At 44.7% G+C, this 268,250-nt stretch overlaps 8 protein-coding genes and 1 long non-coding RNA gene across 17 annotated transcripts; 6 read left to right on the top strand and 3 right to left on the bottom strand.

The window, feature by feature from the left end:
• Positions 1–3,917: 3,917 nt before the first annotated feature.
• LOC308579431 (rho-related GTP-binding protein RhoG-like) lies at positions 3,918–18,143 on the top strand. Its single transcript, XM_081180561.1, has 2 exons — positions 3,918–4,102; positions 15,601–18,143. The coding sequence occupies exons 1-2, from the start codon at positions 3,920–3,922 to the stop codon at positions 16,198–16,200; spliced, it is 783 nt and encodes a 260-aa protein (XP_081036687.1). The 5' UTR covers positions 3,918–3,919; the 3' UTR covers positions 16,201–18,143.
• Positions 18,144–20,595: 2,452 nt separating this feature from the next.
• Positions 20,596–67,495, top strand: TAF1 (TATA-box binding protein associated factor 1). Its single transcript, XM_081180380.1, has 37 exons — positions 20,596–20,793; positions 22,419–22,536; positions 24,657–24,770; positions 28,458–28,568; positions 29,027–29,199; positions 30,723–30,953; positions 33,039–33,230; positions 33,339–33,531; positions 35,620–35,787; positions 36,937–37,061; positions 37,154–37,261; positions 37,666–37,839; positions 38,668–38,841; positions 38,930–39,034; positions 40,524–40,724; positions 42,457–42,595; positions 44,011–44,141; positions 46,164–46,274; positions 46,758–46,907; positions 47,217–47,297; positions 47,393–47,568; positions 47,820–48,058; positions 49,440–49,659; positions 50,699–50,843; positions 52,004–52,200; positions 53,880–53,988; positions 54,252–54,350; positions 56,047–56,224; positions 57,544–57,611; positions 58,708–58,830; positions 59,590–59,682; positions 60,239–60,323; positions 61,603–61,670; positions 61,758–61,874; positions 62,665–62,812; positions 64,162–64,336; positions 67,242–67,495. The coding sequence occupies exons 1-37, from the start codon at positions 20,656–20,658 to the stop codon at positions 67,315–67,317; spliced, it is 5,253 nt and encodes a 1,750-aa protein (XP_081036506.1). The 5' UTR covers positions 20,596–20,655; the 3' UTR covers positions 67,318–67,495.
• A 3,741-nt stretch (positions 67,496–71,236) lies between these two features.
• HTATSF1 (HIV-1 Tat specific factor 1) lies at positions 71,237–86,242 on the top strand. Its single transcript, XM_081180504.1, has 9 exons — positions 71,237–71,540; positions 76,572–76,776; positions 77,180–77,227; positions 79,077–79,231; positions 79,484–79,647; positions 80,457–80,556; positions 82,338–82,427; positions 83,120–83,257; positions 84,731–86,242. The coding sequence occupies exons 1-9, from the start codon at positions 71,370–71,372 to the stop codon at positions 85,013–85,015; spliced, it is 1,356 nt and encodes a 451-aa protein (XP_081036630.1). The 5' UTR covers positions 71,237–71,369; the 3' UTR covers positions 85,016–86,242.
• LOC308579441 lies at positions 85,845–88,986 on the bottom strand. The gene is made up of 2 exons (XR_014004480.1): positions 87,528–88,986; positions 85,845–87,272 (listed from the first exon to the last, which is right to left on the bottom strand). It is a non-coding gene; the product is annotated as an uncharacterized lncRNA (long non-coding RNA).
• Positions 88,987–91,023: 2,037 nt separating this feature from the next.
• On the top strand, positions 91,024–104,463 carry VGLL1 (vestigial like family member 1). Of its 2 annotated transcripts, none has more exons than XM_081179135.1 (4): positions 91,024–91,245; positions 93,065–93,270; positions 94,282–94,692; positions 101,997–104,463. In XM_081179135.1, exons 2-4 carry the CDS (start codon positions 93,087–93,089, stop codon positions 102,035–102,037), a joined length of 636 nt encoding a protein of 211 aa, XP_081035261.1. In that variant the 5' UTR covers positions 91,024–91,245; positions 93,065–93,086; the 3' UTR covers positions 102,038–104,463. The 2 variants fall into 2 exon arrangements, with proteins under 2 accessions (XP_081035261.1, XP_081035260.1); XM_081179134.1 differs by having other exon boundaries at positions 91,050–91,245; positions 93,065–93,294.
• A 5,322-nt stretch (positions 104,464–109,785) lies between these two features.
• LOC308579249 (pinopsin-like) lies at positions 109,786–127,534 on the top strand. Its single transcript, XM_081180102.1, has 5 exons — positions 109,786–110,426; positions 116,106–116,437; positions 118,051–118,287; positions 122,847–124,092; positions 126,855–127,534. Exons 1-4 carry the CDS (start codon positions 110,048–110,050, stop codon positions 123,060–123,062), a joined length of 1,164 nt encoding a protein of 387 aa, XP_081036228.1. The 5' UTR covers positions 109,786–110,047; the 3' UTR covers positions 123,063–124,092; positions 126,855–127,534.
• Positions 127,535–137,644: 10,110 nt separating this feature from the next.
• CD40LG (CD40 ligand) lies at positions 137,645–168,815 on the top strand. Its single transcript, XM_081179133.1, has 5 exons — positions 137,645–137,895; positions 159,490–159,639; positions 162,894–162,927; positions 164,759–164,815; positions 165,663–168,815. Exons 1-5 carry the CDS (start codon positions 137,746–137,748, stop codon positions 166,034–166,036), a joined length of 765 nt encoding a protein of 254 aa, XP_081035259.1. The 5' UTR covers positions 137,645–137,745; the 3' UTR covers positions 166,037–168,815.
• A 2,435-nt stretch (positions 168,816–171,250) lies between these two features.
• On the bottom strand, positions 171,251–248,342 carry ARHGEF6 (Rac/Cdc42 guanine nucleotide exchange factor 6). 2 transcript variants are annotated; one of them, XM_081179124.1, is made up of 22 exons: positions 248,100–248,342; positions 237,064–237,147; positions 222,466–222,550; positions 209,120–209,247; positions 207,621–207,822; positions 205,347–205,417; positions 202,189–202,283; positions 200,734–200,829; positions 199,865–199,987; positions 199,135–199,273; positions 197,401–197,460; positions 195,417–195,563; positions 194,484–194,570; positions 193,114–193,192; positions 192,176–192,315; positions 190,435–190,560; positions 188,151–188,171; positions 185,452–185,542; positions 183,196–183,285; positions 179,508–179,607; positions 177,894–177,948; positions 171,251–175,303 (listed from the first exon to the last, which is right to left on the bottom strand). In XM_081179124.1, exons 1-22 carry the CDS (start codon positions 248,262–248,264, stop codon positions 175,163–175,165), a joined length of 2,325 nt encoding a protein of 774 aa, XP_081035250.1. In that variant the 5' UTR covers positions 248,265–248,342; the 3' UTR covers positions 171,251–175,162. The 2 variants fall into 2 exon arrangements, with proteins under 2 accessions (XP_081035250.1, XP_081035251.1); XM_081179125.1 differs by lacking the exons at positions 237,064–237,147; positions 248,100–248,342 and adding an exon at positions 230,807–231,016.
• A 2,283-nt stretch (positions 248,343–250,625) lies between these two features.
• Positions 250,626–265,175, bottom strand: RBMX (RNA binding motif protein X-linked). Of its 7 annotated transcripts, none has more exons than XM_081179126.1 (11): positions 265,037–265,175; positions 262,920–263,046; positions 262,628–262,734; positions 261,740–261,908; positions 260,132–260,251; positions 259,392–259,506; positions 258,607–258,732; positions 258,418–258,519; positions 257,236–257,336; positions 254,542–256,741; positions 250,626–251,642 (listed from the first exon to the last, which is right to left on the bottom strand). In XM_081179126.1, exons 2-10 carry the CDS (start codon positions 263,026–263,028, stop codon positions 256,431–256,433), a joined length of 1,260 nt encoding a protein of 419 aa, XP_081035252.1. In that variant the 5' UTR covers positions 263,029–263,046; positions 265,037–265,175; the 3' UTR covers positions 250,626–251,642; positions 254,542–256,430. The 7 variants fall into 7 exon arrangements, with proteins under 7 accessions (XP_081035252.1, XP_081035255.1, XP_081035254.1 ...); XM_081179129.1 differs by having other exon boundaries at positions 257,236–257,321; XM_081179128.1 differs by having other exon boundaries at positions 258,418–258,513.
• Positions 265,176–268,250: the final 3,075 nt, after the last annotated feature.

Raw genomic sequence — 268,250 nt, 5'->3', positions numbered from 1 at the left:
TGCCAATGGTGGGCTCGGCCAGAGGCAAAACTGGGCAGACCAATTAATGTAAATTTTACCTTCGCACAGTAGGCTTGCTTGTGCACACGCTTTCTCCTCCATCCAGGCATGCAAGAAGCATTATCAAACTTCATTGTAGCAATCAGGCCAGGCAAAAAGACTCTATGAAGGCGCAAAGCAGGGCCAGTAGAGGATGTCTGTGTGTGATGGGGGGAGGGGGGCTGTAGAAAGTCCCAGGGGGGCTGGAGAGCTGCATTCAGCTCCTGAAACTGAGCCCCCTACCCTGACCTACATAGAAACTAGGAGAAGAGTATGCTATGTCTGTTCTGAGCTGCAGGCCCAAAGTGGTTTGATGCAGGGATACTAAAGAAGGATGGAGACAACTCCAGAATGGCCTGTTCTAAGTGCTTTATTAAGAGAAAGGTATAAACTCACAACACAGCATGCAGAGCCTCACAGTCTTTACAGACATGGGATGGAAACAGCAACAGAGAGAGGTCATCATGACCTGCCTGCAAAGTGCTAATATGCTAAGCATTACTTACACAAAAGACAGCTTGCGTCAATTTGTCCAGAACCTCCCCTCACACCTGGCTGGTGAGGCCATAGGTGGCAACTGTCCAAAGCGTCTCCCCTCTCTGGGCCTAGAGCCCAACATCCCAAGGTCTGCAGATAAGTGCAGCATCAAAGCAAATTCATTAGTATACATCAAAGAAAGCTCGTTAGCATACATCAAAGCAAGGGAACATAAACATATATGAGCTCATTCTTGCAACGACTACCAATTAATTGTAGGGTTATCCTGAATACCAAGATGGCGTTTGCAGAGCTTCTGGAAAATTTCACCTTTGGTTCAATACAGTGTCCTTCAGGCACATGGTGACCTGTGAGAATTCTGGAGTTCCTGGAAGCAGGTTGCCAAGGAACAAAGCCTGCCTGCCTGCGTGGCCATGGGCGATATGACAAGTAAGGTAACACCTTTCAAGGTATTACCTTGAAAGTATTACCTTGAAAGTATTACCTTGAAAGTGCTATGTTCTGGAAGTGGTATGTCATAAGAGAGCATATCCACGTTAGCTTTTGCAAGAGCTGTTGTTTTCAGCAGGCTGGCCACAAATTTGTGTTCTTTTCCCTGTCACCATCTCAACTTTAGCTAGCTTTTCATTTTCCCTGATGGGAAACGATGTGTCACTCAGAAAGCACGCATAACTAGCCCAATAGCATGTATCTGGGCTGATATGGGGCAGCAACTGCTTGACACAACATCTTGTGATCTCCCGACAAACAAAGCAGAATGAATGCTTAAGAAATATCTGATGTCATCTAATCTCCCTGCAAAGAAAGCAGGATGAATACTCAATAAGCTGATAACCTGGAAACTACCTCAGAGAGGTACCAGCTCTGGATGAAAAGGTGCTAGGGATTGAACCAGGAACATTTTGAATGCAAAAATATGTGCTTTCTACCACCTTGTTCTCCTGTGGCCTAGTATGAGTGAATCACTGGATGGCCACAGCTGCTGGGCGCCAGCATGTAGAAGTATAGGAAGTGTGAATGGAAATGCTTTACGTTCCCAGGTCCATGCAGGAATATACACGTTGCCTCTGTTCTGCCATACCAGTGACATCATGCTTTGGTGATTGAATTGCCTACTGGAACTAAGAAATCAGGGTGATAAATGAATGTCTGCCTTAACTGCATGAAATGCAGAAAAACACAGGCGGTGATAATTATGTAACATAAGCAAGTTGTTGATAACACAGGCATTCTGACATTGACAAGGAAATGAACAAATATGAATTAAACATCCTTTATCTCGATTCAATCAGATGTGATAGCTTGTAACTCAGCAGTTTCATGTTGCAGCCTCCTGTTGAAATTGCTCTAGGATGAGCTCTCTAGAATCACTTACAGAAAGAACTGGAAGGTTGAAATGTTCCCCCCAAAAGGCTTTTAAATATTGTCATAGCTGATGCCAAAATTTGTGACCATTAATTTTTTTCCACAGAACATAGCTGGCAGATGATAGCATGCATGACATTGGAAGATGAGGTGATTGAACCCCAGATGTTGTGAATGAACAAGGGTGTTCAGGCATATGCCCCTAGAGAGTAAGAGTGTAACCCTAACCCCTATTTAGTAAAGGTAACGGGACCCCTGACCATTAGGTCCAGTCGTGGCCGACTCTGGGGTTGCGGCGCTCATCTCGCTTTATTGGCCGAGGGAGCCGGTGTACAGCTTCCGGGTCATGTGGCCGGCATGACTAAGTCGCTTCTGGTGAACCAGAGCAGTGCACAGAAATGCCATTTACCTTCCCGCCGGAGCGGTACCTTTTTATCTACTTGCACTTTGACGTGCTTTCAACCTGCTAGGTTGGCAGGAGCAGGGACCGAGCAACGGGAGCTCACCCCGTCACGGGGATTTGAACTGCCGACCTTCTCATCGGCAAGCCCTAGGCTCTGTGGTTTAACCCGCAGCACCACCTGCATTCCAACACCCCACTGAATTCAATAGGACTTACTTCTGAGTACAGTGGTACCTCGGGTTAAGTACTTAATTCGTTCCGGAGGTCGTTCTGGAGGTCCGTTCTTAACCTGAAACTGTTCTTAACCTAAAGACCACTTTAGCTAATGGGGCCTCCCACTGCTGCCGCACCGCCGGAGCATGATTTCTGTTCTCATCCTGAAGCAAAGTTCTTAACCCGAGGTACTATTTCTAGGTTAGTGCAGTCTGTAACCTGAAGCATATGTAACCTGAAGCGTATGTAACCCAAGGTACCACTGTATACATTATTTGGATTGTGTGGTCACCCTCTCTGAACTCAGGGGTCATTCCTTCTGAGTAAATGAGTAATGGAGCAGGGATGCATGATGTTCGTGCTGCTGATTTCATGTATGGTCTCAAAAACCTCAGCCATCACCTCAGTCGAAACTGGCCTAAGGTCACACAGGCTTGTCTTATTCCTAGGGCTGTCATCTGAGTGGAGAAATTCCTTCTTAACTGATTCATCACATGTGTTTTTAGCTGATGAATTGATCAAATTAATGATTTGATCTTGATTTAATATTTGTATTCTGCTTTTCCAACAACAAATGTTGAGCTCAAAGCTGTTATTGTCGGCATCCATCAGTCTTGCAAGACAATGGAAAAATGTGCCATTGAGGGTAAAGTCTAAGCACTGGAGAATTACAGCACCTGCTATGGCTGCAGAGAGCGATATGGTAGAGACATGTGTTGTTGCAAGGTGGGGCAGATGAAGGTGTCTGATTGTGTTGCTGCATCTGCAGCAAGGCGTTTCTTCTCTCTGCGCTCCTCCCAGCAGCCATTCCTCCCCTAGGCACTGTTCTGGATACATGACCTGACTGTCTCCAGGCACTGTGGCCGTCGTCTGCAAGGGATCCCAACATGACAGTGTCAATGGCAGCTCACAATAATCGCAACAGCACTGCACACACACATTGTAAACACTATAACATTGAATACAGTAACATATAAATAACTCGATGATAAATTCATCAGCAATTCAGTAAAATCACAATAATTCAAAATATTAGAAAGAGCTGCTGAGCTATGCCAGGCGACCTCCTCTCTTGGGGAAGAGGCTTCTTTCCCCCCCTCAGTGGGCAGGCACAACTCTCTACGTTTCCAAACCAGACTTAATGCCTGCAACCGTTTTTTGTTTTTCCAAATCTCCACAACCTCCTTGCGAGGTAGGCTAGCTAATGCCCTCTTTCAGTCTGGGAAGCCGCGGAAACTACATCTCCCATCAACCCCAGTCGCTGGCCACGGAAGCCTCCCCTACGCAAGGAAAACCATAGACCGAGGCGGGAAAAGAGAGAGGACGGAAGTCAGCCCTGAGCGGAGGCCGGAGGAAGCTCGGCTGGCTCCCGGCCACCGTAGGTTCGAGCTGTGTGTGTGTATGTGTGCCCGGCGGGCCGTTCCGAAAAGGAGGGCGGGCAGCGCGCGTGTGCGCAGAATCGAGGCCGGGCTGCGGCGGAGGTGTGGGGGCGGTTTCCCTCAGCCGGATACAGCTTCTCTTCGGCCGGCGGCGGTTGCAGCTGACGGGAGAGAGCGAGCGAGAGAGAGCAGGGGGGACCCCAAGGTAAGACCCGGAGCCCCAGGCCGGCTGCCCCTCGCCAAGCAGGGGGTTCGGAGGGTGGGGGTGGGGGGAGCGCTTGCTTCCCGCTGTGTGGCCGCCGCCCTCAGGCCTGACAGGATGGGGGAGGGGGGCTATTTTAAAATCTCTTGCGGGCTCGGAGAAGCCTCCGGGGGCTCCGGGGGGGTGGGCACTATGAGGAAGGCCCCCCCCAGCCCAGTGTCTGAGCACCTTCCTTGCAAGCAGAGGAAGACTGGGAATCGCCTCTCTGGAAGCAGGGCTGCTGCCAGTCAGTGCAAGGCAATGCTGGAGGAGAAGGGCCCAGTGGTCAGAGTGCCGGGGGGGGGGGCGAGACGGCTTGGTGTAATCTGTGGCCGCCGTTTCAGCCCCCGCTGGCAATCGCCAAGAGGAAGCGGGGAGGGGGGGGATCTGATTGATTGCTGCCGGTCTGTGCGGGCCCTGCTGAGCTAGCTGGGGTGAATGGTCACGTTCAGGGCAAAGGGGGCTTGCTGCCGTCTGTATGGGGAGGCTGGTGGGGTAGCTCAGCTGGGAGAGCCTTAAGACCTTTAATCTCAGCTCGCCGGACTGTAAATGAGAAATGATGCGGCAACGCGAGGAAAAGGATGGCGATCGTGAGTTCGGGACAGGAGCGGGAAACGTGATTTTAAGAAATTGTATTGCAATAATTTAATTTGGTTTGGTTTGTAATCGTTTGGGAAATTAATAAAAAATAATTTGTGTGTGTGTGGGGGGGGGAAGACTCTTCATCTCAGAGCTGTGGGTTCGAGCCCCAGGTCGGGCAAAGGATTCCTGCATTGCTGCAGGGGGTTGCAATCACTACATGGGTTAGTTGGTCTCTTCCAACTCTACAGTTCTGTGAAAAATCCAGCAAAAATCAAAGTCTGGGGCTTGGAGAAGGGCTTTGGCATCTGCTTTGCATGCAGCTTCAATCCTCCACTCCACCAGGGAGGGCTGGGAATGTACCAGGCCTGGAATCCTGTAGATCTGCCGCCAGCCAGTACCTTCTTGCTGGGCCAGCCTTAGGCCTGTAACAGAGTGGGCAGAGTAAGAATTGGCCTGACTCTGTATAAGGCAGTTTCCTCTGTTCATTAGCAGTATCAGTAGGGGGGAAAGAGTTTGCTTTTGATCCCTGAGATCTCCAGGTGCGGCTAGGAGAGGACCCTGCCTTAAATCCTAGAGAGCTGCTGCCTGTCAGTGCAGACAAAACTGAACTTGCTGTGATTCATGTTGACTAGATCAGAGGCAAGCAGCTGAACTGGTTCACCACTGCGGCTTAACTTTGAAAATAAATCATGAACTTGGAGGCTGCTATGAAATTTCATATTAATTAGCAGGTAAAAGAGATGTAGCTCAGTGGTAGGGCATCTGCTTTGCATGCAGAAGGTCCCTTGTTCAATCCCTGCTTCTCCACAGAGTCTTGAGAATGCTCCTTGCCTGAAACTCTGGAAGCTGCTGTAAGTCAGAGTGGACAGTGCTGGGCTAGGTTCTTAATGGTTTGACTGTATAAAGCCAGTGCTTGTTTCCCTAATGTCCAGAGGCTGCAGTTTATATTGGTCTTTTAACCAATGAAAGTTTCTCCCAAAACTGCAGAATGTAGTCTTTGGATATCATGCTCAAATAACAGAGTCTTGTAGCAGCTTGAAGACTGACAAATCTTACTGTAACATAAATGTCACTGAGCTACAATCTGCTTCATCAGATGCATGAAGCATAATCCTGAGTTCCAGGTATATTATGTTTGTCCTTCATCTCTGTTGGTCTCTATGCTCACCCACCCACCTTGTCTTGCATAAGGTCCAGCTTGAAGAAGTTGAGAAAAATAACAAGGGAGGAGCTGGGGAGAAGAGAGAGCAATATTGTTAAAGCCCCAGAGTTGTCTATTTGTAATAGACATTAACACTTTCTGCTGTTGTAAGCTGCAGGATTTGTGCCTTCAACATTATGCACTTCTACTTCTCTCTCTCTTCTCCCCCTCTGCAAACATTTTAACATTTTCCTGACAGTTCTGGAGAATTTGGGAACTTGTTCTCTACATGGACACCTTTTTATTGATCCTAATAAAGGTGTTACCCACCTGAGGTCTTTTGTTGCATTTCTAATAGGCTTTGAAAAATGTTCTAATAAAGGGGACCAAAAGATACTGTTGGTGATGGTGGAGAAGAGGGGAGGTCTTCATCTTTATTCACTGTGGGTGGGGGGACCATTGATCAAATGCATTGACTAGAGTTGCCAGCTGACCAACTTGGTCTGCTCCTGTGCTTGTACAGCAGCCAGAGGTGTAGAAATTAACAGGTAAAACTTTTCCTAGAGAAATTAAATTGCTGTGATTTGTGCATCAAACTGTTAGTAAACATGCCGAAGTAGGTTTAGAGAAAAGTTGGCCACCTGCAATGCATTTTGGGTGCTGCAGAGATGCTTAGCAAGGCATCAGTCAGTGTTAGAAACTGAAATATGAAAGCTAGGAGCTAAATGGCACCTTAAACCTAAGTTACGGGCACAACAAAGAAATGTCTAGGCACACTTTTTTAATAACAAGAATACAAAGCTGAAAATGAATAAACTGCAGCTAAAATATTATGTTCATTTTTCATATGGTCTAGTCCTTCTGCCCACCTCCCTAATATTCTTAAGAGGGTCTCTCCTCCAGTCTTCAAAGAGTAGCTGGAAGTGGGGAGGCAGAAAATGCTCCTCCTTTTCTTCCATTCTGCAGTTTTAATCTGAAATCTTAGGTGCAGTACTGCGTCCAGAGCTCAGAAACTGCTCACACTAATGAAATTCCCTGTCGCAAAATGCGCCTAGAACAATGGGAGTTTCGAACACTGGCACCCGCTCAGGGCTTCTTTTTTCTAAGGTAGGATTGGTCTTCCCCTTGCTCTTTGGCAGCTCTTGCATTCCTTGTTACACAGCTGCATGATCCAGAGATGGTTTTGCTTGTGGATGAGAGGCCAGAGCACAAGCAGTGAGGCATGGCTGCTGCTCCTCCACCCAGCTTGTGTACCTCCCTGGGGCATAAGGCTGCTTTCTTTCTTTCTGGTGGCTGGCCAGCTAGACTTTGTTCAAGTGTGTCAAATTGAACTGGTGATCACGTGACGCTTTTGTCCCACCCACAAAGGGTGCTTGGGACTTGGTAACCCTTCTATGATCTACCCCCAACTCCACGCTCTGTCATTTAAATTTCAGAACTGACACTCTCTTACACTGGCTACTTCCATATAGTCTGGTAGCATCAAATTGTCTTTTATTTTATTGATCCAGTAAGCAGACATCACATTAAAACTTGTATATCAGCTTACAGAAACAGGATGCAGAGTTGTCAAAATATTGATTTTATATTTAATTGGATGATTTTTCTGCTTCCATCTGAATTTAGCTACAATTTATGTAGGAATCTTAATGACACAGTGTGCGCATACACCCTCCTTCCCAACTCCTTTTCAATATGGCTTGAATATGGCTAGCACACAGGGGGACATGTGTGAGCAGCAAATCCTTTGTATGCACAATCTGTGGTGGGGCTCCTCTCACCTTGCAGCAGCAAATGCAAAGCTGCTTGCCATGTACACCAACCACTGGGGAGGACTGAAGCAGAGTGGGTGAGGAAGTGGTTTTTTGTACAATGTATCTGAATTGACTGTTAACAGTTTGTCACCTTATCTCTCCCTGGAGGTGTGGCAGCTTTTGACAGCATATTATGTGCCTTGCAGGGAGGGTGTTTGGGATACCAGGCTGATTTGAACTCACAGTCATTGCTGCAGTTTGAGCTGCTGACATTAGTGAGGATGGAATAGCTAGGGAAAGTGAGGGCTGTTGGAGTTTGGGTCCTGCTGCACATGCAGTTTTGCTACCAGGGCGTTGCTCCTATCTGGACACCCTGGCTCCATAACCCAGCACTCTCTTCCTTCTAGCAGGAAGCAGACAAAACTGATCTTGTGAGACTATTGTTACAGTTATGTTTTCAAATGTAATCTTCAAAGCTATATTGAATATCTATACAAGTCACTGCTATATTGTTCTTGCAGTGCATCATGGAATACTGTTTTTTGGCGTGTGGGGTATGGGGGGAGAAGTCTGTGCATTATAGAGATGTGATGAGTGAAAGACATTTGCTGGGGAAAGTGAATGAGTTGGTAAAGATGCTTTGTAGGATGTGATTTGTAAATGAAATAAATAATTTATAATAATAAAATAGATGCTGGTTATAAACTGTTAGCCTTAGATAAAGTGTGGCAAAGAAATTCCCTAAACCAACACTCTTAACAACACAATTCCTTACATATAAGTTCCATTGAGTTCACTGGGGCTTCCTTCCCAGTTGTTTTCATTGTATTTTGTATTTTCTGCACCACCATGATATGTGTGTTAAAGGTGATAGATGATAGATAGATAGATAGATAGATAGATAGATAGATAGATAAATACAATAAGTGGGTATAGGATTTCACTCTTAATGAAGATAACTAGCAAACCGATTCCATTTTTGGGGGGCGGGGAATATTCTGGCCACCTCTGCTTGTTATTACACTAGCAGAAATTTACATGTGGATGTTTAGATGTTGGGCAGACCAAGGTTCCCTTATCACAGTTAAATTTCTAGCCATTTTTTTGTAACTGGCGGCTGTCCTTGCTGAGCCTGTGGTATATGATAGTTGAGATAGAATGTGACATTTTACACACTTCTGTATATGAAGCTGAGCTGGTTAGCTCCATCTTGTCCAGGCTTGACGAGATAGCTCTTTAGTGTCTGTGGCAGAGATCTTTGCAAGCCTGAGATCAGTTATTGGCTAGAGTGGTGGGATTGAATCTGGAAAGATACAGGACTGGGCAGGAGTCCAGTTTCCCAGATTTTGTAGGCTGCCTTCTATACCACACCAGTGCTCCCCTTTCATTTAATCACAGCTTCCTAGTTTTCCCTTGAAAGTGACTGCATTCCCTCAATGGCAAACATTCCTCCCATATGCAATTGCATGGATCCAGGCTTCTCCAAATTGGTGCTCTCCAGGCATTGTGGGTCTCCAGCTCCCATCCAGCCCAGCTAGCCTAGTCACTGGTCAGGAATGATGAGAAGGGTAGTTTTGAACATCTGCAAGGTTCCAGGTTAGGGAAGACTCCAGATATGTTAGCAACTTTCACAGAAACAGCAGTCCATAAAACTTAAAATATATGGGGAGGGATTCAAGTTAAATGTCACACAAGAAGATGCAGGATATTGGTTTGGCTCTCGTGCCTGGTTGCACAACAGAAGTCCCATTACTTCCTGTTCCACAAAAAAAATTCCACTAGTGCAACCGTTGTGCTGGATTTCATATTGCGCAACTGTGATTCTTGCCCTTACACTAGCGCAACTGTCTTTGCACTGGCAGTTACAAAATTTTGGGTCTCAGACTCCAGCTGCTTGTTTGCGGCTAGTATGAACTATTCAAGCAAGATGATGGTGGAAGGACATTTTGGGAGTTCAGATTGGATAGAGCTTCAGTGTGAATGATTGCTGCTGTGTGAACAGGGAACTCCAGTGCCAGTGTTCCCCCCCCCCATCCCCAAAAAGGAGATTGGTGATTTGTTGAGGAACTGGAGCAATTGCTTTAAGTGAAGGGACTTGAGCCAAAGGTTGCAGAGAGTGGTTGACTGAGTTGCTCTCTGGAGAGCTGCCCTGCTAATACATGTTCAGCTGTTAGTCTCTTGGAATGGGCTGCGTTATCTTCTAAGAGGGTTTCTCGCTCAGCAGGAAACTGCATCCTGGGAGCTAAGTAGCACCTTCCAAAGAAAGAGGCTGACAAGTTGTTTCTTGTTTGGGCTAGCTTGGCAGTTCCAGCTTGAAAGCGTGCAGGCTTTTGGTTTATATTTGGGAGTGATATGCGGCTCCACCAAGTCCATTGGGAAAGTGCTGGGAAGTGTCCTGTCAGAAAATGGACTCCCCGCCCCATCCCCAAATTGTCTCTGGTGAATTTGAATTTTTCATGCTAAAAGTCATTCTGAAACTTTCCAGAGTGACGAGGCCTGCGCTGAGCTTTGCACATTGCTTTCATCCTGAACTCTTCACATATATTTGGTATTAACGTGTTTGCAGCTCAAGCCCCTTAATTCCTGCTGGACCATTCATTGTTAAGAATAATCTGCTCTTGGCTTCCTTCTCAACAGTTCTTTGTGTATTCACAGAAGGCCTCCGTGCCTCTGGTGCTGGCTGAGAGAGGAAACGTTCTGAGCACCCATCACAGCTGTTACGTTCTAAGCTGTTGTGGGTCTTGGACTGCTGAATTGGGTCCTAGATTGCACCAGAGCAGCTGACAGATAGTTCAGATTTAACAAAGCAGAAGATGTTTCTCTTGCAGTCATTTTCAATGTAGAGAATTTCTGCTGGTAGAGAACCAAAGTTAAGACTGCTCAAGATTGCTAGAAGCTTATTACAGAGTATCTGGTTTGTTCCTTTGCTGTTTATTCAAAAACTTTGGTTCAGCAACCAGGAAAACTTTTCTAACAATCAGGGGCCAATGCTAACTCTTGGCTGGGGAGCAGTAGGGGTTATTCCACTGCGATATCTGAAAACTAGCCATGTACTGACCAGGGCAGAAGTCTTTTTGTGTGTGTGGGAGGGGAGCAGTATTTGTCTTAATATTTGCTGAGCCAGCTCTGAATTGGACCCCTCTCCAGTTGATGGAGCAGTTTAGGATCCAGCAAATATTTGTCTAGACCAGCTCTTCCTGTATCCTGCCCCATTCCGAGGCTTTACACTGGCTGCCCAAATACCACAAGTGGTATCCTGTCAATAATCTGCACTGTTGGCAGGCGCAAGGGAGGACCCCCCTGCTGGCAGAGGGAAATCACTGCACTCTTAATCCCCTTCCAACAACAGATCAGGGGTCAGCAAACTTTTTTAGGAGGGGGCCGGTTCACCACCCCTCAAACCTTGAGGCGGGCCGGACTGCGCATGAATGTGTGCGTGCACACATACGCATGCATGCACGCACGCACACGGCGGAGGGGGGCTTCTCTCTCTCCCCCAGCCCCTCCCCTCCCCCACTTTCCTACCTCCTCCACCGCTCTGCCTGCGGTTGGGAGCCGGTGGTGGTGGTGGTGGTGCCTCTCCTTTCTATTTTTTTTATTATAAATTTTTATTGGTTTTACAAAATTTTTTAAAACAATACAAACATATAAAAAGACATACAAACACGTATAGTTTCATGACCTTTTTTTCATAAACCTTGTTTCTCGGACTCCCCCATACCTCCCCTTTCTGCATCCCAATGTCCAAAATTTTCCAGCAACTTCTAAATTAGTTCTGTCACACATATGTCTTCTTAATCTTTCCTTCAGTCTAATCTTATATCACTGTAACCCTTTCTTTCTCAAAACCTCGACATTCTAACATTCATCAAGTTTATAATAGTCCTTAAGATAGATTTTAAATTTCTTCCATTCTTCTTCCGCCGTCTCCTTCCCCTGGTCGCGGATTCTGCCAGTCATCTCAGCCAGTGTCATATAGTCCATCACTTTCATCTGCCATTCTTCCAGAGTGGGTAGATCTTGTGTCTTCCAATACTTTGCGATAAGTATTCTTGCTGCTGTCGTAGCATACATAAAAAAGATTCTATCTTTCTTTGACACCAACTGACCGACAATGCCCAAGAGAAAGGCCTCTGGTTTCTTAGGGAAAGTACATTTAAGTACCTTTTTCATTTCGTTATATATCATTTCCCAGAAAGCCTTAATCTTCGGGCACGTCCACCAAAGGTGATAGAAAGTACCTTCAGTTTCTTTACACTTCCAACACTTATTATCAGGCAAATGATAAATTTTTGCTAGCTTGACTGGGGTCATGTACCACCTATAGATCATTTTCATAATATTTTCCTTTAAGGCATTACATGCCGTAAATTTTATGCCGGTGTTCCACAACCATTCCCAGTCAGCAAACATAATGTTATGACCAATGTCCTGTGCCCACTTAATCATAGCCGATTTAACTGTTTCATCTTGTGTATTCCATTTCAGCAGCAAATTATACATTCTTGACAAATTCTTGGTATTGGGTTCTAACAATTCAGTTTCTAATTTTGATTTCTCCACCTGGAAGCCAATTTTCCTATCTTGTTTGTAGACCTCCATTATTTGATAATAATGGAGCCAATCTCGTACTTTAGGTTTCAATTTCTCATGACTTTGTAATTTCAATTTATCTCCATCTTGTTCCAAGATTTCCCAATACTTTGGCCATTCGGCCTCCATATTGAGTTTCTTCAATGCCTTAGCCTCCAAGGGTGACAACCATCTAGGGGTTTTGTTTTCCAACAAGTCTTTATATCTTATCCAAACATTAAATAACGCTTTTCTGACAATGTGATTTTTAAAGGCCCTATGCACTTTGATTTTATCATACCATAAATATGCATGCCAACCAAATGCATTATTGAAACCTTCTAAATCCAAGATATCTGTGTTCTCGAGGAGCATCCACTCTTTCAGCCAGCAAAACGCTGCTGCTTCATAGTACAGTTTTAAGTCCGGCAGGGCAAATCCCCCTCTTTCTTTTGCATCTGTAAGTACTTTAAATTTTATTCTGGGCTTTTTGCCCTGCCAGACAAATTTCGCAATGTCTTTCTGCCACCTCTTGAAACAGTCCATCTTGTCGAGAATCTGCAAAGTTTGAAACAAAAATAACATTCTAGGCAATACATTCATCTTAATAACTGCAATTCGGCCTAACATTGACAATTTCAAATTTGACCATATTTCTAGATCTTTTTTAATTTCTAACCAACATTTTTCATAGTTGTCTTTATACAAGTTCAAATTTTTAGATGTCAAGTGAACCCCTAGGTATTTCACCTTCTTAACCACTGTCAAACCTGTCTCTTCTTGAAATTTCTCCTTCTCCATGACTGTTAAATTTTTTTCTAAGACTTTAGTCTTTTGTTTGTTCAGTTTGAATCCGGTTACCTGGCCAAATTGTTGAATTATCTCCAACACCCTTTTCGTACTAGTGTCTGGCTCTTGTAAGGTCAATACTAAGTCATCTGCAAAGGCCCTTAACTTGTAATGTTTAGCTCCGACCTGTACACCTTTAACCTGCTGGTCATTTCTAATCATATTTAGCAACACCTCCAGAACAGAAATGAAAAGCAATGGGGAAATTGGGCACCCCTGTCGTGTTTCTTTTTCTATCTTAAGTTCCTCAGTTATCACATTATTTACAGTCAGCTTAGCTTTTTGTTCAGAGTATATCGCACCCATACCGTTCTCAAATCCTTGACCTACCCCCATCCCATGAAGATTCTTCTTCATAAAACTCCAAGAAATATTGTCAAAGGCTTTCTCCGCGTCCACAAAGATCAGCACTGCTTTGGTGTTTATGTTCACCTCTAGTAGTTCCAAGATGTCTATTATATTCCGTACGTTGTCTGATAAGTGCCTTTTTGGGAGAAAGCCTGCTTGGTCCTTATGAATCTTCGGTGCCTCTCCTTTCTAGGCCAGCTTTCCCAGGTACCTGGTGCGGGGCCAGCAGGCACTCCAAGCTCCAGCCAAAGCCCCGTGACACTCCTGTCATGATGCCTACAATGCAGCCATGGACGGAGAGGCTGGCAGGCGGGTGGCGAGTTTGGGCCGTGCCTCAGCGCACAGGCGGCAAGGCTTTGGATTGGCTGGCACCAATCAAAGCCCAGCTTCCTTCCTCCACAGGGCAGGGAGAAGCCGGAGGAGGGAGGGAGGAGGGGAAAAAGGTGCCCGGGGGGGGGGGATTGCAAAAAAAAAAAAAAAAAAGGCAGAGCACGAATGATCATGCCGATCCAAGTGGCAATTCCAGGACCGTCCACGGGCCGGATCCAGAAGGCAATTGGGCCTGATCTGGCCCGCAGGCCTTAGCTTACTGACCCATGACATAGATCAAGGGTTAGGATTGCTCTGTTACTGACAAACCAAAAAGTGTGTGTGTGAGTTTAGGGTGAATGTATGTTGAGACAACAAGGGACGCGGGTGGCGCTGTGGGTTAAACCACAGAGCCTAGGACTTGCTGACCGGAAGGTCGGCGGTTTGAATCCCCACGACGGGGTGAGCTCCCGTTGCTCGGTCCCTGCTCCTGCCAACCTAGCAGTTTGAAAGCATGTCAAAGTGCAAGTAGATAAATAGGTACCGCTCCAGCGGGAAGGTAAACAGCGTTTCCGTGCGCTGCTCTGGTTTGCCAGAAGCGGCTTTGTCATGCTGGCCACATGACCCGGAAGCTGTACGCCGGCTCCCTTGGCCAGTAAAGTGAGATGAGCGTCGCAACCCCAGAGTCGGTCACGACTGGACCTAATGGTCAGGGGTCCCTTTACCTTTTTTATGTTGAGACAACAAGTCATGGTGTTTTACAATCTCTGGAGTTTTCCAAATACATCAGGCAGACCTGGTCTTGTTCAGATGCATGGTTTGCTTAGGAGTAGGTTCTAGCTCCCCGGAACATGGTTTTAAAAAGTGTTTGTTAAACTAGGTCAAGAAAAAGCTCCTGTGCTGTGTAAGACAGCTTCCTGGGTTTTTGGGGGGTGGTGATGGTAGTGGGTTGTTCTCTGATTGCTTCTGGCTCATTCCTGGCTGGTTTCTCTTTTCTCCTTGCATAACTTCTGAAAAATGAGCTCCTTACTGTGGTTGTGGTTCTTTTAAATGCTTGCATATTTAATACGTTCGTATTCTGCTTTCTCCTAGTGCACTTTTCTCCTAATGCAGTTTACTGTTAAAGGCACTGTACTAAAACAAAAGGTACAATAGACAAAACAGAATCCTCTCAATCTGTTTGTGGTTTCTTTAGGAACTGTTACACGTCATTCACAATTTTGAATATTTATATTTTGTCGTTCAAGGCAGCTTATCCAGCCCAGCAGCCCTTCAGTCTCCTGGCCGAGGCATGTAGCTAGAAAGTGCCTCTTTTCAGCTCTGCAGTCTCAGGGCAACTTGCAATTGGAGACTAAAGAACATGGGAATTCTTCCTGACACCAAATCAAATGCTTGGTCTACCTAGCTCAGTACTGTCTGTGGTGACTATCAGAGGCTCTCCAGGGTTCCAGACAGGGAGCCTCTCTCAGCCCTACCTGGAGTTGCTGCAGACTTGGGACTTTCTTCCTGATACTCCACCGCTGAGATGTGGCCCATCCCCGTAAACCTTACGTTTTGAGGCAGGAAGGTGGGAAACCAGCTCCTTTCAGTTACGCTTCCCTTGGCTGATAGGGTGGGACCAGGTTTTATTTCCATCTTGCCATGATTTTCTCCTGGACAGCAGAGGGTGAAGCCTCCCTGTGGCCATTGGCTGATGGTAGAGGCCTGAGTCTGCCTCTCTTTGGCTTTGCTGTCCCCTGGGCAAGTGGGAAGTGAGTCGTCTCTGGAGAAGGGTGGGTGCGGAATGCATGTCCATAACTTGGTTTCTGAGTTATTGCATAAGTCTCCTAGCAATACTGGAGGCTTGGTCCAGTATTTTTCTCCCAACTGAGTTTGGCTTCCTCTGACTTCTTCCTTTCTTTGTGCAGGACTCTTCCCTTCAGATCAGAAGAATGCAAACGATAAAGTGCGTGGTTGTTGGCGATGGAGCTGTGGGGAAGACCTGCTTGCTCATCAGCTACACTACCAATGCATTCCCTGAGGAATACATTCCCACGGTGTTTGACAACTACAGCGCTCAGATGACTGTTGATGGCAGGATGGTTAGTCTGAATCTCTGGGACACGGCAGGCCAGGAGGAATATGACCGCCTGCGCACCCTCTCCTATCCTCAGACCAATGTCTTCGTCATCTGCTTCTCCATTGGGAGCCCCTCCTCGTACGCAAATGTGAGGCACAAATGGCACCCTGAGGTGTCTCACCACTGCCCAAATGTGCCCATTCTTCTTGTTGGCACTAAGAAGGACTTGAGAAGTAACACGGAGACGGTGAAGAAGCTGAAGGAGCAGAGCCTGGGCCCCACCACCCCCCAGCAGGGGACGTCGCTGGCCAAGCAGATTGGAGCCGTCAAATATTTGGAATGTTCAGCGCTGAACCAGGAGGGGGTGAGAGAAGTCTTTGCTGAAGCTGTGCGTGCCGTTTTATACCCTGTGACAAAGAAGAACTCCAAGAAGTGCCTTCTGTTGTAGTCGCCAAGGAACGTGGAGTAAGGATTGAGGGCTTTGGGTTGTTTTGAAGGTTGCCTCCTTAATCTAATTGCATCTTGCACTAATGGCTCTAAAGAGATATATTTCTTTCCGCAAGTACTCTTGCAGTTCAGGTGCCAGTTCCAGCAGACTGGAACAAAAGACATCAATTCCAAGTTTTAAGATCACCCTATCTGCCATATTCTCAGTGTCTATGCTTACCTAATTCTCCATCTCTTCAGTGGAGGAGAGCTGCAGCCAAGAGAGACTGTCCAAGACAAGTGCTTTCTTTGCTATACAAACCTAAGATACAGTCCTTTCTGAAGGAGACAGTAATCTGTTTTGATTCATGTGCCACTGTTGCTTTTCCTAACAATTTCTTCATCAGTTAGCTGTCTTTTGTATAGATAGGGCTGTGCCTTTCCAGTAACTGTGTCAATTTGCCAAGAGTGCTTGAGAACATGTTCTGAATTTTAGAATGTTTCTGCTGTGGGATGCAAGCACCACATGTGGTAACAGAGATTTAGAAACTGAGAGGGCTTTCAATAAGATCAAAACTACTCTGCTCCTCTTTGTGGAATTGGATGCAGGTTCCACAAACGTGTTCTGGGATTGGGAGCTGGTCCCTTTTTGCTTTCAGGGTTGGAAAACTGGGCTTTACAATACAGTTCCTTACTGTTTCTGGAGGGTGTCCCTCAGCTGTGTGATTAAGCCAAGGCATCCTTTCAAAAGCTGACTTTGCCACATATCCTTTTAAAGCTGGGCTTGCCCTCCACAGGATGAGATTTCCTTTCTCAGCCTGCCATAAGAGTCCATCACTCCAAGATTATACTCTTGCTGTGCCTGCTGTAGGAAGATGCCCTGATGGCATCGCTGCCAGGCCAACTAAACCCCACAATGAAGTGTGCCCACTCACTTGATTTTAGGTATGTTTTATACTGTTGAAGGCTTACTGCTATGCTACAGGTGCCCTTATATAAACTCTGGACTGGCTGGCCTTTATGTCCATGGGCACCGTGGCAGTGCCCACCATTTCCTCAGCATATGCCTCCTTCCCCAAATGTTGTGGTTGACCGTAAATCTTATGAATGTGGTATAGATGGCAGAGATCTGCCTGCTCTAGAGCAGAAGGTCTCATTTGCTCACTACTACACCCCGCCTGCCTTTTTAATATAATTGCCAATGCTACAAAGCAGTACTGTATTTCTGTGCCTTTTCATTAGTACTATGTTTTCTCCTGCAGGTGAAAATATCAGTAATTTCTTGCCTTCTAAACTTTCAGGTGTAAATGCTATTAAAATGTTGCACTGGTTTGTTGACCTCTTTAGGACATAGGTACCCAATATAGGTGCATATAGGCAGGGTTTTAACTTTCACTGAAATATTAACTTCCCTTTCTTGCAAAAAAAAAACATGTGCAAGTGCTTTTTAAAAAGAAAACATGCATTTCTAGCACCACAGCTGATTTAATCTAGTGGCATTAAGGAACTTTTTTTACTTATGATGATTTGTGGCCATATTCAAGATCTTTAGTTTATTGGGAGCCTGATGCTCTCTGGCATATCTCTGGCCAAGGATAGCTTATTTATTTGATCAACAAGTTTGTTAATTGCAGTTCTTGAGAAATGAGTGTTTTCTCCACAGGTATGCTGCATTGCTGCCAAGGAACAAAACAATACTGAGCAGAATTCTGTTCCTTTTTTTTTTTTAAAGCTCAGCACCATTTCGAAGTGAATTATTTATGTTTTTATATGACGATTGTTCTGATTACAAATCTGGTGTGTCTAAATGGAGAGCAAAATTTGCCTGACTTTAGAATCGCAGTACTTGTGAGCTGTCCTCGGTATTGATGCCAATAAAATGCAGGCGTAATGGAGCTAGACAGATAACTGAGACCAGGTGCAAAGCCAGTGTAGTTCACACCATGGTTGAACAAAATCTGCACCTAGAAGTCCTAAGAGTTGAGGCTAACCTGACTAGATCACTACAATTGAAATTGGGTATTTTCTTCTCCTCCCCACATAGCCTGGGTCCTTTGGCTGTGATCTGACCATTCTCAGGATTTAAAGTGGAGACGGACACATTCTTGGTGACTAGGGAACACAGTTAAATATGGTTTGGTCTAATCTCTGGATCCAAATGCTTTTTTGAACATCAAATAAAATCATAACTGTGTTAGGCTCTGCAGGCCAATAGGTGGTTGTTTTTTTTACTTGAATGTTTGTGTAGAATGTGCAGGCCCTAAAAACTTGCAAAGCTTTCTTCATCTGCCTTGCAGAAATAATTCTGGGTGCTGCAGGGGCCAAGGTGAAAGAGTTGTCTGATCTGCCCGTTGGAAGGAATGTCTCTAGGTTGAGGTTTTACCTGGTTGATGGGTGTGCCACATGTGCCTTAATGTGCAAGGGGAATCTGAGACTGTGTGGTACTGAAACATACACTGGCAACTGATTTTATAGTTAAAAAATAAATTTGTATGGCGACTAACGGAGTTATTTTTAAATTATGCAGAATTAAATTGTAATAAAGCATTTTCTTGGTTTTTTCCTTTGTCTGGTTATTCATTCTCTCTCTCTCTTTTCATAAGGGGTGTTTCAAAAAGTGTTCCCTTTCTCCCTGAGCTTTTGTTATAAGGAATTTGTAGTTCCTTGGAACCAAGTTTGTTTAGAGCAACTTTGATCTTTTATGAAATGCCCTTGCTCCCTTTAAGAATGTTCCTCTGTTTTTACAGCTTTGATCTTGCATTTAGTTCTGAGGGAAATATCTCTCCAGTCATGCCTAGAATTGCATTCTGAGCTGGAGAGGAGGATGTGAGTTATGACAGTAGTAGTGCCTCTTAAAAGGTTGAAGTAGGGATGGTGCAGCAGCTACCATCATCTCCGCCTGTTTAAATGTAACCTTTATCATGTCTTTGTTCCATTTCAGAAGTGTCTCCTACTCCATTGTTCTATCAGACCTTCACAAATTTGGTGTAGGCAGACCAAATTTATAATGTCCAAGAACTACAGTTGGACATATGCTACTTCTGTTACCTCTAGTGCCACCTCATACTTGCCTGATTTCTGCTGGGTGGTGAGCTCCCATTGCTCAGTCCCTGCTCCTGCCAACCTAGCAGTTCGAAAGCACGTCAAAGTGCAAGTAGACAAGTAGGTACTGCTCCGGTGGGAAGGTAAACGGCGTTTCCGCTCTGGTTCGCCAGAAGCGGCTTAGTCATGCTGGCCATATGACCCGAAAGCTGCATGCTGGCTCCCTCGGCCAATAAAGCGAGATGAGCGCCGCAACCCCAGAGTCGGTCATGACTGGACCTAGTGGCCAGGGGTCCCTTTACCTTACGTGGATGCAAATCTATTCTGTCTTCCCTTAAGAGCACAAGAACTATGCTGGGTCAGGCCAAATGTCCATCCAGTCTAGCACCCTGCAGTAGCCTGTTGTATTTTTTAAATTACCCCTCACACACCACTTGCTCTTCAAAACAAATTAGCACAGTGGTTTACAATGAATATAAAAATACCAGCAGGCATCTGTGGCCCTGTAAGTTAAAGTAGTGTGCAGTGCTTCTGTTCACTGTTTCAGCTCCCTAATTTCATCTTTCCGGGTAAACCACTGGTATTGCGTTAAGCTAGGTAAGCTCTGATTTCGTCCCAAGCCTGCTGCTACCCCCCCTTCTTCCTGCCCATAGCTGTCAACGTTTTCCTTTTTTTAAGGGAAAGTCCCTTATTCCGAATAGGGTTCCTCGCAAGAAAAAAGTTGACAGCTATGTTGCTGCCACCTCGTGGAACATGTTTCAGTAGTGTAAGCCTAAGCATGCCTCCTCGGAGGTAAGTGCTATTGGATTAAATGGGGCTTACTCCCAGGTATGGAAGTGTAGGATTGCGGCGTTACCCCCCCCCCTTTAAAAGCAGTCTTGAGTAAGAATTTGTTGCCACATCATTGTGTCGGAGTTCCACAGGTTAACTGCATGCAGGTTGGGAGAAAGTCCTGGGTTTCCCCACATATAATCCCCTACTTAGTGGGGTTGTGTGTAGAGGATAGACTAGGAGCACCGTCAGCAGCAACTTCGCCACTTGAGAGCTCCTCGTGGGAGATGGTGTGATGTAACAAAAGATTCATTTATAAAACCAAAAGAGCTGTAAGGGACTACAAGGGTCCCGGAATAAATCTATTCTCCCAGCGTGGGGTCTGCAGCCCGCAACCCGCGCTCGCTCTGCCGACTTGAGCTATGCCATCGCTCATTCATTTCGCTCAGCCCGGCGTAGTAGGAAGCCACGCCTCCCCGTCCTTCACAGGCCTCCCGCGTCCCGTCCCACGTCAAACTCGCTAGTCTAGCGCCGCTCTACCCTCATGGCTGCTCTCTATGAATGCGGCGAGACACGGCGCAACTTCCGCTTCCGATATAAACAAACCCGAGTTGAAATAAATGGCGCTGTTGGAGGCGGCACCTGCAGATACCGCTTGGCGGAGATGTCAGACACGGATAGCGAGGAAGCGGCGGCGGCGGCAGCAGCAGCAGCAGCCGCCAAGCCCTTCTCCCTGGCCGCATTCCACTTCGGCAACATTAACGACCACGGCCAGCTCGAGGGAGAAGAGCTCTTCGACGAGGTGGGCTCCTCTCGGGGGCAGGGGGCTGGGCGCTGGGCAGGGGGCTGGGGCTCGCTACTCTCCGAGCAGCCGCCCCGGGACCGGAGCTCCATAGCTAAGGGGGCTTGCTCTGCATGGGGAAGAGCACTTCGACGAGGTGGGCTCCTCTCGGGGGCAGGGGGCTGGGCGCTGGGCAGGGGGCTGGGGCTCGCTACTCTCCGAGCAGCTGCCCCGGGACCGGAGCTCCATAGTTAGGGGGCTTGCTCCGCGTGGGGAAGAGCTCTTCCTCAGTCGCCAGGGAGGACTGGGAGAGCTCCTGCAGAAAAGCGTAGCAAATATCTAGGGTTGTCATGTGCCCTCTTTTTCTAGGGGGGGAGGGGGAATTCTTCTTTTTCAGGGGGAAAATTTCTGTTCTAAATTTACATTTTCTCCGGCTTTACTTTCTGGATGATACATAGACATCGCTGGTGGCTGAAGACTTGCTTTCCTCTTCTCTTTTCTTCTGTCCCCCCCCCCCCGCCCCTGCCCCCTGGGAGCAGGGACACACACCACTGGTTTGGTTTTGGAGCATGTGTTCTGTGTGCAGAAGCCCCCTTCCCCAGTTCAACCCCTGACATTGAAAGGTGGGGCTGGGAATGTTCCTGTCTGAGGGAGTGCAGAGCCACTTCCAGCAAGCATGGAGAATTCTGGGCTGGGGGGACCACTGGTCTGGTTTTGGAGCATGTGCTCTGTGTGCAGAAGCCCCTCCCCCTCCCCTATCAAAAAACCCTCTCCTCCTCTTCCATCAATCCCTGACATCTCAATGTAAGGATTGGAGAGTTCCTGCCTGAAAGCCTGGAGAGCCAATCACATTAATAGCAAATGATGGACTAGGTGGACCAATGGTTTGGTTGTGGAGGATGTGCTTTGTGTACTGAAGCCTCCTGGTTCGACCTTGACATTTCAAGAAAGGGCTGGGAAAGTTCCTGCATGAGTGCATGGGAGCCTTTTCTAACAAGCATAGCTGATTGAAGCTGATTAAAGCTACAGCATTGGACAAACGTTAATTAGAAGCCCCTTTCCCTGCTATTGAAACACACACACACACACACACACACACACACACACACACACACACACTCTTCTTGCAGCTGTGCAGCTGCTGTAACTGGTAGTACCTCTGCAAGATATTCCAGGCAGAGAAGGATTTTTCCCCACTTGTCCTTCAGTCTGAGATGCCAAAGACTGAATGTCACTGAGGTCTTGTCACTGACCCCATAGTGCTCCCCCCACCCACCTTCCATATGAAACAGTCTTATATCAAATGAGACCTCTGGTTCTTCTAAACCAGTACTATCTGCTTTAACTAGCAGTGGTTCTCCAGAGATTTTTTTCAGCATTGCATCTTTTTAACTGGAGATACTGAAGACTGGATCTGGGGCCTCCTGCATACAAAATGTGCTCAGCCATCAAAACTACTGTCACATCTTGTATAGCTCCCAGGTATGCATTTCTGTTAATAGTGCAGTGTGGCTAGATGTTATCTGCAGTACAACTTACTGCTTTGTCCTCCTAATAACTTTACAGTTATGCCTTCCCAACTCTACTCCATATTACTGTCTTTCCTTCCACTTCTGACCAACTTCTGTTCTCTTTCTTTCTCCCAGGAAACAAAAAAACGTTTGGCTGATCTAGGGGCAATGGATCTGGGGAGCTACATAACCGAAGCCACAGCCGGTGAATATGATGCTTCTGTGGTAGATGAAGTCCAGATGGATGAGGAAGGTGAGATAACCTTTTTGCCTTGGGGGTCTGGGGTAGAACAGCCTTCTCCAACCTGGTGTCTCCCACATGTTGTTGGAATCCAGGTCACATCAGCTCTAGCCAGCACAGGTCAAGGAAGATGGTACTTTTGGTGCAACAGAATGTGGAGGGCACCAGGTTGGGGAAGTCTAGGGTAGAAGAAGGGCTTTGGTCTCAGGATCTGGGATGACTCCTGTTTGTGTATTAAAAAGAGGTCCAGCTGGTTGATGCTTTAGTGATGCTTGCTCAGCATCTGCAAGCAATGGCTAGACTTAGTAGCAAAGTGGCAGCTTCTGCTAGGTAAAGGTAAAGGGACCCCTGACCTTAGGTCCAGTCGTGACCGACTCGGGGGTTGCGGCGCTCATCTTGCTTTATTGGCTGAGGGAGCCGGCATACAGCTTCTGGGTCATGTGGCCAGCATGACTAAGCCGCTTCTGGCGAACCAGAGCAGCGCATGGAAACGCCGTTTACCTTCCCGCCGGAGCAGTACTTGCACTTTTGACGTGCTTTCGAACTGCTAGGTTGGCAGGAGCAGGGACCGAGCAATGGGAGCTCACCCTGTTGTGGGGATTTGAACCGCCGACCTTCTAATGGGCAAGTGCTAGGCTCTGTGGTTTAACCCACAGCGCCACCTGCCAGCCCCCAATACAATAGCACAACGTTATATACAATTAGCACAGATGCTTCAGAAAGAAATGGATGAAATTATATACCTCAGGTTGCAATCTTGTAAACTCTTACCTGAGAGGAAGTAGCCACATGTGATAGGACTTTCTTTTTGTTTGTGGCTCCAACTCTCCTCTTCCCCAGAGATGTATTTGGTTCCCTCCCAGATTTCTTTTAGAAGAGCTTAAAACCTTTTTCTTTGTCGATCAGTTTTGTTAAGGTCATGCTCTCCTCTGGGTTTGATCTTCTCATAGATTGATGATGCAAGGGACAGATAAAGATGCTACTCTTCTGTTAATTTTAGTGTTTTGTTAGATGCCTAGGCAGAGCTTAAGTTTTGCCAGGACTCCCTCTCAGATCTTCTTTGTTTACAGTCCTGGATGTAGTGCTAGATCCAGGAAAGCAAAAGGAAAACACTGAGAGCTGAAGATTACAGACTATAATCTTGTAAACGCTTGTGTGGTAGTAAGTAGCCACATGTAATAGGCAGAAATCAGATGTCTAAGCATAAATCCTTATGCCAACAAAAGTTAGTGCTAAACTGGATTCCATCAGGGGAGCTGATATTCTGCACTGGGACTGAAGGGGTTTATATATGATGGTTCCTATGTGTTGTGGTTCCTTTAATTGCTGTTCAGAAAAAATTGGTGCATGGCTTCCCTTATCTTGCACCTGCAGATCTTGTGATTGGTGTTTGAAGGTCACTGTGACCTGGCAACCAGCCAAGGTTATGGTCATTCTTGAGTATATTAAGAGAGGGTTTGTACATTGTCTGTTCGGTTTGCTTTGAGGAAGCTCTGCCAGATTGATACTGAGCTTTGTGTTGTATGCATGCTGTGAGTTGTACTTGCTTTGCATTTGAAGCCTGCACCTTCTACCAGGGATCTAGTGGAAGCCTGTACTTTATGTATACAGTGAAACTGTCTTAATGCTTTGGACCTGTCAGTAAGTACTGAACTGACTGAAAAGTTGGAGTCTGACTGAATTTCTTCCAGCACAAACTGCACTGCCATGAACCTACATGCTTGGGGAGCTGCACATGCTTGGCACAAGCCCTATGCCAACAGCTTCTATGTGATTTGTTATCTGCACCTGGTTTGTTCATATTCTGTGAATTAAATATTGTATTCCTCTCTCCCTCCCACCTATTCTTTGCCTTGGTGTTTCCCTTACAGTCATGGGAAAAAGAAAGTGTGCTCTCTTTGAATTCTGTGGTTTTACATATGAAGACATAATAACAATCATCTGTTCCTTAGCAGGACATATTACACTTTTGCTTTTATCATCATGTCTAGTTGCTGGTGGGAATGAGGCTTAGGATACTCCTTTTTCCCACGTCCTTCATGAATGTGGGTGCAGAAGCTGTGATAGGAAAAAGGTGTTGCCTGCTGGATCTGTAATTTTGCTGTGTTTTCTGTTTCTCCCTCCACCACTAGGCTGGGTTAAGAGTAATGACAATGCTGTTGATTATTCTGACATTACCGAGCTGGTTGAAGATGATGTCCACAGTGGGCAGGCGGTATGCAGCCCTCAGCTAGTTGTGAGGGCAGGTAAGCGGTGGCAGATGGTTTCCTCTGTCGCCTTTGGCATAACTGATCTTTTTCTAATCAAGCTGGTTCCTGCTGCCCTGATGTCCGTGCTGGTTCTCTCTTGCTCTTCTTCTTTAGAGTCCTATACCTTTAATAATTGCAACCCTGGTTTCTGCTCCTGGTAAACATTTTATCAACAGTCAGTCTTGCATAGTAAGCTTTTCCATTGCTCTGCCCACCTTGGCCCCTGTTACAGGAGCTGATGGTAATGAAGATTGCATTAATTGGATGTTTTAGCCCTAGGCCTTTCCATTCCCATGGCAGGTGTCTCAGCTGTGGGGAATAGGGGAAAGGTTTTTTAAAAAGAGAAAGTGGCTAGTTCCCTTGGATTCTTTGACATTTTTCTGTCTGAAGTCATCACTTGCAAATATGTCTCAGGCTTGGCTAGCCAAAGGACAACCTTCTTTCACATGGCCAGACCATGGAAGATGAGGCAATCAGTGGCTACTTACCATGACTGAATTGATTTTAGAATGTATTTCAATTAATTGACTGTGATTTTATGTAAACTGTGCTATTTTTACTGTTGTTAGCCGCTCTGAGCACAGCTTTGGCTGGGGAGGGCGGGATATAAATAAATAATAATAATAATTTTTATTAATCTCCAACAATGCTTTATGTTGGGCCAGGCGCCTGGCCCACCTAACTCGGTAATATCTTCCCTGGCTGGCAGCCGCTCTCTGGGGTTTCAGCCAAGGAGTCTCTACCAAATACCCCTGGAGATGCCAGGAACTGCATGCAAGGCAGATGATCTACCACTGATCTATTACCCGTCATCTGGGGGCCCTCGAGGGTTGCATTGGGCTGCTGTAATCCAAATGAATTCTGACTGGTCTGTGTTGTGCCATTTATTTATTCAATGGATTTCTTTGCACTGTATCCCAGCCTTATATTGGAAGTTCAGGCTGAGTTGTGATGTTGGTTGTGCTTATGCACATTCCCAACCTGCTGCCCTTTGATTTGATCTTTGGTGCTGGCATAGATGTGATCATGCTCCCCCCACCCCCTGTGGAAGTGCCATGGTCTGATCACTATGCTCTGAAAGCCAAGATTGAAACCGGGCCCCTTGGTTTACCGAGGAGCTCTGGAAAATGAAGCGGGATCTCAGATGGCTAGAGCGAGTATGGCGACGGACTTGTGACGGAGCTTCAAGAATATCTTATAGGACGCTTATGAAAGCTTATGAGATGGCTATGAAAGCTGCTAAGAAATCTCACTTTGCAGCTTCCATTGCATCCGCTAGCTCTCGCCCAGCACAACTTTTTAGAATAATTAGGTCAATAACGTCCTTAGGAGGACAACCAAATTTGAGCACAAATTTGACCCACAGCTGTGAGGCATTTGCGAGCTTTTTTGCGGAGAAAGTCCTGTTGCTCTGCCATGACCTCCCTGCCAATTTAGATACAGTGACTGAACTGGAGGCCCCTCGACTGTCTTCGGGTCCAGTGTTGGACCATTTCGATCGGATACTCCCTGCTGATGTGGATAGACTCCTCCAAGCTGGTAGGCCCACCACCTGCCTCCTCGATCCGTGCCCGTCTTGGCTGATTAGGGCATGCCCAGATATCGCATGGACTCCCCTGGTTGAAATTATCAATTTGTCCCTTGGCACGGGGATATTCCCAGGGGAGCTGAAGGAAGCAATGGTGTGCCCGCTCTTAAAGAAAACTTCACTACATCCTTTAGATCTATCCAATTACCTCCCAGTTTCAAATCTCCCATATCTGGGTAAGGTAATTGAGAGAGCAGTTGCAGAACAGCTAGGGTAGGTTTCTGGAGGAAACATCGGCTTTATCGTTCCAATTTTAGTATATGTGCTGCCGAAACGAGCACTGAAACATCGGCTTTAGATCCATTTCAGTCCGGATTCCGTCCTGGTTTTGGGACTGAGACGGCTCTGGTTGCCCTAATAGATGATCTCCGCAGACAACTGGATCGAAGTGGTTCAGGACTGCTGATTCTCTTAGATTTGTCAGCAGCCTTTGACATGGTCGATCACGATCTTTTGGACCACCACCTCGCCGACGTGGGGATGCAGGGCATAGCCCGTAAATGGCTGTGCTCTTTTATCTCTGGTTGGGGACAAAGGGTGGGAGGGAGATGTCGTTGCGCCACTCCTTGGTCTGTGGAGTGCCGCAGGGCGCAATCCTCTCCCCGATGCTTTTTAACATTCTTATGCGCCCCCTTGCCCAGATTGTCCAGAGCTTTGGGCTGGGCTGTCACCAATATGCTGATGACACTCAGCTCTATCTGCTGATGGATGGCCATACTGACTCAATCCTGGACACACTGACCAGATGTTTGGAAGCTGTGGCTGGATGGTTTCGTGGGAGCTGATTGCAACTAAATCCTTCAACGACAGAGGTCCTCTGGCTGGGTCGAGATGGTATGGGGATGAGGGACCAACTCCCTTCTCTTGCAGGGGCCCAATTAGTGCCATTGCCTTCCGTTAAGAGTTTGGGTACAATCCTTGATGCCTCCCTTTCCATGGGGGCGCAGGTTACAGCAACAGCCAAGGCGACATTTTTCCACCTTTGCCGCATCAAGCATTTGGTCCCTTACCTTTCCCGCCCCAACCTGGTCACAGTGATCCATGCGACGGTCACCTCCAGGCTTGACTACTGTAATTCGCTCTATGCGGGGCTGCCCTTGAAGCTGTCCCAGAAACTCCAGCGGGTGCAGAATGCTGCAGCGAGGCTCCTCACAGGGTCTCTGCCATGGGAGCATATTCACCCAGTGCTTTTCCAGCTGCACTGGCTTCCGGTGGAGTACAGGGTCAGATTTAAGGTGCTGCTTTTGACCTTTAAAGCCCTTCACGGCCTAGGACCCTCGTACCTATGGGACCGCCTCTCCCGGTATGCCCCACGGAGGACCTTAAGGTTCATATATAGCAACACCCTAGAGGTCCCGGGCCCTAAGGAAGTTAGATTAGCCTCAACCAGAGCCAGGGCCTTCTCAACACTGGCTCCGGCCTGGTGGAACGCTCTGTCTCATGAGACCAGGGCCCTGCAGGATCTGATTTCTTTCCGCAGGGCCTGTAAGACAGAGTTGTTCCACCTTGCCTTTGGCTTAGAATCAGTTTGGTTCCCTCCCCCTCTTTCTTTTTCCTTTCTCCTCCGGTGAAGAGGCTACATCCTAATGTTTTAATGTATTTTAATCTTTTAAAATTGTATTTTAATCAACTTGTTTTTATTATTGGTTGTTAGCCGCCCTGAGCCTGGTCTTGGCTGGGTGGGGACAGGGTATAAATAAAAAATTATTATTATTATTATTATTATTATTATTATTTGGGGTCATAGGAAGCTGCCTTAGACCATAGCTCCATCTTTCTCAGTATTGTCTACATGGACTAGCAGTGGCTCTCCAGGGTTTCAAATTAGGCCTATCGCAGCCATACCTAGCGATGCTGGGGATTGAACCTGAGGTGTTCTTCATGCAAAGCAGATGGTCCTCAGCCCTTCCTCACAGGAAACCTAAAAATTACAGAAATAACTAGTTGAGTGTGGGGAATTATGTGGGAATAGAAGATGATGGAGGATGCCTGGGTCTTCTTGGAATGTTAATTCTGGTAACTTTTAACCAGGACAACGAACTGGAGGTGGGATGAGATGGAAGGGCTGCCCATCATTGAGTTCCTTTCTTCCTTAGGTGGTGGTTCTGTTTCTGGCTCTGAAGAAACCAGTTCCAGGCTGATGGCTCCTTCGCCACCACCTCCAGCGCTGGTGAAGGAGGCCGAGGAACAGGACACAACTTATTTTGGTGCGTATGCACTCATGGGATGTGACTGTGAGCCCTCTAGAGTCAGGGGTAAGCAGAAGGTATACGGGAGCAAAACAAGCACACTCTACTCCACCTGTTATTTTTCATTGTAACACCTAGCTCTCATCTCATTACGTTAAGGATTTATGGTTGCTCAATAGCTCGACAGTCACAGAATCTACTGGTAGTGGGAGAACTTGATCTGGGTCATTCAGACTTCTTTAGTGCAGGGTCAGTGTGGCTTTGGGCATGTCCAAGAGGATTCTCTGTGACTCTTCCCTTGTCCTGCCCCACACCACTTTTGTCCCAAATGCAAGCTGCAATTCTCAAGAAGCCGGGTTCCATTTGAAACGCTGCTCTTCTTTCCACTTCAATGCCTGGCTTAGCTTTCTGCCATGTTGAGGTTACGGAGCAGAGATTTTCTTTCTTTTCTCTCTGAGAGATGCTCTCCATTCCAGGGAATGAAGACAGCGAGAATGCCATCCAGCTGCCCACCATTTCCTCTTCCGAATCTGAGCAGCAGTCCAAGGAAGACAAGTCTACATTTCCGCTTGCAGGGATAATGCAGCAAGATGCCACCGAGCAGCTGCCCAGCGCCACAGACCTGTTCCCTGAATTCCGGCCAGGCAAGGTAGGGCTTGAGGGTTGAGTCGGAGTGAAAGGCTGCACTTCGTGGTAGAAGGATGGGCGATTTCTCTCTGTACTTCTGTTTATTTCACAAATTTATATACCACTTGATTGTAAATCCTCCCCCCAACCCCCCCTCAAAACAGTTTGCAGAAGGAATAAAACAATAAAATTATCAGTAACAATAGTTACAAACATCTATTTAAAACAAAATATTATTGCATTTAACAATAAGCTAAAAACAGATTAAAGCACATAGCAACATTCTACATATTTGGGTAGGCTTGTCTAAGCAAAAGTGCCTTTAGCAGCGAGTTCCATAGTGTAAATTCCCAAAGTGTAAAGGCAGGGCAAGTATTATACAGCAGCTGCAATGGTGTCAGTTCTGCAGACTGAAGCTGTTGGGTGAGCACATTTCAGGTACGGTGATCTTCCATTTTGGCCCCCGGAGCCCTGAGATGGCTCTGTGTCTCCTGCTCCTCTCCCAATCCTTCCAGGCTTCCTGTCTCAGGATGCAGTTACCTTGCCAATTCCTAGTAAGAGTGTAAAAAGCTAGGTGCATCTCCTTTTCTTCAGGTGAGGGTTCTCTTGTGGTCCCAAATGATTAGCGTAAATTCCCAAGCTTGAGGTATGTGTAATGACTGTGGGGAGCTCAGGCTGGAGGCTAATGAAAAGCACTTTTCAGCACTAATAGCCCCCTGCCTACCCCCAGGATGTGAATAAGTCCCAAGAGCAGCAAGATCGCTGGTACCTCCATATACTGTGCCCTATGAGAGAGAGCTGGACATGGCTTATTGCGTTGGACTGCCTCAAAGCTTGTCATTTGGAGGTGGGGGTACAGCTGGAGAGGAAAAGGATAGCCCTTCCCTCCTCGGCAGCATACACCTCCGCAGCCCACCCCACCCAGCCACATTTAGGGTCGGGAAAGGCCTCCAGGTGACTCCAGATTTGAAGCTTAAATGTGGTGCTTCCCCCTCCCAAACTGAAAGTGCGGCTCTAGTGCAATTGGGCTTCAGAAAAGCCTCCTGTTCACTCCGGGAGGAGCCTTTTAGGCAAGCCTGATTGTTGCAGGGGCAGATGCTACATTGATGGAATGGATATGTGCCCATGAGTGTAAGGGAGGCAATGAGAGTGAGTGAGTGAGTGAGTGAGTGAGTGAATGAATTTGTGTGCTGTATGTGTGTAATGCTTGAGCAAGCATGGGGTGGTCCCACCCTCCACCAGCTCTGGCCCAGCTCTCTTGGGCTGTGTCTGTTTACGTTTTGGACTCTTCCTCCATTGGCATGTGACCCACCAAAGGTTAGCCATGTGGCAATGTGGCCCCCAGGTTGCAGAAGTTCCCCCACCCCTTCTGCAGGTCTTGCAAACCCACCTGGAGAGGACTGCCTCCACAGCCAGCTAGAGTGACAGAGAGATGCGACCTGATGGCAAACTTAATATTTCCGTACTTGACATGCCCTGAGTGATCAGAGAGACCAGCCACTTATGCCTCCCAACCTTCGCTTCCTTCTTTGTCCTTCCCTGTAGGCGCTGCGATTTCTGCGCCTCTTTGACCCTGGCAAAAATGCCCCATCTGTCTGGAGCACAGCCCATAGGAAGCTCGAGAAGAAGCAGAAGCAGCACCACCAGAAATCAACTCAGAAAGTACAGTTCCAGAAAGGAGAAGCTGCTACTGAGGAAGGCACAGAAGGCAAATCGTCCTGGGAGTACAAGTTTGCCCCAACCCCTCCTCCGGAGCAGTGCCTTTCTGACGATGAGGTGGGTTTCTGGGAGCAGAGAGGAGGATGGAGTAGGGGATTGTTAGTGTGTTCGCTGCTTTTACTGTCTCACAGCAGAGTTACTTAGAAAGCCTTCCAGTATCTTCACAGCAGTCCAGCTCTCTATCAGTGGGTCTGTTTAGCCTGGAAAAGAGGAGACTGAGAGGAGATATGGTAGCCATTTTCAAATATCTCAAGGGTCGTTACATGGAAGAGGGAGCAAGCTTCTTTTCTGGAGGGTAGGACTCAAGGCAATGGCTTCAAGTTGCAAGAAAAGAGATCCCGACTAAACATTCAGAAAAACTTTCTGACAGTAAAAGCTATTCAGTCGTGGAACGGACTCCCACAAGAGGCGGTGGACTTTCCTTTTGTGGAGGTTTTTAAGCCGAGGTTGGGTCAGGGATGCTTGAGCTGAGATTCCTGCATTGCAGGGGGTTGGACTAGATGACCCTGGGGATCTCTTCCAACTCTAAGATTCTAGGATTCTCTGAAATGAAGAGAGCCTCTTTGCTCCCTGCAGCCATCTAATTAGAGAGACAGACTCTCACAGACACAGGCTGACACTGAATCTCTCCTCCCTCAGATGTGCCCCACCTGGTGCTAGGGAGGATCCTCGTTGCTAAGCAACTTGCTTCAAGGACAGACTCTGTTCCAAGCACCATTTAAAGTTTATCTTTGGAATACAGCAGCAGGGGTGGGATGTAGTTCATGCCAGACAGCCTCTTTGCTACTTCAAAAGAGAGGTTGTGGATTCCTGTCTGCCTTGCTGTAGGACATAGGTTCCCCTGCCAGCAACAGCTGAATCTCTTCCTACCAAGAAGGAAGGCTGAGAAATATTAGTCTCTGACAGGCGAATGCCAAGTGCAAATCAGTGCTGAGGGTGGTCCAAGTCCTCTGGAGATGCTCCTACCAGCTCGCTTTTTTAGAAAATAATTTTTATTAAGTTTTCAATTTTACATCTCCAAATAAACCCGTTACAAACTTTAAAATATCTAGTGACTTCCTTCTACTCTTTCCATGGTTCATTTTACACATCCCTGCATATTTTTACTATAACCATTCAAATCAGTTTTCCATTTTACATCTATCAAAACAATTATTTACTCTGTTGAATTTATCTTAGTGCTTCCAGCGTTTTCAGCTTTATAGTTATTTTCCATATATTCAATAAATGATTTCCGCTTTTCTTTAAATATATGTTCTTCTTGCTCTTTTATTTTGTGTGTTAAATATGCAAGTTCTGCATTTTCTGACAGCTTAAGTTGCCAATCCTCTTTAGTTGGGACCTCACTCACTTTGCATTTTAGGGCTAACAAAACATGGGCCGCAGCTGTTGCATACATAACCTTTTCTGACACCTAGGAACTTCAGTCTGGGTTATTCCTAACAAAAAGGACTCTGGTTGTTGTTGTTTTCTTGGGCGGGGGAGTAGTCTTAAATATTTTTTTCAATTCATTATAAATCATTTCCCAATACACTTTTACCTTGTTACATGTCCACCACATGTGAAAAAAAGTTCTCTCCACTTCTTTACACTTTCAGCACATATCTGATTCTGTTTTATAAATCATAGCCAACCTACTCAGAGTTAAGTACCATCTATGAATCATTTTCAAATAATTCTCTTTCCATGAATAACTGTCAGTAAATTTCAGGTCACTTTTCCAGAGTTTCTCTCAGAGGTTGAGATCTATATTGTGCCCTATATCTATTGCACAGTGTGTCTTTGAAGCTTTAACAAGCTCGTCTTTTGTTTCCTGTTCTAGTAGAAAATTATACATTTTAGACAAAGGTCTATCCCTTTTTTTGTAAGAGTTTTTTCCCCTCTTCAAATTGTGAGCTTTGGTCCAGAAATCAATTCTTTCTATCTCATTTAAACATGTTGTGTAACTGGTGTTATTGCAACCAATCTGTAACTTGGCTCCTTAAGTCTTCCATAGGTTTCAATCTGGGTTCCCTCACTGTAAAATCCAGCAGTTCCCTGTAAGCTGCCCATTGTCGGTCCATATTAACTCTCTTAAATGTAATTGCTTCAGTGGGATCCAGCTCCTCTCTCTTGACCCTCTGACTCCCTCTCCCCCTCCAGATCACCATGATGGCACCGGTGAAGCCCAAGGCCTCCCAGTCTACGAAAAACACGAAGGTGGCAGCCCCCACGTCCAAGGTGGCTGAATGGCGCCATGGGCCTGCCAAGTTCTGGTATGACATGTTGGGCGTCCCCGAGGACGGCAGCGGCTTTGACTATGGTTTCAAGATGAAGGAGCACAAAGAGGAGGAGGTGGGTGTGGAGGAAGGGCTCTGTTTTTCCTCTTCCAAAGCAGCAGCAGGAAGAGGAGGGAAGGGGCCCAGCTACCAGCACCTTGACCATTTTCTGTTCTCCCTTCAGACTCCTAAGGCTGAGAAGGACAATCTGCTGTCAGATGAGGACTTCCTCATGGTGACCCAGAAGCACTGGGAGGATGACGTGATCTGGAACGTGGATGACATCAAGGAGGATCCCAAGGCAAAGCAAGCGAGGCAGGAGGCCTGGTTGCCATCCAGTATGAAGACAGGTGCCGCCGCCACCAGCACCCAGCAAGGTAAGGTTAGCAGGCAACTGGAGGAAGGGCCATATCTCAGTGCCAGAGCACACCTGCTTCGCACACGGAAGGTCCCTGGTTCAGCTCCAGCATCTTCAGGTCCGGCTGGGAAACGTGGCCTGAAATCCTGGAATGCTGCTGCCTGTTAGTGCCCGCAATACTGAGGCTGATGGACCAATCTTGGTATAAGTCAGTTTCCTATAATTATGTCTCTTTAAAGCTGCAGGTTGTATTAATAACAATACCATTGTCAAAACATTATTATTGGTAGTAGTTGTAGTAGTAACCCTTTTATATATACAGTATATATGTATCAAAATGATTTACAGACAGGCCAGAGAAACAGATTACAATTTTACTCTGTGAAGCACCCTAAGATCTTATGATGAAGGGTAGTATATAACTCAAAATAATAGAATAAAAGCAGTACGACCCCCACCCAGCCCACGGCAAATAGATTTCAAAAGCAATACGAAACAAATACCTGCAACAGAGATGTTTCACCTCACTGCACAAACTTATTGAAACGAAAAGTTCCTCAATTTGTCACTTTGTTTTTAATGTCTGATTTTATGTTTTCAATGAATTTGTGTGTTTGTGTGTGTCTGCGTTTTATGTGAATGGCTTAGAGCAGGGATGTCCAACTGGTCAACAGCGATTGACAGGTCGACCCCCGGTTGATATAAGTCGATCGCGGTTGATTGTGGGCTCATTTTCCTCCTCGGGTGGACGTCCCTGGCTTAGAGGGTTTCGTTGTTCTTGCTTATGCAGTATTTAAAGATATTGCCAAGTAAATAGACAAGAAGCACACTTTTTAGACCGTCTGCCGCTGGACTTCATTTGGCCTCCTCAACATCTTCTTGCATCTGTTGCCAGGACTGAACTGCAGTGGGTGCCTGCTCAGTTTGCCTCTCCCTCTGACACACAAAGCCCAGCATGTTGGGAGTGTTGGGCCTTGCTCAGCAAAGAGGAGCAGCTCCTCAAACAGTAGAGAGGAAAGAGGAGGCTTGTACCATGCAGTGGAAAGATGTTCTATGTTAGTCAGCAAAAGGGAACGGGCAATAATTACCTGGCAGGATCTAGGTCTGACGTGTCAGCTTCAGCCCTGCCCACATTTCAAGCTTGAGGCCTATTCAGAGGAACAGCAGCAGATCTGTACTCAGTCAGTGACCATTGAAGAGTTGTTGAATCTGGGAGTCCCTTCCACAGGACAAGAGATCCCAGCACCTGGGGTTCCTGGATAGCTATTTGACCCCACCCCACCCCACCCCACCCCACCCCACAACAAATCTCCCCCAGGAGCACAGAATGCAATGAACCAGGCAGGATCTTCAGAGACACTGCCAAAGTGGCTGGTTTAGCTGCAGAGGACACTATTGTGGTGGCTTTAAACGGGATTAGGCAAATCCACGTAGGCCTGTTAACCCTGATGGCTATGTTCTCCCTACATTGCTGGAGACAGTATGCTGCTGAATACCAGTTTCTGGAAACCATAGGAGGGGAGAGGTCTTGCTTGTGGGCTTCCCTGGGGAATCTGGTTGGCCACTGAGTACAAGATGCTAGACTAATTGGGCTGTTGGCAGAACTTCTCATATATTGTTATGGGGTCTTGAGAGAGCAGTTCCTTGGAACAGAGGTGCTGAAATTCCAATGTACCTCAAGCACATGGCAGTCAGTGGAGATATGGTCATTTGTATCCTTTGCGTTTCTGGAAATAAAATGGCTAGGGTGTTGAGGAACAAATGGAAGCAGGGCTGTAGTGATAAGGACCAATCACATGAGTCATCACCACACACATGGCAAAAAAACAAACAAACCCTCTCCCCACATGCTGGTAACTTGTGTTAAATGAGCAGCATCGATTCTCCAATAAGCCTCTGTGTGGAAGGAAGCACCCACCATTGACAATGTGCTCTTCCTCTTTGTCTTGCAAAATTCACACACTCTGCCCTTTCATCTTCTGAGGGTCAAGTCTGTGCTTTGGAGAGGGTGGTCAGCATCATCTGGGTAGATAGGGGGAAGAGGAATTTGACAGGGTCCTAGTTCTCTGGAGATCTTTACAGGAGTGCTTTTGTTGTGTCATTGCAGCAAATCAGAAAGAAGGCAAGCCGTGGTACTCTATTTTCCCCATTGAGAACAGAGAGCTCATTTATGGCCGTTGGGAGGACAACATCATCTGGGACCATGAAGCAATGGAGAATGTCTTAACTCCATCGGTTATGACACTTGACTCAGATGATGAAAATCTAGTCCTGGGTTTGTTCACACAATCACAATGCTTTTCCTTTGACCTACTAGTGGTTGGAAACAAGAGATTTCTGGCTTTCTGGAGATCAGTGATTTTGCAGGGTTGGGTTGGGGAACATAGATGCAAAATTCAGGTGGACTGAGGAAATAATGATGATAATAATTTTATTATTTATTATTTTTACCTTGCCCATCTGGCTGGCTTGCAGCATATATAAAAACATAGTAAAATGTCAAACATTAAAAACTTCCCAATACACGGCTGCCTTCAGATGTTTTCTAAAAGTTGTGTAGTTCTTTTTATCTCCTTGCCATCTGATAGAGGGTGTTCCACAGGGAGGGCACCACTTACTTAGAAGGCCCTCTGCCTGGTTCCCTGTAACTTCGCTTTTTGCAGTGAGGGAACTGCCAGAAGACCCTCTGATTCGGACCTCAGGGGCTGGGCGATGGAGGTGGAGATACTCCTTCACCTTCAGGTATACTGGACTGAATGTTTTACTGAGCAATCTGCTGTTTAAGACAGGTGAAGCTCTTCCTTTTTTTTTTTTTTTTAGCTCCCAGAAAATTGCTCCTAACTGTCCTGACTTCTCCCAAGGGATTCTGGGAATTGTAGTTGCTTAAGGGGCCTGAGGATCTAATAGAACTCTGATTCCTTTGGAGGAGCCATTAGTTAACTCGTGTGTGTGTGTGTGTACACACACACACACACACACACACACACACACACACACACAATGTAGCAATGGGGCTTAACCTGCAGAAGCAAGGAGTGAGGTGACCTGTCATGTAATAGATCCCATGGGGAGGGAATTAGATCATGGTCTCAGATTTGAAGGTCAGTTAAATCTCTTATTGTTTTAAGTTAAGATTGTATTTTAAAAATTAGTTGGCCCTTTTTTTACATTTTAAAATATTTTTGCAAATTTTACAGAAGAGATAAAAATATCATCACCTGGCATTAACAATAAGAATATTCAATCAATCCTAACTTAAAAGTATAGATTAATATAAGCAGTCCATGTCCAAATAGGTTTCTTAAAGAGGTTGCCAGTGAAGGGTCATGCATTCAGATGGACTTCCTTTATGTAAGTGCTTTGGTGATGGGGATACCTACAGACAGACATTGAGAGTACACTTTTATTGTATGTTCTTTCCTAGAAATTCCTGAGGAGGACGACGAGGGGATGTTGAACACTCCTTCTGAAACTAAGAAAAAACCTTCTCAAAGGAATAGCCGGATTCTCCTGAGCAAGACGGGAGTTATTCAGGAGGAGCCTCAACAGGTTTGTGGAAGCGGCTCAGTTTGTTTCACATAAGGCTAATAAATGGAAGGGGGGAAAATTCTGACTTCAACTTCCCTGTGTTGCAACTCTAGAATATGTCTGACCCAGAAGTGAAGGACCCCTGGAACCTCTCGAATGATGAATTTTACTATCCAAACAAGCATAGGCTTCATGGAACCTTTGGAGGCAACATCATCCAGGTTAAAACCAGTGGTATCATCTCTCTCTGTATGTGCATGCATGTTTAAATGTGCAAAAGTGCAGTCTCGTGCAGAATTCCAGCCTTCTGAGAACCATGTGCCTGTGGCAAAATGCTCAGCCTTGCATCTTCACAATAGGACAAGATTCTGTGTGCAGGTACGATTGGTGAGCCAGCTTTCCATTGGATGCTTACAGAGCTTCTTCCCAAGGCTTAGGATGTGGCTTTGCATGGCATGTTCGTAGGGTGGACATATCCCTCAGCCCCTTCCCTTCTGTGACCCATGATTGCCCTTGTTCTGGGATGGGGACATGTTCCTTTGGCTGGCGGTAATGTACATCCAGACTTTTGTACATCCTGAGTAAAAGTTCATGTTTGGGTTGTGTGTTTTTTTGCTTGGTGCAGCACTCAATTCCTGCAATGCAGCTTCAACAGCCCTTCTTCCCCACCCACCTGGACCCCACAGAGCTTCGCCAGCTGCACCGGCCCCCCTTGAAGAAATATTCCGTTGGGGCCTTGTCCCAGCCTGGCCCCCATCCAGTGCAGTCACTACAAAACCACATCAAGAAGAAAGCCAAGGTAAAGCCTCCATTTCCTGGTTCTGCTCTGATGCTTTGACAGCTATGCCCTCAACTCTTTCTCACCTTGGGGACTCAGAGAGAAACTACCTGATGCTGTGTGTGTTTCTGTCCTCGTTTAGCCGGTTTATAATTTTTTAATATTAAAATCTTCATTGGTTTTATAACTTGACACAAAACCCAATTTATACACTTTTCTTAACAATTCCACTTCCCGTCCTCCCATTGATGATGTCCCCCCTCCTGCAATTACCTGGTGCCTTTTATACAATGCTTATTCTACTTTACATTTCTTTATTTATTTCATTCTTGCTACCCTTCCATTGCTTACACTTCAAGCCTGCTTGCAATTTCATTTGGCTATAATCCTTTTTGAAAAAATTCCATTCTTCCATATACTATTCTCATTTTGGTCTCTTTGCCATCACTTTTGCTATCTTCACATAGTCCATTAACTTCAAAATCCGCTCCTCTTTTATTGGAACCTTGCCGCCTTCCCACTTCTGTGCATACAGAACTCTGGCTGCTGCGGTCGCATACTTAAGCAACTTGGCCATCTTTTTCGGGATTTCTAATCCTATTACTCCTAATAAGAATGCTTCAGGCTTTTGGGGAACAGTGATTTTAAACTTTTTTTATTTCATTATGTATCATTACCCAAAAGCCTGTTGAGATATATATATATATATATATATATATACACACAAGTCCAGCACCTATAGAAAGATGTCCCATGTGTTGGCACTTCCGACATTTGTTCGACGCTGTCTTATACATCTTTGCTATCTGCATTTGGTCTCTTTGTACTTTCAACTTGCTCTGCACCCAGATGAGAAGGAGTGCGCTGCAAGCCTCTGGTGGTGGGGAGATGTTCTTCATGCGCACTCCGCAAGACCTCTCAGGCAAGGATGGAGACCTTATCCTAGCGGAGTACAGTGAGGAGAACCCCCCCTTAATGATGCGGGTTGGCATGGCAACCAAGATGAAGAACTACTACAAGCGGGTGAGAGTGCGGTTGTTTGGCTGCAGGTGTTTGAGCTTCTGTAGCTTGAGGCTGCCCTTCTCACTAAAGCTGTATTTTCTTTTGGCAGAAGCCGGGTAAAGATTCAGGTCCCCCTAAGCAGCCATATGGGGAGACCACCTACTGCCAAACCTCCCCCTTCTTGGGTTCTCTTTACCCAGGCCAGCAACTCCAGGTGAGATGTCTGCCTTTCACAATGGGTGGGGTGGCAAGATTGAGTTTGCGTGTGTTCTTCAGAATTGTGTGACCTCCTTCCCAAAGCCAAGATGTATTTGCCTAGTTTTGGAAAGGAGGCTCGAGGCTCTGGCAGGGTCCCAGAGCTACCACCTTCCCAAAGCCCGGTAAGCAAGGGCTTTGCAGAGGCGTGTCATAGCCCGTATGAGTCCTGTTGCTGAGCAAGCAAGGACTAGGAGTCTCTGAGGAACACTTACCAGAAAGGAGAATCCACATATGAAGTCAGACAGTCCAGAGATCAGGGAAACCAGATGATTACAGAGCCCAGGTGGAGAGCAGGAAGCAACAAGGTAAGGCCAGGCACCACAGGCATTGTTTCCAGCATCTACTGCTACTGGGAGCTCTATTTAAAAAGGCTGAAGCCAGCTGATTCTCATCAGCGCCTTCTCTGTGTCCTTGAAGGCTGATCAGCTACAGGTGCAGTCATTCCACCTTCTCCTCCTCCAGGCTGCTGTTCAGCAGGTGAAACTGACTCCTGGCTCGTGACAAGAAGGCACAGGGGCTCTTGGGCACTGCCAGAGTCCTTGTGATGCCTTCTCTGTGGCCCCAGCTGTGCAGGGGGGAAATAAATAAACGGAGAGTGGGTTTCCTCCACTTTCCATTTTTTCATTTCGCTCCCTGTACCTCTCCAAAGCCACAACCTCGTAAGTAAAATAAGCATAAGATGTGAGTCACTTGTATGGCTTTCTGAAGATGTCTAAAAGAAGGCGGGAATGCTTTCTGCCAAAACTCTCAGACACTTGCAATAAAAGCTTGGACTTGGTCATTAGAGTTGCGGTGGAGAATTCTTCCATGGCTAGGGAGTCTGTACTCTGGGTGTGAGTGCTTCTCCCCAAGGTACCAGCAGAGGCCAGATACCTGGGAAGGTGGGGGGCGAACAGCTTGTTCATGGCAGTCCCACCCATGGACAGCATCCAGTATTCCCTCTGGCCCATGACTTCAGAGAGTGCCATAGTGAACTGTGTGCAGGCAAGCAGCCAGTACATTTGCTGTTTCTAATGTTTTGCACTTTGGTCACCTTTGGAAAATGGAAGGTGACTTGGCGTGTGGGTAGTGAGCTTGCACTGCTTGTATGCCTTTGATCTTGCTGTGTATCAACTGTCTCTTGGGTTTGATGAAGAATCCCATTACAGTAAAACCTCATCCTGCATCCGCCTCCGCTTGCGTCCGCTTTGGCGAATGTCTGCGGCAAACCTGGAAGTACCGGAATGGGTTACTTCCAGGGTCGCCACTCGCGCAGAAGCGCTAATCGCCCCATGTGCAGACACGGCATTTCGACATGCAGATCCTCCAGAACAGATCCCATCCGCAAAACGAGGTTTGACTGTATGTCTCAAGGACTAAAGCTGGTCTGTAAGGTACTGTTGGATTCTTTTTCTTTTCCTGACTCCTGTTGCAGTTGACCAAGGTAGCCCCTTTCCTTTTGACAGGCATTTGAAAACAATCTCTTCCGGGCTCCGATTTATCGTCACAAGATGCCGGAAACAGACTTCTTAGTTATCCGGGATCAGAATGGTTACTACATCCGGGATTTGCAGGATATCTTTGTGGTTGGACAGCAGTGTCCTCTCTTTGAAGTTCCTCAACCCAACTCCAAACGTGCCAAGACTCACATTCGAAACTTTCTCCAGGTTTGTCTTCTGTGGGTTACGCAAGTTATTAGCTCTGCAGTAAGCTCAGGGAAAATGGAGTGTTGTTGCAGCTGTGACATATGGGCCTGTGCAAGAGGGCAGACTGTTAAAAAGTTTTGTGTTCATATTTGAGCTCAAAAATGGATTGGTTCACGTTCACTAGTAACTTCAAAGTAATTGCCCTCTTTTGTAGTTTGGCTCACTTGCTTGAGACTATTGATATTTTCTTAATTGTTCTTTAGTATTTTCCAAAATAGCATACAATAAAACTTACTGTTGCAAAATGAAACAAGGTCATGCACAACTAAGACACTCCTTCCCTCCCCAATTCACATTGCAAGGTCGTTTTCCTCCTTCAAGAAGCTTAGCTGAAGGCACTGACAAATTTTCATTATCACAGAAACACAAGTGTCCTTCCAAAATAACCCCTGCCCTCTAGAAGGCCAAATGCTCCGCATGCTCATGTTTACAAAAGAAACAAATGGAAACCAAGGAGAGTCAAATGCATTAGGATTAGCTACTTGCCTTAAGAATCTATTAGTATCCTTCACTTTTTCAGCCAGTGCTGTGTGCAACACAGTAATACCAAGTTTGCCATGACAGCTCTGACGTATCCCAGCATCAGGAAATCTCCATGCTGGCTTCTGTCAAGAGGAAAAAATCTTTGTTCAATATGTTTGATGCAGTGCACGCAATATCTCGGATGCGGATTCACATGAGGCAGATGTGTTATCTGGTGTACTGAGCATTTCTTCCCTAGGTTTGGGCTAGGGCAGTGCTGCCTATCAAATATGCAGCCTTATTGTTCATTTCCCCTTCCCAGAATCACAGGCAAATAAAATAGGACAGAAAAAGCACTCTGGACAAGGCAACCTTATATGGATGTGACACACAGATCTTAGGCATTTGTTCACTGGGGCTCTTGCTGCCCAGTGATCACCACCAGCTTCTCATTGTTGGGTTTGGTGATATTGCACAGCTCGAGCTTCAAGTCTTCATGATACTCAGGTGCCCCCATTTCTTGCCAAGTGGATCCGTACTGAAGGCACAGACTCAGCTATGTGCAACGAGGGGGATGGCAGAAGCAGATTGAGCCACCTCCGCTTTTGCCTGAGGATGAGAGTCAAAAGGGCTCTCATAACGGCTCCCGTTTTCATTTGAGCCCCATTGGTGCTTTTTTCCAGGCTCTGAATCTCCATTAGCTTTGTTGCTGTCCCAGGGGGCTGCCTGAAACCCCAAATGTCTCCCGGAAAGTTTTGTATGCTCCTCCCAAGGCTTGCTGATGATTACAATTTCTTACTTGCCCTTTACCCCAGGGTCCCAGGGCAGGTTACAGCAATCAAAACCCAATGTTAAAAACAGTTTGAAACAAAATTTCAGAAATAAGGTGAGTCCTAAAAATATACAAGTGTCAAAGAGAGGTGAATCGAGCGTTCACCAAACTGTGCCAGATGCCCCTCTGTGGACAACTTAGGGGCTAACACAGAGAAGGCCCTATCCTGGAAACGCCCCCACCCCCCAGCTTCTGAAGGCAGTGGAACAACCAAGAGGCCTTCTGTGGGAAGAAGGTGGTCTTTCAGATATTTGAGGCCTGAATCATTTAGATCCCTCCTTGGAGGACTGAACGGCCCCCATTAAGAGGTCATTGGGCTTGGCTATGCACAGGTTCCCTTCTTGCCACACAAGCGTAGCCCACTGGCATCTCAAGCTGTTCCTTTGGCTTTCTTGTTAGGCCTTCATATACCGCCTGTTCAGTAAGAGAGACGAACCCCGGAGGATCCGCATGGAGGATATCAGGAACGCATTTCCTTTGGTCTCAGACACCAGAGTCCGGAAGCAGCTGAAGCCCTGTGCAGTCTACGAGCGCACACGTAAGCTTGTGCTCCCTTGCAATACCAGGCACCAGCTTTCCTGGGAAGCCCCACTTTGCTGAGGTGGTCACTGAGCATAGCCTTGTTTTCCTGGGGAGGGCCACTGCTTCTGCCCCCAGAAGCTCCCACGTTTCGCCTTTGCCATCTCTGCTTAAAAGGACCAGGCAACAAGTAACAGGAATGTCTCTGTTGCGGCTGAGACTTGGGGAGCCGCTACCAGTCTGTCACTTCCTCCTTCAGGTTCCTAGGATCCTCAGAGCCCCAGGTGGGCTTCTGGCCTCACAGACTGACCGGTTGGGACCCTTAGGACGTGGAAATGCCTTTTTCATCACAGGAACTCTTCTCTGCTTTTATTCCCAAGGCTTACCTCCTGTATCCATGCCTAATTGTCTATAGCATAGCGCTTCCCCACACCTGCACACATTCTTCTCCGATATCCCTTTACTGGCTTTACAAGCATGAGTGGGGTGCTCTGTGTATCTGTTTCCAGGGTCAAAGCAACATTTTTAAAAATGGCTGATCAGCAAGGGAGAAAAGCTTTTGGAAGCTGTTGAAAACTGTACCCCCCCCCTGTTTTAAGTACAGTGGTACCTCGCAAGACGAATGCCTCGCAAGACAAAAAACTCGCTAGACGAAAGGGTTTTTGGTTTTTTGAGCTGCTTCGCAAGACGATTTTCCCTATGGGCTTGCTTCGCAAGACGGAAACGTCTTGCAAGTTTGTTTCCTTTTTCTTAACACCGCTAATACAGTTGCGACTTGACTTCGAGGAGCAACTCATAGAACGCGGTGTGGTTGCCTTTTTTGAGGTTTTTAAGGACTTTGGTGATTTTTGAAGCTTTTCCAAAACTTTCCCGACACCATGCTTCGCAAGACGAAAAAAATCGCAAGACGAGAAAACTCGCGGAACGAATTAATTTCGTCTTGCGAGGCACCACTGTATTAGGAGACAGATCTGAAAAAACGTTAAGATCAGATAAAATATAAAATGCAGTGAAGAATCTCAAACCTTGATAGAGAAACATATTTCACCACCCTGTGATTGCAAAAGTCTGGGTAGAATGTGTTTTGGGGTACTGAATCTGCATTTATTGATATTTTATTTGTCCCCGGTATGTATATATTTGGTTTTCCACCTTGGCTGTGGGTTCTGGCATGTTGTCTGCCTGCTTCTCCTGTTGCTCAGACTACAAGGGGAAGGGACAGTAGGCCAGAGACAGATTGAAACTCACATCAACTTTCTAAGCACCTGCGTAGGCTTATCTAAACAAAAACGGTTTTAGCAGTGCAGTGCCTAGCGTCAGGAAACAGGGAGTTCCAAAGTATAGGACCTGCCACACTAAAAGAGCCGAGTTCTTACAAATGCAGATCAGGTATCATTCCTGGTATGACTCAGCGGGGACCTCTGCTTCTTTCAGAGATGTACGCAAACTGGTGGAAACTAAAGCCAGGTTTCAGACTGCCCACCGAAGAGGAGATAAGAGCAATGGTGTCTCCAGAGCAGTGCTGCGGCTATTACAGCATGATCTCTGCCGAACAGCATTTGAAGGTGAGCCTGTGTCTTTTGTGAATATCCTCAGTCCTTGTTGGTTGCCTTCACACTCTGCAAGATACTTGAGAACTGCAAGGACATCTTGCTTCTGCCAATCTCCACCAGCGGGAGAATTATAAAGGGAGAGTGTAGGTTGCAAAACATGGCCAGCCACTGTGGCGTAGTGGTTAGAATGTTAGACCAGGACCTGGGAGGCCAGGGTTCAAGTCCCCACTCAGCCATGAAGCTCACTGGGTGACCTTGAGGCTGAAATATTTTGGCTGGCCCATCTACCTAACAGGGTTGTTGGGAGAATTAAATGAGGAAAGGGAGAACCTTGAGCTCCTTTTTGGGGAGGGAGGAGAAAGTGTGATATGAAAGCAATAAGTTTAAATGCAAATAAATATACAGTCATACCTCGTGTTACGTTTGCTTCACGTTGTGGCTTTTCAGGTTACGAATGCGGCAAACTCGGAAGGGTTTAATTCTGGGTTCGCCGCACGCGCAGAAGCGATCTATGCGCTTCGCACATGCGCAGAAGCGATCTGGGCACTTCAGGCATGTGCAGAAGCATTCTTATCGTGCTTCATGCCCGCGCAGTAGCAACACTCTATGGACTTTTTGGGGTGCGAATGGCACTCCAAAATGGATCACGTTCGTAAGTAGAGATACCACTGTATATAAATTTAATAAATAAATACATCATAAATACATCAACCAGTTTTCTGGTTAGGCAGAGCTGTTGTTCTGGCCTAGGCATTCAAAGTTAACATTAATTTTGTGGAGAGGCCTTAGTTCAGTGGAAGAATCATCTGATTTGCATATAGAGTATCCCAGGTTCAATTTCCAGCATCTCCTGGAGAGCCGTGTAGATACCAGTGAGCCAGATGGACTAGTGTATGACTGGCAGCTTTCTATGTAAGAGAGAAGTGGCCAGGCTGACTGTATTCTAGCCAGATCCAGTGTGTGCACTTCAAGGAAGCAGAACGGCAGTATGCATTCGCTATGATTGAGGAGACTGGAGCCTCATCTATCTCCTTGTTAGGCTGGCAGTTTTTTACATGGCTAGCACTTGAATTTCATCATAGCTGTGGAATAGCACTTTGAATAGCAGTCTTGTAAGGTCCTGTTGGATATTTCTAGACACTGCTTAGAGCAGTGTTTCTCAAACTTGGGTCTCCAGCTCTTGTTTGACTATGATGCACATTATCCCTTTCTAGTGGGACCAGTGGTCAGGAATGATGGGCGATGTAGTCCAACAACGGCTGGGGACCCAAGTTTTAGAACATCATCTGAGCAGTATCAACAAAGCCCCACTGCCCCTCTGGCTCACAAGGAGACTTTCCCCAGAGCAGAAAAGGATGTCCCCTTCAGACTCTGGGGAGGGTCTCCTCGCAAGCCACTAGGACTCTCCTGGGCGGACCCCACTTCCGGGTTCCCAGCAGAAGTGGGAAGACTGGTTTGCGTGTGGCTGCACACATGTAGATCACATGCAAATAGGGAGTTGCCTGTACTCAATGTAATATAATTTTTAATACTTCTAAAGATGGGGAAAACATGGTTTATGAGAAGTTGCTTCACTCTGCTGGGCGCAAAGTAGAAATTAATTGTTCTGTAAAGCTTTGCTTCAAAGCGATGCTTTTGGTTACACAAAAATAAGGTAACCTTTGTATCAGGATCTGAGTCTAACACACCATTTCAGGTGACTCTTGTCAGATGTCTTACCTTACCTATTGCTCTAAGATGACTCCCTTGCCCCAGCTGAGGCATCCACTCAAGAGAAGGCAGGTCTTTGGGATTCTTTGGCTGCTAAAAACCTTGGGCAGACTTGCCATCCAGTGGGAACAGGGACAACGGGAAGGCAGTAGCCTGTGATGGGGAGATTCTTTCCTTGAGTATGTGGTCTCTTGAATACAAAGCTTGCTTTCTGTTATCACAGGTCCTGTGCTAACAGGGTGGCCCAAGGCCCCTCTGTGTGCCCCCGTTTGCATGGGCATGTCCCACGTGACTCAGAAAATTGCTTCCCAACTCTTTCCTCAGGATGCAGGTTATGGGATGAAATCCTTCATTGCCCAAGAAGAAAAAGAAGAGGAGGGAGAGCAGCAAGAAGGAGAAAAGGAAGAAGAAAACAATCTGAAGATAGATGATGAGGTAGAACCAGCACTGCACAGTGGCTCACCAGGGAAGTGCCAGATATTCTCAACCATAACCTTAGATGGGGTAGTAATAATAGTAATAACAATTGTAAGAATGTATTGTTTGTACCCTGAGTGGGTTTCACCAGCCACTCTGGGTGGCCTCCAGCATAATAAAAGCACAGCAAAACATCAAACATTAAAAACTTCCTGATACATGGCTGCCTTAAGATGTCTTCAGAAAGTTGTGTAGTTGTTTATCTGTTTGACATCTGTCAGGAGGCTGTTCCACAGGGTGGGCGCCACTACCGAGAAGGTCCTCTGCCTGGTTTCCTGAAACTTTACTTCTCACGGTAGGGGAATGGCCAGAAGGCCCTTGGAGCTGGACCTCAGTGTCCAGGCTAAACAACGGGGGTGGAGATGCTCCTTCTGGATAACCTCTTCCTTCACCTGCCAAACAGACCCAGTGTGTGACGGCTTTCTCCCATCCACCCCTTAGATACGCTGTGCCCCCTGGAACACTACGCAGGCCTTTATTGCAGCAATGAACGGGAAATGTCTCTTGGACGTGACTGGAGTGGCAGACCCTACAGGATGTGGAGAAGGATTCTCCTATGTGAAGATCCCACACAAGTCATCTCAGCGGAAAGTAAGTGGATGGCCCAGGTTAGGAAAGTTAGGAAAATGTTAGGGGGCTGCCTCCTCCTCCTCCTCCTCCTCCCCACTCCTCCTTCTCCTGCTCCTGCTGCTGCTCCTTCATTCTTACTCATTGGCAAGGAAAGGGGCAGAACAGCAGTTTCCTGCTAGACCCCCTGATTACCTCTGAGGGGCTTGCATAGGGTTAGGGAGGCTACTGGAGCTGAAGAGTTTCTCCCCAAGGCCCAGGCCTAGGAAGTGTGGGGAGGGAGACAAATGGGCAGGATATCAGAAGGAAGAAACCTGCTCTTCCTCCTCCAAGCAGGATGACAAGCCGCTCCAGAAGAAGACACTCAAAAGTGGCAAGCAGATGCTGCGACAGTTTGGAATTCCTGAAGAGGAGGTAAGTACGGGGTAGGGGCTGTTGCAGGAGCATGCCTTCATGCCCTGGGCCTCCCTTGGCAGCCTCCTGCAGTCACCCAATCTCTCGTTCTGCAGATCAACAAGCTTTCCCGCTGGGAGATTGTTGATGTCGTGCGTGCGATATCCACAAAGCAGGCTCGCTTTGATGAAGAATTGACAAACAAATTTGCCCATGGTTCTCGCTTCTCTGCAGCAGAGCAGAAGGAGAGGTACAAGGAGAACTGCCAACGCATCTTTGACTTGCAGAACAAGTGAGTTCTTCTGCCAATGCTACAGGTAGTTGGCGTAGTCCGTACTAAGCTAGATGGACGCAGTGGTCCAACTCTACATAAGGCAGCGCTCGCTGTGTGTGTGTGTGTGTGTGTGTGTGTGTGTAGGAATTGGATGTAGCAGAGTCACTAGGGCTCTGTGGCATTTGTGTTTCCATCCTCCTGTTTGTGGTCCAAATGCTTCCATGGTGCAGACCTCAGAGATTGACCCTTGTGGTGGTTTTCTGCTGCAGAGTTCTGGCGTCCACTGACATCTTATCTACAGACACTGACAGTAGCTCTGCTGAGGACAGTGATGTTAAGGAGATGGGGAAGGACATTGAGAGCATGGTACAGGACAAGACCTGTCGTCAGCTGTTGAGGGACAAGGAGGAGGAGGAACGGAAGGAGCTACAGAAGATGATGATGGAGAAGAAAAGCATCAACCACAAGGAGAGGAATGTGAAGAACCAGAAGGATGGAAAAGAGCTGTGTGAGTGCCTGGCAGGGGCCGGGAGGTCCCCAGACAGAGCATCCAGTTATGGTCTTAATGCAAGGGGGGGGGCACCCGTCGCACTCCTGGTGGTCTTGAACTTCAGCTTCCATCAGGCTCAGCCAGCATGGACTATGGTGTGGGATGATAGGAGCTGTAGTCCTGGTGTGTGTGTGTCTGTGTGTATACAGATATAGACATAAACATAATTTATTATTTATCTTTAAGCAGGACTGTGGTTTTAATTTTATTTCTCTATATGGGCTCTTGGGTACCCTGTTAGGGAAAAGGAGCAGGTTTTTTTTCTTATAACATATATTTTATTAAATTTTCAAAAATTTCACATATATATTCCAATACATAATATTTTTTTCTCTTGTTTTGTCAACTTCCCTCCCCGTTTTTCATGGCTTTTTTTTATTTCTCCCCCTTGCTGCACAGAGGTGGTCTGCAGTGGGCCTGGTGCCTGAATAGTATGTCCTTCTCTCTATTTCCCAGGCATTTTATTATTAACTTTCTCTTTTAGTGCATGATGGTTTTTGTATAACTGATGTACTTGGGGAAGGAGGTGATGATTTAATTGTTGGGCATCTGTGTAGAATCATAATTTTATTGTGTTTAGTGCACCTAATTTTTCAAATTTATTTGGAGACCCTTGTGGTGGTAAAGTGACAAAGAGAGAGAGAAAAAGAAAGAGAGAGAGAAAGAAAGAACAATTAATAATAACAGTAGCCCTTGACAAGTGGCATAACTAGTAGACAGGTCAGGAGAAGGATGAAACATTTCACAAAATGTGTTCATTTTCATTTATAAGAATGTTTATAAGTTGCCAACTCATTAAAAAATACACCATAGTAAAACAATAATAAAATAAAGAAAAAATGATCAACAATGAACCACATTAATGCTGTTCAAACCCTTGCCCAGAACATGGGTATTCACATGCAGCAAAATATCAGGGTTGTAGGTGTGCCTGTGTGATTTCAGGAGGAACAACGTTCCAAATTGCAAGCGCTACTAGGAGAAGAGCCTTGTTTTGCAGAGAAATGAAACAAAGATAAGCATCGGATAGTCAGCAGGGCTTATTCAGATGGTGGCCGGCCTTGTGGTGGTCCTTGACCATTTAGGCCTTGGAAATTACAGAGAAAGAGAAACTGGAGAGTAGAACAGAAATGTGCATGAGAAGCTGGTGAAGAGGCTGCCGGGAATGCACATTGCCTAAAATTCTGCATGGTACAGTGGTGGATGACTGTTCCTTTGTGTGCGCCCTCTCCCAAGGCTCCTGAACGCCTGCCTCCATAGGATCTTGGAGACTAGGCATTTTGTTTCTTGCCCAGGGAGCTCACTGCCTTTGACAACACAGCCATGCTTTCCCCTGCAGCCTCCACCCCTGGCAGCCCAGGAAAGCCAAGCGATAGCAGTGGCACGGCTTCTGCGACCAGCCCTGGTCCTGCCACCACTTCCGCCCCCCGCTGCTTGAAAATCTACCGCACTTTCCGCGATGAGGACGGGAAGGAGTACGAGAGATGCGAGACGGTCCGCAATCCATTGATCATCAACGCCTACATGAAGATAAGGAAAACCAAGGATGATGAGTTCATGTAAGGCAGAGCTTTCCAAACTGTCTGTCACGACACGTTAGGGGTCAGCTGTAGCGTGTAGGTGTGTTGCGCAAACACTCTCCACGCTCCTCCCGGGGCTGGAAAGGGGTTAGTTTAACCTCCGGTTTGCTAGTAAAACTGAACTGCTGTGTCACGAAAAGATGCATGTCTAAAATGTATGTCACCAGCAGGAAAAATTTGGAAAGCTCTGATGTAAGGGCATCGCAGGGAGCCTGCTTTCCCTTAGGGGGTGTTATTGGCTTGTTTTCTTTTCTTTTCTTGTTTTTATTATGTATTTTGTGTTTTTAGCATGTATTTTTTTGCTACGAACCACCCCGAGATCTATGGATGAAGGGTGCTATATAAATTGTATTATTATTATTATTATTATTATTATTATTATTATTATTAACAGTATACAAATTATTATTATTATTTATTATTAATTTGGGTAGAGTGGGAATCTCCTTGTGAAAGGAGAGGTGCAGAAGGCTGCAAATGCACAGTACGCTTATATTTTTATTGTGTGTGTTTTTTAAATTACACCCTGCCTTTCTGCCTCTTTCTATATGAAATTTAAAGCAAGCAGGCTAACAAACATATGAGCAGGATGCAGCAGGAAATAAAACACACAGCCAGCATATGGAGTCAGGCAGAGTAAATCAAATCAGGAACCAGCCAATGCTGTAGTGCAGGGATGAGGAACCTGTGGCCCTCCAGATGTTGTTGGACTTCAGCTCCCATCAGCTCCAGTCAGTGTAGCCAGTGGTCAGGGATGATGATAGATGTAGTTTAGAACACCTAGAGAGCCACTGTGACCCCCAGTGTGGTTTATGTTTATCTCAGTGCCTGAATATTTACTGGCTGGCCGTACCAATAGGCCAGGGATGGGAAAAATATATGGTCCTCTGAGTGTTGTTGGACTACAGCTCCCATCAGTGCTGGACAGCATAGTCAGTGGTCTGGGTTGATGGGAGTTGGAGTCCTGCAACATTGTGTTTCTCACCACTGCCTTAACTGAAGGCTTTTGTGTTTCCAGCCGGAGGTTTGCCATCTCAGAAAAGCAGCGTCAGAAGCTGCGGTGTGAAAAGCGCCAGATCCAGTTGAAGTTGATGCGGCTTAAACGAAAGAAAGAGAAGGAGCAGCAGAAGGCTCCTCCCAAGAAGAAGCTCAGGTTGGAGAAGGTAAGCAGGCTTTCTTGAAAGCTTCAGCTGCTTCTGGCTCCTTTTCTTGCAGTGTTATTATAAATAAAGAAGTAATGGTCTTGTATCTGTGAAGAGACATATGCCAGTGTGCTGCACAGCACCACAGAAACCAAAGCAGAGGGCTTTACTTGCTCTTCCCCCAAGTCTAGTGGAAGGAGTCATGCAGCCCAGCTAATGGAGCTTTCTTTTTTGAAACAGATTTTGATGAATCCAGATTGCATTGCAGCAAAATCCAGATAGAAAAAGCAAAACAAAACCCAGAGGGGTAGCCATGCAATGGAAATACTTAGAGTCCCATGGCACCTTAAAGGCTAACACAGTTTACTAAGAATAAGCTTCCCTGGACTCAAGCCCCCTTTGTCAGATGCATGCAGCGAAAGTTAGATGATGTACAAAGAAGAAAATTTAACATATGCTTCAGCTCCAATTACCACTGACTAATTTTTGGCATGGAGAGGAAACCTTAACTTTTAACATTTCAGATATCTCATTCAGCCCACATTTTACCAGCTTCCTTGCGAGAATACAGTGGTACCTCGGGTTAAGAACTTCTGGAGGTCCATTCTTAACCTGAAACTATTCTTAACCTGAGGTACCACTTTAGCTAATGGGGCCTCTCACTGCCACCGCGCCACCACCGCATGATTTCTGTTCTCATCCTGAAGTAAAGTTCTTAACCCGAGGTACTATTTCTGGGTTAGCGGAGTCTGTAACCTGAAGCGTCTGTAACCCGAGGTACCACTGTATCTTGGGGGGGCTTTGTCAAAAGCCTTACTGAAATCAAGATACACCATGTCCACAGCATTTCCCTGATCCACCAAGTTTGTAATTCCATTAAAAAAAAAGAAATTGGATTCATCGGCGCACACTGGGTGGGTATGTGCATGGGTTGAGACTTTATTTTCAAAATGTGCAAACAGCCTTTCTGCTTAAAGGTACACACAGCAGGGGAGTGCTTGGGAACAAGTCCAGCGCTTCTTCACAAGCTCCCACTCCACCCCACCCCACCTTGGTTTTGTTGCTGCCTTCAGCTAGTGCTGGTGTTACAGTTGATGGGAGCACTGCCTATCCCTCGATAACTCTGCTTTTGTGCTTCTGAAGTAGCCTGCAACTATTCATTCCTTTGCTTTTGCTTGCAGATTAAGTGTAGTGCTTGCGGTACCAGTGGGCACATGAAGAACAACAAAATCTGCCCAGCCAAACTGCCCTCCAAGCCTGTCGCCATGACGGTGGAGCAGCAGGAGGAGCTGGAGAAGACCATCATTCCCACCGATGACAGTGAGCTGATCAAAGTGGAGGGAACCAAGATTGTCTTAGGGAAGCAACTCGTTGAGAGGTAAGGGCCGTGTTTGGCACCATCTCACAGATAGAGGTGCAGGGGTCCTGCCTGGGCTATGAACATCATAAGAGCCTACTGGTTGACGCCCATCACAGTCTAGTCCAGAATCCTGTTCTCACAGTGGGCACCCAGATGACTGTGGGAAACCTTCAATAAGGACCTGAGCACAAAAGCACTCTTCCTCCGGTGGTGTCCAGCAACTAGTATTCAGAAACGTTGCTGCCATTGACAATATTGCCTTTCCTGCATTTGTCCACTTTTAAAGCCATCCAAGATGGTGGCCATCCTCCTGTGGGAGTGAGTTCCACAGTTTAACCAAGTGTTTCATGAAGAAGTGCTTATTTTTAATCCGTCTTGGATCTCCAAACATTCAAATGTCATTGGACGACCACAAGTTCTAGCGTTATGAGAGAGAGAGAAACTTTCCCCATCCACTTTCCCCATTCCATGCATAATGCTATAAACTTACATCATGTGATCTCTTGCTCACTTTCCTCTAAATTAAGAAGTCCAGAACAAGGTAGAAGAGTTGAAATCCCTTCCTGTGGACGGGTGGAAGTCATCCACATGTGGCAGTGGGTTAGCACCTTGTCATTGCCCGGGCCAGACAGGGCCACGTATTCCAAAACGGAGAGAAAATCCAGCACCTGTATTAACTGACTGTCTTCTGGATGACTCCCACACATATCTGGTAGTAAGTGCCCAATACTCCAGTCTTTCTCACAGACTGGCATAGGTCTGTGCAGGACTACCTTTGAAGGTGACTCAGAAACCACAACTAATCAGAATGCAGCAGTAGATTGGTGAGTGGGAGTGGCTGCCGGGACCATGTAACACCAGTCCTAAACAATCTATACTGGCTCCCAGTACATTTCTGAGCACAATTCAAAGTGTTGGTGCTGACCTTTAAAGCCCTAAAGGTATACAGGCCTCGACCCTGTATACCTGAAGGGGCGTCTCTATCCCCATCGTCAGCTCTGACACTGAGGTCCAGCTTTGAGGTCTTCTGCTGGTTCCCTCACTACAAGAAGGGAACCATTCTTGACAGTGGTGCCCACCCTGTGGAATGCCCTCCCAACAGATGTCAAGGAGATAAAGAACGACACAATTGCATGGCCCCATCAGCCAAAAACCTTGCAGAAAAGAAACATTTTTACCTAAAGTGCTTACATCAGCAAAGATGCCTCTTTGATGCGCTTGTTGAGGCTGTTCCCAAAAAGAGGTCCCGCAACCAAGACGGTTTCAAGTCATTGGGGTAATTGGTTTATATACCAGCCATTGCACAAGCCACAATGAATTTTACAGGAAGATCAAATAAACCCATAACACCGTAAAATCACACAAGCCTTAAAAAATAAGAACACAACAGTTCATAACAAGTTGCTAAATACCATTTACTATTATCCACAGGAGCAGCAACTGTCTGGTGTACAGTGTAGGACATGTAGTACCACTGAATCTAAATGAAGCAGCAGGCTGCTGTGTGGGCTGATGGGGTTAAAGTTCTTCAACTTACAGCTCCAGTTACCCCAGACTAGACCCAATAAAAGAGCAAATGGGCTTCATATTGTGCTCTTTATGGTTTAATCAGTCCCTCCCAGAGGGGCAGCTGGGCCCACTGGAGGGAGAGGTGGTGGAAACTGCAGCGTGTTTCTCCTCCCTCTCTCTCCTTGCAGCGCGAATGAAGTTCGCAAGAAGTCTTTAGTCCTGAAGTTCACAAAAGGACAGCTTCTGCAAAAGAAGGAACAGGGCTCTGGAACCACGGCTGCTTGTAGCTCCTTAAACGTGAGTCCTTGTGTTGCTTTCATTGCCCCCCCCCCTTGCCCTTGCCCACTATCCATCTTGGAAATGGTGGCAACAGCAAGTGCTTATTCTAAGCCTCAGCCAGGGCTGGTTCACTATAGACCAGGAACAGCCAAAGGGCAACTCCTCCCCCAAAAAGTAGAGACCAATTAGATGCTTTGAGGTGCCCTTTGTCAAGATTCCCAAAAGTCCATCATACATAAACTTTGGAAGTGCCTTTAACGTCCCACTTCTCTCTCTTTCAGCAGCCTCAGAAGTCCAGCCACCAGGGGAGCACACCCCCCATAGAGATACTGTCTTATATCCTGGAAGGCATTATCAACGAAATGCAAGAACTTCCAAATGTAAGACCTTTTCACCTGTGAGGTTTGATTTTTGCCTCTTCTGGCTCTATGTCATGCGCAAAGACAAGGGGGCATTATCCTATCCATATATCAGGAGAGCTAGTTCCTTGAGAAATTCTTGTCTCATATCAGCATTGAGCATTTGAGGATGTTGCCTCTCCACCTCCTGCCAAACTCTACTCCATGAGTTGTGGGCTCAGTCTTCAACAGCTCACATTCTGTTTAGTGGGGTGTATGAAAAGTGCTGTGTATCAGAATCATACATCTAAATGTATTATTGGTGTCAGCAGCTTTCAAAGGGGATCAGAAAAATTCTCATGGAGGAAAAGGGAGAGAGGTCAATCAGTGGCTGCAAATCAGGCCAGAAGAGGAGAAGCCCAGGCCAGGGAGCTAGTGCCATCAGCCCCTGAAATTGGCCTGATAAGATTTTGTGCCATTTGTTGGTGTTAACTGCGTTCATATTTTAAACCCTTGGATGCCTTGGCAAAAAGGTGGTGTATAAATGCAATAATAATAATAATAATTAAAGAAGAGGTGGTTAAGTCTACCTCTGGACGCCAGTTGCCTTCCTGGCTGAGCATAGGGGGAAACATAATGCTTTATATCCTGCCTTCCTGCAGCAAGCACACCACAGTTGCCTAAAAAGATGGGACCTACCTTTGGCCCGGTCCAGTGCGGCTGGGGTCACCTGCAAACCCCCGGAACTCTGAATATCCTCCAATGTGCGCAGCACTGGAAAAGGCCTCTCCCTTCCTCTCCAGGGCGCTCAGTGACATATATCAGCTTGATATATGCACACTAATCTTCTGGCATAACACAACAAGAAGAGTGAGATATTGTAGATCTAAGCTACTATTTATTTACATACTATATACAGACTACAATATAATGGCGACCATTCTCTTCAGCTCCGAGAGAGCAACCAAAATAATAATAATAATAATAATAATAATAATAATAATAATTTTTATTTATACCCCGCCCACCCTCCCCAGCCAAAGCCGGGCTCAGAGCGGCTTACAAGCAATAATAAAAACAAGTTGAATGATTACAACTTAAAAACAAAATTAAAATACAACATTAAAATATTGAAACATTGAAATATTAATTGTGAAAGTACATTACAAAGTACATACAATGGAAGAGAGGTCAGGCCTTCTTCCGTTTCCACAGTCTTCTCAGACAGGTGTGTGATTTACACCAGTCACATTTTGCAGCATCGGCTGAATGAAATACTAACAGGAGTTGGGCATCTTTAGCCTGGAAAAGAGGAGACTGAGAGGAGATATCTGAAGGGCTGTCACATGGAGGAGGGTGCAAGCTTGTTTTCTCTTGCTCTGGAAGGCAAGGCTTGAACCAATGGCTTCAAGTTGCAGGAAAGGAGATTCTGACTAAACATACCGGAAGACTTTCTGACAGTCAAGAGCTACTTGACAGTGGAACAGACTCCCTCGAGAGGTTGTGGACTCCCCTTCCTTGGAATGGCTCCAGTGGCCCTTTTGAGGGAGATGGGTTTCATTATCTGCCCTCTCTCCTTGGTAGGTGAACAAAGCAATGGCTTTATCTGGGTTTGTTTGTTTGTCTTAAAAAAATGTTTTTTTCATGTTGTTGTATCCGTCCCTGGTAACTTAAGGGAGGGTGGTATATTAAGAAATAAAAGGGATGCTCACATTCTTTCCCGGTTTACCTTTGCCAGACATGTTACTTCCACAAGCCTGTTAGCAGGAGGGGTGTCAGAAATTATCGCAAGATCATCGGCCGACCAATGGACCTGTACACCCTGCGCCAGAATGTCCGTAAGCTCTCTTACAAATCGAGCAAAGAATTCCGAGAGCACCTGGAGCTGATTGTGAAGAACAGTGCCACGTTCAATGGTGAGAGTTAATTTTCTTTCTTTCTTTCTTTCTTTCTTTCTTTCTTTCTTTCTTTCTTTCTGAACTGTTTCTCTTCTGCTCTTTCTTCCCTCCTTGTGCAAAGTGTCCCAGTCTCAAAAAACAGGTTACGGCAACTGGGGCAGTGACCTGGTGCTCTTTCTGAGGGTGTTAAGGGAAGAGGAGGAATGGGCTAGGCAAAGGGCGGCTTTTAAGTATTGATCTTTTTTAAAAAACAAAACCTCCAATATTTTATTTTTCCAATTTTTCATTTTACAATGTTTCTAACAAAAAAAGTTAAACATAAACAAAAATCAATGTTTTCTTCGCCTTCCCTCCCCTCCTCTCTACTGCTCCTTATTTCATGTTACAGACTTACTGCATAACCAATTCCAGCCTATTTATAAATTTTATCTTTTTCCTCTCTATAAGTTATTTTTTACTGCTCGTGTTTACATCAATCCTGCTGAAGTTTTTAATTGTTTACAATTTGTCTTCATATATTCAACAATCTACCCCCATTCTGTTAAAAAAAAGGTCTCTCATCTTGATCTTTTATTCTTCCAGTAAGTTTCGCCATCTCTGCATAGCTCTGTAAGGCTACCTTGTGCTGGGGAATTTCCTTCTGATGCTCACCTACTTTACACTGTGGCCTACTTTCTTCTTTAAACCCTCTGGTGATCGTCCTGTCTTCACTAGGTGTCCAATTATTTCTCTGACGGATGGCCTTATATATTTGTAAGTTGCCTGCATGCTCCCCTTTGTAATTTCCTGGTTTCCTTTGCTCTCAGTGCGACTGCTTCTCTTTCCCTTGTCTGATTTCTCAACTGGACCTGCTAAGAAAAAACCTCATCTATCTTGAGTGATTTCAGTTAGAACTAGTCCTTCTGGACTACCAAGGAAGAGTTGTGATACCTGCTCCTTTCCTCTGGGGCCATGATCTCCCAGCAGCTTGGGGACAGTGGGAATGGAGCAAAATAAAAGCATTGCTTTGCTGGCTGCTTCTCAATTGCTGTCACACCGTGGAGCAGCCTTTGCCAATCTGATGCCCATCAGATATTTTGGACTGCAACTTCAGGGTGACTTTGTTGACTTGGGCTGATGGGAATTTCGGTCTAAAACATCTGGAGGACACCAGTTGGATGTAAAATCAAGTGTGTGCTCTCTGAGAGTTCTGATGAGTCTCCAAGTTAGCTCTCCATACCACTGGGGAACAGGACCAACTTAACCACATGTAATCTTAAATGTGTAACTTGCCTTTTGTCAAGACAGCTCACAACAACACCATCCCACAATAAAGGTTTCTGCTGTTGTGTTTGCAGGGCCAGAGCACAAGTTGACTCAGATTGCTCAGTCAATGCTGGACTTCGGTGATCAAAAATTGAAAGAGGCAAGTCAGATTGTGGAGGGAGGGTTGCTTGTGGCTTGGAGGTAAGGGCGTTGCTTAGCCACTTAGGGTACTTTTAGGGCTGAGCTGTTTGCATAAACAGTTTGGTGATTCTGGACTGAAGGGAGATCTCTCTTGAAAGGACTAAAGGCAGCCAGAGTGGTTTGTTGGATGCTTGCATTAGGAGCTGAGCATAGGACCTGCTCTCTTGATCTAATAGTTTTTAGTGGTAGAGTTCGAATGGTGACTTTACTGTCCAATACTAATTTTGGTTTCTGGATTTTAACTGAAAGTTACTGAATTTGAAAGTGCAGCATAGATTTCCAAACAGATTATGAATGTTGTATTAGCTGTGGGTGAGAAAGATTCCATGGTCATTATCTAATTAAACAAAACTTATTGCTGGAAGGACAGAATCAGAATCAGAATCACACACAAAATATGAACATAAACAACAAAATTTTTGGTTGTTGAAAAAAAACATTTCTCCAAAAAGGACACCAATTCATTTAATGGTAAAACATGATCTTGTTTGTCTACAGCTTATTTTAACTATAAAAAATTTTAAAACTGGAATGTAGTGCTTTTTAATAATAGTGGTATTAGTGAAAATGAAAAAAGACAGTTCCAGGTAACTGAGAGAATGTGAACAATAAGCTTCTTTTATGGGCCATGTTGCATGTGAGAAAACCAGCCCAAATTGCTGGAGATTTTGAGTTGTAGCTGACTTTCCTTATGAATAAAGATGGGATATGTGTGAATGCCTTCTGTTTTAAAACCTGAACTACCGGTAATTGGATAGGAACAGAAGATGTTGAAATATATTTTTGAAATTACATAAGCAATAAAAATACAGTAGGCACATAGAAAACCACCCCATACTGAGGCAGGCCATTGTTCCATCTTAACTCATTTCGCTCTCCAGGGTATCAGGTAGGAAGCATTCACAGCTCTACCTGGAAATGCCAAGGATTGAACCCAGGACCTTCTGCATGCAAAGCAGGTGCTCTGCCATTGAGCAGTGTTCAGCAAAAAGTGGGTTGCTATAAAGGAGTTGCTCTGGAGCTGAGTGTGTTTCTGTACCTTGGTGTCCTTTCAGAAGGAAGATAAACTGGCTCGTTTGGAAAAGGCAATTAATCGCCTTCTGGATGATGTTCATCAAGTGACCTTCTCCTATATTCTGAACAAGATTGTATCACAGAAGATAAAGGCTGTTCCTCATGTATGTCTGCCCTTAGCAATTGGTGGTGATGGAAAAGAGCTTGTGGAAAAGGGGACTGTCACAGTAGCCTTGTGCATGGAGGATAAAGCTATCAGTGACTTCTAGCCACAATGACTACGTTCTACCTCCACTTCTAAATACCAGTTGCTGGGAATCACAAGTGGGGATAGTTACACTCATGTCTTCCTTTGGGGCCTTCCACTGGCCTAGACTTGGCTGCTGTGCAAGCAGGATGGTGGGACTACAGTGGTACCTCGGGTTAAGAACTTAATTAGTTCTGGAGGTCCGTTCTTAACCTGAAACCGTTCTTAACCTGAGGTACCACTGTAGCTAATGGGGCCTCCCGCTGCCGCTGTGCGATTTCTGTTCTCATCCTGAAGCAAAGTTCTTAACCCGAGGTACTACTTCCAGGTTAGCAGAGTCTGTAACCTGAAGCGTCTGTAACCCGAGGTACCACTGTATATGCTTCCTGAGCTGTATTTGAGCAGCACTGCATTTAACAAATGCTGATGCTGCACAGCTCCAAAATTATCTGGCTCTGGAGTTCCATACTTTGGGTTTGACGAAAATGCTATAGTAGAATCCAGGCACCTCCAGAGGACTTAGGATTTGTTGGCAGATAATGGGATGTTCCCTCTAGATTCAGCTTGATGTTGTACAAAAGCTTTTCAGTGTCTTATGCAGATACTGGATCCAGCATGCAATTCACCATGCAAGACTTGCTTGCTCATTATCTTTTTACCCTCTTTTTGCTTGCAGGCCAGGCTCTTTTTCCGTCCTGTAAACAGGAGACGCATGCCAAAATATTACAAAGTCATTGTCAGCCCAATGGACCTAAGGACTATCAGCAAGGTGCAAACTTTGAAGGGTGCAGCTGTTGTTGGTTTATGTTGCAGCTTCTCAGAACTGTCTTTTGTAAACTGCTTCAAGGTTTTCTTACAATCAGGCAATGTATACATTTAGTTAAATGAAATAAAAGAAGCCTTGGCAGAAAAGGCCCAAGGTTGATGGCAGCATGTTAAATCCCAGATAAAATACCAGGAATAGAACTGGAATATGGAAATGTGGGCTGAGGGTGAAGAAATTCTGCTTGCCTAATCTCAGCCACCAGCTGCTGACTTGGAGGCCAAAAAGTCATGGGGAAAATAAATAACTCAAAGACATGTGCTGTATTTTGTAACTCTGGCTTGGGTCATGTTGAGCAATCAGGGAGGTTGTGGTGGGGAGAAGCAGTTCTATATGTGAAAGGAATTACCAGGACACTCCAAAATATTAGTGAAGTGTAAGGAAGAAAGGGTCCTCGTAAAGGATCCACTTCAGACTTTTTGTATGCCAGAATCAAGAATTCATATTGCCTCCTTAAGGCTTCAAATTCCCATCTTGTCTCCTATTCATTCATTCATTCTAGAACATCTCCAGACATAAATACCAGAACCGAGAAGTCTTTATGGATGACGTGAAACTGATCCTTGCCAACAGCATTAAATACAATGGTAAGAGACCCTCTTGGCTCCTTGCCATGTCTGCAGCCCTTTGACTCACATTTACAGAGAGTTATCAGGGCTTTGTGGGGCACCTTTGCAAGAAGAAAAGGCTAAGGAGTAAACCCTACACAAATCTGGATGGCAGTTAGATGGCATCTTGTAAGCCTCCTTCTGGCAACTCCTGCAGCCCAGCTGGTGCCAAACATCTTGCTCTGCTTTCCTTTGGACCACATCAGCGAGGCTGAGAGAGGGGTCTTGCCAACTGGGCAGCCCAGGACCTCCAGACACACTGCCCAGGCTTGCTCTCCAGGGAGGTCACTTTGATGCTGCTAATGAAGCAGTTTGTCTTTATCCCCGGAGGCACACCCCATCGTCTCTTGAGACAGACAGATGCCAGCAATAAGGGCAAGACCTGAATGTGACCACATCTACTCATTAAGACATTAATGTATGCTTTTCCAAAATGTGGCTAGTTCCCTTGATGAAAATTGCTTCTTCTGGGGACTTTTCTGTTAAGCTTCTTCAGCTCTTGGGGTCCAATACTGCATTGTAAACAGGCATGAACAGAATAGAGGAGGGCTGGTTAATCCCCAGCTTGGGGCTTCTAATCTGTCCACCCAGCAATTTTTTCTGTCCCCCAAGATCCCACCAATTTTGGTAGCAAAGGGGCAGTCACAGCGCTGAGAAAGCCAGAGAGCTTTTAATTCTCTCCACTGAGTCCAGCTCCCTGGTGGACATGCAACCTACTCTCTCCCACATTATCAGATAGATCATTTGCTTGCGTGGAAAGGGGGGATTCCTCTCCTCAAGCTAGCTGGTTTGTGTTGATTAGCTGAGGAGGGGCTGAATGTCTGGTGTGCATGTTGACAGTGTGCAATGCTCACTTCCACTGCAGGCATATGGCCCTGGGGAGCGGGAATTGGCAGACAGGCCTTGAAAGTTTACCTGCTCATGGGCTAGAGTATTGGTTTTGATTAAATCTCAGGGCCTTTTAAAATGTGCTTGGGGGAGGGGAGGTTCAGGAGTCTTACATGGTCAGAGCTTAAGGGAAACCTTAAGGAGTTCTGCAGGGACGAGAGCCTTTGAAGAATACCACATTTGGTTGCCACCAGTGAACTTGGCAAAGCTTTGGAAAGCTCTGGGTGCATATCACAAGGAAGCATGGACCTTGGCCCTGAAGATGACCACTTAGAAGTGGGTTGCTTATTCCTGTGGCTTTCTTGTGTGCTCAGGTCCTAAGGAGCAGCATTAAGGAGATGTGGTTTGTTTGTTTGTATTTCCAATTCAGGTCCTGACAGCCAGAACACAAAAACAGCTCAAGAAATGGTGGACATCTGTTACAAGGCACTAGGAGAGGTAGGTGGCCCAGCAAGCCAATGCTGCCAAGGACCGTTTTCAATTCTTCAGCAAACACTTACTTTCTCTGTCTTTCTGCTTCTTCAGTATGATGAGCACTTGACCCAGCTTGAGAAGGATATCTCTGCTGTTAACAAAGCAGCCTTAGAGGAGGCAGACCTGGAGAGCTTTGGCCCAACCATCTCTCAGCCCTGTATGCCCCAGGTGAGGCTTCTTGCCAAAGCTCTCTTTTCAGGGACCCTCTTCTGGCATCAAGGCCTGTGGCTGCAGTTTGGGGTGGTGGCTGCAGCAGGGATAATGTATGTGCTTCTTTCTGACTCAATCCTGCCTATGTTGTTCTGCTTTATTAGATTTCTGAGCCACACCTCCATGCTGGGCCTAGTAGCACTGGGAGACCATCTGGCTGGGAAAGAGCCCATTGGTCAGCTAGGCCCTTCCTGGCTACTTTAGCAGGCAGCATTGCCTACTCTGATTCTCTCCAGTGGCTTAGACAAGGAGGAGGTTTTCCTATCACCTGGTACCTGTTCCTTTTTAAAATCAGCACTTTGAATTGGGTCTGGAAACTAATTGGCAGCCGGTGCTGTGGGCCAGGATTGGCATTATGTGCTCAAACCCTTTCCCATAACAGAAGTGTTCTGTTCCACAGCTTTTAACATTGTGTGATGTTTCATTATTTTATTCACTGCTGGAGGCTCAGATTCCCACTGACTTTGGGCAAATCATTGGCTCTGCCTCACTCACTCTGCAAGGTTGTTGTGAGTATAGATGAGTAGAGCAACCTTGTGTGCAAGGTGGTTGCAAATCATCTGCTTGCTGCAAAATACCGCAGAAGTAAGTACTAGTGCGGCTGGTGATGCAGGCACTTGGGTTTATTTCTGAAACCACTTCAGTTTGCCAGGGCCATTTTTAGAGAGCAGCTAGCTAGCTACCTTCTGCATGTGCCAGGAAATTCTCTGCAACCTCCTTTCTACCATTGGTTGTTCCATCATGACAGAAAATGGAAGGTGAAAACAGAGACCTGGGTGAAAAGGAAGAAGGCTTAGTGCAGCAGCCTCAGGCCAGCATGCATTATGAAGACTTGACCCTGTCAGATAACGAGGAGAGTGACAGCAGTGGCAAGGAAGACGATGACACTTTCACACGTAAGTTTTCACTCTTTACATAGCAAAATGCCTTGCGCTGAGTTAAACCATTGCTCCATCTAACTCATGGTTGCCTACACTGGCTGGCAGTGGTTTCAAGGGCTCCAGATCAGCCAGGGATTGGACCTGGGACCTTCTGCGTGCAAAGCAGGTGCTCTGCCATTGTGCTGTGGTCCTTTGGCTATTAGCAAGAAGCAAACGCTTGTGAATTCAGGCAAATGTACATTCCTTTCAGTTGCTGTGGCTTACCAGGACCATGCAAACTGACCACAAGCTGTTGCCAGAGTTTGTCCTTGGTTGAAGTTTGTGGTTAGCGAGGAAGCATCTTAAGCCAAGACTCCTCACTTCTTTTCTCTTCCTAGCTTGCTTAAACCAGGGGCAAGATGTTCCTAGCCAATCCACAGAGCCTTTTGGATCTGCCAACCCCCCTTCTCCTCTTCTGTACCCCTGTGTGGTTATTAACCTCTCCCCCTCTAAGCCTAATTGCTATGCTGATGGGGTAGAGGTTTCTTTCTTTGGCAGTAGGGGGCAGCAGCGCTCTCTTCCTAATGCAGGATTAGGGGGAAACCACTCTAGAACACACGGGAGGGGGGGCTTCTTTGGGGTGGGGGCTAGAATGTAAGGAGGGGTGGAGTAATGCTCCCATCTCCACATGCTGCAGAGCCTAAAAATTGTGCTCCCTGCATGACAACTTGGCTTAAAAAAAGGGTCCCATTTGTGACATTTTTTTCCTAAGACCAATTGTCATGCAGTGGGGATGGGGAGGGTAGAGATAAGATGAATGGTGACTGAAATGACTATGTGTGGATGGGGAGAATAAGTATTCAAGGGGCCGTAGGGATGTGTGAATGATTGGAAGCAGGGAAGAGCATGCAGGTGAAGACTCTTCCGATTTCAGCTTTGGCTCCTCCCCATTGTCAGTAGACTCTTCCCCACCAGTTTCTCTCAGGGGAATCAAACTTTTGACTTAAAAGTTTACTGCCTCTGCAGTAGAGCAAATGATTATCGGAGATGCCTAGCTGTTAAATGCTGAGAAAGGAAAGCTGAGGATGGTGGAAATATAGTACACATGAATGGAAGATTCCATGTGAGAATGAGGGACCCCAGACTGAAAAAAGCTTCCTCTAGTCTAGTTTTTCATATGGTACTAACTTTTCCAGTGGCTGACTTTGTTCAAATGTAAAATGCTTTTGAGGTTCTTATTTGAACTGCAACTTAGCCACCTTCTGAAGGATGACAAAACTACTCAAAGGAGAGCAATATCCTTGGAGCCATTTGCAGGTGACCTGGGGGATAAACAGGCTTGGGTAACTTTATTATGGCTACCCATTTTCTGTCCCGTTGTGCAGCAATCCAGCAAAGTGAAAGTAGCAGAGATTCAGGTGCAGGATCCTCTGCAGTGAGACCGAGACAGCCTTGTGTTCTTCAAGAGAATGTGCAAATAGACAAAGACAACAAAGACAGCATGATGTCGTATGAGGCAGCAGGGAAGATTTCACATGCCATGGAGTATAGCAGTGCCAGGTAACCATAGACAAGTGTGCTGTTGGAGCCATTAAGGAGTGTTTGGTTGTCTCAAAAGCAGGTTGGCTGCGCTCAGTTCAGATGACTCTTATGAGTTGCCTTTGAGTTGTGGGCCTCCCTGTTCTTTATTGCTCTTCTGTTAACTGGTTACACTTTCATACCACCCATCCAACCAAGTTCTCTGGGCAGTCTGCTCATACAAGAAAATGTGAAATGCAGTACACCATTAAACTCTAAAACCAAAGTGGGGGTTGGCGAGGGAACTCACACAGCAAGAAAAAGCCCAGCAGAAAACAACAACAAACATCTAAAATTAACATAAAGCACAGCAACTAAAACAATTTAAACAATTCATTTCTCAATTGCTGCAATGCCATCAGCCACCAAACAAAAACATGCTATCACAACTTTAGTAGTAACCCCCATGAGCCAATCCTGGCTTCTTTGTAGATGTGATTCATAACCCTAGTCATGAGCAGGATTAGTCTTCCCTGTTCTTTAAACATTTACGTGGATTAGTTCTTGAACATACAGAAAAATAGAAAGTGCGGCAGCACACATTCATCTCATGAGGGGAGTAATAATATTATTCGTGCATTGCAGGGGTTTGGACTAGATGACCCTTGGGGTCCCTTCCAACAATGCAACTCCGTGATTCTATGATGTTGCCATGCAGGATTAAACCTATGCAGTTGCCTTAGAGCACTGCTCATGAAAGGTTCATTCTGATGCTGAAATGTCCAGTCTCTTAACACCATTTGCATCTGATTCTGCCTGCAATGCTTGCATAACCACCTTCCACACAGCAATCTTGCTTCTGATGGGAGCAGTCTTGAGTGGTAGGGTTGCGGTGGTATTGCTGCACCAGATGCACACCTTGAAGGATGACTGCGCAAATGAGATGGCTTGGATGGTGTTCAAAGATCAGACAGATTCATGGAGAAAAAGTCTATCCATGGCTACTTGCCACAAGGGTAAGAGGCATTATGCCTCCGAATGCCAGTTGCTGGGAATTGGAGTTGGGAAGAGCATTGCTGGTGTGCTCATGCTCTGCTTGCGGGCTTCCCAAGGGCATCCGTTTGGCCACTGTGCGAACAGGATGCTGGACTAGATCCGGCAGCCAGGCTCTTCTTACATTCCTAACAAATCAGAAACCATGCACTTGTGGTGATAAAAATGTTCAGAGAAGCACCAAGTGAATGCTCCTCTGCATTTGCAATGTGTCACACTTTTGTGTTTTCCTTCACTATATTGTTTCTCTTCTGTACAGTGCTCAGTACACATGAACTTATTTTCTTTATTGAGGTCAAAGTCCAGACAGCAGAATTAACAACTGGAACAATTTTGTCTACTGCGTCTGCCCCTTGAAAATTCCCTATAAGCTTATTTGCATTTAAAATAGCACTCCTTCAGCCAAAACCTATGTTCCAGAGTTTAAAATCAGTACTCATTCATTGACTATCACTGTCACTGCAGCCTGTCTTGTCCTTGTTGCCATATAACAGAATTTCACAACAGGCCTGGTGATATTCAGATCTTTTGTCAGCAAGAAGATATTTAACATAGGTTTCCTCCGGCAGGCCAGGTAATTTCCTTAGTAACCGTTGAATTAGCTCTCTTTGGGTATCATGATACAGTGGACAATATAGAAGAATGGGCCCAGTGGATTCAATCTCGTCAGAATTGCATGGGTATAATCTCTGTTGGACTGGGATGTCATGATATCTGCCCGCTAATAATGCTGAAAGGAGAACATTAAAGCAGGCTCTGGAGAATGCCCAACAGTGTTTAGAGTTGTCCAGTGCACTTAAATAATTTGCTGGATAGGATCTTTGAAGTTTGGGTAAAAATTTACAAATTTTGGAGGATTGATTAAGATCGTTTTGGAATTCTCTGTCCCAGATTCGTTCTTTAATTATACTTCTAGTCCTTTCCATTTCCAGACCTAAAGTATATTCAGGAGAAAGGCCATATAAAGCCAGTTTTCTTGTGATGCCCTTCCACCATTTTATTTGATAATTATCAATCAATGTCAAAGAGAGCAGCCCAGTTGAGGTCTTATTAAGTCTTAGCCATGTGTACAGAGTAACTAGCCACACTTTGGCTTCAATCCTATTTAGGCCCATCTCCAGTCTACAGGGCTGCATTGGGGACACATTTAGGGATTTGGAGAATTGACCTTGGGAATCCTGGTTTTAGTTTTTCATAGAGGTCCAGATTAGAGAGGGGGACTAGTTGTGCACGCTATGGATTTTGCAGCAAATAGTTTGATAGCAGCTGGAATAAAAATTTCCTCCCTTTGCTCAATGGAATGTTAAGATTGCTGCAGTACTTTTCTGGGCCATAGAGGAAGTATGATTAATATGGGCAGTTTTCTTTCTTGAAGCTTGAAATACAACCCCTAGATATTTGAAACAGGTGAGTTGTTCAATGTCTTGGTTATCTATGCACCATCTGTAGGTTTTCCTTCTATTGGAGAAAACCATGACTTTTGTTTTTTGGTACTTTACTGCTAATTGATCCTCCATACAGTGTTGGACTAGTTTCTTAAGAGCAATCTTAAGGCCAATTTGTGTCTGAAACAGGATGACAGCATTATCTGCATAAAGCAGGAGAGGCAACATTCTATCTGCCTTTTGGGCCATGTATATCTGTCCCTCGAAGATGTTTACTAAGGGAATAAATGTTAAACAAAAAGGGGGCCAATATGCAACCTTGTTTGACTCCCTTAGCTGTTATAATTGGATTAGGAAGATGACCTGCCCAGCTGCATCTCACACTTGTGCTGCTGTAAAGTTTGTATATCAACAACAGCTAGCATCGGTCTATCGTCTTTCTAAGTTTGTCCCACGCTCAGAACGAATGATAAATAACAACAGCATCATGAGATTTCTTTCTTTTCCAGTAGCCACGAGGACGAGGAAGAAAGTGACGACCTCTCTTCCATTGCAGGAGATAGTGATCTGGATTCAGATGAATAAAACACTTTATTGGGGATCATGTTAAGATTGCATCATGGTCTCAGTGTATAGATTTTTCTTTGTTATCCAATGAAATGCTGCTGCTAAACTGAGACACTTGTTGTTGATTCATCTTTTATGAATCAATATTGTGTTTAGGATGTATATAAAGGTAAATTAAAAATTACCCTTAACTGCATGAGAGTTGTTTTTTGTTCATACAAGCACTCCTTCTAAAAGTCCAATTTGGCCTTCTAAAAGTCCAATGTGGCTCTCACCACATGAAGCATTACTGCTCAAACCACTTGGAAAGAAAGGAAAATGGCTCACATATGCTGATTTATTACAGGACCATGATGGGAAATGGAAATTAAGAGATTATGATGAGATCAAAGACCACTTTCAGAGTTGGTTGCATTACGTATTAGAGTATTTTAATATTTTTTTTTGGAAGCCACCGAGAGTGGCTAAGAAGCCCAGCCAGATGGGTGGGGTATAAATAATAAATTCTTATTATTATTATTATTATTATTGACAACTATATGAAACACATAAAGAAGGCAGCAAGAAAGGATTTAGTTATACTAGATCTAGGTTTCAAACAGAAGTGATTGAAGGGAAAGGGAAACTACTGAAGGCCGCATACAGCATACTATTAGAATGGGAGACAAAAGATGAAGAGGTAAAATCAGTTATTATTAAATGGGCACAAGATGTAGGTCACAACATTATGATGGAAGATTGGGTTAAATTATGGAAAACTGACTTAAAATTTACAGATTGTTCCCTATTGAAGGAAAATTACATGAAGATGATGTACAGATGGTACACAACACCAGTGCAGTTAAGGAAAATGTACAAAACTAGTTCAAATATATGTTGGAAGTGTAAGGGAAAGGAGGGAACATTTTATCATATGTGGTGGAATTGTAAGGCAATTAAAAAAATTGGGAAATGATATACAACGAATTGAAGAAAATGTTCCATTTAACATTTGTTAAAAAACCCGAGGCATTTTTGTTGGGGATTGTAGGGAAAGACCTGCCAAAAAAGTTGAAAAACATCTTCATGTATGTGACAACGGCCGCGAGAGTTCTGGTAGCACAAGGATGGAAGACTGAAGAAACCCCAACTAAAGAATCATGGCAAGAAAAATTGATGGACTATGCAGAACTGGCAAAACTGACATATAAGCTATGGGACAAGGATAACTGTGACTTTAAGGATGAATGGGAACCTTTTACAAAGTATCTGAAGACCCAACAAAGTGAACTGGACACCTTGGCAGGTTTTGAATAAACATTCACAATTTTTTTATTGATAATAATCAGCTAAACAGTTTGAGGATCTATGCAACTTTGTAACATGCAGCATTATTAGAGAAACCAAAGACTGGAACTGAGGGAAGTCGGGGGGTGGGTTCTGTTTGGGAGGGAGGAAAAATGGGGGGGGGAATAAGGATGATATGTTTTTGGATATGTCTTGCAATAATTTGGAATAAAAAATAATAAAAGTCCAATTTTGCCAAGACCAATGCAATTGCTGTATGTATGTATGTATGTATGTATGTATGTATATTTGTGGTACAGTTTGTGTTAATTTGTCCATCCCTGGCGTTTTTGAAGAGCATTGCCAATTTAGGAGCTTAAATGGATGACTTGCATCCACATCCCTTGGTCACATATACTTGTCTCTAAATACCCTTTTGCTTCCAAGCAAGCAAGTTATCACTCACAGGTTTTGATCATAGCTGAGGAACATTTAACCAAACTCTGAATAACCCTGTGAGTTGCGGATCCCAAACCACTTTGAAAGCTGTTACCATGAGAGGGCGAGATGTAGCGTGGGCAGGGGGTGGGTGTCCGTGGCCCCGAGCACAATTTTGCAAAGGGGCGCAAACAGGCTCCCCCACAGCAGACTCCTTTATCAGAGCCTGGCTGTGTGCAAGGAGCTGCACGGCTTGTGCCTGGCGCAGTTCTGCCCCTGGGTCAAGAGGAGAGTGGGTGGCAGGTTTCCCGTGCCTTTCTTACCCTGAAATGTGGCGTGTGCGCCCTGGGCAGTGTGGGCATATGCTCTGCCACTGGTGTATACAGGGAACTGTGCTTTGGGTGGAGGGTCTAGAACATGGGTAGGCAACCTAATGCCCGGGTGCCAGATCCGGCCCAATCGCCTTCTAAATCTGGCCTGCAGATGGTCTGGGAATGAACGTATTTTTACATGAGTAGAATGTGTCCTTTTATTTAAAATGCATCTCTGGGTTATTTGTGGGGCAAAGGAATTCATTCTTTTCTTCTTTTCCCCCAAAATATAGTCTGCCCCCCCCCACAAGGTCTGAGAAAAAGTGGACCGGCTGCCTGCTGAAAAAGTTTGCTGACCCCTGGTCACCAGATTTTTTTTCCAAAGAATACGGCGACCCTTTTTCTTGAAAAGAGAAAAAAAAAGTTCTTAAAAAAGGTTATTTTAAAAAATTAAGAAGTACTATCTTTTCTTCTGTGGTCTCTGTCTCATGGCCTGCTCTCTGGGCCCCGGCTAGCTGCCGTGGAGTAGGCTCAGGTCAGGCCTGGGCTCGGCCATGTGTCCTTGCCCTCCTGGTGCTCTCCTACCTCCTCCTCAGTGGTGGCAGTGGCAGGTTGGGGCTCCCCTCTTTTTTCTCCTTCCTCTTCCTCTCTCTTCCTTCTCCTTATCCCTGCACCAGCTCCGGGGTTTTCCTGGCCCCGGAGTGCCGCTGGGCAGTCGGCAGGGTGGCCGGGCACTGTCGCTCCCAGCTCAATTTGGGTTTGGGGGGAGTCTGCAGTTCCCCCAGTTGACATGCCAGGTATCCCCGGTTCCCCCTCAGCAGTGGCAGTGGCAGTCTCAGCAGCCCAGAGCCAGCCTGGTAGTGCAGTTGGTTCTGGCTGGCTTCAAGAGCTGCTCGCTGCCATGGTGCCCACCATTTTGCCTCACCAAAAGTCCCCATATAATGTGTCTTGTGCCATTGAACCAATCATGCAACAGTCATTCCCTACTAATAAATATACAATACTTAAAATATAAATCTGGGGACATTAAATGAAGTCCGGGGACATTCTGGGGACGGATTTTGTCCAGGGACAGATTCATAAATCTGGGGACTGCCCCCGGGAAACGGGGACATCTGGTAACTATACTTTGGGAGGCACAGCAAAAATGCTGCTTTGTCCCAAGAGAAATAAAAATCTGTTCTCGGCATGAGCCCGCGGACGTTGCCTTGGAAACAACCACCAGTGAGTTCAGTGGGGCTTCCAGGTCCAAATAAGCAGAGACTGGCAATCCAGACTGGCAATTGAGACTGGGACTCGGAACCAACCATCAGCCAACGGAAGGAATATTTTTATTTTGTTTTGACATCAGCCAATGGTTTGGAAAAAGAGCTTCAAAGAAGAGATCCCTTGATGGGACTATCAGGTAGCAGAGCACGTGCGCCTTGCTCTCATGAAGAGGGGGGCTGGGCTGGGGTGTGTCTCCCTCATTCGTCCCCCCACCCTCCAGATTGTGAGGCGTGTCTCTCATTGGCTCCCAGATCTTGCTTCTCAATTGGGTGCTTTAAAAAATACACATCACGCGGCTACGCCTTTGCCCCTCTCACCGCGGACTTCCGCTCTTGCGCAGTGTGCGCGCGAGGAATTCCTCCTCAGCCTTTTGTAGAAAATCATAAAACCATCAACCGAATCCAATAAACAAATAAATAAAAGGGCTGAGGTGAATAATATTTCTTTGCGTGTACAGACGGAGAATGAGGAGTGTGCGGGGGGGAGGGGGTAACGGTCATTTCTCGCGCATGCGCCGTTCGCTTCTTCTGTAACCGGCGGTTGTGAGGCGGGGCGTGTGTGGAGATGTGACAGGACTTGCGTCGCATGTGGAGCGGGGCGGGGCCGCGCCTGCGCAAGAGCAGCCATGGTGCGAGCCCGCGCGCAGGCGCCCTGAACGGCTTCGTGCAGTCCGGCGGCTCCCGAGTAGGAGGCGGCGGCGGCGGCGGCGGCGGCGGCGGCATCTGAGGCGCGGCCTAGCTTGTGAGGCGCGTTTTCTACCTCGCCAGCCTGGGCTCCGGCAACAACATGAGTATCGGCGGCTCGGATCGGAACGAGGAGTTCTACCAGCAGCTGCGGCTGCAGGAGCTGTACGGCAAGAAGGACGAGGAAGGCGGCGAGGACCCTTTCACGTACACGGACCCGGCGGACGGGACGCAGTACGAGTGGGATCGCGACAAGAGGGCCTGGTTCCCGAAGGTGAGGGGCGGGGACAGGGAAAGACGCCGCCGCTCTTTCTTTGCTTCTAATTTCATTACGTTTGTATGCCGACTTTCAGCCAAAGATCTCAAGGCGGTTCACAGCACAAAAACACAAAATACATAATATAAAAGCAAGAACCAGAGCAAAGTATGGCGTAGCCTTGCTCTCCTTTATTGCTGCTATTTATACAGTGGCCAAAATGTTCTGAGTGCAGGTTAATAATGATCATGGTTATAATAATAGTAATATTGGTGGCCCGGGCTTGTATGGGGCCTTTTACAGGCTGGCCCAAAGCAGGTGATGGAACCAATGGTAGCTCGCTGTGACTTGTTTGCAAAACACTTTGAGCATAAAATTGCTTGCATCCACCAAGACTTTGACTCTGCTGTTACAGCAGATGTATCTCATGGGGTGTCCAGAGCACAGTCTAGTCCTGTTGTTGTTGGATGAGTTTCAGTTGGTAAGGCTTGAGGATGTGGACAAGGTGCGCTGATCAGTCAGGGCAACAACTTGCACTCTGGAGTCAGCCCCTCTTGGCTGATAAAAACCAGCAGGGAGGGAATAGCTGGGCCAGGGAGGTGATCAATGCCTCTTTAAGAGAGGGGGTGGTCCCTGCCTGTTTGAAAGAAGCAGTGGTAAAACCACTCCTTAAGAAACCTCCCCTGAATTCAGAAAACCTAACTAACTACTGGCCAGTTGCTAATCTTCCTTTCCTGGGCAAGGTTCTAGAGTGAGTAGTCACGGACCAGATCTAGGCGCTTTTGGAAGAAACTGATTTTTCTGGATCAATTTCAATCGGGGTTTAGGCCTGGTTTTGGCACAGAAGCTGCTTTGGTCACCCTGTATGATTTCTGTCAAGAGAGAGAGAAGGGATACATGCCCCTGTTAATTGTTCTCAATCTCTCAGCGGCTTTCGATACCATTGACCATGGTATCCTTCTGGAGTGACTCTCCAAACTAGGGGTGTGTGGCAACACTTTGCGGGGGTTCCAATCCTACTTGGATGGCCGTTCCCAGAGGGTGCTACTTGGGGAATGCTTTTCAACCCTGTGGAACCTTCAGTGTGGGGTTCCACAGGGCTCAATCCTATCCTCCATGTTGTTTAACATCTGCATGAAACCACTGGGTGGGGTTATCCAGAGGTTTGGAGTATTTTTTTGTCAGCAGTATGCTGATGACACTTAGCTCTATTTCTCCTTTACATCTGCAGGTGAGGCAGTGGAAGTGCTGGACCAGTGTCTTGCCTTGGTAATGGATTGGATGAGAGCCAACAAACTGAAGCTCAATCCAGATAAGACTAAGGCACTGTTAGGGGTGGTTCCCCAGACCAGATGACTGGGACATCGCCTGCTATTGATGGGGTTACACTTCCTCTCAAGGAGCAGGCTCGCAGCTTGGGGGTACTCTTTCACCCTTTGATGTTGCTGGAGGCTCAGGTGGCCTCAGTGGTTTGGAGTGCCTTCCATCAGCTTCAGCTGTTGTCTATGCTATGGTAACTTCAAGGTTAGATTATTGCAATGTGTTATATGTAGGGCTGCCTCAGAAACTTCAGCTAGTGCAGAATTCAGCAGCCAGGTTGCTCACCATAGCAAGACGGTTTGAGCATCTTACACCGATCCTGGTCCGACTGCACTGACTACCAATTAGTTTCCAGGCCCAATTCAAAGTGCTGGTTTTGACCTATAAAGCCTTAAACGGTTCAGGACCGCAATACCTCAAGGACCGCCTCTTCCATATGAACCTACCCGGATCCTGAGATCATCTTCTGAGGCCCTCCTTCGTGTGCCTCCTCCTTGAGAGGACTGGAGGGTGGAAGCAGGAGAACGGGGCCTTTTCTGCAGTGACTCCCTGTCTGTGGAATGCTTTCCCCAGGGAAGTTCGCCTGGCACTTTCATTATACAGCTTTAGGTGCCAGGCAAAAATGTTCTTTTTTAACCTTTGGTTGAGCGGATTGACATCCAACATCCTGTACCCTTTTAAAATGTGGCTCTTTTTTGGGGGGTGTTATTGGGTCATTGTTCTTATTTTGATTTTATATATTGTAATCTTTTCTGTGAACTGCCCTGAGACCTCTGGGTATAGGGCAGTAAATAAATTTAATAAACAAATAAATAAAATAAACAGCCCAGCAATATCTGCAGAGCCAAAGCCCACCCACCGCAGCCCCAGGTCCACTTAGAGCTAGGGTACAGTTAAGGAATCATAATCAGAATACAAATAAGTGGTGTTAATGTTAGCCAAGCTTTTTGCTTTGGGGCTGTTCTTAATATTCTCTGAATTGGACTGGTAGTTTTTGCTCTGGTGTGCCTTGCAGTGCAGCAATTCCTCCCTCCCAGGAAATACAAATTGGAGATCTATGTCTTTTACTTACTTTTATTTCATGTGGAAAAATTCCATGTATGCCTGGCCCCCACATTGGCAGAGTTAATTAATGTTTATATGCAAATTTACTTTGGAGTGACCTTTGTCCGTTTTGTTTTTTAGTATGTGAATTATAAAACTTACTTTGAAGAAGAAAAACACTATTTCAAAAAGGTCTTGTTTGCAGTCTATTGACAGTAGTGCAGTAATTTCCCTCACAGCTCAGTTGCCACGGCAGCCACTGTGGAGAATTATCTTAATGTTTTAGATTGACATGTGCCCTGTGGATGCGAGCTGAATCAGTGATGTAAAATATTTTCAAAGTTTGTTTTGATGCCATGTAGCTAATAATAATAATTTTATTATTTGTATCCCACCCATCTGTACATGCATTTGTCTTTGAAGACAACACTTTGTGTTTCGTAATTGATTTTAGAATTTTAGAATTTTCAGTGAAATTTGTAAAGAGGAAAGTAATAATAATAATAATAATAATAATAATAATAATAATGGAATAGGAATATAAGAAGAGCCTGCTGCATCAGGCCAATGACCCTTATAAATCCAGCATCCTGTTCCCACAGTGCCCAACCGGATGCCCCAGTGGGAAACCCTCAAGCGGGGCCCCAGCACAGCAGCCCTCTCATCTCCTACTGTGGTTTCCAGCAACTGGGTATTGAGAAGCCTTTCTGCCTCCTAACTGTGGTGGCAGAGTATATCCTTTGTGGCTGGTGGCCATAATGATAGCATTACTGTCCACAAATCCTCTTTTAAAGCCTGTTCCATAAAGTGAGTTCCATAGTTTTAAGGAAGTGCTGTGTGAAGACTTTATCTGTGCCGAATTTTCCAAGAGGAAGGTGGGTGAGTGAAGCTCTTGGGGCTCTCCTACTATGCGTATTAATATGAGTACAATAGTGTAACTCCAAAGTATCTCCTAAAAAGATCAACATTAACAAATGAAACTAAATCGGGGAAATACTTTTTAATGTTCATTTGATAAAGTAACCTATAAGGAAACACTATTGCATTATGCTAGGGGTGGCTAATCTTTGGCTTTCCAGATGGTAACTGAATTTTAATTCCCATCAACCCCAAGTAGCATGGTCAGTGCTCAGGGATGAGGAGAGCAGGAGTCCAGCAGCATCTGGAAGGCAACAAGTTAGCCACCTCTGTATTAAACAATGCCATACCCTTTTGAATTTTGTAAGGGGTTGTCCTTATAAGTTTTATAAATAGATAAAATTATAATGAAAAAAAAATGCTACAAAGAACAATTTAGAAGGAATAAAAAGATGGCATTGCATCAATGTCATATTTTGTTTCAGATACGGTGAAGTACCTGCAAAGAATTGCACAGGTCAGACATAATTTCTCTTCCACCCCCCTTCCCCATTTCCAGTTTCTTGGGAGAGAAACTGTTCTTCACTTTATACTTGTGCTCCTGTGCTCAGCCAAAAGTTGGGTGGGGAGCTCATCATCCTTGTCCAATAGGGGATGTACACTTGCCACAGTGAACAGGCCTGTAGATCCCTTCTTAGGGTAGTTCACTGTTACATTTGAAAGTTAAATACAACATATAGTAACAAAAAGGTAAAGAGCTCTTTCCCTTTCTTAACACCAAGCAGTAGTCTAGGTGAAGAGATTTTTTATTTAACCAGACTTTCTAGCTGTTTTTTGAAATCCTGGCTGTAAATTATTTTATGCTGCCTCTGTGCAAGGAGGTTACTTACTTTTTTAAAAAGCTGTTATTGTACAGGGTGAGTCCTTTAAAAGAGGCCCCATGGATACAGAGTACACATGTTCCACGGGACCTCTTTTCAAAGACTCATCCTGTATAAAGCACATTCTATATTTTTCTGTTTGCTGCCTCGGGAATGCTTATTAATAGGTTGTCAAATGTTGTTCATTCAGGATAAATATAAATCATTAGGGACTTAATCTCTTAGATATGCAAAGCTGTTTTGGTTCACAAAATGACTTGTACTGATGTACCTATAGCAGCATCCTTATACCTTGTATACCAGCTCGCTGGGACTGATGGCAACTGTTGTGAGAAACAGCTGGAGAGCACCATGTTGGGGAAGGCTGTTATAAAAGATGCATGTTTGTCCTCCTATACTGTCATTTGCAGTTCCATTATGAAAGGCCTCTGCCCCATAATTTAAAAAATAGAACATGATCATCATGATTTGTTTCAGTGTTTAGATTGGTACATTTATCACATGTAGTAGCTCTGGGGAGCAGGTGGCGCTGTGATCTAAACCTCTTGGGCTTCCCAATTGCAAGGTCGACAGTTTGAATCCGCATGCCAGGGTGATCTGCCGTTGCTCTGTCCCAGCTCCTGCCAACCTAGCAGTTCAAAAGCATGCCAGTGCAAGTAGATAAATAGGTACCACTGTGGCATGAAGGGAAATGGCATTTCCGTGTGCTCTGGCACTCGTCACAGTGTCCTGTTGCACCAGAAGCTGTTTAATCATGCTGGCCACATGACCTGGAAAAACTGTCTGCAGCCAATCACCAGCTCCCTCAGCCTGAAAGCGGAGATGAGCGCTGCACACCATAGTCAAATTCGACAGGACTTAACCATCCAAGGGTCCTTTACTTTTACCTTTACCTAGTAGTTCAGACGGAATCCCTTATCTATCTCTACTCTGAATTCTCTTTTAGGTTACTGAAGATTTCCTGGCAACATATCATGCTAACTATGGCTTCCCCACTGAAAGTTCAGATAATTCATCTGCATCTCTTAAAAAGACTGAATCTAAAACTCCTAAAGATTCAAAGAATACCAAGATCCAGCAACCAACAGATCCAAAAGCATCTCAGGCAACAGATCTTAAACAAAGAGGAGAGAAAAGAAAACCTGATGCAGGCAAGGGGCCCGTTGTGCATGACTTAGAAGTAGTCTGCTGCTCAAGAAGAAATGTCTGTTTCTGTGGAGTTGAGCATTTAACAGCTTCAGTGGCAATGTTGCATGCATCTTCATACTGAAAGATCTCATTACCATTCAGAAAGACTACTTAATCTCTTCTGAAAGTCTAAATTTTAAAGAATCAAATGACAGGCAACTTTTAATGATTTGTGATCTTTGGTAAAGCTGTATAAATGTGAATATAGGAAACTGCCTTAGGTCATGTCAGACTCTTTGTCTGTCTAGCCCAATAGTGTCAGCTCTGATTGGCAGCAGTTCTCTATGGTCTCATGTGAATTTCTGTGGTCTCATGTGCTGGTTTAGAACTGCAACATAACTAATCTAATCATGATCTGCTCCTTAGGATGGTTTCATGTTGAAGAACAGAGAAACACAAATGTATATGTGACAGGTAAGAAAAAAAACTCTTGGCATTTGCAGATTGCTGAAGATGCATTGGGAAGCCTTATGGTTGAAAGTCAAACCTTATGGTTAGGAAGACAGATGTATCTGAATATACTTTAAAAATATATTATTTTACTTTGGATTGCATAAAAGCTTTGCAGTGGAGCAAAACCTTTCTGGAAGTTGAAGAAGAGAAAAATGATGGAATTTTATTCAGGATTTTAATACAGTTTAGCTGGCTGGAATATAGGAAATAAAATAAAATAATAAAACAAAACAAAACAATACCACCAGGGAAATTGTAGGTGGGTAACGCTAACATCAAAATAACCTATTAAAAACTGGGTTCTGTGCGTATATTTGAGAAACACGTAACAGAAATTATTACGCAGAAGTTATTTATGCTGAAATGTGTGAATTTTTTGTCAGCCTCCTACCTTCTCCATTGCTTTTCTGCTTAACTATAATTGAGAGCCACACTTTGTCCATTTAGTGGTGATGTGGATACTACTGACTCTTAGGCAAGTGGGACCTGCAACTGCTAACAAATCCCCTTTAGGCAAGTTCATTCCATCCAAGTTAGAAAGCTGTCTTATAGCAAGTCAGGCCATTGGTCCATCCAACAGAAAAATGCCTACGCTGCCAGTGGCCCTCTAGGTTTCTGAAGAGCCTTTCCAGCCCTCTCTGGGGATGCCAGGGGTTGAATCTGGGACCTTCTGCATACAAAGCATGTGAATTATGACCCCTTTCTGTTGTTCAACACTTGCTAAGTACTGTACGGATATTAAAAGTTAAGAAAGTTGCTGCCTGCAGGCTTACAATCTGACATATTTCTGTTGAAATACAAAAAGTATATACGTTAATGAAATGGGGAAATAAAAGGAAATTAGGCGTGGAACAGCTATACTTTAGCAGCTGTTGAATGGGACTAGATTGATCTCTCTCTTGCTCCAGATCTCTTGGTGGGTAGCAGAAGCCAGAGTGTGTCTCTCTTCAGCTCTGCATCCCTGATGCAGTTCTCCAGCTTACGTCAGTTGTCCATAAAACCCTTTTTGTGGCACTGAAACACGAGGACTGTGACTCCTTTCCTTCCTAGTATCCCCTCCTGCAACTTCTGCTCCCGTCCTGTCTGCTCCTGAACGTGCCAAAGCAGAGTTGATGTTTGAAGTTCCAGATGCTTTCCATGGATTCATTCTGGAAGGCTCCTCTGGGTCAGGATCATCAGATTTCAACTCTGGAAAAGGGAGGGAGAGTGAGCTGTGCTTCATGACCTCCCTGAATACCGCAAGAAATACCTGCTTTCATTAAAACAATTCACTGCATGGCACATACTTTGGGATCTTCCACTGTGTTCTTAAGTCCAAAAGCCAGGAGATAATGCCAGAAAGCGTGTGAGTAGGGAAGACTAAAGGTACAGTGGTGCCTCGCAAGACGAAAAGAATCCGTTCTGTGATTCTCTTCGTCTAGCGGTTTTTTCGTCTTGCGAAGCAAGCCCATTGGCGGATTAGCACTATTAGCGGCTTTTAGCGGCTTATCTGCTGATCGGATCAGCTGATTAGCGGCTTAGAAAAGGGGGGGGGGAGGAAAAAAACCAGCAGGAACTCGCAAGACATTGTCGTCTTGCGAAGCAAGCCCATAGGAAATTCGTTTTGCGAAGCACCTCCAAAACGGAAAACCCTTTCGTCTAGCGGGTTTTCCGTCTTGCGAGGCATTCGTCTTGCGGTGCACCACTGTATATTGAAGAACACCAGGAACCTTGTGATAAGTTAGAATCCTCTATTTGATTCTTCTGTATAAATTGATTTTGTGAAGTTGGCAGGTGTATTTCTTGCAATTGTTTAAATTTATTTCCACAGGTTTGCCACCAGACATTACAAAAGATGAGTTTGTGCAGGTTATGTCAAAATGTGGTATTGTTATGCGTGATCCACAAACAGAGGAGCCTAAAATTAAACTTTACAAAGACAAAGAAGGAAATCTTAAAGGAGATGGGCTCTGCTGCTACTTAAAGGTTAGTTGTATGCTTCACTTGTTATACTTTCACAATGATGCTTTCAGCCTTTCACTTGTCTCTTTGTTACTTTGAATTTTATTTTTATTTTGAGCAGTCACTGGGACTTCAAGGTAGCTTATTATGGTAATTTTTTTTTGTAAGTTTTACCTCTTCACAAGCCAGACTTTGTTGTTTAGTTGGAAGGTAAGAGTCCTTCCACCTAAGTCTGAATTACCTCTTCTAATTTTTTGTTTTTATTTTTAATAATAGAGAGAATCTGTTGAATTAGCATTAAAACTATTGGATGAAAATGAAATTAGAGGCTACAAATTGCATGTGGAAGTTGCACAGTTTCAACCAAAGGGGGAGTACGATGCCAGCAAGAAGAAAAAGAAATGCAAGGACTACAAGAAGAAGCTGTCTCAACAACAAAAGTGTGTAGTCATTTCTGTAAATAAAATTGGCTTTTACATTACTGGAAGGAAATATACAGGCTAAAACCTGAAATCTAAAAATATGTCATTCATTTAAACCAGTGAAACAAAGTTTCTAAACTGTCTGGCACACCTTGCAGTTGGCTGCTATACCTTTTATGATTTCTAAACTTCAGGATATTTTGTTGATACTGAGTGTGCTGTCATTTAAAGCTATGTCCACGGTTATTTTTGTATTAAGTAGAGTAAGCCTGCAGCTATACATGCTTGGCAAAAAAAGAAAGAAGAATTGTAAAAATGAAAAGGGAGGTAGATGTCAGGGGAAAAATACTTTGACAGTTGCACCTGGCCTTGCATCCGGTGTGTTTTGACCATATGTGATATTGGCTTTAGATCTCCAGAATGTAACCTCCATGTAAGTTGAGGGCTTACTCTAGTGGTGTGACATTTTTACCACAGTTTTTTTTCCAGCAGCTGCCTGATACCTTTATCTCAAAAGCTGCCCCAAATTTCACAAGGGACTAGCTTCAAACTAAATATATACTGCTGGTGCTGAGTTCAGTGGGGCTTAGCCCGAGGTAAGTGAGTATGGGATTGCAGCCTTCTTTAAATTGCCAGAGACTTAAATCAGGTGGTTTTCCAATAGTTTTTCAGATTCAGGTTGCTAGCTTCATTATGTGTTATGAAGTAACTGCCGGTGCTGAGACCTTGATTTAGGAAATATCAAATTTATTGGTTTTTTCCCAACAAACTCTTATAGAAACTGAAGAGATCAGCCCCAACCCCTTACTATTGCTTCATTTCATTAGACTGCTGGATTGGAGACCGGAGAAGAAAGATGGCAGTGTTCGAATGCGGCACGAGCGTGTTATCATTATCAGGAACATGTTCCACCCAAGCGATTTTGAGGTAGGGAAGCACATCACCCCCTCCCCCCTTTTTTTAATGTAAGGCACAAAAGCTGGGAATGGCAAGTGCAGGTAGTCATGCTAGGAAAAGAATCTAAACTGAAACTGCAGCATGCCTTTTAGGACCAACTAATAATAATAATAATAATTTTTATTTATACCCTGCCCTCCTCAGCCAAGGCCAGGCTCAGGGCAGCTAACAAGCAATAATAAAAACAAGTTGAATGAATACAACTTAAAAACAAGATTAAAAGATAACAATTAAAATATTGAAACATTAAAATACAGTGGTACCTCGCAAGACGAATGCCTCGCAAGACAAAAAACTCGCAAGACGAAAGGGGTTTTGGTTTTTTGAGTTGCTTTGCAAGACGATTTTCCCTATGGGCTTGCTTCGCAAGACGGAAACGTCTTGCAAGTTTGTTTCCTTTTTCTTAACACCGTTAATACAGTTGTGACTTGACTTCGAGGAGCAACTCATAGAACACGGTGTGGTAGCCTTTTTTGAGGTTTTTAAAGACTTTGGTGATTTTTGAAGCTTTTCCAAAACTTTCCCGACACTGTGCTTCGCAAGACAAAAAAAATCGCAAGACGACAAAACTCGCGGAACGAATTAATTTCGTCTTGCAAGGCACCACTGTATTAAAATGCAGCCTCATCACAGGAGGAGAAAGGAAAAAGAAAAAAGAAAGAGGGGGAGGGAATCAAATTGGCTCCAAGCCAAAGGCCAGGTGGAACAACTCTGTCTTACAGGCCCTGCGGAAAGAAATCAGATCCTGCAGGGCCCTGGTCTCATGAGGCAGAGCGTTCCACCAGGCGGAGCCAGACTTGAAAAGGCCGTGGCTCTAGCTGAGGCTAATCTAACGTCCTTAGGGCCCGGGACCACTAGGGTGTTGCTATTTGTGGACCTTGAGGCTCTCCGTGGGGCATACTGGGAGAGGCGGTCCCATAGGAACGAGGGTCCTAGGCCGTGAAAAAGATACATGATAGGTATCAGAAGAAGTATGCATGCACACAAAAGCTTATACAGTGGTACCTCGCAAGACGAATGCCTCGCAAGACGAAAAACGCGCAAGACGAAATAGTTTTCCGTTTTTTGAGTCGTTCCGCAAGACGAATTTCCCTATGGGCTTACTTCGCAAGACGAAACGTCTTGCGAGTTCTTGTGAGTTTGTTTCCTTTTTCTTAAAGCCTCTAAGCTGTTAATAGCCGCTAAGCCGTTAATAGCCGCTAAGCCGCTAATAGCCGTGCTTAGCAAGACGAAAAAACCGCAAGACGAAGAGACTCGCGGAACGGATTAATTTCGTCTTGCGAGGCACCACTGTATTTAGAACAAACTTAGTTGGTCTCTAAGGTGCTACTGGACTATTTTAAATTTTTTTATTTTGACTCTGTCAGACCAACATGGCTACCTACCTGAATTTAAAGATGTGGTTCTTTTAATTCTAAGAAAATAATCTAAAAGGATATTTTATTTCATGTATACTTTGTTCATTTATACCACTTGTTCTTTTTCACATGGGCAACACAGTAGCCCTGCTAAGATTCCATTAATGTTGACCAGGAGCATTCTGTCCTGTAAGGAAGACGTTTTTCTTTTGGAGTTATGCTTTGAGCATCAGATGAATATGAAACCCAATTTCAATAATACTCATTAGACAGTTTGGCCAGGATTGGCTTAGTGTCTCAGGATGGTATAGCCAGTATGTGGAAATTCTTGTTTCTGAAGCAATGTTGGAAAATGCTTTTAAGACGTAATCTTGTAACTGGATCTTTTTGCAGGAAGATCCTTTAGTGCTAAATGAGATAAGAGAAGATCTTCGGACAGAATGTGAAAAGTTTGGACAAGTAAAGAAAGTCATTCTATTTGACGTAGGTAATTTTACATGATCGTAGTTGTTAGCTGTATGTAGCAGATACTTAAATTGTATTCAGTGTTAAATATTTTGCTTTTTTTTTTTTGAGAAACTGTTTTAGAAGAAGTTTAGATTAACTGCCAGATACGTTTAAAGTTTCTTGGATTTAAAATGCTTCGCTTTATTAATAAATAGCCCCCACCCTCCTGAGGAGCTCAGGGTGGTATTCCTCTGTCTTCTTCCTCTCCTCTTGATCCTCACAGCTATCCTGCAAGGTAGGTTAGATTGAGAGATGTGGACTAAGATCACCAAGACACCATTGTGTCTGAACAGGGAACGGATTCTAGGTCTCCCAGGTAGAAAATCTATTATTCCGTCTAGTACACCATACTAAACACAGATAGTCAGTGAAGATGGTGCCTCGCAAGAATGTGTTTAAGCAGCTATAGAATTCTGATGTTGATACTGCCATTGTAAGTATATAGGCTGACAAATATTTAAGATATTTAGGAATATGGTGTGATGATAGCCATCTCGTAATGTTTTCAGAGTTTCTCTCTTTCTGGAAGTGATTCTCTGGTACCATGGTACTTTTATAGTGTTCTTGCTCTTGAGGTCCCAGTAGTCTTCTAAAATCTGTCATTATGTTTAAGCGTGTAAAGGCCTAGATTGGATTTGATAGCCTCTGGCTCTCTTTTGTTTTTATAGAGGCACCCAGATGGTGTTGCTTCTGTGTCATTTAAAGAAGCAGAAGAAGGAGATGTCTGCAAACAGGCACTCAACGGGCGATGGTTTGGTGGACGTCAGCTCTCTGTGGAGACATGGGATGGTGTAACAGATTATCAGGTGTGTCTCTAACAACAACAACAACAACAACTTATTATTATTTATATCCTGCCCATCTGGCTGGGTTTCCCCAGCCACTCTGGGCGGCTTCCAACAAAACACTAAAATACAATAACCTATTAAACATTAAAAGCTTCCCTAAACAGGGCTTTTAGCTGTTTGAGAGATATTTGAAGCTATGTCTGTATATGATGCATTACATAGAGGCTGCTTTCAGGAATCCTACTGTAGGTTAGAAACCAACACATCCCCTCTGGCCGGCTAGCCAAGGGTGAAAGCTCTGGATCTCAGGCATTCATAATCACAACGGAGAATTGGAAATTTGAGTACTTTATATTTTCAAAGTACTTTCTCACTTTAAGTTTTGCTCTGCAGTCATGATTCCAATAAGAATTTTGGTTCCCTTCCCCCGCGGGAATGAGCCCCTTTTTGAAGTGGTGCAGCAAAGCATGTCCCTTTTAACCCATAACAAAAAAAAGTCACCTTAAATTTAGCCTGTGCAATAACATGCTGTTACATTCTCCCCTCATCCCCTGGGCTCATCCAGCTTATTACTATTAATGCAGAGCTTTCCATATACATGTTGCTTTACAAAGAATGAAAAGGTTCTCATGGTGGTGTATAATTCAGGAAACAATAGAAGGGAGACAACAGAGGGGACATAGGAGGAAATGATTATAGATCACTGCAAGTCCCTTTGGGTTTGGTGCAGCTTACTTATTAGCAAAGATGTATAGGAACATTCTTTAGTTCCACAAATCCCATTTATTTCAATGGAATTAACTTAGGAATGATTAACTTTTCAAGTTGATTTGAGTGGGGCCAGTGTAATTCACAGCACAGATCTATTCACAAGGATGTCCCTTTGAGCTCAACAGGACTTACTCTTAGACGAGAGTATCCAGGAATGCAATCTAAATTGAGTTGGATCCCAATTCATCATTTTGAAATTTTATTAATTTGTTTTTGTTTGTTTAGTTTACCGTTTTTTAATACCATCATATAGAAGATTATTAGACATCTTAAACTGAGACTAGGATGGGTACAGATATTTATTCTGTGAACTTGAGATGAAGTGTGGTATATAAATGTAATAAATAAGAGTTTTAAAAATCTGGTCGGTCTTATAGGTCATACATTTTATGTGATACTCACCTGAATTTAGATCTGATATTTAAAGCATTGTATACAGAAGACATTGAAACCTAGGTCTGTCTCACACTTAAATCCACTTAGGCTTTCAGCAGCCTTAAGTCTTCTTGTACTGTTTGTTCATAAGAGTTTTATGTGTGTGTGTTTTTAGTGCAGTTAATTTACTTTAGGTTTGAGGGGCATTCCTGCAATATAAATGTAAGACTTAACATAGGTTTTGGTTAGGTTTCTGAAGCTTTGATTATTAAGTCACAAGCAAAAAGCTCCCCCACCCCCTTTTTGGCACAAAACATTTACATTTACTTTCATATGTGATCGCAGGTCGAGGAGACTTCAAGAGAAAGGGAAGAGAGGCTGAAGGGTTGGCAGAAGTTTTTAGGTGATCCAAATACAGAAATGCCGAAAACAGCATCTGACGCAGATTCTTCGGAAACTGGTGTCCAGCTCCCAGAAGGAGTTCAGCCATCTAAAGATAATAGTGCATCTGAGGGTGGCCCAAAGGGTGAAGCAGCTGAGAGAGGAGATAATGGCGAGGGTACCAACGAAGATGTCACAGCATCCACAGACAGCAGCGTTGCAGGCAGTGACGAGGAAGCAGAGACCTAACGTCTTTAACTCATTTGTAAAAGCATGTATGTAGGGTAACCTTTAGACCTCTGTTATGCTGTGCTTCGAAGCAACTGCAGGCAGCATTCAAATGAATATATATGCATTACCCAGTTAAGATATCATCAGCGTGTTTTTGAAGTGTTTCATTAATAGCAGCATTTAATGATCATCTGCTGCTGCTGTCCAAGCTGTGTGTATGTGTCCATAAGTTGCCAAGAGCCTGCTGAACTGACCAGCTGTCTTACATTATACCTTTGCTTGTCAGTGTTCAAAGTCCATCACTGTAAGCAGGTACAGACTTGCAGTTCCTATTAACTACACAATGACCTTTAGAATTACAGAGGTATGAATGCTTTTAATTTTTTTTCTCCCAATTTCCTAAATGCCCCAATCTTTGGACGATCCAGTACTTTTTTGGATGAGCTGGCTTTCCTGATACTATGCACTTTTAAAATAACAGATCACTGAGAATACATTACAGTATTGGCACCCTGTACATGTAGCTGGGGAGTGGAAAAAATAATTATCACCCGCAATTAATAAAGATAAATGTTCTGAAAGTACTCTCCTGGGATGCAAAGTTTTAGATGACTGAAGTTCCCCTTTCATTTTAATTCATTTTAAATCCTGATGAGATTAGATGACAAATAGGAAAAATGTGTAAATAAGCCTAACTGATCTCTGTTTTTAATTTTTTGAGGATAAATTCATATTGGAAACAAAGCGAGAGCTTGTGTGGTGGAAGTGTGATTCTTTTCTTCATCTTACTGTGTTCAATTGTAGTTTGGTTTCAGGCATTTGTCAAGGGTGATGAGCATATAGAGCCTGTATACTTGGTTTTACTACAGGAGACTACAAACAAAATTGTTTTGTGATTCCCTCTCAAAATTGTTGCTCAGATTTTAAAAGACAGATGTTTGTTTACAGATGCAGAACTAGCAAACATTTGTGTTTTGGTTTTAAATGTACCTGGCTTCCTAATGTTGTATATAAAATTATTTTCCAATATCATTTTTAACAAGATCTATCAAATCAACTGCACTAAAAACCACCAAACTGTTACTGTTTTTAAGCTCAATTCAGACATAATGAGGAACCATGAACTTCTGTGATGAGAATGAGCAGCAGTGGGCGTCTTCCTCTTAATGTTTAGCATACCTGTTTTGTATTTGGGAATATGGGATTATGTTTTTAAAAAATTAAAGAGAGATTAAATTTGCATCACATTTGGACTGTTTGCTTGCTTGAACTTGCTGCCAACAGATGAAAAAGCATTTCCATATGAAAACTAGGAATTTGAGTGAACAATGAGTGTTCATTCTAGTGTTGTTGGGGTTATTTTTAGATACTATCTGTACACCCAGGAACAACAACAACAACAACAATTTATTTATAGGCCGCCCATCTGGCTGGGTTTCCCTAGCCACTCTGGGCGACTCCCAATTGAATATTAAAAACACGATAAATACATCAAACATTAAAAACTTCCCTAAGCAGAGCTGCCTTCAGATGTTTTCTAAAAGTCAGGCAGTTGTTTATTTCCTTCACATCTGATGGGAGGGCGTTCCACAGGGCAGGCGCCACTACCAAGAAGGCCCTCTGCCTGGTTCTCTGTAATTTCGCTTCTTGCAGTGAGGGAACTGCCAGAAGGCCCTTGGAACTGGACCTCGGTGTCCGGGCTGAACAATGGGGGTGGAGACGCTCCTTCAGGTATACTGGACCGAGGCGGTTTAGGGCTTTAAAGGTCAGCACCAGCACTTTGAATTGTGTTTGGAAACGTACTGGTAGCCAATGTAGTCTTTCAAGATGTGGTTTCGGTGGCCGCTCCCAGTCACCAGTCTACCTGCCGCATTCTGGATTAGTTGTAGTTTCTGGGTCACCTTCAAAGGTTGCCCCACATAGAGTGCATTGCAGTAGTCCAAGCGGGAGTTAACTAGAGCATGCACCACTCTGGCAAGACAGTCTGTGGGCAGGTAGGGTCTCAGCCTGCGTACCAGATGGAGCTGGTAGAAAGCTGCCCTGGACACAGAACTGACCTGCGCCTCCATGGACAGCTGTGAGTCCAAAATGACTCCCAGGCTGCACACCTGGTCCTTCAGGGGCACAGTTACCCCATTCATGACCAGGGAGTCCTCTCTTATTATTATTATTATTATTATGATTGGAACACCCAAAGATTGGGGCATTTAGGAAATTGGGAGCATCTTGATAATAAAAATGAATGTATTGCCTAGAATGCTATTTTTATTCCAATCTATACCGATAGTGGAGCTGGACACTTCAAACAATGGCAAAAGGACATAATCTAAATTTATCTAGCAGGCGGGAAAGGCAAGATTAAATATAAGTTACTAATGGATGCCAAGGAAAGAGGCAGATTCTCTTGCCAGATTTAAAGTTATATTATGAGGCACCCTGCCTCTGCTGGCTACATTAATGGATAACGGTAAATAATTCAGATATATTAGATCTGGAAGGTTATGGTAACAGATTTGGATGGCATGCATACCTTTGGTATGGAAAAACAAAAGTACATAAGGAATTCCTGAACCATGTAAGAAAATCAATTTATGCTGTATGGGGAAAATACAAAAATCTTTTAGAAGGTAAAACTCCATGGTGGTTATCACCACTGGAAGCAATATCAGTTAAAAAAACAAACATGGAAGGTGAATGGGCAACTTACAAAGAACTGTTAACCAAAGTAGGAAACCAATTAAAGGTGAAAAAAATTGAGGATATAAGACATTTATTAACAGATTGGTTACAATACCACCAACAATCTGTTTAGGCTGGACAAAGGATTGGGTTTCAGTAAAGAGTTGTCAAGGTTTGAAAAGGATTTGTTGGGAAGTAATGAAAAACTATTGTCAAAAATGTATAAACTGTTGGAATGGGAAACTAAAGATGAAGAGGTAAAAGCAGTAATGATTTATTAGATAAAAGATGTAGGGTACAATATACAACTTGGCTGACTGGGAAAGATTATGGAGGGAGGATTTGAAGTTCACAGCATGCTGTACATTGAAAGAAAGTTATATGAAAATGATGTACCAATGGTATTTGACTCGCACAAGATCAGCGAAAATGTACAAAACCACTACCAACATATGTTGGAAGTGCAAAGAGAATGAAGGCATGTTATGCCACATGTGGATGTGCAAAAAGGCTAGAGCATTCTGGGAAATTACATACTGTATAACGAACTGAAAAAAATATTTAAGATAATATTTGTAAAAGAAACACCCTGAAGCTTTTTTAATAGGCATTACAGGAGAAGAAATACCAGAGGACTTAAAAAGACTGTTTATGTATGCAACAACAGCTGCAAGAATGCTTTTTGCCCAGAGATGTAATGAAGAGGAAATGCCAACCAAGGAAGAGTGGATAGTGAAGATGATGGACTGCAGAAATGGCGAAAATGACTGGGAAGATCAGACACCCAGATGATTGTAAATTTTAAAAAGAATGGTATAAAATTATAGAGTACATTAAGGAACAATGTAAAGATTGATTTAAAGACATTAGCAGGATTGATTTAGCACTTAGAATTTTTAATAGGTAAAGGATTAAATAAGGATTTAATTAAAGTTGGATATATGTAATTAAATGCGGTAAAAATTAAAAAGTGTATCTGTGGAAAACCGGGGGGGGGGGAGGGAAGTCCAGGGGTTCAGCGAATCCCGCAATTGTATAAATATTGTTAAGTTTAAGTTTGAATGATGTTAATGATGAAAAACTGAAAATAAATTTTTTAAAGGAAAGGTCATTCAGATTGAAATATTTTTTTGTGTATGTTTAGTTGTACTAGACTTTATTAACTGACTAGTGTGATAGTTAATTTTAAATAAAATATTTCTGGAATTGAAATGGCTACCCTGTTATGAGAATACAAGTTCTGCGACTCAAGTTTGTGTGTTTTCGGTATAGCACAAATTTACCTTACAATGTTCATTGTTTCAGGTTTGGTCGACGGGCAGAATAAAATTGTTGCAATTCTAATGCAGTATTTCCAACCTAAAATCTGTGGCTAACCGTGGCCTTCTCTGAGGGTGGTCAGCCCCAGAACCAGGTGTATAACCCTAGCAGAGGGGCTTCTGGGCAGGATCAGCCAACCTGCCCAGATACCCAGTCTGCTCACTCCACCTAGAGCAGCGTGAAAGGGACTATCTCTACACGCCCAAGAAGGTGGTGGTATTATTTACTGATATCATGTGCTAGGTATACATAATGCCTTACAGCAGGAGAGGGGAACTTTTGTCCTACAGGCCAGTCTTACCCCACCAATGGTCCAATTTGGCCCATGAGGTCATTTCCCTCAAATCACACCCAACTTGCAAATCAGATGGCATAACTTTAGGGTTTAATCCTGCATTAATACAGGGAACAGGATTGCACAGGCAAGGCATCATCAGCTGATGAGTATGGATTAAAGCCCTTGGCAAAAGCTCTGGTTGAAGCAGCCTGCCCATTGTTAAGGCACTGGGCAGTGGTGGCAGGTTAAGGCTTACATAAGGGTTACATACTGTAGGTAGGCCAGAAGTGCCTGGAAAGTAGAGCAGGATCTATGGGAAGCTCTCAGAGCAGAGATCCTGCAGTAGATGGCAAGGGTTTCTGACTCTCACTTGTCTTAACAAAATAAAAAAATTCCTTCCAGTAGCACCTTAAAGACCAACTAAGTTAGTTCTTGGTATGAACTTTCGTGTGCATGCACACTTCTTCAGATACACTGAAACAGAAGTTGCCAGACCCTTCTATATAGTGAGAAGGTGGGGAGGGGTATTACTCAGAAGGGTGGTGGGAATGGGAGATTGGCAGATAGCTGAGATGAGCCTGTTGACGACTCTTAACGACTGTAATAGGTCTTACAGGAAAAGGCAAGGGGTGAGAAGGTGAGAAATGGCTTAGTCATGTATAATGGGATAAGAATCCAATGTCTTTGTTCAAACGAGGTCTCTCCATGGTTTTAAGTTTGGTAATGAGTTGTCTTAACAAAAGTAGCAACAACGTGACTTACCTAATTAGGCTGTAAAAATGAAAAACGATAATCAGGAATGCATTTTCGTGTGAGCTCAGCTCAGTTCTGGTGCTGAAAACGAATGGCCAGGCTTCAGAATGTGCCCAGAAGCAACCTGCCCTTTAATTCTAACTTCATGTCTCTTGAACCTAGCTTTGGGTGGATGTTCTTGTAGTGAAAAATAAAGTTGATCCAAACAAGCCTGAAGTCTACCCTCCCTTGACACTGGCAGCATTGATAGGCTCTAATTAGACAGTTGGGAGAGGTGGAGCACCTCAGGGCTTGGAGTGGGAGACAAATGCTGGCCTCCATCTCTTTTCATCTGGCCCCCAGGGCTCTTGCCAGGCCATACTTCACACCGGCCCTCCTTTGCAAACTCCCTTGAGCATTTGTGCCTGGTTGGAACATGTTGTTGAGATCTAATAATGCTTGCTGGCCTGGATAGATAGAAGATATTGAAACCAGTCCTCTGCACAAAGGTAGAATTAAACATTTGTTGGAAGGCCCATTTTCGCTTATGCCGCTACCCCAGCCCCCACAAGGCAAGCGCTCCCCCCTTGAAGGGAATGTATCCCGTCAGCTAGAAAAGGTTTCCCACCCATTGCCTGAAATTTGGTTACAGCTGGGAATGAGGTGAAGTGGGAAGGGATGGATTTAAATGTTGCACCATGCACAAGTTCAGGGAGGCAGTCAATGTGCAGGGAGAGTGGGAGGGAGCCGAGAGGGTGAAACAAGGGGTTGCCTTTGCGACTCAGTATCTGCACAGTAAGGGGTGGGAGAGAGCTGCATTTTTTACCCTGGCCAGGCACACCGGGCGATACCAGAGTCTATATATGCATCAGTATATGCATCAATATATGCATCAGTTCCTCAGGTTGCCTGTGTTCCTCGTTGCCAAAAGCTGCCTTGTAGAAACCCACACCAAACAACCCTTTTTATTTTCCTCATTCCTGAAACCTCTAAACCTGGTTGACTTGTCAGGGTGCATTTTGCACATTCCTTCTAGCAAGCCTGAAGGATACGCCTAGTTCAGTCATTACTGGAAGGACAGAGAACAAGTAGTGTGATCTGACACAGGCTTCTCTTCACCCTGGGATTGCTGCCGAATTCCAGCATCAGCGTGGAGATGGAAACCTGGATCGCTGCAGTATGAGCTGCATGGAGGGACAGGAACTCTGCAGGGTGGCTGATAAGAAAGCAGTACATTGGGGTAAGCAAACCTGGGTAGCTGGAGAAGAAATGATCCAAATATGTCTTGTTTTGTAAGAGGAGAGGATGGGGACAATCCCAATGCATTTAAAGGGCTCACGTAACATCATGGGAGGATGTGAGGCCTGTCAATAGCCAAATGGGACTTGCAATGACAAAACGTTGCAATGTTAATCTGTTCAGGGTTCCAGCAGTTCTGTTCAAAAATCTTTATGCCCTGGTTTTCCATGGGAGGGGTAAGGAGACCTGCTGAAGCATCCTCCTTGCGCGCTGGTGCTGTCATTCCTCCCTCTCATGACACCAGAACTTTTGGACATCCAACAAAGCTGATGTGGTGATTCAGGAGGGACAAAAAGAAAGTGCTTCTTCAGGCAGTGTGGAGTTAAACTACAGAAGTCACTCCCACGGGAAGCAGGGAGGGCCACCAACTTGGATGGTTTTAAGAGAGGATTAGACTAAGTTGTGGAGGAGAAGGCTATGCTCCACCTTCACTGTTGGAGATTTTATGCTTCTGAATACCAGTTGCTAGGAATTGCAAGCAGGCTGTTTCACTCAGGTCCTGCATGCAGGCTTCTCATGGGCATCTCCATGAGAGCAGGAAGCTAGACTAGATGGGTCATTAGCCCATTCCAACAGGCTCTTCATATGTTCTTATTTGGGCTATCAGCCTATCACAGCTTGAACACTGGAAGGGGCAATATGCCCCTTGAATACCTGTTGCTGGTGAGTCTGAGCAGAGGAAAGCTGGTGTTGTTTGTGTGCTTTTCATGGAGTGCCAGGAGGCATCTGCTTTGCAACGGTGGTGGACTAGATAAATTTAACATGACGGTCCTTTAAATCATATCCTTTGCAGTTTGCAACCCTCCATACTGAATGGCACATACGAGTCACGTACTGAGAGCATGTCATTCAAATAAAACAAATACAAAGTTTAATGAAGTTCTGGTGGGCTGAAGCTAACTATAATTTCAAGCCTACCTGCATAGGTGCCAACTCCCTGGGGCCCTGGGTGCCCGAGCACCCACAAAATTCCCCATGAAGGGGCTGGGCACCAACATATTTCAGTGCCAGGGCCATGCACACTGCATGGCACCCACGGCCTCGGGCACTCATAGTCACAGGGCCAAGCTGGCACTCCTGACTGCATGCACAGTAATGATTAGTAAATATTATTAATAATAATAAAATTTAAAAGCACTCTTACCTACCTGGAGAGTCAAGCCCTCCACTTGCCATGGGGGAGGGGAGGGGGGCAGGTGAACCTGGAGACATCAGCTCTGCCCTGGGGTCCAGCAACCCTATATTGTATCCATCTTCTTTAACAAGAAAGGCAATTCTTTCTCCTTCATCATTGTAGCCAATTTCAAGCAAACAACCCCCTGGCCCACTCTGTTGAGTAATCTGCTCTTGACTGCACAGGCAGTGATAGATCAGAACATAAACGGTGACAAATGATACAGTAAAGTTTGGTTTTAGGGTAACACAAAAACTAAGGAAAACGAGATTAAGACCCATCTGTGAAAATATGGAAAGCCTTTATTGACTACTGTATACAAAGGTAAAGATCACTGCCAGCTTGTTCCCTGCCCTTGATATACTCTTCATCTCAAAACTCCTGTAAAGAAAATATAAAGCAGAAATAAATTATTGAGATCACCAGTATGCATAATTATTGAGTCATTTTCAACCTGTTGATTACCCACCCCTTGCATCTGTTTTGTTTGTTTTGCTTTTAATTTGCAACTTAAAAATAGTTTAATGAAGCACATTTTTTGAGCCAGAACCCACTCTTCCATCACTTTGTTTCTCTTCGTTTTTAGGCACAGACAAAAGTCCCTAGAAATGGAAGATAGGAAGGACTCCACAAAGCTGAGCAAATGCAAGCAGCCTGTGAAAACAGAGTGGGGAGCCCAGTGTGTGGTGTTTACCTACTTCCAAGGAGACATTAACAGTGTGGTGGATGAGCACTTCTCTAGAGCATTGAGCGCATCCAAAACTCCACAGGATTTGAGCAGAAAGAACAGTGGTGAGGATGGAATTGTAAAACATGGTGAGCTTTTCCTCCACATTTTCTGGCTGCTGGTTATTTATGTAATAATGTTGACTCACTGTGGACAAGAAACTTGTACAGCCACAGCTGCACTGTGGTTCTCTCCCTCAAAGAATTCTGTGCACTGTAGTTTAGCCATTGCAGAGACACAATTTCCATCAAACTTTAACATACTACAATGCCCAGTATTCTTTGATGGAGAGAATGTGCTTTGAATGTGCAGTGTGCACACAGCCTCCATGATAGTTTCCAGACAACCTGCTTACTAAGCAGTCATTCTGACTGCTTTGCAGGGAGGTTATACACTGTGGCATCAAAGAAGTGCTACCCTATATTTTCCTGTGTGTTTTCCTGCCTCTTTTTGTGATGGGGGAGGGGGAACAGCTGTCCTCTTTCTCCTCCATTTCATTTATGAATCAATTTGCATGAAGTACCATGAAGTGGTTGGCAATATTATAACCCAGATACAAATACATGAAACAGCCTAAAACAGCCACGGCACATACAAAAGACCAATTCAAATCCATGACAGATACAAACTCAGGAATGATTGGTAACAACTGGACTTGGTTGGGTGGCCCAGGGTGTGTGGGGTCACTGGAGATGGAGAGATTTGTTTTAGCTTTCTCCTTACCTTCCACTCTTGCAAAGATACTTTGAGGACTTAAGCAATGCAGGTGCTAAAACAGAAGCAGGTTTTTGGTGACCAAACTCCTGTGGTTCTTGGTATACACTACTGGAGGGCATGATTCTGTCTTTCAGTAGCTGGGCTTCCTGGAAGCCTTTGCACAGGGTAAGAAGGAAAAAGATTTCATGGTTGTGCCCACTGAGTGATGCTTTCCTAGCACATCCTTTAGTCATGAGTATCCTTATGTTTTGGTTTACGTGTGGTCTCTCTGCATTTTTGGTGGTTGTATTTATTATAAAACAATTTCAAAATGCAATAAAAATGCATTGATTACAGCCTTCCTCCCTTTTAATAAACAGAAAGCCACACATCTCCCCAGCAGTGGAACTTCTCGCCGCAATGGGCTAAGCCGTACCATGCACCGCCTCCTTTAAACCTATCCAGCTCCGATGATAACGCAGCTGCTGCAGCGACAAACCCCTACCCTCCTCCTCTTCTCCAGGGCATCACACCACCAGCTACAGAGCTATGGCAGTTGCCTTCAGGGGGCAACCCAAATTTGACTGCAGCTTCAGTGTACCCTCCCTCTGTGCCCGACGTGCATATGACGCAGGGGTCTGTGTCAGATGGGAAATACGGGTCCCTGCTGGGTCTCTTGCAACAGGAAAGGTGTCCTTCGTCTGTCCAGGAGCCTCTCAATTCTGGATCTGCTTGTCCTACCAGCTCTGCTAGGTTACAAAATATGAGCCAGAGTTTGACTTCTGGGGGAGGTAAGTAAATATCGGCTTACTTTGATTGTTATGGCTTTTATAAATAGAAAGGGACCAGGAGAGAAGAAGCACTTAAATGAAAAATGCTGGAAGGATATGTTACAACAGCCCATTGCTGCTGTTGAATGAATTAGAAACAAATACTGGTTGAATGATTGTGCAATATTGTGATTGTGCAATATGATCGTATGATATCACCATTGAATGATATGATTGTATGATAATATGGTTGGGTATTATGATAAAACATGTAAACCGGAGCATTTGTGAGGGCATCTAGTGGGGGAGTTTGAGAGGGAGGCCTGGAGTGCCGCCTCACAGTGTACATAGGACCAAGAGACATGGATGGCGAGGGAGCTGCTGCAGTGACCTGCAATACCTGTGCCATGTTTCACTTCCTGCCTGAGAATGTGCAAAACTATGCCTGCCCCAGGTGAAAGCTGGTTGCCTGGCTGGCAGAGAGGGTGCATCAAATTGAGGCCTGCCTATTCACACTTTGAGCTGTTGGTATAGATGAGAAAATTCTTGATAGAGCAAAGTGTCTTGGAACAGAAACACAGGCAGGGTGCTCCTAGGGAGGAGGAAGATTGCCCATTGCAGGAGACAAACACCTGGAGGAATGTGACACACAGAACCAGGAGTGCCAGTAGCCATGCTGCGTCACTGGAGTTGCAAAATTGATTCCATGCCCTCATCTCAGACACTGATTCTGGGCCAGAGGAGCAAGGACAGCAGTTGTAGACTTCAGAAAACTCAGAGGTGGCTGTGGAAGATGCAGTGTACCAATTCCTCCAAAACAACTCCCCAGAAGAGGAAGAGAGGTGTGGTGGCAGTAGGGGACTCCCTGCTGAGGGGAACAGAGGCTGTGTGGTGGTAACAGAATGTCCTGGAAGGTTCATGATGTGACAGAGAAGTTGCCAAGCCTTATAAAACTCACTGACCACAAGCCCTTCCTTTTGATTCATGTGGGTACAAATGATACTACCAGAGACAGCCTTCCATAGCAAGGGGCTTCAAGACTCTGGGTGGGAAGCAGAAGGGCCTTGGTGGTTTTTTCATCACTGCTTCCTGTTGAAGGTCATGGCCCAGGAAGAGAGAGGAAAATACTGGAAGTAAACCATTGGCTACACAAGTGGTGTCATCAGGAAGAGTTCCGCTTCTTGGACCATGGTCTCTGCTTCCTTGAGGAAGGACTTCTGGCAAGAGATGGGGTGCACCTCACAATGATTGGCAAGAATCTCTTTGCTGAGAGTCTCACAAACCTAATCAGAAGAGCTTTAAATTAAATTTTGAGGGTGAGATAACATTACAGACAACAGGGGAACACCTGGTACTAGTGATAATACATTCACTGATGCACAGGAAGCTGAGGTGGTGCTGCAGAAACTTGGTAAAGGCTAGGGAACTACAATAAGGAATCAGTCAGAGGGAATGACTCATGGTTTCAGATGTCTCTATACTAAAGCACAGAGTATGGGAAACAAGCAAGACAAATTTGAGCCTCCCTAGAGCAGATTACCAAGCATTCAAAAAGGAGAGATATAGTAGTCAAGGGAGACTTCAACTACCCCAATATCTGTAGAACTCAAACTCTGCCAAGAATGTAAGGTCCAACAAATTCCTCAATTGCCTCACTGACCATTTCATTTCCCAGAAGGTGGAAGAAGCAACAACCAGATCATCTATCTTGGGCCTGGTCTTCACCAACAGGAAGGAACTGATGGACAAAGTGGAAGTCCTCAGAAACTTTGGAGGAAATGACCATGTCCTCTTGGGTTTCACAGAGGCAAGGGAAAGCTGAGTGTACTTGGGCATGCACTCTGGATTTTAAGAAGGTTGATTTTGAAAAGCTTCAGGAAATACTGGGTGAGATTCCATGGTCAGAAATACTCAAAGAAAAGGGAGTCCAAAATGGATGGGAGTTCCTTAAAGATGAAATATTGAAGGGACAAAAGCAGACAATTCCTACAAAAAAGAAAAGTGGGAGGCATCTAAAGAAAGCAGTGTGGCTGCATAAGAAGCTTACAGGTGAGCTGAGATTTAAGAAGGGTACGTCTAAGAAATGGAAGAAAGGGGGAATCGTGAAGAAAGAGTATACACAAGTAGCCAACAGTTACAGGGAGTTGCCTCTGTCTTCACCCAGAATGAAAGTAGTGCCCAACCTGGTGTTAACAGAATAAATGATGCAAGAAGGGAAGTGCAGCCCAAGATAGGACAAGAGGTAGTAAGGGAACACCTGGTTACAATAAATGAATTCAAATAACCAGGGCCTGATGAGCTGCACCCAAGGGTGCTCAAGGAACTTGCGAATGTAATCTCCAAGACTTTGTCTATAATCTTTGAGAATTCTTGGAGAACAGCTGAAGTCCCTACAGACTGGAGATGGGGAAACGTTGTCCCCATCTTCAAACAGGGGGAAAGAGAAGATCCAGGTACGGTAATTACCAACTGGTCAGCTAAACATCAATACCAGGAAAGGTCCTAGAGCAGATCATTTAACAGTTGGTGAGCACTTAGAAAAGGATGCTGTGATTACTAAGACCGAGCATTGGTTTTTCAAAAGCAAGTCCTGCCAGAGAAATCTCATTTTTAAAATTAGAATTACAAGCTTGGTGGATCAGGGGAATGCTGTGGATGTAGTGTATCTTGATCTCAGGAAGGTTTTTGCCAAAGTCCTCCAGTATATTCTTATGGAGAAGGTGGTAAAATGTGGGCTGAGTGAGGTAACAGTTAGGTGGCTTTGTAGCTGGTTGCTCACTAAGGGTTCCTCATCACCCTGGAAGAAAGAGACAAGTGGGGGGCTGCAGGGTTCTGTATTGGGCCCATCTTTATAAATGACTTGGATGAAGGTATTGAAGGGATGGTAATCAAATTTGCAGATTACACCAAACAGGGAGAGGTAGCCCTCCATGAGCGGTCCAGAGGGTGGCAACACGGCTTTTCCACAGTAGCTCCCCATTTGTGGAATGCTCTCCCCAGGGAAATTCAGTTGGTGCCTTCATTATACATCTTTAGGCACCTTTGGCAGACTGACATACAATGCCATTTTAAATGTGACGGGGGAGGAGGCATTATTGGTTTGTTTTTGTTCTTATTTTTATTATGTATTTTGTGTTTTTATATAGTAATTTTATGTTGTAAACTGCCCTAAGACCTATGGATAAAGAGAGTTATACGAATTTACTAAATAATACTAATAATAACTAATGCCTTTGAATACAAAATCAGGATTCAATATGTCCCTAACAGATTGGAGCACTGGGCCCAAACTAATAAAATGAATTTCTGTAGGGACAAATGTCAGATTCTACACTTAGGCAGGAAGAACCAGATTCACAAATATAGGATGGGGGACACCCGGCTTACTACAGGTGAAACTCGAAAAATTAGAATATCGTGGAAAAGTTCGTTTATTTCAGTAATTCAACTTAAAAGGTGAAACTAATATATGAGATAGACTCATGACATGCAAAACAAGATATGTCAAGCCTTTGTTATAATTGTGATGATCATGGCATACAGCTGTTGAAAACCCCAAATTAACAATCTCAGAAAATTAGAATATTAAATGAAATCAGCAAAACAAGGATTGAAAATAGAGCAATATTGGACCTCTGAGAAGTAGAAGCATGCATATGTACTCAGTACTTGGTTTGGGCCCCTTTTGCATCAATTACTGCCTCAATGTGGCGTGGCATGGATGCTATCAGCCTGTGGCACTGCTGAGGTGTTATGGAAGACCAGGATGCTTCAATAGCTGCCTTCAGCTCTTCTGCATTGCTCAGTCTCATGTCTCTCATCTTTCTCTTGGCAATGCCCCATAGATTCTCTATGGGGTTCAGGTCAGGCGAGTTTGCTGGCCAATCAAGCACAGTAATCCCATGGGCACTGAACCAGGTTTTGGTACTTTTGGTAGTGTGGGCAGGTGCCAAGTCCTACTGGAAAATGAAGTCAGCATCCCCATAAAGCTCGTCTGTGGAAGGAAGCATGAAGTGCTCCAAAATCTCCTGGTAGACGGCTGTGTTGACCCTGGACTTAATGAAGCAAAGTGGACCAACACCAGCTGATGACAGGGCTCCCCAAATCAACACAGACTGTGGAAACTTCACAATGGACTTCAAGCATCTGGCATTGTGTGCCTCCCCATTCTTCCTCCAGACTCTGGGTCCTTGGTTTACAAATGAGATGCAAAAGTTGTTCTCATCAGAAAAGAGGACTTGGGACCACTGAGCAACAGATCAGTTCTTTTTTTCTTTAGCCCAGGTAAGACGCTTCTGACATTGTTTTTTGTTCAGGAGCTGCTTGACAAGAGGAATACGACATTTGAAGCCCATCTCCAGGATCCATCTGTGTGTGGTGGCTCTTGATGCACTAACTCCAGCCTCAGTCCACCCCTTGTGAAAGTCCCCAACATGTTTGAATGGTCTTTTCCTGACAATCCTCTCCAGGTTGCGGTCATCCCTGCTGCTTGTGCACCTTTTTCTTCCACACTTTTCCCTTCCACATAACTTTCCATTAATGTGCTTCAATACAGCACTTTGGGAACATCCAACTACTTCTGCAATTACCTTTTGAGGCTTTCCCTCCTTATGGAGAGTCTCAATGATGGCTTTCTGCACAACTGTCAGGTCAGCAGCCTTCCTCATGATTGTGCTTCCTACTAAACCAGACTGAGAGACGATTTAAAGGCTCAGGAACCCACTGCAGGTGCTATGGATTGAATAGCTACTGCACCTTTTCACAATATTTAATTTCTGAGATTGTTAATTTGGGGTTTTCATCAGCTACACGCCATGATCATCACAATTATAACAAATAAAGGCTTGACATATCTCGTTTTGCATGTCACGAGTCTACCTCATGTATTAGTTTCACCTTTTAAGTTGAATTACTGAAATAAACAAACTTTTCCATGATATTCTAATTTTTTGAGTTTCACCTGTACACGTGAAAAGGATCTAGGGGTCTTGGTCAGGGGTCAGCAAACCTTTTCAGCAGGGGGGCCTCAGACCTTGTGGGGGGCCAGGCTATTTTTTTGGGGGGGGGGAATGAATGAATTCCTATGCCCCACAAATAAGCCAGAGATGCATTTTAAATAAAAGCACACGTTCTACTCATGTAAAAACTCGCTGATTCTTGGACCATCCGTGGGCCAGATTTCGTAGGCGATTGGGCCAGATTTGGCTCCTGGGCCTTAGTCTGCCTACCCATGGTCTTAGTGGACCACAAGCTTAATCTGAGTCAACAGTGTGATGCAGCAGCAAAAGCAGCAAATTCTATTCTAGACTGCATCAACACAAGTATAGTGTCCAGATCAAGGGAAGTAAAAGTACCATTTTATTCTGCCTTGGTCAAACCACATCTGGAATACTTGGTCTAATTTTGGGCACCACAATTTAAGAAGGAGATTGAAAAGCTGGAACATGTGCAGAAGAGGTGACCAAGACGATCAAGGGTCTAGAAGCCAAACCTGAGGAGGAACGGTTGAATGAGCTGGGTATGTTTAGCCTGGAAAAGAGGAGGCTGAGAAGAGATACGACAGCCATCTTCAAATATCTGGAGGGTTGTCACATGGAAGATGGAGCAAGTTTGTTTTCTCCTGCTCTCGAGGGTAGGACTCAAACCAATGGCTTCAAGTTACAAGAAAGGAGATTCTGACTAAACATCAGGAAGAACTTTCTGATGGCAAGAGCTATTGACAGTGGAATGGACTCTTTCTGTGGTCTTGGACTCTCCTTCCTTGGAGGTTCTTAAGCAGAGGTTGGCTGGCCATCTGTCATGGAGGCTTTAACTGAGATTCCTGCATGGCAGGAGTTGAACTTGATGACCCTCGGGGTCCCTTCCAACTCCACAATTCTATGATTCTATGGTTTATTCTGTGGTGCTTAGGGTTTATTAGACTATATAGTGTAAAACTCGAAAATGTGTTTTGGTTGCATTTTCAGAGTGACAGCGCTAGTCACAACTCGCTTGAGCTGTCTTGGGGCTCTTCTTACAGCCATGATGGATGGTGTCCTAAGTTGCTCCATGCACCTGCTTTGTCATTGGTGTTGCCTTGGATCTGCTAGGTAGGGTGATGATGTTCTTTGCCCGCCAAGTGCTCAAAACTGGTGTCTTTTGAGACGTGTTGATTATGGAGCTATTTTTCAGAACAACCCGCCTGTTGCACAGGACATTTATTAGGGTCTGTTTATAGTAACTGAAACCGCAGTTGCCTTGAAAAAATTGCCTCCACCGTGGCCTCTTCTCTAGCTCACCCTCATCTCCTAGGCAGTGATGGAGAGCCCATGCAATGGTTAACTGGCACACCATCCTCTGCCTAAGCTTATTGGCTGGCTTTGGGTCAGTCATGCTTTCTCTCAGCCTACCCTACCTCACAAAGTTGTTGTGAGAATTAAATAGGGGTGTGTGTGAGAGAGTGAGAGAGAGGGGGGATATAGAATTAGGGTTTGGCCCTCCAGATGTTCCTGAACTACAACTCCCATGAGCCCCAGCATGGTATGGGGTGATGGGAGTTATAGTTCATCTGGCAGGCCCAAGTTTCCCCATGCCTGGGTTAAATGAATAGATTTAAAATATTTTGATGGTCTAGCAATGTGCCTTCCACACAGTTAATAAGTGTAAGGATTTATTATTTTTAATCCAAGATCTTATAGCAACAGGCAAAAACCATCTTAGAATAGCATTAAATGTTTTCTCTTTTGCTCTGGGGCAGTGTGAGTTGTACTTCAGCAGCATCTGGAGGGCCAAAAGCTTTCCTACACGTAATTGAACTGATTAGCTTATTGAACAGCATGGGCCTAATTATTATGACTTAATTAATTTTTTTAATCATCAAAACTTTATCAGACAAGAAGCACATTAACAGCAAATGTGACATACACAACAAAACCCAACTGTGAACTTAGTTCTCACACTGTACTGTAAGTTGCTACAGAGAGAAAAAACTGGAGCAACCAGAGGACACAAATAATTATCTTTACAGTGGTAGCTCGGGTTACAGACGCTTCTGGTTACAGACTCCACTAACCCAGAAATAGTGCTTCAGGATAAGAACAGAAATCATGCTCCAGCGGCACGGTGGCAGCAGGTGGCCCCATTAGCTAAAGTGGTGCTTCAGGTTAAGAACAGTTTCAGGTTAAGAACGGACCTCCAGAACAAATTAAGTTCTTAACCCGAGGTACCACTGTAATCATAAGTAAATGAAATGCAGAGGTTCCATCAGCCCTCCCCTGTCTTCTGCCCCTAATATCCTCCTCTTTAAGATTAACTATTTCCCCGCTAATCTCCTCCCTATTTTCCAGGTATCCTTGAAAATGACAGAAGAAGAGATCTCTACTTTTAGAAAATGGACACATTTGTTTATTGTTTCTGGCACAGAGAAATCTCCTGTCTAGACATTTTTCAAACAACAACAACCAGCCACTGTGATGAAGAGGAGGACATCAGTGACCCCACCTCCAACCTCTGTTTGCAGACCTTCCGGTGCTCCTTTGAAAATATATATACTGGGTGTGGGGAATCGTCAGCTTTCCAGATGTTGCCAGACTACAGCTCCTATCATCAGTGGCCTTTGTCCAGGCTTGCTGGGCTGATGGGAGTTGTAGTTCAGCAACACCTGGAGAGCCAAAGGTTCCTTCCCCCACAACACCTGGTCTATATACAAGGACTTGCTACCACTTACACCATGTTGTTTAATTTCCCTTCTGCTTGCCTTTTCAACAACCCTAATGCAGCATGCTTGGCACATGGGGACTCTTTCCATCCAGAAGACCCCCAGACCCTACTTTTCACACCAGCTGAAGCTTGCCATCAACTTCCAGAGTGTTTGCTGGCCATCAAAAGAGAAGAGAAGCACCAGCTGTGGTGGAGGTGCATGGCTGCAGGCGTAAAAACTCTACGGGGTGTGATAACAAAGCCAGACCTTAGAGCTCATTGTGTCAGTCTAGATTCTCCAATATCTGATATGTGTTAATGGATGTGAAAATCATTCTGAAGAAACAAAATAAAAAAATTCCTTCCAGTAGCACCTTAGAGACCAACTAAGTTTGTTATTGGTATGAGCTTTCATGAAGAAGTGTGCATGCACACGAAAGCTCATACCAGTAACAAACTCAGTTGGTCTCTGAGGTGCTACTGGAAGGAATTTTTTTATTTTGTTTTGACTACAGCAGACCAACACGACTACCTACTTGTTTTCCTGAAGAACATTCTCAGTTCACCCTGCTATAGATCCCTCAGCTCCTCCTCTTCTCTAAAGGAGGAAAATTTATTTTTAAAAGATTATGTGACTGGAAGAAGTAAAAGGAGGGGGAAACACAGCAGTTTTCTTGTTAAATGTGAAGCAATGGATCTGCAGGCCCTTGTTGAAAGGCAGAACTTGCACACTGATGTAACACTGCCTAATTTACACAAGAATCTGGGTTTTCTTGCTTTCAGAACCAAGAGTTGTTTTTGCAACAGAAATCACAGCTGCCTGTTTCCATCTCTGCTTTACTAGAAGGGAGAGAGAGAGTGAGTAATCATTTTCTTTTTCCACTTTAAAAACCAGCACGAGCAGAAAATGCTATTTCTGCAGGTCTCCCCTGAGGGTGGAAAAAGTCAATAGTGTGTTCTCAACAATGAGATGTTGTCATACTTGCTGATGCTTTCATTCCTCTGGGCTTTGTATATTTCTCTCTTACTCTGGAAGACTTGGCAAAACATTAGATTGTATTGAGTTGCCACCATCTGGTGCTGCAGATATATATATATATCTGGCTTCTGTTCCTCACCAAAATTAAAATATGGCACTTCTTGTACTGTCAGCTCCCATCTGAGATAAACCGGCAGTCACCAAGTTCTGAGTTGCTTAAAGTCTGGACGAACTGCAGCATCTAAATCGAAAGAGAATCCATGCATTGATTTATGAGCATCCTTCTCTCTGAAGCAAGTTGTCCTGCTTACATTTGCCTCAGCAGTAGCCAACCTCAAGGGCAGAGCTAGAGGTGTGTGACTGGGTTGGTTACACTGGGCATGGAGCTTCTGGGATGCAGCAGAAGGCCCACAACTATGAAGTTCAATGGAAGGCAAGAGGCAGGTGTGTGTGTGTGTCGTCGCACAGGGCACCACTGAGATTTGAGATGCCAAGGTCTACTACTGCCAGCCCCTTCAGCAAGTGTGCCAAAGAACCAAGCCTAAAAGATGAGTCAGATTCAGCACTTCAGATCAACCCCTATCCAAAGCAGGAAAATACTGGGCTGACCTGACCCAATCTGGATCTGGGCCCTGATTTGATTTGGGGGGGGCATCCCTAATGCCTAATTGGGGTTTTAAACCCTTAATTAAATATGTGATCAGGAACGGATGGGAGAAGGAGACACTGCATTTAATGTTGTAGGTGTCGCTTCTGCGGTGTGTTCCCTGCAAGGAATTGCTGATGAAGTAGACCCAGCAGAGGCTACCAGCCTCTTCTCTTCCTTCCACCCTCCCCCAGTCCCATCACCTTGCCTTTCAACAGCCTCAGATCACTCTGGGTGGGTCCTGAGCAATCAAGGGCTGTCTCAACCAAAGCCAGGTGACCCTGTTTAGGATCTGATGCACAGTCCTACCGAGCAGGAAGTGTGCCTGGATTATTGTAAATCTGGTAGCTCTCTCCCCACCCTCATTTTGTGACAAGTCTCTTACATTGTAGATTGACTAAGCAAGCACTTGTTTTCTTTAAATCTGTGTACAGTGCTTATTATGCATGCACTTGCTTAAATAAAATGCACCATTATGTTTATGAATATATATGTGTACCCACCAACTTGCTTCATGCATTAGGCAGAGGGTTTTTTTTGGCCAAGTAAAACATGGTCCACAATAAGGGAGATTGTTCTTCATGGCATCAGCGGGGCAGTTAGGTAATCTTAGGGAACCTTTCTCCAACCTGGGGCCCTCCAGATGTTGCTGGATTTCAGCTCCCATCAGCCCCAGCCAGCATGGTCAAGGATGATGGAATCTGTAGCCCAGCTACTTGCTTCCCCAGCCCTGACTTACAGGGATGCCTTTGAACAAAAAGAAGTTCCTCAAAATTGGATTAACAACCTACCGGTATAGTTTGAAATATTTCAAAATGCAGCAGTAAATCCCTCACAGTTTAACACAAATTCAGAGCACTTGTAAAAAGATGAAACAAATTTGCAGCTTATGTTTGTGGGATCAATAACAACAATAATATTTATATGCCACCCCTCTGACTAGGTTGCCCCAGCCACTGGAGCCGTTCCCAACAAAATATTAAAAATGCAGTAAAATATCAAACATTAAACACTTCCTGATATAGGGGTGCCTTAAGATGTCTTCGGAAAGTTGTGTAGTTCTTTATCTCCTTGACATCTGGTGGGAGGGCATTCCACAGGGCAGGTGCCACTACTTAGAAGGCCCTCTGCCTGGTTCCCTGTAACCTCACTTCTCGCAGGGAGGGAACCGCCAGAGGGCCCTCGGAGCTGGACCTCAGTGTCCGGCTGAATGATGGGGGTGGAGACGCTCCTTCAGGTATACAGGGTCAAGGCTGAATAAAGCCTGTGGGTGTTTTCAACACAGTCCTAATTTCTTGAGTTATCACTAGAGCACCTTTGGCCCTCCAGATGTTTTTGAACTACAGCTCCCACCATCCCTGGCTATTGGCCTTGCTTGCTAAGCTGCATGGAAGCTGTAGTTCACTGACATCCACAGAGCCAAAGGTTTCTCACACCTTCCTTAGAGGATAAAGGAGGACAGAGAAAATATACCGCCCTCTCTCTTTGTTGTTGCTGCTTGTTTGCCTGTGGTTGGGTTGGCACCATGATTTTCAAGTCAGTAAATTGAAAGCAGAATGGTCTCTGCATATTGTCCCACACCCCCAAAGTGCAAGCAGCAGGTAATAGTGTCAGGACTGCAGGTTGCTAGTAATGGAAGAGCCTTGCGTATCTAAACCTATGTAACCCATCATCCCATTCTCTCAGTGGCTAACCAGATACCCTAATGGGAAGGACCTGAGTGCAAAAGCCATTCTCCACACGACTTCCAGCAAATAGTATTCAGAAGCTTCTTGCCTCCAGCAGCAGCAGCCGTCGCCCATCAGAGCCCTGTTAGCTGGGAGATGTGGCCTACTTTATTGTGTTTATTTTGGGGTGTGCTTAGTAGATGTTTTGCCTATTTGTTTTGGGGTGGGTCTCAGTATTCCCACTTTTCTTCAGTGAAATGGGTGTTCTGTGGCAACCATGACAGTTTCTTACATGTCCAAATGTTCACCTAAGCCCACAAAAGTTGCAGACTCCTGGCTTACCTAAGTTTGCACCATAGCAGCCAACCTGAAGCCCGCACACAGGATGCAAGAGCTCCCACTGTTATTCCCCACAGTCACAGAAGTTTTCTTCATTCTGAGGGAATTGAACAGGCCTCTGCAGGCTCAATGACTGGGCTGGCAGGTGGCTTTGAACTTTATGGCTATGCTCAAATAGCTTGTCTTGCTTAGATTGACTCTCTGGGGGAAAGTAGGATTGTGAAGAGAGGCACATCAGACAAGGACAAGGGGTGTGTGTGTCTAGTAACCCTATTTCAAGAAGCCACTAGAGGCAACTTAAAGGCAATGAAAGAAGTCACCAGGCATGAACAAGGACCCATAAAAAAAGTTGTGGTCGCATGATGTCTGGTTTATAGCGCCTGCTCCAAAAACACGCCCGAAAGTTACACCACTCAGAAAACTAGCATGGTAGTTACTTGATGCTGATTTTTCTGATGATGTAGGATTTGATCCAACTACATTTTACTCAAGAGTTAGGGATAAAGGAAGAAATTAAATTCAGCTTACATTTAAAGGTGAGCTTACCTAATTGCAGTCTCTGAAACAATACGTGAAACAGAATTTTGCCCATTGTGAAATTGAGAAAAATAGGCAGGACATGAATTGAAATTAATGGATGTAAACCCTGTTCTTACTTTCCAGTGCATCGGCTTTGAGTAAAAAGTAGCAGGATAGAACCCACAGATGGTTAATAAGATGATCTTTGAATTTATAATTTTATTGGCAAACTTTGCTGGTTTAGCTTTGGATCCTCAAAAGCAGGCATAGGCAAACTCCAGCCCCCCAGATATTTTGAGACTACAATTCCCATCATCCCTTACCACTTACCACTGGTCCTGTTAGCTAGGGATGATTGGAATTGTAGTGCCAAAACATCTGGAGGCTGGAGTTTGCCTATGCCTGCTCAAAAGCAAGTGCCTAGACAGGGCACCATCTTGCCCAAATTCAGCACTTTGCATGTTTACCCAGAAGCAGGGTTAGAAACTGAGATATGAAAGCTAGGAGCTAAATGGCACTTTAAACCAACGTTTTGGGTGCAGCAATGGAATGTCTAGGTGTGCTTTTTTATAACAAGGATACAAAGCTGAAAATGAATAAACTGCAGCTAAAATATTATGTTCATTTTTCACATGGTCTCTAGTCCTTCCCCTGCTTACCCCCCCAATATTCTTAAGAGGGTCTCTTCTCCTGTCTTCAGAGAGTGGCTGGAAGTGGGGAGGCAGAAAACGCTCCTCCTTTTCTTCCACTCTGCAGTTTTAATCTGAGATCTTAGGGGCAGTACTGTGCCCAGAAGCAAGTACCACTGTGCTCAATGAGGCCCAGAGACATATGCAGCCCTATAATGGGAAAGTTAAGTATTTGCTTAAATCTCTCTCTGTCTCTCCCACACACATACACCAGAATTAAAATAAAGCTTATTTTGGTTGCATCATGCCAGTTGTCACTAGGTAAACTCTAAGCAGGACCTGCCACATTCCTGCCCCACACAGTTGTGATTGCTGGAGAAAAGCAATACCTTTCCTTCTCCTGAATTAGTTTATGCATGTGCTACTTTAAACCACGGACGGGGTGAGCTCCCGTTGCTCGGTCCCTGCTCCTGCCAACCTAGCAGTTCGAAAGCACGTCAAAGTGCAAGTAGATAAATAGATACCGCTCCGGCAGGAAGGTAAACAGTGTTTCCGCGCGCTGCTCTGGTTCGCCAGAAGCTGCTTAGTCATGCTGGCCACATGACCCAGAAGCTGTCTGCGGACAAACACCGGCTCCCTCGGCCTAAAGAGCGCAACCCCAGAGTCGGTCACGACTGGTCAGGGGTCCCTTTACCTTTTTTACTTTAAACCACACGAGGGCACTATTTGTCTTGCAAGCTAGCCAGCACTTGCTTGTAGTCTTTACTTTGTCTAAGACTCTAAGTTAATTCCACCCCTAAAAGTAGAGCCATTATTTGTTTGTTGTCCTCTTCCAGCTTGTTGAGATAGGATTTCTGCTATTTCTCTCTCACCTCTGCTTATCTTGTAAATAGTCCATTCTGTGAATAAAGCCTTTGAACTCCAGAAACTGTGATCTTTTCAATCCAATTCACCCAAGATGCGAGGTCTGTTAATGTTGATGCCCAGCACCAGGCATTCAGAGGCATACTGTCTCCAGCAGTGGAGGAGGAAGATAGTCTTCATGGCTGTAGCCACCAATAACCTTAGCCTTATGAATTTGTCCAAATATGCGAACCTAAGGATTCAAAGGACTGTATGAAATTAAGAATCAGGAGCCAACTTCAGGCATCTGATGATGTGGGTGTTATTAGGATGCTGCAATAATTGTGAGCCCTGCAATCCAAGGCTCCCAGTACTTTCACTTCGTAGATCAGTTTCTCATGAATTTGGTCAAACTCTTAACATTTCACATAATGTAGAGATTATGGGGGATCTAGTCCCCAACCCAAGCTCACAATATCACCCCCCCCCCAGCAATGAGTATCTGACCCAGCTGTGGGATCTGTAAAATATTTGTCTCATAGAGAAATAACAAAAAAGTGAGTAAGGCATCTAGAAGCATTTGATTCCATACAACAAAGCTACACGTCTCTCCCAAGGCAGAACGTGCTGTCACCATTCTCGAAGCATCTTCTCCAGCCCTCGTCCTTCCTTCTGGGCGCATGTTCCAGTCAAATCTGCATCTCAAAAACAGTTTTCAAACACAACAATAGCTATCAGAGTAATTCTAAACCCATTAAACAGCGTGATTTATATATTTTTTTAAAAACCCTTCACCGTATTTCCTGGCAAATAATGCTCCTTACATCCAAGTCTTCGTTGCGCGGCTAGAGGTCTTTTCCTTTTACCGATCTAGAATCGTCTGCTGTCGCTGAACAGCCTCGAGATCTAGTATTATGTGTGTGTTGGGGGGGGGAGGAGGTCCTTCCCTCTATTTGCTCCACCCGATGTAGAAGACCCTTCCTTCCTGTTTCCCTTCGCAAGGTGGCGAAGCGAAAGTAAAAAGGAGGCGTGGTTCGGATCACTCAACTGCGGTGGAGCAGGCGGAGCAGACCCTCCCTTTTGGAAGGCAGTTCCAATCCCTTCGTTGTCCCGCCGCTGCTTTTGACTGAGCCAGAGGAAATGTATAAAACCTGCCGCGCCAAAGCCGCTTTGTTTGGTGATCCGCCTAGGAGCTTGGTGAGGAGCCGCTGCGGAACAGCCGTGCCGAAAGCGCGCGGGACTCCCGCTCTCCCTTACAGGGAAAGATAGTCTAGAGTCTAGACTTTCTGCTACAGTATATTGGAAAGGCGCGAGGAGAGGGGCGCGGGAGGCAGAGCTCTCTCCGCGCAAGGCTTGCTTTCTGCACTGCCTTGCCGGGTAAGGGTGGGGGTCGTTGTCTTTGGTTCCCCTTTGCAGGCACAAGAACGGTCCCTCTCGCCCTCCAAGGGGTAGGGCTTTGTTAAAGGCGGTTGCGTGAGGCGGGGTGGGGGTGGGTGGGCATTGTGCCATAAACAAAACGAGGGCTCACGTCGGCCTCTGGTCTCCTCGCGTGTCTTCATAAGTGTAAAGGCACAGGGATCACCGTGCATGCGCGGACACCACTAGGACAGGGCACAACTTTTCGCAGCATTACTTCGCATTAGAAAATCGTGGCGAGGCAGGAGTGGCAACGCTTGAAAGGTGCGCTCCTTCAACTCTTCCCTGTGTCTCCGGCTCAAGGCAGCGTGCACTGCTGCGCGAATACGCAGCTCCGTCCTCTTTCCCTGATTTGCGCTCCGTTGCGGCCAAGGGGCTTCCTGGTGGGTCCATGCTCCTCTGCTAAAGGCGCACAGATTTCGCCCGCTTCAGGGGTTGGGCTGGGCGCGTGGGTCCCTCTGGAGAAGAATCTGTACTTGAGGGCTTGATTGGAGAAGGTGCTCCGGGAAGGTTAGGGCAGAGCCAGCTGCTGCCCACACGCCTCTCTAGGAACTGTGCTGCTCGAGTGTTAGGCTGTCCTAAGTCGCGAGGTGCCCTGACAATTTCTACCAAATCCGCACCCCAAAGGCTTGGAGCAGCGTCAAGGCGCTGCGCTGCTGCTATGCGCTTGGCGCTGGGCGACCGGAGCCTCAACCTTTTCAACCAGAGCACGGCAGGAGGCGCCGGTAATTTGAGTTTCGACAGCCAGCTGCTGGCCTCTTCTCCTGGGAGCCTGGGACGGACGGGACACCTGACGATGGCTGTGTGCCTGGGCGTCATCTTGCTCCTGGGCAGCCTCAGCAACCTCCTGGTGATGCTGATCTTCGTCAAGTTCCAGGCCGTCCGGACACCCATCAACCTGATCCTGCTCAACACCAGCCTCAGCGACCTCCTGATCTGCGTCTTCTTGACCCCTTTCAGCTTCGCCTCCAGCGTGCGCGGCCGTTGGCTCCTAGGCAAGGCCGGCTGCAAGTGGTACGGCTTCGCCAACTCCCTCTTCGGTAGGTTTTTAGAGCAAGGCTCTGGTTTGGGGGAGGAGGCGCGTGGAATATTTGGGAAAGCAAGAGGAGTTTGCCTTTAGGGTATCCAAAGTTCCTGCGTGGTTTTAAACATCGAAATTTCTGAAGCTCCAGTTCATTTATGTATTGATTTATTAGATTTAACTACCACCTTTCTCCTTCACAGTTCTAAAGATCTCCTTCCCTATGAGGTAGGCAGATAGACTGGCCAAAGATCACCCAGTGCCAGTGTGATTCATGGCTGAGCTGGGATTCAGACCCGGGTCTCCCAAGTCATAGTCCAATATGCTAGCTGTTACAGCACCCTGGCTATGTGGAGACCACACCAGAGAAAGCCATAGAGTTGACCCAGCCTTGACCAAAGCTATATGCTGGGCTTGGTCCCATTCATACCAGTAAAGTGCTCCGGAACAGTCATGGAGAATCCCGGGGACTTGTTAAGTGTGATAGGAATTGTCACTCTGTGAGGCCAGCACCCTTTAACTACAGTTCCTTGGGGAAAACTATTGCTGTTAAAGGGTGCTTTAAATGTACAGTGTAGATCTGACTTTTCATTTCTGGCCCCCAAAATTTAGCAAATTGTATAAGTGATGCAAGTTTTCATAATTGCTTCTCTTATTTTGCCCAATTTATGTTGCATTTAAAAACTATTATTTGTATAATTTACTGTTGCTTTGCTGGTCCTGGAGAAAGGCAAAAAGTTATTCCAAGCCCTTGGGTGACTTTGTCCGCTATACCAAGACCATTGCCAATTTGACTCTGCAACTCCTTCAGACTTTCAAAACTGTTCATGCACTTTCAAGCCAATCTCCATATTCAGGAATCTTAGGACTCAGCCATACAGCTGCAAACGTTTTGAGTGCATTATACAAATGTTACACTAGATGGCGATGGCGAGCTTTTGATCAATTCAATCTCTTTTTAAAACTTTTTTTTTAACATTTTCTTAGCATCTTTTATATGTGCCTAGATTCCACCCTAGACAGTCTCCATTCTGTGTACTGACCAGACCTAAACCTTCAATATGCCCACCCACCATGTGTGTCCTGGGACCTTGTCCTTTCCGTCTTTCCAAACATGCATTTGCTGCATCCACAGGTCACATTTTTTGGGTATACATCTAAAGATGCAATGTGTGAAATGACCATAAACAGCCACTATCTTTAAGGTCAAAAAGTGTCAGAATCTGGGGGTCTGGCAGGGTGGTGGATCTGAAAGCCCAGGCCAGCCCTACCATTAGGTTGAGTGGGGTGGGGTGGGGTGATTTTGGGTGTCATGAAAGGGCAGCTAATTCTTAGTAGTTTTATTTACTACCATTGCATTTGTACTCCTAGGGAGAGACATTTGTACAATTTTCTGTCTCAAGTGCCAAAATACCTTTGCCTGCCCTGTGGCTTAACTTTGGGCAGGGGGCGGTGCTACCTTTGTCTGCCTCACCTTGGGCAGTAACACATCTTGGTTTGGTTCCAGATGACCTGCATTCATCCTGATTTGTTTGCAGAATGCTTGAGGGGAGGTTAGATGAAACCAGCAATTTACACGTTGCTGTTTCTTATTTCTTTGTGGGGAAATTAGATGGCAAGCACACTTTCAAGAGTGTTTCCGCATCACTTTCTCTACTGCAAAAGTCCAGTTTTCAGGAGGAAATAAGTTTGTTGCACAAGAATCAAATCAACTTTAATTGTGCAACCTGAAAATAGAAAACACCTCTGGACCTGCCATGAGTTGAGCTCAGTGGTTGATCTCTGAGCTGCTAGGGGCATCTCTGCAAATGTATTAACTGCCCCTAGAATTCCAGCTTCTTTCAAATATGGCTACCATTTTTGATGCTAGCAGGGTTGTAGGATAAAGCATCAATGTGCAGCCTGATTCTGCACTAATCTCCTGGGCATCTGTACCTCTGTAGTTCATCCATTGTTCATGATATTATCCGTATGTGACACAGTTAATCTCTCTAGCTGAGATGTGTCACAGTCCATCTGCTTCAATCAGAAGAATGACTTCTCCTGCATGCGCTCTTTCCTCTTTGCAGGGACTGTCTACCTTTCAACACATGTCTCACAAAGGAAATTTTGTGTATGAAGATGCAGAGAACCATAAAGGCAAGACCAGGGCTTTACTGAGGGATAGATGCAAGATGAGATCTACCAGCTCTGAAATCAGGAAACAGGAAACAAACTTCCCAAAGATCAGAGTCTGGCTTTTTTCCTTGTGAGAAGGTTATTTTCTATGTTTTTATAATGCCAATTTGCAAACAAGCAGGATAAGCCAGCATGGGTGAAGAGGACGGCAGCTAGTTCTGGCCTCTAAATATATGTAGGGCTGGTGCCAGCCTATTTTGCATCCTAGGCTAGGCTAACTACTTGCATTCTCCAGCCCCAATTGCTAAATTCAATTTTCAGAAACAGGTGTCTTGTAGAAAAACTGAAATGCACAAAACTTGAAACTGCTAAATTTATTTTAAATTGCAAGAGTAAGTCATACAATAATAATTATTGATTATTTCAAATACAAAAGAAAATGTTTCAACATGCAAATCATCTTGAATAATCTTGTGAATTTTGACATCAAAATTTAAGTCTCTTAAAAGTTTCCATTTCAGGCACATCAAAATCTCACTTTGTGTGACTATTCCTTTGCAAATTTTGTCACCTTCACCTGCCTTCAGGTCAAGTGAGGATGCTTGGGCATGTTCAATTGATATAGTTGCCAAGTTTTTATCAGTTTGAGCTTTGACACTGGAAATGTGAGAAGGATCCTTAGATTAACTGAAACATTAAAAAAAGGTAAAGGACCCCTAGATTGTTAAGTCCGGGCAAAAGCAACTATGGGGTTGTGGCACTCATCTTGCTTTCAGGCTGAGGGAAATGGCATTTGTCTGCACACAGCTTTCCGGGACATGTGGCCAGCAGGACTAAACTGCATCTGGCACAATGGAACACTATGCCGGAAGTCAGAGCACACGGAAACGCAGTTTATCTTCCCACCAGAGTGGTACCTATTTATCTACTTGCACTGGTGTGCTTTCAAACTGCTAGGTTGGCAGGAGCTGGGACAGAGCAACGGGAGCTCACCCCGTCACAGAGATTCAAACCGCTGACCTTCTGATCGGCAAGCCCAAGAGGCTCAGTCCTTTAGACCAGTGTTCCCCAACCTTGGGCCTCCAGTTGTTTTTGGACTACAATTCCCATTATCCTTGACCACTGGTCTTGCTAGCGAGGGATGATGGGAGTTGTAGTCCAAAAACAGCTGGAGGCCCAAGGTTGGGGAACACTGCTTTAGACCACCGCGCCACCTGTGTCCCTTTAGCCCCCCCTTTTTAGTTGCAATCCATGAAGGCATGTGCTGTAATAAATATGTCAGGAGTTGCAAGCCTGTTTCTTTCCCCTGCAAGAGACTAACCTGGCCACCCATTCAGCAATTTTAGCATCTTTGGGTTGCTCTTCTTCACCAGGGCTAGGGAATCTTTTTCAGCCCAAGGGCCACATTCCCTTTTGGATAGCCTTTTGAGGGCCACATACCAGTGATGGGCAAGCCTAAGGGCAAAAGTAAGCTGAGCAATGAATGCAGATTTTGCTTTTGAGCAGTAGTGCTATGTACACTCACACAGAGATATTCTCTGTCCAGGCAAGCAAGAGGCATTATCAGAGTTCAAGGACACAGACCAGCTAGGCAAAAACACTCAGATTGTGTGGCCTGGGGAGGATTCTGAGGGCCAGGCAGAAAAGCCTGGAGGGCCACATGTGGCTCCTGAGACCAAGGTTCCCCATTCTTGCTCTCTGCTATACGACCAAAAGGTTGAGCAAGGCTGAATGTGGTGATGCAAAGCTTTGGGTCTGGTAGACTCAGTCCTTTAGCCTTATCCAGACCCATTGCCTGCTCTCCAGCCCTGCCCTTCCCCTTCATAGGGGTCCTCACTGACTGCATATATGCCATACAATTAAAGCACAATACCCAAGCATATGATAATCAGCTAATGGTTCCTGAGCAGTCTGATGCAGAGAAATGCGGGGTCTGTTCCTCCCCCCCCATATTATTGATATAATTATTATTATCCATTAAACTTACTAGTCACTTTATGGACAAATTTAACTGCAAGCAACTTACGGCAATAAATGAATGACACATACATGAAATCCTGCATTAAAAAAACAAAACCCAGAGAAAAAGCTAAAACTCACCCACAGTTTTAGAAGGCAAGACTAAAACATCCCACTCCACCCAAAAAGTTAAAAGCCAAAGGCTTGGCAAAAATGAATAATAAATAATATAATAAACTTTTATTTATATCCCACCCTCCCCGGATGAAGTTAGACTGAGGGCGGCTAACATCAGATATATTACATTGGTAGAAAATCAAACAATAATTAAATTATCTCCTAAAAACAGGTCAAAATCAAATTAAAGTCTAATTGGATAGCTTTCCGTAGGGTTAGGGTTGGGATCAGTAAGTGCTCATCGGCCTAACTGTTTACGCTGATCTTATATGGGCCTGTGAGAATGCTGGGAGGCCCCTTTCATATTAGTTCTTATAGAAAAAGAAAAGGGGAGTCAGGCTGAGCCCTGACCAAAGGCCAGGTGGAACAACCCCGTCTTGCAGGCCTTGCGGAAAGATGTCAAATCCCACAGGGCCCTGATCTCTTGTGGTAGAGCATTCCACTAGGCCGGGGCCAAGCCCAAAAAGGCCCTGGCCCTGGTTGAGGCCAGCCTAGAGGCCCGGGATCTCCAAGGTGTTATTATTTGCATACCGTAAGGTACAAGTGTCCTAGGCCGTATAGAGCTTTAAAAGTTAAAACCAGCACCTTAAACCTGATCCTGTACTCCACCAGGAACCAGGGCAGCTGGTATAGCACCGGGTGACTGTGATCCCATGGCAAGGACCCAGTAAGGAGTCTTGCCGTGGCATTCTGCACCCGCTGGAGTTTCTGGATCGGTCTCAAGGGCAGCCCCATGTAGAGTAAGTTACAATAATCAAGCCTGGAGGTGACTGTCGCATGGATCACAGTGACAAGATCAGGGCGAAAGAGGTAAGGGACCAACTGTTTAGCACTGCAGAGAAATGTTTTTTTTCTTCCTGGTGCATAATGGTAAGTAATGATGTTGCCTGGCAAACCTCCTTGGGGGAGAGCATCCCGCAAGCAAGGAACCACCACTGAAAAGGCCCCTTCTTGTGCTGCCCGCCTCCAGACCCCCCCCCCGTGGAAGGGGCACATGGAGAAGGACCTCTGGTGATGATTGCAGGTTATGGTTTAGTACATAGCAGGGAGAGGTATTGAGCCAGTGTGGTGTAGTGGTTAAGAGCTGTAGTCTCGTAATCTGGGGAACCGGGTTCGCGTCTCCGCTCCTCCACATGCAGCTGCTGGGTGACCTTGGGCCAGTCACACTTCTCTGAAGTCTCTCAGCCCCACTCACCTCACAGAGTGTTTGTCGTGGGGGAGGAAGGGAAAGGAGAATGGAGAATGTTAGCCGCTTTGAGACTTCTTCGGGTAGTGATAAAGCGGGATATCAAATCCAAACTCTCCTCCTCCTCCTCCTCCTCCTCCTCCTCCTCCTTCTTCCTGAGCTGGATATCATCTGTCTTCCAACATCACAAGTTTACATTCCAGCATTCGAAAAGCAGATCTTTGAACTGTTAACTCTGGGCCGCTCTCTCTCTTGCAGGCATCGTTTCCCTTGTGTCTCTTTCCATCCTCTCCTACGAACGCTATGCCACGCTCCTGCGGAAGCAGGCCAAGCCAGTTGTGTCCAGTTACACCAAGTCCTGGCTTTGCATCATTGGCTCCTGGATCTACTCTTTGTTCTGGACCTTGCCGCCTCTTTTCGGCTGGAGCAGCTATGGCCCCGAAGGGCTCGGCACGACTTGCTCTGTCTCATGGCATGCCAAGTCTGCCAGCAACTTCTCCTACATCATCTGCCTCTTCATCTTCTGCCTCGTCTTGCCCCTCCTGACGATGATCTACTGCTATGGGAAAATCCTGCAGATGATTAGAAAGGTAAACCAAAGCCCCCTAACCTCTGACAGAATGTGGTGGTGCAGTCGTGTGTGCACACATGTCACGTTGCTGGCCTGTGGTTGTTAGCTTGGATTTGTTAGGAGAGGCAGTTGTGTCTCTTGTTTGGAGCTGTGTCTAGGAGCTCTTCCATCTTCACCTCTGAGAGCAATTCCTTATGAAACATGCTTCAGAGTTAAATGGCTAGAAGAGGAAGGCCAGATGTGACCCTCAAGGCCAGATGCCAGATGTGACCCTCAAGGCCTTTCTAGTCAGACCTTGAAACTCTCCCCAGGCCAATATTTCTCCCCACAACCCTGCATAGCACCATGTCTGAGTGCTTTCACCTTGCAAAAAATGTGTCCTGAGATGATAGCAGATCCTCTATCTTTCTTGGATGTGGGCTTGTGCATGTGTGTGGAAACCTCTGGCTTTTGCACGACTAGAGTGTTTGGGGAGCAGCTGGCCCTCCAGAGGTTGTTGAACCCAAACACCAGTTGCTGGAAATAGCAGGTAGGGAGAGTGATGTTGCAGCAGACTGGTCCTGTTTGCATGCTTCCCATTTGACCTGATCTAGCTTTTCTTATGATCCCCCATCCCAAAAACCACGAAGCTGGCCCTGTATTGTTACAGAGTAATAATGAACAGTCATAACAAGGCTTCCTTCCAAGACGTGGTGCTCTCCAGTTGGGTTGGACCATTCTCATCATCCCTGACCACTGGTTATGCTGGGTGGGGCTGGTGGGAGTTTTATTGAAACAACATCTGGAGTGGCAAATGCTCCCCACATCTGGAAAGAAGGGTTGGAAACAAAGAGGCAAGTGAATAGAATTGCAATCTCACTGTATTTCTAAGTCCATATAAGAAGGTGAGAGGAATCTTACTGGTCCATCAACCCCGTGTGCTGTTTCCAACAGTGGACAAGCAGATGCCAGAAAGGTTTCAGAAAAGGCCAATTAAAATGATCAAGGGGATGCAGTTATCCCCTACGTGGTTACAGCATTTGGACCTTTTTCCCTTAAGAAAATACAGTAGGTTGCATGATAGAAAAGAAAACATTATGCATAGTATGGAGAAAGTGGATAGAAGCAATTTTTCCTCCTTCTCATAACACTAAACGATTCAGGACAGATGCACAGTTAAGCTATGGAACTCACTCCCACAAGGACAAATCCCTGGAGGATAAGACTGTCACTGGCTGCTGCTAACCCTGATGGCTTTGCTCTGCCTCCACTGTTGGAGGCAGGAATGCTTTTGAATACCATCTGCTGGAAACTGTAGGAGGAGAGAAGGCTCTTGCACTCAGATCCTGCATGTGGGCCTCCCATAATGGGCCTCAGGATGCCCAACTCAATGGGCCACTGGTGGCTCTTATGTCCTTGCACACCCAGGAAGCTGTCAGAAGAAACTGAAGGGGCTGCTTGCAAATAAAAACCTTTGCTACTGGGACATCTCCTGAGCCACACAGAGGGCCCCAGGTTTCAGAACGTTGCTCTAAAGACTTAAAGGAGCTGGTGCAAAAAATTGATTTGGGGAATGACCTGCGCTTGGGTAAGGTGGTGCAGAGTGCAATGAGGAAGAAACTCTATGAAAATGTCCCGTCTCTCATATTTTAGCAGGTCTGTAGATTCCACCTGACATCTGCTCAGAAAAGGGAACATCACATCCTGTTCATGGTTGTGTCAATGGTCACCTGTTACCTCCTCTGCTGGATGCCATATGGAATTGTCTCCCTGATCGCGACATTTGGCCAGCCCAGAACAATCAGCCCCTCAGTGAGCATCATCTCGTCCATTCTGGCCAAGACTAGCACGTTTGTGAACCCCATCCTTTACATCCTTTTGAACAAGCAGGTAAGAACATGATAGCATATCATGGGAACATCAGAAGAACCCGGTGGAGCAGATCATGGAGAATAACCAGGCAGCACAGCATTATTTTGGGTCAAATCAGGCCGCAACTTTATTGACTACAGATGTAAGAGGTTTGGCATAGGCATTGGGTACAACCATTGGCTTCCAATGTCCTAACCTCTCCCTCTACTCTCCCTTTTCTAACTTCTGCTGTGCATCCATTTGCTGCTACAAACACAGTTTCTCATTGACTGACATACAGTATTATAATAAAAATAAAAAAATTCCTTCCAGTAGCACCTTAAAGACCAACTAAGTTAGTTCTTGGTATGAGCTTTCGTGTGCATGCACACTTCTTCAGCTAACTTGGTATCTGAAGAAGTTTGCATGCACACGAAAGCTCATACCAAGAACTAACTTAGTTGGTCTTTAAGGTGCTACTGGAAGGAATTTTTTTATTTTGACTATGGCAGACCAACACGGCTACCTATCTGTAACTAGTATTATAATAGTCTGTGCTCAACAATAATGTGTTGTGCTGCCTGGCTCTGCAAATCCACCCACCTCTCCTAATCACCATTTCCCCAAGGTATGTTTAAGCTTTAAATCACCAACTCTCACCTGCTGCTCATGACTTGGCAGGTTGCTGCTGCAGCACTGCTTGCGGCTGTGTGTGTGTGGAGTGTACAATTTTAGCACTATTGTTATGGGAGAGTGTGAAACCTTTCCAGCCTCCTTCTGCTCTGTTTTGAACCAAAATATTTCAACAGCCGGGATGATTTGGGAAAGGGCTTGAAAAGGCATGTGCAGAAAAAGCATCAAAGGACTGTTTGAGAGGCTTTAGCTGTGAGCATTTTTGTGACCTGCTAATGGCAAAACAGGCAACTTAGCATGTAGCTCGTTCTACAAATAAAATCTGTGCCTCCTTTTTTAAATAGCTGCAAGGGTGTTTCTCACGATTCCTGTTCTTAGGTGAAGTTAGAGATTTGGAGATTGAGAAAGGTTACCTCTGAACCAGACCATTGGATCATAAGAGTGGCTGCTGGATCAGACCAAAGGACCATCCTGTTCTCACAGCAGCCAACAAGTTGCCCTAAAGGGTCATAAGGGTCATCTAGTCCAACCCCCTGCAGTGCAGAAGTCTTTTGCCCAACCTTGGACTTGAACCCACAACCCTGAGATTAAGAGTCTCCTGTTCTACCGACTAAGCTATGGGGCGATGGGTCTTAGTACAGTGGTGCCCTGCAAGACGAATGCCTCGCAAGATGAAAAACTCGCTAGACGAAAGAGTTTTCCGTTTTTTGAGTCGTTCGGCAAGACTAATTTCCCTATGGGCTTGCTTCGCAAGACGAAACCTCTTGCGAGTTCTTGCGAGTTTGTTTCCTTTTTCTTAAAGCCGCTAAGCCGTTAATAGCCGCTAAGCCGTTAATAGCCGCTAAACCGCTAAGCCACTAATAGCCGTGCTTCGCAAGACGAAAAAACCGCAAGACGAAGAGACTCGCGGAACGGATTAATTTCGTCTTGCGAGGCACCACTGTATTGCCAGTTTTCTTCTGCTAAATGAGTATTTTGTGGTGCCCATGGAAGTTTATTAGCTTTCTGAATATGGAGCTGATATTCATAGGCACACAGCCCCCATCAGCAGCTGGAGAGCACAGCTATCCTGGATGCCTGGAAGTTTTCCTGCTTAAGCCTCAGGGTCAGTTTCAGGTTTGACGTCATCCAGGCGTAGCAGGCCTTGGCAGGCTTACTTGACTTTGGCGGAGGCTCTCGGAGCAGTGCTGAGTCCCTGGGTAGAGCCACCCTTTCTGTTGCCCACGGCGCTCTGGTGTGGCGCTAGGTTGGGTGCTCTGTGGGAAATCAGTAAGAGCAGCCAGATCCAGAAAACTGGTGCTGCTGAAAGTCAGGCTGGTGGGGGAAATGAAAAAGGGGTCCAGGGCAGGAATCAGCAATCGCCTCTGAAAACTGCCCAAGAATGCCTGGCAGGGCTCCTTGGAAGGGAGGCAGGGAGAGACTGCTAGTGCAGCCCTGGCTCATTTCAGTGGGGCTTTCGTGGGAGAGCATCCAGGGAGATCTACTAGGGCCAGAGCCCAGTGGCAAAGCACCTGCTTTCCATGCAGAAATCCCCAAGTTCAATCCCCAGCATGAAACTCTGAGAAGCCACTTCCAGTCAGTGTAGACCATGGGTAGGCAACCTAAGGCCTGGGGGCCAGATCTAGCCCAATCCCCTTCTCAATCTGTCCTGTGGACAGTCCGGGAATCAGCGTGCTTTTACATGAGTAGACTGTCCCCTTTTATTTAAAATGCATCTCTGGGTTATTTGTGGGGCATAGGAATTCGTTCATTATTTATTTTCAAAATATAGTCCGCCCCGCCCCCCCCAAGGTCTGAGGGACAGTGGACCGGCCCCCTGCTGAAAAAGTTTGCTGACCCCTGGTGTAGACATCATTGAGCTTGGTGGACTAATACCCTGGCTCTGTGTAAGGCAGCTTCCCAGGCTCCTGTGATCTGGTTCAGACTTCTGCCCAAGTGGGTTCATCAGTGAAGGAGGGGCATGTTTTGTTTTGCATTTGATGATTAGTAACATCCCCACCCCGCTTCATGTTGCTGCTTTGAATCATAATAGAATTCAATAGAAGTGTGTGTGGGGGTAGCTGGCAGCAGTAAGGAGCTGGGAGGGGCACTGGTGAGTTCTGTGCCCCTACCCCACAGGCTTCAAATTCAAATTCTAGCCCTGGAGAAAACTGGAATTCCCTCTCTGCTTTCGCAGACCGTAACTAGGGCTGCAAAACTCCAAAGGGGTATGTGCGGTTTTTTTGCTATTCCCTTGCCATTGCACTACTCTTGAGCCCATGATGCTGAGTTTAGTGATTCACCACTGCATATTCCCTGCTCCACATCAGGGCTAAGCTCTAGCTGGTGCCGGCTAGAGTTCCCACACAAACTGTAATTTGTAACCATGGTTTGAAGCTGGCTTAGCAAACCCTGGTTTAGGCCAACCTTGGTTCATGTTAACCCCAGCTGATTCCAGTGAACCATAAAAGGGAGGGAGAATTTGTGTGTGATTGGGAAGAAGAGAGAAAGGTGCATATTAGAACATACAACCAGATTGCAAAACCCAGACTTTGGTTTGGGGACAGGTGGTGCTTACAGCTGACCTGGGTTTCTGGAGATAAGTTTGTGGTGGAGCACATGCTTTGTATGGCGAAACTCCCAAGTTCACTCCAGTCATCTCCAGTTTAAAAAGGATCAGATGGGAACAAACCCTTCTCAGCCTGGGCTCTTGCAGGAGAGCTGCCAGTTAAAGTAGATCAAGGATTAGGGACCTGTGGCACACTGGGTGTTGTGGGCTCCAATACCCACTGGCCCCAGGCAGCAAGGCCAATGGTCGGGAATGGAAGGATTTGGAGTCTAGCAACATCTGAGGAGCCAAGGAATTCCCCCTACTGGTAAATTAGAAATCAGGCATAAATGTCAGCATTGCCATTGATGGCCACAAGGTGGCAGCAAGCAACTATGCCAGCTATGGTTTCTTCAGAAATCTTAGCAATAGTATACTGAGCTAGGATGCTTGTTGCTGTGACCCAGTCAGTGTTTTCATAGAATCATAGAACTGTAGAGTTGGAAGGGAACACAAGGGTCATTTTGTCCAACCCCCTTCAATGCAGGAACCTAAACTTACGACCCTGAGATTAAGAGTCTCATGCTCTGCCAATGGTGCTCTCCATAGAGCTGAGGGCCATTGAGAGCCTCACATGAAGGGGTGGGCTGGCTATTCAAGCTGCCTCAGGAAAAATGGGACTGGTTTTCCCACATGTGTTTATCACTTGATGTATGAAAGACAGGAGGACAAACAGCCTGTGTGAAGGAGCTGATCGGCATTATGTACAACAAAAGCAGTACCATACAGCTTTAAACAGCCATGTCTCCCCCCCCAGAGAATCCTGGGAACTGCAGTTTGCAAAGGGTGCTGATTGCTGGTAGGTATTCAGAACTCTATGATTCCCAGCGTGCTTTAACAATCCATCCCTCTTTGCAGAGAACGCTGGGAACCGTAGCTCTCTGAGTGGAATAGGAGTCTCCTAACTTGCTGTTAAAAGCAGAGACATCATCTTGCCAACAAAGGTCCGTATAGTTAAAGCTCTGGTTTTCCCAGTAGTGATGTATGGAAGTGAGAGCTGGACCATAAAGAAGGCTGATCGCCAAAGAATTGATGCTTTTGAATTATGGTGCTGGAGTTAAAGTTCTTTTTGCAAGAGTGCAAAGGCACTGGTGATCCAACCCCAGGACTTCCTTTGCCTCATTTGGTGCTCAGTTAGCTAGTAGGGGAGGCGGCTTCACTGCCATAAATAAGCTTGATACAAAACAGATTATTCTGCCCAGGGAAGTAAGGAAAGCACAAGCCTGCTGCTTGCTGTGAGAATCCAAAGCAAGAAACTAAATTGAGGATTGAATGTGATGGCTAAAAACATCTGCGCAAGTTAACTGCAGTGAGCTTGTTTGTTTTCGCTTGCATGCTGAATTTCTCATTTTGTTTGGTTTCCTTCCCCCGCCTCCAGTTTTACAAGTGTTTCATCCTTCTCATAAAATGCGGGCCTCCACCAAAGCAACTGCAAACTACTTTGAATTCAAAAGCAAGCCAGGATTTCAACAATGCAGCTGGTGGAACATTCGAAATCCATTTGTCCTGCATGCAAACAGATGAAAGGCCAAACCAAAGGGATACTGGGCTCCCTCCTACAAGGAACCAGAAAACTCCTGTGGTTCCACTATGAGTCCTAGCTTGAAGAGGCTTGTTCTGGCATCTTCAGCCTCATGCCCATTTGATGACTTGCACCTAGACTTCCAGACTGATCCAAAGTCACACGTGCTTGCTCAAAACTTTGAGAGCAGTTGGAGGTGAGTGGAGGACCTTCTCTCTAGAAGTGCCCAATGCCACCCTGCTTGTTGCTGGAGTGTAGCACCAGAGTGACGAAGTGTGAACTCTACTGTATGGAAAAGAAATCAGAAGATGCTGTCAGCTTTTTAGGTTTTGCACAGGAGAGCAGGTGACTCATTGCTGCCTCTCTCTGCCAGCCAGTTCCAGTCAGATGCCTGTCCACACTACTACAACTTTATGCCAGCTTTATTGCAGTTTAAATGTTGTGGCTTCCCCCAAGATCAGAGGCGTAACTAGGCTCTCTCCCACCCTTGGCAAGGAGATTTATTGGTGCCTCCAAATCAAATGGAGATCATGGACCAGAAACTCAAAAGGTTTTGTTGTCACCTTCTGGGCTCTGCAAGTGACTTCCTCCACGGCCATTAGTGACTTCTAATGCCATGAGCATTAGAAACTACCTTATACTGTTGGCCTTTGTAGGCTAGGCATCCTCAGTATGCTTTTGACTACAGTCCCCATCAGCCCTAGCCAAGGACGATGGGACTTTTAGTCCATAGCATCTGGAAGGCACCAGTTTGTGGAAAGGCTGATGTAGCCCAGTTACCATCAACCTAAACTGGGAACAACTGTCCAGGATCTTAGGCAGAGAGAGCCCTAACTATTGAGGAGGATCAGATACTACCTGCTACCTGTGCCTCCTCTCTCAATCTGTCTTGGCATTTGTATACTTCCTGGTATGATGCAAGCAATGTCCTCAGGCCACACCTTGTGCAGAGCTTAGGCCGACAGCTACACAAGGCACCGAGAAGAGCTCAGGTGTTGCTTCAGTGACAGCCAGGGCTCATCCAAACTTACGCTTTCCCCGCTGCTTTCCTCTTCTTTATCACTGAATTGGAGTAAACATCAATTGGGTTTTCTGCAGATTGGTTTTTGCTCTGATTCAGCAATGAAGAGTCAGTTGTCCCAGGAAAAGCAGTGGGGCAAACAGAAAAACTGCTTAGACCTGTGGCTAGAAAGCATGGGACAAGCAGAAACCTCTCAGACCCATGCTGTCTAGGCATGGGACAAGCTTAAGCATGGACAAGCCCTCAGACGGAGCCCTATGGTGGTAGGTGTATCCCAGTTGCAAGCTCCACCTTCACTGCAAGGAGGCTCTGTGGTGATGGAGTCCTCCAAATCAGAGATTGGCAGTGCTTCATCTGTGAGCCAGAAGAGCTCTGGTGCCACATGCTCATATTGTGGATGTGCTTCTGGGATGCACACTGTGTGCCATTTCCCCCTCCGAACTAGAGTCCCTAGTTTCACCTGGGATCATGAGACGGAAATGATTCCTGGCTCATAATGCCACCCAACTCACCCTGTCTCCTAGGTGGTTCAGAAATAGAAGTCAAGAAATGCAAATCCAACCAGCGAGAGGCTTAAAAAAGAAAAGATCAATGCAGAACCCACTGTCAGCAGAAAATGAGCCTGAAACTATTGTCAAGTGACATGATATCACTAAAAACATAGCACTCAAACCCAATGAAAGAGGGAAACGAAAGAGATGTAAACAGGCTGGAAGAGCAAAGGAATCTCCACCTGATGCCTACTTACTTGTGTCGGTGTGATGTGGCCGGTGGTGGAGCTTCATGCTCTGGCACTGGGGGGGGGGCAGAGAGCAGGTGGGAGCGGGGCTGGCGCACGTCCCGAGGGTGTGGCACGCCACCTGTGGGGGTGTGGCACCCAGTGTGGGTGGGGGGCAGCCGCAATGGCACCCCACCAGGATCGCACTGCCGGGGCGGTGCGATCCCCTTGCACTCCTTTTCCTCCGCTAGTGGATGTGGCTGCCATTTGTCATGCTGGTTCTTCCAATATGTTTCTCCATCTTGAATCATGGAGGATCTTCTAGTAAAACCCAGTGCAGCTGCCTGCAGCCTTGTTGTTATCAGCACCATGCTTTAACAAACTGAGCTATTTTGGGCTGCTGCAGCTGATAGGATTTGCAGTCCAAAACACCTGGATAGCACTAGATAGAGGAAGAAACAGTCAAATCAGCCATGATTAAGTGGGCACAAGATATTGGTCATAACATTATGTTTGCTGACTGGGAACAGTTGTGGACCACCGGTATGAAATTTATGGCATGTAATGCCTTGAAAGAAAATATTATGAAAATGATTTATAGGTGGTACATGACCCTAGTCAAGCTTGCAAAAATCTATCATTTGCCCGATAACAAATGTTGGAAATGTAAAGAAATGGAAGGTACATTCTTTCACCTTTGGTGGACGTGCCCAAAGATTAAGGCTTTCTGGGAAATGATATATAATGAAATGAAAAAGGTATTTAAATATACCTTTCTTAAGAAACCAGAGGCCTTTCTCCTGGGCATGGCTGGCCAATTGGTGTCAAAGAAGGACAGAACATTTTTTTATGTATGATACAACAGCAGCAAGAATACTCATCACAAAGTATTGGAAGACACAAGATCTACCCACCTTGGAAGAATGGCACAAAATTGGAAATTAGAAGTAATACCCAACATAAGTGAGTGGCAGGTTAAAATGATAAACTATGCTGAGCTTGATAGAATATCAGGAAGATTAAGGGACCAAGACGAACAGAAATTTCATGACATATTTATTGTATATGGAATCTAAAGTTCAGGTGACACTGGCGGGGTTGAAATAACTCTAGCAGCGGGAAAGGCCTATGTAAAAGAGTAAAAAAGTACGCGACTATATAATCTATTCGATACTTACCAAAGGAGTGGAGGGAAGTCCAAGGCTCAGTTGAGACTAACTCAGTTATGTATTTTATTTATGATTTGTGAAGTGGATATAATTTGTATAAGGTATGTGGTGGATTTTTTGTTTATGTTTTCCTGTATATATGTGCAAATATGAATAAAAATTTATGAATTTAAAAAAAAAGAATGGCAGATGAAGGTGATAGACTATATGGGACTGGCAGAAATGACCGGCAAAATCCGAGACCAGGGAAAAGAGACGGCGGAAGAAGATTGGAAGAAATTTAAGAACTATCTTAAGAAACATTGTAAAATTAATGAATGCTAGAATGATGCTGGTTTAGAAATTAAGTGGATTACAGTTGTAAGGATTAAGTTAAAAGAAAAGAAAGGTTAAAAATTAGATAAATTTAAGGGTGAGGATTTGCTGGATTAAAATTTGAAATTGGAATGCAGAAAGGGGAGGTATGAGGAGGTCGGAGAAGTAAGTTATAAGAAAATAAGGGTTTGAAATTATACTTGTTCTTTTTTTGTTTGTGTTTGTTTGTATTGTTGTGTTTGTATGATTTGTGAAACTTTAATAAATATCTTATAAAAAAAAAGGATAGAGGAAGTTCTGGGATAGTGTGTCAGACCAGGCCTAGGGAAATTCAGAGTTCATATCTTGCCTCCGTCCTGAAGCTCATTGGGTAACCTCAGGCCAATCTTACCCCAATCTCTCTCAAAGGGTTGTTGCAAGAATAAAATTGCAGAGGTGGGGAGAATCATGTACACCACCTTGAATTCCCGAGCAGCGTAAAAATATAGTAGGATAATAAATCTTACCATATGAATTGTCCCAGACCCTGTGATCATTTTAGGTCCTTATTCATGTGCCCCCTCCATGAGAGGTCTGGAGGATGGCAACACGAGAATAGGTATTTCCTGTGGTGGCTCCACATTTGTGGAACTCTCTCCCAGGCAGGCTCCCCTAACATGTTCACTACATTATCTTTAGGCACCAGCTGAAAATGTTTCTCTTCAACCAGGCCTTGGGCTGATTAACATTCTATGGCCTTTTACATGTGTCTGTCAGACAGGGGTTATTGGTTTGTGTTTGTTTTATTCGTATTTTGTGTTCTCATTTTCTGTGTCTATGTTGTGAACTGCCCTGTGATCTTTGGATAAAGGGTGGTAAACAAATTTAATTAAACAAAAATAAATGACCATCACAACTGGGACACCACCATAGAGCACACCCTCTCCCAATAAGCACTTGTCTTACCTGCTTCTGTGGCCCACAGAAGGTCATGCATCCCCCACCCCTGAAATAAATAAGATAAATAAATGGAACATTGCTTTGATGGGACATAAGGCATCTTTCTGAGTTGCAGCTAGAGCCCCGTGACTCAGTATCCTGGTTTCAGAGTCCTCCCAAGTACAAGCACTCCATTTTCATTTGCTGGTTGTTATAAATGGATCTGTGTGCTTCTTTGTCATGTTTAAGATTAAAAAATAAGGATCTTGCTGATTGACTTGTCTCTGGCTCTGTCTTGCTAGACCTAGACATGGCTGATCTGAGCTTATTCCACATGTAATTATGGTACACTTTATTACAATTTCATTCAGAAGTACAATTCCCCACTCCCAACACTTGCACACTTGCAGTTCGAAGAAATGTAGTCCATTCTACTATTCAATTTGTTTTGCTGGATGTGTCAATGAAATTGTATAAAATAAATTGTCCCAATTATCTGGGAAATGAAGAGAGATCGTTCTGGGCCTGTATTGAGAAAAATCCTGTACTGAGCAGTGTGGGTGTGCTCAGCTTGGCGATGGGTCTTCTCTGCCCCCTTGAAGAGACCTAGCCCTGTGCCAGCAGGTTTTAAGGGAACCCAAGACACCTCCGCTACAGGACCTCCAGAGTCTCTTCTGAGTTTAAAACTGGATAATCGTGGAGCTATCTCTGAAAAAATGAGTAACTTAGGGCCCCTTCAGATGAGCTTTTGCCCTGATCTGCTTGCACAAGGTTTATCTCCAGGTTAGACTGAACCCAGTCTTTACTGAGCTTTTATTCTGATTTGTTCGCAGGGAGGTTATGCAATGATGAGCATTCATATTGATTTGCTTATAGGTTGTTTGTAGTCTTCTCACATATCATTTGCTCACCCCACACTTTTCATTGCACTTCCCCATCACTTTCTAACTGCAAAAAGTCCATGGGGCCCTCCAGACTGGAATTCTATGGTGGGTGTATTTGGAAAAAACAACAGTACATTACACAACAATAGTACATTAGTGGTGGATATATTCTGTGTTATTGGCTGTTCTGCGATATTTCCTTGATGCCATCATATTATTGTTGCCCAGGGGAGGTGGTATAGTGCAGCAGAAGGGGTAAAAAATAAAGCTTGGGACAGTTGTGGTATTAAAGGTTACAGAATTTCATCAGGAAGTTCCAGAATGTGCACCAATTGGAAATGAAGCAGTATGATTGTCCTGAAACCCTTGCAAGCATAAACTGTAGACTCAGCTGGAGAGAGAGAGAGAGAAAAAAGCCATTTTCCATAGTGTTTCCCCCATTTTGTTATAATGATTTTTAATTTATGATTTATTTATAGAGGGTTTTTTTGCTGTGTGTAGATCAACCCAAGTAATTGAAAGCAGGATCGCATGTGACCACCTCAGTAGCATCATCATGAGACCATATTTTCATGAATCCACCATAAAAGGGATGCCTGGAGGGCCTCTGATGCTTTTCTTTTTTAATGGAGTTGTTGTGCTGGGGGACAGAGCACTTTAATCCAATTAATCCTTCCTGCAAAACACTGCCAGTCTTGGGGCACCCACAGTGAATCAGCTGGTGCAGAGACATAGAGTAACTCTGTCCAGAAGAACTCAGTCGGAAGAAGGACAAGTCAGAGCGATGTATACTACAAAGGTGTGGCTGTAGATTTAATGGGGGCATGGATATATACAAGTAGCCAACACTGGATTGGGAAGAGCTAAGCTCTTTTGAGGGTGGGTAATAATGCTGTGTCTCTGCACCAGGAGCAAATAAAGGAGCTGATTGGTGCAAATGCACTCAGTCCAGAGCAGGTGCATCAACTCTTAGGTGTCTTGGGTTCCCTTAAAACCTGCTGGCACAGGGCTAGGTCTCTTCAAGGGGGCAGAGAAGACCCATCGCCAAGCTGAGCACAGTGCAGTTCAGTGGCTGGCTCCTCCTCAGTATGAGAGAGGAAGCCACTCCATGCTTGGCTCTGTGCTTGGCTTCCTCTCGATGTGACGTCACACGTGTGTCACGCGCATTACCTCACACATGATGTCACACACACATGCCACATGCCAGCCCCCCAGTCTTGGGTGCAAGACAGTGCCTCTGATGCAAAGAAAACTGAGTGGAAAGAGGCAAAGTCAAAACGAAGCATCATGCAGAGATGCAAAAGGCATTGTCTGTGGATGGGCACTTTGGGTGCACATCTACTGTTTTTTGTTTTTTTTCTCACGCTGTGTTAGTTGTTTGCTACTTTGTGCCATTCCTGGCATGTAGTTTGGGAGTTAAAATTGTAGCTGCAACTCCTAGTAAAGTGCACTGTAGTGGCACATGGCCCTGCTGCTGCTCCGTGGGTGTGAAAAGCACCAATGGGACTAGCAGCTCTTGCTTGAAGTAGCCAAGCAACACCAAGTGAAGAAAAGTTGCCTACCCGACAACCACATCCTTTCCTCAGCCTTTGCTCCTTGTCAAGCAACAGCAAAGCCTGTGAGCATTTGTCATAAACACCCGGGAAGCTGATAAGTATTTCCGTAGAACGCAAAAGCCGCTGCGCCACCAGCGTATCTGTTTTGCAATCTACTCATCAGCAGAAAAAGTCCCATAACTAGGTCAGCAAGCATCCAGGTTGCCGATTTCCCATTTGTGTCCATGAGTCGTACTGACCTCAGCAATGGAAGTGAATGAGGAAGCCTCAGCTTGGGTGGAGCTTGTTCTGTGAACGTATATGGAGCTCCATAGATTGTTGGATCAGGGTGATGGGGTCTAAAACAGGAGTAGGAAACCTTAGGTCCAGGGGTCTGAGGGCATCTCTAGCTGGCCCTCAAAACTCTCTGTAGGCCATACATCTCCCTGGCTTCACACCTGAATGCTTTGCCTGGCTGAAATGTGTTCTTCAACATTGGTTGCTTGGCTTGCTGGAAGATAGTGAGGGTTGTGTGAGTGTATGTAGAAACTAGCCTAGGGTATGGAGGTAAAATTTACGCTTGCTGTTCCACCCACTTTTGCCTCCGGCTCTGCCCACCAATGGCATGTGGCCCTTGGAAGGTTGCCCAGAATGGAATGTGGCCCTAGGGCTGAATATCTTTCCCCACCCTTGTCTAAATGGTTTTTAAGATTACTCACATCTATAGATGGATGGTACATGTATAGTACATAGGAATCTGCACACTTCTGGTCTGTTCAATCCTTCTGAGAAGCTACACTTTTAAAAAACTCTTAGGAAACCTAAGAAACTTGTGGGTGTGATACAGTCAGGTCAGGGATGGGAAGTGATGGCTGTTGGACTCCAAATTCCATCACTCCCACCTGGCATGACCATTGGCTATGGATGACAGGAGTTGTAGTTCAACAAATACCCAGAGGCCTGCTGGTCCCCTTCCCCAACTTAGAGGGAATGAGTTGATGGGAGCATTTCTGAAAAGCTCTTACCAACAGTCAACATTTGTAAAGATGTACACCCACACAGTGAGAGGCACATTGTGCCTTGGTACCTAAAAACAGAGTTTTGAACATGATAAAGGTTTGCTAGATTGAAGTAACTGATGATATCACATATCCTGGTACTATAAACACGTTTGAGGGTTGAGCATTCGTAAGATCAAACTTGACTGTGATCCTGATTCAGAATTTATCACTTTGGAAATTCTTGCAGTCACTTTCTCTCTCTCTTTTTCTCCTGGTCTCTTTCTTTCGTTGCTGCTGAAATTCCAGATTTCTTGGCCGATATGCATTGTCTTTCCAGCATGACTCAAGAGCTATGCTGCTGTTGTTTTACATAGGCATTATCCATAACTAGCTTAGTGTTACAAGAAATTCTCCCATGAGCAGACTAGAACAGGTCTAGTTAGTCAGCATCATGAAGTATCATGGGCTGAAGATCCTCAAGGTGTTAAACCTCAGCTCCTGTGCGTAACAAACTACTGTTGCGGTTTCCCACCTTTTAGACTCACTGAAGCTTGACTCAGCAGAGAGCAGCACTAAGCTGGCATGGTGGCAAGGCACAGTCTTTCCCCCTTTTTTGCATTAGGGTCATCAATTCAGGAAAGGCTTGCAAATAGCCACTGGCTTGGTTGGTTCCCCATGGCAAAGAAGAATGGTCTCCAGATCTGATTGTTGCAATGCATTCTCCATAAGGCTACCCTTAACACTAAACGTCAGTGGTGGGAATCCTCAGGGCCACAGACCCTTCCCTACTGCACTTCCTAGTTTGCACACCCTTTGAGTGTTCTTTGCTCGGCTAGAAAGTGTCCTTGAACTCTGATAACACTTCTTGTTTGCCTGGATGGAAGATAAAGGTGCCTAGGTTGCTGCTGCTGCTGCTGCTGCTGTTAACCTGCCCTTCACTCTGATCATCCTTCACCTAGTGATCAGAAAATTCTATTCATGTATGCCACAACAGCAGCCCAAATCATAAATGCTCAGAAATGGAAGGAGGGTCTATTACCAACAAAGGAGGAATGGCAGACAAAACTGGTGGAATATGCAGAAATGGCCAGATTAACTAACAGAATAAGAGATCAGGAAGAAAGGCTCTTTAAGGAAGATTGGAAAAATATAGGTAGGTTATCTAAAAAAAACCCCATTGTAAGCAAATTAAGACGTTAGCACTTTTAGAGTAAATTCAGCAGTATAGGGTTAACTGAGAGAAACTGAGAAGTAAAAGACCAGGGACTGATTAGAATAAACAGTGGAAAAGGGTAACTAAAGCAAACCATGGAGGGGGGGGGAGGGGAAGTCGATGTCAAGTGTATGATATGTGATTTAGTGATTGTAAAAGTTTGCAAAATTAAAAAAAATCTGATAAATATTAAGAGAGAGAGAGAGAGAGAGAGAGAGAGAGAGAGAGAAATGGATGTTGGAAGCAAAGCTCTGTTAGGAAGAGAAACATAATTTGTTGTTCTCTTTCTTTCTTTGGCTGGGTTTCTGACAGGCAGAAATTCAGCAGGTGAGGAGGATGTGAGTCATTGAAATTAATGTGCATTGCTAACTTGGATTCATAAATTTCCTTGGGACTACTCTATGAGTATGACCAGCATTGGAAACAACCCAGTGTAATGGATTGCTTTGAAGTCATTTCATTCTGCACCAGGTAAAGTAATTTTTACCCCCCCCTCATTTCCCCTCCCCTAGATTTGTCTCTTACTTTGCCCAACCAAAGGTGGTAACACTATTTGGATACCACCCAATGGAGATAAATTGACCCATTATATTTGTATAAACTTGCAAACAAAAGCCCTCTGAAACATGAAGCAAAATTCTACAGAGGGTTATTTTTCACTCTATAGGACTCACTTTTCCCCCTCCAACACTAAGGGGAAATGTGTGTGCGTCCTATGGAGCGAATGCAGGCTCCTTGGCTTCAGCGATAGCAACGAAAGCAGAAAGTCTTTTCATACTGCCTGAGGAATTACTCCCTTATTTAACGTTCATAATTGCTGGATCGATTTAACAGGACTGGAGCTAACATTTGCTTGGATTTGGCACCATTGATAGAGAACTGCCTGCTGCGTCCTCCGCTTTGAAGTCACCCTGGACTTTGGGCCTCCAGCACCTTCTTCAGCATGTCCAACCCATCTAAGAGGCGTATGATACTGGTGTTCCACTGGGTTAGGAAGAAGCCCCTGACAGAGAAGCCGTGCTGTACCATCTCGGCCAGATCTTCTGCCTCTGCACCGGCTTGCAACACTCCTCACATTTCGCCCTACTTCACGAGGAGCAAGACACAACCCGCTCTGCTCAGGAGGTCCAGCAGGCGCAAGGTGCTGCGATTGCCGAATCTCACCGGCCCCAAGTTTTTAAGATCTGTCACTGGCAGCGTTGGCCGGAAGAGAGCCCGCAGGCGTGGCAAGCAAAAGAAGACTCCAGCGGGAACAGGAAAAGGGGTGAGGGCTAGGCTAGAGGCAAGAAGGCTCCAAAGCTATTTGCGGGGTGGGATTGCTTTGGAAGATGCCTTCTCACAATCTCTACCCTTGAACCACGTAAGGACATAAGAAGTGCCTGCTGGATGAGGCCACATTGGCCTGTCTAGTCCAGCATCCTGTTCTCACAGTGGCCAACCAGAGGCCTGTGGAAACAAGAGCATTCTGTATTCCCTTCCTGCATCTTCCAGCAACTACTGTTCACAAACGTTACTGCCACTGACTGTGGAGGTAGAGCATAGCCATCGTGCCTAGTGGCCATTGATAGCCTTTCCTGCATAAAACCATCCAAGTTGGTGGCCGTCACAGCTTTCTGTGGGATTGAGCTTCCAGAGGGGTAGCTGAGCATGCCTGCTGCAGGAAAAACAGGCATTAAAAGCACATTTCTCCCAAAGAATCCTGGGAATTGCAGTTTGCAAAGGGTGCTACAAATTGTAGCTATGCGGTAGAAGGGTAATCTACAGTTCCCAGGATTCTTACAGGGGAGAAGCGATAATGCTTTTAATGTATGGTGTGTACACAGCCTCAAATTAGCTCCACCAGCTCTGTAATATTAGAGCCAAAATTATAATGCATATTGTTGTTGTTGTACTTTTCTAAATATTATAAAACCCATTCCTGCAAGCCATGTAGTCTGGAATAAACTCAGTCACCCCTCCCATCATTAATTGTTTCTACTAGGTGGGGAGGGGTGTTGGATCTGCTTCCCTGCCTTGAAGAAAGGCACAGGTCAGATGTGTGCCCAGACCTGGCCACGCTTCGCAAGAGAGGTGTGTTGGTTCAAGGTGGCCACGCTGCCTGCAACTTGCACTCCTTCCTGACGTGTCTTCCCCAAACCCCTTCTTCCAGAGGCTGTGTTGAAGTTTTCCATCACGTGGAACACAAACTCGCGGAACTACCTCGAGGCTCAGGCAGTGGTGGAAACCCTCCTCAAGCATGAGACGCCAGAGAGTCTCTTGCAATACGAAGGGATCAAAGCAGCTGTGGAGTCTCTCCTACCATACACGACACTTCCAGAGCCTGGGCCGGTTACTGCAGGCCTCCATGTTCCTTGATTTCATGTGACAAAACGGGACGGGGAGATGGACACGTGATGAGCTTTATTTATTTATTTATTTATTTATTTAATTGAGTACAAATTAGAAAAAAATACAAATATACAAAAAAGGAAAATACATGTAACCAATAGAAAATTAGAAAACATTTTACCTTTTCTGATATTTACAATTATTTGCACCTCTACAAAACAAAATTCACAATAAAGAAAAGAAATGAAAGGTAAAATATAAAAGAAAAGGACAAGAAGATAAAGAAAAGGAAGAAATAAGATCAAGAATGAGAATTTTAAAAGTAGATAAGTATTCACTATACACAGCCATTTCCAATCTATATTTATGTTCAATTATGTATTTTCATCATTAATGTCGTATTTTTTTTCTCCCTTAATAGGTCACACGCTGTAAAATTTGTTTTTCTCACCCTTACATGGGTTTTGGATATACCGTATTTTTCGCTCTATAGGACGCACTTTTCCCCCTCCAAAATTAAGGGGAAATGTGTGTGTGTCCTATGGAGTGAATGCAGCTCCTTGGCTTCAGCAATAGCAACGTGAAGCCTTCGAAGAGCAGAGGGAGCGCTCCCTCCGCGCTCCGGAGGCTTCACATTGCTTTCCCTGAGGCCTGGAGAGCGAGAGGGGTTGGTGCGCACCGACCCCTCTCGCTCTCCAGGCTTCAGGGATAGCCACCTGAAGCCTGCGGAGCGCAGCGGGAACTCACTCTGTGCTCTGAAGGCTTCAGGGATCTTTGAGGCTGGCGGTGGGGGACAGTGCTGCTTTCCCCCACTGCCATCCCCACAAGCTCGGGGGGCAGCGGGAAGGCAGTGCGCAGCCTTTGCGCTGCTCCCCGACCTGGTCTTTGAGGCTGGCAGTGGGGGAAAGCAGTGCTCCCCCCCCCCGCCAGCCCCAAAGAGCAGGTCGAAAGGAACCCAAAGCCTCTGGAGCCCAGCAGGAACTCCTGCCATTCTCCTGAGGCTTCGGGTTGCCTTCACTGAAGCCTGGAGAGCGAGAGGGGTCAGTGCGCAGCAACCCCTCTCGCTCTCCAGGCTTCCAAGGTAGCCATCTGAAGCGTCCACAGCGCAGCGGGAACCCCCGCTGCGCTCTGGAGGCTTCGGATGAATGCAGCTTGAACGCACAGAACGCACCTTGTTTTAGAGGGGGAGAACAAGAAAAAAATAAATCTCCCCCTCTCTGCGCAGCGCCCCTTCAGCAAAGCGGCAGGAGAAATGGAAGGGCGCTGAGCAGAGAGGGGGAGATTTTTTTTTTCTTGTTCTCCCCCTCTAAAACAAGGTGCATCTTATGGTCAGGTGCGTCCTATAGAGCGAAAAATACGGTATTTACTCCAAGCTTTGCTGGCTGTTTAGTGTGTGTGTACTTATTTATCTGTTAAAATATTATTGGACCACATTTTCATCATAAGGCAAAATGCACCATAGAGATTAAAATGAATTTAAATACAACAAACTTAAACAACAAAACAAAACAGCTGATCAATCAAAATGCCACAAAGCACTGCAAACTATTCAAAAGCAATTGGTCTAATAGAACTAATATAGCTCATTTCACTGTGAAACAAACTATCTTTATTACATCAATTGCATTTGCCTAGGAGGACTAAGTGAACACCAGCCATTTAGCAGTACTCATTTTAAATTCATTTTTAAAATCTCACATTTAACAAAGAAGAAAAAAGAAAAACGGATAAGAATGCAATTTAGCTGTTGCAATTTTTTTAGCAGCGATGACCAGATTTAATCATGGTTGTGTGTGCTCGGTATAAACATCAGAGTGGATCTCCCCCCCCCCCAAAGCTGCTTAGTTGCCATTATCATTCATATCAGTCATCAGCTACTGTACTTGATGCCCTCCAGATTGGCTGATAGGGTAACCATTTATTTCCACACATCCTTGTTTTGGATCTGTTATCAAGATACGTGAGGGATCATCACGTTTGGAATACTGTGTACAGTTCTGGTTGCCTTCCCTCAAACAGGTCATGGTAGAGTTGCAAGGGATCAGAAAACAGCAACCACAATGGCCAAGATGGTGGGGCGACTCCCCTGTGGAGTTGCAACATTTGAGACTTCTGGGTTTAGAGAAAACGTGAGCAAGAAGTGACGGGATCAAAGTTTGTAAAACCATGCATGGCACAGAGAAAGTGGACAGAGAAAAATTGTTCTCCTCTTTTAACACCAGAAGCTGTGGACATCCAATGGAAATGAATGTTCAGGGCAGATTAAAATAAAAGTCCTTCACAGTGCACAGGAGGCAGTGATGGCCAACAATTTGGATGGCTTCAAAAGAGGATTCAGCAAATTCATGGAAGAGAAGGCTATCAATGTCTACTAGCCAGGATGGTTATGCTTTGCTTCTGTGGTTGAAGGGATCAATGAATCTGGATACTAGTTACTAGAATCCACATGAGCGAAGAATGCTCTTGTGCGTGGGTCATAGCTGTCAATGTTTCCCTTTTTTTAATGGAAACTCCCTTATTTCAAATAGGATTCCTCGCAAGAAAAGGGAAAAGTTGACAGCTATGGCTTGGGTCCTTCTTGATGGTTTCCCATTGGTACATCTGGTGGGCCACTAGGTAGGTCATTGGCCTGATCCAGTTGGCTCTTCTTATATTCTTATGCCCCCAGCATCCACATGCAGGATATGAGAGTCAGGATGGGGGCGATAACGCTACCTGCTTGTGATTTTATTTAGATACCATGAAGAAGAGATTGATCACCAATGTTGATCAATCAACCCTGACTGAGTCAAATGGAGGGCCCCATCTTGGAAAAGGCTCCCATAAATAAGGAGGGGGAGGGGAAACAGAATCCAGGCAAACTTAGCAAATTCACATTTTCTGAAACCATATGACCTCTGAAACACAGCCATTCTTTGAAATTCTCCACATTTTGTCATGCAGCTCTTTGGGCAAGTAATGTGTTCCAATTTGCAGACACTAGGGTAAAGTGTACATAATTTTTTTTTTAGTGAAAATTGTGAAGATGCACCTCATTGGGGGAAACTGCTCTGCAAAAATGTGTACATTGAATGTCATACAAATATGAATGTACTAGGAGCGATTCATACTAAAATGCCAACAAATTTTCACAAGGACTTAACAAAAATTGCAAACTGATGTGGAAATATGGAGAATTTAGTGTTGGATGGGAAAAATGAGAAACTGAACCCAGAATTGACAGACTTGCCCGTCCTTAGTCACCGATGCTTTCTTTCTTTGAAGCCAGGAAGAGGTTGGGGTGTGCGTGAAGAGGAAAGAAAGAAAAAAGTCTGTCTATGATAGGGGGAAAAGGTGGGGGGTGGGCAGAAGAATGAAGTTGCTGGAGGAGGAACTTGTGACAACCCATGGAAGCGAATGGCAAACGATGAATTCAGGAAATGACTTTGTTGTCGCTGTTGTTGTGGAAGAGGAGTGTGAACAAATGGAAGATGAGTTTCCTCCCCAGGAAGAGGTGGGCAGGCACACACACACACACACACACACACACAGAGAGAGAGAGAGAGAGAGAGAGAGAGAGAGAGAGAGAGCACTTGTTGCTCTCTTGCGCAGAGTAAGTAGCGAGGTGGTTTTCAAGAGGCTCAGAGACGCAAGAATTCAGGAGGTAGAGACACATGGACTCTGGTGAGCCTTATCCATCCACAACCCCAAGACCTGCTGGCTTCACCATGAAAGCCTTCACAAGCTTGATGGCGGTGTTCGTTATTGCACAGCTCGTTGGGACAGTGCTTTTTGGCTTATATCTTCACATGAAGGTGGACAAGGTAAGGCTGCTTCCTCGTTTGCTCTGGTGTCACTCTGTAAGGACAGTGGAGGGCCAAATTGAGAAGGAAGGGTTTTCACAAGTGTGAGAACAACTTCAGGGTTTACTGCTGCAGACCATGATTGTCAAGACTTCCAAGTTGTAGGATCTGCGGTCTTTTTTTAAACCAGCAAATTGAGATCCAGAGGGAAACAAATAGCAGGCAGATATGATAGATGTACGTATATATATAAAAGTTTTGCATTACTGTATGTAGAGAAAGTCAATAGAGAGATCCCCCCCTCATTCTTTCTCAAAATGCTGGAATCCAGCCAAGGTCCAAGGTGAGAGTCAAGATAGATAATAGGATATCTTCATGTGTAGCTAATTTGGGGCAATTTGCTGCTGAAAAAATGCTATGATGTCATTACCTCACCTCAGAAAGGATGTTGTAGAGCTGGTAAAATGTTCAGAAAAGGGCAGTCAAAAGAACCAAGGAGGTGGTACGATTCTCCTCTGAGAAAAGGTTACAACATTTGAAGCTTTTTAGTTTTGAAAAAAATATGACTAAGAGGAGAAGTGATAGAGATATAAAGAATTAAGCATGGTGCAGAAAAAGTGAAGAGGCAGAATGTTTCTCTAGCGCTCGTGCTAGAATTTAGACAGGGGGCAGGCGGGTGTGGGGGACTCCCTGGTCCTGAATGAGGTAACTGTGCCCCTGAAGGACCAGGTGCACAGTCTGGGGGTTATTTTGGACTCACAGCTGTCCATGGAGGCAAAGTTCAATTCTGTGTCCAGGGCAGCTGTCTACCAGTTCGATCTGGTATGCAGGCTGAGACCGTACCTACCTGCAGACTGTCTCGCCAGAGTGGTGCATGCTCTAGTTATCTCCCACTTGGACTACTGCAATGCGCTCTATGTGGGGCTACCTTTGAAGGTGACCCGGAAACTACAACTAATCCAGAATGCGGCAGCTAGACTGGTGACTGGGAACAGTCGCTGAGACCATATAACACTGGTCCTAAAAGACCTACATTGGCTCCCAGTTTGTTTCCGAGCACAATTCAAAGTGTTGGCGCTGACCTTTAAAGCCCTAAACAGCCTCAGCCCAGTATACCAGAAGGAACGTCTCCACCCCCATTGTTCAACCCAGACACTAAGATCCAGCTCCGATGGCCTTCTGGTGCTTCCCTCACTCCAAGAAGTGAGATTACAGAGAACCAGACAGAGGGCCTTCTCGGTAGTGGCACCCGCCCTGTGAAACGCCCACCCATCAGATGTCAAGGAAATAAATAACTATCCAACTTTTAGAAGACATCTGAAGGCAGCTCTGCTTGGGGAAATTTTTAATGTTTGAAGTTTTATTCTGTTTTTAAGGTTCTGTTGAAAGCCGCCCAGAGTGGCTGGGGAAACCCAGCCAGATGGGCAGGGAGGGAATGAATGAATGAATGAATGAATGAATGAATGAATAAATAAATAAATATGAATGTTGGGAAGATTCAGGAGAGACAAAGTCCTCCTTCACATAGTCAAAACTATTGAATTCACTCCCTCAATAATGTAGTGATGTTGCTAGCTTGGGTGTTTTTAAAGATGATCAGACAAATTCATGAGGCTTCAGTGGCTATTAGCCATACTTAGTTAGTTTATTTAAAGAGTTTTAATCATTGGCATTTCTTCCTTCTTAAAATAATAATTTTTATTTCTTTGCCGCAGAAGCAAACTAACACATAACCATGTAAGCAGTAACAGAAGCACAGACGGCGCATTTTTGGTTATAGACATGTTATAGACATGCTGTTACATTTAGCAAGAGTCATATGTAAGACTCTTGCTGTATGTAACTGAATATGTAAGACACGTCTATGTAGCACTGCTGCAATGAGGAGTGAGTCGCGGGAGGAGTTGCTTATATGACTCTCCCAATTTATATAATCAGAAAATGGGAAGCAGTCTGCCTCAGAAGTGTCTGATTTGGCTTCACCCCAGATTACATGTCTGGATCTGACCAGATGTTCAGAAAAAGCAACATTCCATACATTCGTAAGGTTCCCACATAGGAACCTTTGTTGATTTCCAGTGTTTTTCATTAGCATTTGTAAGCTGTGTACATAAATTAACACTATATGGCAACAGTAACAATTAATCATAAAACCAAATTCCCCGTTTGTGGAATGTTCTCCCCAGAGAGGCTCGTCTGGCACCATCATTACATATCTTTAGCTGCCAGGTGAAAATATTCCTCTCTACCCAGGCCTATGGCTGTTAAGCAATCTATGGCCTGTTAAATACTTATGTGGAGGGGGGGGGCTGTTATTATGGTTTCTATTTTATTTATTAATTTATATATCACACTATACCCAGAGGTCTCAGGGTGTTTCACAGAACAAAATCAAAATATAAAACCACAAAATATATAATAAAAATAAAAATAATGAAGGCGCCACGTGAGCTTCTCTGGGGAGAACATTTCACAGACAGGGAGCCACTGCAGAGAAGGCCCTGTTCTCGTGTTGCCACCCTCCGGACCTCTTGAGGAGGAGGCACATGAAGAAGGGCCTCAAGAAGATGAACTCAGGGTCTGAGTAGGTTCATATGGAAAGAGGCGGTCCTTGAGGTATTGCAGTCCTGAGTCGTTTAAGGCTTTCAAAACCAGCACTTTGAATTGGGCCTGGAAACTAATTGGCAACCAGTGCAGTCAGACCAGGATCAGTGTAATATGCTCCAACTGTTGTGCTCTGGTGAGCAACGTGGCAGCTGAATTCTGCAGTAACTGAAGTTTCCGAATCATCTTCAGAGGCAGCCCTACATATAACGCATTGCAGTAATCCAGCCTTGAGGTTACCAGAGCATAGACAACAGTAGTTAGGTTATTCCTGTCCATATAGGGGTGTAGCTGGGTCACCAACCGCGGCTGACGGAAGGCACTCTGAGCCACTGATCATTTTATCCTTATGCTGTGTATTATTATGCTCTGTATTGTGCTTTTATGATTTTGCTACATAAATTATGATGGTGGGATCTTTGGATAAAGAGCAGTATATAAATAGTATAAATAAATAACGGAAAAATAATATAATCCTGAGCACTTCCTTTAAATGCCTGCTGGTATCAGAAAGTCTTTACCATGTGCCTGAACTTCAGCAAGGAGAGTGGCTGTCCAGTCTGAGTTGGGAGGAAGTTCCACAAGCTTGGGGGATACAACACTTCATGCACAATGGTTATGCACCATCTCCTGCATTGGAGGGTGTATGCCCCCCCCAATGCCAGTTGCTAGGAATCCTAGAATCACAGAACTGTAGAGTTGGAAGGGACCCCAGGGGTCATCTAGTCCAAACCCTTACAATGCAGGAACCCTGCCCACAGCTGTCCTTCGGTGAACGGGCCCATTGTGCCCTAATGCTCACAAGTGTGGGGAGTGCTGTTGAGTGCAGGTCTCACTTTCATTTAGTTGACCAGGATGATAGACTAGGTGGGATTTTGGCCTGATCTAACAGGTTCTGCTCATGTTCTTAGCTTTAGGGTGTGTGTGTGTGTGGGGGGGATTGGATAGATTAATGGGGGATAGAAAGCATATCAATGGCTCTAACCATCACTCAGAGATTTTTGAAATATTAAGCTGTATATAAATGCTTTTAAATAGATAAATATTGGGGCCAGATTTCACACAGTGCTGAGCATGACATTTGTATTTGGGGACTAGTGATAATTTCTCTTCTTCACATTTTAATGCAAACCTGCCTCATCTGCACGTCCCAAACACATGAGCGAAATGAAACAAAGCACTCCTTCGATACTGGGCACTTTCCTGAGTTTTGTGGTGCAGTTCCTCAACCAAGCTGTCTGCACAAAAAGCAGTATATTTGAGAAAACAATGCAGAAAACTCTATTGTATTATGGGGAAATTGTTTGCAAAAACATGTACATTAGGCAAAACTGCATTTGAGAATGTGCCTGTTAGCAGAAATTTGCACTAAAATGCTTATGAATTTTCATAAAGTCTTGAAAAAAAATGCAAACTGATAAGGCAGAGGAGGAAAGGGTTAAACCCTCCCCACACTTTGCAGCCCCAAACACAATTCCTCCACACGCACACACGCACAATTCCCATTACGAGGTAAAACCTCCATGATCAGAGGCAGTCTGCCCCTGAATGCCAGTTCCTAGGTAGTCACAGCAGAGCAGCACAGCAGGGGTTTTGACTTCCTGCTCTTACTTGTGAGCTGTTAAGAGACATCTGGCAGGTCCTTGCTGGAAGAAGGCTAGAATAGATAGACCTGTGGTCTGATTCAACAGGGCACTTAAAAAAACAAACACACACCAAAGCATTTATTTTTTTATTTTAGGAAAGGATGTGGTACACCATTTTTCCCTCTGCGAGTGTAGGTGGAGAAGAAATCTTAGTTCGCTTCATGAGTATAGAAGTATTGCCTCTTATCTATCATAGAATTGTAGAGTGGGTAGGGGACCCTGAGGATCATCTAGTCCAACCCCCTGAGATGCAGGAATAGGCAGCTGTTTCAAACAAGGATTGAACCTGCAACCTTGGCGTTATCAGCACCACACTCTGACCAACTGAGCTATACAGCAATGGCATAATAGCGTACCAGTCTATAGTGTGCCATGTGTCTGTGGCTGGAATTAGCCATCCAGGGATGGAATAAGCCCTTGCCACTTTGCTTATTAGGCTATTGAATAAAAACATTATTTTGTAAAGCTGCAAAGTCTTTCTTGTATCCAGCCTTTCTTGAAACTCATACTGTATTTGTTTGTTCAGTTTCTTTGCCAAAGTGTTTGGCCAGATAAAATGATGCCCATTTTTGTACTGAACCTCCATTTTCACCTTTCCAGTCTTTTGCAATTATGGCAGGGCACTTCTGAAGACCTTCAGTAAAGACCGGTGAGAAATTAAATTGGTTTGCAGCTGAATGCAAACCTACCTTGTTTGCACTTTCTGAAACACAGTGAAACACAGCTTTCTTTCAACCCACACTTGGAGTAATTTGCACCAAAATGCTTAAGAATTTTCATAAAGTCTTTTTAAAAAATGCGAACTGATATGGAAATGTGAAGAACTTAAGATTAGAAAAATGAGAAATTGAAGCTGGCATCCCTATTCTTGTGTTTCTAACCCACCTCTTTCAACTCTCTCGTGTGACTCTGACGGGAGAAAGACCCACCAGGAGTTCCAAGCATCCCAAGGGAACGAGCTCTGTGTTCCAGAACATGAAGTAGTTACTTCTGTGCTCACAGGCAGAATGGCTGACTGGAACATTGGGCATCAGCAGGTGGATCATGACCAGCGGCTGGTTCACATAAATGGGGGTACTGCAGTGGCAACTGTGAGAACCCACTGGAGAAAGCAGTGGTCTGCTGCGGTAATTTTACATGCTGATTTTAATCACATTTTGGGTGGTCAAAAGACTGCTTTAAGTTCACGTACTTAAAGCAAGTGCTTTACTTACCTCAAAACATGATGTGCCTGTCCTGTTGCGCTTGGGGGCCCTTTTTGCTCATTCTGCTGTTTGCAGACCACAATGTCTGCCCCAAAGTCTTACTCTGATGGTGCCATTTAGGGAAAGCTGGAGACAGAATGTGGAGAGGAGAAAAGCTTGCTCCATACAGATAAAAATATTAAACATTAAAAATATTTCTGTACCTCAGGTTACAGACACTTCAGGTTACAGACTCCGCTAACCCAGAAATAGTACCTCGGGTTAAGAACTTTGCTTCAGGATGAGAACAGAAATCGTGCTCTGGTGGTGCGGCGGCAGCGGGAGGCCCCATTAGCTAAAGTAGTGCTTCAGGTTAAGAACAGTTTCAGGTTAAGAAGGGGCCTCTGGAATGAATTCAGTTCTTAACCCGAGGTACCACTGTACTATGCTTCTATCCCGTGCAAGATGAGGGGAGGGATGGGGGAGCAATTTGATTCAGTTTGCATATAAAGGGCAACCTTTGCAATTTACACTTTCTGAGACAATATGTGAAGAGGATCACAGCCGCCCTCTGAAATCTGAATTTTACAACGCAGTTCTGCAGCCCAGGTATATCTATTGAAGTGCACATCTAAATGCATATATTAGTAAAGAAAAGAAAACATACAAAAATGCATTATATGTGGGGATATTGCTGTTCAAAAAATATGTACATTAAGCAAAGTTGCATACAAAAACTGTGCCTGAAATTCACACTAAAATTTTGATGGATTATCATGAGGACCTTTAAAAATAAATAAATTTGCAAACTGATTTAGAGACATGTAGAAGTAAATGTAGGATTGGAAACACAGGGAACTGAAATCCCTAACTCAGGGAGGTTTATAAACATTGCTTATACATAATGGTGGTACAAAACAAAATGAGATGGTACAATAGTTGGACATTTCTCTGAAATAAACCAGCCACTTTCAATAGCCTGAATAAAGACTAGGGATGGATCTGTCACTTTCCGTTCTCCTGCTTTCACAGTTTCCATTCTTAAAATCATATTTCCGCAGCAATTTGCAATTTGTTTTTGTTTTTTTAATCCTCATGAAAGTTCACCAGCATTTTAGGGTGAATTTATCTGAAAACACATTTTTGTATGGAATATTGACTAATGTACACATTTTAGCAAGCAGTTTTTCCCTATATAATTAAATGTCAGTATGTTATTTTCACTAACATCTGTATTTTTCCTGCACACTTATATTTTAAGCATTGGTTTGTCAGAGAATTGCGTCATAAATTTCAGAGAAGTGCGAATTTCAAAAGCTGGCTGTGTGTCGGAAAGTGTGGATTAGGCAGGTTCACCATTAAATATGTACTGAACTGAATTTCTTCCACCATCCCTAGTGAAGAGGTATATGTTTAGCCAGTGGCCTACCATGGGTTGGCAGCATCCGGGGCAAGGCAATGATCGCTCCCTCTAACCTCCTTATGGCATTGCGTGGTAGGCAACAAGTGGACCTTGCTGTACACCTTTGGCAGCCATTCCTCATGGAGCTTCCATGCCATTTGCCACATTCACCCTCTTCGCTTGGCAAGATCTCAGGTGGGGGGAGTGGTGGCTGGAGTTCCTGTCACGGAGGGTGACGGAGAACAGGCTGAGACGCCAAGTGAAACCCTTCCTGCCTGTCTGCCTCTCCTTGGCCACACAGTCCGAGGATGGGCACTGGCAGGTCCCGGTTGAGTGGGTGACTGTCCTCTCCATTGCTCCCACCATGGGGTGTGCACCTTGCCTAAAGAGACACACCAGGAGAGAGGCCCCAGGGAAGGGCCAGCGTGGGCCAGGGCTGGGCTCTGGCCAGCAGGAGTTCCGCCCAGGAGCAAGTGTCCCTTTGCTGGCCGCATGGGGAAGAAGCCACTGCACAGCCCTGAAGGCCCAGCCCGGGCACAGCTCATGTTCCCATGGCTCTAGAATGTGGCAGCCACGTGGTCTTGGTGACGGAGCCTGTCATGGGAGCACCTGGTTAAGCCCCCCTCAGTATTCTTTGCCCGGGGCTATGACCTTCCTTGGCCCCATGCTACTCCACTGTGTTTAGCTCCCAAGTCATTTAGGACTTGATAAATGAATCAGCCTCTCTACCCCTTTCAAAAGACATTCTGTTCTCTTACTAAATTTGCTCAGGAACAACTAATGAGGGATCATCTGGTATAAAATCTAACAAATCATTCCTCAAAACCTATAATGTATAAAAAAAGGCTGCCGATTGTTGATGAGGCAGGACTTCTCTTTGCAGAAGCCATACTAATTCTTCTGCAATAAGACTTGTTCTTCAACATGCTTAACAATTTTATCTTTAATAATATGGTTGGCATCTGTCTGTCTCAGGAGACAATTGAGGAGCGCGTCTTTGCAGTGAAGTCAAACAAATTTTTTAATAATACTTCCCAACCATTTAATAGGGGTTAAGCTACTTAACCAGCCAGCAATGTTTCTCTTTTTCTTTTAAAAACGGCGTTGTGCTGGCTACCTTCCAAGTGCAACCCTCTAATATTGATACCAATTTATTGATTGATTGATTGATTGATTGATTGAATGCATTTATATCCTACCTTTCCCCCCGAAGGAGCTCCAGGTGGCATGCATAGTCTCCATAACGACCCTCCCAGATAGGCTAAGCTAAGTGACTGACTCCAAGGTCACCCAATGAGCTTCATGGGTGAGTTGGGATTTGAACCCTTGGTCTCCCAGGTTCTAGTCCAACCCTGTAAGTACGGTTCCCATACCACGTGATTAGAAAATCAGCAGTTTATATTTGGGTTAAGAACTCTTGAATAGATGCCATCTGGACTCGTGATATTTTTTTTATTTTTAATCTGTCTCTGAGCCATTAAATTCCATCCTTTGTCATCTTTGTCTGCCTCAGTTCTTTAGACATCCTTCATATATATATATATATATATATATATATATATATATATATATATATATATCAGTTGAGGTGGGTGGTGTGAAAATCTTCCATAGTGAAGAAAAACTCAAAGAATTCATTCAGTTTCTCTGCAACCTCCTTATCTTCCTTTTGCATGCATTTCACTCCTTTGTCATGTAACAGTCCAACTGCCTCCCTGAATGATTTCCTGTTTTTCACATATTTAAATAAATGTTTAGTGGTGGTCATTAAAAAAAAGAAAAGAATGCTCCTTAAATTAGTTTGTTGGCCTCCTACACATCTGGGCAAGTCTAAAATCCGCAGTGCAGGCAATTATCCTCTTTGGGCCCACCAAAATGTGTGACCGAGCTTTTGAGTTCTCCAAAATTCTTTATCAGGCTGGCTGTTGAGCAAAGCAGGATTTTTGCTTATTTTTATTTTTGGCAGGTGGGGTGGGGGGTGGGAGGAAGAAACTGTCATGGTGTTATAGCCATAAAGCCCTCAATAGCTTAGGACCAGGGTACCTAAAGGACCATTTTTTACAACAACCCAACTCTGTCTTCATTCCTTGCTTTGACTGATGGTGAGTTCTGGAGGACTTGAAAGCATCCTCATTATTTTGTTGGCCCTTAGCAAGGAACTTCCCTACTATGGATTTCCTCCCATTCTTCTTATGTGCTAAATATGACTACTTCGGTTTCTTTTAATTTTTGCAAGGCTCCAGTTTTCTGAAGGAAGCTTTCTCCTTGCCTTCAAGCACATTGTCATCCTTTTGGATTTGATGGGATATTTCCTAATCTGTGGTTTACACAGGGGCGGCAGATCCTGATGTAGATCATTATTCCCCTCTTGTTCCTGATGTAGATCTTCACTTGCCCCTTCTTCCTTGACAGGGAGAGGGGGCACCATTTTGTGGTTAGCCTCAGGTGCCAAAATGTCTTGGGCTGGCTGTGCCCCTGCTCTACAGAAACATAGGTGCCCTGATAGCTCACACTCACCCTTAATCCAACCCTCATAAGGGTTTTGACTGTTTAAGAAAGAGAGAGAAACCCACTTCCTTTTCAGGATTTCAGTATAAACTCAAATGATTGCAGATTCATCATGAACAAGCTGTGGCCATAACCCAATGGAATCAATCATGTTCCCCTCCGACACTCCCAGTGAAATCAGAAGGGTTAAGCACACATTACTCTGAGCTGGATTTGTAGCTATTGAAAAGGGCTGACCCTACTGTTACCCAGTTAAATCCAGAATGGTTTAAACACCGATCCCTCGCCCAAGGGAATTCTCTGGAAACCATTGCTCTGTGAGGGAAACAGGGGTCACTCCTTTTAAAGCCCTAAACGGCCTCGGTCCAGTATACCTGAAGGAGTGTCTCCACCCCCATCGTTCAGCCCAGACACTGAGATCCACCTCTGAGGGCCTTCTGGTGGTTCCCTCACTGTAAGAAGTGAGGTTACATAGAATCAGGCAGTGGGCCTTCTCAGTAGTGGCGCCTGCCCCATGGAACACCCTCCCATCAGATGTCAAGGAGATAAACAACTACCTGACATTCAGAAGACATCAGAAGACAAACTTCAGGGAAGTTTTTAATGTGTGACATCTTAGTGTATTTTTTGTCTTCGTGGAAACCGCCCAGAGTGGCTGGGAAACCCAGCCAGATGGGCGGGGTACAAATAATGAATTATTATTATTATTATTATTATTATTATTATTATTATTATTATTATTATTATTATTATTTAATGATATTTATTGGGAATTTAAAGTTACAGAAAAGAGAAAAGAAAGAAAAGCAAAGAAAAAATAGATTAAACAATACAAATCAATAAAAAGAAAATAAAAAGTACCAAACATACAATACACCAAAATCAAAAACAAGAACAAAAAATAAAATTAAAAACAAATCCAATATTCCCCTACCCTTATCTTCATTAACTTGTTTCCTCGACCTCCTCACACCTCCCTTTTTAGTATTCTAATTATTAATTATCTCAGCAAATCCTTTCCATCTTTCACTGTATTCTGTCCTTTAGTTGTCTTAATTTATTTTAGCCTTATCTTACCATAAAAACCCTAGAACTTAAAAACTTATTTATACATAACTCCTTATAACATTTCTACTAAAGCCTAATAGTTTCATTCCAAGATTTTCCTAACAGTCGTTAATTTTGCAATATTTCTCTAAATGAATTTTTAAACTTTCTGCCAATCTTCATCCACCGTCTCTTCTTCCTGGTCTCGGGTTCTGTCAGTCCTTTCTATCTGTTCTATCTAGTCCATCAACCTGGTGGTCTTATGTCCGAGGCTCTTAACTCTTTTCCATGTCCCTTCTGCAGATCTTCTTCATAATTGTACCTGCACTACTTATTATTATTATTATTATTATTATTATTATTATTATTATTATTATTATTACGGACATGGTTATATAAGACTTAATTTAGCTGGCCTATTACACATCCTTTCTTAAAGGCCCATATATACCAGAAACAGAAAGTATTTCCCCAAGAAACCATGGCTGGATCTACACTGATCTATAAAAAACACTAATAAAAACCCCTGCAATATATCTCTCAGTGCAATTTCCCATTGATGCCGGTTCACAGCTGTACCGCGCCCTCTGGTGTCACATTTTTATTTTATTTTTGTAAATATTTTTGATTAAGTTTTCAATTTTCCCCAGAATATCATTATAGCAAATATCATAATTCATCATTGCCAAATAGTCCCTCCCCTCCCCCCCAGACTTCCCTCAACCTCCCTCTCTGGTTTATTTTTACATAATATCAATTCCTGCTTTTTACCTTTCAATTCGCCTTTTTTATTTTTAATCTTATAATTTATGTACATTTTGTTACTTCTAAATGTTAACTCGAAACCTGCTAATGAGTTCAAATCTTTGCATTGTTTCTGTAGATAAGCCAAAAATGGTTTCAAATCTTCTTTAAAGGATTTTTTGTCCTTGTTTTGTAGTCTATCAGTTAGTTTTGCCATATCGGCATATTCTGTAAGTTTTTCTTGACATTCTTTAGTTGGTATTTTATCGCTTTTCCATCCTTGCCGCAGTTGTTGCATACATAAAGAGTCTGTGTTTTTCCTTTGGCAAATCTTGACCTAAAATTCCTAACAAAAAAGCTTCTGGGATTTTAACACAAGTTATCTTAAACATTTTTTTCATTTCCCAATAATTTTTAACTATTTTACAATTCCACCATAGAAGATAAAAAGTACCTTCCTTCTCTTTACACTTCCAACACTTACTGGAGCTTGCTCCATACATTTTGGCCATTTTCATTGGCGTGACATTCCAACGGTACATCATTTTCATATAATTCCCTTTTAATAACATACAATCAGTAAATTTCAAATTTACTCTCCATAATTTCTCCCAGTCCTCTAATTGTATATTATGTGCTATATCTTGTGCCCATTTGATCATTGTAGATTTTACCTCCTCATCTTTGGTCTCCCATTCTAGTAAGATATTATACATCTTTATTAATGGTTTAAATTTTTCATCTGCAATTTCTTTCTGGAATCTAGATACTGTATAACTGAAACCTTTCTTGTTATCTTCTTTAAATATCTCTTTTAATTGTCGATATTACAACCAATCTTGCACATGTTCTCTTATTTCATCAAAGTCTTTAAGTTTCCATTTTCCTTCTTTATCCTCTAACAACTCTCTATATGTAGGCCAGACTTTTCCTCTATTTATTTTTTTGACTGTTATTATTTCTATTGGGGACAACCACCATGGTGTCTTTTGTTCTAGTAGCTCCTTATATTTTCCCCACACTTTTAAAAGTGACTTTCTAATTATATGATTCTGAAACACTTTGTGTACTTTCACTTTGTTTTGCCATAAATACACATGCCAGCCATATCTATTATCATGTCCTTCCAAATCTAAAAGTTCTATGTTTTCTAATTTAATCCATTCCCGTATCCAAGCAGCTTCACAGTAAAGTTTAAAATCTGGAAGAGAAAATCCTCCACTTTCTTTGGTGTCTGTAAGTATTTTATATTTTATCCTCGGCCTCTTCCCTTTCCAGATAAATTTTGAAATATCTTTTTGCCATTGTTTACAGCAGGCTGCATTACTTATCACAGGAATTGTCTGAAACAAGAACAACATTTTTGGCAATACATTCATCTTAATTGCCGCTATTCTTCCTAGTAATGATAAATTCATTCTACCCCAAATTTTTGATTCCTTTTTATTTCATTCCAATATTTCTCATAATTGTCCTTATAGATATTAACATTCCTAGTAATGAGCCAAATTCCCAAATATTTAGCTCTTTTGTGAATCTCTGTCTCTGTAATTTGAGTTAACTCTTTCTTATCTTTTTCTAATAATTTAGTCTTGTTTTTGTTTATTTTAAAACCAGCAACTTGCCCAAACTCCTGCACAGGGAGAGAATTTTTTGGTTTTTCCACTGTAATACTCAGGTCATCAGCATATGCTCTCAGTTTATATGAGTTTTCCCCTACCTTAATTCCTTTAGTATTTTCTTCTGCTCTTATATTTCTCACCAAGGCCTCCAGGACTAAAATAAAAAGCAATGGCGATAGCGGACATCCTTTTCTTGTTCCCTTTTGTATTTTACATTCGTCCGTCACCACCTGATTGACAATTAATTCCGCTTTTTGATCTGAATATATTGCCTGTATTCCTTTTATGAAATTTTCTCCAGAATCCATTATTTCAAGAACTTTTTTCATAAATTCCCAATAGACATTGTTAAAGGCCTTTTCTGCATCTATAAGCATAATTGCTGCTTGTTTTTCATTTCTCACTTCCAGGTATTCTAAAATATCAATATTTCTCATGTTATCTTTCATTTGTCTCCCTGGAAGAAATCCTGCTTGATCATGATGAATGTATTCTTTCAAGATTATTTTCATCCTGTTAGCCATTATATGTGCAAACAATTTATAGTCCTTATTTAATAATGAAATTGGCCTATAATTTTTTATTAAAGTTGGATCTGCCTCTTGTTTAGGAATTAATGTTATATATGCCTCTTTCCATGTCTCTGGGACCTTACCAGGTCTTAAAATTTCATTCTTTGCTTCCTGTAATGGTATTGATAATTGTTTATATGATATTTGATAATATTTAGCTGATAGTCCATCTGGTTCTGGCAATTTCCCAGTCGGGTGTCACATTTTTATAACACACTTTTAACATTATAACTGCCCAGTGTAGATCAGTCTCATGTCTGAAATTAGGGTGTGAAGCCACTGTAACTTACGCAGATATCTTGCCCACTATAAGCACTTCCCACCTTTGCCAAATGACCCTCCCCTCCATTAACAGATGTTACTTAGAGACATTTCCATTGTGAAATCACTTCAAATTTGGTTGGTGCTATTAATTCACATTATGTTTTAGGGGGACAACTGTGGTTCAGTGGTTGAGCATCTGCTTTGCATGCAAAAGGTCTCAGGGTCTGGGTAGCAGCCGTGTTGCTGATCACCAGATTTTGGAAGAGGCTGGAAGGGGCAAATCTTGTGTCATGGTACTGAAAGGTGTGGCAGATTGCTTTAAAAGAAAAACTTAAGAATAAGCTAAAAATGGCACGGGAGTGGTAGAAGCTAAAAAAAGCCACAGACAAATTCTTGGCAGAATGGTACTGTTTTATTAAACATGAACAAGACAGACAACAGAGGACTTCCTGCAACATGTGAAATCCTTTGGCTGGTTTGATTTGTGAGATTGTACTATTTTTATTTCATTGGATTGGATAATCTGGACTCTCTTTTTTGTGTTCTACATAATGGCTTCATTCTGTGCCATATCATAGTTACTAAGGGGGAAGGACTATTTATTTTGTTGTATATGTGTTGTTGTTTAAGCTGTAAGAAGAAAAGCAATTCCCAGCACCTCCAGATAATGCTAGAAAAGTCCCCTGCCTGGAATTGTGGAGAATTGATTGCAGCTAGATCTGGGATGGGAATATTTGCTGGCTTCTTATCTTACCAGATTCTTATGTCCCCACCCCTTCTGGGCCAATGTTAACAGATGGATGGGGCATCCCACCTGTCAGTCACCTAATGCTACTACAGCACCAGGCAATGTTGGACTTTGAAGCTCCAGTTGTCAGGATTTCAAAACAAAGTGTGGGACTGTTTAAAAGCCCTTTTACAAATACCCTGCTGCTCTTAGAACCTAAAAAAAAAAGCAGTCTCAAAGAGCTGTGTGGGTCTGTTTGCAAAAGGGCTTTCAGACAGCCCTGCACAGCTCTTTGAACATTTGGTTGTCAGAGCTTCAAAGAGCAGATCTGGGACAGAAAGTTTCAATGGGAAATGATTTCCTATCTGGAGCAAGGCAAGGAAATGCACCTGATCTCATGTACACCTCATGTGTAGGGTATGTGGGTGTGGTTTGCCCCAAATGACCTCACTGGTCAAAGGGGCAAGCTCCGTGGGCCTGCCCCTGAGCTAAATGGATCAGCATTCCTATGGCCTTGGAACGCGTTCTTTCCCTGAGTCACCGAGGCTAACAGATTAATAACCAAGATAAATTTGTATACATTTGCAGCGAAAGGACAAATTTTATTTTTAAATGTTGTTGGGATCCAACTCCCACCAGCTCCCACTAGCATGGTAATTGATGAGGGATGATAGGCGTTGTACCCCGATGAGGGCCAGAGGTTCCCCATCTGTGTTTTAGAGTCTAAAAATTGATGGGGCCTGTGTGTGTTGCATCTGGTGCCATCTTCAGCTGCAATCCTATACCTACCAACGTAAAAAGTGCCTTCTGGATCAGGCCAATGGATCATCTAACCCACCACCTTCTTCTCACAGTGACCAACCAGATGCCTGCAGGAAGCTTATAAGCAGGATATAAGCTCAAAAGTGCTCCCCCCCCCCGTGGTTTCCAGAAACTGGTATTCAAAAGCAACACTGCTTCCATCTGTGGAGGCAGAACATAGCCTAGCCATGGTGGCCATTGATGGCTTTCTCCTCCATTGATCTGTCTAATCCTTTTTCAAATACATAGACCAGCTTATAAAACTCACTTGGGGGTACAATCCTAAAAGGAAAGCAAACATTTAAAACAATGTACAACAATAAATTTAAAATTTATAAATGAGATAAGCGTATAGACACTTAAAACTTTAAGATAAACTACTGCAGAGAGCTGAGTCACCCATGGAACCGAGTTTGGGGATTTTCTTAACGAACTAGTTTGGGTCGGGGGATGGTCGGCGCCTACAGATCTGTACACAGAATCTGGCGACCATCTGGGTCGTCTTATGATCTTTGCCTAATAGGAAAAGGTCAAATTTTTGCTTTTCTGGGAGGTCAGCGAGCCTCACCAGCAGGGGATCAATGTTCTCACTACATGCCTCTTCATAAAAGGGACATCTAAAGAACAAGTGCTCTGGGCTTCCTATCTCCTCCAATGAACAGGCGCAAAGTCTCTGAGCATATGGGACTTTTTAAAAGGCTCCTTCCAGGACCGGCGAGGGCAGAGCCGAGCTTCTGGCGAGTGTAAAGGCCCTTCTAGCATTTTTGGATACGAGAAAGAAGAGATATGCTGCCGGTCCGGCTATATATCTCTTGATTTCTCCAATTTTATAGTCGGGGTACCTTGAGCAGTCCTGTTGTCTCTCGGTGTCTATGATTCTTTGCCTGATCGTAGCTTTTGCCTCGCCCAAACCCAGACTTAGAAGGGCTTGAGGGGCAAAAACCAGTTTCTGAAGGGTGTTCAGGACCGCAGTCTGCCAGCCTGACTGGAACTGGTCACAGAGGATCAGTGGGGCTATCCCTCGGGGGAGCAGGTTCAATATCAGCCATTTTTAGATTGATGTTAGGCAGATATAAGTCTCCACTCTCATCATCCCCGTTTCTAGTCTAACCCATGCGTTTGAAACACATCTAGGGACTTGGAGAGCTCTAAAGAGTTTGGATTGAACTCTCTCAAGGAGAGGGAGAAAGCAGAGGAAGGAGGACCCAGAAAGGATCAGTAAAGGAGCGGTGCCGAAAGTAAGACCCCGAGGTGGTTATCACCAGTGGAAGCCAAGATTTCTAAAAAAAGGCCCAATATGGAGGCCTACTGGCCAAAATATTGGGAATTAATTGAAAGAGTCGGAGATAATTGGAAGCTCCAAAGCCAGGACAAATTAAAAAGTAAGGTGCGAGATTGGTTACATTACGCTCAAATTCAAGAGGTATTTAAAATGGATAAAAAAGTGGGTTTCCAGACGGAGAAATCGAAACTGGAGACGGAGTTACTAGAACCAAAGACTAAGGTACTTTCGAGAATGTATGACTTGCTGCTTAAATGGAATACACAGGATGAGACAGTTAAATCTGCTATGATAAAATGGGCACAGGATGTAGGACACAATATTATGTCTGAGGACTGGGAAAGGTTATGGAACACCGGTATGAAATTCACGGCATGTAGTGCCTTGAAAGAGAACATTATGAAAATGGTATACCGATGGTACATGACCCCAGTCAAGTTGGCTAAAATATATCATCTGTCTGATAATAAGTGTTGGAAATGCAAGGAGGCAGAAGGGACATTCTTTCACCTCTGGTGGACCTGCCCGAAAGTAAAGGCCTTCTGGGAAATGATATATAATGAGTTGAAAAAGGTATTTAAATATACCTTTCCTAAGAAACCAGAGGCCTTTCTCCTGGGCATGGTGGACCGGAAGGTGCCAAAGAAGGACAGAACCTTGTTCATGTATGCAACCACAGCAGCAAGGATTCTTATTGCAAAGTTCTGGAAGACACCAGATTTACCCACACTGGAGGACTGGCAGACGCAGTTGATGGACTATATGGAGTTGGCAGAAATGACTGGCAGAATCCGAGATCTGAGCGAAGAAACAATGGAGGAGGACTGGAAAAAATTTAAGGACTATTTGCAAAAATACTATAAGTTGTTTGAATGTTAAGATTGTGCACGATTAAGAAACGTTATGCTTCTGCAATTTATTTAAGTAAATGATAAAGTAAGTATTGATGAAAAAACGAGATAAATTAGAAACAAAATATTATGTTTATTAAGAGTGATAAAACTAAATTACAAACTTTCGAAATTGGTAACATAATAAATTCAAAGGTACAATAAGATGTGAAACAAGATAACAAATTGCTGAACTGGCTAGAATAATGAATGCAATGTTGAGAGGATGTGAGGAGGTCCAAAAAGAAAGCGAACTGTGGAAGGACGTCGTGAAAGTTACTTAACTTTTTCTTCTTTTTCTTATTTTTCTTCATATATAAAAAAAAATGTTTCTTGCATGTTGCTATGTAAACAAATCTGTTAACCTATGGAAAGAAACGCAATAAAAAATTTTATAAAAAAAAAAAAAGTAAAGGAGCGGTGCCAACGTTTTGGCCTTGTATAATTTTAGAGCCGTGGGGACAAAAAATCCCCCTTGTGCTCTGAAAAATTAAAGGATACAGTTTGCGTTTCCCCCGCTGAGCTCCCGATGGAGTTTATGTGTAGTTTGTTGGTTCCTGAGGCCTGTACCACCATTCCTAGATACTTATAATTTGTGGCTTGTTCTAATTTATGGCCTTGGAGTTCCCAGCTTCTAAGCTTTGGTCCCCCCCCCCCCCGAAGTGAGTATCTTGGTCTTTTGATAGTTGATTTTGAGACATTCAGTTTCACAGTATGCTGTGAGCTTTCTTAGTGCTCTTTTGAGTCCAATGGGGGTTCCAGAGAAAATTGCTGCATCATCGGCATATAACAGGACCGAGCTATGCTGATTTGGGAGCTTCAGAGGGTGGAGTTCTAAGTCATTGAGTACAGATACTAAACTATTTAAATAGAAATTGAATACTAGAAGGGCCAAAAGGCACCCTTGCCTGACTCCCTTGAAGGTTTTAATGGGGTCTGTTAGGTGTCCTAGGTGGCTACACCTGACTCTTAAAAGCCGTGTTTGTGTTCAGTGCCTGAATTAAGAGCAGGAGCCTTCTATCTATATTGGTACCCTGTAGTCTGTCCCAGAGTCTGGTTCTGGTGACTGTATCGAAAGCTGCTTTTAGATCAATGAAGGCAGCATATAGTGAGGCCTGCCCTTCTGATTTGTATTTGTCAATGAGATGTTGTAACGTTAGACAGTGATCTGTCGGGGACCTTCCAGGTCTGAAGCCCACTTGTTCTATTGCCAGGATATCATCATTCTCTAGCCATTCTGTAAACTTATTAAGGAGGTGCTTTGAGTAAAGTTAGGGATGCGGGTGTTGCTGTGGGTTCAACCACAGAGCCTAGGGCTTGCCGATCAGAAGGTTGGCGGTTCGAATCCCCGCGACGGGCTGAGCTCCTGTTGCTCGGTCCCTGCTCCTGCCAACCTAGCAGTTTGAAAGCATGCAAAAGTGCAAGTAGATAAATAGGTACCGCTCCGGCGGGAAGGTAAATGGCATTTCCGTGCACTGCTCTGGTTCGCCAGAAGCGGCTTAGTCATGCTGGCCAAATGACCCGGAAGCTGTACGCCAGCTCCCTCGGCCAATAAAGCAAGATGAGCGCCACAACCCCAGAGTTGGCCATGACTGGACCTAATGGTCAGGAGTCCCTTTACCTTTACTCTTTTTTTAGGGCATGGACGGCAAGATACGCTTGGTGTCTGACAGAATTTTCAGCTGTCAGGGTGGCTTTGTAAGCATTTTGCAGGGCTCTCTTGGCCTCAAAACAGGTGTCATCAAACAAGGGTTTATTTGATATTATTGGTTTCTCTGGCCTTTTCTCTGTGGTATTAAAAAGATGGAGTTTTAATTGTTGGAGCAGGCTCTCATACTCGGAAATTGGGTCCCCAGAGCCAATTAAAATTGTACGGAGTTTTTCAGAGGTTAGAATCTCCTTCAGTTTGGAGTCAAGTGCGGGGGTCCATTTGACTTGGCAGCCAGGTCGCTCTAATGCGGTGATCTCTGCAGGGTATACTGTTCTCAGGAAGGATGACTCATTTATAGGAGACAGCTGCAGGTGCAAAGGGAAATGGTCCCCCTCTGTGAATGGGAGCACTTTTAAGTTCACTATTTTTGTTAGCAATTCACTTTCAGCCAACATATAATCAATTGTGCTGGTTCTTGCCCCTGACATGAATGTATATTCCCGGGGATATTGCCCCTGGTGCAACCATTTAGGATATGAAAATTTAGCTGCCTAGAGAATTTGAAGAGGCAGGCTCCGGCAAAATTTGAATGTTGGTCCTATGACTGCCTTGGTAGTTGGAAAGCCTCCGGGCTAGAGTCATCAGGGTACCCTATTTTATGCCTGTATTTATTTTATGCCTGGGGTCATCAGGCCCTAACCTTGCATTTAGGTCGCCCACCAGCAGGACCTTTGCTGAATAATCTGCTAGCAGTAACCTGACATAAGAATCCAGTCTATTCCAGTTGCCCTCAATGCCTTTTTTTTTTTTTTTTTTTGCTAGTTGGGGGAATATAAATGTTAATAATTAGTAAACTGCAGTTTCCTCAGGATATGAGTAGGGCCATTGCTAGGTGATCTAGGGGGGACAGCTCCTTACAGGTGCTTTTCCAAATACATCAACGTTGTTGGCCATTACTGCCTCCTGTGGAACCAGGGGCCCATTGTGTAACCATCGACTGGTGAGTATACCAGCCTTCAAGCCATCCAAATCGGTGGTTATCCTGGCCTCCTAGGAGAGCAAGTTCTTAATTTATGTATGTGCTACATGAAGAAAGACTTCCTTTTGTCTGTCCAGAATCTTCCAAAACTAAGCTTTACTGAATGTCTACAAGGTCTAGTGTTGTGAAAGGAAGAGAAAAGCTTTTCTCTATCCAGTTTCTCCATGCTGTGCTTAACTTTTTATAAAATTCCATCATGTTCCCCCTTAGTTGCCTTTCCTCCAAACATAAAAAGCCACAAAACAACCTCTCCTGATTGGGTACTTATTCTGTATGCTTGATCTATTATTATTATTATTATTATTATTATTATTATTATTATTATTATTATTATTATTATTGATTTTTCCCAACTTTCTTTCCATGGCAGTTCAGCTACATCTTATTTATCTTATATATCCATTAATTTATCCACCCTATTTTATCCCTTTCCCTATCACTGTTGTTAAAGTTAAATTTAACGTCATATCATTGTAGATATTCCCCAAAGTTCCACACTCACCCATCACCTGTTTTTCATTTTGAGTTCTTAATTTAGTAGTCATGCTTGCTAATTCTGCGTATTCTGTCAGTTTCTACAATCGTTGTTCTTTTCCTGGAATCTCTTTGTTTCCGATTTCTAGTGTACACTATTCTTGCTGCTGATGTTGCGTACAAGAATAAGTTGCAGACCTTTTCCCCCCTTTTTCTTTTTTGGTATTTCATCTCTGGGAGTAGTCCCCATTGGACTCAGTGGGAATCACTTCTGAATAGTCAGGTATAATAAGATGGCACTGTTAGAAGAGATACTCTCTCTTGTGTAAGAGTGAGGAAAGGATGCCTCTTCCAAGACGCTGTCTGCCGCCTGATTTTTCTATAAGAAATTATATGTAAACAACACATTAACATTTAGAAAACCATATGACTCAGTTGGCTGGGAATGCCTATTTAGTCAATTTGCAGAGCAATCCTATACAGATTTACTTGGTGGGAGTACACTGAATTAATTTGGGTGCAATTCTATTACTGGAATTGTTTTACAGGTTGAATTACTTTAAAAGCATTGTATTGTCTTTAAGGGTGCCAACTCATCAGGGCCGAGCCCTTTTGGGGCCCCCAATATTTTGGGGAGGGGCCTGAACCCCCCCCCAATGTCCCCTAAAACCAGGGAGCAGAGGAGGTCTTCTCCTCCTGCTGGTGCTACTGCTGTTGCAGAGGGGAAGAGGGTCGAAGCAGCCCCCCATGAGTGAGGGTGGCAGGAGGAGGAGGAGCTGCTGGTCAGCTCTGCCCCTGGCTCCTCCCAATGTCCTGACATTGTGCATGATGTTGGCTCCCCCAATCAACCCTTGCAAGCTGGAGCCTCTGATTATCTTCATATATGGAATTGTTTTGATTATTATATTTAGGGAACTGTTTTTAAGCTTGTTTTATTACTGCAGCTATTTTAATTGTTTTATTATTTTGTTTTTTATTATTGTAACCTGCCTTGGGATCTTGTGATAAAGGGTGGGTAAGAAATACCAATTAAAATAAAATAAAATGTGTAGGATTGCACACTATGAAATGGTTTTTCAATCAACTCATCTAACTAATGAGTCCTTAGTTCTGCTATCTGGTGGCAAGCTGACTTCTCGTGATCATTCCATCTTCCAGGTTGGAGATGAGATCAGCCTGCGGGAAGATTTTGTGTTCCTCAGAAGACTACAGAAGTGTCGGAAGCCACAAGACGGTGATGCAACCCTCCTGGACTGCGCAAAGATATTGAGCAGCTTGCAGGACCTACTACAGGATCAAAAGAGCAAGGTAGAAGAGACATGGGGGAGGGTGATTATTGGAACTGGTAGAGCAGAAGGCAGGAATGCCAACAGGAAGTGGAACCAGAGCCAGTCTCTTCCTGTCTGAGTTCTGCAAGGAGAATGTTGCATACCCTCCAACACATTGAAGGCAAAAACTGGTGACCATCTTCCCATTTTTTCTCATGAAAGGATAGTGGCCATTTTGGGCACCATGATCTCATGTGATTTCATGCAGAAATTTCTCATTGAAGAAAGCCACTTAAATTGTGTGTTTTGGGGTGCTATGTTAAGGTTACCAAACGTCCCCATTTCCCGGGGACACTCCCCAGATTTACAAATCAGTCCCCTGACAAAATCCATCTGTTTAGTAGGAAGTTGAAAAATGTCCCCAGATTCATTGGGAAAAAAATCTGGTAACCTTATGCTATGTGAGATCACAGCCCTGAAAAAGCGTTTTTTGGGAGGAAATTGCAGTTCGAAATGGCCACCGTCCTCTTGAAATATAAAATGGGATGCCCTGGTTTTTCCAGGACACTTGCATGGTAGGAATACTGAGACTGTGGAGGAAGAAACTGGTGAGCAGGGCTGGTTTTTATGCAAGAAGACAGGCAGGAGGGGGGGGGAGAATGAGGTTGGGGGGGCGGTGCCTTGTTCACCCTAGTGAATCAGCCTCCACAGGGTTAAAGCCTGTCCAGGACTGGTCTAGTTGATTTTGATAGGCAACAATCTCTGCAAAATGAGACTGACCCTCCCTCCTTATTTGTGAAAGCTAATGACTTCTCATTTTTTTTAAAAAGATAAGAGAACCCCTGGACGGTTAAGTCCAGTCAAAGGTGACTATGGGGTGCGGCACTCATCTCCAGTTTCAGGCCAAGGGAGCTGGCGTTTGTCTGCAGACAGCTTTCCAGGTCATGTGGCCAGCAGGACTAAACCGCTTCTGGCACAATGGGACACCGTGACGGAAACCAGAGTGCACGGAAACACCATTTACCTTCCTGTCGCTGCAGTACCTATTTATCTATTTGCACTGGCATGCTTTCGAACTTCTAGGTTGGCAGGCGCTGGGACAGAGCAACGGGAGCTCACCCCGTCCCAGGGATTCAAACCGCCGACCTTCTGATTGGCAAGCCCAAGAGGCTCAGTCCTTTAGACCACCGCGCCACCTGTGTCCCTTTAGCCCCCCCCCTTTTTAGTTGCAATCCATGAAGGCATGTGCTGTAATAAATGTGTCAGGAGTTGCAAGCCTGTTTCTTTCCCCTGCAAGAGACTAACCTGGCCACCCATTCAGCAATTTTAGCATCTTTGGGTTGCTCTTCTTCACCAGGGCTAGGGAATCTTTTTCAGCCCAAGGGCCACATTCACTTTTGGATAGCCTTTTGAGGGCCACATGCCAGTGATGGGCAAGCCTAAGGGCAAAAGTAAGCTGAGCAATGAATGCAGATTTTGCTTTTGAGCAGTAGTGCTATGTACACTCACACAGAGATATTCTCTGTCCAGGCAAGCAAGAGGCATTATCAGAGTTCAAGGACACAGACCAGCTAGGCAAAAACACTCAGATTGTGAAGCAGGACCAGTGGAATATGTGGCCTAGGGAGGATTCTGAGGGCCTGGCAGAAAAGCCTGGAGGGCCACATGTGGCTCCTGAGACCAAGGTTCCCCATTCTTGCTCTCTGCTATACGACCAAAAGGTTGAGCAAGGCTGAATGTGGTGATGCAAAGCTTTGGGTCTGGTAGGCTCAGTCCTTTAGCCTTATCCAGACCCATTGCCTGCTCTCCAGCCCTGCCCTTCCCCTTCATAGGGGTCCTCACTGACTGCATATATGCCATACATTTAAAGAACAATACCCGAGCAAATGATAATCAGCTAATGATGATGGAGGTGATGGAGTGATGGGGAAAGCACAATCAATGGCAAGCATGACATGTTCACTGATGCCAGGAAAGGCCAAAGCTCATCTTGGAGGGCATCTGCCTTGCCTGCAGAAGGCCCCACTTCAAATCCCCAACATCTCCAGGTAGGGCTGGGAGCAGCCCCTGGAAAACTGCTGCCAGTCAATGTAGATAACACTGAACAAGATGGATAGGCAGTTTGACTAAGTAAAAGGTGTTTCCTATGTCCTGAGTTGCTTCAGATGTCTTTTTGCACAAGCTTTCACTGACCAACAATATTGTACCCTGTTATTTATGATCCTGTTTTATTGAGTTGGGGTGGAGGGTGCACGGCTTAGATTTCAAAATATTAAGCTGTTAAGACATGTTTTTAAATTAATAATGCAGAAAAGCGCCATTTGCAGAATGCACACCAGTCAGGCAGCTGCGAATGCACAGGCGCTCTGTCAGAGAGAGAAAGTTGACAATTCTAAAATTAGCTTCTTATATGTTTTAATGAGCAAGGAAATCTGCCGTGTCTCAGCTTCTTCTTAGAATATGCCCATTGCGTTTTCGCACCCTCATTTTTACTTCAGCTTGTTGAGTCATTTCTGTACTTGTTCCCAGCATTTTAACCATGCAAAGTCAAGAAAAGCAAAATCTTTTGTCTTTCTTTTTGAAAATCTGCTTTGTAAGCAGTAGCTCTGCCACACACAAGGGTTTATTTTCTGCAGCCAGTGAGAAATAGGCAAAGCAGAATCTTCTGGGCAGCTGAGGGCAATGGAGGTGGCCAAATTGAATGTCACCTGAAGGAGGGGTTAACAAAGACAAGGAAGGAAAAAGAAACTTTCCTAGTTCCAGGAGAGAACAACAAAGGCCATTTAAGAATTTAAGGAGGGGGGTCATGTGATAAGAGCTTTGGGATGCTGCATAGAAATGAAGGACCCGAGATGAGATGATGGACAGAGGAGAAGTTGGAAGCTGTGGCAAAGTGAAAGATGATGCCCAATGTGTGAATCAAACTTTACAGCAAGGGGGCAGAGAGGAAGTGGTTGTATTTCAGAAGGGAGGAGATACATGAAAGTATCTAGAACAGCCTTCACTCAAATGTTTTCAACTACAGCTTCCATCAGCCAGGACAGCCATGGCTGGTTGCTGAAGGCTGGTCTAGATACACAATAGCTCATTTTTGCATATCTGCTGATGAAAAAACAATTACCTATTTGGAATGTATTCAGGGTGAGAGGGCAAGAAATGTAACAATGGGCTTGCCACAGAGATTCAATGCTGGCCGGCTGCTCCTGGGTTTTGACAATTGGAGAAGCATGTATTGTATCGCACAGATGCTGCCATTCTTTTAATATTATCTCCTGCCTCTTCAAATTGCTCTAGATTCAACAAGAAAGCCTCCTAGCCAAGAGAACAGGTATGTAAGGAACCCTTGAAATGAAAACTCAAATAGAGAGTAATCAGGCCACAGAGCAAAAAAAAAAGGGGGGGCCTGGCGGAATCTGAGGTACCAGGGCTGGGGTGGAGATGACACTTTTAAAACTCCAGCACCAAAAAAGAGGTGATGTAATTTGGGGGCAAATCATACTCCCCCCCCCCCAAGCAGCAAGTTGAAGAAGGAGGGTTGGGTATAAGTTGCTCAGGTTTGGGTGGGTTATGTACTTAGTCACATCTGCAGACCCTACATTTAAATCACACAGCGTCCCCCAAAGAATCCTGGGAGATGTATTTTGTTAAGACTCAGGGTTGTAGCTTTGTCAGGAGTATGTGGCAGTACCCAAGATTCTTCAGGCAGAGCTGTAGCTACAGGAAAACAAAATCTAGTTTTGCCCCTGCTTTGGGGGAAGCTATGACTGTTACTATGGTATAAATGCACTTTAAAGGCAGGGTATGTGAATGTGATCTGTTCTGCACATTCTGGGTGGAGACTGAGTCATCGTACCTAAGCTGGTCTTCTGAAAACTTGGCCACTTTTTCTTGTTTGTGCAAACCTTGCTGGACTGTAGCTCAGTGGTAGAGCTGCTGCGTCACACGCAGAAACTCCCATGTTCAATCCCCAGCATCTCCAGGTGGGGTGGGGAACTTCCCCCTCCAAAAAAACTCTAGAGAGCCAACTGCTATCCAGTGTTGACAGTACTAAGCTAGAGGAACTAATTGTCTGGGTCAGGAAAAGAGAGCTTCCTATGCAGTGGCGTAGCGTGGGTTGTCAGCACCCGGGGCAAGGCAAGTAATTTGCGCCCCCTAACCCGTGGATTTGCGCACCCTAACCCTAACCCCCAGATGTTGCGCCCAGTGCAGCCGGCCCCCCCTGCACCCCCCACGCTACGCCACTGTTCCTATGCTTACCAAAATGGGCTACTTCTCTGACACCAATGTTGCACACACTCCACTTCTCTGCAGGAGACTGGTGGTGTTCATAGAATCACAGAGTTGGAAGGGACCCTGAGGATCATCTTGTGCAACCCCCCTGCAATGCAGGGAAATGCAGCTGCCCCCTTTGGGGATCGAACCTGCAACCTTGGCGTTATCAGCACCATGCCCTAACCAACTGAGTGTTGTAGCATTTGTTTATTGAGCTAATGTGAGGGACTCAATTTAATACTGGAAACATCAGAAACTGACAGAAAGCAGACTGATCGGTTTGTCCACCCCTAGGTTGTACCTTGAATCCCATAATTCAAGGAGGGGGTCATAGCTCAGCATTAGAGCTTTGCATGCAGAATGTTCAAGGGCATCTCCAAGTAGGGCTGGAGGGGAACCAGTCTGAAATCTTGGGAGAGCAACTGCCTGTCAGATAGTGCTCAGCTGGATAGACCAATGGCCTGACTCAGTATAGGGCAGGGCTCAGCAACCTTTTTCAGCCATGGGCCGGTCCACCATCCCTCAGACCATGTGGTGGGCCAGACTATATTTTGGACAGAGAAAAATGAATGAATTCCTATGCCCCACAAATAACCCAGAGATGCATTTTAAATAAAAGAACACATTCTACTTATGTCAAAACACCAGGCAGGCCCCACAAATAACCCAGAGATGCATTTTAAACAAAAGCACACATTCTGCTCATGTAAAAGCATGCTGATTCCCGGACCATCCACGGGCCGGATTGAGAAGGCGATTGGGCCGCATCCAGCCCCCGGGCCTTAGGTTGCCTACCCTTGGTATAGGGCATCTTCCTGCATGCATGATGACCCTGAAATGAGATGAATATGGGCAAAGTCATATGGAGGCTGTTTCTCTTTTGCCAGGTGACAAAAGGCAAGCTGCGAGCATCCACCTGGCTGGCTGGAAGGGCAGCAAGAGAGGTGAGGAGTGAGAGTTTGTGATAGTCTATCACTCATACCCACGTGGAGGAGAGTGTGTGGTTTTTGAGGGACGGAAAGAGCAAAGTGATCAACACTTTCCTCTCCTTTTCTTCCTGTTCATGTGAGAAATTGAATATGCATTCAGCATTGAATACAGAGGAAAATACTTCATGAGGAATTTGGGTCAGCTTCCACCCACTGAACTCTTGAAATTAGCCCCATTTAGTAATTCAGTGAGAATTCGTGGGCATCCAATGAAGCTGGATGTTGGGAGATATAGAACAGAAAATAGAAAAGTCCTCCTTCACACAATGCACAGTTAAACCATGGAACTTACTCCTGCAGGAGGCAGTGGCAAATTCTTGGAGGAGAGGGTTATCAACGGCTACTAACCAGGATGGCTCTGCTCTGCCTCTGTGGTCAGAGGCAGTGATGCTTCTGAATCCCAGTTCCTGGAAACCACAGAATAGGAGAGTGATCTCGTGCTTGGGTCACTGGGTTTCCCATTTCCCAGAGGTGTTTGGGTGGCCACGGTGGGGAAAAGATTCTGGACTAGATGGGCCATGGGCTTAATCCAAGCAGGCTCTTCCTATGTCCTTATGACAAGATTTGCCCATCTCTAGAGACAGCACATCTCTGTCTGGGAATAGTGGACATTATTGTGATACTGAGTGGGATGTCTTCACTTTAGCAGCCCATATGCTAAAACTGAAACAACACAGAGAAGATTAGCATGAGGCTAAGCGAGAAGTGAGCTATAGAGCTGAAATGCTAAGCACGAACTTGCCCAGCAGTGCTGATAGAAATGCTCCTTGAATAAATATAGCCTATCTTTTCTTCCCCACAGTTTTGCAGTGGAAAAGGCCACCCTATTCTCCAATGGATAACGACACATTTTCATACCAAGATGGGAAAATCAAAGTTGGCAAAAGAGGACGGTACTATATTTATTCCCAGGTTGCCTTTTGCACCAAGCCAGAGACGCATGCATCATTCAGCCTCTACGTATATCTGAACCTTCCGTCAGAGGCAGATCAGCTGCTGTTGAAAGGAGTGGGGACTCACGGCACATCAGGCGATCTGTGCAGCCTGCAGTCAATTCATGTAGGGAGAGTTGTTGAGCTCCAGGAAGGTCATGTCATCTTTGTCAATGTGACGGACTTATCTAGAGTGAATTATGACCATGGATATACATACTTCGGCATGTCTGAACTATCCTAGGAGAGGCTGAGAAGATGGAGCTTTGTTGAACAAAGCTGGTCCCCCAAATCCTATTTATAATAACCCACTTCATATTTTGTTTTATTTTTCCTTCCACCCTGTATATTTTATTTTATTTATTAATGAGAGTTGGAGCGTGGCTCCTCAGAACCAAAATGTAATACTGGAAAGCCAGGCTTCAACAGATGCAGCACAGGTGTCAGAAGTTGTACTGGGCTTGTTGATACGCTCCATCCTAAGCACTTGTGTGCTGGCACAACAAGTCTTGGGATTGCTTTTCACATTGCTTCCACTTCCAGAGCTACTAGCCAAATAGTTAGAAAAATCAAAGTGCAACTCATACTTTTCAGACATGACACACGTATCATGGGAGAAAGCCCATAGCTGAGTGGTGCATGCTTTGCATGCAAAAGGTCCTAAATTCCATTCCTGGCATCTCAGAATGGGGCGAGGGGAAACCTCTACTTGAAAGCCTGGAGAGCCACGGCAAGTCAGAATAGGCAATACTGATCAAGCTGTAGCTTTTGAGCTCTTATTTTAGAAGCTACCACTGCAAAGGCAGCAATTTTCCAACTCACCTTTAGCGTCACAGTCTTGATGTACATATGATGCAGAGTTGTGTAACATTATTTTCCAAGACAGGAAAGAGCATGTTATGTGCAAGAGATCTGACTGAATAAGAGAGAACTTCACAAGCAGAAGGAGCTGCAGATGACAATGTTCATGCAGCCCTTCCTGATCTTTATGGGATGTCCAGCTATCCCACTATATGCATCTCACTATCCCAAGTCGCAACTGGCATGCGGAAAGTGCAGTATATGCTGGCTTGTGGGCCTTGTAGGGAGAGCTCAGGCAGATCTTCCACAGCAATCCCACATCCCAAATGTATGAGTGTACTTAATGATCAGTTTTTTATAATGACCTTCCCATAATTTTTGTGAACATTGTTTGAAACCTTGCTTAATTTAGTGCAGTTCCTCCTTTGCAAGTTAAGTTGGAAAGAGAAAACAGTCTCTAAAAGAACTAAAAGTGTTTTGAGAAAGGTTCACTTCCCACAAGATATTCAGATGCTTCTTTTGCCCCTTTCTCACCTCTGGTCAAAGAGGTTTGGCAAGTTTTCAAAAGCATAAAACCCTACAAAACCTATTTAGCCTAGGGCATATGTGCAATGAGTTTACAGACCATGAGTGCCAATTCCTCTTTCAAATTGCCTTCAATTCTTGAGGTGGGAAACCCCATAAAGTTTAAAACTGATGCATCCTTGCTGTGCCTTATTGGCTTATTGTTTTTTTATTGAAGTGGATATTTTAAGAGGTTTACAGGTGAGGTCTAGGTACTGCTGCTGCTGGGAATCCAGACTCTCTCTGGCAAGGCAGGAGTGGCAATGGAGACACATTCCTGTGCTCCTCCTTCCCTTTAGCACCTTCCCCCATTTTTAAACAGTTTCACTTGCATCCCCGGGGCAGGGGTGTGTGTGTGTGTTAGACCAGCTCCTGAATCACTCCTGCTTTGGGGGTGGGGGAGGCCAGCACAGCTTCGCTGTTGGACTGAGTCCTTCATTAGGCTTCTGGTACCAGTTGTTTCAGGGTGTCTGCAGAAGGAGCAGGAGGTCCAGTATTGCAGGAGTGGAGACCCACAGGCCATGGGGTCAGGTGTGGCCCTCCAGGCCTCTCTGCCTGGCCCTAGGGGGGCTTCACACAGGCCCCATCTCCTCCCCAGGCCCCACCGCTCACTGACGCTGCTTCACTCTCTCCTTGAGTTTTCATTTGCCTGGCTGGCGTGTCTTGCCTTGAACTGTAATAACACCTCCTCCTTGGCTGGATGGAGAGATGTACATGCAGAAAAACATTGCTGGGCTGTATCCAAAGCACAGAGAGTTGCCTACTGCTGGGATGTGGTTCCTAGAGGGTTGCCCAATAGGGAATGTAGTCTCCAGGCTGAAGTAAGGTTCCCCACCCTTTCCGTATTGGATCTCCTCTGATTTTGGAACTTTTTATCTCTCAGCACACCCACAAGACATATGTAAAGTGGCTTAATGAGCAGTCGCTTCTTCCCAGGGAACTCTGGGAGCTGTCATTCTCTGAGGGTGACACACAAGGTCTCCTAACAATTCTCAGCACCCTCAAGAAACTAGTCCCTAGGATTCTTTGGGGGAAATCCCAAGAGTTAACGTGATATGAAAATGCTTTAAATATACAGTGCAGACAAATCCTCTGTCTTTACACAGAGAGACCTGATGACGCATCCTATAGCTTCCGAGACGCCATACGATCCCACTCTAAACAAGTCAGACTTTATTTTGCTGTCTTATGTAATCTGCCTTAAAAGCAGTGATGATAAAGAGATGCGTAATTTAGTAATTTTGTGTTGGAGGTGACCTATGGAAAATGATATTCTGTGCTACTCTCTCCTGAGATCTTGTCGTGCTTCTTAAAAGAACCTGAAGTTTGTCTAAATAAAACATGTTGTTCTACTGCTGTGGCTTATTTGTGTGCAGTGCAGTCCAATGTGCAGCTGCTAAGAAGGAAGAACCAGGGAGTTCATTGGGACTTAAAGATAAAGGTACCCCTGACCGTTAGGTCCAGTTGCAGATGACTCTGGGGTTGCGGAGCTCATCTCGCTTTACTGGCTGAGGGAGCCAGCGTTTGTCCGCAGACAGCCTCCGGGTCATGTGGCCAGCATGACTAAGCCACTTCTGGCGAACCAGAGCAGCGCACGGAAATGCTATTTACCTTCCCGCCAGAGCAGTACCTATTTATCTACTTGCACTTTGACGTGGTTTCGAACTGCTAGGGTGGCAGGAGCAGGGACCGAGCAACGGGAGCTCACCCCGTCGTGGGGATTTGAACCGCCGACCTTCTGATTGGCAAGCCCTAGGCGCTGTGGTTTAGACCACAGCGCCACCTGCATCCCTTCTTTTGCAAACGGGTATAGAATTGCAGCCTCTATCCACCTGCTTTTTAAAAAATAGTTCTTTTTTCCTTTTCAGCTCAGGATCATTGTGGATGTTTTGCAATGAGTACTAGGGTTTTTTATTTAAACAATTTTTAAAAAGCAAACAAATTAAAAAGAGATTGGAAGATAAGTCGTAAGGAAAAGCACACACACACACACACACACACACACACACACACACACAAAATTATTTTTCTTTAAAACCCTTTTTATTTTTGTTGAAAACCACAATTTAAAAAATTGCTCAAAATAAAAGCAGGTTAGAAAAAGTTGAACACGCACCAGTCATCGTGACAGAAAATAAGAACATGTATGACAGGAAGGAAACATGAGAGGCAAAGGGTTAATGTGTGGGATGCAACAGGAACCTATTTACAAAGAGCTGTAAACAAAGAATATATATCTATATTTTTGAGAACACTGAAGTCAGATTCACACATGGCTTCTGCTCCTTTATGATAGCTGCATATTCTTCTTTGTTTTTACAGCACAATCCGGTGGGTGTTTTATTCAGAGTAAGTCCCTTTCAGTTCAATGGGACCTCTGTTTGAGAAAGGGTGTTTAGGATTGCAGGCTTAATTTTCCTTAAACACACACACACTCTCTCTCTCTTATTCACATCAGGTTCACACAGTGCAAGCAAATGCTGAGTTTGAATAGCAATACCAGAGTTTCCCAAACTTTTGACACCTGGGGTGGTGGTTGGGTGGGTCACAGTGCTTTTTTAACTGGATCTATGGGAGAGGCTGCAGCCCGGCTTTAGCATGCAGGGTTTCCCAGATTCATCCCCTGGCACTCTCCAAGTTTCCTTTCTTAAGCAGAGCCTAGGTAAGCAGGGCTGGCAAAGTCTCAACTAGGGCCTTGGAAAACCACTATCAGCTGGTACCTTTCCATACCTGCCCCTGTTCCAGATGTTCTGGACAAGCTTGTTGGGACTGATAACCGTTGTTGCCCAAGATATCTGGAGGGTTCTACCATTGGGGAAGGCTGGCATGGCCCGTATCAGGACCTGCTAAGCAGACTTCAGTTATATAATGCAGTTTTCCTACATTCAAATCTGTAGGCACTCTCTATAACTCAGAAAAAAATAAAGAAACCACATATTAGTCCTCAAAACAAGAGGGCAGGCAATCTCCTTGAGACTAAGGGTGTTGCCTGCTTTTGCATTGCCACAAACAAAGGCGAAAAAAGACACGTGCCTGCATAATCTAAAGTATATGCATAGATGCAAATCTAGAAAGAATTACCCTAAGAGAAATACAACACATACTGCCCCAATGGATGAGATGATGAGCAGGGGAATATTGTGCCTGCTCAGTTTGCTGTCTTGGACAAGGCAGCCATTCAAGCAGAGGATGCCTGCAGGCAGAGAAGTGTGCCCTGTACAAGTAGGGCACACAGTCACCTAGTGTGCACCTCAACCTAAAAGATATCCAAATTCCAACGTTTCATGATGGAAAACAAGCAAGTCCGAAGGCTTCCCCTAGCTGGTCTCCCTTCTTATGGCCAGAGCCGGCCCAAAGGTGAGGGTGAAGCACCCGCCTCAGGCAGTGGAAATGAAAACAGGCAGGGCCCCTCCCACCCTATTGCTTCTGCTGCCAGTGGAACACCCTCCCACTTGCAGAATTTCGGCGAGAGGAGAAGTATTGTGGCATATTGCGTTGCTGCTTGTCTTGCTGCCCCTGGGGCAGAGAAGGTGCACGGAAACGCCTTGGAGAATAATGAAGATATTATTTATACTCCACCCATCTGGCTAGGTTGCTCCAGCCACTCTTGCTGAATTTGGCAAGAGGGGAGCATTCTGGCAGCACTGGAAGTGGGTAGTGGGCCATGGGGGTGGGGACAGAAGGGGGCAAATTCCTGGTTTGCCTCAGGTAGCAAAATGGGATGAGGGACACCACTCCCTGTGGTTCTTTACCTTTAAGGGGGACTTGTGCCGGACACCTGTGGTGGCAGGGGCTCATGGGAGCTGTGCTCCACCTGCAGAGTCCCATTGCTGATGTGTGCCCTGGCACAAAGTCTGGGATTTTCTAAGCAAGAATTTATCCAGCTCCTTAAAAATTCTGCTCCCAGCTGGTAGGGAAGGAACCTGCTACGTTTTCAAGTTAACGAAAGCTGAAAACACATGTTTTTGGAGCGTCAAGGACTCTGTGTCAGTTCCATCATTGCATTATGTGCCTCTTCCTCACCAGGGTTGTGTTCTGGAGCTGGGGGAGATGGTGCAGCCATGTTGGGAGCAGAAGATGGCGATGCACAAAACACTCCAGCCCCTAGATCAGTTTTGTGCTTTTAAAAATGTTTCTTTTTATAAGGTAACAAATGAGCAAACAAACACATGCACATTCATGCAATGTTGAAAAGAAAGAAGAAGAAATGGGCGGGATGGGCAGCATGGGCGGGAGAAGTTAGATGGACCAGTATGGACCTAGTTGGACCAATTTTCTGACTCAGCACAAGGCAGAGTCCTATATTCCAAATCTTTGCACAGCCAGTCTTGAGACCTTTAACGGCATGAAACTCTGTGTCCTCCTTTCCCTTCTGCTGCACCAAGATGGTGCCAGCTGCTTCAACAAAAGTGCTTTCCCTTACAAAGTTTAGGGTCACCTAGTGGCAAGGATTTCCCCTCCCTGCTAAAAGCTGACTGTGGGTGGATTAGGAAGGCCAGAGTTCAGGCATTGCGGTGACTCAGTTAACAACCATTAAAATTCCAAGTTTGGTTTCGTAGAGCTATTGGTAAAATGGAATTATGCCAGCAATTATAAAATAAAGCCAGGGGAAAGGGAGCAGGAATACTCTTTGAGGAACCCAGAAATAAATGAAATGTGCAGGTTATATTATAGGCAGACCTGGTTGGCTTGCATATTGTTAAAGTTAAATGTTTCCTTTAAGAGCACATACAAAAAGGAGATTCATTCTTCATTTGATTTAGTTTGTGTTCCCTAAGTATCTATAATCTCTTCTTATCCTAGATGGAGCTGGATGAAATTCATCCAGCTTCCATTAAACATTTCTCACATGGTTGTGAATATCTGAACTATCTCCCTTCCCACTTATGATCACAGAATATATTATCCTGTTTTTAATTTTATTTTTTTAAGTCTCAGCACACAACTTCAGCATCAGTGCTCACCCTGAAGGGGAACAGCAAATACTCTGTCAAAGGAGAAAAGGAAACATACTACGAGGGCTATCAGCCGATCAACAAAACCGACTGAATCGGACAGATTTTGCTTTGATTCCACCCACATAAATTAGCTTGCAACAAAATGCACTCTTCTGAGGAAAAGTATTATTTGTTTTTAGCTGTCAGAACTACCTTTCATCCAGTAAGTGTCTTCTCAGAAGAGGCACCCCCTTCCGACAGCAGAGGGAAGGGACTGCAGATTCAAAAGCAGAGCATTGCTTTGCATGTAGAAAGTCCCAGGCTCAATTCCTGGCACCTCCAAGTGCAACCCTAAAGAGCCACTCATTAAGTGCTGATAATCCTGAGCTAGAGGGACCAATGGCCACACTCAGTCCTCAGTGGCTTCCCCATTTATCACATCCCTTTATACAAGTCAATAAGGACTAGAATATTTTCTTTTTTAAAAGATCCAGTTAAATCCAGTTTCACAAGGAGCAGGAGGACAGGGGCATTTTTTCTCAGCCTGAGACCAAGGAGCGGCCTTGCTAGAGAGTCCAGATTAGGGGTGGGGAACCTCAGGTCCGGGGGTCTTGTGTGCCCCCTCCTCAACTGGCCATCAGGACTCTCCCTAGGCTATGTCCCTTGCCGGCCCTGCTTCACTTCTTCCTTGACTGCTTTTGCCTGGCTAGATTGTGTCTCTGAACTGTGAGCAGTACATGTTTTCTCTGTGTGTATAAACAGTTGTGTCTGTCTCCTTGCCTACATTTGCCTTTGGCCAATACAATACATGGACATGCGGCCTCTAAGTCTCCAGAGCCCTGGAGTAGCCAATATAGGGCTATATATGAATGGTCTAACCTGTTAGAAGAGAAGCTCTGCATATCCAAAGAGAGAGAGAGACTGAGGCCACACCATACATTTGAAGCAATATCTTGCCACTTTAAACAGTCAAGGCTTCCCCCAAATAACCCTGGGAAGTCTAATGTATTGATAGTGCTCAGAGTTGCCAGCCTCCAAGTTCCCTGAGTCTCCTGGGAAGAAGGCTTGATTGCAACTCTAGGAGAGGAATAGCTCTCAGCATTCTTAGTAAACAGAAGCTTCCAGGGCGCTTTGGGGAAAGCAGTACCAGAGAGCTTTCCATGTGTGGTATGAATGCCTCTTCTAAGCCAGCAGAGGCATTTTCTGATGCTGCTGAGTCGTGCGGCTCATGCATTCTCCCTCTCTCTCAAACATGGGAGGGAAAGCCACTTCTCAGATGCCCCTTGCCGCTTGATTGTTTTCAATGCAAATGGTTTTTACAAAAACTATTTTTAAAATAATAATAATTTAAAAGTTGTGAGCTATATCCAAATAAGTTTTACTCAGAGTTGAGGTTTATCCACACTACAGGTGGCAGGTTCGATCCCCAAAGGGGACAGCTGCATATTCCTGCTTGCAAGGGGTTGGACTAGAGGATCCCTCAGGGTCCCTTCCAACTCTACAAGTCCACGATTCCATGAATTCTGGGAACTATAGCTTGTTAAGGGTGCTGGGAATATTAGCTCTCTCTGTGTGTGAAACTCCAGTTCCCAGGATTCTCTGGGGGAATGTATGGTGCTTTAAATGTATAATGTGAATCTGATCCAATTTAAATCCATCGGCTTAAGTTAGGGTGGTAATCAGTGCTAGTCCTGCACAGAGTAAACTCACTGAAATTAAACGAACCTAGGTTCATTAATATCAATAGCTCTATTCAGAGTATAACTTGGTGAATACAATCCAAGGCCACCCTCATCATTTTTAAAGGGTTGTATCTAATGCTAGTACTACATAGAGTAGACCCACTGAAGTTAATGGACAGTTATAACTTAGGTCTGCTAATTTCAGTGTGTCGACTCTGGGTATTACTCATGCTGGGTACAGCCCCTCGGATTGATTGGGGCCACTGTTTTAACTCGACTGAGATGTTTTTAAGTTGATTCATCTAGCCAATATGTTGAATCCCTAGTTAAAACCCAAAGGGCACACACATTCACACACATGCATATGAAGCTCACACACTCCACAGTGGTGAGCAAAGCTTGCTGCTGTGCTCTTAAGCCCTCGCTGCTCAAAAGAAACACTACTGAGGGATCTCTGCAAACTCCCAGCGACTCCAGATCAGAGGCACCCAGGCAAATGTAGTCCAATGCACTGTGGTGCCCGTTGCATATTCATATCCATAGAAAGGCCATTTCAGAAACCACTGTGTTGTTGTGCTCTGTGCCTCAAGGGTGCAGGTAACAAACAGTTGTTATTTAATGTGAAGGGAAACCTAACTCGGTTTTCCTGATTATCTAAAGAAGTGCAAATCACCTTTAACTTTCTTTCCTGATTGCGATTCAAGAAACCATTTCCCCCTTTTTTCTCTGCCCACCAAACCAATAAATTAAGTAACAGGCATTTAAAAAGAAAAAGAAAAAAAGTGGGGGAAAGCGTTTCCTCTATAGCTTCCACTCAGTGGATCTTCACTCTGAATGGCATTTGGTCAGTTGCAAAGTCCACGTTCTTAGAAAAAGGTGCAATGAGGTACCTAGAGTTACAAAGGTGGGTCACAGAGACTCAGGGGCCGAAGCATGGCCTGGGTTGATTCTTGTTTTTTTTAAAGAAAGAATTGCTCACTGGCTGTTGCTGGCTTCTTTGAATTGGGCGGGGGGTGGGGGAATAAAGAAATCAGCAGAGCCTTTTCCTTTCTTGTTTGTAACAGAACAAAACTAGAGCTGTCTGCCAGTTGCACGGATTCCTTCGGAGAGTGGTGGACTCTCCCTCCTTGGAGGTTTTTAGGCAGAGGTCGAGTGGCCTTCTGTCAGGGATTCTCTAGCTGTGATCCCGCATTGCAGAGAGTTGGACTGGATGACTCTCAGGAGGGGTCCCTTGCAATGCTAAAAGTCTATGATGCTGTGGAAAAACCCCCCGAAACAAAAGCAGGACACAAACTCCAGTATGACGAGAAGGGGCACCAAACCCCTCAGTTCCAGGGAATACCTGATGTTGTGAGCTAACCGCCCCGTGTGAGCAGGGTTAAGAAATCAGGCGAGGACTGAGGACCTCCGCCCGGCGTCTTCCCTGACACACTCATCTGTTTGCTTCAGTAGCCTCCGAACCAACTTCTCTAGATCTTTCCTGCACTTCAGCTCTTCCTCCAAACACTGCTTCATCTTCTTATTCTCCTGTAGGCAGAGGAAGCAGGGTGTTAATATTCACATAAGAAGCTTCTCACTTTCTCTCCACTCCCCAAAACCAACCCATCTGCAATGATGTCTTAGTCAGCGACAGAGAAATCTTGACTGCCGAGCCTAAGTAGGCTCACCAGGCAGGTCACCACAGGGGTGGTTAGCCAAGTCAGGCACATCTGAGCCCCAAAAGGGGTGTTTTCAGCAACGTCAATCAGCTGGTTGGCAGAACCTGCAAAGCCCATGGCCTGCAAAGAACCGTACACAGTACTTTGTGAGCACAATAGCCAGCTGACTGTCAGGACTTCAAAGCTCCACAGGAGCCAAAACAGGTCCTCTGATGTCATTCTATTGTCAGATAAGAACATGAGCCCTATTGGGTGAAGCCAATGGTCCGCCCAGTCCAGCATCCTGTTCTCACAGTGGATGACCAGATGCCTGTGGGAAGCCTGCAGGCTGGATTCAATCCCAAGAGCCCCTCTCTCCTCCTGTGGTTCCCAGCAGCTGGTATTCAGAAGCATTACTGCCTCTGACTGTGGAGGAAGAGCATAATCATCATGGCTAGTAGCCACTGAAAGCCTGTTCCTCCACTGATTTGTCTAATTCTCTTTCAAACTGATCAAAGTTACCAGCCATCCCTGCCTCCTGTGGGAGAGAGTTCCACAGTCTATCAACTGGTGAAAAGCCAGCCTTCATGCCAAATTTGGCCTAAGGAAGGGTGGAGGAGACCCTGGTCCACTGGACAGATCCAGTATGGTATTCAACTAAGTTTTTACTTAGTTTACACTTAAACTTATAGACCTAACCTGGTCATGCTCATTCATTACTATGGGTCTATGTTGAGTAAAACCTTGCTGAATACCACCCTATTTGCCACCTGCTAGGCTAAGTCCTCTGCAACACTGATAGAAATTACAGCCTATACTTTGATCCCTGATTTATACATTTATTCATTAGTGTATGTTCAGGTGGCACATATTTTTTTTGGGGGGGCAGCCAAGATGGTGCCTTCCAAATGTAGCTGGGCAACAAGCCCCATCAGCCCTGGCCAGCAGATTCAGTGGTCAGGGATGGTGTTACTTGAAGTATTTTTGTATTGCTTTTCTAACAGAAAAAGTCACAAAGCAGTCTAGGAGGAAATCAAATTCAATTAGATATGACAATTAAATAAAAGAGATGAAAAAATCAACATCAATGAAGTAGGGTTCCATTCACTCAGAACATTTCCACTCACTCAGTACCCACACAAATCCCCCACCCACAAACATATGCATATCTCAGTCAACCTACCCCCCCACCCATATTTACACATCCACACCCACCCACTCATTGCATTTGGAAAACTGTACGGTTCTGGTTGCCTCACTTCAAAAAAGGTATTGCAAAGCAGGAGAAGGTTCAGAAAAGGGAAGCGAAAATAATCTAAGGGTGCAGCGCCTTTGACAAAACGAGAAATGAAAGGCTGCAACGTTTAGGACTTTTTGGTTCAGAGAAAAGGCAAGTAAAAGGCGATAAGTTACCAGTGCATAAAATAATGCATGGCTTTGACAGAGTATACAGAAGAGGGAGGGAGGTTTGCTTCCCCTTTCCTAACTCTGGAACTCATGAGTATCCAATGAAGCTGAACATTGGAAGATTTGGGGCAGGTAAAAATGAAGCCCTTCTTCACACAGCACATGGCTAAGTTGTGGAGCTCCCTTCTCTGGAGGCAGTGAGGGCTACCAACTTGGATGGGCTTGCAAAGAGGAATGGACAAATTCGTGGATGAGAAAGGTATTGGTGGGTTACTGGCCATGGCTACATTCTGCCTCTGTGATCAGAAGCAGTGATGCTACTGAATACCCACTGGGGTCCTGCTTTCAGGTTTCCCACAGCATCTGGCTGGCCACTGTGAGAACAAGATGCTGGATCCACCATGCGTCTGACCCAGCAGGCTCCTCACTCTGTCATTCTCAACAATTACAGGTCCCAGCAACCCTCAGTGCACAAATTCAGAAGGTGCACATCACAACACTGGCAGTCTAATGATATGACGCTAAAACCATATTTAATTTAAGGTTTCACTAACCTCAATAGAGGCCTCTCAGTCCACGAACATCTAGGCTATGCCATGTTGTCTATCCCTAGCTCTTCCCTCTTCAACCTTCAGAACAACCCTGCGAGGTGGGTTAAGCTGAGATGACGACTGTCCCAGTGTCACCCAATGAGTTTTGTGGCTGAATGGAAGTTTCCTAATCCTGACATAATGCTCTCACTACTATGCTACGCAGGACCTTGCAAACACATCTTGCAATATTGTGCATGTATGCGAGGGTGCGCATAAGAATTTTTCCAGGGGAGGGGGAACTAAAACACTGAAAGGGGGGAGCAGGCTAATTTCTCACAACCTCTCCACCTTTGAAAAGAACAACACCTGTACATTTTACTTCTTCTCTTAGGTTCTACTAATGTTTGAAACTTCCTCTGTTTTTTATGTGAAAGATGGAGTTAGGGTTCATTCTAGGTGGGGCAACTGTCTCTCCCCCTCCCCCCGGTGGATGCCCATTATGTACATGTCATCCTGGAATAGGGTGATGCTTTTGATTACCTGTCTAAGTTCCTTGACCTCATCCTTCAGTGCATAGACGGCGTCCACCAGACTCCTAGGAAAAACAACCCAACAGTCAGCAGCAAAATGCTAAGAAGCAACCAAAGAGAACTCATAGACAAACACACTCCCTGCAGTTTCAAAAGGCCCTATAGATTATTTAATTAGTGTAAAGGCCTAGGAGAAGAGGAATGTCTTTGCCTGGTGCCTAAAGATACGTAGCAACAGTGCCTGCCTGCCAGGTAGGCAGTGGCAAGGCACCCCCAGACTCTCATATCTTCTGGGAGGGATTCAGCTGGGCTCTGGGAAATTTAGGTTTGTGCAATTAAAGCGACTTAAAGCACTTCTTTGCCAGGGTTTCCCAAACTTGGAACTCCAGCTGTTCTTGGACTACAACTCTCACCATCCCTAGCTAAAATAAAAAAATTCCTTCCAGTAGCACCTTAAAGACCAACTAAGTAAGTTCTTGGTATGAGCTTTCGTGTGCAAGCTCATACCAAGAACTAACTTAGTTGGTCTTTAAGGTGCTACTGGAAGGAATTTTTTTATTTTGACTATGGCAGACCAACACGGCTACCTATCTGTAACTGAAACATCCCTAGCTAGAAGGACTAGTGGTCAGGGATGATGGGAACTGTAATCCAACAACAGCTGGAGACCCAAGTTTGGGGAACCCTGCTAGAGCAACAGATCCTCGGGGGGGGGGGGGAAGACTGTTTGTGGTTTTAAAAAGAGACAGAAATGTGCTGAAAACACAGTTTGCCTGTCCCCATCTGTTTTTCTTTCAGCTTTGGATTGGGCAGCCCAAGGGTTTGAGTAGATGACCCTCTGGGTCCCTTCTAACCCTACAGTTCTATGATTCTATAGGTCATATGCAGAAGCAGTGAACCTCAACAGGAATGGGATGGATGCCCCTACAGCATGTTCCCTTTGCAAAGTTCAGGCCTTCTGCAGAACAGCTTTGCAGGGTTCTGTTTTGTTTTTTTGTTTCATTTTGTTTCTTTGTTGGCAAACAAGCCTGTAAGGAAAGGATTCCCACAAGTGAAGAAACTGGCCAAAGCTTAACGGATAAGCAACAAAAACAAAATAGCATTTAAAAAGTGGCAAAAACTCACAAATCTCCCTCATTTTGAGGGGGGGAAAGAAAATTCCACATATTCGTTTTGTCTTTTATAGGCAATGCTTGGTCCTATTGCCTGCTTAGGCATAAGACGAATATGCAGGGAAGTGCAGTGTTGTGGAGTTACATAGCAAAATGCCCGAGTTGTATTTCATTGCAACGCTTTGTGCTGTGTGGTTTCATGGTGACGTTACGCAGTACAAAGTTTTGCAACATTCCAATCAAGGGGCAGGATGTGGACACTGGCAACATTAAATGCTGCTTCATTGAATGCCTTCTTCATTGAATTGTTTACCTAAACACGGATACCGAATGCAGGGCAGGAGCAAGATATTCTGCCCCCCAGAACAGAACTCTTGCCACCCTGCAGTCGACCTCACACACTGACCTCCTCTTGCTCCTTTTGTTATTGGGTGGATGGGGATAGGACACCCACAATTAAATTTCTTAGGCTTCAGCTCACTTGTTCTGTGGCCCACCCCAATCTCACTCACTTCTCCTCTGTGACAGTCTGCCCGTTGCTTCTTGTTTCCTCAAAGATGATTTTCTCTTCTTCCGGAAGCAGGACCTGGGGGACGGAATCCTTACGGGAACCTGGTGGCAAGAGAGGATAAATCAGGGGACAGCTCTGTTTTGGCGCACACAACAAATAAACAAGAACGTTAACAGGAGAAGAGCGTTTCCCTGCTCTTTTCCCCACTGGTGCATCATCATTGTCAAGATTGAAAAAAACAGCAAGAAAAAGACTTCCTGTCTGGCCGCCATGGCAAACGGCTGTCCCCAGAACAGGGGAGCCTTTCTGTGCAGCTAATGAAGATAATATGGGAGTAATTATCCTCCCCAAAAACCCCCAGGGCCGGGCGGGGGGGTGCTCTACCCGCAGATCATCCGATACCTGCCGTCCGTCCTGAAGGAATGTGGGTGGCAGGGGGCGCTGGGTGCATTGCACCGCGCCTTTCGGGAGCTCTCCAAAACTTGCGCCATGAGCGGAGGACACCTGTTTTTTTAAAATAAAATTCAAACTTAATTAACAGGCATGCTCTGAACTAGGGCGGATAAAGTACTCTGCTAATTGATTCAGCCGCTGGGTGCCAAGGATTCGACCTGGAGAAGGACTTTCGTCGTAATTGGATCGGTATGTTGGGGGAGGTGAGCCTCCATTATTCTCTCTTGATATACTTTGCATTTGCTGTTTTATTCGGCAAATCTGGCCCGAAAGGCTGACTGTTTGAAATATGAAAGCAGGATTGAAAGAGTATCTTGCTATTGTTATTGTTATGGTTTAACTACAAAATTGAGTGTGTGAATTTTTGACTATGATTCTGGCCACAACTCTTAATGGAATGATAAAAAGAATTCATGGTGGGAGCTATGGTGTTTTCCTGAGGCATCAGCTTGTTAGCAGCTGGAATGAGATCACAGAAGGGAATTTTGTATATTAGCCCAGCGCTAATAGCGGAAGGCTAGGTCTCCCTTTGTCTTGGATGTGATGCACTGAGATTTGCCTTTGCGTGGAGAAAGTGAAACTGGCGTCGATGAGGACTTTGGACTACAACAGGAACATAAAGAAGAAGAAAATTAAAAATATTTCACACAGAACTACAAAGGACTAACCCGCTTGCTAAACTAATTCAAAGGCTGCTAAAAATAAATGAAGGATCAACATTGGAAATGTTTTATTAGAATTATTTGGGCTAATTAAGTAAAATATTAGATCATCACTCCCTGAACTTCAGAGCATAGGAAGTCACCCAAAGATATATAATTCGGCATTGAATATTTTTTGATTGTATTATAATTTGGAATGTTTTAATGTGGTTTTTATTGGATTGTTAAAATGGAAAACTTAATAAAAATTATTTTAAGGAAGGAAGGAAGGAAGGAAGGAAGGAAGGAAGGAAGGAAGGAAGGAAGGAAGGAAGGAAGGTATTCCATAAATGGGGTGTCACCACCAAGAAGGCTCTTTCCTTTTTAGCTACACACTTCACCTCACTTGATGGCAGGACATGGAGCAGGTACTGAATATCAGGGGCTGGGAATCACAAGTAACAAGAGTGTTGTTGTTATTGTGGGCCGACACCATAGGTGGACTTCACCATAGGTATCTGGTTGGCCAGTGTGAAAACAGGATGCTGGGCAAGATGGGACGTTGGCCTGATCCAGCCACCATCTCTTCTATGCTAAGACACTATTTCAGGTAACCTGGTTCCAAGTCTTTCTGGCTTCGTTGGTTAAAACCATCACTTTATAATAGACCAGGAAATGGGCATGTGTTTTCTGATAGCTTAACAGCTGACAAAAGTTGTACAAAGCAGCCACATTTCAGAAGGAGAGGGCCACACCCGTTTTACTACCCCTCTCTTTCCCCTCTAAGAGTACATGGATTTTAATTTGCCCTGTCAATGCAACTGACTAAATGGTTGCATTTCCATCACTTCAGAAGATGTTAGCACCTCACTCAGGAAGCAGCTTTTTCTGAAAGGTGCAGCAGATTAAATGATAGCGTCTTGTGCTTCCTAGTCAAAGCTATCTCTTGCATTCTAAGATAACCATCAGTTTGCTTGCACAGTGGAATAGGAGGAAGCTGGGCGAGAAGGGACTGCCATCGTCCTCTACTGTGCTTCCTTTGCTGCAGGGCATGAGGTAAGAGTGAGGCAGTGGATAGGAAACATAGGAAACTGCCTTATTTATAGGCAGACCATCGGCCCTTGTAGCTCAGGGCAAGTGAAATGATCAAGGGCAACTCCCCCATGAGGAACAGATGCAGCATTTGGGACAGATGCAGAGGAAACACAATGGAAGTTTAAAAAACTAAGCATGGCATGGAGGAAGCAGATATGAAGAAGTTTTTCTCCCCCCGTTCAGAACGTTGGGCATCCAATGAAGCTTAGTTTTGGAAGATTCTGGACAGATAAAATGAAGTCCTTCTTCATTGCAGCACGTACATAAACTAAGAACTTGCTCCCCAAGGAGGCCAGGACGACCACTGACCTGGATGGTTGAAGGCTGACAGGTAAACCATGGAACTCCCTCCCACAGGAAACAGTGTTGGCCACCAACTTAAGATGGCTTCAAAAGAGGACTGGACAATTTCTCAGAGAAGGCTATCTATGGATACGCATCACTACAACTCTGCTCTGTCTCCACAGTTGGAACCAGTCAAAGTTCCAAATGCCACTTGCTGGAGTTCTTGTGCTCCGGACCTGCTATTGGGCTCCCCATAGGAACCTGGGTGGCCACTGTGAGAACAGGATGCTGGACTAGATGGGCCATAAGCCTGATACAGCAGGATCTTCTTATGCACAACACCTGCTTTGTAGTAGACTGTGACTTAAAAGGCATTTTTGACCACTCTTTATGGAGAGGGCTAATTCATGGCACATTATTTAGCCACGAAGCCTATATGAAACATTCATATAGAACAGATAGTCTACTTCTGAATGCTAATTGCTAGGGGAAAACAGCAGAGGAGGGCAATTGCCCAATCCCAGTTTATGGTCTTAAGACAGCTGAGGATGCTGCTCTGATGGAAGCTAAGCAGGTCTGGGTCTGGTCAGTGCCTGGATGGAAGACCTCTTGGGAACCACAGATAGGCTACTGTGGGTTCCATGATGGAAGAAAGGCAAGACATAAATGGTTAAGAAGTTAAATAAGAAAGTAAACATCTTTCTCATGCCCTGCTTGTGGACTTCTCGGAGGCATCCAGTTGGCCCCTGAGAGCAACAAAGAAGATGGGTTTAGATGGACCTTTTGGTCTGATCCTCCAGGGCTCTTTGTAGGTTCTTATGAAAGGGAAAGGTTAAACACAGGCCCTCCCAGTGTCACTGGACTACAACTCCCATCACCCCTGCTCAATGCCCGTGTTTGCTGGGACTCATGGTGGTTGGAGTCCAACAGCATCTGAAGAGGTTTAGGTCAAAAGAAGAACCTCACTAGGAGCTAAAGACGACAAAGGTAGATAATCCAAGGCTTATAAGGACCAATGGTCTGGCTCACTGGAAGACAGCTTTGTAAGTTCAAACCCCAACTAGCACGCAATGCTTGGCAGAGAGCCTCCCACACATTGCGAGAGGAATGCACCAGGCCTATGCTAAGCTGCCAGCTCGGTGCACCTCACTTATCTCAAAGCTACCCCACATTCAAAAGTTTCTAGGTACAAGGGGCCGCCTTTAAGCCACTCACCTGAGCTGTGGGTTTGCTGGGTGCTGGCGCCTGTGCAATAGGCCTCAATCACTTTAAGGATCTGTGCATCTTCTTCCAAGGCAGCAGTACCTGTCAAATGTTGCAAAGGCAGATGAATGCAAGAGACATCTCTCACCCAATCTGGCTTCTGTTAACTTGAGAAGACTTAGCTCAGCATCTAACACTGATTTCTAGCTTTGCTGTTAGGTGGAGTGGCACAATTTGCTTTATGTTTCATCTGTGCCTCACAAGGGCTAGAACACTCAAGTGTTCCAGTCAGAAGCAAGGGTTGTATTCAACTAACTTTTACACAAAGTAGGCCCAATTAAATTAATGGCAATGACTAAGATCATCCAGACTTCTTTTTGTGTCCAAGCACTTTTTTCTTTTTGCTGTGGTGCTTTCCCCATGAAAACCCACTCTTTACTGCAATCTGCAAAAAACCCAGTATTAAAGAGAGGTTTTTCCTGGGGAAAGGTGCAGGGCGAAATAAAAATGAAAAGTCCTTGAGCAGAGACTGTGGGAAAGCACGGAGCAAAAGGTAAGTGTAGATGAGCCATCAGTTAGGTCTATGGATCTACTCTGAGTAATAAAATGTAGTTGAATACAACCCTGAGAAACTGCTGATTTTCTAATACAGCGGTACCTCGGTTTTTGAATGTAATCCATTCTGGAAAACCATTCAAGTTCTGAAATGTTCAAAAACCGAAAACTCAATAGCTGACAGCCAGGCCTCAGGATCTTACACTCAGCGGAAGCCGTGTTTCATGTTTGACTTCCGAGGTGTGTTTGAGAACCAAAGCATTTACTTCCAGGTTTACAGCGTTCAAAAACCGAAATACTCGTCAATGGTGACATTCAGAAACCGGGGTACCACTGTATTTTAAATGGAGGAAGCAGGTACAGTGGTACCTCGGTTTACGAACTTAATCCATTCTGGAAGTCCATTCTTAAACCAAAACCATTCTTAAACTGAGGTGCGCTTTCCCTAATGAGGCCTCCTGCCATTGGTGCCCTTCCACCATTCAGATTCCATTCATAGACCGAGGTGAAATGCAACCCGGGACACTACTTCCAGTTTTGCGGAGTTCATAAACCAAATAGTTTGTAAACAGGGCTGTTCTTAAGCCGAGGTACCACTGTATTTATCTTGGCCCCTGTAACCTTGAGTGAAGCAAGAAATCTTTTTATACCAGTCAGAGTCCTTCCAGACGCAGTTTGTATTGTGTATTCATGAAGTTTTCTGCTCACGATGGTATTGGGGCAGTCATACGTGAACCCACTTTCAATACCTTTCACACCTGCAGAAGTTTCAGGGTGGTCTTCTTCATTTCCAAACAGTGCATGAGCTGCAACTTCCTACAGAAACCCAGTAACTTTTCTTTTCTTTTTACTGCAAATGTTCCAGTTCACTTTTTTTCCTGTCCCTATGCATGGCAATCATATAGTAACACTGGGGAAGCATCACAGAACAACTAATAAAGCAGAATGCTAAGTGGACTGTCCAGTATAATCAATCCATCACTAATGCACTATTATGCAGAATACGCGACCCCAAAAATACAGGAGTGTGGAGGAGTCTACCCACAGCATGCCTTTGAAGACTAGTTGTTGCGAATCACAAGTGGGGAGAGAGCAGGTTACATTCGGGTCCTGCTTGCAGGATTCCCACAGGCATCTAGTTAGCCACTGTGAGAACAGGACACTGGATTACACAAGCCTTTGGCCAGAACTAGCAGGACTCCACTGTCCTTAATTTGACCAGCTCTTTCCACAGTGCTGGTAGAGTGTAGTAAAAATCACCTCTAGGGATGCCTGCTCTGATTCAGGGGATGCAGAACTCCAGCAGAAGTCTGTGGTTCAGCAGCTGCCCATCTGCTTGCTGGCTGACCAGGGTCACATTCTACTTGCTAAAAGGTGCTGAAAGTTGTTAGGAGACCCCACCCCCTGCTTGCAGAACTACAATTCTCAGAGTGGTTTAACAACCAATCTCTATTCCCAGGATAGTCTGGGAAATGTAGCTCAGTGAGGGGAATCTCCTGTTGAGATGGGTCTCCTAACAACTCTCAACAGCTTTAAACTACATTTCCTAGTAGTTGCCAAAATTCTTTGGGGAAAGGCATGGCTGTTTAAAGAGGCATGATACTGCTTTAAATGTACAGTGCAGATGGGGGGTCTTAGATATTACACTGGAGAATCTGCGGGTTTTCTTTTAAATGCAATCACTACAAGTACAAGTCATGTAAGTCAGCTCACTTTTTCTAACGACAAATTCCTCATCGGATGCTTTCCTGTCTTTCCTTTTTGGAAGGAACTTCTTCATTGTCTTTGGGCTCTTGCTTGAGTCCTATTTTTTTAAAACGACGACAACAACAACAACAACACATACTTCACTTAATAATGAGACAACCAAGGTTATGGATAGAGAAATCTTAGCTGACAATCATCTCGGTCTCAGCTGGTAAATCTGGGGTTGTGGGACAAAGCAATACTTATAGGACAAAAAGCAGGGTTGGAACTTGGTAATAGGGCCAGAGCCGTCTTTCCTATTGGGCTTACTGGTGCATTGCGCCATGGCACTGGCCTCTCAGGGGCGCCCCAGCGAGTGGGGGAGCTGCGTGGCTTTGCCGGCGGCCTCCCCTTTCCCTGCACGCCCACAAGCTGTGCCTGTCAACCATATGGCTGGCGGATGTGCAGCTTGCCTCCCAAGCCTCCCCAGGAGGAGAGCGATGCTCACAGAGGCTTGGGAAAAGGTTGACAAGTCGACAACTCTGGGAAACCTGGGGGGGGGCACCGGAGGGATCTTTGCATCACGATGCCAGATATGCTCAAGACGGCCCTGAATACAGCACCCTGTGTGAAAACAAAATTTGACACACACCCCAGCACCTGTGTCACCTTCTGAAAGATGGCTAAGCAAGGTGCTGGTCTTTGGGAAGGAAGCATGAGGGCTGTAGTAGGGTCCAAGAGACCTCCCGTCTCCTTCCCAATGCTGGGTAGGTGCTAACTAGGCTTTAGGAAGGAGGAAGGAGGAAGGCAGGAGGACTCTGGGACCCTCCTTCCCAAAGCAAGGGCTTACTAGATTTTGGGAAGCAGGTGGGAAGGCGTCCCTTGGGCTTGGCACCCTGTGCAAGGGAACCAGTCGTGCAGTCCAAAATCTGCCTCTGTGAAAAACAGTTTATTTGAATTTAAACAACCCATGTTTGTGACACAACAGATCTCAACTTAGAAGAGGCACTCTATTCAATGTGAGAGAAAGGGAATGAATGCTTCTCTGAGGAGACATGTCTCTCACCCGAGGAGATGCCTAAGAAGCATTCCTTTCTATGTTCAAGAAAAAGGGAGAGTGGAGCTTGAACCACCTGCACTTTTTATAAGTATTTTGAGTATCTATTCATCTTTCCAATTAACTGGGGGTATCTTTTTAGCAGTCAAAAGTTGTTTTATCTGATGGTGCTAGTAAAAATTAGATGAAACCATGAGACAACCCAGTCTCTAGCCCTTCTAGAAAGAAAGTTATGAAACAAAATGGGCAGGTACTCTTCTAAGTGATTTCTGTGAAATGAGCAAATCTGGTCAACTCGTCAACTCTGAGGTGCGATTGGTGAGTGAGTTGTTTGGACACCATGCAATATAAATCTCTGGGGTTCCAGAAGGGATATTACTTTCCCATCTCTTATAATGCACTTTTCCTGCTTCTGTCCTATTTTGTAAATTCTGCAGGCTAAGCCTTTTTCTCATATGGGAACATATACTTATGAACCGATGTGGATGCCATCTTGAGATCATCATAGAAAATCACAAATGATTTCAAACCTAGTGCCTTTTGCATAGTACTGAACTCCAACTCCATTCCCCACTGAGCAGGTGACAGCAAAGGTTGCAAGGTTTTTAGCTGGGGCAATCAGAATAAGATCCACTATTTGACTATTGATTCATACTCCTAAAATGTATTTTATATAATTGACTTTTTATTTCTATTCTTTGTATATCGTATTGTTGTTTTATTGCTATGGCTAATGGCTGACGCAAATAAAGATTCATTCCTTCCCCTGCACTCCCCGCAGCCCATTGGCTGCGCTGGTGAGGGTGGATGAGAGCCATTGGCTGCACTCATGGGCTAGTTTATGCTGTTTCCTAAACTGTTGATTTCCACATTATTTCTGAGCTCTTGCACGACTTAGAAGTCACTTCCAGAATCATAGCTGAACACAATGCAAGTTTTTGTGTTATTTGTTTCTGGGGGGTGGGGTGGTGGAGGAGGGAATCTTCTGCAAATAAAATGGAAGTGAGAGCTATACTCTAATATAGTTTTATGTCACATGAAAGCTCAAAATATAATGCGGAAATTAACACTTAGGAAAACATCAGGAAAATTGAATAAACTGCCTCATGGATGCACACAGAGTCCATAACATCTGGACTCTGTGTGCATTATTGAACCATAATCCCAAGATTTCCAGCTTTCATTTAAAAAAAAAAGAGGAAATTTCTAATATTTGCAGATCCTGAGATGTGATGCAGAATGTACAGCCGCTATTCTTCCCAGGGCTTTCTTTTGATAGAAATCAGCTTGCTCCCTCACACACCCCAAACATTCCTGTGGGCTCCCATGATCTGGAAGGCACTAGGTTGGGAAAGGATGACTTAAGAGCCGCAGGCAGATGAATCTTTTTTCCCCATGCTCTGAATTCAACAGCAGCATTAAGTGTCCTTTGCAGAAGTGCTAGGGAGTAAGTCCCATTGCTTGCAGCCAAGACAATGCAGTAAAGTGAATGGCAATGAATTGCAAAACAAACAAACACAGAGCTTTGCTCTGGGAAAATATGACACACAAATGCAGAAGGTCGTGGGTGGGTGGGGTGGAGAGAGAAGGGGAAAACCCACTTGTCCTTTGTTAAAACATACATGCAATGCAGCGACCCAGGAAGTCATGGAGATGATTCCATCCTTACCTTTAAAATGTAAGTCATCCTCTACCGAATGAACATAAAAAGAAGAAGACAAAGACAAACATGAGAAGGTAAGCATGATTCATGGAAAAAAGCAGCTGACTTTTTTCAGCCTGGTATCTTAACGGGGTGGGTAGGATTTGCCCTTACTGATACACCATTCGAAGAGTGTTTTATTTCTTTTGCATTGCTCACGGTTTAAGTTTTACTTTTGCTTATTGCATTTCATATCTTGTTAAGCCGCTCTGTAAAATGACTGACAAATTTGACTATTACTATTCATAATAATAAGGAGGAGGAAAGGCGTTGATTAAACACTGGAAAACTCCCGTGGAACCAGAGGCTCTCCATTCATGGAGGAAGTTTCCTTCTGCAACTCTGAATGACTCACTGCTCAGGGTCTCCCCTCTTCCCAGTTAGCCTCTGCTGCAGGAAGGGGGTTAAATCTTCTACTCACCCATGTTGGATATGGTCAGCTCACTCAACTGCTCCTGAGAAAGGGTCATCCACCCTCAAAGGGGAGTCTGCCTGTCATGTCTCTGTACGAGTCGGTGTGGGCTCCAGGTTTCAAGGGGCACTTGGGCACTGCATTCTCAGGGGGACCTGTTTCCACCCACCTTCACCTCCCGGCTTCACCACACGCATCCCCCAAAGGAGAGTTACTGCTTACTCAAAGAGGGCAGATGAATAGGCAGTTACAAGGAACAGTAGAATTGGATCCGGGAAACTCAAGGGCAAGAATAGATAACTTTTTCGCAAAGAAGCGCCATTGATTCACAGAGGAAAGTCAATCAGGGAGCCTTGGCCAATGGTAGGTGGGGCCAGAACACAAAACAGAAGCCAGCACAGCCTCCCTGTGAGCAAGGCTTTATCCAAATATCTTATAGCATAGTTGTTGAATTTCCAACGCCCACTTAATATTTCTCTTTAGTGGGGCAATGCTGACTGCCATTATGAGCTCCCACACTTAAAAACTGGTGACCACACCAGTGCTCAGTTACTTAGACCCATGGACAACAATGGAATATACTCCCAAGAAAAATGGACACAAGAATACTGAGCAAGACAAAACAAAACAAAATATCTTTGGCAATGTCTGACAATGTTTATGAAAATTTAGGAACAAAAATAGACCATCAGCACCCGTGTACAGAAGCCAGCAAGCCTCCAGCACAAGCAGTGTTAGGGGCGAGTTGTGTAAAAAAATGAGTCATTAAAAAAAAATCCCTGAAAAGTATTGAAGAGTGATTTTATAGTAACACCTTTCGGGGGTTGCGACACAAGTTTCCTGTATGATGCAAATAACTCCCCTATGCCAGCTCAGTTTCCTGTGGGCTTAGATTTGAACACTGTTATAGTGTGAGAAGAAATTGGATAGATGCAATTAAGTGGGGAAGTGGTTTTCTTTCTCTGCGAGACGTTTGGCTGCTGGAGCAGTAAACCTTTACCTTTTTACCAAATATGAAATATACTTTATTCCTAAGAATCCCAGTTCTTCTATGGGTTTAAAAAAGACAAAAATACACCCAAAAGATAAAATGGGGGGGGGGGGCTCATAAAAGAGTTGCTCCACCCCCTTGATCATTCTGGCTGAACTTTCCTGAACTTTTTCCAAATCTACAATATCCTTTTTGAGGCGAGGAGCCCAGAACTGTGCACAATATTCCAAACGCGGTCACACCATAGATTTGTATAATAGCATTATGATATTGGCAGTTTTCTATTTGGTTCCTTTCCTAATAATGATCCCTGGCATGGAATTTTATCTTTTCCGCAGCTGGCGCATACTGGGTCAACGCCTTCATTGAGCTACTGACATGACCCCCCCCCAAAAAAGGGGAGACATAAGAGCAGCCCTCAAATATTTGCAGGGTTGTCATGAAGAAGACAGAGCAGGTGTCTTTGTTGGACTTTGTTGGACAACAAAGCAGATTTCAGCTAAACGGCAGGAGAAACGTCCTAATGGGAGGAGCTGCTCTCTTCTCTGGAAGTATTATGCAGAAGCCAAGTAGCCATCCCTCAGGGATTCTGGAGGTGTGTCCTAAATTAGAGCTCCTGCATTGAACAGCAGGATTTATACTAGATGACTTCTAAGGTCGATCCCAACGCTAAAATTCTACGGCAGTGGGAAAACTTGCCTCTGGGTCGCCCTTCTGCCTGGATTTGTAAACTTGTTGCTTAGTGGGGCCAGCCTCCTGTGTTAAGCTTACACATCCAGCCACAAAGCGAGGCAGCAATGCCCAGTATTCATCCAGCGGCACAACCCAGACCCATTTGTGACAATTACCTCTTTGTAGCTGAGTGCCACCGATGGCCTGAGGGGAGGTGCGGGGCGGAGGCAACTTAAGGTCCAGGGCTTAACGATTTTGGGTGGCTCCAATGGGCCACGGGCTTGTCCAGTAGAGCTGAAAGTCTGATGATAAAACAGTTATCATTTATTGATTTAGCTTGTTAACCTGCTGAGAGTTCCCACATCTTCCAAGGAAAGGAAAGAGGGCCCATTTTGGTTGTGCTGCCTCATTTGGGGAAGGGCACCTGCCTTGCAAGCAGAAGGCCCTGGGTACTATCCCCAAATAATGCTGGGAGAGAACACTGCCTGCAAACCTGCGGAGCCACTTCCAGTCAGTGTAGGCAATACTGAACTAGATGGCTCAACTCAGGATAATGCAATTTCCTATGTTCTTGATGTTCAGATTCCACTTGAGCTTTCACACAACATAAAAGCCACAAAGGGAAATATAGTCGAGCACAGCACAAGTATGTTGCTCATTTCCACTACAGTGGTATCTTGGTTCTCAAACTTAATCTATTTCGGTAGTCCGTTCAACTCCCAAAATGATTTGAAAACCAAGACATGGCTTCTGATTGGCCATCTTCACTCAATCGGAAGCTATGGAAGCCCGTCAGACATTTGGCTTCCGAAAAATGTTCACAGACTGGAACACTCACTTCCAGGTTTGCGGCATTTAGGAGCCGATTTGTTCAGGAGCCAAGCTGTTCAAGTACCAAGGTACCAATGTATTTGCAAACTTTTTTTGCTAGTCTCCCCCCCCCCCATTTTTTGTTTCTGGAAACTTGCACTAAACTTGCACTATTAAATTTCCAGAAGTAGCAGAGGAATGGAAATTTTTGTGGAGTATCTGGAAAAAAACTGTAAACATGTGAAATTGTTGGTAGGATTAGGGTGAATTCAACAGTTTAACACATAGCAAAGGAATAAGGGATAGGTGGGAAAATTAAAGGAACCAGGGAAGAAGGGAAGTTGTAAATGGCTGGCTTTTTTTAAAGAAAGATAAAAAGGTAAAGGGACCCCTGACCATTAGGTCCAGTCATGGCTGCCTCTGGGGTTGCGGCACTCATCTCGCTTTATTGGCCAAGGGAGCTGGCATAAAGTTTCTGGGTCATGTGGCCAGCATGACTAAGCCGCTTCTGGCGAACCAGAGCAGCGCACGGAAATGCCATTTACCTTCCCGCCAGAGCGGGCACTTTGACGTGCTTTTGAGCTGCTAGGTTGGCAGGAGCTGGGACCGAGCAACGGGAGCTGACCCCATCACTGGGATTAGAACCGCCAACCTTCTGATTGGCAAGACCTAGGCTATGTGGTTTAACCCACAGCGCCACCAGCGATAGGAGTGGGGAAATGTTTGTTTTAATGTGAATGTGGTTTTGTAACATGGAAAAAATATAATTTAAAATAAAAAAAATCCAGAAGTGGCTTTTCACAGTTGGTGAAAGCTCAGCTATAATGTGGAAATCAACAATTAGGGAAACATCAAGGAAACAAAATAAGCAGCTGCAGCTTTATCCAATCCAAATAGTTTAATAAATGAGCACACAATCTAAGAGGCTTCAAAAGGGATCTGAAGGGCAGAGGGTGAAGGCAATCCATTCTCTCTTCAACTCCTACATAGGATTCTGGTCATAGTGGATTTCCAGCACACTAGCACCCCCTGCAGGAACAGAAGGTGTGTTGCCTCCCCAGGAGCCCGGCACAGACCAAGATTGCCCCACTAAGCAGATCAACTTACAGAATGAGAGCCCCAGGAGTGTGTCTTGGAGAGGCTGCCGCTTGAAACCGTCCCCCTGGTCAGCCTGTGCAAATGGTCAAGCCAGTCGTGCAGATCCTGGCTGCTGTTGCAATGCACTGTAATCCGGTCAATCAGGTTCCCTGTACAAACCAGGTTAACTCATTTAAAAACAACAACAACAACAATAATAATAATAATAGCCCACTCATTCTGTTTTGGCTTCAAGCACCTGTTTGCACAGCCAAGGCAGAACTGAACCCCACCCTCCCTCCTTCCTGGCTCATCAGCTGCTGCCACAAGTGATATCACTTGATTGACAGAAGGATGGGGCTTGTGGAAAATGGCACCATGGGCCAAACTAGAATGCCCTGCCAGGTCAGGATTTTAGCCTACGGGCCAGAGGTTCACCACCATTGCAATATACCATTTATTTCCACTAAATAAGGCTACCAACCATGGTGGCAGCATTTTCTTTCCACTGCCAGAGGCCATCAGAAGGATTCAACTCAGTGTTACTGAAAATATGCACACTGAAACTCATGGACCTCAGTCTGTAATTGTTTTCAGTGAGTCTAATATGAGTAAAACTTAGCTGAATGCCACCTGGCATCTCTCTGAATACCAGTAGCTCTGAATTCACAAGTGGGGAGAGTGGCTGGTACACTCAGTTGCTGCTTGTGGGTTTCCCCACAGGATGTAGGCATGGCCATTGTGAGAACAGGACCTTTTGCCTGATCCAGCAAGGTTCTCCCGATGTTCTTACGTTCCTATGTATTTTATATTGTATTCAGCATTTTGCGTCATTGCTATATGTTGCTTCTTCTTTTTTTGCCTTCTATTGCAAGCCGCTTTGAGTATCTTTACAGTAGAAAAGTGGGTATATATATTCAATCTAATCTAATCAATGCATGCATCTAAGGCGCTAGCTGCACACTGACCTGAAATTTCAAAAGCATGTTCATTGACTTCCACATCTTCTAGTTTTGTGACCATCATACCTATTAAAGGGAGCTTTCCCTGCTCCCAAGAAAGAAAGAAAGAAAGAAAGAAAGAAAGAAAGAAAGAAAGAAAGAAAAAAAGAAAGGTATTATGTCAATGTTTTTCTGAGAAACCTTGACCGACTTTTTTTTGCAATATGTAAATTTTAGTTAGGGACTGCCACCTTATAAAAGAAACCCAAGTCAACTCATCAAATCAATTAGCTGAATATGCTCAAATCGGCATATGACTCAAAGAGTAGTTTTGAAAGGGGGGGAGCAGGGGAGCTGGGTTTCTTTGATCTTAAATGGTAGACATATACATCAGTGCATCTGAAGATAATGTGTGCCTTCCTATGTAAGTGTGAAGAGAGAATGCCTGCTCTAATCTAGTGCCAGGTTTATGGTGCTTCTGTAAGTACTTATACAAAATAAAAAATAAAAAGTTGCATTGCTCCTTGGAAAGATTGGCTTCATAAAGTCTGGAATTTGGCTACACTGTCAAAAATAACATCTAAGGATGAGAACTGCAAGTGAATATGGAAATAAATTTTGCGGAAACCGGTTGCCCCTTATACAATATTGTCAAGAAAATAATTTATTCCCGCAAAAGCAAATTCAAGTAGATTTTGAGGGGGTTCTTTTGGAAGAAATATTGTCATTTCATCTTAAGCCATACTTTACTGTAGAATATTATGATTTGAAGTATTTTTTTCTGGAGCAGTTTTGTTGATTATTGTTAATAATTGTCAAATGAATAGATTTCTTTTTTCTTAAGGCAAACCTACCTCATTTACATTTCCTGAACTAATAAGGAAACTAAAACGGAGCTCTCCTTTGAAATTTCATGCTGCTTTCTAAATTTTGTGATTCAGCTCCCCAGGCAAAGTGGGGAGCAAAAAAGCATATTCTGCTGCAAATAATGTACAAAACTACATTATTTCAGAGAAAGCTTGTGTATATTAGGCAACCTGCTTACAGAAAAAATTGCACCTGTTAGGACAAGTGCAAGCGCATCAATGTATGGGCATTTTTGTGCAGACTTTTTAAAAAGAACGCCATCTCTCTCACCACAAATTGTTGATGAAATGGACTGAACCAAATTTAAGGTTGGAAAAAATAAAGAGTAGAAAGTGAAATTGACAGAACTGTCCAACTCCAGGTGCAGCTATGAATGGCAGGGGTCAATTAGCAAAAAGGCTAGAAAAAGTCATAGGCCCCCCTCTGGTGGATATTTTTTTTTTGGGGGGGGGGGACATGTGGCCATAATGCACAGTTGTCCTTCAAAAAAAAAAGCCAAATTGCTGCAATCCCAAAAAGACAGTACTCACCTGATACATAAATCCGCTCATCCGAGGACTGGCAGAGAGAATCAGCAGGACATTAGAAAACAACAAGAGGTATCTTTCTTCTTTTTCCTGAAACAAAAAAGAGAAATTCACACTGACTTAGGGCATATTGAATTTTTCAGTTTTCAAATTCCAGAAATGAGGAAAATGCTAAAAAGTTGTAACATGACTTGGGGATTCTAAAAGATATTTTGCTTAAATTAATATAATTTTGTTTTGACCGGCAAGTAAAATACGTGTAAAACTGAACAGAAATCATTAAAAAGATTGCCAAGTACTAGCAGTTATAAATTGATATTAATATTAATATTATCAATATTATTTAGCAATGGCCAGCATTTTCAGAAGGCAAAATTAAAATTATTCAGGTTTCCAAAAGCAGTTTGTGCTCTTCTTCATCAAAACATAGGTTTACCAAGCTAGCTGTTCTCCAAAAACTTTAGGAGATTTGAATTCCTCACACCTAAAAACACATTTTTAAAGACTCCTCACTGTAGAAATTTGCAAACATAAAGTTTCACCACCCCTAAAATGGCACAGCCTGCTGCTACCTGAGTCTCACACCATCACAAGCCTGGGAAGGGGTTGAATTAGATATGCTGGAGAATTCTGCCAGAAATGTAAATGCGAGTGAAAACCCCCACAATCCTCTTGTTCATTTAAGGTCAGGGAAGGAAATCACAGAGTGGTATTCACGGGTTGTCTTCTTTTTTCTTTTTTTTTTAGTCTGCCCCTCTCACCTCCCCACTTCTCCCATATTGGACTTGAGATGTGTAAATGAGAGAAACCTCCTTTTTGGTGGAGCTGGGGGGAAGAGGGTCATACCAGGGCCCTTGACCACAGAGAACGGACAAAGAGGTGATGGAGATAGGTCCAGCCCTCAAGGTTTAGGATATTAAGTCCTGCTGCTCTCACCTCACTCCCTCCATACTGGACCAAGGCTTGTGACATATACAGGACGTTGCCCATTGATTTTATGTCTTCGCCCTCCCATCCCTGGATGGCCTCTGACAGGATCTGGAGCTCAAGCTGTTTCCTCTTCCTCATCTCCTGACACTGGGACTGCCAAGAGAGAAAAGAAAGGCTTTGGTTACAGATCAGAGGGCAAGCATAAAGAGCAAGGCAAAACACAAACCCCCGTTTTTCTTCCCTCTCCCAAAAAACACACAAAGAAATGGGAGGAGAGTGAATAGATTTCTGGTTCTGGATGCCTCATTTAAGAACTAAGGGATGGCAACAAAGGTGGTTCATGGCTCCAGTGGCTGCTAGACAAAATAGCAACGTCCTGCCTCATGTATCAGAGTCAATAGGCCTCTGTTGGTTGCTAGGAATCGCAAGTGATTCAGGTCCTGCTTGTGGGTTTCCCATTTGGGCATCTGTTTGGCCACTGAGAGAACAGGGTGCAAGACCAGATCTCCCCGTTATACTGACCCAGCAGGGCTCTTCAGGTGTTCTTATGGCTAGCAGCGGCTCTCTGGGGTCTCAGGCAGAAGAGAAGGATCTTTCCTGCTCTTTCTTTGTGGAACCAGGGACCTTGTGCAGGAGAAGCGCAGCAATGCCCCCACTCCCCAGCCGTCTGAGCTAACTCAACGCCTCTTTTCTTTCCTGTTTTCAACCAACATCCACCTCCTTCTTTGCACCCAGCTTCAGAAGTCTCCTGCCCACCTTCCCACCACAACATGTGCTTCTTCTCTGATGAGGTTATCCAGACTGGGCTACAGTGAAGGCAGCGGAAGAGGCAAGAGAAAGAATCTTTGCTTTCCTAAGAACAGAAGATCGAGCTTTGAGTGGGGTAAGAGTGCCCCCATGTGGAGAGTTTAAATCTCCCCTTTTAAATCTCTACAGCTTCTGAATTTATGTGAATGAACATTCCTAGGAAAATGCACGGGGGTGGGATTCAAAGGGGCACTCCTTACACATACTAGGGGTGGAAATGTCTGTACTGGGGGCCAGGTGTGGCCCTCGCTGTCAGATTCTCCCCTGGCCACACTCCCTCCCCAGCAACCTCTCCGTAAGACACGGCCCTCACTTCATATGCTCCTTCAATATTTTTCTGCCTAGCTGGAATGTGCCCTAAACTCCAATAACTTGCTTGCCTGGATGGATGATAGAGGTGTTGGTGGGGGTAGAAAGGAGCATGCCATGGAAAGGTAAAATGTGCATTTGTTGCTCTGCCCATTATTGTCTACAGCCCCCCTCCCACCACTGGCACGTGGCCCCAGGGAGGTTGCACAGAAGTGAACTGGGCCCTTGGGTGGGTTCCTTACTCCTATCCCATACAAATGGTGAGTTCGTTCTACAAGCATAGACACACATCAGGGCACCATCCATGCATAAGTCAGAGGAAGGATTAGGAAGACCCAAGGTTTGCAGAAATAAAAATAAAAATATTAAATATTATAATGGTCAATGCAGACCTTTATGTGTTGCCTTTCAAACAGATCATCTTATTTTCTGTGCAAAAGAATGGGCAGACGATTTGATATGCTCCAATATATTATTTCAGAGTAGCTTAACTTGTGTTTTCCTTGTACGTAGCAGAACTTGCAACCACCTTCTTGAAACTGAAGCACCTGGTTTTCCCCCAGTTTCCCTAAATGCTGAGCTTTGCAACACACAGAACAATCTGTTCTCTGTGTTCTTCCTGTGCACCTTCTCCAGAGTGACCCTAGGAGCCAATCCTCAGAGGCTGACTCACCTCCTTCCACTTTGATTGGCTGCAGGGTGAGAAGACACCTTCTCAGTGGCTGAAAAACTCCCCTTTCGTGCTGAATGGGCAGACATTGGAGACGGGGACCCCGCTGCAGAAATAGTCTTGGGTTTTTGACCCTCCATTATCCCCCTAGGTTGCTCCACTCCTGGTGATGTGTGGCTCGCAGAGCCTGCTTCCAAGACTTACCACAAGAGACTTGAAGGAGGTGATTGCTCTCAAGACATCTTCGTGGTCCGGATGAGCTTCCTAGGAAAAGAGAAGCTTCAGCGAGTGCAAAAGGGCAGGTATATCTAAGTGTGTGTGTGTGTGTGTGTGTGTGTTTGTGTGTGTGTGAGTGTGTGTGAGTCAAAGTGCAGCAGATCAAGGGGGCGTATATTAAGACCCATTCTTATTTTTTGGAATCATTTATATACTGAATTTTACCCCAAGGATATTAAGGCAGTTTACAACCATCTAAAACTGGGGTGGGGCGGTTCAGGACTTGTGGGATGGGTTTTAATGGATATATTAGAGAGGATATATTAATTGCAATTATCTCTCCAGGTGTCCTCATCTATAGGTTGGACGGTTTCAAAATCCCATCTTTGGCAGCAAAAGTAAAAGCATAGGAATTAGACTTTAAAATCTTGTTTTGAGCAAGTCCAGTTAACGAAGTAAGCTGGCTCTCTCTTTCTTAGACACCGCTTAACACAGAGCTAGGCAACAACCTGTAAACTAAGTTTTAAAATATGATTTACTTACTTTATAATCATGCATTGGTTCCCCCAATAGTAGCCATAAAAACTATGCAGACAAGGTATTTATATTTACTGCATAACCAGCTTCAGGCATGTGCCTAAAGCTGGGGCAAGAGGAGGCATGTCTGCATCCATCACTGGTCAAAGGAAGAGAGAGAGGGAAGAAGTTTGATTATAGAATTGTAGAGTTGGAAGGGACCACAGGGGTCATCTAGTCCAACCCCATATAATGCAGGAAAGTTTCGCACTACCTGGGGCTCAAACCCACAACCCTGAGAGCCTCAAGTTCTACCAACTGAGCTATCCCAGCTCTTCCTTCCTCTGCAGAAGAGGAGTGCAAATGACATCACGGAGAACCCTCTCTACCCATTGCATTTCTATGGTCTGAGTATCTGCCTCTCAGCAATACAGCTCTGTGGTCTGAGCCACTTCTCATGCTTGCAAGAGCATGCATCAGTTATGTTTTGCTGCTAATCTTCCACAGGGCTGGGGTTCAGATTCCTCCAAGCCTCTCTACCAGCCCTGCTGTGTCACCTCCTGAAGGACTTTTGCTTGACTGGAATGTGCCTTGGACTCTGAAACTGCTTTTTTGAATGGGAGCATAGAGGGCTTGAGAGAGAGTGCATGCAGAAACCAGCCTACTGTATACAAAGAGAACCTTCATTTCTCTGCCTGCTTTTGCCTCCGGACTACCTGGTGCCCAGAAGGTAAGGTGAAACAAGACAAGCAAGTATTTGAGGCCTGAAGTTGGCTTACTCGTGTCGGCAAGAGCTGCAAATAAAAATCCACAGAGCAGGGGTGGACAACCTGTGGCCCTTGGTCTAATTTCACATGGGTGGCAATGAGGGGAAAGTGGGGGGAGGGAGGCAGAAAGAAAAGATTCCTGCATGGCAGGAGATTGGACTAGATGACCCTTGGGTCCCTTCCAACTCCACAATTTTATGAAAAGGAGAAAGAGGAGTTGAAGGAAGAGTAAAGGAGTGTGGCCACTTTGCCTTTGGCTCTGCGCATTTTCATCATGTGGCCTCTGACTTACAATCCCCTGGGGAATGTGGTCTTTGAATGGCTGACCATACCCTGCTGTTGGGAGTTGGCCAAAAGTACCAGGGACATGATTGCTCAGAGGGCACAAACAAACCCTTCTTTTGCTAGCAGGTATGCCTCTCCCAGCCACTGAACTCACCTCCATGTGCCTCTCAAGCTCTTGCAGAAGGATGATGTATTTATCCAGTCGTGTGAATGGTTTGCTGAGGTTTGTGGTTAAGGTCAGTATCCCTGGGCAGGGGGCTCCCTGAATCTCCATGAACTTCTCCAGCTCATCACTGGAAGACAGGTGCACACAAAAAACATACTGAACAAGATGGACTCTTGCTCTGAAACAACATGGCAGCTCTTAGGGTCTCTAGCTGGCAGCATTTTGAATGGCACTTTTAAAACAAAATAAAATGTTTATGAGTTTAAAAATATACTGTAATTCCCAGATCTGGTAACTTATTGTTGCTACACGTAGATAAGCAATCAACATAAATATCATAACTTATAATATTATTTAATCACACTTAATCACACCTAATCAGCAACAAGGTAATAGAGGAATAACAGGATGTGCCAAAATAAAAAAAAATATTCCAGTAGCACCTTAGAGTCCAACTAAGTTTGTTATTGGTATTTCGTGTGCATGCACACTTCTTCAGATACCATCTATGGTATTGTTTCGACTATGGCAGACCAACACGGCTACCTACCTGTAACTAGGATGTGCCAAGTTTAACTTGCCTTTTCATATTCTCCATAATTCAGGATTTTAGAGTTCCTGGATTGCACAGGGCAGAAGGGGGGATTTAAAAGGGAAGGAGGAAGAGGAAGAAGACAGGGAGCGAGAAAAGCTAATAGAATAGTATTTTAATTTTTACCTGTGCTGAGTCAAGACGTTGACTGCAGAAGGGTGGTTAGCACAATAGGTGAGGTACAGAGACCTGAACTGGGGCATCAAGCTTATGAAGCAACTCCCCACTTTTTGCTGGTGCTCTGGGAGCCTGCAGGTAATATACAAGGGAAGGGTTTCAGAGCAGGCTTCTGTGCAATGGTTAAGGGAACGGGGAGTTGGTCAGGAGGTCATGTCTTGCACCTCAGTCAGGAGCTCACCTGGTTAGCAAAGCGCAATCTCCCAAGTTCAAGCCCTTGCCTACACCATGCATATGAGCAAGCAAGGCCAAGAATTTGCTAAAGGTCACAGAATCTTTCCAAAGACAAGAAAGCATTTTGTAATCAGGTTTTCTTATATCTAAGCAAGGGTCAAGCAATCACTTCCATTTCCCCCCTAACCTTAAATTCAGTTTTCCATATTTCAGCTTATATTTTTTTAAAAAGATCCCCCGAAAGATATGTCAGCGTGTTAAGTTTACATTTCTCCTGGTAGATATAGTTTTGTGCACAATTCTGCCAAGTATGCACCTCCTTGTGAGCGATTTCCCCTAGAATAAAGCACTTATGGATGGGATTTTCATGAATGCATGCATCCAACATTTTTTGGTTGGAGAACTGAGTTGGAAAATTCAGAGAAGTGAGAATTTTAAAAGGCTGGCAGTACTTTGGGTTGTGCATTGCTCTGGCAAGTGTGGCTTAGCCAGGCTCACATTAAAAGCTGAACTGATATGAATTTCTCCCTCTTCACTACGTATATTCCAACTGGACAATCCTTTCCTCTTGACCCCACCCCTCCCAATTAGCAGGCTTCAAAGAAATGGGAAACATTTGCCCAAATGCAATGTCAAGCACTTACTGAGCACATTCTTCCAGCACCTGGTTGAGAGTTTGCTGAAAGGTGCAGATTTCATCCACATTTCCAAGTAAAGATGCAATATCCATGGCACTCAGCCTAGAAGAATTCAAATACCAAGACAGTGGGCAAATAAAATCTGCTCATTAAAAAGCACTGAAGGAATATGGCGCTTTCATTTCATGTAATAGGAAGCTTCCATTGGGCATGGGGAGGAAAACCTTTTAGGGTCCACAGGCTGAATCCTTATCAGAATCGGCCTTGTGGGTCAAATTTGGCAGGCGGGTGAAGCCACGCACATTGTCAAAATCCTTTGCAGGGTTCCCAACCCTTTGCAGACTAATTTGTCTCAATTTTGGGAGCACTGAGGACAGAAGCTACAGGAACCAGGAGACACTGGAGAAGAAGGAGAAGACAAGGAAGAAGAAGAGGAGGAGGAGGAGGAGGAGGAGTTTGGATTTGATATCCCACTTTATCACTATCCTAAGGAGTCTCAAAGCAGCTAACATTCTCCTTTTCCTTCTTCCCCCAAACAAACACTCTGCGAGGTGAGTGGGGCTGAGAGACTTCAAAGAAGTGTGACTGGCCCAAGGTCACCCAGCAGCTGCATGTGGAGGAGCGGAGACACGAACCCAGTTCACCAGATTACGAGTCTACCACTCTTAACCACTACACCACACTGGCTCTCCACTGGAGGTTGGAAGCGGGTGTATGGGAAGGTTTGCAGAGTCCACTCTGCACTGGTCCTTTCAATCTTGGGCATTGGACATTGGATCAGCATGGGGAGGCTTCAAGGAGCATCTCTGGGAGGAAAAAGCAGTTTCTTCCCCTCCTTGCGCTCCTGCTACCTTGTTCTGTTTCAGCAACAAGCAATCAAGAGGCTATTTTGAGCTCCTGATTGTCCCTTTGAAACCTTGCCCTTACCCACTCCACCCCTGATATCACACATGACACCTGACATAGGGTGCATGGGTGGGCTTTCCTAAAATGGGGAGGCATGGTGGGTCAAGTCCAGTCCAAGGGTCAGAGGCTGCCCAGCCCTGAAATAGACTGTGATCATATCAGTTACAGTGTTTTGATCACCAACAACCTGTTCCTCAATTTCCACAACACACTTGAATTTTGAGTGTATATCACTCCTGTAATAAGACTCTTTTGTCCATTTTGGGGATAAGCTTAAGTAATGGAAAAGAAATATAACATTTAAAATGAACCTTTAAAATCTGTGAGTAGGGTGTTTAAAAGTTTTAAAGCTGTGTCCATCACTAATGGCTTTTGGATTCAGAGATGCACATTCAGGTAAAAATATATTTTAAAGAGTCAAGTCTAACCAGCGACAGGCTTTGGAGCTGGGGAAATCAAAATAGTAAATAACCTTTCAAGAATTTGTACAAATCAAGGATTAATCTCTACCCATCTTAACAGAAGACATCAACTCAATAGCAAGTTGGATCTTACTTGTCATAGGACTGGAGAGGTCTCAGGTACGTTCCCAGAAGCATCTGCAGCTCCTTGGCATAGTCCCGTTCTGTTTCCAGAATATTCTGAAGTACCTGTAGCAAGTGAGGGTGTGTGTGTAAGAAAGAGAGGGGGGTGTTTTGAAAACACACACACACACACACACAGAGAGAGAGAGAGAGAGAGAGAGAGAGAGAGAGAGAGAGATGTATCAACCTTATCAGGGACTCATCCACCTGGGCAGGTAGCCCACCTAGGAGAAGGGAAACTCTGGTCCTAAACCTCCACTGCCTTGTGAGATATAGTCAGGACAAGAAATCTACACAAATCCAGAATGGAGACCCTAAGATGGTTGGGTGGTGCCTTGCATGCCTCCCCTGCAGCCAAGCGGGTGCAAACGCCTTGCTCTGCTTTCCTTTGGACCATATCAGCAAGGCCAGGACCTCCAGACACACTGACCAGGATTGCACCCCAGAAAAGTCATTTGGTGCTGCTAACACAGCAGTTTGACTTCACCCCTGGAGGCGTACTCCGTTGTCTCTCGAGACAGATGGATGCTAACAACAACCAGGAGATGCCAGGGATTAAATCTTGGGGCTTTCTGCATGCAAAGCAGATGTTCTGCCACTTTCCTACATTTCCCCATGAGACCAGCATATCATGCATGAAGGACTTTGCTTTTGGGAAGCTTCTGGGTTTGAACCTGGATTTATTTATTTATTGCATTTAAGATGGATGATTTTAAAAAAGGAAAAGACACAGCAGCTGCTGGAGTGGGAGGTGGGAAGGTGATAACCATGGGGTGTGGAGGGAGAATTTAACCCTTTCCTCCCTGCTGTGGTCTCTCTTCAGAAGCTATAATTTTCCTTCTCTCTCATAATCCCCATAAAGCGGCATTCAGAGGCAGAATCACCTCTGGCAGTGGTGGTGGAACACAGGCATCATGGCAAGCAGCCCCTGACAGCCTCCTTTTCCACGGATTTGTACAATCCTCTTTTCAAGCCATCCAAGTTGGTGGCCCTCACCATCTCCTGGAAGAGCCAGTTCCATAGTTTAACTATGCAGTGCATGGATAAGTGCTTTATTTTCTCTGTCCTCAATCTCCCAACATCCAGCTTCCTTGGGTGTCCACAAGTTCTAGTGTTGAGGGAGAGGACTGAATTCTGCAGGCTGAGCACCTAATTACTGCGCCATAAAGCCTGTAGCTCCGATGAAGGAACCAGCTGAAGCCAAGGTGCTAACATCAGGGCCAGAATTTTCCAGGGATCAGATGCTGTCCGTAAGCCAACTCCGTGCCCCTTGCATGCTATGGCAATCACTCCATAGTTTAAAAAGGCACTGGTCATTGGTAAACAAAAGGATATGCAGAATCTCCCCCACTATTCAATCCCTGCTCTCACAATCCGGCTCAATCTCTACTTCTGTGAGGACACGGTGGAGGAGCTGAGTTGTTCTCTATAATGAAACAGGGCAAGTGGATACTCCAGCTGCAGAGATCATGAGGATCAGGTCTTGTAAGGAGTTTCAGAAGTCTAAGATTGGCATCCTTCATTGCTTATTTCTAATAACAAAATATTTTTTGGCATATGCTGTAGGAACACATTTAACTTCAGGCATGGCTGTTGGTGCACCCATCTCACATGGCAGGATCTTAGGCTGCACACACAACATGTATTTAAAGCTCATTCTTTCCTGCAAAGAATATTGGGAAGTGTAGTTTTCCCCTACAGAGCTACAATTTCCAGCACTATGCAAAAAATGCAGCACTTAGTTAGGACCCAATGTCCATTCCTCTCTTTGGTTTCTGTTCAAAGGACTCTGCTTGTGCTGGAAACACCAAGCCAGGGAATTCAACACAACGATACAGATCTATTTTAAATGCCAATGTATTCTGCCTCCTGGTTCTCGAGGCCCACTCTGTTCTAAGTCCGGAGCATTTTCCTACCCCATTAGTGTCACATCCTGTGTGTCAAACTCAGCCACATAGCACCAAGATGTCTTAATGGTAGGTCAAGCAGATTTAGAGAGAAAGGAAGGGTAAGCAGAGACATACAAAATGATCTCATTAAATGGGAGCCCTGGGGCAGATCGCTGGGGTAGCCAAAACTTGCTAGCTTCTGCCCAGATGGCTGCTTGCCAGCATTTCTCAGTGAACTTCAGATTTCAAAGGGAAGATCAGGTTCCCCTGCCCCAATATTTAACACACATGGACAGGCTGTGACACTGTGCTTGTGCAGCCAATAGACTGCCTCAGTCTGCCTTCCATGCTCCAGGTCATCGAGTAGCTGGATATAGGAAGGGGTTAATTTCCTTCACTAATGATCATATTTACATGATATGACTGTGTGATGATTTTATGTATGATATCATTGTGTGATATCATATTATGAGTGTGTGATTGTGAATTATGATTGTGTGATATTATGATTTTATATTATGATTATGTGATAATATTTATATGTGTGTGTATGATATTATATATATAAATATTCAGCAGGAGCATGTGGTTCAGACTTTGCTCCACTCTTAAATCATTCTGCGCATGGCAGAATGCTTTCCTAAATGCCTCCAGGGGGAGCTCTCACGTCTGGTCACTTCCAGACTGTGGTGATCTTGGGATTCAGTCACATCCAGGCAAATTTAGATGAAGCAATCAATGCTCATTCAATGGCCCTGTGCAACAAAACCTGTTTCCCCTTGGAAAACTGGACCTTTTGCAGGAAGGAAAGTGATGAGGAAAATGCACTAGAAGGTGGGGTAACAGTTGCTTGATGCATCGTCGTCTAACCTCCTCCCCGCAAACAAGTCAGAATGAACACTCAGTAAATAATTCCCTCGAAAAGTTTTTTGGTACTTCTCTAAATCTTGTGGCAAAACATATAATGCATCTTAAAAATAAAGAAATAAATATTTACATATTTTTTTTATTTACTTTATGTATAAATGATGACAGCAAATGTTCAAATGCCTTGAGGGAAATATGCCCCCATTTGGAACTCTTAGTAACTTCTCTGGTTCAAATGAGAATATCATAAGACCTCAAGGACTATACCTGCAGTCTTCCAAACAACAACAATAACAACTACTCCCCTGTGAATAATAAGAGTAATAATTCTAATTAATAGTACTGAGTGATAATGGGGACTTAACAAACTTACCACAGCATAGTAATTTTTGGTGAGCTGAGGGCTTTCAACTGCTTTCAAAGCTTTTGGAGAAAGTGGTTTATCTGGAAGAGAAGCAGTGGGAATTGTTATTCTGTCAGGTGATGGTGAGAAGAGATGGCATCTCAAGCAAAATTTAAACAACTGTGCAGGCAAGAAACAGATTGTAATTGCCAGACTGTAGTAGTGACTGATGTTGACAATAGGTCCTTTCATTAAAGCCAGCAAACCACAATTTTTTTAAACCACCCAGTACAACCCTGGTGTACCAGGGTGACTCTCACATTTGTAAAACTGGCCATATTCCAGCTACACAAAAGCCAGAGGTTTTTACATTTGCAACCTGTTAGCGTGACAGAACCCAATCTTTGGAACTCCCTGCCTATTGACATGAGGTGGGTGCCTTCACTGTTTACTTTTCGATTCCTGTTAAGAAAGACTTTTGTTTAGGAAAGCCTCTCCAAACATGTAGAATGCTGACATGTGCCTTAATTTGGTTTTTAGTTTATCATTGGATTTTATTATTTTTAAAGGTTATTACATTGTTGTTTTTAGCTGAGAATTTCGTTGTTCTATACTTTTTGTAAACCACTTTGAGGTTGGGTTTTTACAATCAAGCTGTGTGTAACTTTTATGAAATAAATAAATCTCAACCCTCCCCCTGCCCATCTCTCATCCAAGCAAGGAAGCAAATAAACAAAACAAAACAAACAAACAAACAAACAAAACAGCAACAATAATAATAATTTTATTATTTATACCCTGCCCATCTGGCTGGGTTTCCCCAGCCACTCTGGGTGGCTCCCAACTGAACACTAAAAACAGAATAAAACTTCAAACATTAAAAACTTATCTAAACAGGGCTGCCTTCAAAGCTTTTCTAAAAGTTAAACAAAATAAAACAAACAGAAGGCATTATTTAAGGGCACATTCCAGCCAGGCAAAAGCAGTTGTAGAGAATGCAGAGCAAGGCTGTTAAGCCGTGTGGCCTGGAAAAAGTAACGAGAGCTTCGTTTAGCCCCAGGTCTGAGCTTATCCATTTCGGATTTACTTGCTCCTTTTATTTCCTTATTTGTATCCATACTTGTACTTGTTCGATTGCAATGTTATTATATATTACATTGCCATTTTTTAAAAGCATTGCTGCAAGGACAGCTCCCTGCCCCGAAGAGCTTGCAACCCAGTGTTAGAAACCTAATGCATAAAGAGCCTATGGTTTGTTTGCCCAGAGAACAAGGCAGAAGTGAAAGCAGCAATGAGCAGAGCCATCTGATTTTCCCCCAAGGTCACACTCTGCCTCTATTTATTGCTCATTCCCTTGCAGTGCTTCCTGGCTCCATAAGAGGGCAGCCCCTGTGGCACTTCCAAGATGACCCTAGAAGCAGGACAGTGGCAAGCCAGCCTTTGAGCCCCCAGGACATCCCAGGATGCCAAGAGAGATGACCATCATATGACAGCCATGCTGGAACGGATCAAAGCCTGTCTTGGAGACGTTGTCCTTGTGGGCGGGAGTATGATACCATCTCAGTAAGAGCTTTGCTGACCTGATACAAGGAACACATGACTCGATGGCTGTAATGATAAACTTGGGGCTGTTTGGCTTATTTCCTTAAAGCTGGGTGACAAACCCAAATGGTCCATTTTGGAACAGGAACAAGGAAGCATTCTCTGCTCCTTACAGTGACAGACTGAAAAATATGAAAGCACAGCCAGGGGGCCTGGAACAAGATCCTTAAATCGATATCATCACCATCCCAGTTTCAACGAACATACAAAGAGGCTAGACCATATGAAGGTTCCGGTCTTATTGAGATATAGGCAGCCACACGGTTTGATGTAGGAATGTAGAATCTGTGGCCCTGCAGATATTGCTGAACTACAACTCACATCATCCTTGGCTAGGTATGGAGGTGAAATTTGGTCTGCCACAGATTTTAATGCAAACCTTCCTGATTTGTACCTATCAAAACAACATGGGAACTGGAACACAGCCATCCTTTGGTATTTGCAGTTTTTCCACATTTTGTGATACAGTTCTACAACCACTGTGCACAAAAAGCACACAATAGGGGGAAGTGTGCTCTAAAAATCATATAGTAGGGAAAACAGCAAAAAAATAAAATGCATTTCATTTATTAATCTTACATCCTGCCCATCCAAATGAATCATATTGGGGGCAGCTGCTTACAAAAAGTATGCACCCCATAAGCGGAAGAAGAAAAAGAGTAACAGTTAATATTAATACCAATTAATAATAGGTTCTCTTACCAGTAGATTTAATTTCTCTGACGTAGTTACTGGGGAACCAGCCTGTCTTCCCATTAAGGGTCCCCTCCCACCAGCCTCCTTCCTCGACCCGGGTGACGTTAATGATGTCGCCTTTGTTGATTGACAGCTCATCTTCATTGGTCTGCTTAAACTGGAATCGGACCTTGACCAACATCTGGTGATTGCCATTTTCAGTCATCTCCTAATGCACAGGAACATCAAGATAAATGATGATGGAAACAAACAAACAAACAAACAAACAAACAAACAAACAAACAAACAAACAAGGAAATAAATGCCAAGGCCGCTTCTCAGCACTGCTGAAGGGTAACTCTTTGTTGTCAAGGAGAACATTAACAGCTGCTTCTACAGCTCTGGATATCTAATCACACCAATCTAGCATCTAGGCAGCTATTCCCAGGTCTGTGCTCTACGGAGCACCTGCAGCAACAGGGGGCCACACACTCCTTCCACCTGCATGGAAGCTGCCGCTGTGCTTTCCTCTTCAATCCCCTCCTGGTTCTGGGAGACAAGGGTGCAAGAAAGGGCGGAAAAGCATCCAGCCCTTCACTTGCCCAACCTTCCTCTTCTTCCTCTTCCTCCAGTGCTGCACCCTACAGCTCTGAAGCTTCTCCTGTCTGTGACTTTTTCCTCCTGGCTGATACACTTCCCCACAAATCCATAGCCAGACTCCAGCCCCGTGCACACAGCATCCTGCCAGCCCCTGACAATAAGTTCTGTATGTTTTGGGTAGGCAAGTCATTGCGGTTGGGGAAAATAAAATCATAGAATCATAGAGTTGGAAGGGACCATGAGGTTCATCGAGTCCAACCCCCTGCAATGCAGAAATCTTTTGCCTAACCATGGGGCTCGAACCTGCAACCTGAGATTAAGAGTCTCGTGCTCTACTGACTGAACCATCTCAGGTTCCTCAGCTTTTAAGCAGCATTTTTTACTCTCAAAAGTGCTCTGCAGAAATGATGGATGTCAGAAGAGACTTGCCAGATCAGGAAGCATCCTGTTCCTGCAGTCAACATCCTAAGGGGGCAACCTCAGGCAGGATTTGAGCTCAGCAACAACACTCCCCATTTGTGGCTCCCAGCAACTAGCATTCAGAGGCAAAACTACCTTTGAATGAGTGGAGGTAGAACATCTAAATCATGGCCAATAGCTGTCTATGCTGAAAGCCATCCATACATTCACATGCTTCAGCTATGCACTTTCACCTGCTCTTGCTCTTGCAACAACCCTGTAGGGTAGACCCATGTTAGCATTCCCATGCTGCAGATTTGTGGGGGAGGTTTTCTGGTGGGGTGGGGAGGAGGCAGCAGCTTATTCTTGGGGAAAGTGGGCTTGAAGCTGGGAAATTTCTCTGCCCCTTAGACCTTCCTGCCCCCCCCAGGCCACAGAACTTGCATAGGCTGAAACCTTAGACTCTTTGCTTCTTCTTCACTTTCTGTCTCCCCAGGATCCTGGGGTAGATTTTGAACAAAACCTACCACTCCTTTTGACTGCCTGTGCAGTGCTTTCGGCGACTTAGGAGATGTTGTTTGCATCGAGGGATGGCCGTCACCCGCAGAGGAACTAGGCGGCAACAGATTGAAGCATGGCCTGGTGGCGCTCCGATCTGTTTAAAGACAAAGAAAACAAAATGAATACTGTAAAAGTCAGCACTGGGAATGTAAGAAGAGCCCACTCTGCAGGATCAGGCCAACAGCCCATTGAATCAATGCCCGTTATGGGAAGCCCATAACTGGGGCTGGAAGGCAGGAGCCCACCCTGGCTGTTGCTTCACAGTGGCCAGTATCCAGAGGTTTCCTTTTTTTTTTAATAGAAATTTTTATTGGTTTTTCACCTTTTATAAAGACAAATACACACAAAAAAGACAAAAGACAAAAACATGTATAATTTCAGAAAATCCTACTTTCCTAACCTTGTTCCCTGACTTCCCCCCACCCCCCTTCATGCATCCCCATTCCCAGAATTGTGTCAGCAAATTGGTATTTCTCTTCTTAATCATCTTAAAATTACCTCTTTTATAAAGAAAAGTAAATTTTTTCTAAGTTGGACTCAAGTTCTCTTCCATTGATTTCCCAATTTGTCTTAAATAAAAGTCATATTAACTAAACCCAAAGGTCTTGAGTGTTTTTACAATTCTATTCTTCCCTCCCTCCCATCCCCGGTTTTCGTCCCTTCCCAGTACATATCCAAAATATCAGTTCTTAGCCTGGGTTCCTCACGTCCGAGGCTTTCAAGACTCTTTCAGTCCCTCTCCGCCGGTCTTGTTGGTAGTCCTTTATGTCGGTCGTCGAATCTCGAAAAAGTTCTGTCACCATCCAACCATATTCTCTTCCCACAAGAACATTTGGAAACAGCTGCTGGAAAATTTCCACAAAGTCTGCATCTTCAGAATCAAAGTCAAAGTGGAGGCCCCCATCATATTTCTTTATTTTAAGTTCCTGTATTCCATAAACTCCCGGGGCCTCCTCCTTCATCTTTTGCATCTTTTGCAGATTTGTGTTAGATGTAATCCAAAAGTCTCCTTGTTTATATTCCACAGATGTCAGCTTCTGGTTGGTACTTTCCAACTTTACTTTCTCTTTTTCTTGTTTAGTCTCTTCCACTTCTTTAAATATCATTTCCGATTCAGCTGTGGATTCTTTCTCATCCAGGTCCTCAATACATTCAGCAGAGCTGCTTGTTCCAGAAGTCAAGGTCATAAGTTGTTTATTCATAGCCAGACTCTGCTCTTGTAGGACTCCCACCAGATGAAACATTCTTTCGATTTCCACTAGTAACTTTCCATCCACAGCCATTGTAATTTCACAGAATTCCCCCTAGAGGGAATCTGGTTACTTAGTAATCTTTCTCCAACAGTCCTCTTATTACTTTGTTTCCAACAATTTTAACTCAATTGCAACTCATTTTAATCCAGAGGGATCTTAAATAACGATTTTTCCACTTAAACTGTCCGTTTGACAGCTTTGACAGCTGTCAAACTCCGCACCTCTTCCACAAGCTCAAAAGCAGGACGCTCCCGGGCCCGGGAGGGAGGGGGTTGTTTACAACTAAAAGAAAGCTTCCAACACTCCACTCTCCAGCTCAAAATTTCTTTTTGCCAAATCTTGGAAGTTAATGTCTTTTTCAACTCACCCCACAAAGGGTAGGCACTCCAGCTTAGTTCTTATATCGTTGCTTTAGATCGTCTGCAAGAAGGGGGGGTGCGGACTTCCTTTTAGGACACCCCCCGGTCGTCTCAAATTCACGGGATAATATTCAAAAAGTCCAATTCCGTTTTACTCACGGGTTATTTTTTTCAGTCCGAATTTCAAGGAAGGGAATCAGCGCTCTCCAGTCATGGCTCGCGGCTTCGCTCAATCGAGGTAGCGATCGACTCTCAGCACCACGCCACCCTCCGTATCCTCTCCGCAGCCTTTAAAAAGGCTCTTCGTGAATCGGGGGGGCGCTTAAGGTGCCCACCGAGTCTTCAGTCCGCAGGCTTCAGCGCCTGCGGTTTTTGAGGGTCCCCGCGTCGCCGGCGCGGCAAGACCCGTCCTCAGTTGAGCCGATTCCCTCCGCAGCTCGGAGGGAATCCGCCATTTCCAGATCGCGCCAACCCGGAAGTCTCAGTATCCAGAGGTTTCCTGCCACATGCACTGGTTTCTTCAAGGCTGGAGTACTGCAGTGCTCTATGTGGGACTTCCCTTGCACTTGATCTGGAAGCTGCAGTTAGTGCAGAATGCTACAGCACGATTGCTGACAGGAATGAGGCCTTGCCAGCATATAATGCCTGTGTTCAGAGATCTGCAGTGCTTGCCAATGTGCTACTTGGCCAAGTTCATGGTGTAATAATAATAAAAATAATAATTTTATTTATACCCCACCCATCTGGCTGGGTTTCCCCAGTCACTCTGTGCAGCTCCCAACAGAATATTAAAAACTTCCCTACACAGGGCTGCCTTCAGATGTCTTATAAAAGTCAGATAGTTGTTTATTTTCTTGACATCTGCTGGGAGGCCGTTCCACAGGGCAGGTGCCACTACCGAGAAGGCCCTCTGCCTGGTTTCCTGTTGCCTCACTTCTTGCAGGGAGGGAAGTCCCAGAAGGTCCTCAAAGCTGGATCTCAGTGTCCGGGCTGAACAATGGGGGTGGAGACGCTCCTTCAGGTATAATGGACCGAGGCCATTTAGGGCTTTAAAGGTCAGAACCAACACTTTGAATTGTGCTTGGAAATGTACTGGGAGCCAATGCAGATCTCTCAGGACCAGTGTTATCTGGTCCCAGTGGCTACTCCCAGTCACCAGTCTAGCTGCCACATTCTGGATTAATTGCAGTTTCCGGGTCACCTTCAAAGGTAGCCCCACGTAGAGCGCATTGCAGTAGTCCAAGCGAGAGATAACTAGAGTATGCACCACTCTGGCGAGACAGTCCGCGGGCAGGTGGGGTCTCAGCCTGCGTACCAGAAGGAGCTGGTAGAAAACAAAGCAGTGGTTCTCAAACTTTTTTTCCTCTGCGCCACACTTTCAGATTAAAAATTTGTTCATGCCACAATGATTTTTTAATTGATAAGAAGTACATTGGAAAATGAAACAACCTCCAGCAGTGCTTGATTTATAATAGAACACAACGCTGTGGGTTAAACCACAGAGCCTAGGACTTGCCAATCAGAAGGTCGGCGGTTCGAATCCCCACAACGGGTTGAGCTCCCGTTGCTCGGTCCCTGCTCCTGCCAACCTAGCAGTTCGAAAGCACGTCAAAGTGCAAGTAGATAAATAGGTACCGCTCCGGCGGGAAGGTAAACGGCGTTTCCGTGCACTGCTCTGGTTTGCCAGAAGCGGCTTAGTCCTGCTGGCCACATTACCCGGAAGCTGTACGCCGGCTCCCTCGGCCAATAAAGTGAGATGAGCGCCGCAACCCCAGAGTCGGCCACGACTGGACCTAATGGTCAGGGGTCCCTTTACCTTTACCATACCCTCCAGTATATTTATCTGATGCAAATAGGGACTTCCTAAGAAAAAGCAGGACATTCCGGGATCAAATCAGAAACCGGGACGGCGTCTGTAAATCTGGGAGTGTCCCTGGAAAATGGAGACTCTTGGAGGTCAGATACCACCCAGTGCCTACCTACCAGCCAGCAACATCTCATCTTTTCATTCACGTTAATCATCCTACGCAGTTGCCCTGGGATGCAGAAGGAGATAAGCTGCAAAGCCAGGTGCTTTGCAAAAGAGCTTTGACATTCTACTCAGTGACACAGCTGGTGAAAACAGGAAAACAGGATGTGTATTAAGAAAAATATATCTGAGTACCCACATGACCCGGAAGCTGTACGCCGGCTCCCTTGACCAGTAAAGCGAGATGAGCGCCGCAACCCCAGAGTCAGTCATGACTGGACCTAATGGTCAGGGGTCCCTTTACCCTTTTTTACTTTATAATCATGGGACATCCAGGAAGTAAAAGAACAATGCAGCTGAGCTACGCAAGAACATGAATCATTCCCAAAATATGATGTTGGTTGTCCTGCCACACTTGCCATCCTCTTCTGCCACACCAGTGTGGCACATCACACCTTTGAGAACCACTGTTATAAGGCTCTTAACAACTCACCTGCAAGATTGCTTTACTCACATATATGCCCACTCAACGGCTTCAATCTGTGCAACCTGCACTGTTACAGGTGCAACATAATACTCATTCTGCATTTATAAGAAGTTGTTATTTTAGTGTGATTGCACTCATTCTTTGGAACTCCCTGCCTATTGATATAGGCAGGCACCACCTGTTAAAAACATTACTTGCTTAGAAAAGTCTATCCAGACATGCAGAATGTTGAGGTATGTTTTAATCTGGTTTTTAGCTTATCATTAATGATTTATGAATGTTTTAAATCATTTTTACTGATAATTTTATTGTTTTATTTTTTACATAATCCTCTTTGACTTTTTTTTAACAATCAAGGAGTATATACAGTGGTGCCTCGCAAGACGAAAAGAATTCGTTCCGCAAGTCTTTTCGTCTTGCGATGTTTTTCGTCTTGTGAAGCACGGTCCGTCGCAACTGCGCCTCTTCAAGCGGCTTTTAAAAAAAAGCGCAAGACGTTTTCGTCTTGCGAAGCAAGCCCATAGGGAAATTCGTCTAGCGAAGCAACGCAAAAACGGAAAACCCTTTCGTCTAGCGAGTTTTTCGTCTTGCGAGGCATTCGTCTTGCGGGGCACCACTGTATCTGCATTTTATGAGTTAAAATAAATTTAGCCATCTTGGTTAACATGCACAGTGTCATGAATCTGCCTAATACTCTTTTAGCCTTTCTGTGATAAATTGTAGGGAGGCAGGAATTGTGGACCACCAAAGAAGACACCCCTAGGTTGAAACATGTTTGGTCTTACTGTTTCTCACACTCATTTGTGGATCAAAGAATTCATTTGGATATATTAATGATTTTAACTATTTGTATTCATTATTTTATTGTGTCATTTAAATATATTTTAGCTACTGTGGCATTAAAGTCTGCACAGTCGTCTCTTTAGCACTTCTTTAGCAGAAGTTACGTTTCAATTTCTATTCCTACTCCATTTAGGGTTGCATGCAGCTGATCCACTGAGATGAATGAACCCAAGTTACTCGAGTCCATTAACTTCAGCGGGTCTCCTCTGAGTAGGACTAGGACTGGATACAAACCCTATGGTTTTTGTTTGGTTTTCTTTTAAAGCCCAGTAAGTCTGACGGCTTAAATTCTCCTTACACTGATCGGAAATCTCGTAACAAAAAGTTTGTAGGGTCATGGAACTTTTGGTTCACCTATCTCCACCCCCATCGTTCTACCCGGACACTGAAGTCCAGCACCGAGGGCCTTCTGGCAGTTCCCTCACTGCGAGAAGCCAAGTTACAGGGAACCAGGCAGAGGGCCTTTTCTGTAGTGGCGCCCTCCCTGTGGAACGCCCTCCCACCAGACATCAAAGAGAACAACAACTACCAGGCTTTTAGAAGACATCTGAAGGCAACCCTGTTTCGGGAAGCTTTTAATGTTTGATGTATTATAGTATTTTAATATTCTTTTGGAAGCCGCCCAGAGTGGCTGGGGAAGCCCAGCCAGATGGGCGGGGTATAAATAATAATTAATTAATAATAATAATAATAATAATAATAATAATAATAATAATAATACTTATTATTATTATTATCTAAGTAACGTTTCACATGGACTGACAGCAGCTCTCCAGAGTTTCAGGCAGGAAGTGTCTCCCACTCCTCCTTCTGCATGCAAGACACTGAGCCACATTTGCTCTACTACTGAGCCACAGCTCTTCCTCTACAGCATGTCATGGGAACATCGGAAACTGCCCTATCCTGAATCAGACTCTGGGTCCATCTAGCTCAGTAGTGTCTACACTGTGGGAGTGTTTCTCAAACTTGGGTCTCCAGCTGTTGTTGGACTACATTTCCCATCATCAAGGACTTCCGGGGTGGCACCTCCGGTGATGGCGGACTCCCTCTGAACTGGAGGGACAAGCTCTGCATGAAACGGGTCTTTTCCGCTGCGGCGTAGTGGGGACCCTTTTGAAAATCACAGGCGGATGAAGCCTGTGACCGTGGGACTCGGCGGGCACCCTTAGCGCCCCCCAACCCACTAAGGAACCCAGGAACGGGCTCCGAAGCAAAGAGGGGGAAGTGGCGCTGTGCTGTGAGTCGACTGCTTTTTCTGCGGAGCAAAGCCGCACAGCCGTCACTGGAGAGCGCTGCCTTTTTCCTGGGACAATTTGGCATCGAAAATAACTAACCGTGAGTACTGGAACGCTAAATACCTGGATTTTAAACAAGAATTGGCGAAATAAAAGGAATTTGGACTCTAAAATTTACCCTAATTTGGTACTGAAACGGAAAGGGCTAAACAGGAAGTCACCCTTCCGTTCTCTTGTAGTTATAACAAAGCAAAGACAACGTAAACTAGAGCCTTAAAAATCACTTTTAAAGGATAGTCTTTCATCATTTAAAATTGCAGAACCCCCCTTCGGAAGCAGGAGAAGAAGGGGGACTTTTATTGAGTTGTTTAAACCTGCGGAAATAAAGTTAAAGTAAAGGAATTTTCCATTGTCCTGACTCTGGAGCGGGGTGTGAGATTTGATGATTGAAGCTCATTGACCAGAAATAAATGCTTTGACAGATAGTTAAAAGGAGGGAAACATTGTGATTCCATTGTTTCCTTTTGCTTAAAAAAAAAAAAGAACAAATATGGACAAAATATCTTGAAGGAGAAACTCTGTTGCTATTGTTTTCAAGGAAAAGAACAATCAGAAGTCTTTCTCCCTAGAGGGGAGCTATGAAATTGTAACTAAATCCTGGGAACTTGCGGCTGTTACTGATTACAACTGTGGGAAAGAGTTTTGTGACCTTGCAGGACAATGCCTTCAGAAGCACTGTTGGGTGCTTTCTGTAATATAAGTGCCCTATTGCATCAGTTAAGTCAGAAGATGGATTTTATGACAAAAGCTGCCAGAGCCTTTGATCAGGTAGTGGAAAATTATATGGAGCCCACTCAGGAACTAAAACAGGAGTGTGCCATGACAGAACAACAGAAAGAAGAGGACCTTGCTGAATCTGGGACGCCAGGGACGGAGGGACTCTCGGCCCAGCAGGAAAGTGAGCTTTTGGATTTGACAAATGAACTTGGAAAAAACCAGACTTGGAAAGATAAAGTTTGGATTGAACTGGAAATGGGGGGTTGGACTGACCCCCCATGTAGGGATGTTTGGACTTTCCGAGTCTGGAAATGGGCTGTCAGAGGTTTGGAGCTGTGGGGACTTCCAATTTTGGAGGGAATTTGAAATATGCTTTAAAACATCACATGGAGCTTAGTCTGGACTATGAGAAAGGGGCTGATTTGTTGAAAAGGGTCAAAAACACTACAAAGCTGGAGTTCCCGCGAGAGAAAAGAAAATATGAAGAAGAACTGCGAAAGGGACATGGAAGAGATTTGAAGGCCTCGGATATAAGGGCACCAGGTTAATGCGCCAGACTAATGGGGGGGGGGGAGAAGACTGATAACCCCGGGACCGGGGGGAGGGGACGCTGGAAGAAGATTGGATTGCTTTTATTCTATTGTACTTTTTTTGTATTACTATTACTAGAAATGTTTTATGAATGTTGGAAAAATGTTGAAATGAAATTACTTGGTTCTTGTTAAAATGTTTAAAGAATTTGGCAAAAAGGTAATGGTTATGAGAAGTTGGTAAAAAAGATTTAAGTGTTAAGCTCTAAGGTCGTTTTTATAAGACAAAATGAGAATAGAGTAAGGTAACGTAATGATAAAATATTATGAATTATGGAAAGGATTTGCTGTGACAATTATTAATCAAGATACAAGAGATGGGAGGAGGAGGTGGTCATGGAAAGAAGGTAATGGAAATTGGAGAATTTGAAAAGGATGGTTTTATTTTTTCGTTTTCTTCGTATGTTTTTGTTTTGTTTTGTTTTTTGTAATTTTGTCTTTTTTGTGTAATTTTAAAAAATTCTTTTGTTTCAATAAATATCATTAAAAAAACAAACATTTCCCATCATGATCTCCGACCACTGGTCCTGCTTGCTAGGGATGATGGGAGTTGTTGTGCAACCCAAGCTTGAGAAACACTGCAAGTGGCTTGCAACACCTTCCAGGATTTCAGATGGAGGCATATGCAGCCCTACTTGGAGATGGACCTTTGGGGTTCAAATCATGCACTCTCCCTCTGACCTATAGCAAAGTGCAGACTTGTTCTCACATAAGATGGGGCATGTGCTCGCACACCAAAGTGGCAGATTCCTTGGCTAGGTGGGCTGGGGGTGGAAGGAGAAAACCCTGATCTGTACCTCCCTGCTCTTGCCCTTGCTGCAACTATACCAAGCTTCCCGGGGGCCTCTCCTATGGAGAGCAATTTTGTTGCAAGCCATTTCCAAGATCAGGGGAGGGGAGGGGAGGGTTTCTTCCACAGAGAGCGGGTCGAATTGCTCACTGCTCTGCATGATTTGCTTGCCAAACAGGACCCTGGATTCTGGCAGAACAACGGATTGTACGCAAAACCCACACTCTGCACACGACTGAAAAACATGCTGACATTTGATGCAAGTCACCACAGCTGTTTGCGGAGAAGTGGGAGGGATCGCAGATGGAGGGGTTCTGTTTCCAACCCACCGCCCTTGCACTGCCGCCTTCCTTCCACTGACTGTGGAAGGCAACCCTCCCCACAACACACCAGTGCTATATACTGCCCCCCCCCCGAATCTTGCAATCACATTCTATGCAATGCAACACTCTGGAGTTTCATTTCCCCCCTCGGATTCAAAGGCGAATCCTGAAAGATCAAAATACAGAGCTTACATCGTGCGCTCCAAGGAAGCTGCTTGCTGAAGATGCATCACGTTCACAGCCCACGTTATTTTCCCTCCAGGGTGGCATGCTGCCAAGGATGGCTTGCTGTTGGAGGGCAAAGGATGATCCAACCTCGCGCAGTTCCTGCTGCTCTAGGGTTGCCAGCATGTCGTTTCATGGGAACACAGGAAGCTGCCTTACAGACCATGGGTCCATCTAGCTCTGTATTGACTACACTGGCTGGCAGCTGCTCTCATTTGAGACAGGAGACATACCCAGCCCGACCTGGAGATGCCCCGGGGGATTGAACCTGGGCCTTTCTGAATGCAGTGCAAGTGTTCTAGCATTGAGCCTTAGTACCAGAAACGAAGCTGCCTTATTCCAAATCGGACCATTGGCCCATTTGGCTCAGTAGCATCTGCACCAGTTGGCAGCAGCTCTGGAGCATCTGAGGTAGGGACATGCCCAGGTCTATGGACATGACCTGGATTGAACCTGGGACCTTCTGCAGGCAAAGCAGATGCTCTATCACCAACCCTAATTATTAGGGTGCCTAATTATTATTTCTTCCCCTTTTTATTATTTCTTATCAGCAAGGTGTCACACCCCAGAAGACAGACCCTCTGTGATGAAGAGGAGGAGACAAGGAAGTCCCGAGGGCAGGAATCACCTCCAGAAGGCACCACCCTGTTGGAACCCTCAGTGTAAGGGGACCCCCAGTAGCTTGTCCAACGGCCACTGATATCCCCAGGCATCAGAGACTCCACCTTGACCTGCCTGCAGCCTCCTTCAGTTGGCTGTAGCATTTTGCTGGTCTACTACTCTTGGTCATACAGATACAGCCAGAGGTCTCCATGGGTCTGGTTCCTTGCTTGAACTCTCACTTTGCTTTCCCAGTTCTCTGTGTGAACTCTGCCCGGGGCAGGATACCTGATCCTCTCCTGCACACATCTATAACTGGGGAAGGGCAGCACCTAACATTGCCAATGCATGGCTTCCTCATAAGTTGCTAGCTCTCACTGCTGAGATAGACATTATCTTCTTGTAAAGTTCAGCATATGCATTTTGATAATGTTGCCCAACATGGGGGGAGCAGGTTTCTGTCTACATTTGAATACCACTAGACACCATTTTGAATCAAGATGGTGGACCAAACCATCCCAAGCTTCACGGGTTTGGACACCTCTGAAGATGCAGTCACCCCATTTGTTGTGATGGTTCCTGAAATGGAGGAGTGGGAATATATTTGGATATCATAAGGCACCATCTGGTATCAAGATGACCCATTCAAAATTGCACTGTTTTGATTTTTTTCTTATCTTACCTGAGCAATGCTAGGCACTTTTTGCTAGTAATATAATTACACACATATACATGGCTGTATGCCACTATGTTTTACTCAGAGCAGAGAACAAAAATACAAGGTCACAGGAATTCAAGATACAATGAAAAGATTTCAAAAATAATGACTATTTTAATATGCATATACTCCAAGTGCATGTTTAAATAATCATTATTTATTATTTAGTGGGTTGAACTAGGTGACCATTATAGTCACTTCCAACTCCACAATTCTATGATTCCATTACATCCTTTCTTTTACTTTTGGTCTTTTGGTATTCATATTTGGGGACCTTCTTTTTGTTACTCAGAGTAAAAATTAATGGACCTAAGTTAATAGTATCCATTAATTTCAATGGGTCTCCTGTGTGTATGAGTAACAATGCATATAACCTCTTATATATCTATGTTAGCATATGCAAATTCTATGCAGGTTTTGCGTTGTGGGCCTATGCCTCAGGTATTATAAGCATCTAACAATGCCCCTCTCTGTCCAAAAGATATCTCTTCACCATTTCTCGATAAGCTGTACTGAACTGCAAAGGTCTGTGGTTTCATTGCCTGTTTCCCAGTTCCTTCCGGCAGAAAACAAAAGATCAGCAACCACCAGTATCTAAATACCAACCACAAATACAGAACTCACAGCCGTAACAAGGCACTACCCTGCCATGCTTTCTTCCAAAGAGTCCATTGATTTATTCTAGACAGAACTCTGCAAGCAAAATGATGCATGCTGAGACACTGGAGCCAAAGTCTATTATTAGAATCTGGTTAGAATTTAGCTGAAACGTCTGTTCGGCAACATACATTGACAATTCACTGTTTGCATTTTGTAAGGATTTAAACTTTAAACATTGGGTTCCATTGCGCTTTGCCAGCCAGACAACTCGGCAGGAAGGGCACTGCTTGCCAAATATCTGGCAATAATAAGAGCTCTGGATTTGCTGCCTTCTCCAGTAACAATAGGGTTGCATTCACACGTGGGGTTTATTTTGTTAGTTTTACTTGTTCAGGGTTCAGCCACACTTTTGCATGAGAAGCTGATCGTACTGCACACTAATTAATTCCCCCTGGTCTGAGCGCTTTTCTTGTTCCATGGTTGAACTTTGCAAAAACCCAGTCTTACCTGCTGAACTGAAGCTTGGTTAAGCAAAACCTCTCTCTGGATTTTCCACAATTCAGCAGGTAAGTTAAGATTTTTGCAAAGCACAGCCATGTAATAATGAGAAAAGGTATTGGGCCCAGAAAACCATAAAATGGTAGTGTTAGAAGGGACCCCGAGGGTCATTTAGTCCAACCCCCAATCAGTACACAATACAATCAGAATACAGATCAAGCAAAAGTGTGGACAAACCCTGTAAGGCTAATGCTTCTGCCCCCTTTCACACCGGAGTACCCATTTACAGTTATGTCACGCTAAATTCCACTCACACCAGTAGGCTGATGGCATCCTTCTGTCTCAAGAGACAATGGACTGCATCTCTGGGAGGTGAAGTCAAACCATTGCATTAGTAGTGCCAAAGTGACCTCTCCAGGGCACAACCCTGACAACAAGACACGCCCCCCCCCACCCCGGCCTTGCTGAAGTGGTCCAAAGGAAAGCAGAGCAATATGTACCTCCCTTTATCCAAAGATCTCAGGGAAGTTCACAAGATAAAAATACAGGATAAAAGCACAAAGATAAATAGTTAAAACAAAAACAAAACAACTCCCCCCCCATGCATGTAAAGGGCCATAGAACAATAATCAGTTAAAGACCTCGTTGAAAAGGGACATTTTCACCTAGCGCGTAAATATCTATAATGAAGGCACCTGGCGAACATCCCTGGGGAGAGGATTCCTCAAATGGGGAGCCACTGCAGAGAAGGCCCGTTCTCATGTTGCCACCCTACAGACCTCTCATGGAAGAGGCACATGAAGAAGCGCCTCAGGTGATGATCACTGGGTGCAGGTCAGTTCATATGGGGAGAGGCGGTCCTTGAGTATTGTGGTCCTGAGCTGTTTAAGTGTAAGGTTTGTTTCCTAGCATTCAGATATGGGATTTGCCCTGCTTAACGGTCCAGGTCATGAGAGTTTGGTTAAAGGGGGGGGGGAGAATAGGACTATAAAATTTAATATAGGGGTACAATAATAAAAGAAATATATTCTCCTCGTTGGATTGGTGCAAAAGCCAATTTATATACTCAACAATTAGGTGGCGCAGCTTCTCCAACACTGTACCATTGCAGGAGGATGTTTGTGTGTGCGTGTTCTGATTGCTCCTGCTTCTTCACAACAAAAGAAAGAACTCAGTTGTACATGAAGCAGTTGTGCTGTAGAGGAAAAAGATGCTGTGCTTTCTCACTTCTTCACTGACAGGCTGCTTCAGCAAACTGGCCACACCTCTTTAAAGGCACAAGGGACATTGCCTGCTTTGCACCTGATGAACCGAAATTGGATCTCGCACTGAAACTGCCAATGGGGAAGTGCAAACGCTGCAATGATGGGGGCTGGGAGATGCTTCTGGTAGAGACATTCAGCCGAAAAGGCATATGGAGAAAACTCTTTTGGGTGTGTGGACAACTGACAACTGAAAGAAGGCCAAATTCTCTTATTATCACAGAGATAGAAAGGCTTAGATATACAGTATCTGAGAACTGCCTGATGAATTTTGTTCTCCACTACTCCTTAATAATATCCTAAATTATGGAATTGTTAGAGCTTCATACATGCATAAACTGACTGTCTCCAAATCAAGGAGAGCATTCATGTGCTACTCTCTGCATTGATAAACAGATGACTTAATAATATCCTGGTCAACGAATGTCATTTTCTGTGTGTAGCTGCAGCAACAGAGTATCTTGATCAGGTTCTTTTGCTTTGTAACTTGTACAATGAGTGCACATTGATTCTCTCCCTATGAAGAACCCTGCTAGGAAGATCTTCTGCAGATTTGGAACTGTTTTGCTTCAGGAATGTTTCTTCCCATATTACACAGGAGGTTGCAATTTTTTTAAAAAAAATTATCTGACTTCAGTGCAGGTTAGGAGAAACGTTTTGTTGGATTCTCAGTTTAAATTTTTTTTAACCAGTTGTACGACTTCAATAGTGTATTTAATTTTATCAGTCCATCACCACAGCAAACATTTCATTCAATTCAACTCTTTCCCCCCTTCTTCTTACCTTCTGTAGCCTTGTTTATAGCTGCAAGGGTATTCAGTACCTGGGGGAAATTGTCTCCCGTGTATAGATCGTGTGCATCAAACAACTGTGGCCAGAAAAAGAGAGAGAGAGAGAGAAAGGAACATCAGGTCAGTCATCCAAGCTCCCACTTTGCAGCCATATTAAATGAATGAGACGAAGCTATCAAGACATAATCAAAAAATACATTTTAAAACTCATAAAAATGTGCCAAGCTTTCAAGTTCTCCAGAACACCTCAGCAGGCAAGTGGGGTAGAAAAGCTTTAAAAATATATAGAAAAAGGAGGCTAGAATTATTTGACCCACTGCTTTGCACTCAGAAGATCTGAGGTTCAATCCCTGGCATCTCCAGTTTAAAAAGAAAATGGAAGCAGAAGATATTATGCCTCTGCTTGACCCTTGGCAGCAGCTGCCAGTCAGTGCAGGAAATACATAGTAGATGGGCAAATTGCCTGCTCTGGTAAAATGCAGCTCCTAGGTTCTCCCTTGGTGCTGCCAGGACCGAACTCAGGACAATGAGCCTGAGGACCCCCTAAATGCAGCTAGGGCTGGCATAGCACATTTTAAATAAGGCAAAGAGGGGAGGTGTCACCTACAGGTGGGCGTGTTCCACAAGAACATTAAGTCCAGAGTTTGAAAGTGCTTAACTGCATTACTGCTTCCTGCCTTCCGAAAAAGACTGGAACCATAAGCATCACATTGCTGGTCTAAAAGAGAACTGGGCTTTCACTCCAGTTCCCAGGGTTTCTGTGCAGAGATGCCAGGGGGTAACGACCTCACTGTAGTATGCCCTTAAGAGAATCCTGGCTAATGTGACCCTAGTCTTTCTCTAGCTTCAGCTACCCACCATTCTGCCCTGAGCTCAGAGTCCATGGTGGACAAGCATTTGCCTTCAGCCTCAGCTTCCCATCCGTACAACAGTACCAGATACCTTTTGTTGTTGATGATGTTTGGCGCAGGTCATTTGGCTGTTTCGTGCTGATCTTTCATTTTAAGCAAATAAAGACACATGGTCTGAACACTGGCCTACACTGTAGGGGTGCTGTGAGGGCAAGCGTGCTAAATGCCATCATGTGTCTTTTTTAAATAAAACAAAAAACGAGTTGTATCCAATGCTAGTCCTATTCAGAGTAGACCCATTGGAATGAATGATTGCGACTTACTTAGGTCCATTAATTTCAAAGGGTCTACTTGGAGTAGGTCAGAACCCATAGTGTATTAAAGGAAATAAACATTTCCCTCTCCCTCCTTCCTTCCGAATGTCTGTTTTGAGCTACATGAAAAAATTACGCAGAGTTTACCAATCAACGAATTCTTTAAAAGCAACAGGTTAGTTTTTTAGGAAAAAAATCTTTTGCCAGTGAGCACGTCCTGCCTCGTGACAAAAGTCTCAGTGGTTTGTGCAATACTAGATGTGTGCAGGGCAGGGAGGAAGGAACATCTCGCTCCCCATGCCAACAATTTTGCAGCTGTACCCCTTGAGAACTGCCAGTTGCCTCTGTGGCTTTGGCTTTCATGAAGGCTCTCCTTGGTGGCCACGCTGAGACCACAAGGCAGGCAAGCGTTTCTCCAACCGCGCCCTCAGGCTCCAAACTATAATTTGGATCGGAAAGGGAAGGGGGCAAGTTTATTTTCAGCCTATCTGCACAGCCGACTGCAAAGTGGGCAATGAAATCATACTGAAGTGTGTGCTGGGTTGTGGGTAATTTTGCGCCAATGCGCCTCTCCCTTTCACCCACAATTTGGCTCCCCTTGAAACATCTGGAGTTAATGAAGCTGCAGGGAATTTTGGGCCATGTATCTCCTAGTGTCTTGCTCCCTATGCATGGCTTTCCTCATGGCCTGAGCTATAGTCTTGGAGGGGAGGGTGCAATTGGCTTTATTTATTTTTATTACAGATAACGACCATTTTCTGTGGGGAGGACATTCCCAGCCCCGCCCCGCCCATGCATGTCAGTGGAGCATGCATGAGCTCCTTACACCCTGCTATGCCCCCTACCCTGCTCTGCCAGTCACTTCTGGGTTGTAGTGATGCACATGCGCATAGTCATGCACATGTCAGACAAGCGTAAAAAGGTTGTTGCCTCTACGGTTATTACCATCCCACAAAAGCAGCTCATGCCAAACAAACAAAAAACCCACCCTATTTTAAATACAAGTAAAGACCACAGGCTTTATTCAATTGAGTCCTACTCAGAGTAGATCCAGTGAAGTTACCGGACCTAAGTTAGTTGTGTCCATTAAATACAGCGCAACAGCAAACCTTCTACCCTCCAAACATGTCAGGGAAGCGGAAATTCCTAATAAGAGGCCTTGAGGGACAGAAAAGTATCTCTCAGCACCCTTTGAAAGGAGGGAGGAGAGGGCAGGACAGAGCTTCATGGGAAGAGAATTCAGGAAATGTGGATGGGGCCACCACCCAAAAAGCCCTGCGCCTGTTAGCCAGCCACTCTGATCTCCCCAGTGAGTGAGTCGAAGAGCTAGATTTCTGAAGATGACTGTAAGACCCTTGTAGACTCTTATGTATGGTTGTAGTCAGGTGATGGTCAGTGTTGGTCATGCTCAGACAAGACCCCCTGAAATCAGTGGGTTTGGTTTATATACCCCTTGATGTCAAGGATGTTAATGAGTTAGCTGGGTATCACCCACCCCTCCTGGTTTTGCTAAACTACATATCCCACAAAACCCAGTCAGCATGGCTAACAGTTAAAGCTGACGGGCGGGAATTGTAGTCCAACATCTGGAATCCCAAAATGTTAAAGACCACTTTCAGGGGGCCTGCTCCAGCTGTTTAGGGCTACAGGAAGCTGCCTTGGTCTTCCGAGCTCCATGTTGCCAAGTGACGGCGGATCGCCAGGATTTCAAACAGAGAGTCTTTCCCAGGAAAGGGACTTTTTTGGTAGCAGAACCCTCCTCACCTGATACCTTCTCAGAAACAACAGGCAAACATATTTTCATTCACCCAGGCTTTTAAATTTTATTTTATGTTGCCTCTATTATGCCAATTGACTGTATATACCCGAGGCCTTCACAATGAATGACAAAGGGCAAAAGCAAGGCAAAATCACACAACTGAAGTCTGTAAGAGTTTATAGCATAAAAGTTTAAAATTTCAATGCATTAACATAACTGGAGCAAAGCTTCTTAGCTCCCAGAGCAAATTTGGCTACCAGGTGTTGTAATTTGCATATATTTATTGGCTAAGAGCTCAACGATCACTTCTGGGACTGGGAGGGGGGGGTGTCGATCTGAGAACCAAGAAAAAATAGGAGAGAATAATTTTTCTCTTGGCATCATATATAAAGGGCAAAACAACGGAAAGTGCATGATATCCTGATTTCATCCATAGTCCCATGGACTGCAAAAAGATCAAACCGATCCATTATGAAGGAAATCAGCCCTGAGTGCTCACTGGAAGGACAGATCCTGAAGCTGAGGCTCCAATACTTTGGCCACCTCATGAGAAGAGAAGACTCCCTGGAAAAGACCCTGATGTTGGGAAAGATGGAGGGCACAAGGAGAAGGGGACGACAGAGGGCGAGATGGTTGGACAGTGTTCTCGAAGCTACCAGCGTGAGTTTGACCAAACTGCGGGAGGCAGTGGAAGACAGGAGTGCCTGGCATGCTCTGGTCCATGGGGTCACAAAGAGTCAGACACGACTAAACGACTCAACAACAACAACAACATGCCATATGAGCTATTCCTATGTTACTCCCCTCTAAGGATGCTGAGAGCATCTGCTGGAACCTACTGTATTTACTCGAGTCTAATGTACCATCAAATCTAATGCAAACCTTAATTTTCGCAACGTAATTTGGCCAAAAAAAGGTGAGCATTAGATTCGGGTAATTTCAGTAAGTTCAACAAAGGCCCTACATAAAGAAAGTGCTCCTCCTCCCCACTGTCTTTTGATGTCCATTGATGATTTTGAACTACTCCATGTTGTGCTTCTAAACATTGTTCTGCTGTAAGTCACGTAAGGATTATGTACCAATAAGTGGCTACATAAAGGTAAAGGTACCCCTGACCATTAGGTCCAGTCATGACCAACTCTGGGGTTGCTGTGCTCATCTTGGTTTATTGGCCAGCAGGACTAAGCCGCTTCTGGCGAACCAGAGCAACACACGGAAACTCTGTTTACCTTCTTGCCAGAGCGGTACTTATTTATCTACTTACACTTTGACGTGCTTTCGAACTGCTAGGTTGGCAGGAGCAGGGACTGAGCAACAGGAGCTCACCCCGTCGCAGGGATTTGAACCGCCAACCTTCTGATCAGCAAGCCCTAGGCTCTATGGTTTAACCCACAGTGCCACCCACGTCCCAAGTGGCTACATAAATTCATTTAAATAATAATAGCTGCAGGTGACCCTTTAGAGATGCTTAGGTTGAAGTGCACCCTATGCTTCTATGAAAATGCCTGTGTGTTTTCTCTCCCTCTCTGTGTGACTTTTCAGCCATAAATGCTTTCATCCATGTGAGCAGTTGTGGAGCAGGAACAGGCAGATGTTCGCTCACATAGAATGACAGAATCTTAGGGTTGGAAGAAACCCCAAATGATCATCTACTAGTCCAACCCCACTGCAATGCAGAAATCTCAACTAGAGCATTCAAGACAGAAGGCCATCTAACCTCTGCTTAAAAACCCCCAAGGAAGGAGAGTCTGCAACCTCCCGAGGGAGATCGTTCCAATGCAGAACAGCTCTTACCGTCATAAAGTTCTTCCTGATTTTTAGTCAGAATCTCCTTTCTTGTAACTTAAAGCCATTGGTTCAGGTCCTACTCTATGGAACAGGAGAAAACAAGCTTGCTCCGTCTTCCATGGCCCTTGAGATACTTGACAATGTATCTTTCATTTCATATCTCCCCAGTCTCCTCTTCTCCAGACTAAACATACCCAGCTCCTTCAAACTTTCCTCATCAGCCTTGGTTTCCAGACCCTTTATCATCTTGGTTGCCTTCCTCTGCACACCTTCCAGTTTGTCAACATCCTTCTTAAATTGTGGCACCCAGAACTGGACACAGTATTCCAGGTGTGGTCTGACCAAGGCAGAAGTGGTACTATAGCCAAGTGCTACTATAATTTCCCTTCATCTGGATGCTAGACTTCTGTTGATGCAGCCTAAAATAGCATTTGCCCTCTTTTTGCTGCTGCATTTCAGTGTTGACATGAACACTTTATTTAGAGGAGGGGTTGTAGCTCAGTAGTAGAGCACCTGTCTTGCATGCAGAAGATCCCAGGTTCAATCCCTGGCCTCTTCTTCCCTCTGTCGGAGACTCTAAAGGGTGGTGTCCTGACCATTGGATATGTTGTTTGGGGCTGATCAGGCCTGGGATCCAACAATATCTAGAGGGCACTGTTTTGGCTATCCATTATAATGGTCAGTGTTCTTTAACCCCCAAGGAGTTCTTGGACTACAAGCCTCATAATCCCCAGCTGGCTTAGCCAATGGTCAGAGAAGATGCAAATGGCGTTATTCATTCATTCATTCATTCATTCATTCATTCATTTCATAGTGTTTATACACCGTTTCCTTGTGTAAAAAAACACACACCCTCAAAGTGGTTTACAAAACATAAAATTATAGAATCAAAAAGAACTCACAACCAGACTTTAAAACATACAAATGTTAAATACCCCACCAAGCTCCCACCTGCCTAGATGGGGCCCCCTTTGGTCTGATCCAGGAGGGCTCTTCTTGCATTCCTGTTTGTTTGTTTGTTTGTTTTAAAAAAGCAACAACAACAACAACAATCTTTATTACAGTCCAGAGACCCAACAAATCGTTACAAAGCAATACACAATTCATACAGCCTACCTCCAGGTTAAACAAGCAATTTGTTCAGAATATAGGGATCATTGGTTCTTGCAACCACCAATAAAAACTTTGCCACAGCTAATGTTCTAACATTTGTCCAGTCTTCCAATAGAAACCTGACATAGTGAGCCTCTGATTTTCCTGGGAAAGGTACCAGCAAGGGTATTATCAGTTCAGCCCTGGCTTGCGTATATTTTGCACAGTGCAACAAAATATGTTTTATGGAATCGATGTCTTGAGCACACGAGCAAAGTCTGTCCTGGTGAGGAACTCCTCTCAACCTGCCATCCAACACTGCAGAAGGAAAGACATTTAGTCTGGCTTTGGTGAAAAACCTTCGATAGTTTGGTACTATCAGGTTTTTAATGTAAGATGTTAACTTAAAGACATGCCCATATTGTACTCCTACTGCCAGCGGACTACAGACTGCGTGTGATCGAGATTGCAAGTCACTGTGTGCATTATCCCATAATCTTTGCTTTACGTCTTTTGGGTGCCTTCATAACCCAGGTAATACAGTTGGGGGGGTGACAGACCAATAGAGGTGGCTTTTTTAGCCATGGTTTTCTGCCATTTACTGACAAATTCCTCATTGGTCAGGTGTTGGTACCGACATTGAGCTCTGCCTTAACTGTTCAGAGATCCTGAGGAACCATTCCTGCTTTAAAACTCACAGGTGGCCCATGAATAATGGAGAAGCAAGACTGAAGTCAACCTACCTATGGCTGGTGTACAGGTCTTCACACAAAAGCCACTGTGTCATAACTGTCCATGTCTTGTGGAATTTATTTTTCAGGAACAACCCACCAGTAACCAGCAGGAGTACAATATTTTGCTCACAGATCTTTCCTGAAAGCTCCCTTTCAGCATTTTGCTTCTGTGCAGTAGCAGAACTAGATGCCTTCATCTGCCCCAGCTGCAACAAAACCTGTCTCTCCCGTATTGGTCTCTACAATCACAGCAGGCACTGCAACCTCCCAACAGATTGACCTCACCCCCAAAGGCGCACTCCTCCGTTGTCTCCTGAGACAGACCGATGCCAACAACAAACAACCAGGCTAGATGTGCACTGCGCTTAACACACACACCCGCAACATGTATATAAAATAGAATTTTCTAGGTATTCTTAAAAGCTAGAAACTTGGCTGGGTTCGGAGGAGGGGTTGTTTTTGTTTTTTTAAAGGAAATTCAGGTAAGTGAATTGTTCCCAACTCCAAAATATGGGCTGCTGTGGAATACAGACAGCCTTTCATATACTGTATAATCTTCTCTGAGAAAACACTCACATAAATTATGAGTCTATCAGACGTTGGTTTGGAAGAAACACATTTATCCCAGTTTCTGGAATTTTCAGCCTTTCAATGCAGGCTGATCCATTGTCCACCAAGCTCATTTGGCCCCCAGGTACCCCCCCCCCCCGCCTGCCTTCCTATGTACAATCAGTCCAGGGGTTGCCCTGGCTGTCAGTCAGCAACCCCCCCCCTCAGTATTGCTCTTGTAGAGTTTTTAGTCCAGCAACATCTGGAGGGCCATAAATTTTCCCCACCTCTATGGCAGTTTCATGCAGAAAAGCCACATACACCTGGGAGGTGTGGATCATAAGAAGTCAGACACAGAAAACGCAAACACTCAGCACATGTCAGAATGGACAGAAAAGGCAGACATCTGTGGATGCAATGGATAGGGGATGTTTCACTGGGGGTGTTGGTTTGGGTGTGGCAAAGTGAGGTTCTCTGGTGGTCTTTTACATCCCCCACTGCGAGAAAGAAGTGTTAGAGACCAAGGCAGTCCCATGCAAGCCTGTAACTCTCCCAAAGCATGTGCAATTGAAATAGCCCCATACTGTGCTCCTGCTTAGCGGTGCCTCCACTGCTGTTTCCCATGTGTCCAATTTTAGCCTTGTAAGCTCATCTGGGCAGGGACCTGCTCCTGTTCCTGCTCTGTAAAGTCCCCGTGCGGAGTGTCCCGTGCTCTTGCCCGCTGCAGGGTAGAAAGCGGTGTAATAAAGCGGGGAGGGAAGGCAAGTAGACGAGGCAAGAGACCCTAGTGAGGGAGAAGGAAGGAGGGCACAGGAAGTTAGAAGCCTGGAGGGGGAAGCATGGGGACAACTGAGCCTCGTATGTAGGTCCGGGCAGGAAAGAGCTGAAGCTCTCCCGGCCAAAAAGACCAAGCACTCACTGGCCAGAGAGGGGAAAGTAAGCCTCCCAACGGAGGGACAGATCTCAGAAGAGACCAGCTGATGAGAAGCAAAGGGAAGGTGGATGAGAGACTTGAAGGGCGCAGGCAGACATCTGGGTATCTGCAAGCGGAGATGGCGGGGGCGCAGAAGGGGCTTTGCTGAGGCGCGCAAAGTATGGGCGCCCCTGCTATGGAGAAGAGGGGGCGCAGGAAAGGCGAGGCGAACGCGGCGGTGGGGCGACGCCGAGCCCATGAATGGAGGGGCTTAGGAGGAAGGGGGATCGGAGGAAAAGTTGGAGAAGAAGGAGGGGGCGGCCAAGCACTCACCCGGCTGCTCAGGCTCTGCTCCGCGAACGTCCCATGTTGGCAGCAATCGCCGCCGCTGGGTGCAGCAGACGGAGGGCCGGGGAGGCGCCGCGCTCTGACCCGGAGCTGGATCGCAGGCGGGCGGCGCAAGGAAGGGGAAGTGGCAGGCGGCGGCGGCGGCAAGGCAGGCAGGGTTGGGACTCGGGAGCACCACCCCCAGCCGAGCCGGGAGTCCCCGAGGTGCGGAGGGGAGGAGGAGGAGGAGAAGGAAAGCCAGCTGCCCGCTGCCGAAGCCTGCGCGCACTCACCCGCCCCCTTCCTCGCAAAGAGCGTCGGGGCGTGCGCAGAGTGCCTTCTCTCCTGCAGGCAGTAGAGCGAAGGCGCGCGCTCGCGCTCGCGCGCACACGTTGGACTGTTAGTAGTAGGACGCAAATGCTTCCTTCTCCACAAGGGTCTGTCAGAGCTTGACGAACCCTGCGGGGAGCCGGGATATAGGTTCTATTATGATTTTGTTGAGATTCCTGCGCTGCAGAGGGTTGGAGTTGACGACCTTCAGGGGACCCTCCCAACTCTACACTTCTATGATTCCAGGAACATGGGCAGCTGTGTAGCTCAGTATTGCCTACCCTGAATGGCAGCGGCTGTCCAGGGTGTCAGGCACGGACTCATTTCCCAGTGCTGCGTGGAGATGCCAGCGGGGATTGGACCTGGAAAGCAGCTCCACTGCTGAGATGCAGTTCTTCCTACCCTTTGCCCAGAGTTTTACTTGCTGGAAATAAGGGTTTGATGGGGGGCGGGGCGGTGCCTTTGTGTCTGTCTGCACATGTCATCCTTTCCTGTCAGGAGCTTATGGTGGCATGCCTGGCTTTCACGCTAACATTTTGCCCTTACAACAGCCCTGTGAGGTAGGACAGCCAGAGAGGCAGAGAGAGGTTGCTCCAAGACTGTCATATCAGGTCCATTATAAGTACTAAGGGTATCCCAAGAAACAGGGATTTCAAGAAGAGGTAGGGTGCTTCCTTGCCTGACACAGAGAGAGAGAGCGAGAGCATGAGACTCTTAATCCCAGGGACATGGGTTCAAGCCCCAAACTGGGCAAAGGATTTGACGACCCTTGTGGTCCTTTCCAACTCTAAAATGTTAGGATTCTCTGACATCCAGGGGTCTAGCTTTCTCCAAGGCATGTAAGGCCAGGGATAGCCAAGAAAAGAGTACATCTGAGCGTGCACCAGCATTTATATATCTCTATATTTATATCCCGCTTTCCTGCCTAGGAGCTCAAAAGTGGCATCAATGGTTGCTTCCCACCATCTATTTTACACTCATAAGGTTAGACCAGAAGACTGCTGTGTACACACCATACCTTTGAAGCACACCCAGAACAAACCCCCTCCCTGAAAGAATCCTGGGGAACTATAGTTAAAGGTGCTGGGAATTGTAGCTCTGTGAGGGGTAAACTACAGTTTCCAGAATTTGTTGCTATAGTCTGTATGCAGTCAGTGGCTGGCCCAACAAGCCACACCCAGTGGGCTTCTTTTTTCTTCTGGGGATGTGTTAAAACCTTCTGCATGCCGATTTATTTATAAGCACCCAGCACCACCAGCCAAACGCAGCTCAGAAGCAGTTTCTCCCAACCTGCCTGCTCCTTGACAACCTTCCCTGTTTCGTCTCTCAGCAAAACCCTGTCGGATTTATCTTCACGGTCTGCCAGTGCGTGGCTAAGCTTTGGCATTCCACAAGGTGCTAGGTCATCAGTGAGATGTGGTCATCTCCAGCATTATTACCTTAAAAAAATCAAATCATGGGTTTCCCAAGGCATTTGGTGGCTGCAGAACGCTGGTCCTGGCAACCCCGTGACCACGGGATGGAGGAATGTTTTCCGCTGTAGCTCCTGTAGGGTGTTTTTAAAAAATGCAGTTGCTTTTGTTTAGAATGCCTTAACCGTTCCAGCATGTTTTTGCTTTGTTTTCAAGTTGCATCCTTGTTTGCTGCCGAGTAAATGGAAGGGTATAGATCCAATAAATAATAACCATTTACGCTTGATTGATAGGGACTGCGAGCATGACTCAGTGGAGGGCAAAGCGGGCCTTGGGGGGGGGATGCTGGAATGCCACAATTGACATTTCACCATTCCACATTATGTCAAAATCATCCACTTCTGATGGCTAGATAAAATCCAGGCATCTGCTTTGGTTTTCTATCAAGCCCCTGCTGTGGCGCAGAAATCAAGGGATATTCAGAAGCAATTCTGCCTCAGTGACAGTCACATTAGGCTGCAAAACAGCATTTCCACTTCTCGCATCCCCACCTCTTGTTAGAAGAATTAACTGTTCCCCCACATATGGCACTTGGTGGGAGTTGCCATATGTAGCTACAACTAACTTCTTTTTCTATTATTTTCTTCCTTCTCTTCTCTCCTCTCTCTCTCTCTCTCTCCTGCTGCTGTCCTGCTGGTACCTTATAAAAAAACACCAAAAAACCAATTCCCTTCCGGACAAGCTTCCTGGGGGAGCATGCTAGTGCTGGTCAAGGCCAAAGTGGACAGAGCAACAAATGCTAATATTTTTACCTTTGCAAAGCAGGCTAGTTCACACACTCACAGATGCCCCTCTCCATCCTCCACCTATGCAAGCAAGGGTTAACATTAGAGTTTTCAAGAACATGTTCCAGGCCAGGCAACAGCTCTCCAGGAGGGTGCATAGCAAGGCCAGTAAGGGGGCATGACCTGAGAAGAATCCTAAAGGGGCCCGGAAGGAGACATTGAAAGATACTGGGGCCCGGAAGGAGACATTGGAGCCCCTGGGCCTGAGGCTCCGCCCCCCCCAAACCCAGCAAAACTAGCATTTCCCAATCTTTGCAATGTTGCAACAACACATCTGTGAAAAGTGGTGCCTTTGATTCTGGACCCTGTGTAGTTTGACTCAAAAGAAGGGCATAATTTGTGCTACAACTCAGCATCCGAATCTATTGTTATGAGTTTGTCGGTGCCATACTCCTTTAATCCCTGGATCTGGCAAGTGTTAGAATTTAATCAAGGCATGGGGTGTTAAGCTGCATGTCAGACAGTTCTAATCTGTGGATCCAGCAAGTGTTAAAAGTTTCATAAATCAGGCTAGCTTCAGCCCCCCCCCCCGTGTTCATCTGATTGCCCGGGTGACAGGCCACTAAGAGAACAAAGGAAATGGGTCTCTGTGCCAGATGCAAAATGGGTGGGGGCTCTCCTCCAGCTCTTACATAGTGAGAAGGACCAACCCTGAGTTTGAGGGCAGTTTGCTGTGCTGTGAGCTAGAAGGAGAAAAAGGAGTAAGCAGAGGGCCGGAGAGCACTGTTGGATTTCTGCTAGAATCCAAGGTTGTGGCTATGGGAGACAGACCCTTTTGGGATGTTAATGCTGTGAGCCCCTCCATCAAAAGATATGTGTATGTATGTGTAAACAAACCATCTATCATAAAAACACCACAGTCTCTGCTGTCCCACATTTGCAAAAGGAATCACAAACCCCTTGTGAGTACCTGGAACCCCTAGAATCTTGCAGTGCTCGGAGACTGGGGTGGTGTGCAACATTATTTTGAACCGTGGGGTTCTCACACACAGAGCATCCCTCCCACTTGCTTTGTCAAATCTCAGTGAAATCTCTCTTTTGCCTCTGGCCCCATCGCAGCCATGTGGCCTTGGAAGATTGTCCAGGATGAAATGCAGCCCTTGAGCTTGGAAAATGTTCTCTGCAGCTACACTAAGCCAAGCCATGGCTTAGGTCAGTGTGGTGCCGCAGCAAAACGACAATCGAGGCACATAGAATCATAGAGTTGGGAAGGACCCTGGGGGTCATCCAGTCCAACCCCCTGCAATGCAGGAATCTTTCTGTCCAACTTGAGGCTCGAACCCACAACCTTGAGATTGAGAGTCTCATACTTTTACTGTCTTAGCTATGTACATTCTAGATTTATATCCTGCCACTAGAGAACAACAACTAGAGCCCATCTAGTCCAACGTCCGTTTCTCATAGTGGCCAAAGAGATAAAGCTTCTGACAGAAGCTGGTAGAAGATAACTCCACCCCCACCCCCACCCCCACCCTGGAAAAAGCCCAAATAAGGATTAGGAATCAAACAAAATATGCATTTTAAAACAACTCATCAGAGAACTAGTACAAAGCCACAGAAACAGAAAACCAAATAAATCTTCAATAGCAGCTGGAGATTAAAACCGTGGCAAGAAACAGGAATTCAATCCCTTTTTTCCCCTTAAGAAATTTTTTTCTGTCTTGTGCTAGAAGGCTGTAAATATTGACAGAGCTAGGTATTCAAAACATGCAGTGTCCCTCGAGTGCAGGTGAGGGACCTGCTGACAGAGGCAGATCCAGGGTAACATGACCAGTTCCTCCGCACTGGGTGCCAAGCCTAGGGAGCGCTGTAGGTTGGTACAACTATGACATCGTGAACTGAGCAGAATTTTGGCCTCACACAGGACACCGCTGAAATTTGGAAGACAAAATTCTGCCCTCCAAATGATGATGGACTACAGCTCCCATTATTACTGTCATTGGCTGGAGCTTATGGGACTTGTAAGCCACTGACTGTTCTGCACTAAAGAGAAGGTCCATTTTTTGGTACCCACAAGCTGAATCACAGAAGTCAATAGTTTTCAGAGGACCGTACTCAGATGACCTCTGAGAGTGAGGGGGGGGGGCAGAATGGGGAATGAGGGCAACCAAGATGATCAAGAGTCTGGAAACTAAGCCTTATGAGGAACAGTTGCAGGAGCTGGGTATGTTTAGCCTGGCAAAGAGGACACTGAGATGAGATATAACAGCCATCATCAAATATCTGGAGGGCTGTCACATAGAAGAGGGAACAAGTTTGTTTTCTCCTGCTCTGGAGGGTAGGACTCGAACCCATGGCTTCAAGTTGCAAGAAAAGACATTCTGACTAAACATGAGGAAGAACTTTCTGACAGTAAGAGCTGTTCAGGAGCTGTTTGGGAGGTTGAGGACTCTCCTTCTGTGGAGGTTTCTAAGCAAAGGTTGGATGGTCATCTGTCATGGATGCTTTAGCTGAGATTCCTGTGTTGCAGGGGTTTGGACTAGATCATGGGTAGGCAAACTAAGCCCCAGGGGCCAGATCTGGCCCAATTGCCTTCTAAATCCAGCCCGCAGACGGTCCGGGAATCAACGTGTTTTTACATGAGTAGAATGTGTGCTTTTATTTAAAATGCATCTCTGGGTTATTTGTGGGGCGTAGGAATTCATTCTTCTTCTTTTTTCCAAAATATAGTCCGGCCCCCCAAAAGGTCTGAGGGACAGTGGACCAGCCCCCAGCTGAAAATGTTTGCTGACCCCTGGACTAGATGACCCTTGGGGTCCCTTCCAACTCTATGATACTATGATCCAGGAGCAGGCAGGCCTTGCAATACCTTGTTCTCAAACCACATTATAAAAGCTCTCAACGTTTTAAACACCAGCATGCTAAGAAAACATAAACAAAAAAACCACTGGAATGTAAATTATTTTGTTTATTTGCTTCAGCTATTGTGATCTTTAAACTTAAAGGCCTAAAGAGTCTAAAGTGTAAAAAACAACCAAAACACCCCACAACACATAGAATTGTAGATCACCTACTCCAACCCCCCCCCCACTCCCACCCCCGCTATGCAGGAATATGCAGCTGTTCCATAGGGGGATCTAACCTGCAGCCTTGACATTATCAGCACCACAGCCCAATCAACTGAGCTATGGAGGTGTAAGAGAACGAACTTGAATAAGAAATCCTTCTGCTCCAAAATGGACTTAAATCACATTCCTTTCAATCAACAGTTATGGGAAATACTTTCAGCTGTAATTCAGAGATTATTCAGTGAACATCATTAATCAGAATTTGTTCAAGCAGTGGTACTAACAACCTGACTTGGGCCACATTCATACCATACAGTTAAAGCCCTGTAATACCACTTCAAGCAGCCCTGGCTTTCCCACAAATAACTATGGGAACTGCACTTTGCTATGGGTGCTGAGAGATGTTAAGAAACCCCATTCCCCATGCAGAACTACAATTCCCACAGCTCCCTCTGAAGAGGGATTGACTGTTAAATCACTCTAAGATTTGTAGGTCTGCGAGGGGAGCAGTCCTAACAACTCTCAGCTGCCCTAAACAAATTACAGCTCCCAGAATTATTGGGGCGGGGGCGGGGAACCGTGACTGTTTAAAGTGGTATCGTGGCGCTTTAAATGCGTGGTGTGAATGTGGCCGTGGTACGAGGCAGCTACAAAGGGTTGGCACTTACCTCGACTTTAAGTGCAGCACACCCGTTTAGGAACTCCTCGATGTTGCCAATGCAGTCGGCTTCTGTCCTGGGCTCCCGGCAAAACTAAAGAGAGAAATTTTTTTGCAAAAGGTTAGGGGGGAAAACATCACCTATAGGAGCAGCGAGAAAGAGATTACGAGCCCTTCGCGGCTCCTTCTCAGCAGCAAAGCCAGAGAAGATGTTAGACCGCTTGTTGGCAATAAGGCAAGCTTGCTGCTGGATGGATTTTGCAGAAGAAGGTGGAGTGCGGCGTGGGTGGCGGGCGGTAGAAGGGAGGGAGGGAGGCAAGCTGTCAGCCCAGGAAGAACAAACAGGCAACAGAGCGAGCGAACCAGAAAGCGACAAGCTCACATCCCTGCTCTGAACGTCAGAGGGTGACACTGATGGCCCCTGAAGATCTCCCCTCCTCCTGCCCAAATTGCAACCGGATCCTTTCAGAAACGGGTGGACCAAGAGATGGGGAAGGGGGAAGAGAGAGAAAAGAACCCCAAGAAATAGTTGAGAGTTTAATTAGTAATTAGGGGAGGGGGCAAACAGAGGCGCTCCCTCTGCAACTCTGGGAGGCATGATTTGTGGGGCTGTCTTTCTTTTCGAAATTTATATGCCACTTTATTGTTAACAGCAGCAAGACTTAAGGTGGTTTACATAGAAGGATCAGTGGAATTATGAGGGGGGGGGGAATCAACCGTTTAAAACCTTCAAAAATAACTAAAACCAGCAATAACTTAAAACATGTCCCTGCATTCTGCAGGTCTGGCTAGGCTCGTCTAAACAAAAATGTTCTTTGCAGGCACCAAAAGAGTACAGTGAAGGTGTTTGCCTGATGTGAATAGGCAGGGAGTTCCAAACGTGCAGGTGCTGCCACACTAAAATATCAATTACCGGTACATAAATGTGGAAGGAGTGTTATGAGGCACCTATACAGTGCCAGTTGTCTTTGAAGATGCCTTGGGCAATGCATATTTATTTATTTATTTGTATGTTGGTTCCCCCCACCATGGTTTTCCCCACCCACATTATATCCACACAACAACCCTAAGAGGTAGGTTAAGGCAGGGGCAGACTTGGGTAATATGGTGCCCTGAGCAAGGGCAAAACTTGGCATCATCCCTAAATATTTTCCCAGTGATTCCTTTTGGTACTGTTGCTTTTTAAAATGGATCTTCTCAGTAGGTCCCCATATAAATATAGGGTTTTTTATCACTAACATTATTTTGCACCCCGTCGCTTGGTGCCCTGTGTGGAGGGACCACCTGTACCGCCTTATCTCCGATTCGGACATCCCATCAGATGTCACAGAGATAAACAACTACCTGACTTTCATAAGACACCTGAAGGCAGCCCTTCCCTGTGTAGGGAAATTTTTTTATGTTTGATGTTTACTGTGCTTAAAGTTTTTGTTGGAACCTACCCAGAGCAGCTAGGAGAGACAGTGATTGCCCAAAGGTCACCCAATGAACTTCTTGACCAAGCGGGGATTTGAACCCTGGACTCCCAGGTCTTAGTCTGACATTCAGACTGATGCACCACTTTGGGGTTTTTTTATGCTGAACCACAAGATGTACTGTAGCTAGATTGTTGAAGGAGACCAAAAGCATGGAATACTGTATACATGCGCTGTTTTTTAACCTTGAAAGGCTTTTAAGGTCACAGAGACCCAGATATCAGAAAAGCCCATGTTCTCACATGAATATGCTAGATGATTGCTGCTCTTTTTAGTATATTGTGGGCCTATTTTAAATTGTTCTTTTATTCTGTTCCTGATTCATTTTTTAAAAAAAGACTTGAAGGGTCGGGTAGATATTTTTCTCATGCACAAAGACTGTGTACAAACTATATCCTTCACAGAACATTTGAAGCACATCCTCCCCCCGCCCCCGAAAATTATGGGCACTGTAGTTTTGCATTTACAGAGTTACCATTCCCAGCAGCCCTTAACAAACTATAATGCCCAGAATTCTTTGAAGGAAAGAATGTGCTTTGAATGATTGTCAGAAGCCCTTTCACTGAGGCAGACCATCAGAGAGTAGCTGCATTGTGAGCGGAGAGGGGTGAAGCAGTAAATTTTGAAATACAGGAGGTCCTCGTGATGCCCACCTCCCATAGCCATTCTCCCAAGGAAAGTCCAAAAATGCCGCTGGTTGCCTTAGTCCATTGTTACCCTCATAGACACTGCAGATAAGTACATAGCATAGCCCCCAATTTATAAGGATCCCCATGACTGAAATCATATGCAGAAATGCCTGGGAGTAACCTTCACTGAACTCCCGGGTGCTTGTTCCTAACACCCAGTAAGTTCAGTTTTCAAACACCTTGAGCTTTAACAAAATGCTACTTTTAGCTTTTGATTGGGAATGCAAACAATCAGCAACAAAGTGCTATCCTTTAAAATGCTGGTGTGAAGTAGGAACGCCATTAAAGACAATGGAATTTAGGATCCAGACTTCTCTCCCTGCATTCTGAGTTTGTCTGCTCCAATCTGCCAAAAACAAACTTGGAAGTCTCATTATCGTCCCATTCTCTTGCCAGAGCAAGGAAGATCAGCCAATTATCCTGATTGATACACCAGCAGATCATGTTATCCCTCCTGCTGTAAAAGGAACCCAGAAGTGGTCACTAAACCATTGGAGGTCAGCTATGATTCCCTGTTTTGTTGTTGTTTAGTCGTTTAGTCGTGTCCGACTCTTTGTGACCCCATGGACCAGAGCACGCCAGGCACTCCTGTCTTCCACTGCCTCCCGCATTTTGGTCAGACTCATGTTTGTAGCTTCGAGAACACTGCCCAACCATCTCATTCTCTGTCGTCCCCTTCTCCTTGTGTCCTCAATCTTTCCCAACATCAGGGTGTTTTCCAGAGAGTCTTCTCTTCTCATGAGGGGGCCAAAGTATTGGAGCCTCAGCTTCACGATCTGTCCTTCCAGTGAGCACTCAGGGCTGATTTCCTTCAGAATGGATAGGTTTGATCTTCTTGCAGTCCATGGGACTCTCAAGAGTCTCCTCCAGCACCATAATTCAAAAGCATCAGTTCTTCGGCGATCAGCCTTCTTTATGGTCCAGCTCTCACTTCCATACATCACTACTGGGAAAACCATGGCTTTAACTATACAGACCTTTGTTGGCAAGGTGATGTCTCTGCTTTTTAAGATGCTGTCTAGGTTTGCCATCGCCTCTCTCCCAAGGAGCAGGCGTCTTTTAATTTCGTGGCTGCTGTCACCATCTGCAGTGATCATGGAGCCCAAGAAAGTAAAATCTCTCACTGTCTCCATTTCTTCCCCTTCTATTTGCCAGGAGGTGATGGGCCCAGGAGGTGATGTTGAGCTTCAGACCATATTTTGCGCTATCCTCTTTCACCCTCATTAAAAGGTTCTTTAATTCCTCCTCACTTTCTGCCATCAAGGTTGTGTCATCTGCATATCTGAGGTTGTTGATATTTCTTCCGGCAATCTTAATTCCGGCTAGGGATTCATCCAGCCCAGCCTTTCGCATGATGAATTCTGCATATAAGTTAAATAAGCACGGAGACAATATACAGCCTGGTCATACTCCTTTCCCAATTTTGAACCAATCAGTTGTTCCATATCCAGTTCTAACTGTAGCTTCTTGTCCCACATAGAGATTTCTTGTGGAGCATTTTTTGGAGGAGAATATGCCTGATGTCAGCTCCCAATGTGCTGGGTGACCACCCTTTCTATTTACCCAGGTCTTAAAAAGCATTTGAACACTTTCCTTTTTTAGCTGCTCATGTTGCTGTTTCCTAAAGCTGTTTAGTTCATTGGTTTTGTACTTTTTGGTTGTTGTTGTTGCTTCATTCGTCATGTTGCATGTTCTTCTGGGGGGAAGCAGGTTCATCCTCAAATAGAAGACAATTGTGTTCCACTGCAGCACCTGCAGTTGCCTCACTCTGCCCAATGGTAGGGCCAGCCCTGCAGGAGTGTTTTTCCAGTCCTACCTGTTGAGGACTGAACCTGGGACAATGTGCATTAGGACCATGAGTATGCTGCTAAAGTGAAGAAAAGTGCAGTCCCCACAGCAAGGCTCTGGGCAGCAGCAGCAGCCTCGAGGCTGCAAAGGTATGCTTGCAAGCAAGACATGGCGAAATCTCAGAAGCCACAGGCATTGCTTAATAATAGCTCCATTGCTTAGAGGGGTGGGGGATAGGACTGTGTCCTGCAGCAGCCTGCAGACTGCCTGCCTGCCTGCCTGCCTGCCTTACACACACACACACACACACACACACACACACACACACTTCTTCTTTCTTCTTCTTTGGCGATCACTCGTAGCTGAGTAAGATTGTCTTCCCTAAACACGGTTTCAACAATGAGTCTGTAAGTGACTGCGGAGGCCAATTCTGGATCCACATGTCCTTCCACAGTGGGGACATTGGTTTCTGGGCGGGAGCTGATCACGGTGTGGATCACGGTGTGGAGCGTGCCTTCCTCCTAGCACGTTTCTCCCTTGCGTCCTGAGTTCGAGTGCCTTCAAAGCCCATGACCCCTTTGGTAAAGGCTGTTCTCCAACTGAAGCACCAGTATTTCCCAGTTGTCAGTGTTTATACTACATTTTTTTTAGATTTGCCTTGAGACAGTCTTTAAACCTCTTTTGTTGACCACCAGCATTATGCTTTCCATTTTTAAGTTTGGAATAGAGTAGTTGCTTTGGAAGACAATCAGAATGAACAGAAGCAGTAAAATAGTAACGGTTTTCTGAGCCAGTGTGACAGATAAAGAGGAAACCACACATATCCAGAATCCTGATTTAGGTCACCAGAGTGCAGAATTTGTAATTATTATTTCTTGCAGTTAATTTGATTTCTTACCCACCCTCCACCATGAGGTCTCATGGTGGTTGCAGCAATTTACAAGTACAACATTAAATACATTTTCAAACTAATTGTGCAATATAATTGGGCTTTCCTCTCAGCTAGGAACATAGGAAGCTGCCTGATATTGAACCAGACCTTTGGTCCACCCAGCTCAGTGTTGTCTACACTGGCTGGCAGCAGCTGTCCAGGTTTTCAGGCAGCAGACATTCCCAGCCCTATCTGAAGATGCCAGGGGTTGAACCTGGGACTTTCTGCATGCAAAACCGATGCCATATCTCTGAGCTGCAGACACACACACACACACACACACACACACACACACACACACAGCCCTGCTCTTGAGCTTCCTTCCATGACAACAAAAAAATTGTCTAGGATGCCGATCAACCAACCACTACCTTGAACGTTTCTGTCCTGCCCCAGACCCTCACATCCTTTTATGGGGCATTTCTCAAGTATACAGGCCTGCCCTTGAGGTATACATTTAGCCAATCAGAGTGATTTTGCAGCTAAAAGGTTCCCTTTTTTGGAGAACAGGGAGGAACTTGGAAGGCAACAGCCAAGGACAGGCTGGGTGGGTGAATATTTACTATCCCACCTTGCTAACCGTCTTTTATTGCACTGCTGTTTCCTCTTTCCTGCCAAGTTCTTTCCATTTTGCCTTTCCAAATGTTGCTGATTCAGGCTGCGACCCACAGATCCTCCTGTACAGCTGGAATGGGGAGGGGGGCTTATGAGTGTTTAAACTCGAAAGTTGCTTACGCTGCTGCTATATGTGCTATTCTCCACCAAACTCCAATCTCATTGCCTTGTTTCCCCACTGCCATCTGAACTGCTGCATTTCCAAACATTACAGCTGCTGAAAGACTTTACCTATGCCACATAGGTGGTGTCTGTTTGACCTCTGCATGCTGCAGTTCTATAGAAAATGTCCTTGACCCTCTGATAGGCTAGTGACACGGATCATGTGCAAAAACTACATAGCCTCCAACATTTCTTCGATGAAAATAGGGACATCCTACCATACCTTCCAACATTTCTCTAATGAAAATAGGGATGTCCCACCATACCCTGTAGGGCTTGCCGATCAAAAGGTCACCAGTTCGAATCCCTGCAACGGGGTGAGCTCCTGTTGCTCTGTCCCTGCAGTTCAAAAGCACGTCAAAGTGCAAGTAGATAAATAGGTACCACTGCGGCGGAAAGGTAAACGGTGTTTCCATGTGCTGCTCTGGTTCGCCAGAAGCGGCTTAGTCATGCTGGCCACATGACCTGGAAGCTGTATGCCGGCTCCCTCGGCCAGTAAAGCAATGAGTGCTGCAACCCCAGAGTCGTTCACAACTGGACCTAATGGTCAGGGGTCCCTTTACCTTTACCATACCCTCCAATATATTTATCTGATGCAAATAGGGACTTCCTAAGAAAAAGCAGGACATTCTGGGATCAAATCAGAAACCGGGAAGGCTTCTGTAAATCTGGGAGTGTCCCTGGAAAATGGAGACTCTTGGAGGTCAGATACCACCCAGTGCCTACCTACCAGCCAGCAACAGCTCATCTTTTCATTCACGTTAATCATCCTACGCAGTTGCCCTGGGATGCAGAAGGAGATAAGCTGCAAAGGCAGGTGCTTTGCAAAAGAGCTTTGACATTATACTCAGTGATATAACCTTATAGCTGGTGAAAACAGGAAAACAGGATGTGTATTAAGAAAAATATATCTGATTACCCACCCTGATCCATTCCTTCCCTCAAACTCCCTGCCTCTTGGATCCATTTCTGCAGCACTAGCCTCTGCAGGGAGAGGGCTGCTGTTAAATGGACCACAATCATTTTCTTTAAAAATGGGTTTGGGTATCCCTGACTGCAGCACCAGCCATGACCCTTGTAACTTTTCAAACCAGTAAGCCCCACTGAATACAGTGGGAGGTATGTCCAAACAAACATGCATAGGGTCTCATGTTTTTAAGGGTGCTTAGGCTGCAGTCCTAATGACACCCACCTACTGGAAAGTAGATTCCATTGAGTGAGATTGCTGTTGAGGATTGAACTGTTAAAATCACAATCAACTTGATTGCATTAATAATAATAATAATAATAATAATAATAATAATAATAATAATAATAATAATTTTTTATTTATACCCCGCCCTTCCCGGTTCAAAAACCAGGCTCAGGGAGGCTAACAAAAAATTTAAAACACTTAATTATAAAAGCAGCATAAAATACAGTATAAAAACATGAATAACAATAAAATTCAAAGTTCAGAAATCAATTTAGGGTAAATCAATCTAATAAGCATTAGATAATCCCCAGGGCTAGCTGGCTGAATTGGTCCTACTTGGGCCAGCGAGGAGGCCAGGGGAGAATTAGCTGTGGGGTCTCAGAGCAGGTAATCTTCATAAAAGGGGAGGGGGAGGGAAGAGAAGGGAAATAAAATATCAGGCTGAATTCAAATTAAAGGACAGGCGGAATAGCTCTGTCTTACAGGCCCAATGGAAGGAGGTTAAATCCTGAAGGGCCCTGGTCTCATGGGACAGAGCATTCCACCAGGTCGGAGCCATCACCGAGAAGGCCCTGGCCCTGGTGGAGGATAGTCTAACTTCCTTAGGGCCCGGGACCTCTAAACTATGGTTATTCATGGACCTTAAGGTCCTTTGCGGGGGAGAGCAGGAGGCGGTCTTGTAAATACGAGGGCCCTAAGCCACAGTCAGTCGCAAAAGTGTTTTCAGGGCTGCACAAAATGACAAATGACTCGTAGAAGAGAATCCAGGTGTCTCTCTGTGTGCACAAGGCCCTTTGGGTCATTGGAATCCCTTAGAGCTTTTGAGCCATATGGTTGCAAACATACCGGCAAGACAGAGCAGTGCAGTGAGATAATTTTAGGCTTTGGACATAAGGAGGGCCTTATGGAGGACTCCTTCTTGGATGGCAATGTGCATAACTCCAAAATGTGGCAAGCCACCAGTCCTGCTGCATGGAGGATACTTCCTGCTCATTCTGCAGAAGAGTGACCTCAATGACTCTGCTCCAAAGTCTTGCCCTGGCGGTACCACAGCAAGGCATAGGCAGCTGCCTTTTACCAGGCCAGGAATTTGCCCATCCCATCATTTGCTACCACATCAAGACCTCCTGCATGCAAAGCGTCAGTTCTGCCATAGAGCCACCAATTAGTATTGCTTTTCAATACACATGCAAATGGATCGGGCCATGCATTACATCCACAATCAATGCATGGTGATCCATGGAGGGATCTGTCTCTGCAATAGCTCAGCCAATACAGCATAAGACTCTACAGGGTCATGGTTTTGAGCCCTGTGTTGGGCACGGGGTTGGGGAGTGGATTAGATAACCCTCAGGATCCCTTCCAACCATTCTATGATTCTTTAAGGTGATTTCAGTAAATGTGCACAACTTCTCACAGTGTGCCATTCAAAGAGATAATAGTGTGGCTGTGTATTTTGTTGATTATTGCTTCTTACACATTATGAAAATAAGTTAACAATATACATGGTGGGGGGGGGGAATCATCTGCCATAGGGCAATAGTCCCTATCTGGAAAACACAAAGGACAACCTCCATGGAAAGATTTTGGTGCCTGGACAGATTCACATGGAGGTAAGCAGCCCTTCGGGTAACCTGGTCCATAGCCCTTAAAAGGGTAAAACCAGGGCTGGAAGCAATCAATACAGATCAATAACTTATGAAGCTTCAAGACCAGAGGTCCACCTGCCTCAATATTGTTTCCACCAGCAGTGGGAACCTCCAGCCATGAGCCGCATTTGGTCCAGTAGGAGTCCCAACTTGCTCTGGGAGCCTGTTCTCCCATCTCTATCTGGGCCACACACAGCTAGGAACAGTGAATAAATCTTAATTCAGTTCATGTCTAAAGGTGAACCTACCTAAGTTGCACTTTCTGAAACGTAAACACAACCATGTGTACACGTTGCTCATAGTGGTGTAAAATGTGCTTCAGAATTTCATGCATTTTTATTTCTTGCGTTTGTATTTTATTAAATACAAAAAATGCATTATACAGTGGTATCTCGGGTTACATACGCTTCAGGTTACATACGCTTCAGGTTTCAGACTCTGCTAACCCAGAAATTTTACCTTGGGTTAAGAACTTTGCTTCAGGATGAGAACAGAAATCATGCTCCGGCGGCGCAGCAGCAGCAGCAGGAGGCCCCATTAGCTAAAGTGGTGCTTCAGGTTAAGAACAGTTTCAGGTTAAGTAAGGACCTCCAGAATGAATTAAGTACTTAACCCGAGGTACTACTGTATACCCGCAAAAGTGTGTATATTAGGACAAAACCACAGTACAATGCTGGCAGATTTCAAAAGGACTTCAAAAGGATTTCTTACCATTACAAACAGATATGGAAATGTGGAGAACTAAACTCAAGAATGGAAGAAGGATAAATCGACAGAACCTGGATTTGACAAGATTTGTCCAACCCCTATACCTCGTCATCATATGCAACATCAGGTATGAGGGCTGGTAGAGAGACGGCTGCAAAAGTACAGCCAGGAACATTAAAGTGCACTCACACATGTCTAGCTGGGGCTAGTTCATAGAATAACAGAATTGTAGAGTGGAAAGGATCCCAAAGGTCCCATAGTCTAAACCCCTGCAATGTAGGAATCCCAACTCAATTTCTGCTTTAAAATCTCCACTGAAGGAGAGTCTATCACCTTTTGTGGGTGTCTGTTCTACCAATGGCTCTTACTGTCAGATAGTTCTTCCTGAATCTTCTGTAACTTGAATCCATTGGCTTGGGTCCTAGCCTCTGGAGCAGGAGAAAGCAAGCTTGCTCCCTCTTCCATGTGACAGCCCTTTAGATATTTGAAGATGGCTATCCTTTCTCCTCTCTGTCTCCTCTTTTCCAGGCTAAACATACCAATTTCCCCCAACTGCTCCTCATAAAGCTTGATTTCCAGACTCTGGATCATCTTGGTCACCCTCCTCTGCACATTTTCCAGCTTGTCAAGATTTCAGGTGTGGTCTGACAATGCAGAATAGAGCAGTATCTTGATCTGGATGCTATACTCATGCTGATGCAGCCTAGAACTGCATTAGCTTTTTTTGCTGCTGCATCACACTCTTGACTCATGTGAAGCTTTTGGTCTATTAAGATCCCCAGCTCCTTTTCACATGAACTGCTTACAAGCCAGGTGATCTGTGCAACTGGTTCTTCCTGCCTAACCAGTACCAGATTACCAAATGGGCAGAATAGACACTGGTCAATAAGCCCCATGCCTTTTAGGAGCCCCGTAACAATGGATCAAAATAATATTGATTTGATCTTGAAAGAAAATTACAATCAAGCTTTCTTAGTTCCATGTTATGCCAACAAGAAGGGGACCCCCAAGATTTCAACTGCCTAGGGGCCTCCACAGGATTTAATTCAACACCTTACCTAAGTGTAGAACCTTACATTTGCCCCTACCAAAATCCTCCCAGAAGCCAATTTCCTTCCATAGCAGGGTTCACCGCTGTGTCCAATCAGTGGGTCTTGGGGAGGGATCAGTTGCATTTGGGATCCCTCAGCCTAGTCAGTTAGAGGCAACAGAACTAGGAAAGCCGTCTCTGCCAGAGGCCCCAGAAAGCTACTGGTTGAGGAAATAATGTGGCCAGTTATAAAGCAGATGCTTATGTCTCAAATTCTCATATCACCACCTTCCATGAAATCAATAGAAAGAAATAGGCAAACCACTGTTCTCTTAGCTGCGTTACTGCCCCCCCCCCCCTTCTGCAATTTGGAGATAACAACACCAGCAGCAGCAGCTTACTTTACAGGGCTATTGCGAAGTTTCATAACTGCTGTTATGAAAATATTTTTTTTTTTTATGCCAAGACACCTTAGTCACTCTGGTGGCTGATTCTGACAGCAGCTTTAACCCAGTTGACAAAGCATTGGCTGCTTCTATGTAGTCTGGGGCTTGTTGTCTTAGTGCAGCAGGCCTGTTGTTGCTCCCATACTAGCAGAGTAACACAACCACTGCGTGCCAGGACCATGCCTATCATCGTCAACTTTCTTTTCTTCTTGCAAATATTAAAGTTTGTTGGAAAGAACCAGGGGTTCAGATTTAAAGCAATGGCCACATCCTTGCAACAGGGCATTGGAAAATATATAGGATCACTCCCAAATGGTACCTCTCCTACAAAGCCCAGAATAAACTTTCATGGTCTTACCTTTCCTACAGATCCTGGAAGAAGACGGTGAAGCAGTTTGCACAGAACGACCCCATCTTTCAGAGATGTTTTCAGGAACTGCACAGGGTCGTCAATAATCATTTTGGGAGAATTTAAAGCCCCCAGAGAAATCAGCCAGGTTACGATTTGCTCTTCTGGATTCATGGTTGAAGATTTAGTGTCTTCAGCTCTGCAGATCTTGTATGCAACGATGCCTAACCCACATCCGTGACTGTATCTTCCTGCTTCTACTGGAGTGAGCAGAGCAGCAGTAGAGGTTACCGTACTTACTGCTCTGCACTTAAAGCCACAAACGGATTGATTGTGGGGGGTTGGGGGAGGTTACCAGAAGCAGACTTTCCTCTGACTGGTGGAACTGGTTAGTGTGCATTTGCATAATGGTTTCTGGTCTTCTGCGATAACTTCAGAAGAAATAGGAAGGGGAAGAGCTCTTGTGGCGGATGTTTTGCTGTGAGTATAGAGGTGCCCTTATCCTGCATCTCTCAAATGTTTACTTTGCATGCCGCCTAACATAAAACAGAGACCTTGATTACTCTTGCAGCAGAATGAGCCAGTAGAGGGGATCATGGGAGATGCCCTTGAGTATTCCCCTGTGCAAAAATAATAAAAAGCTCACCGGTAAGCAAGTTAAATCCCAGCCTCAGGCTTGCTGCTCTAGCTTTTTAAATGCAGGACTCTTTAAATGCAGGAATCAATTAAAAATGTGGTCCCCCCCCCTGCAGTCCTGAGGTGATACAGGGAAGTCTACCTCAGTCCCTGTCACTTCATTCTCACTCTGTTCTGCTCAGCAGATAGACCTGCACAGGAAATGTTAAAGAAGTGTTATAACTTTCAAGACAGCAGCCATCTTTTAAGAAACTATATTTAAGGCAGCTGTAATTCTGTTTAAGTTTGAAATAATGTTTTTTAGGCATCAGCTCACAAAACACACAAAATTTGCATTTAAAGTCAACATATCCGCTCCTGCTGCATACTCCCTAAAATTGTAATGTGTGGACACAGGAAACATCTATCGGACAGCTTTGGTTCAAACTCACTATTGACTGCACTTGAGGGCAAACTCAGCAGGTATTCCTTTGCATAAGCCACCAAACATGCAGGTTAGTGGTTTGTTGTTGAACTCCAGCTCCCATGACAGGTTACAGCTGCCAGCATGGCCAATCACTAGGGATGGAAGTTGTAGTCCAGCAACATTTGGAGGCAAAGAGATCCATTGTAAAGAATGCATCCACCTGTGCACATTCACACAATGCAAAAATATGTGTACCTAATCCCAATTTAAAGGGGAACTCAGACCCAGACCAAATATGCTGGGCAAGGTAGAAAAATGAACAGATAATTGCTCTTTAGATCCACTCTGTTACCCTAAACCAGGGGTGGGAACCTCATACCCAAGAACTGAATGTGGCCCTTCAGACCTATGCACCCCCTGAGACTCTAACCAGGCCTGTTCTCCAGTGTTTTATACTAGAATTCATGGCTGAACAAAGCCTTGTCTCTTGTAGGCCTGGATGGAGATGTGTAGAAATGTCTAGACTTATGAGTCTTTACAAGCTAGAAAAGGGCACATAATTTATTGCTAGGACAGTCCCAAATATGTGGGCAATATGTGACATATTGCAAAATCTGTTTTTAGTGAAGTGTGATGGCATTGATGCAAAATTGTTTTAAAGTGTTTATAGGACTTGGTCAACACCATTTTTCCCCTAACAGGATTTCTTCCCTTGCCTTTTAAGCAACACATTTCTCAGCTTAGCAGCAGCACATCCTACTTTGTAATGCACATGGCACATCTAATGGTTGCTTACAGCTGTTTTTAAAACAGCAGCAGGCTCTATCTTCCTTTCTTCAGTTACCCCCTCAAAAACAGCAAGCAGTTTACAATTCCACAATAGCAGTGCTGACTACATTAAACCTGGCTGGTCTCCACCGAAATTCAAGCATCAGTACTAAGATTGTCTGGGTAGTCAATTTCTTGGCACTCTCCTCTGCTGCAGCACTATAGCTCAATTCTTGTCTAAGGACAGGCTGTAAATGTTGTGGAGCCACACTCATGTAAGCATTGAACCTCCAAGCTCCTCTACTTTCGCACCTGTAAGAAGGGGTTCAGACAAAGCATGAGCTACAAAAGGCCTTCTCTTGCCCATCACTGGAGCTTTCTTCAGAAGTTAAGCTCAGTATGAGGACTTAAAAATGTGTATGAGACACCCCCCCACACAGGGGCCTCGCCTCCTCCACCGAGCAAGATCTGATGCTCCCAGGGGTGTCTAGCAGAAAGTGCAATTACCAACATTCCAAATTCAGGAGAAGTTTAGAAGTCTCTTTCAGACCTCTTGGCTCATATAGGAAGGTTGAGGGTTGAATCAGCAGGGACTTATTGAGGTTAGTGCGCTCCCTACATTTCCTCCATCCATTTGAGTTCGGCCTATGTGGCACTGTGCTTCATTCTGAAACTAGTACCCCCATTTAAAAGACAAATAACTTTGAAACAATGAAATGAGTCTTAGAAAAAATGAACATTTTTATTCCAACAATGGATTTAATACAATTATCTTGATTAGTGGAACTTTAAAGTTGTCAGAATTTCCATTTTGGGGTTGGGACCTTTTTCTGGTTGACATGTCTGAACAAGGCAACTTCTTACATCTGTAACAGTAACTCACTTGGAACCACAAGAAAGACACCCCAAGTTTTCTTCATTACCAATCTTCACACCTTTTTCAGAACCCTTTTTTTCAAAACACATGCAATTTTGTGCTTCCTGAAAATGCTCTAGAGAATGCCCGAGGCATGTTTATTTCATTTGCCTTCTAGCTCTAAACATTAATTTGCCAGGCTGTAAAAATTACCCTACATCAATCATAGATAACACTTCAGCTTGCCTCATACCAAAGACTCAAATACAATGTTACAAGCATTTAACTTGCAGGATTTGAGCCATTTTTACAAACTTTGTTTTTAAAATTTTCAATAAACAAAACATAACATACATGGTTGAAGACTCCTGGTTGAAATCCTGCAAAGTGAAAAGCAAGCAAGGCAGAGAGCTCTTTTTTGCATTGGGTTCAAGGCTCTCTGCCTTGCTTGGGATGGGGGTGTTGAAGCCCTCTTGGCATGCCAGCTCTGGAAACCCTGGGATGCTCAAGTGTGTGGGAGTTCCACAGGCTAGAGAGTAAGTGTTTTTGCATATATATGGAACCCCTGGAACCAAACTCCTGCAGAAGATGTGATCATATAGTATTGTACTGCCAGAGTAGCACATTACATGCCAACAACTTTTGCTACACAGTATTTGTAAGAGGACACAAACAATCTGTATCCAGCTGTTTCTGATATTTAGGCCTCTTCCTCTTCTCTTCTATGAACATCCAATGCTCACAGCAATGACTGATACTGGCATTTAAGATCTGACTTCCCTCTGAAACGTCTTCATTAAACACTGTAGACATATTTAAGCTGCTCAGCAGCTGCATTCTCCATGGGCATCCATTCCTCAAATGCCAGCCACAATTAACCTTGTACCTAAGATGAAAAGAGCAACATTAGCTGTGTCTCAAAAGGAAGTTATCAGAAAATTATGATTTGCTCAGGGACAGTCATGAATAGGTATGCTTTGATGCAGATAACAAACTCAAAATACAGACTGTATAAGCTACTATGGTCTCCAACTCAACACTTTTATCAAGTGTTATTTTAGAGTCAGAAGCGGGCACATGATCCTTAAGGGATAGAAGAGGCTTCTAACACAGCGCAGCCAAACCCAAACACATTAGATACTCAAGGATCCTTATTAGGTGCATTGTGACTGCTGAAAGCCTTATTCTGCTCACTGCTAATGTTTGTTTTTTGCAACTGTTTAGCTATGGCAAGCATAGGCAAACTCGGCCCTCCAGATGTTTTGGGACTACAACTCCCCTCATCCCTAACAGGACCAGTGGCCAGGGATGAGGGGAGTTGTAGTCCCAAAACACCTAGAGGGCAGAGTTTGCCTGTGCCTGAGCTATGGCATCTGCCCACTACCTTTCCTTTTGGGTGGGGTGGGGGAAGAGAGAGAGAACTGAAGTCATAGAATCATAGAATCGGAACAGACCACAAGGGCCATCGAGTCCAACCCCCTGCCAAGCAGGAAACAGGAAGTGTTGTTTTTTTCAATTCCAGCAAGCTTCCCTAGATCAGTGTTTCCCAACCGGTGTTCCGCGGCACACGAGTGTGCCGTGAGACACCGGCTGGTGTGCCGCGAGATGCCTGGAGGGAGGCGGGCGAGTCGGGCGGCGAGAGGCGGGGCGGGGGCGGCGAGGAGAGGCCGCGCCTCCTGCTGCTGCCTGGCGCTCCTCCTCGCAGCCGGCAGCGCTGCCTGGGCGCCTCCGCGCGACTCTGTCTCGCTGGGTTTGGTCTCCCAGCAGAGACGGGTCACACGCGCCCCTCCCTCCCTCCCTCAGCCTGCGCGGAGGCGGATTGAGCGCAGCTGAGAGGAGCTGCCGAGGGAAAAAACGTTCACTTTTGTGCGTCCCTCCCGGCGTGACGCTGCGCGCTGACGTCACGGGGCGGGGCTTTAATGGTGGTGTGCCGCGAGATTTTTTTTTAGTACACAGGTGTGCCGTTGCCCAAAAACGTTTGGGAAACACTGCCCTAGATGACTACCGTATTTTTCGCTCGATAACACGCATGTAGTTTTTAGAGGAGGAAAACAAGAAAAAAAATATTCTAAACAAAACAGTGGATGTATGATTTTTGTGGTTCATGCTGTGGCCACAGACATGTGATCTGACGGTGAGTTTGGGGTAGCCCAATGCAAAAATCCTGAGGATTCATGTGGATCCATGTTTGTAACCATGTTTTTGCACCACTGCAGCCCCAGGTAACAGTGGGTGCGTGATTTTTTTGGTGCAAACTGTAGCCATGGACATGCTATGTGATCTGATGGTGAATTTGGGGTGACCCAGTGCAAAAATCCTGAGGATCCATGTGGATCTGTGCTTTGTAATCACGTTTTAAGTGGGGAGGGAAGGAAAAGGACTCAAAGGACAAGGAGCACGCATGGAGCAGGCTCTGCTTCTCTCCCCCCCCCCCCCTTAGCGAGCTGAAAAACTTTGCTGGAGGGACAGAGAGCCTGCTTGCTTTAAAGGAACCTACCGGTAGGCTCCTTTAAAGCAAGCAGGTTCTGCTTCTCTCCCTCCTTAGCGAGCTGAAAAACTTTGCTGGAGGGACAGAGCGCCTGCTTGCTTTAAAGGAGCCTACCGGACAGGAGCCGCTTACACGAGTGTAAGCGGCTCCTGTCCGGTAGGCTCCTTTAAAGCAAGCAGGTTCTGCTTCTCTCCCTCCTTCCCCCGCCCTTAGCGAGCTGAAAAGCAAAGCGGGAGGTGACTGAAAATCTTTCCTGCTATTTCCAGCAAAGCGGGAAGAGAGAGATACAGAGAGCCAGCTTGCTTTAAAGGAGCCAACCGGACAGGAGCCGCTTACACTCGTGTAAGCGGCTCCTCTCCCGCTTTGCTCCTTTAAAGCAAGCAGGCTCTGCTTCTCTCCCTCCCCCCCCCCCTTAGCGAGCTGAAAATCTTTCCTGCTATTTCCAGCAAAGCGGGAGAAGAGCCGCTGAGTGGGGAGGAGGGAGAGAAGCAGAACCTTCTTGCTTTAAAGGAGCCAACCGGACAGGAGCCGCTTACACTTGTGTAAGCGGCTCCTCTCCCCTCTCGCTTTGCTCCTTTAAAGAAGCAGGCACTCTGTCCCTCTCCTCCCCATTCAGCGGCTCTTCTCCCGCTGGAAACCACGGAGGAGGGAAGCATTCGCTCTGTAACACGCACAGACATTTCCCCTTACTTTCTAGGAGGAAAAAAAGCGTGTTATGGAGCGAAAACTACGGTATGTCTTTGCCCCGAATGTCTTGCTATTTTTATTTTATTTCATACATCACCTTGGGACGTATGTGGAAGGTGAAAAATAGTAATACTCCCAAGGCTACTGAACAGCATGTCTGAAATCCTGGTCAAACCTTTTAACCAGTTTTCATCAGAGATTAAAGTCTACAGCTTTCTATGCCACCATTATGGGCATTCCAGGTATCAGGGCAACAAGTGAACTGAACCCTGACAGTTTAACTCATTTACACTGGTATTGAAGTCACCATTCCTAGCAGAGCCTCTCCAAAGCTTGAACTCGTATCAGTGGCACCTGCATATTCTTTTACTGAAATGCCATTCGCAGCTTCCCTTTAAAAGAAATCTAGTTTATTCTCTCTTCCTTCAGAAATTTGCAAAGGCTAGATTCCAAAACAGGGTGGTTATTTATTTACCCAAATTAAGCAGCCAAGAACTCACCACAAACTTCACTGAAGGTATCAGCAATTTAAGTTGTACACTCTATCTGCCCATATTTAATTTGCAAAAAGTATGAAGTGTTCCTAACATTGCATCCATCCACAGCTTACCTGTTGTACTATTAGAGTAGAAACCCATGTTGTCCACCAGCACTGCCATGCACCAGGTCACATCTTAAAAACAGCAGTCATCCTGCAACAATTAAAACAGGCATGAAAAATTATTCTAGCACAAACTGCCTAAGCCCCTAACCACCCCCAGAAACACAGCAAGAACCCCTGCGTTTGCCAATTAACCTGCTTCAAGCGCTAATGCTTTAAGTTTGAGAGGTGGAAGGTTCACTGGATTGGAATGAACTGGAATGGCTTATGGATTCTCATTTCCTTTCCAATGGTGCTTTTCATGGTAAATCCATAACTTGACTGGCATATGTTTTGAGGATTATAGCAGAACTTTAGTTGGAGGTCTTCAAGTCTTACTACATTTCAAGAGCATCTTTTGGACTTCCTGGCTGCACCTGGGTCATGACAACTTGCCACAGGTTCTGCTATTTGTATCAAAACTGCCCACCTGACTTAGTACAAAGAAGTCAGGCATCCAACTAAACATCAGGTTCGTATTAACGGCTTGTCTGAAATTCCCCAAGCTGGTATAGATTTTGGCTATTTAAGCCAATTTGATTTGTTAGCATTTTAATTTCCTAGTATAGTATAGTATAGTATAGTATAGTATAGTACAAGCAGTTGTTGTTTTTTAAGTTCTTCATCGAAACATAGTGGGCAAAAAATAACCCCTCCCAACCCTTTAAAGAAATGTTTGTCTACAGTGAGTTGCTTTCTTAGTGTTGCTTTCAAAAGCTTTGTGCCATACAGTTTCATCTAAGATAAGGTTATGTTGAATTTGTAAGGCTTCGCCTAAGGCTATCCAGCAGTTTTTCCATTGGGTGCTGCTTTAAAATTTAAAAGCTTCCATTGCCATGATGTACAGCATGTCCTACCGTATTTAAGGACAGTAGTTCTGGTTTCAGTTTGACTAGACTGAAAAACTAGTTTGCTTTGCTTACCATCTTTGCTGTTTCACACGCATTTGATGCTTTAAATCTGTTGTGGAATGCTGAAAGTTGAAACTTGTTTATATGAAGCCATAAGCCTTTCAGAAGTTGGAGAGAAAGACTTCTTTGCTTATCTTATTTTCTCCATTTTGCCTTTGGAGTCAAAGATGTTCCTTTAAAAATGAGACACTACAGGATTGCAAAAATTTGAAACAGTAAGAGCAAGTACCGTTTTGCAGCTTCTTTGATGGAACTGGCCAAACCTCTTACTTACAGATCTGTAGCTTGCTTACTACAGGTTAATATGTTATTTTGGGGGGTGATGTTCTTGCAAATTCCCAAATGAAATATGTAGAAAGGAACAACGTACATTCAGCATTATCCGTATGTCGTTTTGATTTAATGACTGAATGGTATCCTCAATTTTTACACAAGACTGAAGAAATTTTCTATTTTGGAGCATTGTGTGCATTTCAGCATGGAGAGGATGTTTTAACATTTTAGTTTGGCACACATCCCACCACCCTCCAAAAGCTAAAATGGGTTTGCTAGAAAGAAGGCACACGTTTGCATGTGTAGAACGATCCATGGCCATTTTAGATGGCTGCACGTTGTACGGGAAGCCTTAGGGTTGCCGGTTTCATGGATGAGGTGAGAGCGTTGCATTTCAGGGTTAACCTTTACTTTAAAAAGTTACAACACTAGTACACAGGCTAAAAATGTCATACATTAACATCTGCTTTCTGAGACAAATATTAACAATTTTGAAATGAAATTAAAACAAGTTTACTTTCTCCTCACAAAAAAACATTAAGTAATGGAGGGGAACTTAACAAGCAACAATAAAAAAGAAAAACATGTTTCAGTAGTCCTCTGGAGTAAGGAAAGAATTTCCACATTTCATTTGTTGGAGGAAAAAACTGATTTGGTCCAGCACTTTAAAAGGTTTCAGTATCTGCTTCGGCCTCCGCCTCTTTCAGAGCGGCTCCCTCCACGGCCGCCACCTCTGGGTGCTCCGCGGCTGGAGCTGCTGTAAGAATCACGTGGAGGAGCATAACCCCTTTCCATAGAAGGGGGGAGGCCTCGGTCTTGTCTTCCCACACGATCCCGGCCACTTGAGTAGACATCACTTCTGCTGCTTGAGTAACTTTCTCGACTTCCACCATACCCATCTCGGGTGCTCCCATAATCGTCATAGCGACTGCTTCCACCATAAGATGGAGGGGGCCCTCGTGCAGGTGGAGCACTACGTGAGTTACCTGCAGGTTCAATGGTCAGGTAATAGGACAACACTATAAATCATATCACCACAACTTTACATCTGAGTTTAAAAGAATTTGTATCAATGGTGTCTGTTACTCTTTTGTATTAACTGAAAGTTTTAATATAATCTCACATGTTGGGACATTTGGCAGGGGAGTATCGGATAGTGAACGAAATAAAGGCTGTTTGAAGACGATGATATTTCTCAAGGCAGCTCTTTTTGGGATTATTCCAGAACAGCTTGCTATTTTTACAGCAGAAATTCCACCATTTTTTTTCCAGTGATAGATGCAATTCAGAACAGTTGAACTTTGGCTTCGTTAGTTTATGGGAACTGTAATTCAATCATTTTGTTAAAAATGAAGTACCGGTGTATTTTCACTGCAGTGGACAAGCCCAGAATGCCAATTCCCCACTTAAGTAGATGCAGTCTATTAAGTCAAGAGTGAGGCCTACTGAGTCCCTTAAGACCTTCAAAATAAGCACTTACCATAACTCTCATAGGAATCTCTGTATGAGCCCCCACTTGGGTGATCAGAGTAGTCCCGGTCACGCCCTCCATAGCCATCACGATCACTGTAAGAGGAATAACTGCTGGGGGTTAGTACAGGCCATCGCTAGGTGAGTTTTGCACAGAGTAAGGTAGCCCTTTCACTTATACCGTTCCTCAAAAGAATCTTAGATTTGGTTCCCAAGTAGTCTCCCATCCAAGTGGTTTTGAGATGACCCACCCTTTAGTCCCAATACCCTGCCTAATTCAGTCTAGGTACACATAACTAAAATAATCAAATATCTATCTATCCTTGCCTCAGTTACCCTTCCCACTATTTCCTTTGTGTCTACATAAGTCGCTTGGGGTAAGAACTAGCCAAAGCTGTTCTTTGCAGATCATCATGAATATCGGGGTGGTAGTCAGAAGATAGATCTGGATCTATTAGTAGATCAGAAAAGATTTGTGATTCCCAATTATAGCAGCAAAATGTAGAAAGCTTGTGGCAACCATTAATGGATATGTGCGTAGAACATGAGCGCTGTTCAGTTGAACTCCTGGGCTCAAAATTCTTTAATTCCAAGTACATCATTTACACTAGGTTCCTGTTAATAGATTCCTAGGTTTTAGTTTCAAATAAAGTATATTCCAAAAGCCTGAAATCTGCCCCATCCCTGATAAACATAGATGGTGCTCTAGAAAATAATGACATATAGCTTCCCATAGACCTACATTATTCACCTGCACATGGCTCACTAGTGGCTTTAGAACTGCGTAAAGAAAGCCAACAATTGTTCATGTGAGGTATGGAGATTTGGTTTCTCTTCTGTAACGTAAGAGGGATATACATGTTCTTGTAGCACCTTAAATATACAGATTTATTATGGCATAAGCTTCCATGGACCACATTCCACTTCACCTGACACATGAAGTACTATCCTTAGTTGCAAGTAGGTATGGTAAGACTTCAAAAGTGTCTGATGAAAAGGACTGTAGTCCACCAAACCTTCTGGCATAATGAAGCTGCTCAAGGTGCCACAAGACACTTGTTATATTATTGTGCTTATTGTTTGAATCAAGTAGAAAGAGTCACACTGCAAACTGAAACATAAGCTTGACTAACTTGTTGAATGAAATATTAAAAGATTTGTTTGAGAATACACAAAAGTGAACGTTAAGTACCTGTAACCTCTTGAGGGATACTCATCACGTGAACGGGAATGACCATAGTCACGGTAGGCATAATCTCTTGGAGGTGGAGTATATTCCTTTGTGTCTCTGGAACTTGCCAATTGAACAATGAGCTTGACTAGCTTGTTAATGGAATATGAGAGATTTGTTCAACAACACACAAAATCGAACATTAGCTACCTGTAGCCTCTTGAGGGGTACTCATCACGTGAACTGGAGTGACCATAATCACGGTAGGCATAATCCCTTGGCGGTGGGGCATAATCTCTTGTGTCTCTGGAGCTTGGATAGTCCCGACTTGAATAGCTATGGAAATGAAAACTAAAGTATTTTTTCCGGTAGTGAAGTGCAGGAGCTCCTCATAACAGCTCACAGCCATACGATCAAGCAAAGTCCTAATGCAGCAGCAGACACCCTACCACAAAGTGGAGGAGACGTAGTGTAACATCTAATTAGACTTGGCTGACAAGTCATAGAATACTGAACTTCAAAAGGTGGTGTAGCTGCTAGCATCTTAAACTTAGGTTGCAGAAACCTGACTTAACACTTAGCATTTAGCTTTAAATAAGATTAGCATTTAGCTTTAAATAAGCATTAGTATTTAGCTTTAAGTAAGAAATACAACCAATTCTACAATTACTTGCTACAATTTAAATGGCTAGCATTAAGTACAAATTCAATTAAAATAGCTGGCCACTTTGATTCTCCTCATTCTTCCTTTATGCAGATAACAAATTGTTCATAAACAGTAAACACCGAAAGCCTCATTATCTCATTGATTTGCCAGAACAAATCAATTGTCTGGTTGTCCTGACAGATGGGACACGCCCAGTCCAAAAAAATGTCCCAGAGATGTGCTCCCCTTACACCCTTTCCATTAAATCACTGCTTCTGCAATCAAAATGCATTAAGTTCAATAATTAAGTTCCTTGATCTGAAAAATATCCAACAGGGTTTGATTTTACCTGTCTTTAGTACTGTAACCATCATCTCTTGGAGACAAATAGACATCTCTTCGTGATGGCAGTGGTTCTCTGCGTGGCGGTCCTCCATAACTGTCTCTACCGCGTGAAAGGGGTGCTTAAGTAATCAAGCAGAAAATGAAATATTTTTGAAATAAAGCCTTCTGAAAACAAGGTATTAGTAAAGAAAGATGTTCCCACCATGAGATAAGACCACACCATACTGGATCAAACTTTTCTGTGGTGGTTTAAGTTCAATACAACCTCTATCAGCAAGATGAAGAGATAGCAAAGTCCTACATTATACTGAAAGTAAAGTTGCTTTGAGTTCTTGTAAACAGAGGCCTAGTCAAACTAAGCATACATTGACAAGGGCTGACTAGTGAGTATTTAGCCCATATTCTACAATTCAAGAATCCTTTTCAAATGTGTTGCATACGACCCACATGTGGAGATATGCTGAACACTGCAGTCATCCAGCATAACTAAGGAGTGTCAATTCACACCTCTTAATCCAGCAAGGGATATCTGCCCTAACACAGAGACACTAGCTCCCAACATAGCACTGCTGGAGGGTCCTGGAAGCAGCACAACTACCTTGCCATTTCTGAGTGCCAGAAAAACTTGGCACAGTTGTAAAAGCCTTTCTCCAACCACCAATTTGTGGATCCATGCAATGGACAATAAAAAAATACTTTATTACATTTACATGCTGTTTGGCATCAAAGTGATAAAAAAATTACCTCTGCCTCCCATTCCACTACTGCTACGAACAGGTCCAGAAGGAGCAGGTCTTTTAGGTGGTGGGCCACCGCTACGTGGGGGTGGACCCCTTTTCATTGGTAGAGGGCCTCTAGAAGAACCTAAAAGAGCAGCAATGTGTCAGCTAGATAACAGAAATAGGATTCCTCAGACAGATCTGCCTCACTGGGAGCACAATGTACTACTGTGGCAGTACCCATGATACACACAGAATATTCCTGCACTGTCCCTTCCCAGAGAGAGAATGTCATTTGGAACAGAACTGATTCTCAGCAGCTGTTTCCAATAATTTGAACTACTATGATTTTATTGTTCTATTTTAATGAACTTGTTGTTTATTTATTTGCTGCTGTGTTTGTTATTACAGGGATTGCAATACTTGTTTTTTAATGTTACTATGAATTTTGTGACCCCCTTTGAGCTCAACATTTGTTGTGGGAAAAGTAGAAGACAAATATCAATCAAATCAAACTTTCGATTCTAAAATTTGGAGTTCAACAAAGCAAGACCATGGACTACAAAAGATTCAAATTGCTATTTACTGTTTAATCTCAAAACAGCAAATAATGCAGGACAGCTATAAACAGCAAAAATTGCTGCCAATAGCTTATACACAAATACTAAGAAACTCACCTTTGTTTAAGACATTAAAAAAACCAACTGTGTGGAGCAGTATAAACTGTTTCAACATCAAAAAACATCAAAATTGAAGAACAACATCAAAACACCGATTGAATAACGTTTGCCTAAGCTTGCAAAATTTCAGTTAAGTCATATCACCAATTTGCTTAACATGAGATTAACCCCTGGACCAATTTCCAAAATACACCTCAATGTTTTAAGCAAGCCTACAAGTTCGCTCGCTTCATCTCTATACCCCAGTACATCAAACACAAGAATAGCATTCATCCTCAGAAATAGCAGGACGGCAATCTTTTTCCAAACTTCCAAAAAGGGTAAAATAACCACCAGAAATTCATCATTTGTATTGTGTCTAGAGCTGGGTGATATATTGGTAAATTGTCTGAAGCGGTATCTGTTTCAGACATTTTGAGGGGCTTCTTGCCCCTCAGCTAAGCAGTTTAAGGCAATATGAGGCCTTACTTAACTGCAGGGCATTGAATATGTATCTAGGCTGTTTATTCCTCTCCTAAGGTGGAGAAAAGCAGCAGACGAGATATATCATGATGTTTGGAATGTATCAGTATATCACAATATTTAGCTGCTGATATACAGTGGTACCTCGGGTTACAGACGCTTCAGGTTACACACTCCACTAACCCAGAAATAGTGCTTCAGGTTAAGAACTTTGCTTCAGGATAATAACAAAAATCGTGCTCCGGAGGCGCTGCAGCAGCAGGAGGCTCCATTAGCTAAAGTGGTGCTTCGGGTTAAGAACAGTTTCAGGTTAAGTACGGACCTCCGGAACGAATTAAGTACTTAACCTGAGGTACCACTGTATAAGAATGTTGAAAACCAGGTATTGCACAGTCCTAATTGTGTCTTGATTTTGAGAGGTAGCTGTAAACCAGCATTCTCTATGCAGTGGCTTGTATGCTGCACAATTACACATGGGAAAACACACATACCCAAATAACTCCCTCTTGAAGGAGGACCCCGTGTTCCACTTCCACCTCTTCCGCCTCTAAAACCTCTTGGAGGACCTCTGCTCCTTGGAGGGGGAGGGGGCCCACGTCTACCGGTTTCAAAGGATGGCTTGGTAGCTTGTTCAACTTTAATTGATCTTCCGTCTAAAGACTGAACAAAGGAATCTAACTCAGCATTAATTGCAAATGCTTTTTGTAGGACAGAGTGCCTCCATTCTTATCCCCGCTCTGGTTTCCGGCAAATACATTTGGTTTGGTATTATGCAGATAAAAAACCTAATTTTAAAAATGAATATATTGTTTTAACCACATTTTGTAGACCACTCAAGGATTTAACCAACCAAGGTCAACTTAAAAATTGAACACCCATATTCTACGGCTACATGCTTTCAGTATGTCAATCTTATTTGTTTACATAGAATTCTTCTAGATCTTTAGTTTCCAAGTGTATCCAAACCAATTTTCAGAAGCAAAGGTTTTGCCATGATGTGCATGTTATTAAAAAGTAACAGTCTCTACAGGTATTTTCTAGAAATAACTGATTGAGCCATCACAATCAGGAAACAATGCTGTATTATTTCGGCAGTTCTTGAGATATCCAGTTTCGTTCTTAATTTAAGAGTAGCCCATAGAATGCCCGTACTAGCATTCTGGAAGAAAATATGCCATCAGGCTTTATTTGTTTTAAAGCTAACCCTTAACATCCTTAAACAAATTCCCTTAGCATCCCTAAATGCTATTACCCAAGCATTCACTCCATTATAACACATCACTGAACTTGTCTCATTAACTGAATAAAAGCAACTCTGTCAACCAATCAATCCAATCACCCTCAGCTTGACACTCTGCAATTAACACATTAGTTACTACCTTTCCATTCATATCTCTGGCAGCATCCTTGGCATCTGCTGGACTCTCAAAGGTAACAAAAGCAAACCCTCTTGATTTGTTGGTTTCACGGTCTTTCATAAGGAGAACTGAAGAAAGACAAAAGTGTTATTCCACTTTCATCATAGAATGATGTATCCCAAATTGTACACAAGCCTGCTCAGAACTTCTTAGAGGACGTATAAGCTCTATCACTTCAACTGATCAAAGCTGTTAAGTTCATCAAAGCAGACCTTTAACTTAATATTATGCCCTAAAAAGGCTGTGTGCTTACCCTCTACTATATGGCCATATTTGCCAAAGACAGATTCAAGAGCCTTCTCATTAGTCTCTGTGTTGAGCCCACCAATGAACAGCTTGCCAGGACGATCTGCTTCAACCATTTTGACACAGTTTGGGATCTGGAACAACACACATTCAACTTGAAATGGGAGAAGCTTGGGTCCTTTGGAAATATTTGACAAAACAACAGGATAATTCCTCAGACAACAATATGCAGATATTGAAAAATCTGATTAGGGCTTGATGGTTCTTATCAGCTTGTCCATGCCCTTAGTTGCTAAACAGAAATGGCAGCATCATTTCTGTGGTGACCAAGGCCTTGCTTAAACGCATCTAATTGAGAACAAATATTGACACTACAAACACAGTGCCCCAAAATCCAGAACAATGGCCCTTTAATTACTACCTGCAAGCAAAAGCTCTAATGCAAGAAACTGTTACAATTTTAAAAAAAGAAAACCAAACCTAATTTAAGATAAGGAAACATTCACAGGGGAAGAAAATACAACAGCTCCCCTATGGTTTTTTAAAACTGAAAAAGGTTGAAAATGCACCACAGTGGTTACTACAAAGGGAGCTGTATCCCACAGGGATATTTATTTATTTTGCTTTTTGAAAACTTTATTGAAATTAATAACAAAACATTCTTTTGTATGGTATGTCCAAATATACTAATAAAAATCTATTCAAACTTATACAATTCATTTCACCATACATTCTTATTCATATACATAAGACTTCCCATCACCCCCCCACTGTATTTACCATTTCTTTTTTCTATTGTACTAATAGTTGTTACTTTTTTCTGTTTATGTTATCTTATACTTCCTTACATCTTTTCGTATCCATTTGCATTATTTTTTGGTATATTACACAGAAATACCCCACAGGGATATTTAAGTCGGCCCCCACCTGAATTTTTTTTTCATTAAAAGGAAGGCGGGGAAACTGCTTAGCCCTTTTATTGAGACAAGGAATACATTCAGAATTCTATCGAACAGTTCACTAAACAATAATATAAACAAGTAACTTCTGAATATTTTAGACCACCACTATGTATGCTTTGCAATGTTTCTATACTCCATCACAACATTACTGGCTAAAGGCTCAGTGGGGAACTTTCAGGATTTTAAAAAAAAAACTGTTCAACAAGGTCCAACACAGTAAGCTGATTGGTACATCCAGCTCAGTATTGTCTGCTCTCCAAGGTTTCAGGGGTCTTTGCCAGTCCTGCCTAGAGATGCTGGGGACAGGACCCGAGACCTCCTGCCTGCCAAGCAGATGCCCCAACACTGAGCTACAGCCCTTCCCCCAAACTTGCACTTGAGGCTTTTTGCTCCCCCCTCCTCCATCTTTTAAAATTTATTTTTAGACTCTTAAGCCCAAGGACAGCGGCTGCCATCAAAGATTTATGCTCTTATAATAGTGGTTTTATAAGTCGCTCTCAGAGCCTTTCTTGGCTACAATAGAGAGGGGGGGGGAAACTCGGAAATTAAAGAAAAGCAAGCAACTGAATATACCCAAAATGACAAAAGGCCACATTCAGGTAACCCTGCGGCCGCGCATGCGCGACGCTGAGACCGCCAAGAATAGGGGAGGGGGTGAAAGCGCATTCCATTAAGACGCAAGAAAAGTACGAGTCGCGCCTGCGCAGTCGCGGTTTCTAGCGCCCACCCGGCGCCCTCGCGCGCGATGCGCACTTCGGAGAAAGGGGAGGGGGCCACAAAGGAGGGGCTGAAGGCGATCGCAAAATGGCGGCTTTGGCGACCCTCCCTCCCTCCCTGCCAGGCCAGCCCAACCCCCCTCCCCCTCCGGCTCACTTTTCCCTCAGGGCTGGCCCAAGGCGGCAATCGGCCCCCGCCCGCCCGCCCCTCCCTCACGGTTTAAAATGGCGCCTCCGTATGAATGAGAGGAACGGGCGTTGAGAGGGCGTGTGCGTGTGCGGAATTAAAAAGGAATAAACGGGAGATCTCAGAAGCCGAATCTCCCCCCACCCTCACTGCCGCCGGTGTAAGCAATCGGTGTGTGTAGGGGGTGGATAGTAAAGCGCGGGCGATTCGAAAGGCGTGCGCGCGTGCGCTTATCTCTCGCCCCCCCGCGCGAGCTTACCTCCAAACCGCCAGTAGATCAGCAACGACGCACTGAGAAGGAACAAAGGAGCCGAGGGCCTTTATATATCTGACGTCAGCACATTCGTCTCGAGGCCAGAAAGCCCGGATGTAGGAGTGAAAAGAAGGGGGCGGGGCAAGCAGGGACACACCAGGCAAGAGAGGCGGGGCCTTTTGAGATAGGAGGAGGGCCGCTTGATCTGGCGAACAGTTGGTGGGTGGGTGGGTGGGTGTGTTGCAGCTTGCTCTGGAGAACTGTTGGGGTGTGTGCAAAAGAAAGAAAGAAGAAAGAAAGAAAGAAAGAAAGAAAGAAAGAAAGAAAGAAAGAGGGCTCAATCAGCACAAGCACAAGAATACAGTATGCTGTCATAAGAGAAGCCCTGATCAGAGAGGGGAGTTAATATATGAACCTCTCAGTGTTGCGTATTTCTATGCTAACAAAGACTGCATCTTTTTACTTGTATCTTTTACTTCTGTATCGCTGTAATACCACTAAAAAACGTAGCCGAGGAATGCAACTGTGGACTCTATCAAATGTATTGCCCTTTTGTATCTTTCTAAAAGGTGTTTTCTTACACTAGGAGATGTAACTAGAATAGAAAAATGTAACTGGAAGAATGTAGCCAAAATATTTTCTATTCTGTCTGACTTTCCATTGCCGTATACTTGATCTGTCAATATTCTGCCGTTCACAAACTGTCAAAATGCCTTCAAGCACCACAGCGCCACCTACTGGGTCTACAAATGACATCGTGAATACACACAAAATGCAACATAAAATCAGTTTAATTAATAAAAGTATGCAGAGCGGAACTTCACACCAGCACTGATAATCATGCAGAAACAGGACTTCACATGTGCACACCCCTTGGTCTACACACCCCAGGTCTACAAACGAACTACAATTTCCTTGACTATGACACTGTAGACTGCGGGGGCAAGTCAAACATGGATTGAATGAGGGAATTTGACTTCTGTCAGCCTGAGTTACGAGCCTTGCTCAGACACTCACTGACACCCCAGCTCCAAGGAACTTAATACTGGGAACTTTTTATACGAGACAGACATTACATCCGCCTGGGTACTGCCATTTTTACCCTGGATAATCAACAAAATCGCCTGTGATGTACGAACGGTAGCTACTTCCTTTACAGCCAAGGGAAAGTTACCAAGCACCCAAACTGGACAGAGGTGGACAATGGGGGAGCTGTTTATATCTACACAGATTCCAACCACCCCACAGAGAACTTAATTTTGGGGTTCCAATGCCTTTGAATGGACTCTCAGCCCCAGAAAACCCACCTACAAGGACTTTTCCTCCGGCAATTTTGTTGCCTCTGGGACATTGGAGTAACCAATGACTGGGAAGGGCCAGAATACCTGGAAGGCTGGCTTCACTCTGCAGGGGCTGCACAAAACCCCGAGTGGACCACACCGGGCCTCAGAGGTGCGGGGGGTCGCCAAGGACATGAGACTTCTGAAAACCAATGACCCTCTGCACCCCCTAGGCACTGCACCAAGGCATTTTGACCCAACCCCTTTGTACCCGGAGCAAGATCTTCTTTGCTCCTGGGACCAGGAGGAAATATTCAAATGTGGAGCAAGGTGGCCAGAGAAGCTCCCTACCCCAACTGCTGGATCTCAGAGGCAAGGCCTGCCCTTGGTAGCAGTGGCTGTGACCTTGGACCAATATTCAACCGGGGACATCACTTCCTGGAACCTGACAGCCCTGAACCTTACCCATCAATACCTGTACTTGATGGGACCCACAAAAGGGCCCCTCTGCCACCTCTTCGCAGGGGAAGGAACCCCTGTTGGGAAAAGCACCTGTGACATAAACCTTGACATCTTGATCACAGGGCAAGTGACTGTCTCTAACATCACGCCATGCTTCTCCAAGCCTTTGCTTCCAGAAGTGAGCAATAAGGGGGAAAGAGTCTCAGTACCCTAAGGGGGGGAAAGGAGGCATAGACGAAAGGTGGATAAAATAAATTTGACCGTGGGACTTAAGACAATGTTTCGAATGCCCAGGAAACTCAGCATACCCGAGAGAGGTTTGGAACTTTGTACAGTGGTACCTCAGGTTACATACGCTTCAGGTTACATACGTTTCAGGTTACAGACTCCGCTAACCCAGAAATAGTGCTTCAGCTTAAGAACTTTGCTTCAGGATGAGAACAGAAATCATGCTCCGGTGGCACGGCGGCAGCGGGAGGCCCCATTAGCTAAAGTAGTGCTTCAGGTTAAGAACAGTTTCAGGTTAAGTACAGACCTCCGGAACGAATTAAGTACTTAACCCGAGGTACCACTGTATCCCTGCTGAGGAGTTTTCGGAATATCACTTTGGGCAACAGTTTACCCTCTCTATATACCAATGTTGAAAACATTGTAAAGACCGTTCTGAAGGTACTGAACCAGTAAATGTGCAATGCACATCACCCCACCCCCACTGCCTCAGTCAGAGTGGTAAATGGAAACTGAATAAGAGGCTGAAGATTGAGGAAAGAGAGAAGAACTTGGAGGGGGAGGTGCTCAATGTCTTTTTATTTTTTAAAAAAGAAAAGATCTCTCCAGGACTTGGAGGAGACAAACTACCGGGGGATATATGGGGTTAGATGCAGTCAGATTGTAACCTGAAAATTAGTGATTTTGTATTCTGTATGTTCTTGGGTATTTAATTATGTGTAGCATTTTCTAAGTGGGGAGATTCAGTATAAGGAAACCATCTAGATAAGGAGGAAGGAACATTTTAAAAAGGTACTTAAGAGGAAATTAAGGAAAGGAGGTCAGAGACGTCCGCTGGTGGAAGGGGGAATAGCAGCTAAGAGAACAAGTTTATTAGTTTATTGGATAACAAGGTAACATACGACCCCTAGTGGGGATATATGAAACCACATTAAAAAAACCCACCAACCTAAAGGAAACATGAAACATAAAGGATTAAAAGTATTAAAACAACAAAATTTTGAATCAGCAAACAAAACTGGGAAACTGCTGGCTTGGCAATTAAGGAAAAAACAAAGCCAAAATATTATAAATAAAATAAAAGACAATTTACTGAAGTGTCTGTAACCTGAAGCGTATGTAACCCGAGGTACCACTGTATTAGAAACTGCAGTACTACAAAATAATATAAAAACATTGTCTAAAACTTATGAGTTTCTACTAGAATGGCACACAAAAGACGAAGAAATTAAGGATGTTATGACCAAATT

The sequence above is a fragment of the Podarcis bocagei genome (assembly GCF_964188305.1).
Source record: "Podarcis bocagei genome assembly, chromosome: Z".
Classification (NCBI taxonomy): domain Eukaryota; kingdom Metazoa; phylum Chordata; class Lepidosauria; order Squamata; family Lacertidae; genus Podarcis; species Podarcis bocagei.
This window is presented reverse-complemented; position numbering and strand designations above follow the sequence as displayed.

Excerpts from the sequence above, each read along its gene's own strand:
- LOC308579431 (XM_081180561.1), top strand. The coding sequence starts at position 3,920 with ATGTGTGCCCGGCGGGCCGTTCCGAAAAGGAGGGCGGGCAGCGCGCGT. Across the intron at positions 4,103-15,600 it reads AGAGCAGGGGGGACCCCAAG|GACTCTTCCCTTCAGATCAG; the intron begins GTAAGACCCGGA and ends TTCTTTGTGCAG.
- TAF1 (XM_081180380.1), top strand. The coding sequence starts at position 20,656 with ATGTCAGACACGGATAGCGAGGAAGCGGCGGCGGCGGCAGCAGCAGCA. Across the intron at positions 37,262-37,665 it reads TTGGAGGCAACATCATCCAG|CACTCAATTCCTGCAATGCA; the intron begins GTTAAAACCAGT and ends TGCTTGGTGCAG. Across the intron at positions 42,596-44,010 it reads TGCAGTCTACGAGCGCACAC|AGATGTACGCAAACTGGTGG; the intron begins GTAAGCTTGTGC and ends TGCTTCTTTCAG.
- HTATSF1 (XM_081180504.1), top strand. The coding sequence starts at position 71,370 with ATGAGTATCGGCGGCTCGGATCGGAACGAGGAGTTCTACCAGCAGCTG. Across the intron at positions 71,541-76,571 it reads AGAGGGCCTGGTTCCCGAAG|GTTACTGAAGATTTCCTGGC; the intron begins GTGAGGGGCGGG and ends ATTCTCTTTTAG. Across the intron at positions 83,258-84,730 it reads ATGGTGTAACAGATTATCAG|GTCGAGGAGACTTCAAGAGA; the intron begins GTGTGTCTCTAA and ends ATGTGATCGCAG.
- VGLL1 (XM_081179134.1), top strand. The coding sequence starts at position 93,087 with ATGGAAGATAGGAAGGACTCCACAAAGCTGAGCAAATGCAAGCAGCCT. Across the intron at positions 93,295-94,281 it reads GGATGGAATTGTAAAACATG|AAAGCCACACATCTCCCCAG; the intron begins GTGAGCTTTTCC and ends TTTAATAAACAG. Across the intron at positions 94,693-101,996 it reads GAGTTTGACTTCTGGGGGAG|GTATCCTTGAAAATGACAGA; the intron begins GTAAGTAAATAT and ends CCTATTTTCCAG.
- LOC308579249 (XM_081180102.1), top strand. The coding sequence starts at position 110,048 with ATGCGCTTGGCGCTGGGCGACCGGAGCCTCAACCTTTTCAACCAGAGC. Across the intron at positions 110,427-116,105 it reads CTTCGCCAACTCCCTCTTCG|GCATCGTTTCCCTTGTGTCT; the intron begins GTAGGTTTTTAG and ends TCTCTCTTGCAG. Across the intron at positions 116,438-118,050 it reads TCCTGCAGATGATTAGAAAG|CAGGTCTGTAGATTCCACCT; the intron begins GTAAACCAAAGC and ends CTCATATTTTAG.
- CD40LG (XM_081179133.1), top strand. The coding sequence starts at position 137,746 with ATGGACTCTGGTGAGCCTTATCCATCCACAACCCCAAGACCTGCTGGC. Across the intron at positions 137,896-159,489 it reads TTCACATGAAGGTGGACAAG|GTTGGAGATGAGATCAGCCT; the intron begins GTAAGGCTGCTT and ends TCCATCTTCCAG. Across the intron at positions 159,640-162,893 it reads TACAGGATCAAAAGAGCAAG|ATTCAACAAGAAAGCCTCCT; the intron begins GTAGAAGAGACA and ends AAATTGCTCTAG.
- ARHGEF6 (XM_081179124.1), bottom strand. The coding sequence starts at position 248,264 with ATGAATCCAGAAGAGCAAATCGTAACCTGGCTGATTTCTCTGGGGGCT. Across the intron at positions 205,418-207,620 it reads CAGAGAAATTAAATCTACTG|ATAAACCACTTTCTCCAAAA; the intron begins GTAAGAGAACCT and ends CTTCTCTTCCAG. Across the intron at positions 197,461-199,134 it reads AGCTTGAGAGGCACATGGAG|GAAGCTCATCCGGACCACGA; the intron begins GTGAGTTCAGTG and ends CTCTTTTCCTAG.
- RBMX (XM_081179126.1), bottom strand. The coding sequence starts at position 263,028 with ATGGTTGAAGCAGATCGTCCTGGCAAGCTGTTCATTGGTGGGCTCAAC. Across the intron at positions 260,252-261,739 it reads TTCAAGAGGGAGTTATTTGG|GTTCTTCTAGAGGCCCTCTA; the intron begins GTATGTGTGTTT and ends CTGCTCTTTTAG. Across the intron at positions 258,733-259,391 it reads GGTTACAGTACTAAAGACAG|CTATTCAAGTCGGGACTATC; the intron begins GTAAAATCAAAC and ends TCATTTCCATAG.